This window comes from Papilio machaon, chromosome 26 (genome assembly GCF_912999745.1).
Source record: "Papilio machaon chromosome 26, ilPapMach1.1, whole genome shotgun sequence".
Classification (NCBI taxonomy): Eukaryota; Metazoa; Arthropoda; class Insecta; order Lepidoptera; family Papilionidae; genus Papilio; species Papilio machaon.
The window spans coordinates 4215984-4495700 of record NC_060011.1 but is presented as its reverse complement, the minus strand read 5'-3'; the positions used below and the strand labels follow the sequence as shown (position 1 = coordinate 4495700).

General features: G+C 33.5%; 4 protein-coding genes across 5 annotated transcripts; 2 read left to right on the top strand and 2 right to left on the bottom strand.

Moving 5' to 3' along the window:
- Positions 1-60438: 60438 nt before the first annotated feature.
- Positions 60439-64060, top strand: LOC123722495. Its single transcript, XM_045684380.1, has 2 exons — positions 60439-63656; positions 63894-64060. The coding sequence occupies exons 1-2, from the start codon at positions 60812-60814 to the stop codon at positions 64058-64060; spliced, it is 3012 nt and encodes a 1003-aa protein (XP_045540336.1). The 5' UTR covers positions 60439-60811.
- A 42843-nt stretch (positions 64061-106903) lies between these two features.
- LOC106708202 (transmembrane protease serine 11B-like protein) lies at positions 106904-111081 on the bottom strand (the record flags this gene model as incomplete). Its single annotated transcript, XM_045684379.1, has 9 exons — positions 106904-106909; positions 106996-107211; positions 108135-108281; positions 108937-109000; positions 109206-109297; positions 109476-109655; positions 109777-109879; positions 109990-110179; positions 110544-111081. Coding segments are annotated over 9 exons (1536 nt in total), but the record flags the coding sequence as incomplete, so codon positions are not given.
- Positions 111082-127550: 16469 nt separating this feature from the next.
- LOC106708188 (inactive dipeptidyl peptidase 10) lies at positions 127551-277723 on the top strand. 2 transcript variants are annotated; one of them, XM_045684523.1, is made up of 18 exons: positions 127551-127594; positions 237122-237329; positions 264401-264495; positions 270270-270397; positions 270718-270881; positions 272099-272316; positions 272678-272780; positions 272859-272980; positions 273371-273621; positions 273801-273966; positions 274159-274302; positions 274604-274744; positions 274977-275068; positions 275333-275453; positions 275592-275665; positions 275978-276138; positions 276424-276617; positions 277042-277723. In XM_045684523.1, the coding sequence occupies exons 1-18, from the start codon at positions 127571-127573 to the stop codon at positions 277189-277191; spliced, it is 2556 nt and encodes an 851-aa protein (XP_045540479.1). In that variant the 5' UTR covers positions 127551-127570; the 3' UTR covers positions 277192-277723. The 2 variants fall into 2 exon arrangements, with proteins under 2 accessions (XP_045540479.1, XP_045540478.1); XM_045684522.1 differs by lacking the exon at positions 127551-127594 and adding an exon at positions 190119-190437.
- LOC123722513 lies at positions 231578-231995 on the bottom strand. The gene has a single exon (XM_045684524.1). The coding sequence runs from the start codon at positions 231993-231995 to the stop codon at positions 231585-231587; it is 411 nt and encodes a 136-aa protein (XP_045540480.1). The 3' UTR covers positions 231578-231584.
- Positions 277724-279717: the final 1994 nt, after the last annotated feature.

Below are 279717 nucleotides of genomic sequence, written 5' to 3'. Positions count from 1 at the left end.
CGTATATCAAAATTATTTAGTCTGTAATTGAGATTTTTTACAAATCGCAGAATGTATTATTAATCTTAAGTAGATGTTATATCAACATTTACATTCTTAGTTATTAAATATTTTTCACAATTCAACTTTACATTGGAATTTCAATAAAGATATTCATAGAATTTCTTTTGTCGGGAACAATAATATCTACGTAGATGTAATTCTGAGAAACATTGTAAACAAGCTAACAATAAGGAATTCTTCCTGACCTCGTGATTGTTGAAGGTATAAGAACATTGAGCAGAGACTTTATTTAAGTTTATTTATACGTCACACAACTTTAAAATTGATGAATGCTGAAGAATTCTCTACCACTTAACCATGCACAAAATAATCTGTTATTTGTTCGATTTCTTTGAATTTTCAAATTCTCGAGTAAAATCAATTTAATTTTTAAAGCAAAATAATTGTATCTCTCGGTATGTCACTAAAATTGTGAAATCTTACTAATATTGTTAATGCGAATGTTTGGATGGATGGATGTTTCTTTGAATATATCTCCAGAACAGCTCAACAGATCTTGATGAAATTTGTCACAGATGTAGAACATACTCTGGAAGAACACATAGGCTTCTTTTTATATATTTTTTTTTGATTCCGCGCTGACGGAGTTGCGGGCAAAAGCTAAGTAGTTTATAATTTAGTATTTTTGTGCTTCTCCTAAGCTGCGTCTTAGTGATAATCTTAATACTACAAAATATTGTATTTTCACATAAAAAAAAATCATATATGTGTTCTTATGTTTTGTGTTTTGCACGTAGTAAAGACATTATGAGATAATTTTATTTATAAATATTTAGTGGGGAATCCCTGAGATTACAGGAGTAAGTATTTACTTAAAATGTAAAAACAAAAGAAGGTGTTACCAGAAATAGACAAAGTATAAAGTAATAATTCCGCATAGTAAATTATTTAGAAAATGTAAACTCTCATGTCTACATTTGTTATTTATTAGTGTTGTCTGGTGTTGTTTTTTTCAGAGAAACAAAGATACGATTATTATATGTTATACACAATGTTAATAAGACGAAACAACTTGCATATACCCGCGACTCCGACCAGCAAATTAAGAGAACACAATTAGCCTATGTGTTACAGATTATGTTCTACATCTATGCCAAATTTCAATGGCATAGGTTGAGCTGTTCTGGTGATACCTTCTAACAAACATACATACTTTCGAATTTATATTATTTATATTGCATCGTCACAAAAAATATGTATTATTTATAGAGGACAATAGTTTTAAAGAGGTTTTAAAGAGCACTCAATATTTTTAAGCAATATATTAATTGATAAATAAACAATTTATTATCAACAATTTGTAACATTCGGGGACATTTACCGTGCGTTCTTACAATTGACACGTATGTACAGAAACATCGCTATCTCTGTTTTATCAAAGACAATGAAAGAGATGACAACGTGTTTCCGTTTACGTGTTTTGTAAATGTGAACGCATGTTGACTTTTGTCGCGTGAACGGGAAAATCAACTCGGGGATTACCTGTGGAGCGTTATTCTGATTCTGTACACGAATTTATTTTATGAACGATTCCGTATTGTATTATAAACGTTCTTTGTGTAAGAATGAACTGAGGTAATTTTTAATTATTGATATCTATAGGTTTTGTTTGTATATAATAATTATATAAAGAGCAATAGATTTGATTTTTTGTTTGCATTTAATATGCTCGGAAACTAATGAACTGATTTGAAAAATTCTTCAACTGTTCGGAATTCTGTGCGGACGAAAATCGCGGGCAACTACTAGTTCAAAGATTTTTTATAAGTATGCTTTATTTTCGGCTACCTTATCCATGATTTTAATACAGATTATTTTTATTGTTTTTCGTTTTTTAATTTTAATTTGAATAAAATGTAGGAATTTTGAATTTCCATTAAAATGTAAATTTAATTTCAATTTAAAAAGAATTTATATCTTTTTCTGCACTAACAATGAACTCTACACATAATTTTATGACAAACAAAGGAATTCATGTAATGTTTAAATTAAATTAATTCTAAAAATTCTAACTAATATATGATATCAAAGAATAAGGAGGTTTATTTCAACTTAAATTGCTCGTTTCTTTATCAACGTCTTGTGATTTTTATTTGCTATCACAGCAACCGGGGTATCCCCCCTACTTCAGAACCGGGAATATTGTTATCATTTGACCTAGTTGATCTTAAACTGTTACACTACTTCGTCATCAGGTTACACTCTACCCTATTTAGGAGTGACTAGGCCTTAGTCAACAACGTTGGCATAATTAAGGTTGGTTGACTTCACACATATCTTTAAAATTATTCGCATATGTGCAGGTTGCATCCACAATGTTATCTTTCATCGTCAGGAAACCCGATAAATGTTTAAATAAAAAAAAAATACTGACAAATATTAGTGTAGTGGTAGGCCTAGGAAAGACATGATCAAGAAAGGGGTGACAGAGATGACGGCAGACAGATTGATTTGGAGGACGGAAACATGGTGCACCGACCCTACGTAAATGGAACAAGGTCAGAGAGGTGATGATGACTTAAAAATATTAGTGTCAGTCTAAAACTCCCAAAGTACGACAAGTCGAACGACTGACTAGAGTGGAGTCAAATCTTTCAAAGTTTGTTTCAAAGTCGTCATACTTTAATATATCTTAACGGTAATTTCCGCGTGCCCAATTTTCAGGCAGTCAATTTTTATAGTCATTAAATTCAATTCAATTTAAATGAGTCAAATTATAGACATGTCAAAGGTCGTACAGCTGTTTTTATGATGTTAATTGGTTGTTTAGAATGCTATGCTGTAGAAAAAAACATAGAGTTTAAAAGTTATAGACGTATTAGCTTTTATACGCGACAACGTTCGCGCGGAATATAAAAAACTTAATTAGTATTATATTTTACAGAAAAATCTGATTCAGTTAAGCCATTTGTAGATACTTTCTAACATCCATCCATCCATCTAAACTTTCGCATTTATAATTTTAGTAATATTACTTGATTATTATCAAAATAACATAATTGTGTAAAAAAACGAGAATTATTTTTACCGTGTGTTTCCACGACCTGAAGACTTGTACAAAAACATACTATGATTTCAAATAAAAGGTAAAACAATATGTACCCACTTTGCTTTTAACGTGAGATACGTCAATCGAAATACCCGCACATGTTCTTATCTCAATTTTTCAAAGAAGATGAAAAGGGACAACAATACATTATTTTACAAATTGAAACCCCCGATCACAACTCTAATAACGGTCCCGTCTTTAAACTCTATGGTAGATAATGTGTTAACTTTTCATGAGACCACAGCGTTGTATATTGCAAGAATTGTTAACTTCCTTGTTATATACTTGGCTTTAAGATGTACTTTTTAATATATTATATAACTGTTTACTTATGTTTTCTTTAATTATTCTAATAATGACTAACTAGTGTCTCAATTAGTAAGAATAAGACATAATCTTATAGAAGATGCAATATTATTATAATAAAAAGTGATGTAAATTTAGAAAGTTTTACTACAAATTTTATATGATTCTATCTGAGTATTTAAAGACAAAACCATTTTATGTTATCATTCATATTTTTAAGTCGCCTGATGATTTTTTAATATAATTTGAATTAATATCATTTTTTTAAGAAGAAAAAAGATATTGAAGATGCTTACCTTTAAGCAATGGAGGAAAGGACACACAGAAAGAGGATATTTCCCCTTCCTCCGCTAAATTCACTTCTCCTCCCCATCATTTACTTGTAAGAAAAGGGTGAGAAGGGAAGGTGGACTAAAATTAGGCCTTCGGCATGCACACTAATCTGACATAACACGGAATTGCTTCCACTTGACGCCTGTCTTCTGTGTGGTCGTGGTATTACATCGGTCGACCAGACCTCTTAGTGCACCCAACAAATATTGTTACATATTGTCAAACTATATTTAGTAAAAAACATAAATTATGTATTATACCTGGAATCAATTATCTTATAAAATACTAGCTTTTACCCGCGACTCCGTCCGCGTGGAATAAAAGATTGAAAACGGGGTAAAAATTCTATGTCCGTTTCCTGGTTCTAAGCTACCTGCCCACCAATTTTCAGTCAAATCGATTCAGTCGTTCTTGAGTTACAAATAGTGTAACTAACACGACTTTCTTTTATATATATAGATTCTCGTGTCCCGGTGTTTGTGGTTAAACTCCTCCGAAACGGCTTGACCGATTCTCATGAAATTTGGTGAGCATATTGAGTAGGTCTGAGAATCGGCCAACATCTATTTTCCATACCCCTATTAAGTTTTTTTAACTGCGTGCGGACGGAGTCGCGGGCGACAACTAGTTATCTTATAAAATTTGAATAAACAATGTAATTGATCAAGGAAAAATCAATAAAAGATAAATCAACAGACAATAGAACGATTAGTTCATATTTGTTCATTAATAATATCCATTCGTTACCAATACGTACCGGTTTTTATCCGTTCGTATTCAATCCGACTAATTCTAGAAAGATCTTCACATTGTGCCATTTAAGAAGCGAAGTAGAACATAAAACCCAGTTTATTTTTTAAAAACGGACTGCTTAAACAGGGCCGTATTAACCATATTTGTTGCCCGGGTGATCAGTCTGGGGCCCGTAAAAGTAGTACGATCATTAGCTGGCGTCCTCCCAGGGCCCAGGTGCATTGCCTCTTCAGGCTCTAACCAGACGCCCACACAAGTATATATGTAAATCAAATATCCCACAGGAACCGTTCATATTTTCGGGTTCGTAGGTATCTTATGTGTTCTAATGTGTTTTACTATATACCAATTACCAGGTATAGATGGATGGATTGCGTGAAAGATGACATGATCAAGAAGGGGGTGACAGAGATGACGGCAGACAGATTCATATGGAGGACGGAAACCTGGTGCACCGACCCTACAAGGTCAAGGAGATGATGACCAAATTTCAATAAAATCCTTTCAACCGTTCTGGAGATACCTTCTAACAAACAGCCAAACATTAGCATCTCTATATATATAAAAGAAATTCGTGTTAGTTACACTATTTATAACTCAAGATCAGTCGAACTGATTTAGCTGAAAATTGATGATTGATACCTCAGCTTAGAACCAGGAAACGGACATAGGATAACTTTTACCCCGTTTTCTATTTTTTATTCCGCGCGGACGGAGTCGCGGGTAAAAGCTAGTCTATATATAAAAGAAAGTCTTGTTAGTTACACTATTTATAACTCAAGATCGGTCGAACTGAATTAGCTGAAAATTGATGGGGAGGTAGCTTAGAACTAGGAGACGGACATAGGAACTTTTTTATCTTGTGTGCATTTTTTTTTATTCCGCGCGGACGGAATCGCGTTTAAAAGCTAGTTTTTAATAATAGTAAGATAAGGAAAAGAGTTTTACAGTAAATATTTTGAGATTCAGGAGTTTTAGTGTAAATTGTGTAGTAATAAAAATGCAGACTGTTTCTGTTCCGAATTTCATCCTGATCGGTTCAGAAATTCTGGAGTTACTTTCCATTCAAGCTTTCGCATTTATAATATTAATTGATACTATTTGATTTTAATATTTATATTGTTCAATCTCATATTTATTTCCTAAAAATCGTCTCTTAGCTTACAACACCGCTCAAATCGAAAATTGACAGTTTTTACATTTTAATATCAATTAGATGGAGCTCATTCTGTGTAAATATATTAAAATAGTTAAAATAGAGTAAATCGACAAAAACTAGAGAAATAATTATTTCTAGGATAAATAGAGTATTTATTAAGAAATTACTAAAAAAAATCCACAAATTTAAAAAAAAGATAGTATTTTTCGTCTCCTGTAAAGTTGATAAAAATGACTTATGAGAAGTTGTTAGGTAAGGAACGAAGTAGATATGTAAATGTTAATCAATATTTTTTTATGTATAAATTTAAAAATTACTTATAAATCATTTTTCCTTAAGGAAAATGAGGGACTTAACACAAAGGTTACGCAGGTCGATTAACTTGAGCTAACAAGTTATTACTTAATTTGATTAGATCGCTGACTAAAAGTCCGTTGACTTATAATGTAAAGGAAGTACTTTGTGACGTCAGAAGAAATATCGGATAGTTATGTTAGGTACAATAAACTCTTTAATCGTAAGATATGACTAACCTTGGATTTCTACTGACGATACTTTACACAAAAATATTGTCATAGTGTAATGGCCGGAACCAATAAACGATCATTAAGATCGATCCCAATATTATTTTAATTAATTGTATTTCTATCTAAATATTTTCTTGTCTATCTTGCTATTGCAATCTTAAGATTACTTATTGATTAAAGTACTTTGGATAAGCAAGCATTCGAGACCGATCATTGGATTCAGTAAGCTATTGCTCTATGCGTAATCTCGTACTTATACTCGTTAAATAAATGCTATGTTCTCGTAGATAAAGATATGAATAATGAATGGCAATAAATAAGTAGAGCAAATATTGATTTATTGCAAACGTACAAACGTCTGGGGGAATATAATGCGCTTTATCTTATACTAGATATCGCCTATCGTCACCGCGGAATTAAAAAAATGTAATAAGTTGACTATGTGTTCTTTCAGACTATGATCTCTATCTATGCCAAATTTCACCGAGTCCTTTGTGCCGTTCTGGAATAACCTTCAAATAAACATCCATCCATCCATCTAAACATTCGCATTTACAATATTAGTAACGTATAAAATTCACGTGTCACAGTTAATTACCAAAACGTCCTCCAAAACGGCTTGACCGATTTTTATGAAATATATTCATATTCAGTAGGTCTGAGAATTGGTTACTGTCTATTTTTCATACGGTTATTTAGTTTTTTTTACTGCACGTGGACGGAGTCGCAGGCGGCAGTTAGTTTTATAGAAGAAACATTAAGTAGTCTATCTATTAAAATAAAAATGAATTTCTTATGTTTGTACTGCATCTTTCATAAACCACTGGGAATACGCATCTATAGAAGCCTGAATCTTCTTCCTGAAAATAAATTTAAAAAAAGCATGTGCAATGGATGCTAGTAAATGTTTGCGCTCTAAAAATCTGTATAGAAATGTGACAATGATTCAGAAGAAGACGAAGGTATGTATGTCGTCTAATCTGTCATTTTCCATCTTCTTATATATATAAAAGAAAGTCGTGTTAGTTACACCATTTATAACTCAAGAACGACTGAATCGATTTGACTGAAAATTGGTGTGCAGGTAGCTTAGAACCAGGAATAGGACATAGGATAATTTTTACCCCGTTTTTTTTTTTTTTTTTTTATTCCGCGCGGACGGAGTCGCGGGTAAAAGCTAGTTTGTGAATATTTGTGAAGGATTTAATATGTTTTTGTATATATCAGTGGCAACTCTCTGTGAAATATTTCTGTCACAATATTGGTTCATGAACGATGTGAGCAATAATTTCTGTTGAGAGCTAATTAACTATCTTAATGATCCGTGACTCTGGATGGTTGGATTGATTGACGTAAAGTTCTCTGAATTGTAGAACATATTAATTTAAAGAACTGTTTAAATATACAAATATTTGTAGATGCATACAAATATATAATCGATAATGACCTTGATCTATCAGTAGTCACTAGAAAAGTACAGATTTTGATTTTAAAAAAAAAACTTAGTTGTATTTTTTTGGAAGTCAGACATTAAAAACAAATTTAACTATGGTTACATTTGCAGTAGCGTTAACCGTTAGTTTCTGAGACCAATATCTCTGTATAAAAGATATTTGTCATCTCTGTCATTATTATTGATAAAACCGAGATAACAATATGTTTTAAACGGAGATTTTTGTCTTAGAATCTCTATCTGCAGCAGTCAGCAGCGATATCAGGTGGCCGCTTTCTCCAAACAATATAAAATAATATAAAAAATAAATATACATTGTCTTACTAAATCTACGTACAATTCTGTTTACTTTCTTTGGGTCATACGTTATCTGTGCACTTGACCTGCGCACGCGCGCTGGCGGGTGACGTTGGGTGACTGAACTTTATCAAAGAAATGCTCATTTTATTGTCTAGGTCCATGGCCTTGATGTCCAAAGTCTATGTTTACTTACAACTTCTCTCCCTTCTTGTAAATCCTTACGATAGTATCTGTAAAGGATGGCGGCGATGCAGCAAAATGAAACACTGGTTTTTAACATGGGTGAAGTACGTTCGACGGACGACGTTCGACTGCCTAGTGCCTTCCACCCTCCAAAATCACTTTATTTCTTTCTATTTAAAAACTACTTACTATTTTTACATCTACCTTGGTAATACTTAGTAGGCTACAGATAACAAATAGTAGTTATGGAATTAATTTAGAATACAACAAAAGAAACCAATACAAAGAAATTAAACAAAATGAAATTATACAATAACAGTAAGGTTAAATTACAAATAAAACATTAAGACGGCTTTTAAGTTCTATCGTCAACAGTATCTGTCGTTCGCGACTTGTTCCGCATGGAATAAAAAGTAGTTTACTTAGTAGCCTATATGATATTCCAGACAACTGGTCTGAAGATATATGGCGTTCATAAATCAATCCAAAATTAGTAAACTTTTTGAAAACTGTTAACGGTTGTAGGAACTCTATCCAATTTCTTTATTTAGTCCAGACTAGGTTTTATTTAGATTAGTTCTTGCCAAGTTGATAATTTTATAGTTATAGCTTAAATTATTGAGTAACAGATAGATTTTTGAGTTTTTTTATTCGGTAATTTAGAGCGCCTGCGAAAAATTATTAGCTAAGCATCAAAAACATTTTGTTGCTAATATTTCGGTATGCTCTACGAAATGTCTTGTATCTTATTAATCTTACTTCTTACTAATATTATGAATGTGAAAGTTTAAATAGATGCATGGATATTTCTTCGTGATAAAATTTGGCACAGATATAGAATATAGTGGGGAACAACATGTCATAAGCTAGAAATTGAGTTTTTTTTTATTCCGCGAGGACGGAGTCGTGGCTAGTTATTTAATAATATTAATTTTGTTTATATATTGTTTTTAACAAATAAATAGATAATAATTAAAACAATAATATAGTTATTTATTCAGCATACAAGGTTCGCACTACATGTAGAAACGTCGCTCAAATTTCCATATAGACAAAGTTTGAGAACTAGGTTGATATGAAAATTGAGAACAGTTTTAGTTAGACAAGATTTATGTTACATTGTACGTTTGCACTTCCGAAACATCCACATAAAACATGTTATTTGAATATTAGATATGTTAAGGCAATTTGTTTACTCTACTTACTATAAAACTTTCGAGTGTTACTAACTCTCTTTGCAAACCCTTCAAGGTAAAGTTAGTAGAAAACTTGTATAGAGAGTTTTTGTAAAAGTTTTCGATTCGTTCAAATGAATCGTATGAAATTTTATTTCCTCACTAGTCGACATAGAAAAAATACGAGATTTTGCAATGCGTTTTTTTTATATCATAAAGTGGCAAACGAGCAAACGGCCACCTGGATTCGCCGAAATAGCGAGGCGACCGTAGACATCCGCAAATGCAGATTCGTTGCCTACCTTTAATAAACGGAGAAGGGGACGCACAGAAAGAGAATATTTCTCCTTCCTATGCGTCCCCTCTTCCGCTTAATCCACTTCCCCTTCCCATCCTTTCCTAATAAGAAAAGGGTGGGAAGGGAAAGAGGACTAAAATTAGGCCTCCGGTACCACACGCGCGCGTTCGTTAAAAAATCACATTAAATTTACTATTTTGTAATTATTTCATTAGTTTGCTTATAATTGTAATACTTTACTAATTTATCTCTCTTATAATTAAACAAATTAACTGTAACATATATAAACACTAGCTGTCGCCCGCGACTCCGTAAGCGGGCAGTTAAAATTATGCTGTTAAAATGTAGCTTATATGACACGTTCGTAGATTTACCATAGCAGCGCCATCTATTGATTACTTACTCAACCCAGTCGAAAGGTATCGACATCTGTTAGAATCATTTGGAGTTAACAGATAATTGTGACTGTCAAATAATAACAGAGAAATAATTAGCAATAAATTAAAATTGCGACTATAATTTGAGATTTAAACTATCCTATCTCTCAAGTTGGATCGAACTGCACATGGTGTGCGAATTTTATTATAATCGGTTAATTGGTTTAGGAGTCCATTGAGGACAAACATTGTGACACGAGATTTATATATATTAAGATTATATAAGAGTTTAAAAGTGGTAGACGCCAGAAACAGCAACATCTGTTGCAAGAATGTGCTGGCTCGACCGGTGATATACACCGACCACACAGAAGACAGGCGTGAAGTGGAAGTAATTCTACGTTTTATCTGATGAGTGTGTGTGTCAGAGGCCTAACTTTAGTCCCCTTTCGTTTCCCACCATTTTCTTATAAAGATAAATGTATAGATGGAAGGTCCAGAACGGTTACATGGATTTCGCTGAAATTTGGCATAGATGTAAACCATAGCCTGGAAGAATACATAGGCTACTAGTAAGTATTTTTTAATATCACTTGGACGGAGTTGCGGGCGACTGCTAGTCTATCCATACTTCCAAACATTCGCATTTATAATATTAGTAAGATAAGACATTTTAATATTTATTTTTCATTAAATTGCAAGATCTTTTAAAAATCCAGTAGAGACAGATTAGTTACAGATTTTAAAAAATGATTGAGTTCAGGTAAGGGAGTCCCCAACTGATGATCAAGGAAGAGCGACTGCTACTAAAAAATCTTATTTTATCCCACAGAGAATGCTTGGCATCGCCCATGAATTGACGATATCTACATTAAAAATAAATATTTTTGTAATATTCTACGTATTATGTCAATTCGGGAACTATGACGTCATAACATGGCGCACGTTCTTGTCCGAAATACTACAGGGCCAATTTATACGTACTGTTTTGTTTTTTAAATAATTAATTTAATAACAATATGATTGTATAGTCCGATAAATTTAAGTGAACCGATGGGATTAAGTATAATTAAATTAAAATAGCTTGGCTCCTTTTCTGATAAAACTAACCGAGAAAACACCGCATTTCTCACCGGACCAGATATGTATGTGGCAGTAGAGTAGTTAACTTAGATGTTACATACAAATGCAAACTAATACGACTTATTCTACGCCAATCTCTCGAGAGTCGAACAAACAAATTGCACAGCAACAAGTTAACTGAGCCACAGAGTAATTACATCAGTACGACAATTTATAAAATAAAACAATGACTATATAATCCATAAGTACAGTTATATACTGTTTAGTTGAACATGTGTTTTAACCCTTTGGTCGCTAATAAATATTATAGACATCAACATGGTTTTAAAATATAGACCTTACTCAGATTCATGTATCACCAAAACTGCTTCTTGTATAAATACTTTGTTACTAATTTCTTATGATCGTATTTCAGAAGTCTACGCATAATCACATTTCAATAATCATGCGAGCAGTAAAAGGTTTGACATGGTTTTAAGTTGAAATGTAATTGAATGATTGTCTTAGTTTTTTTTATGGTTAAGTCCTAAGTACCTATAAGCAATAAACACTAAAAAGTCCTGTAAAGGATCAACATTTGTCGTACTTTAAATGTTACAAACCTGTAGAGAAAAATGCACTCAAAAGTAACCTAAAAAAACAATTTCAAACAAAGTGCACTCAAAAGTAACAAAAAAAAACAATTTCAAACAAAATGCACTCAAAAGTAACATAAAAAAACAATTTCAAACAAAATGCACTCAAAAGTAACATAAAAAAACAATTTCAAACAAAGTGCACTCAAAAGTAACAAAAAAAAACAATTTCAAACAAAAAGCACTCAAAAGTAACGTAAAAAAACAATTTCAAACAAAATGCACTAAAAAGAAACAAAATAATGTCATGAAAACTGTAGTAGTTACAGTAAACAGTTTTCCGCAACTCTACGACAAGCGCGTATTTTGCGTGTCTCTAAACTCTAAAGAAAATTCTCTTCTTTCTTGTAACATGTCTATATTGTATAATTATTGTTATTTCGCAGTTTAAATCATTTCAAAGAATACTTAAGCTTTCAGCTAGTCTGTGTTATGCGTGAAATTGCGAGCAATAAACAAAAATATTTGTGTGTACTACCGCCGCCGGGAGCGAGCAGTGCCCATCCGGACACATCTGGCGTCGGTACTGTGTTTCGGAGTACGCGGGACGTGACACAGGAACACGTTCGACGTGACAAAGAATTTTCGTAACGTGATAGTAATAATAATTTGTGTATATATTAGTGTGTTTAACTGTTCTTAATACGTGACGTGACAAATGTTTTTAATGAGTCGTGGTAATTAATTTTATTCTAAATGTTTTAAAATATTTCTAATTATTGTGTTGTTTTTGAAAATATTAAATCTGCAGGTAAGTGATTTTTATTTATAAATAAAAACATTTTTATTTATAATTTACGTGTAATAATAATAATTAAATATTAGATATTTTATAAATAAATATTTGTAATATTTGAGGGTAGATTATAATTTGTTAACACTGGCGTAATAATTGTATTCTTTTTTTATTATTTTAATCATAATAATAGAATAATATCTTTTTATTTCTTTAGGAAAGATACAAAAGGTGTGTGGAATATATAAATTTATTAAATTACAGAACTAATACATTTCCGGCTAGTATGTAGAAAATATAAATTTTTGCGTAGTGGTAGCCCTTTATTAAAACTTCCGTTGATTCCGCCTTCGTGTCAACCGTTTGGTACCTTTCGATTTAAAAAAAAAACTAAACTATGACTCAGATCATTTAATGAAAGATTACATAAGAAATTATCTCTGGTCGTTTCATCGCTGTGCCCTGTACCATGAGATATTTGACCGATTTTAACGAGGAAGAATTCCGTTTCTTACCTAGAGTAAAGGTTAATCTAGTAAGCAACGAAGTAGTATTACTTTTTTTGAATAGCTTTTTGTTTTATCTTAATTAATGATACTTTCATTAATATTATAAATGCGCAAGCTTGTATGTTAGTTTGCCTTTCTAATCCTTTCGTTATAAGAAAGGAAAGGCGCCTTAGACTTGACTCTTGTCTTCTTTATGACTGTTGTAGTCTCCGTTGAGCGGGTCATTCGTTCAGCTCACCACTGTTAAAATATAATAATACTAGCTGTCGCCCGCGACTCTGTCCGCGCGCAGTTAAAAAATGGGGGGGGGGGTTATGAAAAATAGATGTTGGCCGATTCTCAGACCTACTGAATATTCTCACAAAATTTCATGAGACTCGGGCAAGCCGTTTCGGAGGAGTACGGGAACGAAAACTGTGACACGAGAATTTTATATATTAGATATGGTATGGAAAAGTGCATAAGTTCAAGTGGAAATAGTCACTTCATAAACAGTAAAAGATATTTTGCCTGCTAAAGTTTAATTCTAAGATTAAGTTGTAATGTAAATGACTGACGTCGCGGCCGGATGTCTTAACTCACGCGTGGCGCGAAGCCTCCCTTACCTTCACATAAATTGTGCTACGATTACGGAATCCTTTAAGCGAAGACGCAATTTTCTCGACGAATTTCCCATTTAACATCCTTTAAGTTTTCGTTTTACAATTTGTTTTAGCACTGTGGTTTAAATATGCTTTCCCGCTATATATTATTTTAGTTTTATAAACAAACTAGCCGTCGCCCGCGACTCCGTCCGCACAGAATTAAAAAAAAACGTAATAAGTAGCTTATGTGTTTTTTCAGACTGTTCTACATCTGTGCTAAATTTCATTAACATCCGTTGAGCCGTTTTGGATATACCTTCAAACAAACATCCATCCATCTAAACATTCGCATTTATAACATTAGTAAGATTTACTGAAGAACGCGGGTTGTATGTCCCAATCTTGTTTCTTTTTTACTCTACATCTTTATCTCAATGGAAACTGAAGGGTCGTTTTTTATTTGTCCGTTTTCATCAACCTGTCCTTTTCCTTACGTAATATCGGTACAGGATGCTACTACTCTTCCACACATCTCTATCAGTCGTCATATCATTCCCTTCTTTCCCATATCCTCTCTTACATGATCCATCCATATCTTCTTCGTTCTTTTCTACCTTTGTAGCTACCAATAAAATCCCGTCATCTGACAATAATGTTTTCACTATTTCAGCAGCCGAATCCCATAGTTACATAACTCAAATGTCAAAACAATAGCAAAAAAATGTACCAAAAAGGCTTTGCAATATATAAGTAATGTATTCTATTTATTTATATCATCCAGACAAACCCGAGAGGGTTAGCTAGTATTACAATCTACAATGCATTAGACATAGAAAAATCTAGCAACTTTTTGCTACGAAACAAGCTACGCTGAAGCTACGTGATCCAGTTACGACGGAAAAGCTCGGAACATACTGTATCATGCATTTAAATTAGTGTTAAATCCATCTTATTTATATTCTTAGAACAAAGGCAATGAATTGCGAAGAATTTATATGACAGTAAATCAAGTCTTACTAACTAGAGCAAACTGCTTATTAGGACCGCATTTTAACAGGATGCATAAATATTTCGTCTATATTTTTCCAACGTTATTACGGTGAATGAAAACATTGTGATGCAACCAGCACATATCTGCGAAGAAATTTAAAGTCTGTGGATAAATGGGGGCTAGCCCTGTGTAGGTGATTAAGGCCTATTCACCTCTAACTTATTGGAAGTTCGAGCCGCTTGGTACGGATGAATATCAGCTAACAAGACAATCTATAGCAATGTACAAATCGGCATTTGTAATTCTGTTTTTGATTGATTCGATCGAATTTAAGAACCACCTGTCTATTTATTTTTAACACTACATTAAGAAATTCTTTTAAATAGTAAATGTTCTCCTCGTTCCTTAATCGCGTTGCTGTATTCTAAATTATCAATTCTTCTGTATACACTTAAACGTCAATTTAGTGAACGTGATAATCTCTTAGGATCAGCACTTGTCACGTTTGGGTCGTAAGATAGTAAATGAAATTTGATATATCTTTGTACTTGTCTTAGACATAAAGAAAAATTTAAAAATCAAAATCGTACGTAACAAGTCTTATACGTTCTGACTTCGCAAGGATTATTTATTCTTTGCAACGATATTCGCAACAATATAGAAATGGTCTAGTAATTTTTGAGTTTTTTCGTTACAAACTTATAAAAATACATGTCTTTTTTCTTGTGTTTGATCATATATATATTATAATGTAAAGTTTTAATGAAATAAAACAATGTATATTCTTACAAAAACTTATTTTTTTTTTCTTTGAAAGAAAATTACTAACGTAATAAAACATTGTATATTTGGGCGATTCTTTTGTAAATATATCGTGTGTTCTTTGATCCGGTTTCCCATGAGTTTCCGCTGTCAAAACACTGGCATTAATTCATGTTGTCGTCTCTGTCATTTTCTTAGAAAAAACAGAGACAATAATGTTTGATATAAGTGCTATCGTCAAAGATTACATTACGCCTGCGGTATTTTGCTCGGCAAAAAATTGTTCTTGACATTCAAAGTTCAACAAGATATTTTTAATAGGCGTTTTTTTATTTTAGATAATAATCATCTACTTCAATTTTTATTGATGTTACACTACTTTCGGGATGAGATAAGGCGTGAGTGTTATTTTTGGCGTCTTTACAACATCTTTCCAAAGTTACATGAAGATCTATTGAATGAACTAGTGAAAAACACAAAAAAACATTAAATTTATACACAAACAATGGATGCTTACCATTTGCATTCCTAATAACCTGTAATGTTACAATCATGTTCTACCTAAGACGTTTCAAACCTCATATCATTGTTTATTTGCATGAATTACTACTACGTTGAGTAATATACCTTAGTACTATTAAATTAAGATCTGAATTGTAATGACAATTGTCGTACACGGTTCAAGCTTCATTCGCAACGGAATAGAGATTAATGGAAAGCCTCAAATGTTCGCGTGACGAGAACAAATGCTGTCGATTAGAATGGTATTGCTATGTTTCATTTTGATTTGTAAACATCTTACTTCAATGAATATCTAATAAATAGAAGATATTCAACATAAGTATCTATAGACAGGACAATACAAAACAATAAGACATAATATTGCTAACAAAAAAAAAAGAAAACTTCCAAGTATTTACTGATTGCCCTTGGGAAGAATACATATCGAATGAGACGTCAAAATCAGTTTAAGTTTAAGCTACAGGATGTTACAATGGAATTCATACATGAAAACCTACATACATAAAACTTAAATATGCGAAAAACATCACCTGAGTCAGTCACGTGACCAACTACATAGCATTATAATTTCTTAGGTTTAACAAAAGAAATGTATAAATATTTTAGTGTTTCTCTCATGAATTATTAAGACACGTAATTTACGATCTTTCAAGACATTGTCTTCCCGGTCCAGTCTTACAATTACTCGTTAACAAAGTGTAACATTACTTCGTATAAATTTTCATTCCCAAAATGTTTTTATGTCCGTGTCCCTCCCTGGGGGCGGGCAAAATTTCTCGGGATACGTGTTCTGTACTTTTTTATCTTATAATGTTTTCATTTTTTTTGCTAAAGTCCTACTGATGAATAAGTGAAAAACTTTCTTTGTAACACAGGAATGTGAAAAAAAAAAAAAAAAAAAAAGTTAGTTTTAAACTAAACCTAAAACGTATCTTTGGTAATATTTTTATAAATTTTAAATTGATGACTTATTAAATAAGTAAATTATACTTAAATGTAATATAACCTTTTAAATGACTGCCGTAATTTTATAAATAGTTAAACGTCTCTTTATGCAATACATATGGGCGATACGAATTCATTTTTATGAAAATAAAAACTTTCTTTAAATTGTGAAAAGTTTTTTTTGTAAACAATGTGAGAAATTATTTTATCACGATTACGAAATTTAAATAAAATTAATTTAACAGGAAAATGTTATGTGAATTGTTTGTTTGTAAAATTTCATTGTAACATACACATATTTATGTTCCCCCATTCCATTTCAATAATAATTTAATTTTCCAGTGAAATTTTGCTTTTATATTCCAAATTCTAAAATCATTACCCTCAGTTTGCTTAATAAATGTGAACTGTCAACTAAGCGATATATCTGAAGGAATGTCCGGAGTCCAGAAATAATTGCTTGCCGTCCAATTAACGGGACCCGCTGCTTTAAACAGGATCTAAATATAAATCCTACTGAGATTTTTGAAAGATCCTTTCTTAAAGTAATTAAACTGTGTGTAAAATTTGATAAACAAAAGAACGCCTTGAATTCATTTGTTTATTGCAATTAATTACAATATGATGTTTTTTGATTTTGAATGATTGTTAATAATTAATTTAATCTTACTAATATTATAAACTAGCTTTTACCCGCGACTCCGTCCGCGCTGATTAAAAAAATGCGCACAAGATAAAAAAGTTCCTATGTCCGTCTCCTAGTTCTAAGCTACCTCCCCATCAATTTTCAGCTAAATCAGTTCGACCGATCTTGAGTTATAAATAGTGTAACTAACACGACTTTCTTTTATATATATAAGATGCGAATGTTTGGATGGATGGATGAATGTTTGTTTGAAGGTAAATTTGGCATAGAGGTTAGGACATAGTCTGGAAGAACACGCAGGCTATTCATTCAGTGTTTCTTTAATTTCGCGCAGACGGAGTCGAGGGCGACAGCTAGTATTATATAAAAGTTCAAATTACTTTCATATCTAAATTGTTCAGATCATCAATATAACTTCTAAGAACTGCTTTACTGAATTGTTCGGATAAAGAGAAAAGGAACATTTTATTACTGATTGGGCTGCCGCAGGGATTGAACTTTGATCAGTATTGAATTCGAAGTGTATTTTGTTAAAAAAAAGAACTCAATCTCTTAGTTATTAATTAAAATTTCTTAGGAATTTAACTTATAGTAGCAATCTTTATCGATTTCAAAATTAATTTTATAGTAACGAAACGAAAAAAAAAAATATTTTATCATTCCTATCAGTTTATATAATAACCCTAGTTAGATTATAAAATGACGTAGTTGGCAACCGTTCGGTGAAATTCCAATTAATGCTATGGAATTTTTTTATTTGAACGCGTTCTCGAAGACGATATTTATTATAAACGGTATTCATTGAAGCGTCATAACTGTTTCAGACAGCATTTGAATAGAAGGCGTGGATTCATTGCTTTTAAATAAAGAAATTATAAACACTTTGTTCCAGAATTAGTGAACATAAGTAGAAATGTATATTGGACATTGCTTATAGAACGGATGAATGATTGAATGGTGAGGTGGTCTTTTAAAAGTGTAGATTTATTTTTCTTAATCATACGACTACAATGATATTCCAAAAGTATTTTAAAAAATATAGTCTAACGGCGGAATAACGACTTGAACTCTACTTCTATGTAGTCCCCGCAATAATATAAAATCAACAGCTCGTAAATAAACTAAATGTCAGACGTTCCGCGATGGCGGATGGAAAGAGACTGTCAAGAGCAGCAACGCATGCTTATAAAACCTTTTGTGAGACTACCCCCAATAGTACTTCCGTTCCTAATTCCGGTATTATTCCAAAACAACATGGACGCCGCTGTCCTACTTTATCATTTGACAAACTCACTAAAATAACTGATTATTGATAACAATTAATTTAAATGAATTAATATTTTGTAAATACTACACCGGATACGTACATCTTCTCAAAAATCAGAACACTACGTTCCAAATAAAATCCTACACTTTATAAACAATAAAACGTCACTGGAGATGGTACTTATTTGAATATTATTGTAAACTAGCTTTTACCCGCGACTCCGTCCGAGCAGAATAATAAATAGAAAACGGGGTAAAAATTATCCTATGTCCGTTTCCTGGTTCTAAGCTACCTGCCCACCAATTTTCAGTCAAATCGATTCAGCCGATCTTGAGTTATAAATGGTGTAACTAACAAGACTTTCTTTTATATATATAGATTATGAGATCATATTATTACAAAAAAAGTCAGCTTATGTTATGTGAGAAAAGGTTGTCTTCTCATCCATTGGTTTTGGTAGTTTTGCAATTCACGAATATCAGGCGTTTCAAAAATGTTTTTTTTTCTGAGAATGTTTTTTTTTTTTAAATCGAACGCTAGACATTATAATTTACAAAACGATCTAGACGACCACTGTACCCAACAAATAACTAGAAAACACCCTTTATATTTAATTAAAAATGGCGAGAATTTCTGAGACGTGAGAGGCGACTTCGACGTGCGAATGAGCGAGCGCATTCGTTCACTTAACGTTCAATTCATTCGTTCAGTCACCCCGATCAGATTCCACTTGATTGGATACCATTCACCTAGGAACCTAAGTCTTAGATTTTTTTAGCTTTTTACTATGGTTAACTTTTTTAGCTCTCCCTACGTTTTCTACCTGTCTTAAAAAATTCTATTCTCACAAGGCGTTGTTAACTTTAATGAGATAAATATCTAAGTAATCGGACTCAAGTTATTGCGTAACTTGAGACTGGTATTTCAAAATAAATTTATTAGCTCGATCCCTTGTCAGAAATACTGGCAGTTTAATTACAGTTGTAAATAAAGTTTTCATAGACTACCAGTTAATCTATATATATAAAAGAAAGTCGTGTTAGTTACACTATTTATAACTCAAGAACGGCTGAATCGATTTGACTGAAAATTGGTGGGCAGATAGCTTGGAACCAGGAAACGGACATAGGATAATTTTTACCCCGTTTTCTATTTTTTATTCCGCGCGGACGGAGTCGCGGGTAAAAGCTAGTATAATATAAAGGGAAATGTTCTATTTATGTAGTTTTCATTCAAGTAACTTTACGGTCTTGAAATCTTTATTGTAAATAAATTGACACTCTTTACATAAGAACGACCATATGTTGTGAAAACTTGCATGACTCTATCCAACAATGACGTCATGTCCCCTCTACTTTACTGGTCAAACCGCTTTTTTAGATTACCGGAGGCCAGTTAATCTTCTTCCCACCCTTTTTAATACGGAAGGAATGGGTTGTGGAAGCATATTTAGCGAGGAGAGGATGTTTATTCGTCTTCTCCGGTTTCCTTTAAAAGTTGGCACATCTGCAACCTTCAAACTTATTGTTGTAACAGATATCGTAATTAAGAAATATCAAGTGGACGATTGCTTGTCATATTGTACTATAAAAATAAAATTCCTGACAACACACCTCGTCAACTTCATGGCTCATTACTCTTCTTATACATCTTACTAATATTATAAATGCGAAAGTTTAGATGAATAGATGTATGGATGTTTGTTTGAAGGTATCTCTGGAACGGTTCAACGGATCTTGATGAAATTAGGCACAGATGTAGAACATAGTATGGAAGAACACATAGGCTATTTATTAAGTTTTTTTTTAAATTCCGCGCGGACAGAGTCGCGGGCAAAAGCTGGTGAGTAAAAAATATTTTTGAAGTACCTTCTCCTTTGGTAGTAAAAGTACATCTCAAAATATAGCACCTAACATGTACTATCAGCTCCGTAAGTTCTCAGCGATTCGTTCCACTTAACCGAGTGTAAGAATTAACTTCAGAACATTGTAAGTGGCGCCCGGATTGAACCAACTTAAGCCTGAATATCAACTTGTAAATTACTAACTCGTTTCTCGTAAGGTGAATTTTAATATAAAAATTATAAAGTACAGCTGATCCGGAAAACGTTGTTTTGTTATAATAAATTTTTCTAGGAGATTCGTAATTAAATTTTTCCCAAAAAAAAAACGTTAAGTGTGGACAACCCTATCACTTAGGGATATGAAAAATAGATAATAGCTGATATTAATACCTACTGAATATACATAAAAAAATTGCATAAAAATCGCTCAAGCCGTTTTGGAGAAGTATGGTAACTAATATTTTGATACGAGAATTTTATATATAAGATTATTTGGATAGTGAAAAAAGTAATGAATTCAGAAGTTCCTGGTTATCAAAAATTAGAATCAAGTAATATTATATTCAATATCAACGGATCCTTTTCTAATCTCAAGTATTCCTAATTATTCGTTATTTTGTCTTATTGTTTTTTAACTCTATGTCAAAATAGTAACTAGTAATGATACGATTAAGCATCTTTTTAACCTCTTTGTTGTCTTGATAACTATACATATGACGTTGGTTAATGCACAAACCGTGCTAAAGCCAAAAATAAAGAAGAAGAAGAAGAACTACACATAGTTTAGTGAATGAGAGCCAAGTAATGCATTTAATAGGGTGACACTTTTAAGGATGTTTACCGTTGGGTCGATCGGTCAATTAGTCCAATGGGATTTGGAAATGGGAAAAAATCTCATTGGACTGATTGAGGCAATAGTATAAAAATCTCTCATAGATAAAAACAACTTTTAAAGATATTAATTTCATTTTTATCGTTAAGTAGTAAAGGCTCGGTCTTTGGTCTTTTAAGGACTAAATTAACTAGATTCATTAAAGTGAAATTAGTTTTCTAATTTGTAGAGAAAAATAAATTGCTCGATTTTCTCCGACGATATCTTAATCTCATATCTCTGGAGTCTACGATTAATAGAAGAAAAGGGAATTAACTTAGTCTTCAAGTTTAATAATATTTTTTGTAGAAAATTAATTATAACAGCTGTATATCTCAATTTTATTGTAGTAAAGAAAACTAAATTGTCGACACATTGTTACCACTACTAATTTGTAGTCTACAAATTGCACGTAATTTGTCAATGATTCAAAATTTTCTGTTCCTTTATTAGGTACAGTAGGCCTAGCACGAATATTTGCCACAATCGCTATATAAAATTATCGCGTATTGGGTGTAAAGTACACCTAAAATCTCCTACTAATATCGACTTGACGATGACAATACGAAGGCGATTGTCACAAATGTTTTTGCTAGGCTCACTTTATAAGTCTAAACCAGTTCGACCGATCTTGAGTTATAAATAGTGTAACTAACACGACTTTCTTTTATATATATAGACTAGCTGTCGCCCGCGACTCCGTCCGCGCGCAGTTAAAAAAAAATGACAAATAGATGTTGGCCGATTCCCAGACCTACTGAATATGCTCACAAAATTTCATGAGAATCGGTCAAGCCGTTTCGGAGGAGTATGGCAACGAAACCTGGGACACGAGAATTTTATATATTAGATATTGAATTTGATTTGGTTCATTGACAGGTTTGGTATTTGAACCAGAAATAATTCGGTTTTCGGTTCCGGTTTGTTTTCGGAGCTGTGTGGTATGTGTTATTTAGAAGCAAAGGCGACAGAATTGTAACATTTTATAGATCATAAACTTGTTGAGACGTGTTAAATGATTGTCTGGATCTAGGCCAAATAAAATACTTATGCAAATTGTAATACTTTGTCGTTGAAACTTGAACGTTTATTTATTCACTTATTTACTATACTGTGGGGAGTTTCTGAAGATAATAAAGAAGTATCTACGCTTACACATTTTCGGTATTCTAATAAAAAAAACTAACTACTTGATACTTTTATTTTACAAGTCTACCATTTGACATAAGACATGCACGCTTGCAGTCACTAGTAAAAATGTTATTGGCTATACGCTGACTGCTTGAAATTGTAGATACCAACTGTTTAACAGAGGGGTCTAGCACTAAAATTTGCGACAGTGTTCATAGCGTTATTGACAAATTTTGTATTGGATTTATACAGTCAGTCAATATCATACAGATATTGTCAAACATTGTCGATGACGTTACGAATTCTTTCTCGAAAATTTTCGAGCTAGGCCCCTTGTTTGTGTATGTCGGCCCTTAGGAGCAATAGTCATACAATATAATATATTTTATGAGATATATTCTTTTCAATGTAAAATTACAGTTTTAGTACTTTGTTTTAATTTTTTTTATCTCAGTAAATTTCAAAATTCGCTTAAAGTTATTGAATTTATTTTTCCTTAATGTCAAATCAAGTCTCGAAGTAAGCTTTTGAACTTAAGTATACTTGCAACTTGTAAGTACCATTGAAGGGACGTTTGGGATTTTGCGAATTGAGACAGATATTCAAAGGTACTCTACAAATCCAAGGATATTAAGTTCTATGAATAATAATAATTTTACTTAAAATTTTAACTAAAATATATTTCTAAATGACGTAGTATTACACTCAGGCTAAAGAACACCCAATAGCTTAGTGATTAAGGAATACCAATCTAGCGGTTATGGGTTCGAATTCCGCTATTACAGTACGAAGAAAAAATATAAATAGAACAGAAAGTAAATTACGTTACATAATACGCTTATATATTCATAAAATATTTACGGCATTCATCTTTTTATCTCTTGTCACTTGTTTTCACCTCGTCACTTATTTTTACATCAAGTCAGATTTAAAACTAATTTATTTGATAAAGTTAGTTACATTACAAAGTAGAAATAAAACTCGATACATTTTGAATTGTAAAAGTTGTCTGAAAAGCAATCAATTATTCCTGACTAATGTCCCAACGAGTTGCTGACGTTGACTGAATCTTACTCACCAAAATGGACACAATTTTATATATTTAGGTATATAATTAATAATACGAGTTTCTTATTTTTACCAGATTTATAAGATGGTTAGGATTTTCTAGTATGTATGGATTATATCTCCATTCATTTACCGATTTAACTTGCTCTTTTTCTAGGGTTTAGCAAATTAAACTACAATCTAATTTAAATTAATTGCTTATTAAATTAGTAAAAAAAACAACTATCGGAATGATTAGAATGGGTTAAACGATCATAAACCTTGGATCAGTTTTATTATAATATTACAATTCTGAATTAATAACAAGTAGTATATATAAAATTCGACATTAGAAAATAAATTAGGTCCCATTATCCGATCAAGTACATAGTCGGATCTAAAGCCTTAGTGTGTTTGTTACTAGATTATCTATGTATTTTGATTTAAATAATATATACGAGTAAAAATATTATACTATATAAAATAGGTCATGCAAATTTTCGATCCGACGATATTCCTTCGGGAATTCACTCTAATGCTTGCTGATGAAGTCCTCTAAGACTTAGTTCTCGGGATCTTAATATGTTTTATATTTTATTTGATACTACGGGCGGAATTAAAAAAAGAAACATAATAAGTACTCTATGTATTCTTCCAGACTATGATCTACATCTGTGCCAAATTTCATCAAGATCCGTTGAGCCGTTCCGAAGATACCTTCAAACAAACATCCATCAATCCATTTAAACATTCACATTCATAGTATTAGTAAGATCTATTTATGTTTTTATCCTTTTTTTTCGATTAACAGTTGGTAACCCTTGATCTATGTTATAATTCTATTGAGATTAGAGTAATTAATATTTTTATTGGGTGTACAAGATTGTTTTTATGTATGTGAGTTTGTATGTTAGTACCATTGTGACTGCTTCAATATAAACAACTAGAACAATTCTGAAAAGTGAGATATCATTAAATTCGAATTCATTTGGATAATCAAATGTATTTATTTCAACGAATTGTCACGACCGAATAGAATCAAGCGTAATGTATACAATTTAAATGAAAATCAACAATAAAAAAGTTAAATAAATTTTAAGTAACGGTGTGAAAAAAAAGTATTTCTTAAGTTTAATAGACCGTTAATAAATAATTGAATTTAAATTTTTGAACGCAAACTTTTCACGAGCTTTATATAGATATCGTTATAATTGAAGTTAGAACTCCGGCATGAAAACCTATTCTATAAACTTTGGCGGTGCAACTCCGAAGTTTTAGTGTTGGTATAAAATTAATTCACAATAAAAAATTTCCGTATTGAAAATATAGTTCAAATTTATTACAGTAAACATTTAAGACAGTAATTTTTTTTAGGTCTAATAAACTAATAAGCACTTTATACTAGTTCATAAACTAAGCGCTTTATGATATTTCAGGGAAGAACGCAAATTGAATGACAGCACACATTTTAAAATAACATAGTTTATGCTACTATTGGCCTAGCACGAATATTTGTGACAAGCACTAGCATAATTATGTAGCATATTATCACGAGTAAAGTACACCAGAAATCTCAAAATAATTTTGACATGATTGACGATGACGCTCCGAAAGCGCCTGTCGCAAATATAATATTTGTGTTTAGCCCACGGGTCACAATTGCGTGGGAAAAATTATTAAATTGCGTCGAAAATTATTAAAATTCACAATTTACTATATAAAGATTATCTATCTATACATATAAAAGAAAGTCGTGTTAGTTACACTATTTATAACTCAAGAACGGCTGAATCGATTTGGCTGGAAATTGGTGGGCAGGTAGCTTAGAACCAGGAAACGGACATAGGATAATTTTTACCCTGTTTTCTATTTTTTATTCCGCGCAGACGGAGTCGCGGTAAAAGCTAGTATACAATAAAAAAGTAGAGTACACAGGTCTATTATATAATAAAATATACAAGCAAAATTAGTATATGTTACTCATTACATAACATTATCAAAACTACGTAGTGCTACGAGTCTACGCAGTCTACGCTTCTACGAATATTAACTTTTGTATAATTACTGCTACGAAAGACATCGTAAAAGTTTTCGTAATAAAACTGAATAACTTGCCTGTCGATTGGATTCATTAATTCTAAGAATTCTACTAGACATTATGTATTTACAAGTTTATTTGATCTCGATATTAATTATATAATATTTTATTAGTACAATAAATAAAGATGTCTTATTTTTGTAGACTTACATATGTACCTTTACATGTCGCTTTAATGGACTTAAATTTAATTTCGGAATGTTTTTTTTTATTTAATACTATATAATTATAAGCTATCGTGAATTTCCAATGTAAGTATATAAAAAAATATATAACTTTGATATGTTATTTTTAAGGGAATAAAGAGAGATAAATTTCGTAAATAAATGTCTGTGCTACACAAATACGTTTATATCTGACAAATTTATGTGATACAAATTATTCTGAATGACTTTGTTTACATGAATTAACGAGGCTGTTGTTGCTTACGCTTGTTAAGTAAGAGTTTTCAGTTCGTCCCCAACCGTAGACGATGTTGCTTGTATTATGCGTGTTCAAAGTTCAAGTGCGTGACATATAGTAATTTCTTTAACATAAAATAAATATATTTGTAACATAGTTAAAGTGTAAATGTGAAAATCTTGATGATTATATTTTGTAAGTATATTTTTTTATTTTAGTTTTTTTTTTGCTAAAGTTGCACACTAATTTGTTCACTAGGAATTAAAAAAATTTGATATTTTCTTTTAATAAAAAAAATAACTATGAATTATTGTACAAATTAAATAAGTTGACAACCACAAGTTCTATTAAAAAATTGAATGACATCAATTTTAAAATATTTTATTTAATTGATTGTAAAATATATTTAAGTTAAAATTACTTGATCGTAGTAAAAATTTTGTTTGTAAAAATTATGTTTAAAGTTACCAGTGCTCGTTTTATCGACATTACTGTAATATTTCTCGGATCTGAGAGATTTAAAACGTTCTGAGGGCATCAGAAGCTGTCGGTAGAGTTTGAATTTTAAATTTTCTTCGCTGCTATTTCCGTATTCCTTCTTTTCAAATTTTACAATCAATTGAAGCATGCATTTTTATGATTTAATATATATTTTTAAACTAAAACTTTTATAAATTTAAAGTGAAATTATTGCTTAGTCATTGTCGATAATTCGTCATTTATTTTTTAACTGACTGATGTAAGAAAAAGATCATTTCTATTTTGATTATGTATCTAGCTACCACATAATATATTCGTAAATAATATATAAGTTATTTTTGTATGTCATAAGGTGGCAAACGAGCATGCAATTACCTGAATTCGCCGAAAGAGCGAAACGACCGCTGCCTATAGACATCCGAAATCAACGGAGGAGAGTACGCACAAAAAGAGAATATTTCCTCTTCCTATTCGTTCTCTTTCCAGTCAAAATCCGGCATCACACTCATCGGTCTGTACGCGGAATTACTTCCACTTCACCCGCGTCTTATATGTGGTCGTGGTATTGTACGGTTTGAGCCGGCCTATTAGTGCAACAGATGTTGTTGCTGGGTTCCACCCCTGTTTTAATATCACATATTAGTATTTTTTTTATGATTGAGCTTAAGCGAACAATAACACAAATTCCAAGCAATTCCGCATAAGGTCTAATTTTAGTCCAATTTCCCTTCCCACCCTCTTTTTCTTATAAGGAAAGCACAGGAAGAGAATATATAAACGCGATGATTACCTTACGTCGCTGTGACGTATTTTGAATTAGTTCGTGGATTGAAATGCAATCTGTGCGACAAACAAAGTGTGTAAACAACAATATTGACTCAATTGATCAACGCCGCAGAGTAATCAAACCCAGAGATTCTTCAGTATTTATTTAATTTGATATTTTTTTATTTATAAATCAGTTCGGTTTTGGGGATTTTATATTTAGCAAGATTTTTTCTCTATTTATTGGACCACTTTAATGTATATCGATAACGTTCTGTGTCTGTTTGATTTGTTTTCTTGACTATTTTTATACAAGCTGTCTTCTGCGACTCAGTAGGCGTAAATAAAAAAAAAATAAGTAACCTATGTGTTCAGACTATGTTCTACATCAGTACCAAATTTCATCAAGATCTGTTGAGCCGTTCCTATGATACCTTCAAACAAACATCCATCTAAACATTCACATTAATAATATTAGTAAGATGTTACGGCAGGGACATCCCACTCTTATACAAACAATATACCAAAAAGACATTTAGTTCCTTGGAATAGTTACGTGATTTATACATTCTCTCAGGTAAAATACAAACTTTATTCAGATTGTGTAATATTTCACAGACTAAATCGAAAATCCGTGCATTCGTTTTCTCGGTTTCGAACGACAGAATAATTTGAAATCTTATTCAATTGTTTTTATCGAAATCAGATAATGTTAGGGGTTTAATAAAAAAGTTATGTGTTAAAGATATTTGCATAATCAAGCTTGGTTTTCTGAGACTTAAATCCCCGTTTAAAACATATTGTTGTCTCTGTTTTGTCTAAGATAATGAAAGGGATGAAGATATATATGTTTTATTCAGAGATTTTGGTCTCAAAAATCGGTAAATGCATAAAAAAAACTTTGACATTTTTGTAAAGGAAACAAACTTGTTATTTTATAGAGTTAAGAAAAAATAAAATATAATAAAACTGTCTGATATATTAAGGAATTAAAAAAAACTAATTATAAAAAAACTGTTAATAAATAGCTTTTACCCGCGACCCCGTCCGCGCGGTATAAAAAAAAATGTACACAAGATAAAAAAGTTCCTATGTCCGTCTGCTAGTTCTAAGCTACCTCCCCATCAATTTTCAGCTATATCAGTTCGATCGATCTTGAGTTATGAGACTATGCCTGACTTCGATTATCAAAACGATTGGTTTTTAATATTATGCCTTAAATTTTATTTTCCCTATAAATCATATTTTTTTATTATGTCTCTGCAGACTGCAAGTATATTAAATTAAACATTTAATTTAAACACTAGAAAGTCAAAGAACTTTCGTCTAACGTATTTTATTACGTTATAGATTTCTCGTTTACACTTTCTATGCGAAACTTTTACCCTAAAAGTAAAATCAATTTCGTAGCCTTTAATAAAAAAAATCTTTTGTCTAAAAACAATTGAATGATTAAAATATTTTACACTGTGAGAATGAATCCAATTTTTGGCAATGGACCAAAGAGAATATATTCCAAAGAACACGTTCTTCAGTATTGGAATAAATGTTATTTTAACATATTAATAGAAGTTAATATAAGTCACAGAAAGGGACTTTTCCTAGACTAATTTCCTTTCCTAGAAAGGGAATTTCCCATCCTTTGTAAGAAAAGGGAAGGGAAAGGGACTAAAATTAGGCTTCCGGCATGCACACTTATTAGTCGAAACGCAGAATTGCTTTCATTTTATGTTACGTGATACATATTACAATTTATTACATTACAATATATTTATATCGAATAATGTATGTATGTAAGAATTGTAAGTGCCTTTGTTATTGCCTAGAGCCTAAATGACTGAACCGGTTTTGGGCGAGTAAGGTGTCTTTTCTTATTCTTACACTGAGTTCAATAGAATTATAGTATTTTTTTACAATTTATTAATATTGATTTGTTAGATTATTTAAAAAAAAAATTATAATCATCTTGATATTTTCACATGAAACATAAAAATATTTTACTTACGCGAAACTAGAAGTAACACGCGAGATTTTATCAACTTTACCTTTTCTATAGTTAGTTTCGATTAAAATAACAAAAGAACCTTTTTAACTTTTTTTATAATTCAGTCATTGTATTTCAAGATTACGTTAAGATAAAAGAAACTTATGCCTAAAATTATTGCGTAAATCTCAGGATAAAAAAAAAATTGTAACTTACACCCACTCACATAATACCTTTCAGTAAAAGTTACGTTTAAATCGTTTCAGTCGTTTTGGAAATTACACGGAATCAAACGCGGCATTATTTACAGCCGTTAGCTTATTGTTTATCGAACTGTGAAAAATATAATAATTTTTTCCGAGAATTATCTTATATATGTTTTTGTTAAATGTTTTAATGGTGGAAACCAAAGGATGTAAATTTACCCGTGACATGGTTGGAAGGTACGTGGAATGCAATTTCGAAGATCTTTCTATATTAATGTTGTAAAGAGGAAGATTTCATAGTTTGTTTTTTAAATTGAATAGGCTATAAAATGAACAGATTTTATTTTTTTTTACTGTTGGGAAGTTACACTGTCCCCGGGTGACATCATACTTATATATATTATAAACTAGCTTTTATCCGCGACTCCATGCGCGTGGAATAAAAAAAATGCACACAAGATAAAAAAAGTTCCTACGTCCGTCTCCTAGTTCTAATGGGGAGGTACCCATCAATTTTCAGCTAAATCAGTTCGACCGATCTTGAGTTATAAATAGTGTAACTAACACGACTTTCTTTTATATATATAGATTCGAAAGTTTAAATGGTTGGATGGATGTTTGTATGAAGGTATCTCCGGGACGGCTTAACGGATATCGATTAAATTTGCCATAACAGAACATAGTCTGGAAGATAACATAGGATACTTATTATGTTTTTTTTTTAAATAACGCGCGGATGGATTCGCGGGCTACAGCTAGCAGGCTATATTTATTACTAGACTTTAAATCCCGCGCCGACGAAGTCGCGGACAATGACTAGTGTTGTATACATTTTAGATCACAGAAACCGTCGTTGATTTTACAAGATTAAACAATGTCTCAACTAGCAAGTCATGAATAACATGATGTAGCTTTAGTTAGCTGAAAAAGATTTATAGCTCTATAAATATGAACGTAGTAAAGTTATGCAACAGCTATGAACAAAGACACGGTTTCTTTATCTGCCACTAGAGGTCGCCCACACAAAACTATTCCTGCCAAAAATTCTAGACATCGAGTATCTCCCGTTCATTCACAAGCTCAAGAATTATGTATGGTACAAAAACAATATTTTTTACACTTAATATCTGTAAGAATTCAGAATGTATTCAGATATGACGACCGTTACAGATGTGTGAAAGAATAGTACTGTCGACCCTCCATAGGGAAAAGTGCTAGGTTTTGACGATGATGATATGACGCATCTGTTGAAGTAAAACACAGGACACTCTGAATTTAACTTACCATTTTTATAAAACAAAAAAACTTGAGAGGTGTCAAGGGACACCCGGATGGAACGAAGTTCCTTTTAATTAATTAGACTATAGCAAAAAGTGTCGTGACAACTTTTCGTAAGAATTTTTTCCGTCTAGCCCCCTTTCACAACGCGCGATAAGGAACTTCGTTCCAAAAAAAAAAATGATGGATGTAAATGGCCAACATATAACCAGAGAAAATGTTTTTAAATCTATGACATTTCTGATTCCGTATAATATTTTTCTTTGTACTAATTTATTTGAATAATAGCCTTTTCAAGGCGTCTAGAGTAAATAAATATACTGGACTTAGACCAAAGTACAACAAACCAAAAACGCGAGGTAAACAAGCTCGTAAACACGGTGGCGGGTCGCGTCGGTCCGGCGCCTATTCACGTACGCAATGCACGGGGTCAATTCGACCCCCTATTCATTTCACTATAAACATATATCACTTGTTAATAAAACAATTTTATATGAATTATTTTTCGTACAAACATGATATTTGATACCGACGCCTGCTCACGCACACTCTGGGCGAGGTCAATTCGACCCTCTATTAGTTTTCTTCGAAACATGTCATTTGCGTATAAAGCAACAAAAATAGAAAAATATATGTTTATATGTTTTTTATAATCTCCAGATTATAGATATAATTTTGTAGTGTAATAATGATGTTAATGATTGATTTAAACTTTAAAAAAATCGGAGCACCAGGAGCGGAGCTTCACGGTAACACACATAAACACAGGCGAATTGATAATCTACTTTTTGAAGTCGGCTAAAAAGGAAATAACAACAATAGTATTTTTTTTTCAATATTTGTATTTGTTCACTACAAGCAAATATTTTTCTTCAAACATGACATTTTGCTGCTTCACACGTTGGGTTTTGAATGACAGTTTTTACTTCACTTGACACACACAGGCAAATCTTAGCTTATGAGTTGCAAAACTGTACTATGAAAGTTCCATCTGTTGTTTTTAGCTGACTTCAAAAAAAAGGAGGTTATCAATTCGACTGTATTTTTTTATGTGTGTTACTGCGAATCTCCGTCCCTGGTGGTCCGATTTTGATAAAAATTATTTTAATCGAAAGGAAGTGCTTGCAGATGGGTCCCATTTTTTTTAAATAACTAGAAGACTAGTAGATTTTAAATATAGCTTCAAAATTGCGAAAATTAGGGACATTTTTGCTTTGAGCGCTTATTATTGTAAGGATAAAACTGTCATGTAATAACTAACTAAAAAACTCGTACATTGGAACGGAAGCTTACAATACGCATTTGTTTGAATTCCTATTGTTGTGAATGAACGATGAATGAAATTGCCAGTGGATAGATAGTCGTATATCATGTAATACTGAATTGAAATAAAATGGAAAACAAACAAATAAACAAACGAATACGAACTTTTTTTAAATGACTCAAATTTAAAAAAAAAGTTCGTATTCATTTAATAAATTTGCAATATTGAAAAACATTTAAAAAGCTTAATATTTATTACAAGTTTACATTTCACTTGGAGTTATCTTAATATTTTGTCGAATACTAGCTGTCGCCTACGACCCCGTTTGTGCTGTTAAAAACATTTAATAGGGATATGAAAAATAGATAGTAGCTGATTCTCAGACCTACTGAATATAAATGTAAAATTCCATAACAATCGGTTAAGCCGTTTCGGAGGAGTACGGTAACTAACATTGTGGCATGGACATTTTATATATAAGATTTTTATTACGAATACATCTTATCGTCAGAGGGCGGGTAATCATGAAAGTTTAGACCCTACCTCATAAAAACTAACTTTTGTTATGAAAAAATTCTTACGCACAATTTTTAATTTTAGCGTAAATATATTACGAACATATTATATATAATAATAAAAGCTTAAAACCTATAAAAAAAACAACTTAAGGGATACCAAAAAAAAACAAATTAAATCCTTTCCTTTATTACTTTGCTGTGGTTGAAAATACGAGAGTATAATGAAAGATTTCAAAGACCCTTCTGTATTAATTTTGTTATAATTAAAATTGTCTTTTATAATCTCTTGTTAAGACTTATTTGTTGTCTTCTTTGTTGTTTTCACTACGCTTTTTATTCAAGTAATTCAAAAAAGAGAAATAAGAAAAGATTTCCCTTTCTAGGTTGATGTTATATTACTATTATTTTAAGGTTTGGATATTAAATAAGATAGTGGATAATTTTTGCGAATTCAGTCGAATCTATGCCGTATTCAGACTATGATCTATAATTCTAGACTAGACTCTGATCTACTGCTTTACTACCTACTAACGAACAAAATTTTTTAGTTTGGTAACAATCACATTAAAAAAAATACTGGAACAAAAATCTACTCTGGAGTAGTCCTATTACAATCTTACTTACCCTTACCTTATGTAGTCTGGAAGTAGTGTTACAAGAAATTAAAAAAAAAACTTGAGAGGTGTCAAGGGACACCCGGATGGAACGAAGTTCCTTTCGATTAATTAGTGAAGGAACCAATGTTTATTCTATGAATAAAAAACTTAAGTCTTCACAAGAAGTACATTTTATTTCTATGAATTTTCGTTATATATTGTCACGTCGTTGCCATGGTGAAGTAGCGCTCATTCGTCGTTAACATAATTACTATAGCAAAAAGTGTCGTGACAACTTTTCGTAAGATTTTTTTCCGTCTAGCCCCTTTTCACAATGCGCGATAAGGAACTTCGTTCCAAAAACTGTATACAATAAATTCTTTCATGGAATTCGGGGGCGTTATAAAGAAGTTTTCCTCTCTCAATAAATAAAGTGGGAGAATGTTTACGAGCGAGAACAAACCCAGAGAATATTTCAGCTATCCTTTATTTGTATGTTAGGTTTATGGCTCGGAAATAACAGGGAAACAAGACGTTTGCGTGTGTTTTATTTTAGTAGTTTTTTAACAGTGGTAGAGAGAGATAACATCTTTTACAAGAAAGGCCTGGCCACACAGAAGATAGGCGTAAAGTGGAAGTAATTCCGCATTTCGTCTGAACTTATAGGAAAGAGAAGGATAGGAAGGGGAAATAATATCTTTCTGTGTCCCCTTCTCTGTTCTCAATAACGTTATATCTACAGATGCAATTTTTTGTACCAGTTGAAGCTATATAGATAATTTCAGGACACGTTGTTTTATATGATGTTCAGGAAAATTACATTTATTTTACTTCGCCCTCAACGTCTCCACTACACGTCAAGTGTCATGAATAAAACATGCCATTTGATTTCATTATCAGTTGGGATGACGTGCTTACGAACGCTTCGATATACATACAACTATGTATTCAGAATATTTTGCTAGCTTTCCTTCGTCTGTATACAACATAAATAAAAAAAATCATAAGCCAATTTATCATTTATACAAAACAATTCTTCAATTTATGACCACAAAGACTTTGGACTTTTTTTTTTTTTTTTTTTTTTTATGGGCGGCGCTATGCCGCCCTCTCGTTCTCCCCCTGGCATATTTTTGGCCAGAGACTTTTGGGTTCTTTATTGATAATCCTTACTTAGTACTTATGTACTAAATAAAACAAAACTTTGTGTAAAATTCCAAATCTCTAGGTTCAGTAATTTAGGCTGTACGTTAATATATCAGTTTCTTTTTAATATTAGAAAGAAGAGACTATGCGATAGATAGATAAGAAGATGAAAAGAAGTAGATAGAATATTATATTGAATTATTCGATTTGAAAGTATTCATCAGTAAGCATTACCAGAGGGCCGCCGTGCGGAATGCGGTCCTCTGACGTCACGGAATCTTTGGAATCTTCACTTTGTTCGCAGTCGCCCCTCGACTTATTATTTACATATAATTTCCAATGTACTCGTAATTTCTCAAGAGAAAAAGAAAGGACTTTTCGAGTTGAAATTATTCTTTATGTGTCATAAAGTTCCTTCTATTATAGTTCCCTGAAAGATGACCTCTTTAAAAAAAATGTTTTCCTTTGCTCCTCACTGTGTTTTGTTTTAAAAATTTATTTTTTATTTTTTATCAACTGTAGCAGTTATCCATGGTTAATTAGACTTACTAGTCAACGCAATCAGCGATAATTTTTAAAGTAGTTTCTCATTTTTTACGAACAGAAACATAATCGTTTTAGTAGATTTGACATTTTAGAAACTTCAGGTATCAAATTTGGGGAACATTTAATTTTAAATTGTTGTTAAATTACTAATATTTTTATTTTATTTTTACTATATTTTCTTTGTTTCAGATATTGACAACATTCGGTCATCTCTACGTTAAATTTCTTATACAAAAAGATAGATGATTATTATTTTAAAAATGTTTATAAAGATAATGATTACTTAATCATTCGTACAAATTTAAATTTATTATCTTAGTAAATTATTATTTTTATTAATTGTTCTTTTGATGGAAATGTTTACAATTACTGATTTGAAAGTGACGTCATTTCTTAAAGTTAGTTAAATTTGATTTAGACTATTGTAGTTATTATTTGTGATTGTGAATTTGTGTTTGTGATTTGTGTGTGTGCCAAGATGCAGACGAATGTCCAGATAGACACGAAGGGGCTTCGTCATTCGCCTGAACACGGCAAGCAGACGGGAACATACAGGGTGACTGCTGAGGTAAGTGAAATTATGTAAAATAGATTTATTAATTTAGAAATAACTGTATAATTTAATAGAGTTAAAGCTGGCTTAATAATTCAACGGGAATTGAAAGTCTTATTTAAACTACCTTATACCCGCGACTCCGTCCGTGCGGAATAAAAAATAGAAAACTGGGTAAAAATTATCCTATGTCCGTTTCCTGGTTCTAAGCTACCTGCCCACCAATTTTCACTCAAATCGATTCAGCCGTTCTTGAGTTATAAATGGTGTAACTAACACGACTTTCTTTTATATATATAGATATATACTAGCTTTTACCCGCGACTCCGTCCGCGCGGAATAAAAAATAGAAAAAGGGGTAAAAATTATCCTATGTCCTTTTCCTGGTTCTAAGCTACTTCCCTATCAATTTCCAGCTAAATTAGTTCGACCGATCTTGAGTTATAAATAGCGTAACTAACACGACTTTCTTTTATATATATAGATGTCATGTTTAGAAACATTTGTTACATGAAAGAGATGGAAGATACTTGTAATGTAGTAGTGTAAAAGAGACGGATACTCCCAAGAGGTATACGTTTATATACTTATACTTTTCTTATGCAAAACTATCTCTTTTGTTAGAAGGCCTAAAGGATTTTTTTTATTAGTATACAAATGAAACTCAATAGAAATTGTTTTGTAGAAATCAAAATGAGATAGGAACAGATATTTGTCCGTGGAACTATCGTGTAGGGTCGCTTCGCCTCATAAATACGGATGCGATGTAATTTACTCAATCCCAGAGGTACCAGAGGGTTTTATTGTCAACTCTAAGCAACACGTAATAAGTGTTTTTTTATTCAGCTGTAAAACTTGTCTACTTGTTTTTCGTATTGGCAAATGAGATACCTACAAATGTGTGCTTCCTTTTTCATTCTTAATAAAAACGTTATGTAGTAACTGCTCCATCTGATTTTTAACCGGATTCAAAAAAGATTTTGTCCTTTAAAATAAATCTTCAATTTCTGATCTACATCTTTTTAATTCTGTAACCATCTTTATTTGTTACTAGCTGTCACCCGCGACTCCGTCCGCGCGCAGTTAAAAAAAAAAAATGAAAAATAGATGTTGGCCGATTCTCAGACCTATTGAATATGCTCACAATATTTCATGAGAATCGGTCAAGCCGTTTCGGAGGAGTACGGGAACGAAAACTGTGACACGAGAATTTTATATATTAGACTAGCTTTTACCCGCGACTCCGTCCGCGCGGAATAAAAAATAGAAAACGGGGTAAAAATTATCCTATGTCCGTTTCCTAGTACTAAGCTACCTGCCCACCAATTTTCAGTCAAATCGATTCAGCCGTTCTTGAGTTATAAATAGTGTAACTAACACGACTTTCTTTTATATATATAGATAACAACGTATAGACCAACAACGTTATCTAACCCGGTAGGCATAAGTCAAATTAAATTATAACATCTCGCTAGCGCTACCCTAGGTACGTTAAAAAGTGTACGTTAAGAAGTTCCTTTTTGTACTGTAGCTGTCTTGTATTCTTTTTTTTCTTTCATGTTTTGTGTCTAATTAGGTTTAAATAATTTTGTAACAGAACTAATCACGATAGCAGCGCCTCTATCACTAGGACACATATCCTTGTTTGACTATTGCGCTTGTTATAAGAAAGAAATGGATTTCATTACTGTCAACAACGACGAATAAAATTTTATCGTTCGTTTTTTTGGTTAAGTAAAAAGTTACATTTTTTATTGGCTGCCAGCATGATATTGTTGATCGTAAACTCTGCACGGTACGTTTGTGAACTTGCGTTATACTTTAAAAACTACCCAGTTATTTTTAAAGTAACAAAAAATTATGGTTGTAAATTTTAAATATCAATAAATCCGTCTAACTGAATCGTATGATTCCTAGTAAAAATGAATAAAAACGGAATTAAAAAAACTTAATAACTAGCCTATGTATTTTTTAGACTGTTCTACATCTGTGTCAAATTTCATCAAGATCCGTTAAGCCGTTCCGGAGATACCTTCAAACAAACATCCATCCATCCATCCATCCACACATTCTGATTTATTTGTTTTAACATATTGTTTGAAATAATGTTTTTAGCCGACTTCAAAAAGAAGGAGGTTATCAATTCGACTGTATTTTTTTATGTGTGTTACTGTGAATCTCCGCCTCTGGTGGTTCGATTTTGATAAAAATTATTTTAATCGAAAGGAAGTGCTTGCAGATGGGTCCCATTTTTTTTAAATAACCAGAAGACTAGTAGATTTTGAATATAGCTTCAAAATTTGTTGCGAAAATTAGGGACATTTTTGCTGTAGGCGCTTACGTAGGCTAAACTATAGGACCTACATAAAGATGTAGCGGCGAATCGTAGCTCTTTAAATGTGCTAAATAAAAGTACGTGATAGCATATATCTATCTTTTATAGTTTTCTCACAATAACCATTTTTTTCTTTAGAAACATCAATTAAATTCATGCCCTATTTCCGACGCTATTATTCAAGTTCAGTATTAACCCTTATGTAAATAAACATGTTCATTATCAAGAGAATTTAATGTAGATTATATTTTCCCTTGAAACTATATCATGCTGTCTAATAGTTTAGGAGATATCGTAAGAATAAAATTACGCGGAAACGAAAAATGCTACATGAAAAGCACAATTTTAAAAGCGATGCCTTATGTACAGATACGTGGAAATGCATGTTTTATTTGAACGCTTTTTGAGCCCACGTTAAAAAAGCGTCCGTGTGAATGGGAGCTTACACATGTAGAACATATTATACAGATGTGTTGACAGAAATTAAAGTAAAACTCGACAGACAATATGTATCTGTAGACTATTTGTATAAGTTACAAGGATACGAAAGGGATACAACCTTCAACCGCCATTTAATATGTGACTCTTTGTCCTCATTAGGACGTTCCTGTAAGAGTCTCCCACCAACCACCATTATATATGTGACTCTTTGTCCATCTTAGGACGTTTCTTAAGAGTCGCCCACTCTGGTGGTTGGTGGCTTACGTGTGGCTTACGTGACATTTTAAGGTAATAAATAAGCCTCTTGGGTTTCCCTTGTAAATAAATTTTCATTTACTATAATTAAGTAACATCAGCAGGGTTATATACTAGTGTAGTAAATTGGTTACAAACATTTAGAAGATAGTATTTTTTTATTTTAGAATTTAAAAAAAAATAATTTATATAATATTAATAATTTGTTTCGAAACAAACAGCGCTACGGCAATATCCAAAAACATGGTGAAAACTAAACTTAAATGAATGTTACCTCTTTGATTTTAGTTTGTAAACCTTAGCATAGATGGCGCTTATTTCAAACAAAAAAGAAATCGTCAGTATTTTATAAATTAGAGAATATAAAAGAAAATTTATAATTATATCTTAAATAAAATAATTATAACTTTCGATATTCATCAACAACTAAATTTTTTGTAAAATTTGTTATAGTTCATTCGATATTTACTAGATGGCGCTAGAGATGAAAGCTGTGACAAAAGCTCTCGTCCGTTAAGTAACTAACTAATAACTAACTAACTAATAATACAATATGACTTTGTACAATTTTATCTCGAAAAGTTAAACTACATAAGAAATAATTTTTTAATATTTAAAAAAAAATATTAATAAACATACTATTTTTAATGAGAGTTATTTATTAAGCTTTAAGTTATATAAATTATTCTGTATTTTCAAATCCTAGGATGAGTAATACATCATCATCCCTCTCACTCTGTTAAACAAAAACAAAGACACCAATATTATACACGTTTTGCAAATACTTTAAAGTTTTTCTATCTCTTCACAATAATTCAGGCTTTAAACTTTATGAGAACATTAAATCAATGAAAAGCGCTACGCCGTAGAGACGCAAATGCTACGGCGTAGCAGTTAACGTAGCGCTAACAAATGAATCTTCTTGTTCATTGCTCGCTTTAGCGATGTAATGAAAATAAAATTAGTACAAGTTGAATTATTTCTTTATTTCAATATCTATTATAATATACTTCCGTTTATTTTAAATACTTATTTTTATGTATAGCTTATGTAAAGCATTGATCAAATTTTATTACGAAAACTTGTTATAAGTAATAACTTAGTAACTTAAAAGTAAGTTGCTACGCTAGAAGAAAAGATTACATAAAACTTAGTTTACTATTTTTTATTATCTGATTAAAAGATAAACTAATATTATAAAGAGAAAAGATTTGTTTGTTCGTTTGTCTGTTTGTATTGAATAGGCTACGAAATTACTGAACCAATTTGAATAATTCTTTCACTGTTGAAAAGCTACACTACTCCCGAGTGTTAGATGCTGTATTTTTTAGATTGGCTAGATTTTTTCAATAACACAACTGCTATTCAAAGGAAAACTATTAAGAACATAAGGAATCAAGTTAAGTATCCATCTCTGTTTCTTGTTATTCATATTTTGTTTCAGTAAAATTCCTAATTTTCGCTGTCCACCATAAAGATGAATTATTTCTAAACTTAGTCGTAAGCTTCTATTTTTATGACTTCCCGAAGGTAATTAAAGTCATAAACTTATACGCGACATTATTTACGCTGTTGGATTATGATAATAAGGTCAGGTTAATAAAATTATTTAGAACAGAAACCTTAATTTTTACATTATTTTACTGTTGAAAATTTTAAACTAATGATACAACACGTTGCGTCGGTGGCTCAGGGGTGAAGCACTTGACTTGCAATCTGCAGGTCCTGGGTTCGAATCCCGCCACGTACCAATGTGTTTTTCGAATTTCGATCTACATATGTACATTTATCCGACGTCTTTACGGTGAAGGAAAACATCGTGACGCAACCTGCAATATATCTCAGAAGAATTTCAATGATATGTGTGAAGTCAACCAACCCGCACTTGGCCAGCGTGGTTGACTATAGCCTATTCACCCCCTAACTTGGGGTAGGCTCCGAGCTCCTCAGTGGGGACGTATAGTGAGCTGATGATGATGATACACCACGGTTTCACTCGGTCAGTATGAAATTTGTCTTTTGAAGTTTACGTGGTGTCCATTCATGTAAGAGCTAAGACAGGTGATCCAGGACCGCTCCGGAGGTATTATTTTAGTCCTATTTTCTTTCCCACCATTTGCTTATAAAAAAATGAAAGTAGTAATCTCTACCTACCCCAGTTAGTTACCTCTGCTGATACATAAGGCTTTGGATTAGTGTTGATGATGATATCTGGATTCCTAGAATCTTTTCGGTTACAACGGACGGATGTCCGCTGCAAGGACTTTTAGGCGAGTGACCCCGACACCCCGCACCGTATGCAGGGGCATCCTCCTCTTCCCACACTTCATACCACTTCGTCGCATTAGTCGTATAATATATAACCCTTCTAATTCAAATTGGCCACTCAGAGCATGGCGCGTTTGCAACTGCCATTATTAACTTATTTACTACAATAATTACTACAATCATTTGACTTTTATGACATCCTCTGATTTACACACATTTATTAAGAAAAATTTACTAGTACTATTGCAAAGGGCTTACAATGGCTTGCGGGTCTAATACAACAATGGGTTCAGGGTCCTGTTGGGGCTGCAGAGATTCTGTACTGCATCTGAGATGATTGCAGATGCCGGTGTTGACGGCTTCGCCGCAGTAATAAGAAAGAGAGGAGCATCCCTGATGCAGAGGGTGCGGGGCAGCGCCAACATCTACTTGCAACAATTGTTGGTAGAGTGGGCTTGGACTGTCCCGTATTAGTTATGTGGACACGTCTACATATGTTGTAATTTTACTTAATATCTAAGTTGATCTTATATATCTGCAATAAAGTTTTATTATTATTATTATATTTAATTATCACTTTTATATTACTACAGCAGTCACAGTATTTCAGTTTAATTCTGTATTGACTATAGGTTATTGTCACAGATTAAGTCCACTATTCATTCTAAATCTACCAAATCCACTTTGACTGTATACTGCTTTTACATTCGGTACAAATCCAATAACAAACTCGTATGTTTGTATCGAAGAATGTTATTTAAATCCCTTGCGTCAGGGTTTCTTTTAGCTGTGGGTCGCATTTTATAACTTTGTATAATTTAAATTAAATTAGATTAATGAGAAATTTGTAGTAGATATTATAGTGTATCTATTTAAGAATTATTAGTTTAACAACTGTCGCCTATGAAGTATCGAATTTATTTTGTATGAAGATTAATGTTGTACTTAATAGATGGTTGTCATAGTGTCGGATAGTATAACGAACAATTATGAATTGTCGAGAATCGGTTTTGTATTAAAAATTATCGAACAAATAAACATTATTGTTTAGATAATTTATTACAGTTATTTGAAAAAAAAAAATGCCTTTTTGTTTGACAACATGAATTTTTTTTATGTGGTATTGAAGAATAAAGTAGGGGTAGGAAGAAACAATTTTATTTATCATCCAAAAACAATATTCAAAAAATTTTCGATTGCAAGTTTTATGGAAACAGCCATCGAGAAACGTAAAGATCCATAACCGATTTTACTCAATACGTATCTAATGAATTGTCAGTCATCATCCTCAATCATCCTTATTTAACCGTATTATATTTATTCGTACTTTGATAAACTTTATTTACTAACATATTCTAAGAACAAATCTCAATCTTTTTTTTCCTAAAACTTGACTTATTAATTATTATAACTTCTAATCGTTTTTATTTGTTGTAACTTGAAATAAGAGTTTTTTATTATATTCAATGACGTCAGAGATATTAAGTCATATATTTTCCTTATTGTAGGTAAGTATTTATCAACAAAACTATTTTATACTGAATGCGAACAGAATGTTTAGAACCTCTGACTTACATCGTTTATAGACTTGGTCGGGTACATACATTGTTTAGTTATAGAAATATTGAGACCATTTCATCGGCTTGTATCTGGATATTGCTTTTGGCTAGGTGTCTTGGCACCAAGCTCTTAAACTCCTTTTTCCACTAGCACGATTAGCCGAGTGATACTCCTGCTCGATAACTGTTATTCCTACGAATATTATATGTTAAATTTCCACTGGAGCGGTAAATATTGTTACACTCGAATATACACGGCTAGTGACGCACGGCAAGTTTAGTGGAAATAGGTTTAAGGAATTCGTGGTCAATGAAACTGGAATGTTTATTGGGGGCTTTAAAATGTGAAACTTTATAAATAGTCTGGTTTTATTACGAGTGATTGAATGATTTGTTTTAAATTTAATTTACGTCTGTTTCTTCATTTAGAAAGTGACGGTTTGTTTATATTTTATCTAGATTAGTTTAACTAGTACTAAAAAAATAGTCTGTTTATATTTCGTTTACAAAAAAAAAAAACGATAGTCACAGTGAATGTAGACTAAAGAAAAAATTTCTATAAAATATGATTGAAAAAAAGAATAGTTTTTGCACCTTAAATAACTCAACTTATAGCTGTCGCCCGCGTTACTTAATATTACATTACTTAATAAGTAGCCTATGTATTCTTCCAGACTATGTTCTACATCTGTGCTAAATTTCATCAAGATCCGCTGAGCCGTAATAAACATCTACCTTTAAATAAACATCCATCCATTCATCCATCTAAACTTTTGCATTTATAATATCAGTAAGAAGTAAGATTTTACGTCAAGACATGGCACATTTTTCTTCGACAAAATGTGCATTTAATTTAATAAGCAATAATTATTGACCCATTTAGAAATACAATTTATCTTTTACGAAAGTTTACGATCTTAATTAAGTTTTATGAAGTAATAAAATCTTAACGATACACTTAAGTCATCTAACTTAATGTTGTCCAGACATAGTTTTCTTAACCCAAATAAATTCATATGAAATTAGTACAGCTGCAGTTCTCTTCGTACTTTCATCATCAGTATGACCTTGGTCACTACAAAGGGTAGCTACAGTATGTACTACTGTTCCAATCATCTCTATCAGAAGTCATGTTTAAACTCACTCCCTTTTAACGTGTATCCTCTTCACACAATCCATCTATACTTTCTTAATTCTTCCGTTGACGACGTTCAATATTACACTTTTGTAAATAAAAAAATCAAACGATTACTTTTTTATAATATAACTAGCTGTCGCCCGCGACTCCGTCCGCGCGCAGTGAAAAAAAAAAATGAAAAATAGATGTTGGCCGATTCTCAGACCTACTGAATATGCTCACAAAATTTCATGAGAATCGGTCAAGCCGTTTCGGAGGAATACGGGAACGAAAACTGTGACACGAGAATTTTATTATATTAGATGTGGCAGACGAGAAAGACGCCACCTTAATCCGCCGAAATAGAGAAGCAACCGTTGCCTATAGATATCCGAGCAGTTGCATTGCCTATCTTTAATAGACGGAATATTTCCCCTTCGTCTACCTACCGTCTAAATCTACCTTAGATTTGACGGAGGAGGAATGCATACGAATGCATACCGTCTTTCTTCGTTATTAATTACATATTTGGATTAATAATAATTTATACCAGCACTGATCTTACAAAACACAAGAGATTCAGTCAACTTAGTTAATAAGTTATTAAAGCTTTACGTTGACAAGACGTACTCGTGAAGTATGAACTAGTTTACACTGATACAATATTAATAGAAATAAGCATCCTCTAGACATCTATATGAATACATTATAGTGTTTACGTCAAGTTTAGATACGAGAAGCAAAATAAAACCTTACCAATAAAACTTTAACCAGAGTTATATTAATTTATAACCTCTCCGAAATTGTGTTGTTTTCAGCTGTATACGAATTTTTGTAATTTCCTTTTCATTTGTAAATTGACCGTATTAATTTCAACTGTTTAAATCGTAATATCTTTGAAACGGTGGCACTTAGAAAAAAGGATTTACAGGTTTTTTATAGATAATTTTATGATGTACAATTCGGTCTAAGATAGAACTCCGACGATAAGAATTCGAAGAAAAACGATAAAAATCAATTTTTGGGATCTATTTTAGACCTTGAATATTTTTATCAAAATGCTCTCGTCTCTGAGGTCTTTCCGGGTTTTACATATCCATTGTCTTCCAATTTTCAGTTCTTTGCAAATTATTTTAGTTTCAATATGTAATACTGTAAGAATAATTTTACTATTTTTCTAATGATATAAATGTCAATATTTAAATGGATGGATGAATGGATGTTTGTTTGAAGGTATCTCCAGAACAGTTCAACAGATCTGAATACATAGTCCGGTAAAACACATAGGCTATTAATTTCTTTTTTTTAATTCTGTGCAGACGGAGTCGTGGGTGACAATTATTTCTTAATAATAGATGACGTCAAATAAAACACATTAGAAAGCTAAAACAAAAGGTTATATAAATTCTGGCAGTTAATAAAACAGTGAAGACTTAAAGTATATCGCTGAAATAGTTTACGACGTAACATTTCGGTGGCGTTGATTGCCGAATTTATGTTTACAGCTTACTCTACAATAGTTTTGGTAAATCTAAGAGAATTAACTGCATACGTACTAAATTTACAATGTTTGGCGCGGAGTTTCCACCGGCGAAACATTATTCTAACCTATCGTCTTTCATTTACTTTGAAGATACGTGATATAAACGTTTTTGTACAATTTTTCAGCTGCAAAAACTTAAGGATTGATTTGATTTTAAGTTTATAAACTAATTACGTTTAAAATGGAAATAAAACAGCATTATAAGATTAGTTTCGATTATTATCCTGTGTGTTGTTAGAAAGAGTCTTAATAAAATTATTACTTAACAATTAGATAGAAGACACATAGATTATTGACGATAGAAACAAACTTTAATAGTTATCCGAGCAGGATTCGGTATACCGCGTAGTTAATTGCATTTTACCAAACTATTCCCTCGCCGCAGCCAAAAACCATTGCTAACTCTGTTGTTAAATTGCTCTGTGCTTCTGTGCTCTCTGTATTTTAATTGCTCTTTGTATTTTAAAGGATTTTTACTTTACATACTGTTACACTGAAAATGACTTAATAGTGATTTTACCAGTACCTTAGTGTGGGTTCACACGAGGTATCATTTATAAGGTATTCCGTGACTCAGTAGTAGTTAATTATTCAATTTTATACTAATACTAGCTGTCGCCCGCGACTCCGTCCGCGCGCAGTTAAAAAAAATGAAAAATAGATGTTGGCCGATTCTCTGACCTACTGAATATGCTCACAAAATTTCATGAGAATCGGTCAAGCCGTTTCGGAGGAGTACGGGAACGAAAACTGTGACACGAGAATTTTATATATTAGATTATGAGGAGGATATTTGTATTTCTGTATATAACAAATAAACTCTAAAACAACTGGACTGAATAAAAAAAATGTGTTATCATTAGAAAGCTATATCATCACTGAGTAATAAGGCTATATTTATTATTAATTTTGTTAATTTTGCGCGGACAAATAATAGGTAAAAGCTAATAAGTAATATTAAAAATAATAGTTCGTAATTTTTAAGCCACGAAAGTTTCCTTTCTAATAATATAAATGGTATACTATACCTTGAAAATCTCAAGTGCATTTATTGTTAAATCTGTATTTGAAAATGTAGGAAATTTCTAAAGAGAAATGCCAATATGTTTGGTACAAAAGTGAATTTATCGCTTCAATATAAACAAAAGTACGTTTGAAAATAAATCTGTAAGTGATTTTAGTAGTAAATATAACCTCCTTTGTTTATTTATGCGATTTAAATACGTTTGTTTGAACAAAATAATTGTTAAAATATATGTTTTGTGTATATAATATATTACATAATATGTTAAATTGTTTATTTTGCTGAAAATTTCATTTAAAACAATAATAATTAATAACTAAAATTAACGATGAATGAGGTATTAATGAATGATTTTTTTGAATGAAATGAACATTGAATGCGGCATTTCTGATCTGAAGTTAAGATTACAAGAATAATTATTTAAATAATTAAAGTTTAATCTAATCAATTAAGATATAAAATAACTTTTAAAAGTTAAAAGAATAACTTAGTAATTGGCATGTAATATATTTTAATCATTTTGGTGGTTTTACTCAAGAAAACAAACAATAAAAAAACTTCATAATGTCGTAAAAAACTATAGTTAACTTAAAATATATGGTTAAGAGCTACATCAGGCAAATCGTGCTATACAAAACGTCCACCAATTAAATACAAAATACAGATGTTTATAAAATCGTAACCTTGTTCTACGCACTTGTAGCCTGCAAATAAAGCCTTCATAGCCTAAGCACCATCTGGTTCGTTTGTTAGGTCTATAACGTAATTTGTTTTCAAGTTACATATAACTCCAGTTTGGGACATTGTTTGTATTTCGAATATAAACAACATGTAGACTAGAAAGCAATTTAATGTAACATTTTTTTTTAATTTAAGCTCATAACGAATCGTTGCCAGTGATCTACAAAAATAGCAAAGGTAAAAAAAAACAGGCCAAGTGCGAGTCGTTTTTCCTGTTGACAAAGTTCTAATCGGTTTAGGATAAGATATGTATGACATTTAGGTAAAGCTTCCTATGTAGCTTTTGTCTGTCAGCGCTGAATGAAAAAAAGAAGTAACCAATGTGCCATTCCAGATGGTTATCTCTGTGCTAAATTTCATCGAGATCCATTTAGCTAATTGAAGTTACCTTCTAACCAATATCTATCCATTTATAATATTGGTATGAATTATCATGTGTACAATGAGATAGAGTTAAGAATGTGTCAGGTGTAGAGTCGGCGCGGCGTGCGTCAGTCCGTCAGTCCTCCACGAGGCGGCGTATCCCGCGCTCGCATCTTTCTGCTTTCGCGCCTTCGCTATTTCGCTAAAAAAAATCGCGCTTAAAATATTTTCGCCTCGACCAATCATACTTAGATTAGTGTAGTATATTTTGATAAGTGAATGTATTTTAGATGATTGTTAGACTATACAAATACGTAGGATAGTATGCTATTATGGATTTGTTTGATTTGTAAGTACGAGAATTTAGATATGAAATTGCAAATACGAATTAAGTATCAAGAATATTTAACCGCATAAAATCTTTTAAAAAATAACTGTGTTATAAATATAAAAACAATTGAAGAAATGAAAACATTTCTTTTAATATTTGTTCAAACATTTGTGATGAATAACATAAAGAAAAAAGTTTGTGAATTCATTCAATATGTTAATTTGTACAAACATTCGTTGAATTCTGTAACAATAACAATCGTTGGTAAATACAGGAGTGAGCAGAGATTTTTTTTATAACCGAAGAAGTTTATTTCCGACCCATTCACGCTCACAATGCAATTACAGTTAAATAAGGATATTAGAACCGGTGAGGGAGGCGCTACTATCGCGGTTGGTTCTGTAAGAATAATGTAAAACATAAAATGACATGAGAGCTACATTACTTAGAGGATCTTGTGACATTTTTTAACATTAACAGGGGGGCGCTAGTGAACTGTCATAATTAAGTTTAACTCATGCAGACCCGTTCAGAGGTCAATAACTTGTCATAACAACATAAATACTTGATATATTTTATCTGTATATTTATCTATATATATAAAAGAAAGTCGTGTTAGTTACACCATTTATAACTCAAGAACGGCTGAATCGATTTGACTGAAAATTGGTGAGCAGGTAGCTTAGAACCAGGAATAGGACATAGGATAATTTTTACCCCGTTTTTTTTTTTTTTATTCCGCGCGGACGGAGTCGCGGGTAAAAGCTAGTATTATATATTAACTTTTTACTCTTGTTACCAACATTAACATATTTAAATTTTCAGTTAAATAATATGAATACGCGCATCTTTTGTATTGTGCTAGTTCTGTAGTAAGAGGTAATGGAATTTATTTCTTTGACTCTACACTGAATTACTGTAGCAAAACATATTCATGTTTAACTGACAATTGACCCAGAATTGCAACTGGCGGATGCATTAACGAGAAAACGTTTACCAATGATAATTCGAGTATTTCGCGAGCTGTGGCATCTCAAAGTATTCTTTTGTCTCTCATTTTAAAAAGGAAAATTAGTTATTCTTATGTTTTAATTATTTCCGACAGGAATTTTAATTTAATCATTGATTATATTTGGTTTAAAGTACATATCGTGGGTTTCTGAGACCAAAAACACCGTTTTGTTTGTAACCAAAAACATATTGTTATCTCTGTTTTTGTTAAAGACAATGACAGGGATGACGATATGTTTTATATAGAGATTTTCAGAAAATTTGATATTACAAAAGTTGTCGATGGTTAATAATTAAATTTATAACTCTCAATTGCTTTAATTTTTCAGTCAGTTTATAATAAGTCCTGAAAATGATGAACTGAATAAAACAAAGTATTGATTGTAAATTAAAAGCGAATGATATAAAAATTATATACCTTGTTCAAAGTTATTTAATTGATTAGTCAAAGTTGAGGTTTTGTTTATGTTATTATTGTTAAATATGTTATATGAAAAATCTCAAATATAACAAAGTTTCAACTGTAATAAATATTGGATTTGATTCAACATACGTGTGTGCGCCTTTAATATCTAGGGTTGTCAACATTTAATTAAAAAAATCCAATAAAAAAATTAAAAAAACGGACATAGGATGTACAGTTTGTACAGTCAAAACGAGCTATATCAGACAGTATTTCAGTTTTTGCAAAATTTTTTAAGAATAATATATATTTTACATATATTATGTAAAATATTTATTTTACACTACCTGTCGCCCACGACTCTGTCCGTGCGAAATTAAAAAAAAAACACGTAATAAGCCTATGTGTTCTTCCATACTATGCTCTACATATATGCCAAATTTCATCAAGATCCGTCCAGCCGTTCCGGAGATACCTCCAAACAAACATCCATCCATCAAAACATTCGCATTTATAATATTAGTAAGAAGAAAGATAAATATGTAGAAAAATGAAAATTAATTCTACGAACCAATTTACAATTTAACGGGTTAGTGTGATGGATAACAAATATATGGAGTTGACAGTTATATACCCTTGGACCAATTAATCAGATAAAAGGGGTTCAGGGATTAATGTTTTTTCTTAGTTTTCACTGTTAAAGTACTTATAAAATAAAACATATCGTCTTGATACTTGTTCGGTAATTTAAAAAGCTTCCATTTAAAGAAATTGAGTCCGATCAATAATGCCAAAATAAATTCGCAAAAAATATTTAATAATTAAACTGTTTAGACGTCGACAACCCTAGTTAGAGAATTTATACGTTATAGTAACGTTAGGCAATAATTCTTTCGTTATCAAATATAAAAGTTCAGTTTGTCGGTGCGAGTAAAAGCACCTGTCTTATTTTTATCACAAAACCGTTACGATGTTTTGCTATATAAAATTTTTTATTAGCAGTTACATGACCATTACAGAACAAATTTAGACAGAAAATATCTTGATAAATAGATTTTGCGTGAAAAACTGACTATCAATTCAGTTCCTTCATGTTAAACTAGCTTTTACCCGCGACTCCGTCCGCGCGGAATAAAAAATAGAAAACGGGGTAAAAATTATCCTATGTCCGTTTTCTGGTTCTAAGCTACCTGCCCACCAATTTTCAGTCAAATCGATTCAGCCGTTCTTGAGTTATAAATAGTGTAACTAACACGACTTTCTTTTATATATATAGATGATAAGCAATAATCAAAGACATCAACAGTCAAAAAGATTATGGTAGGAATTCAATGGTAATGTGAAATTAATATTTGCCATCCACATTCAAACTCATTACTTTTTAATTACTCCAGGGAATTATTTGCTAAATTTTAATACCTTCTATATTACATTACAATCTTTGCCTACTTTATTCAATAATGTTTTTACATATTAATAAGAATACTTTTTCTTATCACCAAGTGGATACAATTAATTTGATCGACACGTGTAAATATTGAATACATTCCAAAGGACCTTCAGAATGTATTTGTTTATCGTCACTCGACTGGCGTTAGCAGCCCCCAAGGGGTTTGTAAACAGCCTGGGAGAGGGCGCGGCCTCCACATCTGCGACTTAACAAAACAATACGAGAAGTACGAGTACTTCAGATATTCCAACATATTCATTTAGATTTTGTTATTTTATTTGAATAAATGAAGAACGAACGAACAAAAGAAAACGTTCGAATAACGCTAGGTATTGGTAGGTGTTTTAGAGTGTATAAAATCTTGCGAATTAGGTTAGGCGATAAACCTTTATAAGCGAGAGTCACTGTCCGGTGTCCAAGTGAAAAATTTTGAGAGAAAACTCTACAAGCGAGAGAGCTATGGGCCGAGTTGACCGGTGAAATTCCACTACCATATATCTACAGGCGTGAAGTGGAAGTAATTCCGCGTTTCGTTTGAGCATGCCTGCCAGAGGCCTAATTTTAGTCCACATTCCCTTCCCACCTGTTTCTTATAAGGAAATGAAGAGAAGGGGAAGTTGATTGACGGAGCAGGGTACGCATAGGAAGGGAAAATATTCTATTTATGTGACTAAATGTAGGCGACGCATCTGGAATTGCAGATGTCCATGGTCATTTCGCTTCGCTATTGCTAAGTGGTCGCATGCTTGTTTGACACCTTATAATAAAAAAAAACAATTCCATAATAGCTTCTACTATCTTTACAAAGGTAGAAAACGTATATCATGGTCCAATTAACGAATTACGTTAAAGATCTATATCGTTCATGCAAATATTGGAATGGAACAATAAAGACTGAAAAGAGAATAACGGAATTGTGTGTAACGAAGTTCATGTCCCAGATAAAAGTAAAATGGATTCAGTGAAAGCTAAAGAAAGAAACAATAAATCTGATTTTAATCTATCAAATGTGCAGTGTGAAGTGTACATTAATAAAACATTTTAAATTAATATAAATCTCTAAAAAAAAATATACAAACTTTTATTGCATATCACTGAATAGGACGTTTATTTTCTATAACGATATTTCGAAAATTATTTACTGCAAATGTAGCATTTGTTTCTAGCGTTTTAAAGTGTCTAGTTGTAGAGTTGAAAACTTTTAGAAGTGTTCTTAAAATATTAAAAATAAATCTTATATCTAACTGACTAGTGAATAGTAGAATTTTATTATCTTTTAGATGAATGTTTTTTAAAGTATTGCCAACTAGAAATTCATTATTCCAAGTGACTTTAAATGTACTTAAACTTTGTATCAATACCTGAATTTTAAACAATAATACTGAATATTTTGTAAACAATCATAATGAAGTAATGAAATCTGTTATAAAAAAAATTAAACAAATACTAACTAGACGCAAAATGAAAAAATAAGAAAGTGAAATGGACAACGATATAAAAATAGATAAAATAAACAACATAAAACATGAACGAAGAGACGTAGTATTTTGATATAAAGTGATAGGTGATGTGATTTAGTGATAAGTGACAATGAATGTGCCAGTAAGAGGGGGGCCGGCACCAACGGTGGCCGTAGTCCCGGTGCCGGAGAGTGAGATGGATGCGTTGCTACTGGGAAGAACTGCGGTGAGGAACTTTGATCAGTACGTGCGAAATGTATGTATTAACTTTAAAAACTTATACTAGGTTTGGGTTACACGTGGACGAGAGTATAGCCTGACTAGGAAAATAGAAAACCTTGCCATATAATTGGAAACCTATGGTATTTCTTGTAATGACAGCAATAATTTCAAAAGAAAAATACGTTGCTTAGTAATGATGCTTTGCGCTTCAATGACTGTTCATTAGACGTAGATGTAAAGTGTTGCTATATCAAAAGGGACTGTGGCGCCCTCATGGCAGGTCTGAATGTATCAGATCACATTCCTCGTCAGGCCATAAAATTACTCACGGCCACGTATCACAATGAAAGTATTTTGATAAAGTAAAAGTCAGGCCCAAGCCGCGCTTTAATTGTTAGTTTGACGCTTTATATGTTTCGTGTATTTCAAGGTTTAAGAAACGTGTATAGAACGACAAGGTTATCTGGATTGTAAAACAGTAGGCAAAGAAAACGATGGTATAGAAAAAACATGACAACATAGCGGCAATACAAAAAGATCTTGTCACTTTTTTATTTAGTTTAACTATTGCCGACAGGGTCAGAAAACTTTGTCGGTCTATACGTCTCTTGAATCTTGAAGAAACGTATCCGTTATTACATGATCGTTATTGTCATCTAAAAATCTTTATCATTTCACATATATGCGAACTTCTCTCTTGCTTACTGACATCATTTGTATATTTTAAAGTTTTCTCATATCAGTACTCATTTTAATGATCCCCGGACATCATTACTAACCATTATTACCGTAATCTTCATCGACAACCATTCATCATCTTTATTATCATCATCACCAGCATGTTAATACGAAAAAAAAAATTCGTTTCATTGCTTTTTCTTCATATCTTTATTTCAATATAACGGATACTTTCGATTGGATACTTTGGAGGATGTGTAATCTTTTAACATTTTAATCTGGGCCGTTGTTGTATAAAGTTTTAATAAATGTTTTACGTGTGTGAAATACTTTTTTTGTCTGTAGTTTGTAGCAGTACTAAGTAAGTTTGACTCAATGTTGTTCGTGTTAAACTAACTTTATTTTTTGTAACTACAATCCTTAGGTGTTGATTATATTAATGAAGATTTTGCTGTTTTTTGTGACTCATTAGTCACTGTTCGTCTTGAAGAGGCATTTATAGCTTCTGCGGGCGTAAGGTGGCCGGAAGCCGATGGCTCTTAGCCTAAAATTATCTGCATATTTTATTGTGTTTATTTGACTGTGAAGTGTCGGTGGCACATTTGTTAATCCTTGATCGGAACGGAATGCAATCTCTATCTAATATCTATATATATTATATAATCTAGGTCTGTTCCCCGCTATGTATTAATGTGATATTCGAATTTTATATGTACATTTATCCGACGTTCTTACAATGAAGAAAAACATCGTGATGCTGCACATATCTGTGAAGAAATTAAAAGATATGTGTGAAGTCAAACCACATTTCACCAGCGTGGTTGACTATGGCCCAGTCATCCTAACATCGGTAGGCTTTAAGCCTCTCATTAGGTATATACGTAATTATAAATAAATACGTGAATATTTTTTTAATTCACTAAAGGCTGTTTGTGTGATGTGACTAGAATTTTTTTAGAAAGCAAGTTGATTCAAAGTGAAAGAAGGTTTTAACTTTTCCAAGTCAAAGGATTCATTACTATAAAAACGTTAAAGTCTGACTGAAACTAAAACATTTATTTTGTTGTTCTTAGAAATTCTTTTTTAAAAATTAAGACAAAAACTTTTGCGAACTAAAAAAGAAAGCCTTAACAAAGCGAGGATATTTCTAGTCTCTTCGTCTAATGAATCTGAAGTAAAATTTACTTTTCGTTAGTGATAATAAAAATAATTTATCAGTGACATTATTTTTACGAAGTCGCGGGCAATAGCTAGTATACGAGTAGTACGCTGAATTTGAGTTGGCACGTAGGTAACTAGATCATATTACTACACGATGCGCCAACTTAAGCGGCCATAGTATATACTGGATATCTTGTAGAGTTAATTTTAGGCTTTGATAGAAACGACATTTTAATGGATTTGCTATTACTTAACGAACGATTTATTGGTTAAAGAGATATCAAAATGTTGACTAAGTAAACAAAATATGTAGAAGAAAAGAGATATTGCGTAAAAATTAATATATTATATTGATAACTAGCTATCGCCTGCGACACCGTCCGCGCGGAATTAATAAAAAACTGGATTAGTAGCCTATGTGTTCTTCTACACTATGTTGTACATCCGTTGAGCCGTTCTGGAGATACCTTCGAACAAACATCCATCCATCCATTCATCCAAACTTTTGCATTTATAATATTAGAAAGATTTTAACGCCGCTTTTCTTTAACATATTATATAACTTATCTTCTTCTAGTCTAGAACAAAATGTGTAATATATGTAGGATAATATTTCGGCGGAACATAAAAAAAGAAAGATTATAGAACTTCCGGCCATGTGTTTTTTGAAAGAGCAAATGGGGACGTCAAATTAACTATGTAATAATTTAAAGTATATTTGAGAATATATGTAAGACTTAATCGTCTCATTTACATGTCCCTAATTAATACAAATTTATTTCCATTATATGTACATATGTGGTACATATGTATGTCTATCATGACTGTTAAGCATAGTTTGAAAGTTCCCAAGTGTTGGCAATATTGCCTGACTACGTGTATCGGAATCTCGTTAAAGTTTCAAGAAAGCAACGTTGGCATAGCATGTTATTCAAGTTTACACTTTGTTACATAATTACTGTTTTCAATAACATGAACTACGATAATAGATTTTATATAAAGCTTTATAACCGATAAACAAAAGCGTGTTTTCTATCTCTATATTTTGCTAAGAAAATTTAAGGGATGACAACATTTATATATACATATATATATATAGACTAGCTTTTACCCGCGACTCCGTCCGCGTGGAATAAAAATAGAAAACGGGGTAAAAATTATCCTATGTCCGTTTCCTGGTTCTAAGCTACCTGCCCACCAATTTTCAGTCAAATCGATTCAGCCGTTCTTGAGTTATAAATAGTGTAACTAACACGACTTTCTTTAATATATATATATAGATTTATAACCGATAAATAAAAGCGTGTTTTCTATCTCTATATTTTGCTAAGAAAATTTAAGGGATGACAACATTTTTATATATATTAATATTCAGCAAGGTCAAGTTAAATAAGAATTTCATTTGTTTTACGATAATTATTTAAAAATTAAGGTCTCCAAACTGCTTTGAAACTAGTTGGTACTTATACTGATATATAAATAAGTGAAGGTGTAATTTTTTTTTATTACTTTACTACAAACAAATAACAAACAGTTTTTTTAAAGTAAAAAGTATTAACATCAAATATTTGAAGTTCAATAAAATTTTTATTATAATTTAGATCAAAAGACGTATAAAATTGTAAATATAGGAACGTTATACGAAACATGTACAAAGATAAAACTATAGAAATAGAACTGAAATACATTTGGCAGATGCCAGTACAAAAGCATGTAAAAATAGTAACATTGTTGCATATTCAATCATACAAATTCATTTGTTTCATACTAGATGTTACACACGACTTTGTCCGTGTGGAATTAAAAAAAACTTGGGATTATTATCTTGTATATCTTATATATATAAAAGAAAGTCGTGTTAGTTACACTATTTATAACTCAAGAACGGCTGAATCGATTTCACTGAAAATTGGTGAGCAGGTAGCTTAGAACCAGGAAACGGACATAGGATAATTTTTACCCCGTTTTCTATTTTTTATTCCGCGCGGACGGAGTCGCGGGTAAAAGCTAGTCATTAATAAATTACGTTTTATTCATCAACTCATTTTTTTTTTTTAGTTTTAAAGAATTATTTTAAATGCTAATACAATATTTTCCTACAAAGGAAACTGATATAGAGAGATAGTTTTATTTGTTGATATAATTAGTCAATTAGTTTATTTTAGAATATTACATGTTCCTACAACAGTGTCATCTGGTGCTCCAGTTTTATTTTTATTTCAAACTTATTGCATTCAATATCGCTACAGAGGCAAATACAATTTGAACATTGATAAAGTTCATTTAACTATAAAGAGAACAGATCGGAAGTTTACAATTATAGGTAAATCATTTAATATTCCAAATAAGTTAGTTTTACATTTATTGCCGAAAATAAGTCCGTGCGGGATAAAATAAAACACCTAATTAGTAGCCTAAGTGTTCTTCTAAATTATGTCTTATTAATGAATTGGCTTCATTTTTCGCAGGCGACAGTTAGTCTAATATATAAAATTACCATGTCACAATATTAGTTACCGTATTCATTTTTAGTTACCAAATTTTATATGCGTATACAGTAGTTGTTACAATCGGCTACTATCTATTTTTCATACCGCTATTAAGTTTTTATTTAACTGCGCGCGGACGGAGTCGCGGGCGACAGCTAGTCTTAATATAAAATAGAATATTCTCTATGACCACATCCATATTCTTGACTCGCTTCACTTCAATAGATGAGGTCTATTTGGACATTCGAAGTGTCTATTGTCAACTGTTAGATCCTTATTTTTCCATACCGTATACATTCGATATTGAGTATTCTGAGTTATTGGAACGAAGTTCCTTATCGCGCGTAGTGAAAGGGGGCTAGACGGAAAAAATTCTTACAAAAAATTGTCACGACACTTTTTGCTATAGTATGTTAACGACGAATGAGCGCTACTTCACCATGGCAACGACTTGACAATATATAACGAAAATTCATAGAAATAAAATGTACTTCTTGTGAAGACTTAAGTTTTTTATTCATAGAATAAACATTGGTTCCTTCACTAATTAATCGAAAGGAACTTCGTTCCATCCGGGTGTCCCTTGACACCTCTCAAGTTTTTTTTTAAATTATTGTGAGCGTCTGTACATAGAAATAAATTTCAACTAAGTTAAACATTTACTAAGCTAGCGCGTACCATCTTTAGACCACATTATCACTTAACATCAGGTGGGATCGTGGTCAAGCGCTTACTTACTCAATATAAAAAAGTTGCTACCACATTATCTAACTTTATGTTTAACTTTAACCAAAAAGCGTCGTAACTCTTACATAAGTTTTTAAAACTTGTCATGTTCAGCACAAATTTTAACTTAAGTTACCTTTAAGTGAAGTAAGTTACGTTCAGTTAAGTTACGGTCTCTAGAGTTTTCTTTTTCCTTGTTATTTAAACAGTAAAGTCATTTGTTCTCTTTGATTACATCAACACTATTTACTTTGATAATTTGTACAAAAGTTTCTTAACAATGTACAGTACAACCACATCTCTTGCGTGAATGCTCCGGCTAGCCTGAGAAAATACCACAACCAACCAGAAGACAGTCGTGAAGTGGAAGCAATTCCGCGTTTCGTCTGATGAGTGAGGTGCTGACAGTCTAATTTTAGTCCTCTTAACAAGCTTTTCTTATCCCTTTATCTTAATAAAATTAATATAAATATGAAAACAACTTTACACAAGATCATATTAATGGTTGGCGGCCCCCCTAAGCCTAACCAAGAACACCAGCCGAGGTGACGCCCATGTATCAACAGTGAAACGGTTAGGTGATCGAAGTAACAAACAAGAAAATCTAATATTCATGTGCTTATTGACACGAATACTTAAGTATGAATTTGCTAGACTATTGATGTGAAACATCTATAGGATCACTTGTAAACCGAATTGTTGGCGTGGCGATGCTTGCCGTGGCGACAGGTCGCCAAGCTATACTGAGAGGGTATTTAAATCTCTAACAAGATGATCTTTGCTCTGAACAACGCTACGGGTCGATAACCAAACGGGTTGTAAAAATAAATTCGAAAATGGCGCCGGAGATTCGGATAGTAAATAAATACTATTTTAAAAGTATTTGTTCTTCTTATTTGAGTCCATATTCAATACATTCGTTTTTTTATTTACAACTTAATTTCGTGGCGCCTTTACCAAGAGATTCCATCGTTGTAGCTAAATGTAGTATATCTTCAAGAACATCAAAAAAAGGAAAATAGTTAGGAATTATTTAACCTACAGACTATATACACGACTGACCAAGACGGTATATATAAAATAAAAAGTGTTAGTTTATAAAAATAAATTTTAAAATTTAACACTTTGTTTTAAAACGCAGACAATAGATGGCGCACAATTTATTAGTCTCAGTCAGTCGTTTTTTTTTTTTTAAAAATTAAGGTTAACTTAAGAAAAGCAGAGAACTTATATTGCTATCTATACATTTAATTCTTAATTTTTACTTAATGCTATATCTAATATAGGAAATAAAAAAATCTATATTCATTTCCTCTCTAATACATCGATTATTGACCTAACTAGCAGCAAAAAGCCGTAATGCATTCCGCCTCGCTGGCAAATTGAATTGGCTTGCGTTATACGTGGAGCATTACCGGCTATTGTGCTCATCAAATCGAATATTGCTCTTGGTAATGCGTTCGACATCTGTGCAGAGAATACTAGCTTTTTTTTAATATCATAAGGTGGCAAACGATCAAGCAGTCACCTGAGTACGCCTAAATAGCAAAGCGACCGCTGCCCATAGACATTGCGGATGCTTTACTCGACAGAGGAGGGCAAGTACAGGAAGAGGATACATCCTCTTCCTATGCGTCCTCTCCTTCGTCAAATCCACTGTCCCTACCCATCCTCATACTATTTGGTATAATCAAGTATTAGTTAATAAAACACTAAAATGACATCTCGAACTTCAAAATCGATCAACCCGGATCGATCAACGTACATATAGTCGAGGATGTTTATTTCCTACCCGTTTACTTCTTATCTATGTTATGTTATTTGTTGCAGTTAATGCATTTAGGTTTAAAAATTGTCATAACACACATTTTAGAATTACTCATTAAACAGTTTTATTTATTATAATATGTATTACTTGTGAGGTACATCGATGGCTGTTACGAATAAGGGCTAATGTCAACTTTTGACACTTTTCAGGAGAGGCTCTTAAAGTTTCAATCATATAGGAAAATAAGCGGCATAGGCTCTTTTAATTCAGCAAGAAATAACATTTAACCCGGTAAATATGTATTTTTTAGTGCATGTTGTTAACTAAACTAAGAGGTAGTATTTAACACAAAAAAGTAAAAATCATCAATTTGTTACGTTGGCCCATATACGTAGGACCCATCGATATTGTTTTTTTTTTTCATTCTATGGACACGTCAAACTATTTTATTTAAAACATAGCTACAATATTTTTGATATTGAAACTATAAAACTTTACGTAAGCTTATTTTGTAATAACTTAAAACAGGAGGTGCCTTAAGTAGGGACTGAATAATTTAGATCCCGGAATAATCTTCTTTTGCACTTGAGTTTGGCCACCGAGGGGGTTTTAGTGGGTCAAATCCCACATAACCTTGTCTTTCCCCCCTAGAGGCAGGGTATCTTTAGAGAATTTCCCACCCGACACCAAAAAAAGTACTGAATAATTTAACCAACTTTGTATTACATGAATATCACAATTTTTACAATAGATATATATGTAGTGTAGTGATAAGGCTTCCGCGCTACGGCACTACTGACGGAGATAAAGCCAATAATCCCATTACAGAGTGAATACACGTATAAATCTCTACAAGACCCGAGTATAATAATTATAGAAAGGTTCATTTCAAATAAAAATGTTCCCGATAATATCTTCGATCTGTGTTTAAAGTCTTCAAAATTATCCTATACTAGCTTTTACCCGCGACTCCGTCCGCGCGGAATAAAAAATAGAAAACGTGGTAAAAATTATCCTATGGCCGTTTCCTGGTTCTAAGCTACCTGCCCACCAATTTTCAGTCAAATCGATTGAGCCGTTCTTGAGTTATAAATAGTGTAACTAACACGACTTTCTTTTATATATATTGATGGTAAAATACAATGTATTATTTAACAAAAAACAAAACACAAACGCCGACATTACAGAATGTTTTCACTGTTGATAAATATGTAAAAAAAAAAACATAATTATGTCACGGTTTAAGCAAGGTGAATACCGATAAAATTTGGTCAGTGTTTAGTCAATGGAAATCGACGGTTAGTATGTGATTTAAAAAATCTCTTCAAAGCTTTTATTACAAGCTAAGGGTTTATCAAAATTTAAGCAAAGTCACGTTTTTAATAATTATTTATACGTTAATATACTGCAGAAGCATTTGTAAAGATCTCACAATATAGGAAACCGTAAATACCGCATACTCATATGGGTCACGGTTGATTTGAATAGAAAACACCTTCTTTAGTCGCCTTAAACGTTTACTTTATATTAAATACTAGCAGTTAACCGCGACTTCGTCCGTGCGAAATTAAAAGAAATCTTACTATCTTACTTCTTATTAATATTATAAATGCGAATGTTAGGAACGGCTTCATGGATCTTCATGATATTTGACATATAGGTAGAGTATAGTCTGGAAGAACACATAGGCTACTAATTAAGTTTATAACGCAAAGGTCTTCAGAACGCGCCCTTAAGTGCCATCAGCGCGTCCTTCGGAATGCGCCTCAACCGGCGGTGATTGGTCCGCGGCCGCGCCGCCATTATGTCCTTCCATCGCGCCTACGTGACTAGTCGGACGCGAACACTCTCGACGAAAGTACCGTTTTTACCGACGCGTGTGCGCAGATATAAAGTGTTGTTTTCTTAAAGTTGATTGTAAAATACCTTTATTAAATTTGTCAAACTAACTATCGTTTTACTCCAAAATACCCGAAAACCCATGAACATTAAAAATGGCGCCCAACTAGAGGCTTTGGAGTAAACTTTTACGTGAACTTTTTGTGAAACTTCGTGAAAAGTTATTATCGTAAAAAAAAAAGTATGACAAAATCGCGCACACGTCGTCAGTCTCGTCGACAATCTGAGTTTTTCGACCCGGCGGAAGACGGTTCTTCCCCGCCGCCGACTACAACGGGAAATATGTCTGTCAACGACATGGCCGCCATGATGTCCACGTGGCAACGCAACCAAGAGGAAACGTTTGAGAGACTACTGCACACAGTTCTCAACCACTCGCAGCGGCCATCGTCCCCGCCCGCTCAACCTGCACATGGAAACTTCGCTTCGTGCAAGGCTCGCTATAGCGGAGCGCCAGACGAATCTCTCGACGGCTTTATAGACGCCGTAGAAGCCTACAAAGAATGTGCAAATGTTAACGAAACTAATGCACTACGTGGGTTGTCAATGTTGTTAACTCATGAAGCCGCGACATGGTGGCAAGGGATTAAAACCACCACGAACAAGTGGGACCACGCCCTCACATCCCTCAGAGGTGCGTTTGGTGATAGCCGACCTCCGCATCGTATATACAAGGAGCTATTCGCCAACCCACAACAAGCAAATGAGAAAACGGAACTCTTTATCGCAAAAACACGAGCGTTATTATCACGTCTACCAAAGGACGATCTGACAACCAAAGTCCAGATGGACATGGTGTACGGACTACTACATAGTAAAATACGAGAGCGTTTGAGAAGAGAGGAGATTGATACATTCGACACGCTACTCAGAAAGTCTAGAGAGATAGAAGAATCTTGCGACGAGAGTCTATCAACCACTGGCCTTCAGAACAAGCTGCGACAACGCCAGTTCCCGCCAACTTCTCGTCACGCCGCAAGCGTCGCCGCCGCCCAGGGGTCAACGACCGCGCCACCACTAGCACCGCAGAGCGCGCCCAAGCCGCCTGCGCCCGCCGCTGAGTCCAGCGCCCACGGCACCTACCGCCGTCCTCCTCGCAACTCCGTGGTGCCGCACACACCGTCGTCTCTACAACCCCACGGCTCTTCTACGCCGTTCGCGAACGCCAAACGTCGATATTGCTTCTATTGCAAGAGTTATGGACATACACGTGATGAGTGTCGTAGGTTAGCAGCTAAAGGCAAACAGGACATTGATAACGCCGCCGACCCTATCCCGTCATGTTACGGATGCAATGAGCGAGGTGTCACTCGATCACAGTGTGCTAAATGTAATTCGGACTTCTCTGCGTGTGAATACGACCGTCCGAAAGGCGCGCTGATGGGCACATACGGTACAAGGTATTCCACCACTGTTATCAAATCATCTTGTGATAAGGATGAGTCCCAGGTGAGTTCCATTTCATCTTATAACAGTGTGTCACATAAAGGTTTCCCCTCAAGCATGTTACCACCCCCCAAGTCCAACTTTGATTCAGTGAACCATAAACCGTCATTGGTAAATAATATTGCATGGGAATGCTCTGAAAATTTTTTGCCTACTCAATTTAAATCAGCTTTACCTGAATTGTTTCATACTAAAAATAATCACACAGAGTTTTTACCTAAACAATTTACATCTGTGTTACCTGAGTTATTTTATGCTAACATTGATCACATAGAGTTTTTGCCTATTGATTTTACTGCATTCTTGCCATATCAATACTTTCTTTGTGATAATGGGTGTGTCGTTAATTTAAGTCGTGATACTAATATGTTTGAGTGCATGCCACATGATGCGCCTCCTCCGACTTCTAAGCTAACTAACATGCTTGGTGATTGTTCTATAAGTAAGTGCAATTTGACCACAACCAAATCAATCTCATTTTCGACACCTACTGATAAGAATAGGGTGACTATGATTTTTTCCGGACATCCGCGGAATTCGAACATAGAAGTTAGGGTGACCATGAAAAATGTTTTCTATGAACAATCCGGAAATATAAATAATTTGAAAAATAATTTTACTACGCCTACTAGGTTGACCATGCAGGACGATTTTAATAATAATCAAAAATTATTTCCTAAAGTTGAGTCACAATTTTTATTAAATAGAGCGACCACGTGTTCGAACATTTCTCTGTCGACTCTTGATTCAACTAATTCAAACGCTCATCCACAAGTGTCAGACACTTGTCAATCCCAACGGAGACCAATTCTTGGAGTGGAAATTCTAGGTGTAAGGGGTACCGCACTATTGGATACAGGTGCTAAAGGGTGTATTGCGGGTGCTTCCTTATATCAGGTGTTGCTTAGGCATAATCATGCCTGCCAAGAAACCACTAAACGCGTTCGTCTCGCTGATGGCTCCGTGCAGATTCGTGAGTTATTGGTTACTAACCTGCATGTTAAACTAAAAAGTAAACTATTGTGTTTGGAGTTCATTATTTTCCCAGACACCGAATCCAATGATACTATTCTTGGTATGGATTTTATTGCTTCAGCGGGTATGGTGCTTGATTTCGCTGCTTCAATTTGGTATTTTTCTGGTGATGAGGTTACTTACCCATTGGAATATGAACTTTCCAGACCCTGCGTGTCCGTATCCTCTGCAGATTTCCTACGTGAGGAGGAAGGAGTTATGCTGCATCCCGAAGAGAGACTGCTGTTGTCCGACTTCCTAAAACAGAACGAAGACCTGTTCGAACCAGGGGGAGGACCAACTCCGTACGCAGAGCATCACATCGACACGGGCGATAACGCTCCTATAGCCGTTCCACCATATAGGCTCACTCCAGCAAAAAAAGAGATAATGAAGGCAGAGTTGGAGAAAATGTTAGCAGACGACGTGATTGAAGAGTGTGAGTCTGCGTGGTCTGCGCCTGCTCTTCTTGTCCCGAAGAAGGACGGATCTTTTAGATTTTGCGTCGACTACCGTCGCCTCAATGCGATCACCAAGACCGATAGTTATCCAATTCCCTTAATCGATGATTTATTGCAGATGACCAAACGGGATTGTCACATGTCCACCATTGACCTGCGCGCCGGATATTGGCAAGTCAATGTAGCAGAAAAAGACAGAGACAAAACCGCCTTTATAAGTCCTTTTGGTACGTATAGGTTCAAGCGCATGCCGTTCGGCTTAAAAAACGCGCCATCTACCTTTCAGCGATTGATCGATCGTTTCCGCTCGAGTTCGTCGTTGCAGGACATCACTTTGTTGGCATATTTGGATGACATCCTGGTGATCACACAGGGAAGTTTTCAGGACCATCTTCAGGATCTTGACAAGGTTTTTGACAGACTGCGTCACTTTGGGCTCCACGCGAACCGCTCGCCAGGAAGTTACATACCTAGGCCATGTGATCACACCCAAAGGAATCAAGCCGGATAGCACCAAAGTCGACGCCGTCCTGAAAATGAAGGAACCACACAATCTCAAACATTTGAAATCATTTTTACAGACCTGTTCCTGGTTTAGGAAATTTATTCCTGATTTCTCGCGTATTGCCGAACCACTGTCAAAACTTACACGCAAAAACGAAGCGTGGACCTGGGGTGAAGCACAGCAACGCGCCTTTGACGTGCTAAAGAGTAAGCTTACTAGCGCTCCTATTTTGATACAGGCCGACTACACCCAGCCCTTCTTGTTGCGCACTGATGCCAGCAATTATGCTCTAGGGGCTGCACTTTTACAAGGTGACAATAACAATGAAAAACCAATCGAATACGCCAGCAGACTTCTGACTTCAGCCGAGAGGAATTACTCTACCACCGAGCGGGATGCCCTCGCAGTCGTATGGGCAGTAGAAAAGTTTAGGGGTTACATTGATGGCCATCTATGCATTGTCAAAAGTGACCACCAGCCACTTAAGTGGTTGCTTACACTCAAGTCCCCAAGTGGTCGTCTCATCAGATGGGCCCTGAAACTCCAGGCGTTTGATCTCAAGATAGAGTACTCTCCAGGTAAAGTTAATACCTTAGCTGATACTTTAAGTCGACCTACCTGTAATGGTATCAACGAATGCGAAGTGTGTTCCGTAATCGTCGACTTACCTCAAGCACTGCCGAGTCAGCTCCGAGCCGAGCAGCTTGAAGATCCAGAAGTGGCTAAAATTATTCAAGATTTAGAAAGCACAGACGAACTTACCTCTACTCGGTGGCTGGAACGTGGATACGTACTGCAGCGGGGTGTGTTATATCGTTATGATCCAGATAACGACTCCGAAGAAGCGCAGATGGTAGTGCCAATTTCAAAAAGGGAAGAAATTTTAAAGTCGTTTCACGATTCCCCAACTGCAGGCCACCAGGGTATTGAGCGGACTCTGCAACGCATCCGTGAACACTTCTTTTTCATCGGGATGCGTCGTTACGTCACAGAGTATCTAAAAAACTGTGTGGACTGTCTCAAGTATAAAGCCGCAAATCAGAAACCAGCTGGTCTCCTCCAGACACCCGTGCTCCAACAAAGATCTGAAGTCCTTGCAGTGGATCTTTTCGGTCCCCTGCCTGAAGGAGATCAAGGACAACGTTGGGTCCTTCTTGTTGAAGACGTAGCTACCAGGTGGGTGGAACTGTTCTCGCTTGTGGAGGCCACAGCGGAAAATTGCGCCAAACTTCTCATAGAAGAATACTTTCTCAGATATGGATTGCCACGTCGAGTTGTGTCCGATAACGGCACTCAGTTCATATCCTCAGTAATGCAGCTGTCGATGTTTATTTTAGGTGTTAAACAAGAGCTCATTCCAGTTTACCACCCTGAAGCTAATCCCGCCGAGCGCAAAAATCGGGATCTCAAAGTACAATTGTCTTTGTTAGTAAAAAACGAACACCGTAACTGGCCTAAATATCTTGCCCATGTTCGGTTCGCTATGAACAGCGCCGTCTGTTCCACCACTGGGAAAACCCCAGCCTTTTTAACGTTCGCTCGCGAACTTCGCACACCTTTTGAGATGCACCATGATTTACGTGCAATCTTAGATAAGGAAAACTTTGTTCCTTCGGCCACTCCATATTTGCGTTCCTTCGTACGTACCTTACAGGATATTCGAGATCGTGTTGAGAAAAAGCAAGATCAGCGTAAGGAGATAGGTGATACTGCACGGCGTTCTGTACCTACTTATAAACAGAATGATTTGGTCTTGGTCAAAACCCACGTACTGAGCAATGCCTCGAAAGGAAAAACTCGCAAATTCATGCCTAAACGAGATGGCCCATATCGCGTTAAACGAGTTATAACTCCCACTACTTTTATACTCTCGAATTTGACTGACAACGACACTGTCATAGGTAAGTATCACAGTTCGGACCTGACCCCCTTTATTCAAACATCTGATAACGAGCAGACTACACCCGTTATTCCAAAGAAAGGTAGAGGTAGGCCGCGTATTAAACAGTCAGATACCAAGTTGGACCCGGGACGTGTTACCAACTTGGAGGGGGAGCCTATAACGCAAAGGTCTTCAGAACGCGCCCTTAAGTGCCATCAGCGCGTCCTTCGGAATGCGCCTCAACCGGCGGTGATTGGTCCGCGGCCGCGCCGCCATTATGTCCTTCCATCGCGCCTACGTGACTAGTCGGACGCGAACACTCTCGACGAAAGTACCGTTTTTACCGACGCGTGTGCGCAGATATAAAGTGTTGTTTTCTTAAAGTTGATTGTAAAATACCTTTATTAAATTTGTCAAACTAACTATCGTTTTACTCCAAAATACCCGAAAACCCATGAACATTAAAAGTTTTGGAACGAAGTTCCTTATCGCGCGTTGTGAAAGGGGGCTAGACGGAAAAAATTCTTACGAAAAGTTGTCACGACACTTTTTGCTATAGTAAGTATGTTAACGACGAATGAGCGCTACTTCACCATGGCAACGACGTGACAATATATAACGAAAATTCATAGAAATAAAATGTACTTCTTGTGAAGACTTAAGTTTTTTATTCATAGAATAAACATTGGTTCCTTCACTCATTAATAGAAAGGAACTTCGTTCCATCCGGGTGTCCCTTGACACCTCTCAAGTTTTTTTTAATTCCATGGGGACGGACTCTCGGGCGACAGCTACTCTAGTAATAAATATAGCCTATGTCACTCCGGGAAAGTATAGCTCCAACAGTGAAAGAATTTTTCAGATCGGTTCAGTAGTTACGAAGCCTATTTAATGCAAATAAAAATATGCAATCTAATGTTTGCTTTATAATATTAGTATAGATCAATGCCACTCTCTAACTACATCATTATCAGTTTCCCATTTTCCCTTGATAACATTTTATAAGGCCACTTATGCAAGTCGTCTTATGAATAGTCATAAATCATTCGTGAAAGCGAGGGTAGTTAAAAATTAAAATATCTCTGGTTTAAGTTTAAAAAATTACGCCTTCACTCACAGTCAGAAGTAGCGTCACAAAAACATCTCCCGCATTAATTACATTCTGAATAACGTTCTTGACCTATCTCGTTCGAAGCTTGGGTATGAAAACTCGGATTCATTCATCCTTAATACTCGCGGAACGTTGGTTGTGTTTACATTAATGTTTTTATATCCTAATGTCGCATTTTAATAGCATTTTAATTAAATCATTAGATCATTAAAATAATGTTGCATTGAAAGATTAATTTCCGTTTTTTAAGTAATAATCAAATTGAAGTTCATGACAAAATTAAATGTACAATTGTTGTACAGTTGTCGCCCGCGACTCCGTCCCCGCGGTATTAAAAAATAAGATAATAGCCTATGTGTTCTTCCAGACTATGTTCTACACCTGTGCTAATTTCATCAATATTCGTTGAGCCATTTTGATACCTTCTAACAAACATCCATACATCTAAACATTCGCATTTACAATATTAGAAAGATAGTAATATTGTTTTTGATGCCTGGAATCGATAGAGTTACTTTAAATTTCTTTTACGTTTTAAGGAATATTCGATTTATTTAAATGTTTATGTAGTAAGTCGTGCCTGTGATAGACATTTTTTTTTTATTGTTAGTTTTAATATGGTTTTGAAGCACTGTCGAATACAATTGTGCGGAAAAGTGTCACTTCCCCTATTGTTGAATTTGAGTCACGTCTGTCTACTATGAATCACTCACTCTTTGTCGTCTTGACAATACCTCTTTGTGTATTGAGGTGGTCCTTTTCATCAGTACAGTTGCGTACATTATTGCTTATTTGAAATGAAATTTTGCGAACAATTCCAGTCTGTGAAATATTTTTGAATACATAGCCGTTAAAATGTATTTCTGTAACTTTGCAGTTGCAGGATTGACAGGCGTTTAGCGTATGGAAAAATACATCATATGTTAGTTTAGACAAATTTTATTATCGTACATATTAAGATATTTATCCAAATGAATAGCAATATAAGCTTAATATTAACTTTTGGAAATACAAAATATGAAATGGAAGATAGAGTTTTGTCAAACGGAATACAAAATTTGCTTTTAATATTTTTCTACCCTTTAAAATAGGTGAAGACACATTTTTCTTTATACGTGTAAACAGAATAATAAGGTAGTTTCAGTTTAGCTTTATCAATTTTTCACGTTGTTTTATAGGGTGATTGATTATCGACTGGACTTGACGGCAAAGATAATTTCCGATCTGAGACTCATCGAATTTTGCTCCCTCTTGAATCATCGGACGTCATTTCTTTAACCACGCGACGAAATATCCTTAGTGTACAGAAAAATAATAAGTTCTTAAAAGCAAAATTACTGGCCATTAGAGTACCTAGTTTGAGAAAATCTTTTCATTGTCTTAAATCTCGAGAATAAAAAGGAAATATACTATGCAGTCCTAAATTAAATTTAAAAACCTCATCCGATTTGTCACAAATGACGCGAGATGAATCTCGTCCACAGCGACTTCATTACGCGAATGAATACAAATGACTGTGCTTTATAAAACTCATTCCGACGCGCTTTATTAAGTTACGATTTTGTGGACATTTTATATTAAAGTGAAATTAAAATATGTAGAAATTAAACGTTCATTTATTTTTTCATACAGTTTTTTGAGTGAAGTATTATGTATCTTTGATAGACAAGGAGTTTGCATCTGCCAAAGACGTGGCATACTGTCCACTAATAATTTTGCCTTTTTTAATAAAAAAAATGTAGAGTAAGAGAGAATCGCGCGGGAAATGTTAACAACGAGATGTAGTAAATAGCAGACTTAGGTGGATTTTTATATAAATATGTATATAGTTTTATAATAAGAATTTTAACAGCGAAATAAAAGCAATTTGGCTGCCGTGCTGCTATTTTCAATATATACATTGTTACGGTTTACACTATTTCCGTACAAAAACGTAAGTAAAACAAATTACTGCATATTTTATACTGGTATATCTTCAATGAAAGCCGATAACTAAATCAATAATATAGAAAAGTTAAGCGCTAGATTATTTTTTCATTATAAAAATATATAAAGACTATGTACCTAATGATTGATTTTTATATTATGTAAAATAAAAGTGATTTTACAATGAACATTGTATCATAAATTATTTCACAAAAGCTTCCAATGAATCCAACTAATTAAGTGCCAAGCTTTTACAAGTGGAAGCTTCGCTGTTGGATTAATAAAGTAATTCGAATGCAACGCCTGGTTAATTCTAATTTAGAATTGTAAGATAAGTTGCATTTAAAGGGATTTGCTATTCGTAAATACAAGGGAAAAGAAAAAGTTGTAAATATTTCATGTAAATGTTTGGAATTGTTGGTAAAGAAGTTTTGATCGATTTATATCGACTAAATTATAATTCATTAGAAAATTGGTTTGAAGAACAATTGTAATTAATTTTGCGTAGATAAATAAGTAAATATCAAAATGAACAAGCTAAAGACGTTCTGAAAAAAAAAATCTGTAAGTACACACCTCTGGATTTATTTAAAAAAAGAAAAAAACAAATATAATATTATGTTTTTGTAGAAGTATTACAGCAGTCGAAACTCACGTAAAGATAAAATGATTCCAAAACGTTTTTATTAATAATTGCACTCAAGAACAAGATGGGAGTACTCAGTTGTAAAAACAAAAACGCTTTGAGAAATATCAAATGCTTCGTACATATGTGCACTTTAACACTAATGGCCTCCATTAGAGCGTTGTGATATTTAATACATTTATAATATAGCTATATGTATATAAAGATGGTAATATAAGGTACATATCTCGTTGTCATGGTAACAAATAAAATGTACTAAGATCCTGAAGAATGTAGTATTGGTCCCGCGTATCGTTAAGGTGAATATGCACTAGAGCATTTTCTCAAGCATTTCTATGTATTGTAACGTTCTTACGAATGGTGTAATAACGGTGAAAGCATAGTTTCCTAAGCACGTTTGATTTGTGAAAGGGCGATACGTTAGAACATATCATAGACCGCCTCGTTGTTCTGTAACAAATTAATGCTTAAGTCTATACTCACCTTTATAAAATAAAGTTATTTTTTTCTTGCCCATGACTTTTTCTCCCGTTACTTTTATACGATATTGAAGATTTCTTTGGATGAGAAGTTATTCCAATCGTATTCTTACTTTCAGAGTACAGTTAGTCTGGTTTATTGTTTTTTATGTTATACTAGCTTTTATCCGCGACTCCGTCCACGCGGAATAAAAAATAGAAAACGGGGTAAAAAGTATCCTATGTCCGTTTCCTGGTTCTAAGCCCAATTTTCGGTCAAATCGATTCAGCCGTTCTTGAGTTATAAATAGTGTAACTAACACGACTTTCTGACTATATATATAGATTAATTTAGAATTTAATTTTACTTTGTGTAATTATGTGAAAGAGGGAACTGCTTATTCTGAAAAAGTTTAAATAATTACTTAAACACATTAACCGTGGGTTTTCGAAGTCAAACATTGTTATCTCTGTTTCGTCAAAATTAACGACAGAGATGACGATATATTTTATTCTGAGAATTTGGTCTCAGAAATCACCAGTAAGAAATCTTTATTTGACAGACATAGCGTGTACCGTAGGCTGTTTTTTGTTCTACTCTAACACATTCGGTGTTGGGTTTGTAGATATTAATAAAATAAAAATGAGTAAACGTAAAAATGTGCAGCGACATAAAGCCAACATTGTGGAGTGTGAAGTGATAACGATCGGAGAGTTTGTAATAAAACTAATGGTTACATCTGGGTGGAGCAAATGGATTGCTTCCATAGCGCCGTGCCCCGGCTGTTCTGTTATTGTTTCAGTTGTTGCTACTTTTTTTTTTATCTTTTATTGCAAGATTCACTTTTGAAGTTATTTTTTTTTTGTTTTATTTTAGATACGAACACGATCCGCCTTTTTATTTGTTTTTTTTTTTTAATATTTTGATGATCCTTTGATGATAGTAGTCACCGATATCCGAGATATCAGAGGACTGCAGATGCGTTGGTCGTTTAGAAATAGGTACGTTCTTTTTTTGAAAGACCCTATCTCAACAGATGGAAAATAAAATACGTGTGCATTACGTGTACTACACTTAGTACTGATAAGACGACCCATCCTATTGAAAGAGTGAGATTTTACTTGTGGTAAAGAACTCGGACCTCGAACTCAGAATTAATAACAAAAGTTGTACCTTTTAATAATTGGTTTGTTTGTGACAGTTTGCGGTCAGAACGGTTTCTTATTTAAACATTTTATTCGAACCCTAATCTTTATCGGAGTGTTATAGATATAGTGAAATAAAAACTGGCTTGTTATCTGGTAAGAGAGGCATAGCTATCGCTGTTAGGTCTCTCAGAAAATATGTGAACCCTACATGGGCATAAAAAATGACAAATAACACAGTTGTTCAGTCTACATATCGTTTTTTTATATGAGAAGGGGGACAAACGTGCGTCGGGAACACCAAGGTGATCATCAACGCCCATAAACATCCGCAACACTAGAGGAACTGCCGATGTGTTGCCGGCCTTTAAGAAAAATATATGCTCGCTTCTTGAAGGTCGATACTATATATAGTAGTATCGAGCTTTTAGCTTTTTAAACAATTAACGTGGTACCTGTAAAGTGTTACAATATCACTACTGTCAAAATACATCTACAAAAACAATTCCTTAGAATTCCCCATTTAAAAATTTAAGATAAAATCCGAAGAATAAATTTACTAGCGATAAATAAAAGAGATTGAAACGGCCTAAATCGTCTGTGCTAATAAAAGGGAACGAGGTTAAATTGCTTTCAAATGCTATTGCTGATATCGATTTTTTTCTTTGGAATCGTAGTAAGTGCCTTTTCCACTGTGTGCACTGTTAACAATGACAACGGCTAACTGTATGCAGTTAGCCGTTGTCATAGTCATGGAAAATAGTTCTAATCCGTATAAATGCAGCAATTTCGTTCTATCATTTAAAGCAGTTTAATTCCAAATCTTACTAATATTATAAATGCCAAAATTAAGATGGATGGATGCTTGTTTGTTTGAAGGTATATCGGCAACGGCTCAATGGATCTTAAAATCGAAATTGGAGTCGCGGGCGATAGCTAGTATAAGAATAAAGGTTTAAAGTAGTTTCAATTACATGACTTATTAAATACGTCTATTGCTATTAAGATCACATGTTTTGAAATAAACAAAACTTCTCGATTGTTCTTAAGCCGTATTTTCTCTAAAATTAATTTTAACATCATTACACATATAAACTTATATGCCATTACAATACTGAAATGGTATGGAGATTTATCACGGCCCTAAAGTGCTTTAGACGTTCCCTTTATTCTAGATAAGAGATCGCTAAATCACCCGCTTGCCATTTATCGTCTAAATAACAGTCATTTCTGTGAACATAGCTTGAAATTGCCTTAGATTCTAAGCATTATAACGTCTACAAAAGGAAATTCGAATGAATATTAAATTAAGATTTTTAGAAACAAATACAGTAGGTGTGAGTTTTCACTCGTAAAAATCATGTTGAAAAACATATCTTTGTTAATCTACTTCATGATCATCTCCTTGACCTTGTCCCACTTAAGTAGGGTCGGTGCACCAGGTTTTCGCCCTCTAAATCAATCTGTCTGACGTCATCTCTGTCACCCTCTTCTTGATCATGTCATCTTTCACACAATCCATTCATCTCTTCCTATGCCTACCTCTACCTGTATACCTCCACACTCATACTTAACGTTCTCTTTGCCACATGCGAATCTTCCCTCCTAATAACATATCCATACAACGCTAACCTTTTACTTCTCAATTTTTCTACTACCGGTGCTACTTTCAGACTTCCTCTTATAATCTTTGATCGTTGTTAATCTAATTATTTTTGAAAAAATCGAGTTAGTAATAATGTTATTGAAAGTTTTGGCAGTTTTAATTCACAGTAGTAGATAGAAGTAATTATGCTTATAAACTTCGACTATATGTACTAACAGCTCTAATAGACTAATGGTTAAGGTTACGGACAACTAATCGTGTGGTGGTGGGTTCGAATCCGCCATTTTACTATAGTGACAGTTTAAATTGTATTTTCTATGGCCTATTCTAATTTGATTTCGATCCTACAGTCAAATTATTTTTATAGTCCTGTAGAATACTGTACTGGTCCTAAGATTAAAAAAAAAGAAAAAAAATTCTAAATGTTAATGAATTTCTTTCAATATTTAAACTCACATAAACTGGAATATTTAATTTAAATTTACGTTACATTTTAATTTTTAATTTTTATATAACATTTATAATGTATTTCGTTCAGGAATTCTTCTGTGAAAACATCGAAACTGACTCCTTTAATACTAGTTGAGAAAACCGTTCTCTTGGGTGTCCTAAAAGAAAATGAAGAAATGCGAAAAAACCTTTTCGGTTAGTTCAATTCTCTGAAACATTTGTGACGAGTGAGTAACAATCTGTTTTTATTTCGTTTTTATTTCTGTGAAGAAAAAATTGTGAGACGCATAGAATTTTTTGTAAAACTATGAAATACATTTAAACTATTGTATTTTGGTGTATAGGCAAAGTATTAAATTCGCTTCCCACTTACGAATATCGTAAAACAAATTGTCACCATAAGAGTCATAATTTAATACATATGTATATTGCATTAACATGTTTTCGACCTAATTGTTCTGAGCGTCAAATGTCATTTTACTGAAATGGGTAGGAAATAAACGTCTTCGACTGTAACTGAGAGACTAGTAACTTTGATTTTTAAGTGACAGGACAGATGAAAAACGAACAATAACTTGTAAACTTGCTTGCCTGTCTGCTCGTTTTTGTGGAAATTTTTAATTCAGTATGCGTTCATAGAGACGTTTAAACTTTACGCAAGTAACAGCATAATATTGAACAAGTGTGATTGGCATTTTACCTCACCCTCCGTGAAAAGTGGCATAATTTATTTAGTACTACGTCCGGCGGTTCTTTGCTTTAACCGTTTCTTTAACTACAAATACTATCAGCTGTCGGTGGCGACTCCATCCGCACGGAATCAAAAGAAAAAAAAACGTAATAGCCTATGTGTTCTTCCAGATTATGATCTAAATCTATGCCAAATTTCAGCGAGATCTGTTGTGCCGATCTTGATATACCTTCTAACAAACATCCATCCATCCATCCATCCATACATACATCTAAAAATTCGCATTTATAATATTAGACAATTTGTACCGATTACTATACTACAGTGTATCAGTTGACTCAAAGCGTCGAGGTCATTTACGGTCGACCTACATGAACCTTAATTGGTTTGTGTCAGTCCCCTGTAAGTAATTAAGTTTATTAACCATGAGGATACAGGATGTTCTAAACATTTGCCAAACACGATTTATAGGCAATCTATTATTTTTATACTGAAAACTAGAATTTTAATAGACGTATGTAAATAGAAAAGTTATGTAATCAACGTTATTGTTATTAACCACCTTTATACGTTGTCGTTTCTCTCATTCATTTCGAAAAAACAAAAGAGGTGACTTATTTATTTATAGGGTTCAGTGTCTTGCTTCCCTTGGATATAGTAATATAAAGGGACTATTAGAGTTCTTGCGAACTTGATTGATCCATGTCCACACGAAACTTGCGCCAATCATTTAGCTGCAAAAACCGTAGCCTACTACTGTCAATTTACTGCCTACCTTGTTTCTTATATGGTGGTGGAGTCAGCTTTTCCTAAATAATCAGCCACTTCGCTTTATTCTCAACAACTTCGTTTGAGACTTGGCAGACACCGATGTCTTAGAACACTATATATTATCATCTTGTCTTGGGTCCCTGGATCTTTTTAGTTAACTTTTTTTTTCAGTTTCCGATAAAGCCCCTACTGCTACTAATACTACTAATTATCCTAGTACTACTATTACTACTAGAGGTGTTTAGGCAGTGGAAACTTAGGGTATAATACCTGAAATTATTTAATATAGTCTGTTCTGGTAACTTTAAAATACTTATTCATGTGGGAGTCACAGCCGGAGAATACTTTTAATAAAATACAGTCTTCTTTAACTCGTATATTTTCTTTGATGAATTGTAAATTACAACTTTTTTACAATTACTAATCTTACATCTGTCTCACGATTCCCCGAATGATGCCAACTTGGCTGTCATTCAGACTACTCATTACAATACTTTTAATTTACGATATCGAATTACTGTCCGATTAATAACAAAATAAGTAGAATATTTCTATTTCAAATTTGTGAATCAAATATTTAAATAATATGGTGGATCCCAAATCAATGATAAATGATGTTATTTTAAAATAATCAAAAGTGTTATTGATTTATAGAATAGACAAAATAATGTTTTAGGTTATGGAATTACAGAATATATAAAATAGCTTACAGCTCGGCCTTCCTGCTAAAAGCGAGTCCCTTCGCTTGAAGTAATTAAAAATTTATCGAATTCATATATAAAATACATAGTAGTCGGCTCTAAATCATTAGTTATTTTAACATTAACTTTAAGAACAAATAAAATAAACTACTTCATACCTTTAACTAAACCACGCTTATCAATTAATTATCAAATTATTAATCAAACAGTAATTTTACAAAATAAAATAACCGCTCTGCACGAGGCTGACATATAAAACTTATAGTTTAGATCTTTATTCTCTTCCTCCTCTTCCCTATTATCATCTTCAACAATTCGATAAATCTGATTTGTTTTCTTTTAGTTTCTTTATAATTGTTATTGCATCCAAGGTCTGTTTCGAATCTGTATCTAAAAGTTATATTATTCCGCCTTTAACGCCTTCATCTTTTCATCGGATGACTAGCCTGTGGTGATCCAGTCCTGTTCTCCATCCTCAACAGCCAATACATAAATATAGTTAATAAATCCTAGCTCAACCATCTCAACCGGGTCATGGCTCAATGTGGAAATGAACTATGTTTCCGCGGTCACTCAGAAAATATTCCTTCAACGTTTGAGAAGCAGGGCCCACTGCCACGCCAAGAATATTCTTTTGTCACTTTTTAAAAGATCAGTTATCTGTGTTCCATATGAAGGGTAATTTTTATGAATTTTCCCAAAATCCAGAAGGTCTAAGAAATCCACCTAGTTCGCGCTGGATCGAAAAACCCAGATACAGCCTCAGTTCCATGGTAGCCAGGACCAACTCCACTTACACTCACTTCATAGTCAAGAAAATCAATGGTGTCAAGGAAAAATGGCAAGATTAAGCAGCTCTAAAACTACCAAACGCTGTAGCTCCTCAGTTAGGCAGCTTTATAGCGTGACTCCTCGGCTATTAGTACCTGACAAAAACTAGAGTTAGATTCAGCGAGTAAAAACCTTGATGCCCGAAATCAGTCTAATAGGTTTTCAGTTCGGAGGAGTGTACAGTACCCCTTGTTGGCCCTGTAATTTAAATCACGACAGTTCATTTAAACCAGAACTAACCCATATTCCTCAGCAAAAACGAACCGGAACCTGGACAACCACCTCTACTAAACTTGTGGAACCTAGTTCGTGAAGTTCAACTGAAAAGCAACTCTTCTTTTCAACTATCTTATTCTTCAATGCTTAAATTATTCATCAGTATAAGACTGCAATTCAGCCATATTATAGAAGGTAACGGTTCTAATATAAGTCAGAACCAAAAGAAGAATAGTAGACATACATTATTATATCCTTTAGTTTAACTATTATTCCTAAATAAAACTGTCTATAATGTCTTTAATGAGAAAATGTCATCAAGGCCACCAACATTGGACAGTTACGTCAACCAGGACAATTAGCGGCAATGAGTAACTGCAGAGAGCCCAAGCGTCTAATAGAGAGTCGACGAGAGGGACGTAGATTACATGGAAAACCGAAATAAACATGTTTGGATGATGTCGAACGAGATTTCAAGATATCGGCATCAACGGCTAGAAACAAAAAAAACAGCCAAAATAGACCGATCATCACACCGCTGTGTTCAACTAGTATTGACATGATAAAGAAACGGAATTTGAATGTTTGAATTTTGAATTTCGAAGAGTGGAAAAAGGTCACTGTCACCTAACAAACCAGAGGCCTCTAACAACGATTCAATGTTCGTTTGATATAAAAATCCCTATAAATAATAGTTCTATAAGACTCGTAAGAACACAGCCATATTTCGATGCATATTTCTTTCTTGTTATTACTTTATATTTAAGCCTAAATAACCAAATGAAGACTTTTTACGCAATAATTAGTTTACATTTCCACTTCATCCTCATCGTATATGAGTAAGTAAGTGCTAAAACTCAACCGAAACACGTCAGATATTATTTTTATTTCTTTCATGCATAAATAGTTAGGAGTCAGAGGAACCAAAACTGCCTCGGCGTTCAAAACCAGTTGTAGCAAATTAATCTCTTGTAAGAGCCATCCGATAAATTACAAGTCTATAATGCGCTAAATATACTCCTAGTTTCGTATTCGCCAAGAAATAAACAACACTTCTTTCCGGCTGTACCCCCAATAAAAAAGTTAACATACATTTTCGGATCAATAAAAGGAGAAGAAACAACATGAACTACGCATGAGTAGATTTAAGCATCCTAACGACTCTAGTAGCTTCAAAATATATTTTAGCCCTGGGATCACCTCAAATACTTTTAGTGCACCAGTCATAAAAATATCAGGGATCACTGTAAATAAATGTTACTCACAAAGTCGTCACTTATCACATACATATCCACTGCCTTAGCAGTTCTCCTTACCTTAACTCTGAACGAAACCTCCGTAACGCCCTCCAATACACCTAGGCCATTAACCATGACAAAAGAGCGGGCCCGTCTTCTGGTGTCATGATGTCCCATCTCTGCACTCCTTCTACCATCGAGCTGGCAAGGGGTCATTAGCTTCCCAAATGCAAACGGCAATACACATTGTGGTCATTAATTTCAACGTCGAATATATATTAGTCGAGCGCCCCCGTCCGAATCAGTTGGGCAACTCTCCATATATCGTCTCCATTTCGGTCCGGCACCTTCTCAATGTCCTTATCAGAGCGCGCACCTTTTCGAAACAACAAACAGAGGCGCTACAATCCTTCACATGCTTTACTTTCCGTGAGCACACTTAAAGTCTCAAAAGTCAAACTCAAAGTCCTAGTTGGTCGGCTATAGCAAGTCAATCCTGAACCATTCGATTTTGAAGCAATAGTTGCATTTCTCCTGTCATTACGAATATCAGCGTCAAAATATTTAATCGAGCCGTCTCTACAGCCATAACTTCAATACAATAAGCATTTCAACAAGCAATCGGTCGCCTGATGAACAAATATCCAACATCCGATCGACAAACCTACCTTCAAGTAGCAATAATGCTTCAAAAGTAATTACAATAACAATTTTAACGGTAATATATAAATTACAGTTCATAAAAGTAAAAGTTATAAAATCTATCTTATAATAACAGAATCTTAATGTAAACCAAGAAATTGTTTACACTAAATTATTTGATTAAAAATGAGCACAATTAATATACTTATACATTATTTTTCTTAGTCAACAAAAATCATTCATAGTTATACCGAGCTTTCTGGATACGCCACGATTTTAATCTATCTTTAAATGAGGCGAAGCTGGTAGCTACTGTGATGTGGTTTGGCAGGCGGTTGTAAACAGCAGGCCCACAACGTGTTCTCCGCTCGTGTACGTGTTCGTGTCGACTTGTCCGTCTCGTCCAGTCGATGCGCTACTAGAGCTAGCTTGTCCGCGCCGCAAGTCATCATACTGCTGCTGCCGGATTCCTTTTGTGTTTTAAAGTCGCGAAGCGTTTAACGGGTGAACATTGCCACCTGGAAAATAACGCCAATCTCCAGCAGAGTGAAGGCTCCGGTTTCGACTTTCCTCTCCAACGTGGCTCCTTCGGTTCGCGGCGATTAATGCACACTTCCGCTTCTAGCATGTGCACCTCCGCACTGCAATGATTAGCCTCGACACGCTGCTACCGTAAAGGTTTCGGCCAGTTCAAAAACCTCGGATTCTCCCGTCTCACTCCGCTCTTGCATCTGGGTAAGTTCTTGGGTCTGTCATAGTTCTCGCTCCTAAGCATTCGCAGATTTGATCCATTGCTCACGCCCGTGAGCTCGGCAAATCTCGGCTGTCGCTCTCACACCTGAGAGAATACAAACTTTATTCATCGCTCTCTTACCTGAGCGGATACAAATCACGGCCGTCGCTCTCCCACCTGAGAGCACAACCTTGATTCATCGTTCTTATACTTGAGTGAATAAAAATCGCGGCCGTCGCTCTCCCACCTGAGAGCACAACCTTGATTCATCGTTCTTATACTTGAGTGAATAAAAATCGCGGCCGTCGCTCTCACACCTGAGAGCACAACCTTGATTCATCGTTCACATACTTCAGTGGATACAAATCGCGGCCGTCGCTCTCCCACCTGAGAGCACAACCTTGATTCATCGTTCTTATACTTGAGTGAATAAAAATCGCGGCCGTCGCTCTCACACCTGAGAGCACAACCTTGATTCATCGTTCACATACTTCAGTGGATACAAATCGCGGCCGTCGCTCTCACACCTGAGAGCACAACCTTGATTCATCGCTCACGTCAGTCTCTGTTATAGCTCTCACACCTGAGCTCACGTCAGTCTCTGTTATAGCTCTCACACTTGAGCTCCCGTCAGTCTGTCACTGCTCTCACACCTGAGAACTCATAGGTATCTGTAATCGATCTCATATCAGAGCTCACGTCAGTCTTAGTCATTAGTCTCAAACCCGGATTGCCGCCGATCTCGCTTCTCAGCCGTGAATACACGGTAGTCTTATCATCACGCAATGCTAGTCTTTATTTTCACCCTGGTCCTCGCACCTGGGCACAACTGGATCTCCTTAATTATCGTTCTCACGTCCCATTGTGGCATCTGAAACTGACAATTATCAGCGTAGTAACCAATAACAATACTAAAATCTTCCAACATAATCTCCTTAGTTCGTAACAAAGAACAATACAGGAATAGCATAAAAACTAGAATTTTGTCAGGTTACATAAACAGCCATGTTCATTTTCTCTATAGATTTTTAATTTATTATTCATGTAAACTCGAAAATGTTTAATGGAATTTAATTATTATTGTACAAAACTCTGGTGCCTACACATATATTGCTATGCCCTTACAGGGTGTCACATGTAAGTTCTTGACATTACAATTGTAAACATCAATATAAGTACTGTAATATGCAAGAAAGGAATGAATAGTAAAGGAATGAATCAATAATCCCAAAATACCAGTCACACTATAAGATACAGGAGTTTTAACTCGCCTTAGTATCATAGTCACATACAGGTAAAACCAGGAAACCCAAAAATCAAGTGTTATTTATAAATTATGAGATATAAATAAAGAAGTTCTGTAATTTCAATTTTTTTTTTTAAACTTTATATATTTATTTTAACACATCATAATTAATCTTAGGATTAGAGCAAAGTTCCACAAAACTTTATAAAATAATTTGTCTGCAGAATTAAAATGTAGGTTGTATAGTTAATCTTAAAAATATTAGATTTATTTCATTCAACAACATCTTGTTTTGTTATTCAAAGTTAACTTTTATTTGTATTCATATTGATTTTCAAGTATATAAAAGTAGAAGTATAAGGATGTAAATCTTGAATTAATTGCTTTGGCTATGTGTAACTTGTGATATAGTATTTACTAAACTTAACTTCTAAGAAGTTAATTTATGTGTATAATTACCCTTTTTGTACACATAGAATGTATTTAAATCTGTACAATACACCCAAATTTAAGAAAATAATTTAATTAAATAATAACAACATAACATTTTGTACTTTCCACATGTAGCATTTTTGACATAAATGTACAATCACCTTCATTTATGTTGTTCCATTAAATGGAAGATTGCTTTACTTTGCAATGTACATCCACAATCTCTGATATATTTATTTAATTATGTATTTATTTGGACAAAATAATAACCAAAATAACAAAATATTATAATAATATAATATGATAATTTGTTAAAAAAAACATAAAAGCAACTAATAATAAGAATCCATACTGAGAATTAGGAATAATGAATTAAAAAAAAAAAATAGCACACACTTTTGAGTGCTAGTGATATTTTGATAAAACCAAAAGTATCCATGTAGGTACTTTACTTTCCCCACATACACGAACCATAGCACAACCCTAAGCCATTTTGTTATGGCTTTGTAACCCAAAACAAATCCTTCTCTCTGTATTCGCTTACAGTTTATCTACAAACACACTTTTCAGCAATATGTTTATGTTTAAATTTGATTGAACAAGGTTTACTCACATGAACTTTGTAGACGTAGATCGAAAACAATGCTTGTTCTCGTGTCATCCCACTTCTGAAGCTGTGGGAGTCACAGCCGGAGAATACTTTTAATAAAATACAGTCTTCTTTAACTCGTATATTTTCTTTGATGAATTGTAAATTACAACTTTTTTACAATTACTAATCTTACATCTGTCTCACGATTCCCCGAATGATGCCAACTTGGCTGTCATTCAGACTACTCATTACAATACTTTTAATTTACGATATCGAATTACTGTCCGATTAATAACAAAATAAGTAGAATATTTCTATTTCAAATTTGTGAATCAAATATTTAAATAATATGGTGGATCCCAAATCAATGATAAATGATGTTATTTTAAAATAATCAAAAGTGTTATTGATTTATAGAATAGACAAAATAATGTTTTAGGTTATGGAATTACAGAATATATAAAATAGCTTACATTCAAGAATCGCGCATCCTCGCGTACTCTTATTTTCTTTGATCCACCGCCGTCCTTCAATTTAAGACAACCCTTTGATGTGTTTTAATTCAACAACATAGCCGTTAGTTATGTATTAAACTAATTAAGAAAAAATATTTCAAAGAATTCTTGTTATAAAGTTTGTAAAATAAATACGTTTGTTATGTTTTCAATTACAAATAGTATAAGTCGCAACTTTAATTCTGGCAAAAAATAAAAATAAAAATGATTAGTACAAATAGTTTGAATTAGGAATTCGACGTATAAGGTTATATTTATATGGCTTTTTTCACACTGTCCACTTTGTTGTTGAGTATACCTGGATTCCTGGAAACTTTCCGGTTACAACGGACGGCCGTCCGCTGTAAGAATTTTTGGGCGAGTGACCCCGACACCCCGCACCATGTGCAGGCGCATCCTCCTCTTCCTGCACTTCGCCGCATTAGTCGTATAATATATAACCCGTCCAATTCAAATTGGCGGCTCGGAGTACGGTGCGTGTGCAACTACCATTATTAACTTATTTACTAATATAATTACTATTAATATAATATTATCACTAACAGACTTCTTAGATATTGTTCTATCATTCATTAAAAGTTATATCATTAGTAAAATTTATAAAACTGGTTTAAGTATTGAAAGCCTACTTTATATGATAAAAGTTGAACGCCCCAGTTTGCACCCTTTGTTTCAAGTTATAGAAACTTTTGATCGCAATTGAATTGGAACTTTTAATTCCAGTATTAACTTATAAATCACAAGTTATTTTAAAAATATATAAATGCTCTTTATTAGTTTGTAGTTTATATAAACTGTGTTCGGTACAGATGTACTATAGTTCGTTATCTCCAATGACGAATTATGGTTTTGAATTTCGCGGTTGACCTATACAGTTTTCATGTAGGTAGGTCGACTCATTTTTATTCTCCCGCACAAGCGGGTAGTTAAAAATCACTCTTCGCTACGGAAAGGCGTGGGGTCTGCGGGGGGCTTGTGCGGGGAGGAGTGAGTCGACAGAGCTCATCGTGTCAGCATCGGAAGTGGTCGGCAGTTTGATAGCGCATCGGACATGTCTATTATTTAGCGTGCAGGGTCGCTAAGTTTTCGGTTCCGCGTTTGGTTCGATAACGACGCGTCTATAGGGCGCTTACGGGAAGCGATGCATCGGGTGCATCAGGAGTGCAGCATTGCTGGCGCCTTTAGACTGTATGACAGTGACTTGTCGAGTCGAGTCGAGTCAACGACTGACACCGACAGAGTGACCAGGCACCTGCAGGCGATGTACGGGGCATCAAGTTGGTAAGTGCCACTTCATATAATTACAATATTATGCCAGGCCTTGTGAGACGTAGTCTAAGGCAGGTTGTGCCGCAGGACCCGAACCCGTAGTGTACGACACAAACTGTTTTAAAAGATTACTCAGTTAAAATTACTTCAATATAAAATTATATTGAACTCTTAAAGGATGGTGGGAACACACTAATTACGTTAGTCATAGTTCAGATTTTTTGAAATCAAAATTTATATTTTTTTTTTAATTAACGCGAGTGTTTCTGAACAATACTTAAAAATATTTAAAAATCTTCAGCACTTATAAAAATCTTTTTACTTAATTATTTATGAAGCGTATAAAAGCTTATTTGTTGTACAATTTTAAATTATTTTAACAGAGTGATAGTAAAAAGGTTTTATATAAATTCGTTTTTAATTAACTACAACTAGGTATGACTTATATTCGTCTCGTCTATGAACTTAAAGCAGATTTGACTCTTTCATATTTAGTGCTTGGATTCACTGTTTTTGTATATCGTGGGTTTCGACTGTTGCAAGACTTGTATTTTATTGACACACTAGTCTTTGTTATTTAAGAAATATATTCAGGGATGACAATCTTACTAATATTATAAATGCGAATGTTTAGATGGATGGATGTATGTTTGTTTGAACGTATCTTCGAAACGATTCAACGGATCTTGATGAAATTTGACACAGATGTAGACCATAGTCTGGAAGAACACATAAGCTACTTGTTAAGTTTTTCTTTTATAATGCGCGAACGGAGTCGCAGGCGATAGTTAGTATCAAATATATCTAAAAAATGTCAGTCAGAAGTCAGAATTATTTAACTGTTTGAGATAGTTAATATTTTATCAAGTATATATTAATTAGACTTAGTATTTGGTACTGGATTTAATAGACAGTAACTAGTTGAAATTATAACTAAACCGCAGTACTGTTTCAAGTTGAACCAAAACAAAAAACCTTATCATAATTAGATTTATGCTGCTGCGAGGAAACTCGGTCTGTGACATTTGTAATGCCGCTATCCGACACTGTCCCTAGAGATATGATCTACAACTGGGCGATTATGATAGATTTTGTAGATTGTTCTTTTGAAGATTTATCTAACCAGTTACAAATGTATAAGGTCGATAAAGTAGTGTTTGTTTTAAGTAGAAAAAATTTAAACCTTAATCTTTCATCGCCTTTTTTAAGTTTGTAATTTTATCGAATTAAATCAAAGTACATACAGATTTATTTTCGTTCAAGATTGTTTTATACTATCAAGGTATCAAAGATGAAATTGTAGAATGATTTCTCAAGGACTGACAATTAGACATATTATTTCGTTACACGAAAGAAAAGGAAGATAAGCCTAACGCCTTTATTCGTTACTCGGACATAGAGAAATAAACATAATTCTTAATGAATTATCTACGCATTGTTTCCTTGTACATAAGTACATTTATGGATATTATGGGTATATTAAGTTGAGTATAGATGGGTTTACATAGATGGTATCCATTCCCCCTCACTGACATGCCGACGTGATCGTTATCGCATTACAGAACGTGAATCTCCAAGGCCGCCGGATCGAATTCAAGATGGATTACATCCCAAGCCAGTTCTCTACGTCCTTATTATGTTCTTACATGTTATATATTACATATAAGACAATTTCGAATGACCTATGCAAAAGAAAGTCTATTGGAAAACAAAAATTACTTTTTCTGTTATGAAAGACGTTTTGTAGGTGTCTTGTAAATTATGACGGTCAAGTTTAGAACTAAGTAAATAATATAAATATAAAAAAATAAAAATTTGTCTATATGTACCTATTTAAATTGATTATTAATTTAATTCTTCTTATTTTTTTATTAATTGATATTAATTCTTATCAACTACAATGACCTTCATTTCTTGCACAAGTTACTATCAACAGGATACAGGAAAACAATTACTGCTTTCGATTTCCTTTACATTGTAGGATTTATTGTAATAATTTATGTACAGGAAATAGTTCCACAGCGCAAGAATTTCCGGTGTTCGTAGACGTTGAAATGAACATTGAGAAAAGATTTATTAACGTCGTACTTCTACGATTACTTCTATGCCTACGTCTACGTCTAACTCTACACCTATAACACCTGCTACGCCGTAGACTACATCGTAGCATATGCCTACACCTTCAGCTACATAACGTCAAGCCACTTGACAATGGTTATGTCACATTACGACACGAATTACGAGTTATATTACGAAAATGTCGAAAGTGGACATAGGATTATTTACGAAGGAACCATCGTGTTCGTCGTATTTACACGCAATATCTCGATTATTGGCTTTCATATTACAGCTAAGCCATATCGGAGACCGCTTTATCCGCAAATGAAATTGCCTCGCCTGTTGTAGTATTAACTGACCATTGGGTGGATCAAATTCAATATTGCTTACGTTCGTTGGAATCTGTAGTACACTGAACTAATACTCTACTACTAATACTCTGTATTATTTTTTCATGTATCAGTTCGTAGAGGTGATCAATCTGCCGAATGGGAACTTTCCCTATTGGGCCGATGGGAAATTTTTCCTATTGGGCTGATTAACTCCAAGAATTCGATCGGCACAAGAGGCAAAAAATATGGGCAGGTTTACTTTGCTATTGTAGTGAAATCAGGTTGCGAGTAGTTTCTTTGTCAACTTGTACTATTTTAGTTTTAGTAGTAAGTTTTCATGGAAGTTTGAAAGACTTTGTTTAACAAAATATTTATGCGTTAACGCAAGTTTTCGATACCGACATACACGTTAACAATATATCGTGTATACATGTTTAATATATTTTTTGATATGAGCGTTAATAAATAATTATTTTTAACCAAGCATTAGCACCGAGTTTACTAACGCTAATTACCTTCAAACTTTAAGCACCGCACCGCTTAATTCAGCTGGCTTAAGTCACTTCGACTTAATCTTTAACTTAGCTCTGTGGTTAGAATTGCATTATAACTTTTTGTAATGAATGTACATAATTATTGGGCTTTGTAAACTTATTAGCTGTCACCTGCGAATCCGTCCGCGCGGGATTTAAAAAAAAACATAGAAAGTAGTTCCATTTTCAACATGGCTTTTACAAATAGAAAGATAAAATAAGAAGGATGGATCTTATGCTTACGAAGATAGTTTTTATTATCAAATCTCATGTATTTTATATGTTTTTTATCATTTTTTTATGATAAAAACATTAAATGTGGTGTACACCACTCTATTAAGTAACATAAAAGTGACCATTATTGAATCGGTGAATGTCAGTTAAAATCGCGGCGTATGAATGAAACACAGTTGATAAATGTCCGACGACTGTGTGATGTATTAATTTAAGCAATTACTTAATGACAATTTAAATTGATTTTTTAATTTTTATGCATTTATACTAGTAGAAGTAAAATATTAAATATCATATCTTGGTCAAATCTTTACTACTTCATTGTATGATTAGAGGGAACTGATGTAAAAAAAAAATATTTTTATATGCAATGAATTTTACATTTTACATGAAAATCAAATCAACCGAAGATTTTTGCTATTTAAACAAAAATATACTCTTATATAGAAACCCTTCATCACCCTTCCCTTTTCCTTTAGGATGGTCAGCACAGTACTCTTTCATACATCTCTTTCAGCCGTCATATTTGAATTAATTCCGTTCTTACGCACATTCTCTTTCACGCAATCAATTTCTATTCGGTCTTCTACTACCTTTGCAGCTACATTCAGTCTTGCTCCGCCATCTTCAAAATTGCAGCGACTTACAACGATCTCACGATGATCTTGACAAACAGGTTGCGAGCGTCTTTGGCGATGACATATATTAATATCGGCGACGCGCAGTGTGTACGTACCTCGAATCCCGTAATAATAACGAAGTAACAGCCCGAGCCGAGTCTCCTGAGGGAGCCCTCGAGCCTAGTTACTCTTAAACGAGGTTTAAGGCTAAGCGCCATCTGCGCCCGGCCACCTCAAGTCCGGTAAATCTGTAAATGCCTCTTCAAGGCAAGCAGTGACTACTCTATCACAAAAAAAGGGGGGTACTTACCTCTATGAGACAGTATTATATAAGTCGCTTACAGACTGAAATGGCCTGGGTTCCAAAATTTACGTTGCCTTTTTACGAAGGGTCTATTGTTTTACTACAATATAGCCTATGTTACTCAGGGATAATGTAACATTCTAAAGATGTAAAAATTGTTGTAATCGGTCCGGTAGTTTTTGAGTTTATTGGTCACAAACATACAAAAATATGCCCTTTTTATAATATAAATGAAAATTATATAGTATAGCTTTTAATTTGCTTAGCTTAATGTTATAAATAGAAATGGTAAAAGATTTTATCAAATATATAGAAACGTTATTTTTGTATTATAAATCCATTTTAATGATGTATTTAGTACGTGAGGAGTGTTTTCATAACGTACCGAAAGCTATCACTTAATGTGGGTGTTGACATAAACACAATTTTTCCAATCTTAAGGGTGTCCATTGAATCCATAACGTTCACGAAATAAGTTTTTTTTTACAGACACTTCATTTTATCACAGTATAAATAGATACATTTAAAACTAGGTCCCGAAACAAAAAAACCTAATAAGTAGCCTATGTGTTCTTCCAGGCTATGTTCCACATCTGTGCCAAATTTCATAAAAATCCGTTGAACCGTTCAGTAGACACCTTTAAACGAACATCCATCCATCCAAATGTTCGCATTCATAATTTTAGTAATACTCATTCGTAAACAACAAGAAATGTTAAAAAAAATATTTCGAAACAGCATTTTGATATTTAGTAGCTAGTAATAATTACATTAAAATAATTTTATTTATTGACAATAATAAACACATCATAACATCGAAAACAATATTCTTCTGTCGGGCAAAAAATCAGTCTTCAGTTATCTCTCTTAGTACAGTGAAATTAAAGCACAGGAAAAAGTGTAACACAAAATAATTGAAAATACGCCTTTCATAGATGACAAAGGGTAGGCTGCATTTAAAGAATTGAAACTGTTACCCAGCATTCATCAAACGAGGAAAAAATATGACTGAAAAAGTTTAAAAGCTTTGTAAAAGCTCCGTCGGCGTTGTTACAATAGTTTTTATTTATACCTCGTAGCAACAGAGAAATCCATCACTGCACATTCTGTGTTTGCTGATATATAGAAATACTAGCTGTCGCTTGCGACTCCGTCCGCACGGAATTAAAAAAATTATTAGTAGCCTATACTCGTAGAATAAGTTCTACATATATGCAAAATTTCATGGTAATCCGTTGAGTCGCTCTAGAGATGCCTTCTAACAACATCAATCAACAGAGAGAAGCGTCACCCCGCCTGAAAACAAAAGCACCAATTGGATTAGAAAATTAAAAACAAAACTAACATAAACATAAACAAAAGGGCAACAAAATTCAAAATTGAAAAACATAGACTCGGACCTCCATGTCTGGGGTATCAGCGGGGAGGAACAAAGAGGCATCCTCACCCAAAAAAAAAAAAAAAACAACATCAATCAACATCCATCCATATTAGTGAGATTAGGTTTTGCTCGTGTGTTCACTTGCGTTGTCTTTTTATTTTCATTTTTACTGTCAAATAACAGTCTATTCATCTATCTATCTATATATACAAAAGAAAGTCGTGTTAGTAACACTATTTATAACTCAAGATCGGTCGAACTGATTTAGCTAAAAATTGATGGGGAGGTAGCTTAGAACTAGGAGACGGACATAGGAACTTTTTTTTATTGTGTGCATTTTTTTTATTCCGCGCGGACGGAGTTGCGGTTAAAAGCTAGTTTCTAATATAAAAAATTAAACTTACAATTTTAACGTATGTATAATTCAGTAGACAAGATTATTGTTTTTTTGAACAACTGTAAGAGGATAAAGTCCATTGTGACCCTTTACAACCTAAACAACTGAAGCAATTTTGACGAATGATGTCTTTGATTCTTATCCTCAGAGTCTAAAACATGTATATGTAAGATGTACAATTAATCTGGATTGTTAGTTAACATTTTTTTTTGTTTTTTGTTATTTATTTCGGCAACATTTAAAAAAAAGACTTAATATTTATACTAACACGTTATAGACGATTAATAAAAACCGTTCCACAACTGTTCAAAACACACAAAGTTTGTAGATAACAGTCTATTGTCTCTGACAGAGGCGAGTGGTTTTTGTGCCGATCTTGATGTAAGAGACGTTGGCAATGTTCCAAGTTGAGTATATTCCTAAATAATATGAACGCTGTAAGTAAAATCACTACTTTATCAAAACCTAACAAGGAGTTAATTACCTAGTAAAACGCCGTACATCTTTATTTGTGAATATTAGATTCGTATCATCAATGTTGAATGTGTAAAAACGCATATGTTCGCTTTAATACAAGCTTTTATTTAATTTCACTTGTCGTTATCTAATCTTGCAAATTAAATTTAATCCACTTCTCGGTGACTGATTCAAATCATGACATGGTAATGATCTGATGATGAAGTTGGAAGAAAATAAGAATTTGGCAATGAAATAAAACAACACAGTTTTTAGTTCTTTTAATTAACTGGAACACAATAAGAGATTTCTTTTAATATTTTTTTCTATAAGTTTTTGTCAATAAATAGTGTTTTAATTTTACGAAATAATATAATTTCATTTGATATTAAACGAGATAAATATTATGTTACTTTTGTCATGTGTAAGATTTATTATTTAGAACTTTAGAGATTTAAGTATTATTGTACTTATAGAGCGGACATAACGAGCACATTACTTAGCGTTAATCGTATAATGTAGTCACCACTATACGTCACAAATGTCAAACTAAAGAAACGAAATTATAGCAGTGGTATATATAGGTATTCTTGAATATACGTTTTGTTTTGTAATGTCCAGTCTATATATTGTTAGATATTTGATGCAAAAGTATTTTAAAAGAAATAAATTAACAGCGAAATAGTGAATTTTACTCTACTTCTAAATAATCCTCGCAATAGGACAAACTCAAACCGAACGTAAATAAACAAAAATGTCAGACGTTCCGCAACGACGGATGGAAAGAGACTGCCTCGAGCAGCAGCGCACGCTTCCTTATAAATCCTTTTTTTTGTGTGGCTACCCTCAACAGTCCTAACACTTGTGTGGCTACCCTCAACAGTCCTAACAATATTATAAATATGTTAGTGTCTTTTTTTAGTTGTGTTTGCAGTTTTATATGTAGTAAAGATTTTTTTTATATTACAAGGTAGCAAACGAGCAAGAGGCCACATGAATTCGCCGAAATGGCGAAGCGACCGCTGCCCATAGACATCCGCAATTGCAAATGAGTTGCCTACCCCCACAATGCACAAAAAGAGAATATTTAACCTACCTATGCATCTCCTCCTCCATCAAATCCACCTTCCCTTACCATACTTTCCTTATAAGAAAAGGGTGGGAAGGGAAAGAGGACTAAAATTAGGCATCCGATCTAGATCCTAAATCTGATCCTAGATCTGAAATTTGTTTCGTTCTATTATTTAAATAAAATTTAATATTAAATTTTTCTAAGAGCAAAATTTTATAATACGAGTAAATGATAGAGGAGATAAAAAACTGCAGCGATTTCGGTACGTGATTTTATTAGCTATTTATAAATTGGCATAACTAGGTCAACGTCACTTGAACTGATTTAAAAAAAAAACTTTTAAAATGTTTTGCTGATTAAGTAATGAGAGAATTTCAATGGAATCCAAACGAGTGCATATCAAAAGTTTTCGTTCATGTTTAATACTTTAACATCGAATACATGCCGAATTATATTTTCAATTCAAAGCAATATATCGTTAATAAGAGTCATTAATTAACTAGCCTAATTAATTAATAATTATATATTTTATTAGTTATACGTTCCTTTTTCCTTATTCATTGTTTCTTATCCTCTTCAAGATTGCAATACTATTATTTTTACTGTCCATTTTCCACAACAGAGATAAAAAACAAAAAAAAAGATAAAAAAGTTAAAGTTACAATTGGTCACAGTGAAACAGGAAAAATCCGTTGTTAAGACAAACATCTCTCTCAATTTCTTTTTTTTTTTTTAAAGTGACGTTATCTTATACTTGTGTTATGATATTATAAATTCACATTTCCATTCTGTCTGTCACAGGAGCTAACCTATTTAAAAAGACGGGAGATTTCTCGTAAAAAGAAATATGAATTTATGAGTTATTCAGCCAAACATTGTTACCATGGATAAGCCGACTACAGCCTTTCAAAGGTTTTTTTTCAGTTGCCACAAAGGCTTACTTTAGCTTTGAGCGCATTTTTTCCATCATCAAAAGATTATATTTGTTTCAATATAAATATTCTTGCTAAGATTTAACTAATGAGACGGAGAAAAATAATGTAAATGTACAAGCCTTAACAATAAGGAGGTAAGCAGAGAATGGAGATATCTATTTGGCGCTGAGTTGGAACATGTTTTTCATTTGTTTATTTTAGTTCTAACTTAATTATTCTTACAAGATTAATAGCTTTGTTACTTTTAAAGCATTTAACCCTCAATCGTACGGGCGTTTTTAAACGTCGCGTTTATACTAGCGATGAACGCTTTAAAATGAAATAAAGAACGATAAAAAAGCATCGCGTTTTAAAAGCGCTACCTCATGAATGCGCGGAAATGTATTTCTATTTGAACGGTTTTTAAGCGCGCGTTAAAAAAGCGCCATTGCGAAAGTGTGTACTCATACACATATGTAGATAATATATTTTATCATTACAATGCAAAGTACTTGACCCAACAATATAATAATTTTAGACTAGGACCCGGCATATTGTAGAGGCAAACTTTTTGTTTATACGTGTACTCAATGTTGTACGTGACCGTCACTCACATTACAGTGGATAGGAAGCATAGCATATCTTTATGAAAATATATGTTTTATAGTTTTATATATTTATTTACTATTTATACGTTTCCTCCCTTTATCAACCCTGACAAAGTTGAATTAGCATATAATTAACTAATTCAACTTTGTCAGGGTTGATAAAAGTAATAACAAACGCTTACAGATATACGGTTTGTAATAAAGGTAGGAAATTCAGAAAAGCTGAATGACTACAGCAATTAAACTAGTACACTGAGAGTATCACGAAAAGTGTATCGTTATAGTATCGTTTACTGTATAGTATCGTTGTCGACAAATTTTGTGCAGCGCCCCCTATCGGGTGTAAAGTAAATGTCATACTAATTTCAATATAATTGACGATGAGGATACTAAGGCGATTGTCACAAACATTCGTGCTAGGTCTCAATAAATCGTACGTAAAGAACATAGGTACATATGCGCGGAAATTTTACCCTCCTAAGTCAGTCGGGTAAAAAGAAGGAAAACATTACTTGAATTTTGAAGAAAATTTAATGCTCTCGCTTTAATCCCTGTCTGAGAAAATTTAGTATGTTTCTATAAAGTAATACATGCTACACACGTTAGGTTTGCATGGTTATTACTTGACATGCAAAACCGACAGGCATATATGAGTTTCATAGTATAAATTCTGGAGGGTCTAGTACGAATGTTCGCGAAAACGTTTTCGTAACATTATCGACAAAATTTGTATGAAAGTTTGAGCAGCCCTAATGGGACGTAAAGTACACCAACAAATCTCATACAAATTTTGATATATTTGGGCTATGACGTTACGAAGGCGTATACAGAGGGTTTAGCACGAAAATTTACGAGAAAGTATTCGTAACGTTATCAACGAAATTTGTATTACGATTGTGCAGTATCGGGCATGAAGTACACTGACAAACCTCATAAAAATTTTGCTACTAATCCCTCAATTTGCCACAAGCACTCTATCTTACTAATATTATAAATGCGAATGTTTAGATGGATGGTTGGATGAATGTTTGTTTGGAGGTATCTCCAGAACGGCTAAACGGATCTTGATGAATTTTGGCACAGATGAAGAACATAGTCTGGAAGAACACATAGGCTACTTATTAAGTTTTTTTTTTAATTCCGCGCGGACGGGTTCGCGGGCGATAGCTAGTATTTATACAAGATGAAAACTGTCTTGAAACATCTAACGTGTGTGGCTGTCATAACGTGCCTTCGTACGTATTCGTTCCGAGTATTACATATGACCTTGTGTAACACTTACTATGAAACTCTACGTGCATAATCTTCCACTTATTTTACATAGTAGTACGTGAAACATTATATTACTTTACTTTACTTACTTTTTATAAATTACTAGCTTTTACCCGCGACTCCGTTTGCGCGGAATTAAAAAAATGCACACAATATAAAAAAGTTCCTATGTCCGTCTCCTAGTTCTAAGCTACCTCCCCATCAATTTTCAGCTAAATCAGTTCGACCGATCTTGAGTTATAAATAGTGTAACTAACACGACTTTCTTTTATATATATAGATTTTCTTCAAAAAGAAACAAAATTAGACTGAGTACTGACTACTGAACATTCTTATAACACTACAACAAGATAATACTTTTCTAACGTTGATTTATAATCGTTTCAAAAATTATTATCAATACTTTATTTGCTATATGTTTTTATTGTCAAAACGTCTGTATAAAAACATATTGTCTTTTCTCTTATTTTCTTTAAACAAAGAGAGACATACTATGTTACAAGTCTACAATGTACATACAATGTATACAAGTTTCAGCAATGAAAGTTCACGATTATCGTACATCTTTTTATGGTCGTATAAACCAATAACAGCTGTGACCCGACACATTGCTAAGTCGCAACATCGTTAAGAAGGTAAATTGTCTCCAAGCAAACGTTAAACGAACCGCATCTGTTTTACCGAGGCTTATTGATGATTAACGAATAAATAGCCTATGTGTTCTACATCTGTGCCAAATTTCATAAAGATCAGTTGTAAATTTCTGAAGATAACTTCAAACATCTAAATATTCGCATCTATATATATAAAAGAAAGTCGTGCTAGTTACACAATTTACAACTTAAAAACGGCTGAATTGATTTGATTGAAAATTGGTGGGCAGGTAGCTTAGAACCAGGAAACGGACATAGGATATTTTTTACCCCGTTTTCTATTTTTTATTCCGCGCGGACGGAGTCGCGGGTAAAAGCTAGTTTATAATATTAGTAAGATATACGTTTAAACAATGATTGTTTCTAAAATACTCGTATAGATACACATTATACGTATGCATTAAAAACACAGAAGACATTATGTATTCTAGAACAATCCTAGTTTATCCTTATCTAGTGTTAGCAAAACATGTTTTAAAAATAGAACTTAAAACTTATTCAACGCCACGACTGCTTCTCTTACAAAGTCTTTGACCGTTAAAACTGGAAATATGTATGAGATGCAAGTTTTGAATAATTCAAATAAAACTTCCTCTATAGAATACTTATCCGGATAACGTAGTGGAAAAACAAACATTCGAGCCAATTTAAAAGTATGCGATTTTTGTTTACATCAAATTTTAATCATGGTTATTGGTAAATATTTTTTATTTGTTTAAACTTAAATATTAAAAATGATTTAATTCGCCTTACAGATATTTAACCGACATCCTAAAGAAACTACGCCAGTGGTTAAGGAAAGAGCACCCGTTCACTTTTCAGAACTGTCAAAGAACTTTAAGAATAATAATAATACAATTACTTTCTGAGCTTATAATAATCGTTACAGTTTGCCGTTTCCACGTGCAAAATATTCTCAAATAAGCGCCTAAAGCAAAAATGTCCCTAATTTTCGCAACAAATTTTGAAGCTATATTCAAAATCTACTAGTCTTCTAGTTATTAAAAAAAATGGGACCCATCTGCAAGCACTTCCTTTCGATTAAAATATTTTTATCAAAGTCGGACTACCAGGGGCGGAGATTCGCAGTAACACACATAAAAAAAATACAGTCGAATCGATAACCTCCTTCTTTTTGAAGTCGGCTAAATATTAGAACACATTCAAGTCCACAAAATTGTCCAGAATAGTCGGTACCAAATTTAATAAATATAATATCTATCTACCCTACATGGTTCTAAGTGTATATGTGTATATAATTTATAATTTTCATTCAAATCTCACAGTAATATTAATTTTCAGTTCTCCCTTGTGTCTGTGACCTCATTGACCCCGTAATTTAAACTTGAATATTTCAACGCAAATTGAGATACGGTGCAGAGGAGTTACTTTATAATCACACACAAGTATGTTCCTATGAATAAATTTATCTATATTATTTTAAATAATTTGATCGTGAAAAACAATTTCAAACATTTTTACACCGATCAAAAGATCTTTTTATCGATTTAAAATGTTCAATTTTATCAACTTATTTTTTAAATATGAAATAGTTTAAATTCTGTACATCAATTGATACATTTTATTAGCGAATAACTAAGGTACTTGTAGACTATATTAAATTTTTCAAATGTATACACACACAAACTAAGAACACTCTAGCAATCTCCATCAAAAATGTGGTTAACCATTGCATTACTCTGAGGTTACATTTTGGTTACTCGTTTTGGTAATTGAGTTATTTAACGATCCAACACGATTTAAAACGTCTGGAATACATTTTGCTTGCAAATTTACACGTAATTAGTTTCTTATTTTCGTTGCTGTAATTTTTAGTTATTTAATTTGACAGAATTTGACTGTCATATTTAATCTACTAACATTCGTATCCAGATTGTTATTTAGTCACTAAGAAAACCAGTTAACGTCTCTGAGAACGTCATTAAGGGATTATAGCTGTTACGTGACATTTTTAAATATTCAAAGACTTTTGGCTTTCCTAATGACGCATTTGGATAAAATTATTTGAGTCAGGGACTCCGTCTTAGTTATTCCGAGTCACGTCTCGTCTGTACGAACCCTTTATAAAGATAAATGTCTTAATTTTGTTAAGACCACGTTAAACATGACCCAGTTTTGGACAACTCGACGTTTTCATTGCAGATACTAATTAAATTAACTGCCACATCCAGTCATTAAATGGTCACTAAAAGCCCTTAATTATAGTTCTAATGTGCAAAATCTAAGATATTTATTATTACTTTCAATGCAGTAATTATTTTTTGCTTGTGTTAAGGTGCTTTGAGTTTTATGCTTAGTTAAGTTAAAACACCTTACTTAGTTAAAGTCTTTGCTTAAAGTTAGTTTTACTTTAAGAATATTTTCTTATAAATTACTGTTAATAAGAGACTACTAAGTAGTTGAATTGAAATTAAAGTTTTAACGTTAGCATGTTTTTTACTAGTTGATGCTCACGACTTTGCTTACATTCCTTTCTTATTATCCGACTTCAAAAACAATATTCTCAATTTGTCTAAAAATTTTTTTTAAATAAAAATTTCACAAAAAACCTTTTCGGGAATATATTTTATAATAGTGGTCGTCCGCGACTTCATCAGCGTAGAATAATAAAAACTAGACTATGACATGCCCGCGTACCTCAGCTACCTTTCCGTCAAAGTTCCGTCAAAATCGGTACATTCGTTACGGAGATTACCTGGAACAAACGCGGCCTTGCAAACAGACATACAGACCGACAAAGTGTAATTTTCCATTATTAGCTACGTAAATACATCTTATGTATGAAATATGATTATTGTTTTAAATGTCGGTATTTTATATGTTAGATTCATTTGTTTATCAGCTAACTAGCTATGACGCCCGGTTTACACCATTTGCAACATCTAAACTGGTTCCGAGCGGATCTAACCGGTTTGATTTATGACTAGATCTAAACGATGACAAATGAGATGCAGACTCGAAGAATATTCTAGATGTTAAATGTTTGTTACATTTTCTAAATAACGTACAATATGGTAGTAAATAATGTTACATCATATGTGAGTGGTTTCGTGCAGGACTTACTATAAAATTAAATTATATATATATATTTTTAAAACTATGTTATTACAAAGTGAAAATATCAATGGGTCCTATGTATAAGGGCTAAAGTAACAAATTGATGATTTTTACTTTTTATATTAAAAGCTGCCTCTTTGTTTAGTTACCAACATGCACTAAATAAAATACATATTTACAGGTGTAATTGTTATTTTTTTGCTGAAGTAAAAGGGATCATGCGTTCTATTTTCCCATATGATTGAAACTTTGAGATTCTCTCCTGTAAAGTTGTCAATTTGCACATTGGCCCTTATTCTTAGGAGCCATCGATATATATGTTTGTTTTGGATAAATGCATGAAATTATTTTAAAAGTTTCTGTTAAAAAGTAAGAAACTTTTATTAACTTTCATTTCAAAATCTGGCATAATCTTTAATTAAAAGATTTAAGTTTTCAGTTTTTCTACATTTATTTTAGCACATTTTTTTTTATAAAAGAAGGGGGCAAACTTAATATATATATTTCTTGTGTGCGTGTGTATGTGACTGAACTCCTCCTAAACGACTGGACCAATTTTGATGAAATTTTTTGTGTGTGTTCGTGGAGATTCGAGAATGGTTTAGATTTACAGTTTGGTCTACTGGAAAATGTTTTTTCAATAAATTTCTTATTTATAAGGAGTTGTTGATTTTGGAATGTTTTACATTAGATCCGGCGGACGGCGCTATCATCGCATTCAATATTATTCTATTTCAATTTTAGTTTGTCCCGACAGATGGTGCTACGATTAATTTGAAAAAAATTGTTATTGGTTAATGTTCTTGGACCGACATCCTTCCAATATTTACGAAAAGTCAATGGTATTTTATACGACACTTTCTTCGATGCGTGTCGTGAGTTACATTTATTGGAGGATGATAACCATTGGGATCTCACACTTGCAGATGCAGCACTGAGCTCATCTCCACAACAAATTCGTCAATTATTTTCAATAATATTAACAACGTGTTTTCCGTCTGAAGCATCTGCTCTCTGGAACAAATATAAAGACTCAATGAGTGAAGATATTTTGCATCGGATTAGAATTACTAATCAAAATCCTGATATTCAATTCTCCGCAGAAATATACAATAAGGCTTTAATTATGATTGAGGATATTTGTATTGTTATTTCAAACATGCCACTCATCCATTTTGGCATGCCGGCGCCGAACCGCCCAGCAGTAGATATCATCAACAGTGATGTTCAACGTGAACACCAGTTTGATAAGACTTCGTTGGCTACTTTTGTTGCTAATAATGAACAATTGCTTACAACTGAACAACGAAATGTATATGATCAAATTAACGTATCAATTGCAGTAGATATCATCAACAGTGATGTTCAACGTGAACACCAGTTTGATAAGACTTCGTTGGCTACTTTTGTTGCTAATAATGAACAATTGCTTACAGCTGAACAACGAAATGTATATGATCAAATTAACGTATCAATTGCAGTAGATATCATCAACAGTGATGTTCAACGTGAACACCAGTTTGATAAGACTTCGTTGGCTACTTTTGTTGCTAATAATGAACAATTGCTTACAGCTGAACAACGAAATGTATATGATCAAATTAACGTATCAATTGCAGTAGATATCATCAACAGTGATGTTCAATGTGAACACCAGTTTGATAAGACTTCGTTGGCTACTTTTGTTGCTAATAATGAACAATTGCTTACAGCTGAACAACGAAATGTATATGATCAAATTAACGTATCAATTGCAGCACAACAAGGTGGATTCTTTTTTTTGGATGCACCAGGTGGCACTGGTAAAACCTTTCTCATCTCACTGATACTTGCGCGCATTCGATCACAAAATCATATTGCATTGGCCATTGCTTCATCAGGCATTGCAGCGACGTTACTTGATGGTGGACGGACTGCGCATTCAGCACTTAAGTTACCTTTGAATGTTCATACAAATCCCGAAGCAATGTGTAACATAAAGAAGCATTCCGGCATGGCTGAAGTTTTGAGAAAATGCAAAATTATTATTTGGGATGAATGTACAATGGCCCACAAGCATTCGCTTGAAGCTCTCGACAGGTCCCTGAAGGATATCAAAGATAATACTAGGCTTTTCGGTGGTGCTCTACTGCTACTGTCTGGTGATTTCAGGCAAACATTGCCAGTAATTCCACGTGCGACATATGCAGACGAAGTAAACGCATGTTTGAAGGAATCTTATCTATGGCGGAGTGTCAGTAAATTGAGCCTTACCATCAATATGCGCGTTCAACTACAAAATGATCCATTAGCGTCAGGATTCTCTGAACAATTGTTAGACATTGGCAACGGTAAAATTCAACTGTATGAAGATACCCAATTTATTAAATTTCCAGAGAACTTTTGCAACATGGTGGCTACCAAAGATGAATTAATAAATAGTATCTTTCCAGATTTAAGATATAACTATACTAATCATGAATACTATCATCGCTACGAGAGCGAGTTATTTTAGCTGCAAAAAATTTAGATGTAGACGCCATCAATTTTAAAATACAACAGTCATTGCCTGGTAATGAAATTACATTTAAATCAATTGACACCGTTGTTGATCCTGACGAAGTGGTCAACTATCCAGTAGAATTTTTGAATTCTTTAGATTTACCTGGAATGCCACCACATAATTTGCGACTGAAGATTGGCTCACCTATAATTTTGCTTCGTAATTTAAATGCCCCGAGATTGTGTAATGGCACGCGATTAGTTATAAAAAAAATCATGGGCAACATTATTGAAGCGAATATTTTATCTGGAAAATTCCAAGGTGAAATTGTACTTTTACCGCGGATCCCAATGATTCCTTCAGATTCACCTATACCATTTAAACGCTTACAATTTCCGATCCGTTTGGCATATGCTATGACTATTAATAAGTCACAAGGTCAAACGATGACATTTTGTGGCTTAGATTTAGAAAATCCGTGTTTTTCTCACGGCCAATTGTACGTTGCGTGTTCCAGAGTTGGAAAACCATCGAGTTTGTTTGTTTATACTCCTCATGGACTAACTAAAAATATTGTACATCCAATGGCATTACGATAAATTAAGTTTTTGTAAATTAAAAATAAATAAATATATATGTTATAAAATGTTTTGAGTGCAAGCTTTTTCACCTTTCATTAAAATGAGTTAAAGTTTTCATTTACGATGCTGTTATTTATTTAACAAAGTAATAACTTTTCAATAATAATTTTCATCAAAGCGGTCCAAATTGTTTCAGCTCATTAAAAAAAGTATGAAATTAAAGACGTGTGTACAGGACAACGTCTGTCGGGTCCGCTAGTAAATCTATATAAATGACCATATATAATAAATAAATTGTAGTAAATAAATTCTAAATAATTTAATTACATGTAATTTATATATTACTTTGTCACTAAAAGAGAAGTTTAAGAAACCATGTTTAAGGATAAATTTATAGGCAATAAATAAACAAGATTAGGGCGGCCCAAGGCACCTCGGTAGAGCCAAGGGCGTATTGCTTAAAAAGGTCACTAAAGTCGCGGTATTTATATCTCTGGGGAAGTCAAATTGAACAAACTATATATTTCTTTACGTAAGTACCAGAGGAAAATATGGGTATTGTTATTTTCATGTCAATTTTATAATTTAATTTAGCAAGTTATTTCATTTCAATATACAAAAAAAACGCTGGACAGGCTGTTCTTAGCAATTATTTGAAGTACCCTATGGTTATGATTTTAAGTACCCTAGATCTAATTTTGACACTTTTGACAACAAACAAATTTAATAGAGCTACAGATGTTCCTTATCTATTACTTCTCGATATTTACAACTACTACTTCTTACTATAGGGTTCGACTGAAGTGACTCTAGTATCGTATTCGAATATAATAACATTCTAGATATGGCAATATGTGACAATACAAATGTCACGTCTATTTATTGTCGATATATTTCGATTATACGAGTGTATACATTGCCCTTTATTATTAGATTCGCGGACTTTTAATCGGTCCTGTAATCGCAATGCCAAAAATCAAATAGGCACAATATTTGTCGGTCTATAGCCGGTCCAGTGTAATAGAGGTCAGACTACACTATATACCGTAATCAACAAGGTAACTTTACGCATATATTGCATGCTCTCAAACACAATTAGGGAGCGCGCAGTCGAGCGTATGCGAAGTTCAGTTCATTGGGTTTGTCTCTGACACGTCGGTTTAGTGTTTGTTTCTACCCTCACAACGGACAGTAATTGATCATCGATGTGACATGCTGTTGATAGATTTTACCTGCTATTGAATATCAAATTTATGTACTAACAGTATTAACTATTTTCTTTTATTATATAAGATGGCAATCTCACAAGCAGCCACCTGAATTCGTCCCCTCCTCCATAAAATTCACTTCCCCTTCCCATCCCTTTTGAAACGAAACGAGGAATTACTTCCACCTCACGCCTTTCTTCTGTGTGGTCGCGGTATTGCAAGTATACCTTCTTTAACACATATAAACAATTTCTAGAATAACTGGCAGGCTATTATTACTCGCGTTCTTGTTACCTCTTATAGCTTAACGGCTTAATCAATTTTAAAGAATGATGTGTTATTTAAATCTTATTCTTTAATAGAAGGTCATTGAGATACGATTTATATGGCAAAGATAGCAATTATATACAACAAGACATTCTGTTTTACACTTTGTTCTTTCATCCTATATATATAAAGTAACCTGAGCTTCTTAAAATTAATAATTATAATTAGAAGAAAACAATTAACACACTGTACATACTATTTATTTCTATCTTTAAAACTTTTACGTAATAATTACGAGATCATATACTCGTATAAGTAGAAGTAAATTATTTGAAATTTTTATTGTAATGTACTTAGCAAAGAACAAGAACTTTCTCGATCAAGTTGTCGGTTAAGTTAAAGTAAATATCAAGTTCTAACTTTCCTCTGTGTATACTTCGTTAGTAGGATACTTAGTTTTGTAACGCGCTAGTAACACTTAATTAAATATTAAAGTTTAGTTCTAGTCTAAACAAGACATCATTTACATGGGTATAGTTGTTTTCAGTTATCTTACCAGCTCTTAACTTCGTGCGAGTCGCTGCATAGAACACAATTTTTGGTGTAGCGGTATGCGAAGGGAGGGCACTGCGCACCGCGCCAATGACCTTGAGCCACCAAGATATTTGTAAACAGCTATACTTTTAACTTCTTTTAAACAGAAGTCTGTAAGAAAAATATTTGCTGCCGAAATAAACACACCGATGAAAAGGGTTACATCTGCAAAGAGATCTTAAAACATGTAACTCTATTCATCTGATGGTTCATAATAGGCTTCACTGCATTTTAAAGTTTTTCTTTAAGAAAAAAGCCTAGGTAAGTAGGTTTACCTTTGAAATCTAAAAAGTTAAGCGCTGATAGCTTATGGTTAAGGTTATGCATTACAGATCACGAGGTATTGTGTTCGACTCCCACCATTTGACTATCGTTAACCATAGTCTAGCACGCTTAGTTGAAATGAACAAAAAATTTAGTTAATTTCATAGTCTGCAAATCTGTTTAATTATTAAAAAAAAAAATTAAATAACAGATGGCGTTAATTATTAAGATGTTTTATCGAAGCATTTAAAAGTGCCGTCTCGAAAATGCTCCGGAAACTTATTTGGAAACGAAAGCTAAATATCAATGGTTGAGAATCGAGTCACGTTCGCATATATCGAAAACCTTTAGGCCGTTTTGATACATAATTTAGGAATGGAATACGATTTAGGGAAGGCACTTTTGGTTCAATGTAAATTAAATATATACATTTTATTTAACGTGTTAAAGAAAAATTGGACCTTCTTTAAGTACATATATTACAAATAATAAAGTTTTATCGTTTGTTTGTTTGCATTGTATTGGCTGCAAAACTACTGACCCGATTTGAAAATTTTTTTCACTGTTGGGAAGCTACACTATCATAGAGTGTTTTAGGCTATACTTTTCACTAGATTGTTATTATTCAGCGTGGTTAAATCATTTGCATCGAATTAATTTCTATCTAGAAATGATCATTATATGCAAGTAACATGCATTAAAGTGAATCAAATATCAAAAAAGACCACATAACAAAGCGATCTAGACTTGAAATAAATTCTTATACTAGTTGTAATAATCGCTCAAAATAACAGCACCTTAAAACTGTTGCCGGACAATATATTTTATGTCTTTGTGTCAAGACATAAAATTCAATGGCCAGCGGATAACATAAAACTTTTGTTACAGCAACCTTTGTGTCTTTTTATGACGTAATCATTCTTACTATCTGAAAGGTTTTCTATTACGTTTGATACACGCTTTCCTCTAGAAGCTAACAAAGTTTATACTTGAATGCACATGCAAGGCGCTTATTAGATAAACCCGTCCGAGCTCTCGCTAAATCCACTTTCGACGACGACTTTCGTTACGAAATGCTTCGTCTTCACGCTGGTCGCTGTCTCGGTATTGCATCAGTCGAGCGGGCAAGTCGTTCAGCAACTAATGCTGTGGACTTTATAACATTTTAAATCTTTCTAACGTTCATCATTACAGTCGTCTAATCTTCTTATTATTATCATCCGTTTATACCATTTCTGATGAGTGTGTATAGCGGCACGAGTAGGTTTTTTTCACAGGGATTGACGAGCATATTCACACGAGATTTGAAAGTGAGCATCTGGATGTGGGAAGGAAAGCGCATGCTCTGTTGGGTAGCACGGAAGCTTAATATTATGGAGTACCAGTGCGTTTCATTGGAGATCTCAGAGCTTAGCCTGTCTCACTAGAGGATGGCCACTGATGTGTTTTATGTGGTTAAAACCCTCATAATCATGTTCTGCACTAGAAAAAGGGTACTTACCTATGTTAACCTCCTCGGTACCAAATAACGGCTATTTTAAGTTTAGAAAGAGATCTGTTGTATGACACGAATATGAAGGCAGTGATTTAAATGATTTCAACGGATACCTGATAAAAGAAAATGTTTACAAATAAAATAAAATCGGTTTAACAATCGAGCATCAGCTTCTTTCTTATCTCCCGATCGCAAAACCTTTCAGTTAGTATCGGCAGTCGTCCCTTTGTTAAATCTCGTAAGCCGCGGTTGACTCTCGTTATCACAATTGGGTCAAATGTCTGGCTATAACTGTATTTCTTTATACGTTACATTCAATTTTTTTTTTTTTGTATTTTATTGAATTTATTATAACTAGCTGTATAAGATTTGCTTTGACAACGCCAATATCTTATTATTACCCGACTAACTAAGGAGGTTTTTATCGCACTACATCAATCCTATTATGATCTTTGTATCCTAAACGACGGAACCGATATTCAGGAATGAGGTGTTCGATTTGTATTTTCCCTCTGAGCGAAATGCTGATTACATACAGCCTGACGGTTATTTATTTATTACTAGCTGTCTCCCGCGACTCCGTCCACGCGGAGTAAAAAAAAATTAACACGTAGCCTATGTTTCCTTCCTAACCATGTTCTACATCTGTACCAAATTTAAATACCAAATAAATTTAAAGCTTGTATTATATAAAGGCTTAAAATTAACCTGAAAAGTACTTATTTAACGATGTACTCAATTTAAAAAGTACAACTAAAATATTTTAAACGTTAGTGCAAATGCAACTTTGAACTAAACATAAGTTTAAGCGGATTACGCGACGTATGAAAGCTCACAGAAGCTGTAGCGAAGCTTTTGATCAGATTGAGAATTATTTTCAGCTTATATTTTGCAAGTTGTCTTCGTGTATATCACTTTAAGATTGTCAGATTTTAAATTCATAAAGTGTTTACGTAAATTGATGTTACAAAAAATAGGTGGCTAATTGTTCGTTTCCCATTTTATAACATAAAACAATGCTCTAGTGGCTTGCCTCGTCATACTTATTTATTATTTATTTCATTCTATGACGCTCTCAGAAAGAATTGAAAAGTACATGTCACTGATCAAAATTCACTGTAGCGATGGTAGTGGAAAAATAGAGAAGTAGAAAGTTAGCGTGGTATGTATGGGCATGTTTTGAGGAGGGAAGAATCGCATTTGGCAAATCGAATAATAAGTATGGGTGTGGAGAGGTACACCGGTAGAGGTAGACATAGGAAGAGATGGATGGATTGCGTGAAAGGTGACATGATCAAGAAGGGGATGACGATGGAAATGACGGCAGACAGATTGATTTGGAGGAAGGAAACCTGGTGCACCGACCCTAGGTAACTGGGACAAGTTCAGGGAGATGACTGGTTAAAATTTGTTTAGCTGTTAGGCACAATGAATAAATATATACAAGCAGACATGTATAAACATACTAATATAAGTACCCGTAGAAAACATCCTTCCTTCTATACATCAGAAAAAATCAAGTGATAAAAGATGTGGCATTAAGAGTTTCTATAAAATTAAGTCGTTTTCCAATGCATATTTTATCACAGTCGTTTTGTCTTTTCTTCAATTTAATTTTTTCCTTTCCAGAATATTGAATGGCGGAGACAATTTTCTCTAACCCAATTTATTCATTTATCTAATGAATGTAAGCAATCAGTTCCGGAATACGGTCGACGAAATTACGAATCGTGTTAAGTTTGTTGAGTTAGACGGTATATGTTGAGAGTTCTTGGATTGATCACGGACTTTGGTGACAAAGCGAGATTCTCATGTCATCCTAAACGTGACTTTCCACTGCACAGTTTGAGTTACAATATTTTAAAACCCAAGATAAACTTATTAGTAACTAATGCGATTTCGTTAGTTCGGGTTAAAAAATAGCCTAAGCTACTTCCGCACACTTAAGTCACCTTCGAGTAAAAGGTCCATCAAAATCTCTACATCCGTTTCAGAGATTACCCGGAACATACGCAAATTTACGGACAGACAGACGGACAAAAATTATCAATATGTAATATCTTTATAAGCAACATAAACAATATCGTGTACATGGTTTTTTTTCACCATCTCAAAGGCCGGCAACGCATTTGCGATTCCTCTGGTATTGCAGATGTCCATGGGCGTCGATGAACACCTTGGTGTTCCCGCTGCTCGTTTGCCCCCTTTTCTTATATAAAAAAAAAAAAATTACTTTCAGACACTTCAATTTCATTAATTTTACAGATAACAAGATTCTTTAAACACTCATAAAATGATTTCTTTGTTACAGGTAAGTACAGCAGTTGACTAATCATGGCTGTCGAAGGCTATCTTGAAGCGAACATTAGAAGACCAATTTTATTATCGACATCTTTATAAATTATTTTTCAAAAGAAGCTTCTTTATACTGGATATATATAGGTAGAGAGGATTCCAAATAAGCTATATGTGATGTTAAATTATATGTTAATACTTATTACATTATGTTATCTATGTATATAAAAAAAAGTCGTGTTAGTTACACTATTTATAATTCAATAACAGCTAAATCGATTTGACTGAAAATTGGTGGGCAGGTAGCTTAGAACCAGGAAACGGACATAGGATAATTTTTGCCCCGATTTCTATTTTTTATTCCTCGCGGACGGAATCGCGTTTAAAAGCTAGTCTATGTATATAAAAGAAAGTCGTGTTAGTTACACTATTTATAACTCAAGATCGGTCGGACTGATTTAGCTGAAAATTGATGGGGAGGTAGCTTAGGACTAGGAGACGGACATAGGAACTTTTTTTTATCTTGTGGGCATTTTTTATTCCGCGCGGACGGAGTCGCGGGTAACAGCTAGTTATATATAAAGAAAATTACATTTTAAGATAGAGACCTCTGGTATCAAAAGAACAACCTTCTATAGTTAAAATTTAATCACAACTAAAACATAACTATGTATTTTACATTTATCTCATGTATTTTAACTTCTTTTTATGAGCAATCTTAACTTTATCATATTTTATTACATCTTTTAGTTTTTTCTTTCTCAAAGCGCCAGGTGTTGTCGCTGTAACATTGCCTTCAGTTGGCATCGTCATGATGTCGAGTGGGGTTACCTTGGATGTCTGATGTTCCAGCAGTTTTTCCTTCAATGATGTATATTGTTCTAAATTATAATATTGCATAGCCAATACTGGATTTAATGTTGTTGTCTTCTTCTTTCCAATATGATAACTTGGCATCTGGAAAAAAATGTAAAATAGTTTTTATCTGCGATATTGCATGCCGTTGATAACTCAATTAATACAATTATTACAGTGTAATATATAGTCTAGTCTATATTACACTGTAATAATTTTATAAAAGGTAGTTTTATTTTTCTTAAATGGCAACACTACTCGACCCCGTCACTCTTTTGTGACAACTTCCGGCGAATGGATTGAGTGTGGTGGGGTTGAAAGAGCGTTTTGATTTTTGAGTCAGGAGCTCGGCCAGTCGTTTGATAACCGTCGATGTGATAAGTTGTCTAGTGGAAACTATGCTAGTTGACCGTTAGAAATGTTGAAAATGGAATAAAAGTATTCACTGTACAATGAATTGGAGTTTTTCTCGACAACACAGTGATAATGTAGCATTCTACTGGCAAAAGAATTTCTGAAATCGGTTCAGTAGTTTTTGAGATTATTCATATGAGACATACATACAAAAATCTCAAATCATATACTCGTAATACAAAATACAAATATACTTTATTGTGCACTATCATGGAGTTACAAAAAAAAAAGAAAGTACAACAGGATTTTCACAAAAGGCGGTCTTATCGTTAAGCAGCGAACTCTGCCGGACAACCTTTGGGTAGAAATTAAGCTAAGTAAACCAAATCTATACTTTTTTATAAGTATATAATATTCTCTAAATCGCATCAGCATTATAATTCTATGGCAAAATTAACTTATTTTCAACTCTTTTATTTTATAAATCGGTGACTATTCTTGCGACTGCGATACAATTGAAGCAAGAAAAAGTCGTAATGGTAATAGATATAAGAAAATGGTAAAGTAACGCCATCTCTTGACCACATTCCTTATTAACATCAAAAGGATTATATTAACGCTGTCACTGTGTTATAAAAAGTCGGATATAAACTTGATGCAATTATACCTACCGTCTCATTAATAGTTTCGATCCAATCAGCGTACGCCCCAACTAATGTGAACACGGTCGGGGCATTTGGGAAGCCGCAAATGGACGGGCCGTATGAGATTATCCCGACTAATTTTCCCGACATAACTGCAGGGCCTCCCGCGTCGTGCTGGAAATTATATTTTAGTCAAGGTTATACCGAGCAATATGAAGAATAACACGAACAGAAGGTTGTATGTATTTGTTATATATTAGCTGTTGCCCGCGACTTTGTACGTGATTTCTTCATAGAAAATTTCACTCTCACTATATACTTTTAAAGGATGAATTTCGTAAAGTCCTTTCTTAGTACTTGCCTGGGCAGGAACAGAAATCTCTGTAAAAAATTTCAAGTCGCTGCGCTTCGTAGCTGTTACTTGATATATCAGAGTTTTTTTATTTATTTATAGAAAAGATAAACCCACGGAATATAGCTAACCAATCCATCTTGAACGTTCTCTCAATCTCGAAACCTATTTCGGGTAATCCATCTTTACTCGGAAAGTAATTAGGTTATTAATTAAGAAGACAGTCACAGAAATCTTAAGAAAGTTGGTTTAAGTCATCTTGTTACGTGGTTAAATTTGTTTTCGTTAATATTTTGACAAATAAAGTTTTAAGGACTCAAATTATGGTCAAAAAATATTTAAAAATATTGTTACTAGCGGAAAGGAATTTAAAAAAAAGTTTATTCTCTCTCCTCTCTCTCGTTCTCATCTAAACATTCGTATTAATAACATTAGTGATATTAATAATAAGGAATTGATAGATGTTCAAAAACTCACTGAACACGCTCCTTCTCCAGTTGTCATAGTACCAGCGCAAAACATTGTAGATGAAACAAATTTACTGAAATAGAACTCAAATATTAGGCTTCTTTCGTTAAGTCGTATCACTCCCTCTGCCGTAGCTTCGTATCAATACATGTACTCTAACAATTTCGGATTATATTTTAGTCAATTAAAACAGAATCTTTTTAATGTCGAGAAAGAATTCTTGAACATTGTATCTATCTTATAACTCATTTATACATTTAGCACTTAAAAATACTTACTCTCCGTAGACTTCTTTGCAAAATATATTCGGATATACGGGTAGAAGTTTTTGTTGTAGGAAGACCGGCTCGAAAGCTATTCTCTGAGAGAGCTGGAAGAGTAGTGTAAATACAATTACTAAATTACAACATACCTTGAAAACCACAAAAGAAAACTTAAAACGTAAAAAAGCATATTATCGTCTCTCATGTGTTTTTTGAAGAAACTGAGAAAAAACGTGTTCTTGCACAGATAATAATGGAAAACCACGTTAAATCTTATAACTTTACCTTTTTAACCCCCCAACCCAATAACAATACTTCAGCTGTTGTGGGTATACTGAAGGGGCTGTAGGATATTGCAATCAGCTTCGGCGTACGGTGGTGGTCGAAATAGAGATGGTGACGTAGGCGTATAACCGCTATGTTATTATTCAAGGTACGAGGATTGTAACCAGGATGAAAATACACCTGGAAATATGATAAAAGAGATAACATCGTTATAGCTCATAGCTGATAACTCTGTATAAAAAGCCCAAACATTTTAGTATGGCATCCCAGTGTAAAACTCATATAGAAATACAAACAATACCTCAAGTGCGTCTATAATTTCCCCACCAATCCTGCTATGATTACTTCCTATTCTTACTTGGAGCAGCTTCGGATTTTCTCGGAAGAAGCGGTTATTATGCATCCTTGAATTTAAAATGAAGTATAATTAAGTAAGTTGACAACAACCTTTCATTATTGCAAGAATATTGGTGAAGACTAGAAGCCTTATTAAGCATTTCTTAAATACACTTACAACTGCAAACAAGACGCTGATGTAAGCACCAGATCATTCCAATACAACGAACCTCCGCACCAAAACCTGCCCAATACGTGCACTGACACCATGAATGGATAGTTCTTGATCGTCGTTCTTTCCCCTCTAAAAATACGTCTACCGTCATGTCGATGATATTCCTTGAGATCATCTAATTCACCTTGAGGATCTGAAAAAAATGATTAATATGTCTACTATAAAAAGAATGAATATATCTATTGAAGAAGGTAGTGTTCAAATTTCATTATCATGCTCAGCATCATGTCATTTTTTATGAAGTCTAAGAAAGTCAAATAAATAGCTAAAATAAGCCAAAAATATGGCTATGCAGTTACCAAGGTTATTTTATTGGTCGACATTATTAATTGAATATTTTTAGTTCAGTTTAACTATTTAGGTGGCTTTCATTTAGATATTTTAGTTTCTACATACTCTCCATAAAACTGTTCATTTGACTAAATATGACCATAAAACTTAAACAAAGTTTCAGATTTGGACGTTTTTTATAGGATTATACAAAATTTTAATCTTACCCCAGTACATTCCGTCATTATCGTTGTGGTCGAATTTATGATTATCACTTGGCGCTTGAGCTAAAATCTCATCAACTATATTATCTAGTACTATATCATTATCGTCTCTATCATTAAATTCAATATAATCGATTCCAATAGCTTTTCTAGCTGATTTCACCAAATTACTTGTGTTCCCTTTCTCAGCTAATATTTTAATAACATCATCTCTGTTCATTTTTTCCTTAAGTTGGAGATAAATACTTTTCGTTTCATTCCCGGAGATGACTTTCAAATAATCTCTTTCGTATAATGCACTAAAGAAATTAGTTGCATTCAAATCAGTTTCAATTGTTATGTTCTTTAGTAATTCTGCATATTTGTTTTTATCAACTACATATTTGTCTACCTTTTTTAATTTATCATTTAGTTCTTTAATTCTTTTTGTATTTGAATCCGCACCAATAACTCCGATTATTGAACCTGCTATATCATTCACTTGCAAATTTTCACTTTCTACATTATCTAATACGTCACATTTAACTAATATTATAATAGAAAATTTTATATTTATAAAATAAAATATAAGAAAATTCATCATATATAATTTCAGTCTGGGATCTTTACAATATACTGTACAGAAATAAATATTTTATAACTCATAAATTTTATTACGTAGTTCCGATATAAATTGCTCACTTGGAATTTATTTATCGGAATACGTAATAAGTATGAATAAAATGGTTTTCGATGGAATGTTTTGGAGATCTCAGTTTGTATATAATTTGACTATTTTACTTTATACAATAGTTTTATAAGGTTTTCAACATTATTTGTGAAAACAACCAAAACCAAAACTAGAAGTCGATTTTAGAAAATGCTTCAACACCATACATTTTCAGATTAAAATTTTTGAGATTTGGTTTTTTTCGTTGTACTACTCGTTTATAGTTTAAAAGGGTAATAAGTTTACTCAAGTTTAAAAAGGCAAAACTAAAACTATAAAAGATAAGTGGTGACAGCGCCATCTATGTAATTAAACTTAACTTAGAAAAAAAGAAGCAAAAATAAATAAAAAGCAGATGGCAAAAATTTTAGCAATGAAATGGTGCCGTATTTCTTTTTATTTTCACTTATAAAATTTAATATAGTCAAATACATAACAGCGCCATCTATGCCTTCAAACCTGACTTTAGAGAACCGGAAAATCTCTAACGCTATTCACGGTAGTATTCGAATACACACATAGAGGGCGTTAAATTCGTTATTTTTCACTGTTACAATAAAGCTTAAAAAAGAGTAGTTTCAAATTAAAATCTGAATTGCTTTCTTCAATACGATTAGAGTTTCCATATTCGGTTTATTAAACATACCGTCCCTTTGATCCCGTATTAGAAAAATAATCTTTTTTTTTCGTTCTGAAGTATTTCGCGACATAAAACTACTTAGTAATCAGTAAACACTACATAAAAAAATCTGAATAGTGCGAGAACCGTGGTAAAATGCTAACATTTTTTTATTAATTATAAGCCTAATTTAACTTAAACAAATCTAACAAAGCCTCTACAATGTATTCCTAACAAAGTAACCGTCAAAGGGTTTAAGAAGAAAATTAATTAAATAAAACGAAATTAAAGCCCAGTTTATTAAAGGCGTTGGTGGCTCTTGTTGGATTATCGCGGGCGAGTTTAAACATTTCACCGAGCCTACAAAAGGCTTTCGTCTAAACGAATACAACGCGGATTCGATTCGGTTGAATAATTGATTTCAGAGCTATGAGATTAGCGACTGTGAACAGATCTCTTTTAAAAAATGGCAGAATTCTATTTCAAATATATTTATATGTACTTTAAGTGCATAGTAAGCCATAGTGTCAAGATTAATTAAACCTCATAAGATGTAGTAAATACAGCCCTGTACTAGAAAAGGTCTTAATACAATTTTAACGTAAAGTCAGTTTAGTTAAATCATATCTTCGAACAAATCGGCTGACAAAAGTGAGTCGTCCTATACTAACACTGTTAAATACACAAAAAATATATGTTTATATTATGTACAAAAAAATGACTACAAGCAATATACTAAATTACAAATTCTTTAGAACTTTACAGTGTTCAATATCTGTTAGATGTCTCATAGCTATCCGTTATCGAATTTAATATAAAACCCGTTTGACCGCTGACGCCGGGAACTGCATTAATTTTACTTCCTCATAGAAAATATCTTGTTATACAAATATTATAAAGAAGATTATATTGTTTATGAAGAGTAAAATTTTAAGCTAGAGGATTGATACTGATAACTTTTTCAATGTTTTACATTATATTTTCTAGTTGCTATCGTGTAATCTTCTATTCTTAGGCAACAGAACGACGGTAAACGACATTTCCTGAAGAATAACAAACCTTAAGTGGCGAGGAACAGACGGCCAATAGGGTCGGCAACGGAACGGACGGACGGCAAATGTTAGCGGACACACAGTGTAGGTAGACCTTCAGTAAAATAGACTGATGATCTAGTCAAGGTTGCGACGGTATCCTGGATGAGGGCGGCTTTGGAATTAAAAGCAGTATTGTTTGATTGTTATACGACCTTAAATTACTTACTGAACAAGGAAAGATTTTTAAAAACCTATAAAAGGTTTGTGTCGTAAAGATTTTTTTTTCATGTTTAATGTAACTGTTTAAATGACATTATTTTGAATCTTGATTTCTAACTAATCGGGTTCAGTTAGTATATAATTAAATAAATATGTTTATGTATTAAATTTAAGGTACACATACACTTACAAAGTTAAATGAAGAGGGAACATACCACACCAATATTCAAATAACGCCGTCGTTAAGGTCCGTTTAACAGGGTCATAATGTTACAAAGCAACGTTTTTCGAGCCATTTAAGAGGTAATTTGTGGCCATGAAAGTGATGAATAGACTACATACTGCATTTAGTCTATAATTAAATACAGAACGCTCACAGTAATGCTTTAGTGTGTTGAAAGTGGAGAGATTTACGTTTTAAATTTCTGGTACTGAATTTTAATGGAGATTTTAGAGTGTATATTTACTAAACAAAACAGGTATATATATATTTTTTTATGTCGCTAATAATTTTAATGATTTATCAAAATCAAATATGCTATGCTATACATATATTCAAACAGACTGACAGAGTTATTTTCGCATTTATAATGTTATATATTAGCAAGTAAATTTTTTTTATGTCGTGCGGACGGAGTAGTTAGTTTATAATATTAGTAAGAAGTAAGTTTCGGCTCTAGGTGTTCTTTTTAATATATTTAGAGGCTCTAGACTATCAGTGAACCAAATTTAATTTAAATCGGTTCAGTAAACGATAGTAGGCGATACTTCCATACAAACTTTCACCCCCACTTTCAACCCCTTTTTCGCGTTAAAAAGTAGCCTATGTCCTTCCTCAGGCTCTAGACTATCTGTGTATCAAATTTTGTTACAATCTGTTCAGTAGTTTTTGCGTGAAAGCGAGACAGACAGAGTTACTTTCGCATTTATAATATTATTAAGGATTAAGGATATACCCATCGCTTGATGAATCTAGAAGGAAACTTTTTAATTATAAGGTGGCAAACAAGCAAGCGGCCATCTGAATTCGGAGAAATAGCGAAGCAACCGCTGCCCATACATATCCAAAACTACAGATGTAGTGCCTACCTTAATTCGACGAAGTAGGAGAAGCACAGAAAGATAATATTTTCCATTCCACTACGCCCCCTCCTCCATCGAATCCCCCTTCTCCTTCCCATCCTTTCCATTGAAGAAGAGTGAATGGAAAGAGGACTAAAATTAGGTCTCCGGAACGCACACTCATCAGCCGAACCACCGGTATTGCTCCGGGCGGGCTAGTGATAATCTAAATAATGTCCGAGTTTTTATGATTGTAATTTTCAAGCAATGCTATACTTTATATCATTTATCTTATTTATTTTATTAATGCGAATGTTTAAATGGATGGATGTTTGTTTTGTTGTCTCCGAAACGGCTCAACGGATCTTGATGAAATTTGGAATAGGTGTAGAACATAGTCTGTAAGTACACATAGGCTACTTATTACTATTAATTCCGCGAAGACGGAGTCGCAGACAACAGCTAGTTATTTTATATTTTACAGGAACAAATAGATTAAAGTGTTGTAAGAATATTGCCAGTGTAAAACCCGGATGTTTTTCTGGTAAATTTTATAAAAACGTAAAAGTCATGCTTACGAAAATCCATCCTTCTTATTTATCTTTCTATTTGTAAAAGCGATCTTGTAAATGGAACAAATCGCCTACAAACACTCCCCAAGGCGCAAAGAAACCGCAGGAAATTCATTTCCGTCTGTTAACGTATTTTATCCACTTTAGTTTTTCGTCCTCTGTAAAAGTTTTTTTACGTAGTTACAAGAAATAAAAGTTCCATCTTATTTTGCGTCACAATTTCTTAGATTCTACTTAAATCTTTACATCCAAGAGTAAAATGATGTACGCCTCTCACGTAGTGTAGTTCTACGTATGACCAAAAAAAGAACCGTGTCAAATTTCATGTTTTGTTTGAACAATTTTCTTAAAAACTGTACTTATATAGTTGTCGCTTCCCGTGGTAATAGTAGTATTTACTTGGTGAAGGAAAACATCGTGATGCAAACTGTGCATATCTGCGAAGAAATTCAATTTGTGTGAAGTCAACTTAACTCCTAACTTAAGGTTCGGCTTCCTCGGCGTCATATTTCATGAACATGACGTTACTTATAACGAAAAAAAAAAACATTTTTGTTTCTGCCTGTCCATAATCTGGATCCTGTTTGTAATCTGGATAATCTCCGAAACGGCTGGTCCGATTTTGACAGGACTTAGAATGCAGGAGGTAACTTATGTTTTTTTTTTAAATTCCGCGCTGACGAAGTCGCGGTCGACCGCTAGTATAATCATAAAATACATTTAAAGTAAAGCAACTTTAATATAGAGATAATTATTTCTTTTCATTATTTTGTAACTATTAAAAGAGTAGAAAAATAACTTTCAACATAATGTTGATGATTTTAACAAGATATTAATTTCAAACTAAAATGTATTTACAAATGACTTTCATATTTAAAGTCTAAGTTTAAGTTATTCTAATTTATTCATTCTAAAATAAGTTAAACCAAGTCATAGCGAAATACATTTCTTCGCCTTAATCCTATTAGACGTATTTGAACTTTGTCGTGTTGTAAAACAAGACGAATTAATTTAATTTAAACAATAAGATTGATATAAAGTAATTATATGTATGTGTTTTGAAATAAGATTTACTGCGAGAGTTTCTACTGTCAAAATACTTGTACAAAAACGTAATGTCATCTCTCTTTTCTCGTTGAAAATAACAGAGATAGCTATTTGTTTTTACGCATAAAAATGTGTACTAAATTACTAAAGAGATATTAATAACAATTGTAATTCCTGTGCGTACTTTTAAATTAATTAACAACAAACAAATTCACTATAATAAAATATTTTATTTTTATATATTAAGACAAAAGGAAAGAATAGAGCCGTTAATGTTTTGTTATTTTACGCGCCCCAAACCGGATGTGAGGGAAAAGCGAACAGGTAGAAATATGGAACGCGATTTCCTGAAGAAGAAACATTAAAAACCGCTCGTAAATAATCCTAAATAAGGTAAATATGTATATAGGTCATTTTTTGTTATATATTTTCATTTACTATTCTTTATTATAATTAGACCATAGATATACCACTTAAAGTATAGTAGTTTCTGAGACCAAAAACTATTTTACAAAACGAAGATAACAATATTTTTTAAACAGAGATATTGAACTCAGAAACCCACGGTTAACATAATTAAATAATTAGTTGATCTATAAAACAAAAAACTTGATTGTCTTATTACTTGAAAGTCTAATTTTAAACATGCATGAGCCAGTCCGACGCTCTTACGCTGAAGAAAAACATCGCAATGCAACCTGCACATATCTGAGAACAAATTCAAATATATGTGTGACATCAACCAACCCGTACTTTGCCAGCGTAGTTGACAATGGACTAGTCACTCCTATCTTAGGGTAGGCTCCGAGCCGCTCGGTGGGGATGTATAGTGAGCTGATGATGATGAGCCAGTCGGTTAAAGTACAAATGAATTAACTCCGGAAGAATACGAACAGAATTGTATTTTACACTTCAAATTCAAAATCAAACAGATTGAACTATTTATTAAACTGTGGTTACAAATTAAGTGACAAAAATAGCTACAAATACATAAAAACATTAAGATCCAATTGATATTTAGTAGATAGTCGCATTATTCTGGTCTTTACTTGAATGGATGTTAGAAGTTGCGTGTCCTATTTCCGCTAGCGCGGTTATGTACAACTACAGTCGTGCTAGCCGCTAAGATGAAATAGGTACTAAGCCCCTTTTATTCGGGTAGTAAGTAATTTGTACTCAAAAGTTCTATAGTGCACTTGCTGTATAATTAACTACGATTCAATGGTTAGAAAATTACCTTCCATTTAGAGCATACAAAGTGAGAGTTTCCAGTGTAACTTGTATACATATTGTTGTCTCTTCTTAGTCAAAGAGAATGAATGGGATGACAATATGTACTGGTACAATATCATTGCAGTGAAGTTCTTGGGTAAGAAGATACGCTTAAAGCCGCAGTCATTACTAAGCTCCGGTTTTGTTTACGTACATAGAATTTAAACAGTAGGGTGACCAGATAATATTCATTTCAGTTGATCTGTCCTGATTTAAAGTGGAGAAAGAAATTATTAGATGAAAATAACTATTTTATTGAAACACCTAAATATGTACTAACAAGTGGTAGATCCCGCAACAACAATATTTATTAAGTGCACGAATGGGCCGGATCGAACAGTGAAATACCACGACCACAAGAAGACAGGCGTCAAGTGGAAGCAATTCTGCATTTCATCCGATGAGTGTAGTGACGAAGGCCTAAATTTAGTCTTCTTTCCCTTCCCACCATTTTCTTATTAGGAAAAGAAGGACAGTAAATTTGGCGGAAGAGGGTCATAGTAAGGGCAAATATCCTCTTTCTGTGTGTCTCCTTTTCCGTTTATTTAAAGGTAGGTAACGCATCTGCATTTGCGGAATTATATGGGCAACTATCGCTTCGCTATTTCGGCGAATCCAGGTGACCAAAACGAAAGGTTGCTTGTTTGCCATCTTTTGATATAAAAAAAAAAACTTACGTCGGTTTTGTGCTTTAATAAATAAATCAGTGTTTTTCATGAAAACTAATTTTAAAACAATATATGCTAAAATACAACCCTTTTTGATCGTGAACCTTGGCTTATTAACTTAGAGTTAATCTATTCCCTGATCACTGTAATTTCCATACAAAATACCCAGTAATAAAACGAAACAATTTTACTGGACGTAATTCCCCCAATTTGACCACGAATACTTTCGATATGCTAATTGCGGAAATACTTAGAAAATACGAAGCAATGTTTTTGTAATTAGGAAATTTTCTTTAAATATATTTGTTCCAATTTTATAAATAAACGACAAATACACATTATAAAGGTGACTAAGAAATTTTAAGGCTACGTACACACTTGCGTGTTTTCGTTGCGCGGCTAAATGTTAAGTTTGTCATCTGTAATTTACGAACATATGATAAACCAACCGAGATTTAGTTTAGCAATGAAAAAAAAAAAATGGGACCCATCTGCAAGCACTTCCTGTCGATTAAAATAATTTTTATCAAAATCGGACCACCAGGGGCGGATATCCGCAGTAACACACATAAAAAAAAATTCAGTCGTATTGATAACCTCCTTCTTTTTGAAGTCGGGTAAAAATTCAATTAAAGAGTTGAATAATATTATGTTTTTGTACAAGATTTGCGATAGTGGAAACTTGACTTACAACGCGTTGAAAAACAAATGAGTTCACCATAGTTTTAATAAGCTTGTAAGTTTTTTTCCAATTTGTATCCTCGTATGAAAATCTTTAATGTTCAAAACGAAATAGAAAACCTTATCTATTTGTTATTTGGCATTATTCCAAAAATAATGAATACTTTCAAGTATTCATTTTTTTTTTGAGTTTTTCTATTCTTTAAGATATAAATACAAAGACGGATGATGTAAAAGTATTACAGAATTTTTATAGTGACATAAACGCAACCCTTGGATATGGTAGAAGAAAATTCGAGTGAAGTGAAGCGTTTTCAAAGTAATATTAGATTATTAGATGAACAAAGCACTTCGATAAATTGGAAACAACCATAAATAATAAGCAAAAATTAGATTTAGTGGAATACAAAACACTTACTTCTTAAGAAACTTGCTTACTTGATAGACATGTAGTCTGTTAGTGGTTAAACTCCTCCGAAACGGCTTGACCGATTCTCATGAAATTTTGTGAGCATATTGAGTAGGTCTGAGAATCGGCCAACATTTATTTTTCATACCCCCCCCCCCCATTTAGTTTTTTTTTAATTGCGCGCGGACGGAGTCGCGGGCGACAGCTAGTCATATATGTAAAATTCACGTGTTACAATGTTAGTTATCAAACTCCTCGAAAACGGTTTGACTGGTTTTTATAAAATTTTATATGCATATTCAGCAGGTCTGAGAATCGGCTACTATCTATATGTAGAACATCGTCTGGAAGAACACATCGGATACTTATTAAGTTTTTTTAACACTGCGCGGACGGAGTCTACCAGCTAGTATATTTATAAACAGCTAGCGATGGCTTGTGATTTCATCCCCGAGGAATAAAAAAAAACTTTGAAAGTATTCTCTGTGCCAAATTTCACCCTGATCCATTTAGTTGTTTTGGTGTTACCTACGCACATACATGCGTACACGAATAACGTCGTTACATGTCTTGTTTGTTCATTTCATATAAATTTCAACGTATGTTAGTATGTTATACGAAGCAATGTGTTCAAGTATAGTTTCAGTATTCGAAAATTAAACTGTTCTTTCTTATTTTATCCGAGTCATGCCTAAAACATAAATATTGAAAAACAAAATACTGTTTCAGATAATGAAGTTTACAATAACATTAAACAAATGAATAGATAATTATCAAATTTTATTGTTTTCAAACCCATTTATTAGAGAAATAACAATTTATTATCAAGAAATAAAAGCACCTGCGTTAATAAACCAAAGAAAGTTTTCGAACGGTTTTTATGTTACCAATCGATTGTGAATTTTGTCACTTCTTAATCCGATTATAAAGAAAAATAATTTTAATACAATTATTTGGCGCAATTAATTATTTTAAAAGCGACCAGTTACAATACTTACAACTTTAGATAGTTATTAAAAAATATTATTATTAAATACTGGCATAACTTTTAACATTCTACAGTATAGTTAAACAATAAAAGAAAAAATAAACTGTCCGTTGAAACCGTATTATTGTAGTAATAACCTATTTCCTTTGCAGTGGCGGAACAAAGAATGTGGGACGCAAAGACTCACGAATCCTAGGGGTAAACGTACTAGCCTGTGAACTATTCGTTTTTGTTATACAAGCTAGGATTTATTTTATAGAATCTTAAATAAGACATTAAACTTTATCGTACAGAGTATAAATTTTCGGATCGATGTCAAGGATCGTATATTCCTATCGGAATTAGAATATTAATCATAGTAGCACGTGATACAAAAATTGTACCCTTTTTAAGGAATTTGCGGTAGTAATGAACATGAAAGTTGAAACAATTCAAAGTAACGTGGAAAGGTTCACAAAGCTATTATTTATTACGAATAAGTTGTCGTCCGCATCTCTGTCCGCTCGGCTTAATAAATAGCAGATATGTACTTCCAGACTATGTTCTACATAATTGCCAAATTTCATCAAGATCCGTTGAGAAGTTCCGGAGATACCTTCAAACAAACATCCATCCCTCCATCCATCTAAACATTTGCATTCATAATATTAGTAAGATTATGGTTGAATTTTAAACAATGGACGACTTCTAATCAAGAAATCGATAATTTCACGAATACCAAATGACCTAGTTACAAGAACAAAAACACAACTCTTGTCGAAGTACACAAAAATAGCATATTCCCCGACAAAGTATTGTAGGAAGAACAAAAGCTTAGGTTAGAACTAGTCAAGCAAAAATCTCACAATGGTGTACAATGTACAAAATATGGAAGAATTCTAGATTTATAGTACTATATTCGTAACGGCTGCGCTTGTGAAAATAGACGAGTGAAAAAAGGTTATCTATCTCTGATTGGAATGCTATTTGTTAAAGAATTTAAAAAATTAGTACAAATAGCCAATTTTTTGTCATAATAAATTCCAATTTCTATAGATAAAAATAAGTATATATCCGTACACAGGTTTTTTACCTAAAAGTAAAGTCCTTTTTTATATTTGAAAGTAGCGCCATTTATCGAGAAATTGAAGAGCAGAAGGTTAGCGTGGTTTGGACATGTTATGCGGAGGGATAATCATATAAACAAAATAATGAGATCGAATGTAGATGGCTATAAAGGTAGAGGAAGACCAAAGAAAGTATGGATAGATTGTGTGAAAGACGATATGCGTAAGAAGGGGGTAAATTCAGATATGACGTCTGATAGAGGTGTATGGAGGAGTACATACTGTGCCGACCCTACATAGGGATAAAGGCAGGTTGATGAAGATGAATTCAATACTATCCTAGTAAATCTAAATATATAAAAGAAAGTTGCGTTAGTTACACTATTTATAACTCAAGAACGGCTGAATCTATTTGACTGAAAATTGGTGGGCAGGTAGCTTAGAACTAGGAAACGGACATAGGATAATTTTTACCCCGTTTTCTATTTTTTATTCCGCGCGGACGGAGTCGCGGGTAAAAGCTAGTATTAAAATAAATAAGTAATAACAAATACTTGCAAATATCAAAAGCTTTATTTTTCCACGATAAAACTTTCATATGTAAATTCCAAACTCAAAACATATTCATGTCATGTAATGTATATCCACTTTTAAAACACAATGCTAACAAGATGCGTTAACACCGACAATAGTGTGAATTTGCAGAATGGAAATAGCACGACTGTCACAAGTGGATATTCGTTTCCGACAACAAAGGGGAACGGTGTCAGTATAATGGCCCTGGTGTATCCACACCTTTACTGTACAATTTTTTATGTAACAACTAGTTTTAGCCCGCGACTCCGTCCGCGCAGAATTAAATAAACTTAATAGGTAGCCTATGTGTTCTTCCAGATTATGTTCTAAATCTAAGTCAAATTTTATCAAGATCCATTGAACCGTTACGCAGTTACCTTCAAGAAACATCCATCCATCTCAACACTCACATCTTGTAATATAAAAGAAAGACGTGTTAGTTACACTATTTATAACTCAAGATCGGTCGAAATGATTTAGCTGGAAATTGATGGGGAGGTAGCTTAGAACCAGGAAACGGACATAGGATAATTTTTACCCCGTTTTCTATTTTTTATTCCGCGCGGACGGAGTCGCGGGGAAAAGCTAATTAATAATATTAGTAAAATAATAATGTATTTATTTCTTCGAAAACTTAATTGTTCTACTTATTTCTAACTTATGTCTTTTGTAATTGTAGGTTAGAAGTTTTAGATTTTATTTTTATAGCGATTGTGATATTTTCTTTAATATAAGCAGTATTTTCACACTGTAATTGGCACGGGCGCGTTTTTAACGCCGTGTTAAAACTCGGTGTTGGCGGCTCTCGAGCAAGGAACGCTTTAAAATCAGTCATGTTCACTAAGCGCTCAAAATACAACACTGCACGAAAAGAGAAAGTGCTGCCGTGTGAAGAGATACATTGAAATGCTTTGTTTGATTTAAACGCTTTTTTGACGCACTATTAAAAAGCCCGTTCAGCTAAAACGTTACTCATATATTAATATTCTATACGTCATCTTGCTTTTCATTTGATTTTCTATTTTCCTGGCTTATAGGATATAGTCAAGTCAAATCAATTGGTTCTATTTTAATTAAATAAAATATGTTTTATACGTTTTTTTTTTTAACTCAATTATTATACTTTAGCAAAGTTTTAATTAAACAAAGTGTAAAGATAAATGGTTCATGAAAGACAAAGTCAAAAAGGATCTCATTTATTAACCTATAAAACTAATTGATGGTCAGATATAAGGCCGTATGTTTTCGCTGAGAGCACCAATTATGTTCGTTCGTATAATTTGCTAATGGATCTTGTGACATTGGTTTCAAGGATGATAACTATATTAGCTTTTTTACAGCTTTTTTTGCAACTTTATCATAAATTACACGTTATTTAAAAATATTTGAATGCTAAAGTGAATTGTATCCAAGGCTCAATTTAAAACACTGTTTTAATTTATCAAGTTTAAAATGTAAAATTTTGCTATAATTAAAAACAAATTAAACTTTTAATTTGTAAGAGAAAAAATCTCAATGTTTTTTATTATTAAAGTCAAGTTTGGAGAAACCTCTTATATACGTAAATTTAAATAAAAAAAACCTACTTATTACATAAGAATCTGTAGTATATAAAAGATTTCACCATTCTCTGGTTTATGACTCCGTATTATCTTAGACTCAAATATACCATAATGTGTGCTTCATTTCAGGCACTTTATGTGCCATTCAGACATAAGGCTTTTTTGTGAACGAAGCACTACCTCTTTACTTTTTATATAAAACTATGTATATCTCATGGCTCTGTACACCTTACTATCTTATTTTCTTTTTTAACCCGACTTATAAAGAGCGTTATGTTCTTCACGCATATATAAGTTTATTTTTATGTAAGTTGGTTTGTATATATGTAAATTACATTGTGACGGCCTGGAGACTGAACGACTGAACAGATTTTGAAAAGTGAAGTGACATTTACTTCGTCTACTTCCCTGGAGTATTACATGGTATATAACATCAGCACGAAACACATATAGTGGACGTGAGAGATAAAATTCTAAAAAAAAACAATGTGAAAAGAACAAATTCAAATCTCAAATAAATTTTTTGGTACATTCTTATTTTAACAAAAGTATCTCATCATATTTTTAATGGATAATGGATACTTTAAAAAAACTTTGATCGACAAAAACTTGTCTTCTTTCAATTTTTAACTCGTATTGTTTTGGTTCTAAGAGATTCTTCGAGACATCTTTGAATGGCGCGAATATTGAAGATTCCTAGACGAAAAAAAAATGATCGAAATTGGAGAGTTTGAAGTCGTAGTGATTTCGAAACAAATCTGTCTACAAATCGGGAGATTAATCGTTATATCCTTCGCAGGTTCAGTTGCTGGGGACGTACTAAAGCTCAGTTGCCTTCCGTGACGCAAGCGGGGTGGACGCGTCACTCGTTTCTCCCCTAAATCCTTTATCTTTATCTCACCTTAAACACAAAACATCCGCAACACTAGTCGCTATATCTGAAAAATTAATTTTAAAATTTTAAAAATAAAATAACATTAGAAATTCAATTGAATCTACAGGTGTCCCAGAATGCACGCGGTCCCTAAAATCACCGATCAAATATAAACCCTTAAGTGTTTTTTTAAAGTCTCAATTCCTTTGTTCTTTTACTTTTAAAACTTCCTTAGTGTAACCAACTTTAAAAAAAAAAAATCCATTTTAAGATTTTTCAAATTATCGAATTTATTAAATTAGTTATAGTTAATGTAATTTTTAAAAAATAAAATATTTGTCGTGGCCTAAATATTCTGTGTGCTGTGATAAGTTATTGTTGTTAGTTATTGAATGTTTCGCTTTGTCGTTTTATTCTTGATAATAATAAATAAGTGTTTCAAATTTTATATTATGTAAATTGAATTATGAACCAATCGGTGACATTTTGTGGAGGTCCTTCCGGTATATAAATCACGGTAAATAAATTAATCCACAACAGATACATATCAGGGGCGGAACAGTGTCCTGACCGAGCACGACTAAACCGTCCTTTCTCAAAACCACTTATTGTAGGTTTCTGAGATCAAATTTTCCGTTTAAAACATATTATTATCTCTGTTTTGTTAAAGATAATAATGACAATGGTAACGATATGTTTTATACGAAAATTTTGGTAGCAGAAAACCACGGTTTTTCCTCTATTAATTAAAAAGTTACAATCACATTTTATTTCAATAAGTATCAATTAACTTAGAAACAAAAGAGAAACATAAATTTAATATAAATTGGACTACTCAAGTAACGACTATGCGTGTCTCTACACTCTGAGTGTAATTATTTATTTATAAAGTAACGTAACATAGTATATATTATTATATATGACATAGTTTTCCATTAAGTTATCTAGATCAGATATAAGTTAGTGTCAAGTAGTTACGATCTGCGCAACGCAGGGTAAATAACTTGTCAGTAAAGTGCGTTCATAACTCATCCTGTTCAAAACACATCTAATAGTACTCGTATAATATTACGGTCATAGCAAAACATTGACTTAAGAAAAGTACCTAAGATACAATTTTCTTTGATAGGTTTTCTCCTTGATTAGTTGAATATTATTACTCTTTAATGAAACTAGCTGTCGCCCGCGACTCCGTCCGCGCGCAGTTAAAAAAAAAATGGGGGGGGTTATGAAAAATAGATGTTGGCCGATTCTCAGACCTACTGAATATGCTCACAAAATTTCATGAGAATCGGTCAAGCCGTTTCGGAGGAATACGGGAATGAAAACTGTGACACGAGAATTTTATATATTAGATTAAAATAAAGTAAATATGATTGAATGTATAGATGGATGGATGGATATTTGTTAGAAAGTATCTGCAGAACGGTTCAACGAATCTCCATAAAATTTGGCATTGATGTAGAACATAATCTGGAGGAACATATAACCTACTATTTTGTTTATTTCACGCGGACGGAGTCACGTGCGACAGTAGTTTAAATACACAGAGATAAGAAATATGTTATTATTCAAATAAAACAGATATGGTAGATATGCTAATCAAGAGTATGTATTTTTTTTCACTTTACCTTAGCAAGAAAAAATGATGTAAAAATTCATATCGTATTACAAATGTGGAAAAAGATCTTATTGAAAGTCTCAAAGGACATGTGAAAACAGAATATGTTTCATACACTTTCAGGAAAATACCGCAAATTTTTATAAAAGAAAAAAAAGATGAGAATCAATTTTGTAAAGGTTTATTTTGGTAATGGATAGAAGTAGAGTATTTTTTTTTTTTGGTAATGTATTCTATTAATATTCCATTAAAATGGCTATGATTTTTATAACAAAATTTCTGTAATCTATATATATAAAAGAAAGTCGTGTTAGTTACACTATTTATAACTCAAGAACGGTTGAATCAATTTGACTGAAAATTGGTGGGCAGGTAGCTTAGAACCAGGAAACGGACATAGGATAGTTTTTACCCCGTTTTCTATTTTTTATTCCGCGCGGACGGAGTCGCGGGTAAAAGCTAGTCTATCTATATATATAAAAGAAAGTCGTGTTAGTTACACCATTTATAACTCAAGAACGGCTGAATCGATTTGACTGAAAATTGGTGGGCAGGTAGCTTAGAACCAGGAAACGGACATAGGATAGTTTTTACCCCGTTTTCTATTTTTTATTCCGCGCGGACGGAGTCGCGGGTAAAAGCTAGTCTATCTATATATATAAAAGAAAGTCGTGTTAGTTACACCATTTATAACTCAAGAACGGCTGAATCGATTTGACTGAAAATTGGTGGGCAGGTAGCTTAGAACCAGGAAACGGACATAGGATAGTTTTTACCCCGTTTTCTATTTTTTATTCCGCGCGGACGGAGTCGCGGGTAAAAGCTAGTCTATCTATATATATAAAAGAAAGTCGTGTTAGTTACACCATTTATAACTCAAGAACGGCTGAATCGATTTGACTGAAAATTGGTGGGCAGGTAGCTTAGAACCAGGAAACGGACATAGGATAATTTTTACCCCGTTTCCAATTTTTTTTATTCCGCGCGGACGGAGTCGCGGGTAAAAGCTAGTTGTACATAAATAAAGTTAAGAATAAATTTTTATGTCTTAGTGTAAGTGTTAAATATGTTCAGTGCCAAGAAATTCTTACTTAACATACTGACCTTGTTACTTAGACAAACAATTCAACTTAATTCAACTTAAGTAATACTACGATACATAGAATTTTATATTGTTTAACAAAATAAACAGTAAACATAAATTTTATTCTAACACACATTACATTTACTGATTTCGAGATTACATTAAACATCGTCGTTTATAGTTGAGGACGTTTTTTTCCTACCCATTATACATATGCTAAATACATTTAGATTACTTTTTGTGTTAGCAATCGACAATCTTAAGTGGGAAGGTAATTTATTTCTTTGGATAACTTATGACATCAAACAATACGTATCTAGACAGAAATCGAGTTTGTAGCAAACGTGTTCCTTCTATCAGTGTCGGTTGAAATAAATTGAACGAAGAACCAATTTACATAAAGTAATTTGCGGTATGTCACCCGATTGATTACGAAATTGACGTGAAATATTCCTCTATCTCACCCTCACTCAGAGTCGGTTACTTGAGCAGTCCCATAGTCTAGTTTATAAAAAAAGCTAATTGGATCACATTATATGACGAAAATTAATCACAAAATACGTATATTGCAGTAATATACTCTACATTCAAAACAAATGTGTTTAAAAAATTAATAAACAATACCTTACTTTGTTTAATTGAACACTTCATTAAATATTTAATGGTATTTAAATTAAAATGTTTTTAACATTCGAATATAAATAAGAGAAAACCGTTTATAAATACAACAAACTATTCCAGCGGCATGAAAATACACGGCCTTTATAAAATGAGAGAGAAATGTCCATTTATCTTTAGTGAAATTTAAAATTAAATTAAATTGAATTGAATTCAAAAAAATCCTATTAAACTCTTAATAAACTTTAATAAATTGTAAATTCGAGTGTTGAAGTGTAAAGTATCAAACACTTTCGTTCGTTGTAATTAATATTTTAATTGTAAAAAATGAATACCGTTCAAAGTAGTGGCGGAGGTCATGGTGGGAGTATGAAGAAAGATCATAAACACGAGGTAAGTTTAACATGTTATATATTATTAACAGTCACCCGCGACTCCGTCCGCGTGAAATTAAATAAAACATAATAAGTAGTCTATGTGTCCTTTCAGACTATGTTGTACATCTGTGCCGAATTTCATCAAGATCCGTTAAGCCATCACTGATGGATGTTTGTTTGAAGGTATCCTTCAAACAAACATCCATCCATCCATCCATCTAAACATACGAATTTATAATATTAGTAAGATATGTAATATCTGTCCTCTCACTTCTACTGTAGAAAGAACTATTTCAATAATAAGTTACGATGCTAAAATGGCATGACTTTTCATAGTTTTCAGTATATTTTTTTTCATATTTTATGAAAGTAAGCTGAACTTTCACTTAATAATTTCAAAATAAGCCTGAAGGGATTAACCGGAAATCATTAGGCTTGACATTCTAAAGCTTTAGAATCGTCTGCTATGATGAATAGGTTTAATATAGCTTTTCAACTTTTCTTTTTTTTTCTCCCTTATAAGTAAGTCCGCATTTCAAAACCTTTGTATTAAAATAAAACGTATTAAATTTGTTCTTTTACTTGAAATAAAAACTTATTCTTCTAACGAATTGAACCTCATGTCAGTCGGGTTCACTTCGTTAATCGTGTGAATGATTTATGTTGTAAAGTTTTTTTTTTCCTATTATTAATTCAAGAAAATGTTTCGAAAGATTTTAAGTTTTAAAATGGAAAGCTTCTTCTCACATAATCTAATATCCTCCACACTTTCATAAACATTAGACTACGCTTGAATTCTTTATGCTTGCTCGTTAAAAACTTCATCTCGTCTTAAACTTAAAAAAGTTATACTTACTAAGTTTATCTACACAACTTATATGAAAGACGTTATCGATACCTTTTGATTAAATCACTCTAAACTTTTACGGAGGTTTTAAATCGGTTAGGGACAATCGTATTTCGAAAACATTTTACTACATTTATCTTAACCCATACTTTTCTAATGAATAAAGGATACAAAAATAAAGTGCTATGAAAAAATACCTCCTATATTATATAAGGTTACGCATCAGCAACTCATGGCATTCTGCATTTTTAAAAGAGGAGAGCCAGCACAACAAAATCTGTTGCACGAATTGGTCAGCTCGCCTAGTACTTTATCACCCAGAAGACAGGAATGAAATGGAAGCAATTCCATGTTTCGTCATAGGAGTGTGGTGCTGAAGGCTTAATTTTAGTCTTATAAGAAAGGAGGAGGAAGGGAAATGAATTAAAGGAGGTGAGAACGCGTAGAAAGGGGAAATATTATCTTTCTGTGTGTCCCCTCCTACGTCTATAATCTGTAATTGTGGATATTTATGGACAGCGATCGCTTTGCTATTTCAGCGAATTCAGGTAGCCGCTTGTTCGTATATCCAATGGTTTAACAGAGAGTAGAACAGTAGAGCAGCTGTCAAAATTATCTCTCTTGTAAATGTCTTGACTTGGTGATACAGGATGTTTATTTTCTAATTAATTTGTTCCATTTACATTTTTCTTAGACTTTTTTCTTTTCCTCTACCCTATTACTTTTACAAGTAAATAGATAGATAATAAAATCCATTTCTTCTTTAGTTCATATCTTCGTAAGTAAGCTTTGTTCAAAGCGAGTAACAATCGGAACACGTTTAAAACGGACATTTGCAACGATTGTCACACGTTCAAAGCTTTCACACGGCACAGCAAAGACAAATAAGTTGAACTGTTTGCACAAAGTTGTTCACGCCGTGAAATGTCTGTTAACTTAGCACTTACTTCCTGCATTTGATTTGATTTCAAAAGCAACTTACTGTCGCATTTACCGCAGGACTCAGAGACTTCTATCATTTACGACTCTAAGTGCGACTATAAGTGTGGCAGTTTGTTACAACAAGATTACTTAGAGCAACCCTTAGCGTAGATTTATTAAGAGAGGAAGTCTACCGTCAGTAAGTCAATAAGTTCTAAAATTTTAAGACAATATTTTGTTACAGTTATTTTTAGATTCATGAAAGCTAACTGTTAAACATACACAGAGGGAACCACTTAAATGATATATACAACGTTCAAAAACGTAAATCATTACTCTAATAAACATCACAAACAATTTCGGGTACATACAAAATTATTGCCACTGCAAATTGCCTGTCTTTTTGATGTCGTTGTAACCGGAGTACACATTCCAATCTTACTAATATTATAAATACGAATGTTTAGATGGACGGATGGATGGAAGTTTAAAGTTATCTCCTGAACGGCTTAACAGATCCTAAATTCCACTCGGACGGAGTCGCGGGCGACAGCTAGTGTTACATAAATGTCAAAAAAGTAAAAAGGAATTCTTCATCGTCGTCGAATATTTCATATCTTATTTGGTTTCGGTTTTCATATATTTTGTTATTTAATCAAAATCTTTTGAGTCCCTTTCTATAGCGTCCGAAATATTTACAGGGATTTTTGCGCAAGATCCCTTTGGATGGATTTATATGAACTTTAGGGAATTCTTCGACATTCCTTTCAACTGATATTGCTGTTATCACATATCGACCGATGTATTTTGTCAAGTTTTTTCTTTAATAAAGTTATAACACAAAATATGAATGCACTTCAATTCTATAGAAATAAATCCAAAAAAAAACTACCTACATTTAAACTAAAAAAAAAACCTTATCCTTAATATCTGAATTTAAAAGACATTCTGGGGACGAATGCCATTCGAAGGGAACATTATATTACAAAAACAGTTCAGCCGTTTATACTACAGTAGGTTCCAACTGATCAGCTAAACACAATCATGACGAGCATTTCTGTAATCCTGGTAATAAATCTAAACATTTTTTATATATCAAAAGGTGGCAAACGATCGAACCGACACCTGGTTACCGTTAATCAACGGAGAAGGGGACAAAAAGAGGATATTTCCCTTTCTTAAGTGTCACCTCTTCCGCCAAATCCACTTCCCCTTCCCATCCTTTCCTAATAAGAGAAGGATAGGAAGAGAAAGTGGACTAAAACTAGGCACATATGTGAGATAGCTTATCACTATATTGCGTATTTCCCGGCAACTACGAGTATAAAACAGCTTTTATTGCGTTAGTTGGCGACGCTGTAAAATTTTATAACGTTCAACTTATGTTGTTAAACACAGATATAGAATTTCTAGCGTCGCTAATTTTACAATTGGCTTTATAAAAACGAATGTAAACGTCGATGTAGAACATAATGTACTAGTGCTTTCCTCAAGAAGTTATCTTATGTGTACCGTATTACATCGACGCTGGAAAGCATAAACGCTGTAACCCTTGAAATCGCGAATATGTTTTTCACACGTTCATAATTTCAACCATTATCAAACGATAATGATTTTATTATAGGTTAGCACAAACTACACAACATTGCTAAATACCGCATGCTTGTAGGCGTATCAGCTCACGAGTTATGATTTTTTGGGCTCTCATGTAAAGTTCATACTTTCGGGGTTACAGCGTTTACGCTTTCCAGCGTCGACATATTAAAGAAAGAGAGGGATGATAACAAACAAGTTTTCTACAGTGTAAACTCACCGTTAGACTGGCAAATTGAAGCATTATTGCCTTGATACTTCAATAAAAATACCATAAGTTACTTGCTTATGTTTATTTTAATTCCGTTCAATAGAGTTTTATTTTATTCCTAACAAACAAATCCCACCTTTTTCGTTTTATATAGATAAGCTGTAGAAAAAACAGCAGTACACAAAGTCGGAAATGCCCAATCAGAATTTATTACAATAGAATCTGCAAAACGAAAAACCATTTTGAATAAAATTTACAAAATAACGGAAACATTTTTACTATGCTAGTTTCACACGAGGTAGAAGGAAGGCAGAGCAGTAGACAGTGCAGTACTAATATTGTTATTACTAGTACTCGTTCGACAGTAACCATAGAATTCCAATGCTGAGACACATGTATTAATAAAAAACAGACACAAAGATATATATTATAACAATTGTCACTGCAGTGGTCTAATGTAAGTTTTCATTCTATTGCTCTGCTTCACAGTTCCGCCGTCGTGTGAAACTAGCATTACAAACGATCTAGTCAGATTGTATCGGATGTGAACAAAGGCTGGAAATATTTTTGCATAAATCAATTTATTGCGAGTCACGCTATAGTAAAGTTAAGCTGGTTTTTGTTATCAGAATTTATTTTTCAAAGTAATCTATGTACAGAATGATTTGATGCTTGTTCGGGGATTAAAATTAATATATTTTTTTAATAAATAAATAATTTATTAAAGTACACAATGAGAACGCAGTAAGTAATGAAAAAATATATTCATCATCATCATCATCAGCTCACTATACGTCCCCACTGAGAGGCTCGGAGCCTACCATAAGTTTCGGGTGACTAGGCCATAGTCACCCACGCTAGTCTAGTGCGGGTTGACTTCACACATATCATTGAATTTCTTCTCAGATGTGCAAGTTGCATTACGATGTTTTCCTTCATCGTAATAACGTCGGATAAATGTGTATATGTAAATCAAAAACAAATTGGTACATGGTGGGAATTGTTCTTGCAGATTGCATGTCAAGAGCTTAATTACGGAGCCACGGTCGTACTATATAAAATATATTTATAAAAGTACACCAAAAAGTACATAATTTATATATCATTAATAATAGCCAGTAATAACAACAAATATAAAACTGATTATTTATCCAAATTATAAATAAGAGAATAACTAAAAAGATGCCAATGATATAAGTAAATGAAAATGAAAATGAAAAATAATTTATTGCAATCCAAAAAATTAAGTTTAAGTTTACATTGAACAGTTAAGCTAAGAAACTTTATGGATACAAAAGGGTTGCTTTATAAGTATTGATCAGTACCCTCGCACTAGGCGTAGCCTGTACAATACAATTTATTTCCTATTATTGAATTAAATTTTTTGTTGTATAGTCGTAAAAATTAATAATTATATCACATCAATTTATATTAGTACTAGTTTCGCCCGCGATTCTGTACGCGCGGCATAAAAAAAAACTTAATAAGTAGCCTATGTGTTCTTCCAGACTATGTTCTACATTTGTGCCAAATTCCATTAAGATCCGTTGAGCAGTTCTGGATACCTTCAAACAAACATCCATCCATCCATCCACCTAACTAAACTTTCGCATTTACTCTAATATTAGTAAGATTTTAATTAATCAAAAACACTAAAGAACAGAACTCGTCTCGTTTATGTCTTTTATTCTGAAAATAAATATTCTTTGAGAGAGAATCCTTTCGAAACTTTTAAGATTATCGAACTTGAAAATGACGCTATAACTAAGTAGCGTACCGTCCGTTTCTAGAACGTTTCAAGCTATTTGCATAATCCGATTTGTAATTAATGTCGTAGCAGTGCTACGGATTTTTTGCCTACGGCGTAGGCGTTTATTCGATTAGCAGTATGTATAAGCATTATGTTCTACGAAATCTTATTTAACATTCTGAAGCTTAGTTTATGCAAATATATATAAATATATAATATATATATATATATATATATATATATATATATATATATATATATATATATATATATATATATATATAATATGTCCTTTTAGTATTTCTAATTTTTTTTTTAGTGAAACCACTGACACTAAATGAAAAGCGAGTCCTTAGTATTAATCATTACAAATATCTAGTAAAGGACTTTAAAAAAGTTTTCATTTGTTATTTTATATTATTACATTACAACCCCCTTGAGCGAAATCATTTAAAAAGTAATTAAAAAGTGAGATTCTTACAGTTTCTAACGGGTAAGTGTCCGAGCTAAGATTAAATTCGTTAAAGCTTTACCAGTTTTCTTATCGGCGTTAACGGAGTAAATATCGACTATGATATTTTAACTTTATCTAATGATAATCTTCAATCTTCAAATAAAAACTTATCTTCGTTTGTAATATATAAAAGAAGCAACTTAAAACGTTTTTATCTAAATTAAAAAGTAAATAATAAAATCAATAATCTTTCTACAATCTCTCAAATATTTTACCCAACAACAATATTTGTTGGGTACACGAGTAGGCCGCCTCGCCTGGTGAAATACCACGACCACACAGAAGACAGGCGACAAGTGGAATCTATTCCGTGTTTCGTCTGATGGGTGTGGTCCCGGAGGTCTAATTTTAGTCCTCTTTCACTTCCCACCATTTTCTTATTAGGAAGGAAACAATGGATGGGAAGGGGAAGTGGACTTGGCGGAAGTAGGGCATAGGAAGGAGAAATCCTCTTTCTTTGCGTCCCCTTCTTCGTTGATTAAAGGTAGGCAACGCTTCTGCATTTGCGGATGTCTATGGACAACGGTCGCCTCGCTACTTCGGCGAATTCAGGTGACCGTTTGCTCGTTTGCCAGCTATTGATAAGAAATCCTGCAGTGGGCCAGTGAGGTTGACTATAGGCTAGTCATTGTAGGCTTTCAGCACCGAGACACATACAAGCTGACAACTGACAAAGTCAACGCTGCGCTGTATAATAAATTCATAAAAGATATTCAGTGGTAATTACTATAAGACAGACAGGCGAAGTATTAAAAATTGGTTTATCGTTACAAACGCAAATATATCATGTGTACGAAATATATATTTTTTTCGATATACGTACAGACATTTCAATTTTATTAATATGTATAAATATAGTAATTTATATAACTTACATGGTATAAGGTCATAATTTACGGTATTTTTCGTCACCTTTTTGTTTTAACCGACGTCTTCAGTGTTTTACTTTGTTTACTGGCAAATTTAAGGTGGTTATTCAAATTAAGCTATTAAACTAAGCCTTTTATTGTTTTCTTTTAAATACACCCAAGAATATCTAGCCTTAAATAGACATAAGGCAAGCGTAGTGGACGGATATGTGAAATGTCTTTGTGGTGCCAAGTGTATAGTGTTGTAAAGTATCATTCTGAGTTGGAATGTTGACAACTCCGCAAGTCATAGGCGATGAGAGAGAAGCGATATAATATTCCTTTTATACTGAGAGAATTGTCCATTATTTATTTAAATATTCATTAATACTTTATTCATTACAAAACAAAGAGACGCTATAAAAACTACTTTAAGTATCACTTCGATAGTTTTTTTTAAAAATAGAATCTTACTGTAATATTATAAATGCGAATTTTTAGATGTATGGATGGATGGATGTTTGTTTGAAGGTATCTCCGGAACGGCTCTACGGATCTTGATGAAATTTGGCACAGATGTATAACATAGTCTGGAAGAAAACGTAGGCTACTTATTAAGTTGTTTCATAATTCCGCGCGGACGGAGTCGCGGGCGACTGCTTGTTTTTGAATAAAATGGAAATATAAAGTGATCGACAACGACGCAGGTGTAAATATGCGAAGTAATTAACATTTTAATATTGATTTTAAAATATTATAGGATTCCTTTAAAATTATAATGAGTTATTTATTTACTACTAGCTTTTACCCGCGACTCCGTCCGCGCGGAATAAAAAATAGAAAACGGGGTAAAAATTATCCTATGTCCTTTTCCTGGTTCTAAGCTACCTGCCCACCAATTTTCAGTCAAATCGATTCAGCCGTTCTTGAGTTATAAATGGTGTAACTAACACAACTTTCTTTTATATATATAGATAGATAGATTTAAAATTATAACACTTTAGAACGGAATACGAATCGAATGACACCTTGTTATAAATATTTTAGTTGTTTAGGCTACAGAAGTACATAAGCGAATTGTTGTATATAACTCGTCATATAAAAAAATATACAGATACTCGCGTAGCATGTTGCCCTTTTGTTATTTGGCCAATAAACACATACTATTAAATAAAAAAAATAAAGCTTGTGTTCGTGATAAATATGAAATCGCTACCGCTTTTGAATTAAACTAGTGTAGGACCATCATTAGTTTGAATGGCGTAGACAGGTCAAGTCGTGAGTTTTAAAATAGCCAAGCTTTGTGGCTGTGAAATTTTAAGAAAACTCACTGTTCTAATATTTAAAACATAGCTTTGTTTTCTCCGAATTTAGTAATAACTACCGGCTTTATATATTGTGTTATTTAAAAAAAGATAAGAATATGTTTTAGTACATGAGCTTCGGCGGTGGATATTTACGGTTAGTCACCCAAGTTCACAAAATACCAAGTGACCAAGAGTAAATATCAATGAAGCAACTCACAATTTATAGGCAAATTTTAACATACTTCGTCCGATTAGAATTAAATAAAATTTAGTATCAGATATATGGATAAGATAAAATATCTGACTCCTCCTAAAGACCAAGGTAATTTTAACATTACTTACTAGAAAACTTTGACTCCGTTCAAATTTTATAAGTAATAATTATAGTCGATATAATTAGAGTACGTACATCGTGCACGGTATAAGCCTTATTTTTCAGACTTATTTTTAAGTTCAAATTTAACAACTGAAAAGTTATAGCTGTCAGCATATTTCACTGCTCTATTATCCGACGGTACATTATAAGACCCTTGCTACACAAAGAAACGTAAATCTTCGAAATTAAAATTGCGTTGCGAGTATCTAGCTGCGCGCGGATACACGCAACTTTGGATCGTCAACGCGTGTTACTGTTTTATTAGTACATTGTTAATATGAATTCACAATATATCAACTGTTTAAATTTGCTCCGACATTTTGAAAATCGCAGCGACATTTTTCACAACGATTGAGATCAAAATGTCGGCGACGCGTGCCTGTGTATAAAACTTTGACATTGTATTGCGTAAGTCGCTTAGCGATCAAAGATTTCCGTAGCCGATTCAACATTGTGTGTACAGATCGTACGCAACGCGATTCTCCTGACGCGACCACACAGCATTAGTTTAGACAACTTACGTTTTATTGTGTTCGAAGTGCCGAAATTGGCATCGCTGACTCTAAAATAGGATCCAAAAATTATTACATTTCGTTACATCTTACTTTTCATATGATGGATGGATGGATGTTTGTTTCTCCGAAACGGCTTAACGGATCTTGATGAAATTTGGGTTACATGTAGAGCATAGTCTGGAAGAACACATAGGCTACTTATTAAGGTTTTTTTTTAATTCCGCGCGGACGGAGTCGCGGACGATAGCTAGAACATAAATAAAAACTCAAAGCTCATAAAGGGAATGTTTCATTATTGCATAATAAATGTTTCTCTTTTAATTTAAAGGCTCAGTAACAATATGTAAATGTTTTACGTGGTTGGAATTTTTAGTTTCATTACGGTACCCCTGATTATGGCACGTCACGCGAACTTTGTATACGTCAAAATAACCTTCTTGTATTTCAATGTGCAAATTTAAATGTTAATTATTTTGTATTTTTCTTTTATTCCAGGTAAGTGTGATTTGATACATACCTAAATGAAAATTTGCGGGGTAAGTATTTATAATGTTTCGATTTAAGAACTACTCAACAAACCAAGGTTATTGTCGAAGGCAAAGAGGCAAGGAAAAGAGTATAAAAATGATTTACGTAATATACAATAAGAAATCTATGTGTTCTTCCAGGCTATTGTTTACATCAGTTCTAAATTTCATCAAGATCAATTGAGTTGTTCTGGAAATACCTTTTAACAATCATCTATTTAAACTTTCGCATTTATAACATTAGTTATATTATTAGAGTTGGGCCATTTTACTAGACCATATTTGACACTTCATAAAAATCCAACAACATAACCTTGTAAAGACGGGTATAAATTAATAGACTTTTTTATAATTAGAACTGTACAATTGCTTACGTTTTTTTTAAATATTACATATTTATTGTTATCATGTCAATCGAACGTCATTACAATGTAACGTCATTGAACTCTTTTACTTGTAAGAATGTTACAAAAATAATGGCACGAACACATGTATATTGCATAACAACTGAATTCGAGTCACATATGTTTGAATTTAGAATCGATTCATTCGTTTTAATCGATGTTTATAAGCATCTCACCTCACTAAAAAACTAAAATTGATAGATATCAAGTGTGCACTATTAAATTAGCCCACCTTTAACCATCGGCAATTTTATTTATTACATCAAATCTTCTCCAAAGAACCTTTTAGTTATTTGTGAGGACCAAACGCCTTAAGCATTTTACGAGTATCGTGTTTTTGTTATCTCTTTGTTCTTTAAATTAATAACAAAGTACCAGGCTAACAGAGAATAATAGGTAATCTATTATTTGAAATTCAATGAAAGTAGGTAATTTATTGAGAGCGTATATAACAGTTTTATGATCATTTGATAGCTATATTTTATGCTTGAATTAATTTTTGATATATCGTTTCAATTCACGTTCAGTATCTCGTCATATCTACCTCTATTAATAAAGTTTTATTTACATACTAATTCGAATAAATACGCATTTTACATTTTTATTACTAGCACGTCTACTACATACGGCTGGAATCTATCCTTATGTAGTAGACGTGCCGCGCGTTCGGACGAAAAAGTTTGAATCATCGTTCCTTGTGCGTACTGCTAAGGATTGGAATAAGTTGCCGGCGTCAGTTTTTCTGTCCAAGTACGATATGGGGGTCTTCAAGAGTAGAGTGAATAGGCATCTACAAAGCTAGCGCGTACCATCTTTAGACCACATCATCACATCATCGGGTGGGACCCTGGTCAAGCGCTAACTTTTTCAATATATAAAAAAGTTCCCCATGACGTCTTCCGCACGGATTTAAAAAAAATCTAGTAATAAATATAGTCTATGTCACCCAGAGATAGTGCAACTTAACCATAAGTTTTTAGTTTATGAGAAAAACAAATCGTTCTACAAGTGTAATTAAAATCGAATAACAAATGCCCTTTCAGACTGTGCTGATTAATTTTTGGCATCAACATCGAATCCAAATTATCTTAAAGTGGATGAACTTAGTTTTGGTTATAAAACTTGATACGATCTCAGATGGTTAAACGTAGAAGATGTCTTAATTTCTGTCATCGCATTATGTATTCTACAACGTGATATATATTATTTTTTATTATTTTCCTAGATAAAACACTATATACTCACTTGGGAAATTTTGCTCAGAAATCTGGTTTCTCAGTCTGTTATTTTATACCCTAGATATTTGCTGAAAGGATAATGTTTTAACGTTAAAATATAAAGAGGCAGTTTTATGGCATAGAGCCGTTCACATTAACTGTGAACGTTAACGCGAAATATTTTTAAGTAACTGTGCAGTAATTTTAAACTGCATCATGGTGACCTTTAAAAATACTAAAATAGTCAATATCGTCATTTTATAATATAAAGGGGTTAATAAATATCGCAGGGTAAATGTAAAAAAAATTGAAAGTTTCCTAATAATGTCTCTAGCTTATCCATAGCTTTTTAATAAATGTTAAATTCTAAATTATTTATACGGCAATAATCTTTAAAGTCAAACAGAGATTTAAAGAAAAAACGCTGATAAAGTGAACGTGTATAATATTTGTTTTAATACTAGCTGTCGCCCACAACACTGTCCGTGCGTAAATAAAAAAAATAATTAGTGGCCTATGTTTTCTTCCAGACTAAGTTCTATATCTATGCCAAATCTCAGAGATCCATGCAGCCGTTCTTAAGATACCTTCAAAGAAACATCCATCCATCCATATAAACATTGGCATCTATCTATATATACAAAAGAAAGTCGTGTTAGTTACACTATTTATAACTCAAGATCGGTGGAACTGATTTAGCTGAAACTTGATAGGGAGGTAGCTTAGAACTAGGAGTCGGACATAGGAAGGATTTTTTATCATGTGTTTTTTTTTATTTCGCGCAGACGGAGTCGTGGGTAAAAGCTAGTTTATAATATTAGTAAGATTTGTAGTATTTAATCATAATTATTTTTTTATTAAATCGTGTCGGAACATTATATTCGTATAAGCAATAATTTCACATCGCGAATTACGCGTCTTATTTAATAGTGCTTCATAAATCATTTCCAATAAACACGAGAAACAATCCAAATAAAATACCCTGTTAAGTACGTTGGAGATTGATTAGTTGTTATCGTTTATAGACATGTTCATTTCAGGCGCCGATGAATTATTGTTCTATGTCAAATAGTGTGAGCGAAAGAAATCATTTTTTTTTCGCGTAACACAGCAAGTATCTAGTCCTTTTTTCCACTCCTAATACCACTTTATCGACAACTAGCTTTTGCCCGCGACTCCGTCCGCGCGGAATAAAAAATAGAAAACGGGGTAAAAATTATCCTATGTCCGTTTCCTGGTTCTAAGCTACCTGCTCACCAATTTTCAGTCAAATCGATTCAGCCGTTCTTTAGTTATAAATGGTGTAACTAACACGACTTTCTTTTATATATATAGATATGAAAAGAACTTTCGAAATAAAACTTTTTAGACAACGTTTTGATCGCACTCAATCAAGCGTGACATTTCGTTACATGAGAGAGACGAAAGATATGCAAATAGAATAAAGGAGAGCGATAATCGAGTTGAGGAAACATGATTACGGTTTTAAATTGAATCAATTAAATGACATATTAATTACTTAAAAATCTACTTAAGTATAATTTTTTTTAAATTATAAGGTTTAAGTTCTATAAATACTTAATATAGGATGATATAATAGGATGCAGAACTCCCGCAGGCACGCACGGGAACCAAATCGAGTTATTCAAATTTTCCGCACAAAGCTAGCGAATTGAGATGCAGCGAAAACTTTTAATGGTATAATAAAATTTTTAAATTAGAATAGAAATAAAATATCTAGATTAGAACTGCAAGGAGAACGATTTTTATGTCCGAAGCGTGAGTGAAATTTTACGCGAAATAAGTTTGCAAAATATAGAGTTAAAAAATACGAAAGAAAGGACATATTTTATATTTTAAATGTTAACAATTTTTTTAATTTCAACTGAACTCTGATAATCAAAAATGTAAGAATCATTAACAATGTAAACACTCTAAGCTTAAAAAATTCCTTGTTCATATCTGTAATGTGTTCTCAATTTTTTACTTTGATTTAACGTATTTGATACTATTTAATTTCAGTTTATACGACACATATATTTATTATTTATGTATATATTTTTTATCACTACGTTTAGGACTTCATGAAAAATACGATTTAGGCATTACGTTACTGGCGGTGAAATAAAATTTTAGTGCTCAAAAAGTCGACTTCGAGTGGATAAATAGCTTGGGTTCTGAACGTTAATACCGCTGTTAACGTGTTTTATCTAACGGCTACTGTTATTGTACATTTTAAACGTGTTAATGGCTTTAAAATACAAATCTGTGGCGAAATTTTAGCCGCAGTGTACAGTTGCGTCCATTAAAATTAAGCCATTTTTTGTTATACTATAAGTTGAAATTTGGCATAGTGACAGCTTGATGTACGATATTTGATTCTAAGCGAGAAGTGAATGTAATTCTTTAATGTACACGATTGTACCTTAGTAATCTTACTTCTTACTAATATAAATGCGTTGTAAATGTTTGTTGGAAGGTATCTCCGGGACCGCTAAACGGATTTTGATAACATTTTGCACAGATGTAGAACATAGTCTGAAATAACACATAGGCTACGTGATAATTTTTCTTTTTTGCTATTCCGCGTAACAGCTAGTGTTATTATAAAAGATTCTATATTCGAAAGGTTCTTTCAAAACATCATATAAGCGATTAAACTTTCCGTCAAACTTTACGTGTTTGTCAAAACATGTTTAACATTACGTGATGTCTGATGGATCTTTGTAGTGTTTATTATGTGTTTTTGCACGTATCAAAATAAACTTCGCAAATATTATGTTGAATTAACAATGATAACGAACGTATCAAATTCGAATGCGAGTCCCATTTGTATCGATTAAACACGCATTGAATTGAATTTATTTAACGTGCAATTACAAAATTCGCGTAGCATATTAAAGTAGATTGGTCAGATAAAGCCTTTTAATAATCGGATGTTTTATTATTTTATTGCACGCTATTGTCAATTTAACTATAAATGCAGAGAAGCGTCCTTTAACATTTTATTGAACTAAGTTTGCCTCACGGTTTTCGCTTGGCAATATTTTGTTCCTGTTGTTTTTACTGTACTATTATTTATATAATTTCTACTAACTGTGGACCGCGACTCTGTCCGCGTTGTATTAAAAAAGCTAAATAATTAGCCTATGTGTTCTTCCAGACTATGTTTAACATCTGTGCCAAATTTCATCTGCATTCGTTCTGCCTTTCCGGAGATATCTTCAAACATCCATCCATCCATCTAAACATTCGCATTTATAATATTAGTAAGAAGTAAGATATAAGACAGACACAGTATGACAATTATTTTATGACACTTTGTGTTTTACAGGGGGGCGCTATTGAGCTATCATTATTTAGTTTTACTTACAATCACCGGGTCAGATAATTATGTCAGAGCATAGCGCGATGCTATATTTTCAGACAGTTGAATTTATTAGTACAATAGATGGCGCGATATTCACAAATGTCGTGCAAATTTGTGTATAATTCTAGAGCTATGCCGCATTATTTGAATATTGTTACATATGTATAGTGAAAATGGAATGAAACAAAATTTTTAATCTTACTTATATTATAAATGCGAATGTTTGTTTGAAAGTATCTCCGGAACGGCTCAATGTATCTTGATGAAATTTGGCTCAGATGTAGAACATAGACTGGGCTACTTATCACGTATTTTTTATTTCCACGCGGACGGAATCGCGGGCGATAGCTAGTTAAGTTATAAATAAATACATCAATTATTTTTTGTAGATTTATATATAGTTTAAAAGATTTAGTATATCTATTTATTAAATGTGATGATGTTATTTAAGAAGTTATGTCACGTGCACAATCAAAAAATTACAAGATTTGACAATAATTTTATCAAGTAAAAAGCCAAAATTAACCAGTTTTACACAAAGTCATTTTATAAATCACTAGCTTTTACCCGCGACTCCGTCCGCGCGGAATAAGAAATAGAAAACGGGGTAAAAATTATCCTATGTCCGTTTCCTGGTTCTAAGCTACCTGCCCACCAATTTTCAGTCAAATCGATTCAGCGGTTTTTGAGTTATAAATAGTGTAACTAACACGACTTTCTTTTATATTTTACTAGCTTTTACCCGCGACTCCGTCCGCGCGGAATAAAAAAAAAATAGAAAACGGGGTAAAAATGATCCTATGTCCGTTTCCTGGTTCTAAGCTACCAGCCCTTCAATTTTCAGTTAAATCGATTCAGCCGTTCTTGAGTTATAAATAGTGTAACTAACACGACTTTCTTTTATATATATAGATAGATTAGTTCTTATTACAAAATACGCGTGACCTAGGTGGTAATATCATCCTCTCTAGAGATCCATTAGCGTTGCTAATATTGTACGTTTAGCCGTGGGCGCAGTTGCCGCTTCGCAACTAACACTCAATTAGTTTTGTTAGCATGTGGAATACATAGTACATTCTATCACTTTAATTAATGTATGTTTGTGTATTTGTACAGTAACTTTAAATTACTAGATTTAAAGAATATCTAGTAACAAATTTTGTTTTTTAAATTTTATCAAAAACATGTCATGTCAAACGCCTTGTATATCCAAAAAAAAACATACTAATATTACAAATGCGAATGTTTAGATGGACGGTTGGATGGATGTTTGTTTGAAGGTATATCCGAAACTAATCTTGATGAAATGTGGCACAGACGTAGAGTAGACATAGTCTGAACACATAGCTACTCATTACGTTTTTTGAATTCCGCGCAGACGGATTCGCGGGCGACAAGTAACTAAGAACTAAACAGGGAAAACAGTTCACGATCTATTATTGTGACATACCATTAACATAAAAGAATTTTGGTGCTCTAGTATGACCCTTGAGACAGATATCGGTACTGACATAATTAGCTCACTAAACGTCCCCACTGAGGGGCTCGGAGCCTACCCTAAGTTAGGAGTGACTAAGCCATAGTTAACCACTCTAGCCCAGTATGGATTGACTTCACACATATCATTTTCTTCTCAAATATTAGGTCCTTACATATGAAATTGGCGTTTTGTATGGGAGGAACAAAAAGTCGAATATTTTTTAATATAATATATTTAATTAATCAAAGTATGGACCATTATTTTCTATGCACTTTTGCCATCTCATAGGTAGTTCATTGATCCCTTTACTAAAAAAACCAGTCGGACGGGAATCAATAAAATCTTTGAAGGCGTTTTGGACTGCCCCATCGGAGTTGAATTTTTTCCCTTGCAAGAAGTTATCCAAATTTCGAAAAAAATGGTAATCTGTTGGAGCAAGGTCCGGGGAGTACGGAGGATGTCTTAAGACTTTCCAATTGAAGCTCCTCTAATTTAGTAGCCGTCTGTTGCGCAGTGTGTTGTCTAGCGTTGTCGTGAAGCAGCAGTGGCGTGGAGCGATTGACCAGCCTAGGTTGTTTAGCCGCTAGCTTTTCCATCATGGTTTGCAATTGCTGACAATAGACATCAGCCGTAATAGTCTGGCCAGATTTGAGAAAACTATAATGAACAATACCGGCACTAGTCCACCAAACGCTTACAAGTAACTTTTTTGGGGTTAATTTTCGCTTGGGGCAGGATTTGGCTGGCTGGCCAGGATCCAACCATTGCGCTGAGCGCTTCCGATTATCGTAAAGAACCCATTTTTCATCACAGGTAATGATTCGGTTTAAAATACCTTCATTATTGTGCCGGTTTAGTAATGTAACGCAACAGTCGACGCGCGTTTGCCGGTTTGCTTCAGTCAATTCGTGAGGTACCCACCTTTCAAGCTTTTTAATCTTCCCAATTTGCTTCAAGTGAATTAAAACAGTTTTATCACTAACATCGCAGCCTGCAGCTAACTCGGACGTGGTTTGCGATGGATCCGCTTCCACAATAGCCTTCAACTCTTCATTATCAACTTGAGTCTCAGGCCGTCCACGGGGCTCGTTCTGCAGATCGAAATTTCCAGAACGAAAACGTTGGAACCAAAAACGAACTGTGTTTTCTTTTGCAACACGACCGCCATACACATCATTCACCCTTCGAGTCGTTTCCGCAGCACTAGTGCCACGGCGGAACTCGTACTCGTAAATAATGCGATATTTTAAGTTCTCCATTTTGTAAAATGAGTGACGCAAACAGAAAAAAACAGAAGAAAAAAACAAATGAATGACGGTCATCGAACCACAAATACATGAGTCTATAGCTGTACAAATTTGAATTTGGAATTCCTTACCAAAGAGGAGAAATTCGTGAATAAAGTGGCCAGTACGAAAAACGCCAATTTCATATGTAAGGACCTAATATGTACAGGTTGCATTATGTTTTCCTTCGGTATTAGTTGAGATTATTTATAATTTAAATATTTAAATAAAAGTACACTTAATGTCCGCTCTAAGATTATAATTCTATTTTAAAGTCTGTGAAATCTGCATACATTTATACCTATGAAGTTATTATGAAATAAATAGAGGACAAATTAGCTAAGGCGATTACCAGCCATTTATCAACCTTTTGACAGGTTAATTATATGTTGGCTTATATAAATTTTAACATAAATTAACGACTAAAATAATATTGAGTGGCTCTTGATAGTTTTCATTTGACTTAAATAAAGTATTTTTAAAACTTAAAGATTATAAAAAAATGCTTTACCTTTTTTTTTTCTAACCAATAAATCTGAACGTATACGAAACAGATAAACGTTTTCGTATTAAAACGTCGCAGTTTACACGCAATGCAGAAGTATCTGTCTTCCAAAGCCCTTTGAAATTTATTCAGTATAATTTATATTCCGCTTTTTAAAAATACAAGTCATTCACGTTTTGGGACTAACTTTACCCCACTTATGTTATAAACTGACTTGACAATTTTGAGCATTACAGCTACTTAGAAGTAGTACTTGAGACGCTGCTCAATTTAAAGCATTCATAACTTTATAAGCCAAGAGCCTGTAAACGCCAGAATTACGTCATTTTAACAAAGATGCCGACTTCAAAAAGAAGGAGGTTATCAATACGACTATATTTTTTTTATGTATGTTACCGCGAAACTCCGCCCCTGGTGGTCCGATTTTGATAGAAATTATTTTAATCGAAAGGAAGTGCTTGCAGATGGGTCCCATTTTTTAGATTTTTTTTTGTATTCTAGTCTGTGATAACGGAAAAGGCCAATTTGATAAGCAACATTTTTTTTTATCTTACACAAACTTAATTCTTAATCCGTTCGTACACAAGTAAATGTAAATCTTCGAAACCCGGCGACTTTTTTTTAGGCACGGGTCGCCGAAATTTTGCTCTTTAGTCTCCAATCACAGTCGCTCACAACCTTTGGCGTCGTGAGACAAGACGCTGCGATTTTCAAGATAACGGAGAAACTCTATATTTTTGACATATAGTCTCTGTCTGTACCCAATAGACAATAAGCGTTGATGATTCAACGTTGTGTTTACAAAGCGCGCAACGTGATACTCGCGACGCAAGAGTAAAATAATAGTTTCAAAGATTTTATTTTATATATTATCATAAGGTGTCAAACAAGCAAACGGTCTGAATACGCCTAAATAGCAAAGCGACCGCTTCCCATAGACATCCGCAATCGCAGATGTGTTATCGACTTTTAATTGACAGAAGAGGGAACGCACAGAAAGTGGATATATCCTCTTAATATGCGTCACCTCCTCCGTCAAATCCATTTCCCCTTCTCATTCTTTCTTTTAAGAAAAGGGTGTAACGGAAACGTGGACTAAAATCAGGCCTCCGGCACGCACGCAATTACGCTGCCTTTTAGTACGAAGGGACCAAAGGAAAGGATTTGAATAAAATTCTGTGCAATTTAAAAACCATCAAAAATAGAATAAATCGTCTGTTATTAAACTAATGCGTATGGTACGACTATATAAATACTTAATAATACAAGAAATCGTGGTCAAGCGCTGTTATTTCATCAAAGGGTGTATAAAAGTCCATGTTAATATTACAAATTACAGTCGTAACTTTATGTGTTCCGCTCGCCATTTTTCTTTGTCATACGTGTTGACATATTGCCCAGAGCTTACACAATGATGTATGTGCATGTCAAATACTTCCATATTCCATTAAAATACTGCATTTATATAAAACTAGCTGTCGCCCGCGACTCCATCAGCGCGGATTTAAAAAAAAACTTAATAAGTAGCATATGTGTTCTTCCAGACTATGTTCTACGTCTGTGCCAAATTTCATCGAGATCCGTTGTACGGTTCTGGAGATTCCTTCAAACAAACATCCATACATTCACATTTATAATTTTAGTATGAAGTACAAAAAGAACGTTTAATTAATTTATTTGTAGAGCTAAAAATTATTTACTTTTTTTAATATCCGTACCGTTTTTTTTTTTCATTATAGAAGACGTTGTACTTAAAATAGGAGTATTTTGCGTCGAAAGAATTAATTGCTTTTGAAATACAATCTTTATTGCTTTTACTGGTCTTTGCTACGTGATATGAAACCATTTTCACTTTATTGATTCATCGCTAGCTTCATTTTTATTTATCCTTTATTTTCTCTTAATAAATAAAGAGTATTCAGATTGCAGTACTGTGCACGTATTTGCTCTGGACAATCGAAATGGAGAATCCATTGCTAGGTCAATATAATGCATTTAAACTATAGTTGCGTACAGTTTATTGCCTGTCTGTCCTGATAATATATGTACATACGTAATGTAGCCGAGTCTTCACTGTCAGAACACTTATATAAAACATATTCCCTTCTCTCTTATTCTCTTTGAATAGAGATAGTAGTAGTGAAATTTCAAGATTTATTAAATTTAGTTGATTTTTATGTATGTCCGTTCCATTCTGACTTGTAACCAAAATTACTTGATGAATTTTGAAAGGTGAAATGTTATTCGATAAGTATAGACAGATAAGACTAGGCTTACCATAATTACGAAGAGCCAAACCGGGACGCAGAACAGAAAGAGGCTCATTTTCATTTTTCTTTTCGCTTAATTTGTGTTTTTCATATATGTAATGCAATCAAAATTATTATGAATTGAAAACATATTAATAAATGTGAATATATTTTCGCGAGGGAACAATTGGTTGGGGTGTCGGTGCTGTTCAAGTTTGACCGGGACGCCGGGACTGGGATCTCAAACCGGGACTATCCCGGTCAAACCGGGTGGTATGGTAAGCCTAGATAAGACTATCTGACCTGGTGGGCATAAATCAAACTAAATTATGAAAGCTCACTAGCGCCCCTCTATCGAGGTTACAAAAGTGTCACAACATATGTCTTGTCTTTTTCATGTGTTTGTGTCTTTTCTATGCAATAGGTTTTATATATTTTCTGGCAGAACTAACCGCGACAGCAGCGCCTCTCACACCGGGTTAGATATCCTTATTTGAATATATTCTTACACAGGTTATCAAAGAGGTAGCATCACTAAATTTTCTTTGGTTGTGAAATTAATTACTAAGTTAATAATAAGTCTTGTTATATGGCAAGATTATTTCTGTTTAACGTTACTTCAGTATCATTTTACGCATTGCGGGTAAAAGCAATTTCTATTACTTGAGCGTTTATATCTTTATGTAAATTTAAGTTGTAATTTATCACTACTGTATAAGTACTGCTGAGAACTGTTCTAATTAAGAGGAAGGTTTAAACTATTATTACTTTATAAACGTTGCTTTGCTTCAGGATATTTTTTTTAATTTTTAGGGAAACTCATTTCTTTGAAACTATGTTACTTTAATGACTTCTCACTTATACGCAGAGAAATCTAAACGGGGATTTACCAAGAAGTTTTAATTCTATCAAGTAAAAAATGTATCTGCGAGTAAACTTCTGAACAGTTATAAATCAAACTTAGGTAGCATGTTCAAAGGACACAAGAAAACGGTAGTAGCTTAAAAAATCAAAAAAAAATAGGAACAAAAATATTCGTCTTTTATAATGAATCTTTTTTTTTCTGGCATCGCAACGTATTTAAGGTTCAGTTATCTTAATAAAACACAGTATATACAGAAATTTATATTTGTACACTACAAAAGTTTACCCAAGTTACACAAACGAGTTCTGCGTCATTATACGAATTGCGAAATCTGGATCGGTGCATACATTATGTCCTTCCTCCACATGCACCATTATGACGGAAACTAGCGCGATCGCATTTCATACTGTAATTTAAAAATCATTTGTATAAAATTATAGAGATCGACCTCGATTTCGTAGGCGCAGAATTAAAAAGAATAGCCTATAACATGCGCGAATGCATCAGCTACCTTCCCGTCAAAGTCTCGTCAAAATCGATCCATCCGTTCCGGAGATAACCCGGAACAAACGCGACCTTGCGAACAGACGGACAAAAATTTTAGATTTGTTTTTGGTTATCATTATTGCAAACATATTGTATGTACGAAATATAGGTAATATTTTCTATCGATACTACCTACAGACACTCCGATTTTATTAAATATGCATAGATAATTGTAGGAATAAACACATCGTATACATCAATATATGTCCAATACATTAAGAACGGCTTAACACACGTGTGATCGTCTGGTGACGGCACCGATTAGTTTCGGACCCGTCGGGGGTCCATCTTCAGGGCGAGTGTTTCGCACTGAGTTAAGCCGTTCTTGATTAATTAATTATTATGTCTCACGAAAGTTTAAACAATTTAAGATATGTCTAATACAATTATTTCAAACTATTTATTATAGTAAAAACTATTTAATCCACAAGAATTTGTATTAAATAAATAAGATAGTCAATAAAATGGCAACGAAGTCACCATAAAGTATATCTTTTGGGTACCACTGGATCCGCTTTGACAGTTAAATCAACGCTCTTTGGTCGCTTGAATCCTTTAATTGACTCATTTAGAGTTTAATGGTGTAAATTCTGGAACCCTAATAATGAGACTAAAACTGAGTCTAAGTGTAGTTTTTAGGGAAGAAATCTTCACTTAGGAATTTCTTAAGTGTTACTAAAATTAAAAGAATAATTGTGTCAACATATTACCTGCATCTGTTGCTATATGTCCGTCCATTAGTAGCGCAAACTGGTGTATAATCAGCCGTGCAAATGCAAGCTGTAGCTCCACTCATTGACATCGCAAAGAGGACGATCGACAACACTACGAATATCATATTGAAGTCTTTATTATGCCTTAGTTTCGTATTAAAAATATGATACTAATCCTGCAAAACACGTACGCAAGAATTCAAGCTATTTTAGTCTACCAATTTTTTTTTTTATGTCGGAGTTTAAAAAAATACGAAGCAATCAAGTCTTATTAAAGTCTTGAAACATATAAAATAAACTCAAAACTACCTGTTTTGTTTCTGAGACCAAAATCTCTGTATACGTCGTCATCCTTATCATTATTTTTGACAAAACAGAGATAACAATGTGATTTAAATGGGGATATCGGTGTCAGAAACCCACGATAAACCAATGAAATTTCTGCGACCGATTTAACGCTATTCTAACGTTTTTTAAATGACAGGTTTTATTAAATAAAAAAAGAAATTAGTAACTTATTATACTAAGCGTCAATTTATCATATCGTACTAGTTAATATTAATTATAATTAAATAATTATTTAATTTATAATTAAATGCAAAATTTTTGATGGATGGATGGATAGATGGATGTTTCCTGGAAGGTATCTAAGGAACGGCTCAACGCATCTTGATGAAATTTGGCACAGATATAGAACATAATCTTGAAGAACACATAGCCTACTTATTAAGTTTTTTTATATCGGACGGAGTCGCGTGCGACAGCTAGTGTTCCATAAAAGTGATAATCGTAATTCAGGAATAAATTCATTAATATATGGCATAAAATAATCGAAAAATCACATTTATGATGAACCCAAGAGATATGGAATATGAAATACATTTATCAAGTCTGAACCCTCGTTAGAAGCAAAATCTACGCGTATATCCACAAATAAAATGATATACTCACGGAGAATAAATCGCATGTTGAAATGTTTCCGTGCCTCTGAGTACAAAGGTATTGTAGGAGGAAAAAACTCGATCGTGCTTTTATACTCGTGGAAATATGATTAATTCTATGGCTATATTTGATAAGTATATATTATTTACTAGCTGTCGCATGCGTCTCCGTCTGCGCGAGATTAAAAAAAAAAACATGATAAGTAGTCTGTGTTCTTCGAGACTATGTTCTCTACATCTATGCCAAATATTTCTTAAATAATCATGCATCTGTCGCATTTATAATACTAGTTTACATTTTATAATCTGTTTCGAATTAAGACAAAATACTGCAAACACATTAAATTAGATGATTCGTAAAAATAAATATTTATATCATAAAAGTGTACAGAATTTAATGTTAAAATATTTTTCTCCTCCAAAATACGTCATTAAATACAGCATTTTATTTATACAGTTAGTAAAAACTGACGTTATATTAATCAAAATTAAGAGATTTATTCGGTAAAATTCTTAATTTAATTAATAACTCATTTATGAACAAATATACAGTAATAATATTCCAATAAAGTAAAACATAAACGCATCAAGAAAAAAACAAGGAAAAATGTATCATATCTGGTATCTGGGGATTCCCTTCTTTATTGCGATCTATTTATAAACATAACATTTAAATGTATACATGTACACGAATGAGCCGGTTCGACCGGTGAAATACCACAACCGCACAGTAGACAGACAAGTCAAGTGGAAGTAATTCCGCGTTTAAGCGTTGAGTGTGCGTGCCGAAGGCCTTAACTTAGTCCTCTTTCACTTCCCAGCTTTTCTTATAAGGAAGGGGACGCATAGAAGGAGATATCTCATCTTTCAGTGCTTCCCCTACTCCGTCGCGTAAAGATTGGCAACGCATCAGCAGTTGTGGATGTCCACAGACAGCGGTCGCTACGCTATTTCGGCGAATAAAGTTGTCCGCATGCTCGTTTGTCACCATAGTGTCAATGTCAATGTCAGGCTTCGATGATTACCTCTGTGTCCCCGCCATTAGTTTGGCCGTTCTCTTATAAAAATAAAAATTCTTTGGGTTCTAAATTTAATATTTTATTCGTAACTTTTGACTCAATCTCTCCCTGTCCTTCTCATTCTAGGTGGTGCAGACCAGGTTTATAACCTGGTAACTACGAAATACAATTCAATTTAATTTTATTATATTATTACTTAATTCATTTGTATACTCATTGCCATCGTATTGAGTTCTAATTCAAAATTTATGTTACGTATTCCAAATCAAACCTTATCTTAAATTTACACGAGCAAGAAAGGTCAATTCGCCACAAATTCAGACAAAATGGACTTACGAGGGGAGGTCCAAAAGTTCGCGGAATGGAGGGGATGGAGTGGGTATCCCCACTCCATCCCCTCCATTACCATACCATACCCTATCGGGTAGCTCGCTTAGTGTCATACTAATTGGGCACTCATAATTAGTATATATATAACATTTCAACCCTATAGTGCCATTCGTTTACGAGTACTCGCCTGCTGAACAAGTCAATCCGGAAGCAAACTGCAACTATGGAGAAAATTGAACATCGCGCTGTGATAAAATTCCTTACCAAGCAAGGAAAAAACGTTCAAACCATTTTAAATGAAATGGAAGCCGTTTATGGAGATCAGTGCCCTGGTAAAACAATGGTTTATAAGTGGCATGGTCTTTTTAAACATGGTCGAGATTCAATTGAAGACGACTCTCGCTCTGGGCGGCCAGCTGACGCCACCACATCAGACATCGTCGAAAAAGTCGAAAAACTTGTACTCGAAGACACACGTTTGAAGAAGAAACAATTATCTGCATTTGTTGGAGTATCAGATACAACTATTTTGCGTATCCTGCACGACCACCTGGGCATGACAAAAGTCAGTGCAAGATGGGTGCCGAGAATGCTCACGCCGCTTCAAAAACAGCAGCGCGTCGACGCGTCTAAGCACTTTTTGGAGTTGTGTGGAGACGAGCCCGTGCAGATTTTGGAGCGGATTGTTACTGGAGATGAAACATGGGTTCATCACTTTGAACCTGAGTCCAAACAGGAGTCCATGCAATGGCACAAAAAGGGTACACCACCTCCCAAAAAATTCAAGGTGTCAGAATCGGCGGGAAAGTTGATGGCCACTGTTTTTTGGGATTGTAAGGGAATATTACTCATTGATTATAAAGAAAAAGGTACCACTATAACCGGAGAATACTACGCACTCATATTAGAAAAGTTAAAGGAGTCAATTAAAGAAAAACGTCGAGGAAAATTGGCCAAGGGTGTGTTGCTTTTGCAAGACAACGCGCCGGTTCACAAGAGCCGAGTTGCCATGGCTGCTCTGCACACACATGGGTTCGAACCACTTGTTCACCCACCCTACAGTCCAGACCTGGCTCCTAGCGATTTTTATTTATTTCCAAATTTAAAAAAAGAGCTAAGGGGAAGGAAATTTTCCGACGATAATGAAGTGAAGGAGGCAATTTCGGCCCATTTTGAGGCCAAAGACAAAAAATATTTTTTCGATGGTTTAGAAAAATTAATTCATAGATCGAATAAATGTATTAGACTTAAGGGTGATTATATTGAAAAGGAAAAATAAATTTATTGTTATATTTCATTGACAACCCTTTCATTCCGCGAACTTTTGGACCTCCCCTCGTACGTACGGTCTCATGTACTCGAAACTGATTTTATAAGGGTACGTAAGATACGATCCCTTTTCAAAAGGTCTAGACTACGTTTCGGTTTAATATATTTAATAGTAACGTCTGATCAGAGTAGACTTTTGGTAACAATTTCTAGGGTAAAATATAACATAAAATATTAGAGCATTAGTGGCTGGATTTGTAAATGTAAATCAGAGATTTCAGATTAAATTCCCGCTATGTATCAATGTGTTTTACGATTTTCGAATTTTGAATCAGGGATTTTTGGAATTCAATCGAGCGTGACAGTTAAACTTAAGATAATGCTGCACAGAACATAGTACTTCTACCTCACATAGAACTCTCTATATAGAGCCAAGCTTTTAGGACAACCTTTCAAATACATACTAAATTTGAGACAGTTTGAGACAGTCAATTAATTACAATATTACGGTGAAGAAAAACATCGTGGAACCTGCTCAAATCTACAACGAAATTCAAAGATGTGTGTGTGAAAACAATCCGCGCTAGACCACCGTGATTGGCAAAGACTAGACTCAAGTCCCTTGTTACGTTGTAAAAAAAATATTATTTTCTATTTTGGCGACATTAACAAAAAAATTCTTCCAAGTCCCGACTTCCTAATTTTTTATTCTTTTATAATTGTTTCTTTTAGAATATTTTTTATTAATGGGAAAACTTCGACGATTTGGAAGTACACAAAAAAGTTTAGCTTGTTCATAACTTTGTACACATTCTTGAACAGATTCTTTGTAAGAAAATTGTTTTATTACATTATTGAAAGATTGTTTACTTGTTTATGTACAACAAGTACAAAAGTTTATCTTTAACTCAATTTGTCTAAAAACAAAAGACGTAAGACATAAGATTAAAGATAGATCACATGATTTCGAATTATTCATCAACTATTTATTCATGTTTTATCTTCCTTGTTTCTTAGAATTATTATTTAATTTATACTAAAGTAGCTGTCGTCCTCGACTCCATCCGCGCGAAATAAAAAAACGTAATAAGTAGCCTATGTTCTTCCAGAATATGTTCTACATCTGTGCCAAATTTCATGAAGATCCATTGAGCGGTTCCAGAGATACCTTCAAAACAAACATCCATCCATCCAAACATTCGCATTTATAATATTAATAAGATTACATAGAGTTTTAAAGCTCGGAATTTCGAACTAGATAACGGTGAAGGGAAATGTAACAGTAGATTTTTCTTAACCGACCATTTCTCAGAAGCTCTCAATTACTCTTAGATAAGTCCGTTCCTTGTGATGCTTTCAGATAAGTACTGAAGAGAAAATGTTCTTATAATATCTTCAAGATTTTTAAAATAACGCTTAGCTTCATTTAATTATTGGAAAAAAAAAAGAATATGACAATAATATGTGTCACGACATAACCTATTTACAATAGCGTTAATTTAATTTTCACTCAGGTATACATTTAGTAACATAATCTTACTAATATTATAAATGCGAAAGTATAGATGGAATGCGAATGTATGTTTGTTACAAAGTATCTCCGGAACGGCTGAAAGGATCTTGTTGAAATTTGGCATAGATGTAGAACCGCGCGGACGGAGTCGCGTGTGACAGCTAGTATTCAATTAACTTAGAAATTAGTTAATTATAAGATAAAATCTTTATAGAAAAAGAGAAACTCTTTTTATTTATATTATTTGCAGTACATTAAAAATATTTTAAACTAGCTTTTACCCGCGGCTCCGTCTGCGCGGAATAAAAAATAGAAAACGGGGTAAAAACTATCCTATGTCCGTTTCCTGGTTCTAAGCTACCTGCCCACCAATTTTCAGTCAAATCGATTCAGCCGTTCTTGAGTTATAAATAGTGTAACTAACACGACTTTCTTTTAGATAGATAATTAAATTCAACTTTAACTTAAAAAACCTTTATTATCGCAAATTCATAAGTTCACCTAGTTTTGTAAAATTTAATACTATTATACTCTGAGCTCTATAATCTGTAGGGATTAAGAATTAATGGCTCGTTACTTGCGGGTTATCCTTTATTAACCACTAAGACCATAGTAGTAAAGTCCAGCTTATCTTGGCTTACCCCAGGCTAAGATAATTGAATTAACGTTAAATTATCCAGTAGTTTAAATGTTAGGGTTATTAGTTTTAATACTAGTATACTAGTATATAGTGTGAATTCGATTTTTAACACTAAAAGATAGACTATTTACTTTTAATTTTAGGATTTTCTGATAACGCAAAATATTAAGATTAAAAAAAACTTGAGAGGTGTCAAGGGACACCCGGATGGAACGAAGTTCCTTTCAATTAATTAGTGAAGGAACCAATGTTTATTCTATGAATAAAAAACTTAAGTCTTCACAATAAGTACATTTTATTTCTATGATTTTTCGTTATATATTGTCACGTCGTTGCCATGGTGAAGTAACGCTCATTCGTCGTTAACATACTTACTATAGCAAAAAGTGTCGTGACAACTTTTCGTAAGAATTTTTTCCGTCTAGCCCCCTTTCACAACGCGCGATAAGGAACTTCGTTCCAAGAAAAAAAATTATAAAACCATCCGTACTCAGAAAATCGAATTATTTCACTTGCCAAAAATTCCTTAAGCCTTCAAAAAGACTCTATAGAACATACATATAGATAAATACGAAAAATATCACCCTACTGTTATTCCTACAAAAAATATTATTAAATAAATTACTGCAATGCACTTTAAAACGAAATTTTTTGTATAAATCAAAAATTATACTCTCAACTTTTAACTTTGCGGTGTGTACTGTTTAATATAACTTAACCGCATTAAAGTTAGTATATCAGAAGTTAAGATAAATAAAATAACCATAAAAGAAAATGGGTAAAACTTAAACTTTATAAGTTTACTTTTTATTTTTAACTTAACTTAAAACGAAACCTTTTTCTACCTTTTCGATTCATTTGTTTTGTACAGATGAACCATTCCACTTTGCGAAACCATCTATAAAATAAGGCAAACTAGACCTTACGTTTTCATTTTGTTTTCCTAATTCAGTGCCCTATATAATTCTCGCTTCGGTTATCTTCTAGTATCATTGGGTATCCTTTCATGGCTGTGTGCTAACATAATAGTCGTGTGAAACGTGCTTTTAACACGACGCTTTGGTCACTGAATGATGACACAAAGGTCGGATTCGGATTTAACAGGACCGCAATGCGGTGCACTGACTGGTTTACGGAGCAATTTGCATCGAATGTGAACATTTATTGATCAAAGATTTCAATGGAAATCTATCATATTTCAACAAGTGGTGATAAAAAAAGCTAAAGGAGTGTATTTACATTTAGTACAATACAATAACTCATGTTCGTTATATAGGGTGGTACGCTGAGATAACCATTTGACGCGGTGCTAATCTCTACTCTCTTGTGACATCCGCATTCATTCTTTACCTATTTTATTTTTATTTTAGTTAAACTATTTCGGTTACAAAAGGTCCTAAAGCTATAATAAAATAAAACAGATAGAAATATTAACTACTTTTTAGTCAAACAAAAGCAACACTTTTAGCTTTAAATTCCTAAATATAATTAAATAAAGAAGTGTATAATGTTTAAAATTAAAATAAACGAACAATAACATCAACATAATTCCTTTCGCCTTTACTGCTTTACGTTTTTACAGTCTCCTTTACAATGGAATGTAAGAGACAAGACACAAACTAAGCAACATTTTATGACCTCTAAAAACTTCTATTGTGGTCAAGGTATTTCACAACTATGTTGCTGAGCCTCATAAAGTAACAAAGCAACTAAATAACAAACACATTGTTATTTACTGATATAAATTAAATGACTTTACATTTTCGCAACTATGTTGCCCATTATTTTTCTGTGGTCGTTCAAAACAAACTTGGCGGTGCTCAGTGGCAGCCCACATAAAGACAATCGGGCTGACATGGCCCGAGACCAGCAGAGCCCAGATAGAGCGAGGTGGCGACGCACTGTACTGCCCTTTGCCCCACTACGGGGACATAAGACATTAAGTCAAGTCCAGTCATTTTTCTGTACATATGCGAAGAAATGATGGACACATATACAAGAAAGTAATGAGATTAAAATTGTATGGCTAGAAAGTTGGTGGAAGACTGAATAAATTATGTGAAAGATATGCATAAGAAGGGAATGAATTCAGATACGTCTGATAGAGATGTATGGAAGAGTAGTATATTGTGTCAACCCTACGTTAAGAAGAACATATGATGAAAATTTTACTTCATTTCTTGGTTTAAATTTGCATAAAATTGTAGAAATAATTCAGTGAAACTTTGTTAAAACGGTACATTAGTTCGAATTCTCTTCGTACGTATGCGTTGTTTTATGTTTCAACTTTAATCGTTAGAACTGAAGTTACACGTTTTAGATACTTGCGTTGCAAAACGTTAGAAAATGTCACGATAAATTTTCTTCGAAAATAAACTTAGGTTAGTTAGACTTTGATGTATGTTTCCTGTAATACAATGTAACTAATATTTATAAATACAAATATTTGGATGGATGTTTGTTTGAAGATATCTCCAGAACGGCTTAACGGATCTTGATGAAATTTGGCATAGATGTAGAACATAATCTGGAAAAACAAATAGACAACTAAAAAAGTTTTTTTTTAATTCCGCACGGACGAAGTCGCGGACGACAACTAGTAAAGATATAATTTCGATTGTATCAATAAACATGTTTTCAAATTAATTATAACTTTTTTGTATGAATAATAGATAACTGAGCAACCAACTATCGCTTAGTGAAAATTTATCATCATAAATCTACACTAAGGGTCGTACTTAAAGACCACTTTAGATCTATGTTAGTTAAATTAAATAGAAGTGAGTTGAGAAATAATCATTAATTATAATTTTATACTTTTAAGTAAACTTTATAGCTATTATTATTTCTGTCAAAAGCACTTGTAATCTTTCATTATTATATTTCTAAGAAAATTCATACATTATATTTTTTTGTTTCCAATCTGTTGTTCTATTATATTGTACTCTAGGGAATATTTATCTTTCAAGCTGTCGAGTGTTACCATGTACATTTTATTCGTTTTATTGGATGCTAAGAGAAACAAGTTATACGACTAAAAACTTTACACATAAAAACAGTTAATATTTTTCTATATATTGTAACATAAACATTACAGTTTTACACATCTTTCATTAAGTATTTTTTTTAAATCTTACAATTCTTCAAAGTTATTCTAAAGATCGCCTTCCACGAACTGATTTTGGGATCGCTGTAAAAAATACTAGTCATAAGCTGACAGATTAATCTGTAGCAAAGTTTTCAGAAAATAAAAACATTATCTGACGTAACTCGACACCAGTTACGTTCCGTCTCACGACATGGCGAAAAGTGGATTGCGGAGGTTCACTTAGCCACACTAAATGGAGGTCCGTAATCTCTACCTACCCCTCTGGGTTACAGGCGTGAGTTGTGTTTGTATTTGCACAACTCTGTTACTAATAGGTACTGTGAGTTGTTTTACTGAACTAGTAAAAATTGAATTTTTTAAAACGTTAAAAAAATTATCGAACGACCTTAAAAGTAATGCATTTCTCTCTCAAATGCATTTTATCTTGAGGAAGTAAACAAGTCATGATAGAAATAAATGGTTTTGTTTTTATTGGCTTTCATTTCAGAAGCAGGAAAACTGTACGATGAAAACTAAGTGAATTGAAAATAATGGATAACAACACAAAACTTACATAGAGTTTCAATAAAATTTTAGCTTAAACATGTCAAACCTTAATCATGCTGATTAGACAATACCAGAATTATCCGGCCGCAGATTTATAACAAACTAGATGTCGTCCGCGACTCCGTCCGCACGGAATTAAAAAACTTAATAAGTAGCCTATGTTTTCTTCCAGACTATGTTCTATATCTGTGCTAAATTTCATCAAGATCCGTTGAACCGTTCTGGAGATACCTTCAAACAAACATCCATCCATCTAAACATTTGCATTTATAATAATAGTAAGATATGCAATCTTAACAAATAAATAATTAAATACTTCACTAGAAGCAGTTTTTTTTTTTTCAAAGGTTGCAAACGAGCAAACGGCCACCTGAATTCGCCGAAATAGCGAAGCGACCGTTGCCCATAGACATCCGCAAATGCAGACGCGTTGCCTATCTTTAATCAGCGGAAAAGGGGATGCACAGAAAGAGAAAATTTCACCTTCCTCTGCGTCCCCTCTTCCGCCAAATCCACGTCCCCTTCATCGGATGAAATGCGGAATTGCTTCCACTTCACGCCAGTCTTCTGTGTGGTCGTGGTATTGCACCGGTCGACCCGGCCAATTCGTGCATCCAACAAATATTGTTGTTGCGGGATCTACCACTGTATTTTGTTGATATATTGTTACGGATAAAACATACACTTTTATAACCATGTTGACGTACATAATATTATTCAGCGGCGGTCAAAAGGTTAAAACAAATATTGAACTAAACTGTGTCTAATTGCATTTTTAGAATTAACACAGTATGTCTTTGTTTCTAAAGTACAAACTTTTCATCTCTAACGCAATATCGTAGAAATGGTAAAAATAATTGATATTTGCAATTTCTAAGCTATTGCTGAAACTGTTACTTTTTACGAATTATATAATTTTGAGAGATAATAAAGTTAGAAAATAATCTAAGAAAATTATCAAACTAATCTTAATATATATAAATCTCGTGTCACAATGTTTGTCCTCAATGGACTCCTAAACCACTTAACCGATTGTAATAAAATTCGCACACCATTTGCAGTTCGATCCAACTTGAGAGATAGGATAGTTTAAATCTCAAATTATAGTCGCAATTTTAATTTATTGCTAATTATTTGTCTGTTATTGTTTGACAGTCACAATTATCTGTTAACTCCAAACGATTCTAACAGATGTCGATACCTTTCGACTGGGTTGAGTAAGTAATCAATAGATGGCGCTGCTATGGTAAATCTACGAACGTGTCATATAACGGAGTCGCGGGTGACAGCTAGTTTAATATAAGTTTTAAAACCACTATACTGTATTAGATCAATTTCCCAAAACACATTTGTAAACTTGCTTCTGTTTGCTTTACTAATTGGGTAATTACTCTGAGCTTGTTTTGTACAAAGTTAACAAACACAATACGTCATTTGAAGCTACAAAATATTACGTTATTATTTGCAGAGCCATTACACGTAATTGGGGAGTGTCTTTGGTGTTACCATTTATTATTTAGGTATATTTTACTCGTTGCTATAACTTTCCATTGACGAAAGTATTTTTAAAATCTATAGTTTTTGTCTTTATCCGAAATTATTAAAGCTTTTCTTATTAGAGACCAGGATCTGTGGTCGGCAGACTTAAGTAGTTTCATCAAAGGGACTTTATCAGCTACTCTGGTATCCCATAACTCCTAAAGCATAATATAAATGTTATTATTTCATATTAGGGTTTTTTGCTATGTCCCAGATTTGATGACTTGCGTTAGCTTACTGACCATGGGATCTTAGTCTATTACAATAACAGAATATTTATTTCGTCCATATTTTTTCTAATTATTGAATTCTAGCTTTTACCCGCGACTCCGTCCGCGCGGAATAAAAAAAAATAGAAAACGGGGTAAAAATTATCCTATGTCCGTTTCCTGGTTCTAAGCTACCTGCCCACCAATTTTCAGTCAAATCTATTTAGCCGTTCTTGAGTTATAAATGGTGTAACTAACACAACTTTCTTTTATATATATAGATAAGTCACTAAAAAACTTGACTACTAAATTAATTAAATCTTCTTATTACATTAAAAATTACTTTAACTAGATTTAAATCTAAAATTTAGACTGTATTTGTATTTTTTTCCAAAATAAATGTCAAGTATGTTCAGGATTTTCTTATATTTTATATATTACATTATTCAAGGCACGCCAGCTTTATCTTTGAGTTCACACTTCGCCCCAAGCCTATTTTATTCTAATCACGACTTTATCTAACATGTACTTATTTTAAGTTACTGTTATTTATTAAGTAAAATTTATCCTGTCTGACAGGACAGTAATGTTTAGGTCCCAGGCTATTTATTCATAACGTAACAGCTTCTTGGAGAAAGGGTAGAAGAGAGACGGGAGAAGATTTCACGGTTCAATATAATAATAAGAAAAAAGGCTTTTTTAATTATTATATTAAACTAGAAGTTTAGTGTATTGTGGGTCTAGCACGAATATTTTTGATTATCGCTATCGTATTTATTTTTTTACAAAATTTGCATAAATTTTTTGTAAAAAATATATTTTAGTAGTTAGTTTTTGTACCTTATAATGTAGAAAAATCCTATTACATTGATATTATCTATTTTTATAAATGGTAAATTTAAATCGATTGCTCCTACGAATAAGGGTCAATGTGCAAATCGACAACTTTACAGTAGAGACTTTCAAAGTTTCAACCATATAGGAAAAGATGGAAGAGCTCCTTTTACTTTAGCAAAAAACACATTTACACCTGTAAATGTGTATTTGTGTTTAGTGCATGTTTTTAACTAAACTAAAAGCTAGCTTTTAACACAAGAAAGTAAAACTCATCAATTTGTTACTTTGGCCCTTATAAATAGGACATATCGAAATGTAACATTTGTGTTATCTCTCGTAGGCCCTTTTGGCAATGGATAACGAGTTTGACTACAGTGGGCCTAGCACGAATATTTGTGACAAGCGCCATCATATCGTCATCCACAAAATTTGTATTAAATTTTTTACAGCGCATTAAACGCACCAAAAATCTCATATTTTGACATAATTGACGATGACGATACGAAAGCGATTGTCACATATTCGTAGTAGGCCCACTGTGCCTTTTATTATTATTCTGATAAACACAACATTATGTTAGAAGGTAAAAGACAAAAATTGCTAAATTATATTTGTAGGCGTTACATAAAACTTCAATTTACAGTATTTGTTAAACAAATAATAATTGTTTATTCTCGAAATGTCACAGATAAAAGATTTGTTTCCACAGTTCTACATAAAAATCTTTCACAAAAAATGACACGTTATCTACGGCAGTCATGAAAAGACTTCATTATTAATGTTTAAAGTAGGCCTTAGAGCTATGACTTACAATACACCTGCCGGTTTCAATTTCGCTTTACACGAAGCAACTTATAAAACCGGGTGACATTAACAAATGCCCCATAAAGTAGGACGTACGAAAATATTAATAACAGACAAGAATTGTTTGTGTACCAAATATGTCATCGCTTCTATTTGAATGTTAAGAAGAAAGTCATAATTTGTAACATCAACAACAATGATATTTTAATAAATAACTAGCTGTCGCCCGCGACTCCGTCCGCGCGCAGTTAAAAAAAATGAAAAATAGATGTTGGCCGATTCTCAGACCTACTGAATATGCTCACAAAATTTCATGAGAATCGGTCAAGCCGTTTCGGAGGAGTACGGCAACGAAAACTGTGACACCAGAATTTTATATATTAGATATGTTCGACGTCAAGGTGGGAAACCTAGTGCGTTGAATTAGTACAAAGAGACGATGATGAAAAACCACAGAGATTCAAATTAATCTGTTAAAGAGCGGACATTATCAATTTATTATAACTATGAAAAACTTTATTCTTAGTCCTCTGTAGCGCAAACTTCAGTAACACACAAATAACATTTCTAATTTCAAATCAAACTTGACTTGTTAACTGGTGGTATAAAGTATCTTTGTAGCAGAACGGTATCGTTCAGAATATTCATTCAATAGACTTGTACATAATAGAGGCAATTGACCCAAGTTACCGAACATTTAACATCGGATGGATGGAGGCGGAAGTTTTGATTGAGTCAGCCAAATGGCCTGTTTTATTGAGCTCCAGTCTAGCTCCATTCCAATCGATTTAATGCGAGCACTTCTCTAACTTTGTAATGCCTTTAACATCCCGAAGGATAAGTGTTTAGTAACTAGATGCACTTAGACATCTATCTATATATATAAAAGAAAGTCGTGTTAGTTACACTATTTATAACTCAAGAACGGCTGAATCGATTTGACTGAAAATTGGTGGGTAGGTAGCTTCGAACCAGGAAACGGACATAGGATAATTTTTTACCCCGTTTTCTATTTTTTATTCCGCGCGGACGGAGTCGCGGGTAAAAGCTAGTTATGTATATACAAGTCCAGAGATATCAGAAGTTCTTACAATGCAGGAAAACATCGTATTCCAAAGATAAGAATGTGTAGTCAACCCAGTCATCACTGACTTAAGGTAGTCTTGAGCCTAGAGAGTTGAAACGGATATCTGTCAATCATGAATGAAGTGTCATCTGTGTCCTATTTATCGTTAAAAAACTACATAAAATGTAGGAAATCTTGAGAGTTTAGTTTTTCAACGATACGCTTTCAAGATGATTATTCGTATCGGTTGGTAAGACCCTTTTCTTGAAAGAGCTTTAAGATAGTAAGACCATACAGTCTACAGATTGTATGGCTATAAAGTAAGCGATTTTGTTCCAAACCTATTGTTCGTTTATAAATTACAATTCGAACACATCTGCAATTGCAGATGTTTATGGGCAGCAGTTGAGTCGCTATTTCGGCGAATTTAAGTCGCCACTTACTAGTTAGCCGCCTAATGTAAACGAGTAGGATCGATGAGATTTTCCAAAAGAAAACCTTCCAATTAAAGAATTTCTAATGGAAATTAGTTCAGCAGTTTTTCAATAGGAATTTTTTTAATTATATTAATTTATTATTTATGACAGCGTATGTTTCGTGGCCCATCAATTGTATTCCAAGGCAAGAGAGATTCTCTTGCAATGAAATACTTTATCTTAAAATCGTAAACACTAAACATATGTGGATTATTCTCTACACAAAAGGCGACGCTCAACAGTGAAAATAGGCACTTACAAATTATTTCACCAGCTGTTGCCAGCGACGTCGCCGTGTTATTATTATCAAAAACAAATTAAGCCCATAGTAAGCTGAAATTATTTTGGTATCAAAATGTATGTTCTATTCCAGACAGTAATCCAATCATCCACCCATCCAAAATTTCAGATTTATAATTTAACTAGCTGTCTACTAGTCGCCCGCGAGTCCGTCTGCGCGGTATTAAAAAACAACTTAATTAGTGGCCTATGTGTTCCTCCAGACTATGTTCTATATCCTCGCCAAATTTCATCGAGATCCGTTGAGCCGTTCTGGAGATACCTTCTCCCAAACATCCATCCATCTAAAAATTCGCATCTATATCTATATATATAAAAGAAAGTCGTGTTAGTTACACGATTTATAACTCAAGAACGGCTGAATCGATTTGACTGAAAATTGGTGGGCAGGTAGCTTAGAACCAGGAAAAGGACATAGGATAATTTTTACCCCGTTTTCTATTTTTTATTCCGCGCGGACGGAGTCGCGGGTAAAAGCTAGTTTATAATATTAGTAAGATTAATATTAAAATGATGTATTTCATATCTAGCATATCTGATAATAATTATATCCTGGTTTGATAGTTATTAACTAAGAGATATTCCGAAGCCACCTTTGATATGTCAACAAGTTTCCAGACCTCCATAACTTGGGAGAGCCTTTTCGCAAACTTTAGCAATATCCTTGTAAGTACCGACTTATGTTGTGAATATGGAGAGCGAAGTTTGACTAAAGTTTAATATGAATATTTCCCTTTTTATTTCCACTTGAACTATTTATATTTACTCGTATATCAAAACTAGCTGTCACCATGCGCGCGTAATTAAAAAAAGTCATAAGTAAACCAAGTGCGGGTTGGTTGACTTCACACATATCATTGAATTTCTTCTCAGATATGTGCAGGTTGCATCGCGATGTTTTCCTTCACCGTAAGAACGTCGGTTAAATGTACATATGTAAATCGAAAATCGAAAAACACATTGGTACATGGCGGGATTCGAACCCAAGACCTGCAGATTGCAAGTCAAGTGCTTAACCCCTGAGCCACCGACGCTCTAAATTAGTCACCCCCTAAATTGGGGTAGGCTCCGAGCCCCTCGGTGGGGACGTATAGTGAGCTGATGATGATGATGATGATGATAAGTAAACCACGTGTTCTTCTTGACTATATTCTACACCTGTGCCAAATTTCATCAAGACTCATTCAGCCGTTCTGGAGATATCTTCAAACATCCATCCATCTAAACATTCGCATTTATAATAAGTAGTAAGATTGATTCTCTATATAAAGATAAAAGTGTTAGGTTTAAGTAATTATTGATAAGCAATTCAATATTTAAAATTGTATAAACAAAATAATCTAAAAGAATTCTAATATTTTCAATGTAATATTAAGACATTGTAATAGCAACACTGAATAAATTATGTTGAGGGTAGGATTGAGGAGGTGGGAGAAAAAAGTATAAAAGATGATGTTTAGTCGAATCGGGGCTTTTTGGACTCCGAAAATTGTGCAGACTAAGAATATTACTGTGTGTGAATTGTGTCCAGTGGAATAAATTGAATCTCCCATCTATCTGAAGTATTTTTCTTATACTTCAGAAGTGGGATACTCGTGCGTCCACAAAAGTGTAAGTACAATCTGTTTCTCTTATTTGTCTATATTATACAATACATTTCTCGTTTTAACTTGGTGTTAACAACGCAATAGCCAAGTGTAGTTTAAAATTGGTGCAATCAATCATTGTTTAAACGTGATTTTTCCCCACGTTATGACTGCCACGTTGTTGCAAGAGTGTTTCCCTTAAGTGAATGGTGAGCACCAGTCTTCTTCAGCATGGTACTGGCCTACCTGTTTACAAGTTTCACAACACCTTCGATAGTTTTCCTTACGATGTTTTCCTTTACTAAGTGATCAAGTTACGAGAGTGCGCGTAAAAATTGGAAGTGCCTCATGGCACGTGGCCGTGCTGGGGAAACCTAAAAATTCCTAATAAGACCATGCGTTTTCCATCCAAGCCACTAACTGTTATGGTACTAAGATCCAGACTTATTTTTATATTTTATTCCTCTGTTGTGATGTTTAGAGTTGTGTCTGATTCTTATAGTTTAATTAGTTACGGTTACGGTACGAAAAATTCAAACTTTATCTGTAGCCGTTTTACGTCCCCGCCGCTGGGACTGCAGGCCTATTCCCGTACAGGGTAATGATTTTGGTGCGTATTAGTGGATTTCAAAATCGTTTTCGAGACACCTACTGCGATAAAAAAAAATAATAATAATATATATATATATATATGTTATATATGTATGTATAGATAAATAACATCGGAGGGGTTTAATAAAGGGGGTTGAAAATTTGCTTAAAAACGGCCTATCTTTTATAGTTTCCGAGATATCAACCAATAAACATAACTCCGGGTCAAGATCATCATAGCGGCTGTTATTAAAGCGGTTGCTAATATAGCTTAGCTATAGCTTTTAAGACAGACATACCTGTAGAATCGTTACACTATAGCTTCAAGTCTTTTCTTTAGAGTATTACCGATTACATCCGAGTATATATAAAGTTGGTATGTAATACTGTGGTAGTACATAGGAACTACATACATTGAAACATAAGAAAAGCACCATCTGGGTTATCGTTAATAATATATCACAGGATTTGTTTGTTTTTGCTTTTTGATTAATCAATGTAGAGTTTTTAATTACTACTTATTACTACTTAAATATTCGGTTACTTAGTTTTCAATATTAGACACGGTCATATTGTAATCATTTAAACTAATATTTGTTTATGATCGAGTTCCAGGATATGGAAAGAGTCTGAGCAACGGCGAAGCGATGACCAATGTGACCGAAGCGGCGAGCACCGTGACCGGGGCAGCGGGCACCGCGACCGAGGCAGCGAGCAGCGCGACCGAGGCAGCGAGCACCGCGACTGAGGCGCCGTGAAAAGCATTTTTAAAGATTTTACTTTCTTTTATCTCTTTTTGTATTAATGTTGTGCGTGTCTCCTAACAAGTTTCTGACATTATCAAGTTTATCATTATATGAGGGTTAATAAAAAGGATACGAAAATCTGCTAATTTGGTGGATAATCTTATCTATATATATAAAAGAAAGTTGTGTTAGTTACACCATTTATAACTCAAGAACGGCTGAATCGATTTGACTGAAAATTGGTGGGCAGGTAGCTTAGAACCAGGAATAGGACATAGGATAATTTTTACCCCGTTTTCTATTTTTTTTTATTCCGCGCGGACGGAGTCGCGGGTAAAAGCTAGTGTAACATATTTTTTGGAAATTGTAACTAATATACATGTACCTTCCTTGTCTGCGAGTTTGTAGACCAAGGACGAGCCGCCAGGACGCTCAAATCGAGACTACAGGCGGCGTACACGGAAGACCGTCGTCAATCATCGTCATCTTGTCGGCGAGCGCCGCGAGCCCTCCGGACATCGGGCAGAGCCAGCCGACCGTCGGGCAGAACTACGTGTCAGCGAGTGCCGTGAGTCCTCCGGATATCGAGAAGCCGAGCGTCGAATGGAGTTAAGTGTCAGCGAGCGTCGTGAGCCCTCCAAACGTCGGGAAGCTGGGCGTCGGGCAGAGCTACGTGCCTGCGAGCGCCGTGAGCCCTCCAAACGTCGGGAAGCTGAGCGTCGGGCAGAGCCAGGTGTCGAGCAACGTAGTAATGCAGGACAGAATATAAGGTCATGTAGTCCATCTTTTTCTAAGAACGATCTTGTTAATGTTTTAAAATTGCTGGAAGAGGATTTGTCGTCACAACCACATACGCAAAATGCACAGTCGTCTCATATGGTAGATCACCAAAATATATTGCCTAAATTTGACCCTTCAACTAGAAATCAACGTATTGAAATATGGCTGAAAAGGTCAACGAATGTGCATCCGTATATGGTTGGGACTATCGAACTACTACTCACTTTGCCATGCAGAAACTCCAAGGCCTGGCTAAAATGTGATACGAAAGCTTGAATTCCATTCTTTTCAGTTAGAACGAATGGTAAGATAAATTGATAAATGCAATTTCCTGTGAACAAAATTATGGCCAGACCTTGGAAGACATACTGAAAAGAAAGAGTAAATGCAATGAGCCTATTGACATTTATTATGAAAAGCTCGCCCTCGTGAATCAATGCGATATAGTAGGTAAGCGTGCCGTGGACTGCGTTGTTCGCGGCTTATCAGACAGGACGCTTAGATCAGATGCTTTGACATTACGTTGCAATCACCCCGACCAACTTTTGCAGTTCTCAGTGAGCAATAACATTCGGCGGACCGCGGTCATTTTCATAGTAAACTTTTAGACACCCAAGTACCTAAATTTATAGCTAGATCGAGTCAGCCTAGTGGTTGCTATAATTGTAAGAAGGGGCACAGGGGAATAGTTTTCTACATTGTTCTAAAGCTATCTTATAGTGCCAGGATTACTTGTAAGGTTGTGTGTGACGACTTTTTGGAGAGACCTTCGTTAATTGATCAGACTTATACGGTTATCCGGTATCCCCATATAGTTATTTATAAAAATGTTTCTGAATTGAAATTCTTCGACAACTGCGATAAATTGTCCTTTTCTGATGTTGAAGTTGAAAGTGGAAATTGTTTAAAGGTTCGCGCTTTAGGAGTCCTTTTTCGATCAGAGCCAGCGTTGACTCTACCGTTAATGGCAGATTTTTCTAAGAAATAGTGTAATAGGAAAACCCATTCAGCAATTTTCTGTTTGCGGCGGATTTTGTAATGCGACAAATGGCCGTGTGAGTTTATTTGTGATTCCCCATGCTAATTTCTGCTTGATTCCAAAGGGTCTTTTGCTGTCGTTGAGACACTTGAACAAATGAGTGGGTTAGCCGGTAGTAAATTCAATGAAAGTCAGGTTAGCATTTGCCGAAAGGTACCTGATGATACCAGGAATCAATTGCCATGTTTGCTCAGAAAGTATAAGCATTGTTTTGCGTCATCCTTTAGGGATCTAGGTTGTACTAAGGTTGCTCAAATAAAAGTAGAGCTAAGCAGTCAAAGTCCCGTTGTGTACCGACCGTATCGATTGTCATAACATGAGCGCTCGTAAGTCCGTTCAATCGTAGATGAGATGTTAGAAGCAGGTATAGTGCGCGAATCTTACTTTCAAATTTGTTAGCATTCTCACTCGTCAAATTATTATAAAAGGTTTGCCATGGGAATGGGGCGATAATCAGGAAACTGCTTTATAGACTTATTGTCGAGATATTCGATCCATTAGCAGTAGGGATCCAGACGCCAGTAGGGTAGGTATCGAAGGCATCCTAGACTTAAATGTATCTAAATGTTTCGTCTATACTTTCACGCGAAAACCAGATCCTATTGTGGGTAATTATCAACTGATAAATACTACACTCCGCACCTTAACTAATACAACAGACCTTGGGGTCGTTTTTGATGCAAAACTACGATTTGATACCCATATAAACACTGTTATTAATAAAGTTTGACGACACCGGATATATACACGTGAGTGTTTTCGCCGTTTCTATATAAGTTAATGATAATGACTCACGAAAGTTTGAATAATGTAATTATTAATAAAGCTTCAAAATCATTAGGTTTCGTTTTGAGAATGTCATCTGAATTTCAAACTATTACACATACCTTCAAAATATTATATTGTGCATACGTACGTAGCCACCTGGAGTACGCTTCCCAAGTCTGGAACCCTTGCTATAACACCAACAAAACCGCATAGAAAACGTACAAAGACGGTTTCTTCGGTTCATACAATACCGTGCTGGAACATTTGTTTACAACTATTACTCTCGTTGTAAGAAATTTCATCTATTACCGCTAGAAGAGAGGAGGCGCGTGGCAGACTGAGCTTTTCTCAGCAATATTGTAAACGGCGTGGTCGATTGCTCTGAACTCCTCGAAGAAGTAGGCATCATTGTTCCCAAGTGTGGGCTTCGTTCCCGTGAACACAACGTATTATACATACCGCGAGTTAGAATAATAGGGAGAACAGTTATTTAGTACGAGCGTGCAGATGTTATAATGCAATCTCCGATCATATTGACATATTTAACATGTCAGCATTTAAAATAAAACAATTTTTAATAACCGTTTCTTCAGTGCATGACTGAGAGTACAAAGGACTTGAAGTGAATTTCATTACCTAATTTTAATTGTCCGAATATTAAATAAAATAAAATAAAATAGAAGTAAAAAATAAATAAAAATCCTGCTTCAACGTTCGGCTGATTAAACGCCCTCCAACTTGGAGATTCAGAACTTAGAATAATTAGGGATAATTTGGATAGTAGTCTAGATCGGAAAGGCTTGCAATATATTAAGGAAAATTATGTTTTTAAGGACAACAATTTTTTTTTCCGATTTGTAAATTAAATACAAGTGATACTAATAGTGAACTCGCGACATCCTCCCTCATGGCAGGCAGGTTTTCTCCTATCGCTTCCCGAAGTGGTAGTAATGTTGGCTTTATTAGTAATAGCAATCAGATAATAGCAACCGAGCAACCCTTGAATCGGAATGATAAACGCGTATTGAATGACCGCCCAAGCCGAGGTCCCCTCTCGGGGGCCCTTGACCCCAGTCACTCCATGGAGCGTCTACCGAAGCGATCTAAGAGCTCGGTGACCTTCCAATCCGGTAATAATAATGAAGTAACAGCCCGAGAGCCTAGATACTCTTAAACGAGGTTTAGGTTAAGCGCCATATGCGCCCGGCCACCTCAAGCCCGGTGAAACTGTAAATGCCTCCTCAAGCCAAACAGTGACTGCTCAGTCACAAAAAAGAAACTAATAGTGATAGCGAACAAAGTAACGACGACGACCCTAAAACGTAATCACAAACTAAATCTTTTGTAAATAAGCCAACTTTATTTATTAGGATATTGATATATTTCACTACAAATAGTGTTTCTGTATTTTTTCAGATAGAGCGCGAGAAGTGATTGGTTCGTGTCTCTATCTTGAATGAAAATGAATGAAAGTAAGGATAGATGACATACGGTCATGGACGAGAATTGATTGATAGAGCGCGAGAAGTGTTTGGTTCGTGTCTCTGTCTTAAATGAAAATGAATGAAAGTAAGGAGAGATGACATACGGTCATGGACGAGAATTGATTGATAGATCGCGAGAAGTGATTGGTTCGTGTCTCTATCTTAAATGAAAATGAATGAAAGTAAGCAGAGATGACATACGGTCATGGACGAGAATTGATTGATAGATCGCGAGAAGTGATTGGTTCGTGTCTCTATCTTAAATGAAAATGAATGAAAGTAAGGAGAGATGACATACGGTCATGGACGAGAATTGATTGGTTCGTCATTAACTACTATGAATTGAATACACATTGAATATGAATTGAGATTGAGATAAAGTGATTAGAATTGACTAGTTTGCTTAATTGAAAATAACGATGACTATTCCTCTTGAGATCTGCAAGAATCGATTGGTTTGCAGATCATTGTAACAATATCCATTTAATAACCTCTATCTATAGTTTCACTAATACTGTACCTATGTGCATTATTTGGAATAAAATTGTTAAACACTGCGCATTATTGTAAATAAATAAATTAATGAGATCAATTATGTAAAAGTTTAGGTTAGTAAAGTATTAGTTATATCATAATAATTGTAACGTAAACGTTTAGATTTTTGAAAAACTTCTTATTTCCAATTAAATTTGATTTGTCTTAGGTTGGTATTCACATAATAGGATACGTGATATATATTCGTTTTCTGTACTACAATTTTTCATTTTCGAAACCCGATGAGTTGTGAATACCTATCTATCCTGTGTTTATTCAGGCCGAGTGTTAGGTTAATCACTTGATTCGTGTTCGAGGGCGAACACGATGTCAGGATGGTCGAGTGTTAGGTTTAAGTAATTATTGATAAGCAATTCAATATTTAAAATTGTATAAACAAAATAATCTAAAAGAATTCTAATATTTTCAATGTAATATTAAGACATTGTAATAGCAACACTGAATAAATTATGTTGAGGGTAGGATTGAGGAGGTGGGAGAAAAAAGTATAAAAGATGATGTTTAGTCGAATCGGGGCTTTTTGGACTCCGAAAATTGTGCAGACTAAGAATATTACTGTGTGTGAATTGTGTCCAGTGGAATAAATTGAATCTCCCATCTATCTGAAGTATTTTTCTTATAAAAGTTTGTTGTTATCTACAACATACGTACTTCTATTCACAATTATTTTAAACTAGCTTTTACCCGCGACTCCGTCCGCGCGGAATAAAAAAAAAACTGGGTAAAAATTATCCTATGTCCTATTCCTGGTTTTAAGCTAAATGCCCACCAATTTTCAGTCAAATCGATTCAGCCGATCTTGAGTTATAAATGGTGTAACTAACACGACTTTCTTTTATATATATAATAGATAGATTGATTTACAATAATTTTAAATTACTATTACTTGTAATAAAATAACCAATTGTAATCGTTATCTAAAAAATAATAATTTCAATAAATAAAATAATAAAATTATACATAACTTTAACTAAAGTTAAAACAAGTATATAAATGAAACGGAACTTTAATGCTTTAATTAATTTTAATTTAAATATACAAGTGTTTCCGATCAACCAATTTTCTCAAACTAACATTTTAAATAACACGTTTTTCCACTCTATCTGAGTAAAAGTTTGCGACGGGTTTTTTTTAAATTCCATTAGAGCAATCACTTTACTATTACTTTTCCTAAAGTGCATTTTAAAATGATAAATTCACGGACTTTAATGGAAATTGCAGTAAACAGGATTATTTTTTAATGATTACATTTTTACGCGATAAAATGCGTATATAATTTTTATTAAACTTTTAAAAAATAATAAGCTAGCTACTTTTTAAGAAACCATTTTACGGCAGTAATCGTTGGTTTCTAAAACCATAAACTATGTATAAAACATGTCGTCCCTGTCATTATCTTTGACACAATAGAGATAACAATATGTTTTACATGGGGATTTCGGTCTCTGAAATCCATGGCTATTATTTTATAACTAAAGAAAAAAAAAAGATTTCTGAAAAGAAAAAAAATTATGGTAATAATGTTGGAAATAAAGCGAAAGATGAAATTCTTTTATGGCATATTGTCCCCTTTATTATTTTTATAGCAACATTTATCTTATTTATCTTTTGCTATCGTAAAATTGCAGGCGACTGATTTAACATTCGACAAAAACTGGGTCGGAGATACGGTGGCATTGCGCCAGATTTTAACAAGAGATTTACAAGTTCTTAGATCTTATCTTATTACTATTGTTAATAATCTTGATAAAAACTCTTCTTATTGTATTTCAAATATAATAGAATAAAAATTACATTTAGTAAGAAAAATGTCGAGAGAGCGTCGGTGGCTCAGGGGTTAAGCACTTGACTTGCAATCTGCAGGTCCTGGGTTCGAATCCCGCCATGTACCAATGTGTTTTTCGATTTTCGATTTACATATGTACATTTATCCGACGTTCTTACGGTGAAGGAAAACATCGTGATGCAACCTGCACATATCTGAGAAGAAATTCAATGATATGTGTGAAGTCAACCAACCCGCACTTGGCCAGCGTGGTTAACTATGGTCTAGTCACCCCTAAAATTGGGGTAGGCTCCGAGCCCCTCGGTGGGGACGTATAGTGAGCTGATGGTGTGAAGAAAAATGTAAACTGACCATCTGATATATCAACGTACAACCTACTACAGAGCCCTAGAAACTCCAAATTTAACACGGAGATTTCTTTTACTAGGTTCTTCCTCTCTCCATTGACCTATCTGCTTGTCTCCTCTGTGTTATAACTTGAATGTTTTTCTAATATAGTTGGTGCTACAGATCGTTGGTTTCTGAGATCACAATAAGCGTATAAAACATCTTTATTTTGCCATAGACAATGAGAGGGATGACGATATGTTTTATACTGTTATTTCGGTCTCAGAAACTAAGGAAGATTGTTGTGTTTTTAAGTATCAAGACTGCGGCAAACAGAGGTCTGTGGTCTCTGCCTACACCTCCTACGGGCGTGAGTTATGTTTATGTTAGTGCTGATTTCAAATATTGATTTTGTAAAAAATTACGCTTTCAACCAAACCAATATAACGGAAGCTTACCAGTTAGCGTAATTGCCTCAGTTATAAAATTTAAAAACTCGTTGAACATTCAATATCAAGCATTCGTGGCTCAGAGATTTATTACAAACTTTTTAAAAATTAATCAACAGCTTCAATCAACAATCGATTAACCGTTTATTATTTTGTCTGAACATATATTTATTAAGAATTTATATTTGCATGCATTTTAGCTTTTATATTCTTTGTCATGAACTTTCACTAAAAAAAACGGACTAGGCAAAGAGCCGCCATTGTAAGGTATATACGAATTTGTTTAAATAAATCGTAATATTACAAATAATGTTTTATAAAATACCTTCTTCCTATTCCAAAATGGATACAATAGTAAGCTTTATATAAATAACTTGATAGCTAAATCGAATTCCTCACAAATCTATTAGATAAAGTACAATGCGGGATATTCCTTTATGTAAATAACGCATGTCCCAACAAGCACAGCAATGTAAGCACACATAATGTAAACATACGTTATCCTACACCGCATTGCGGGAATACAGTTCTAACGCAATGTATTTCAACAAAGCTAAAGTATAATGTGGTAACTTAAAATTATCACTTTTTGAAAATTATTTTGAAAACCAAATAAAACATGTTACACAATACTTGAATGACAGTTTTTAAACCCATGACCGCGTGAACGGATATCTTTAACCTTTAGGATTTTGCCGCTTAAAAACTTTTTTGCAATTTTTTTCTAAAAATTAAGAAAAAAACTTTTCGATAATTTCACGGATATATCTTAACTAGCTCACATGATAATTTCATCTCATTTTAACTTTTTTTTTATTTTTTCGTTATTTGTTACACTTATTTTCATCTTCAAGTTTAATTTGAAATAAAAAATTGTACTAAACCTTATGTTTACTGCAGTAAATTGTCATCGACGTAAAAAATTAACGACACGTCGATTCAAAATTTATGACACTGGTGTAAAATTAACGCCATTAAAATGTTAGGCATTATAATGTAAGGCAATAAAGTTGATAATTTATATGTTACTAATATTATAAATGCGAATTCTTAGATGAATAGATGTTTGTAAGAAGGTATTTTCGGATCAACGGATCTTGATGAAATATGGCACATACAGATGTAGAACATAGTCTGGAAGAACACATAAGCTACTATTTTTCTTTATTCTATGCGAACGGACTCGCGGGTTACAGTTAGTATTTAATAACAACTTTTTAGTATCTTAAGTTTTCTCTTCTTTAACACTTATTTCATTTTTAAGGAGAGAATGAAAGGGACGTGAATATGTTTTTGTATTTATTGAAATCCATACATACAATGGAGTAGCGTATGAAAAGGAAATATCCCCTTCCTGTGTATCCCCTCCTCTGTCGATTAAAGGTAGGTAACGCAATCTGCTATTGCGGACGTCTATGGGCAGTGGTTCGCTATTTCAGTGAATTCAGGTTGCTTGTTAGCTACCGTATCATATAAAAAAACGTATTTTTAGATAAAGGAAAAAATCGTGCTTAATATTTTTTTGATATCTCAATGCAAGGAAGTGCGTCATATTATAAAAATAATTACACTTCAAAGTAAGTCAAGGTCTTACTGGGAATAAAATTTTCAAGCGATACATCATCTAGTAGGGCAGTGAAACATGAACGGACTAGGTGGCAATTTATCATAGTGACGGCGTAAAGTTTTTAAAATAAATTAAACGTATAAAGACGCATATAAAAGAAAGTCGTGTTAGTTACACTATTTATAACTCAAGTTCGGACGAAATGATTTCGCTGAAAATTGATGGGGAGGTAGCTTAGAACTAGGAGACGGACATAGGAACTATCTTATGTGCATTTTTTTTATTCCGCGCGGACGGAATCGCGGTTAAAAGCTAGTTTTTAATATAGTTCACAAACACGGAATTGCTCACAAAAAGATAAAATAATCGAATATAGGCTGCCTATAATATAGCAAAAAAAACAATCTTTTTTCTAACAACGTAGCTGAACATGACGGAGTAACTAATTATGTTACATTTAACAATGACCGGGGATTCCCGAACTGTTCCAGGTAGTCCAGATGATAACCTATGGACCATCTGGTGTTTTCTATGGAGAGAATAAAATTGTATGTTAACATGTTCAAGAAGAAATATGGCAGCAGAAAATTCACTGAAGAAAGTTTGTGAATCTCTGGCTTAGACTAATTTATTTTAAATTTATTTTAATTATTAAATAAAAAGATAGTAATAAAAGATATAGACATATTTCTACATAGTACCTTTTACATTAATTCTTATCTTTAATGTAACAAATCCTTTTATAGTCCTGTTTGAACATAAATCATTGTTGACAAACTCAATTTTGAACAATTAACTTTGAATGGAACATTGGTAACTTGATTGAGTATGCCAAATGGCCTATTTTATTGGTCTAAATCGATTTGTTCCACACTGATTGGTTAATGTTACAAAAACAGACATTGCAAAGAGGATACTTATGTCTAAAGCTCGACGAATCATTCAAATGTACCTTTCGAATTTTCACAGTGGGTTTTTGAGACCAAAATCTCTGTTTATAACATACTGTTGTCTCTGTTGTCAAAGATAACGTTCAAAAACTAACGTTAAGTGTAACTTCGGGATAGTAAATTCAATTAATTGTAAATTAATATTGTTATTTTAAATTAAATAATTTATCGATAAAAGGTAGGCATCATCATCATCAGCTCACTGTACGTCCCCACCGAGGGGCTCAGAGCCTACCCCAAGTTAGGGGTGACTAGGCCATAGTCAACCACGCTGGCCAAGTGCGGGTTGGTTGACTTCACACATATCATTGAATTTCTTCTCAGATATGTGCAGGTTGCATCACGATGTTTTCCTTCACCGTAAGAACGTTGGACAAATGTGCATATGTAAATCGAAAATCGAAAAACACATTGGTACATAGCGGGATTCGAACCCAGGACCTGCAGATTGCAAGCCAAGTGCTTAACCCCTGAGCCACCGACGCTCTCTGAGCCACCGACGCTCTCTGAGCCACCGACGCTCTCTGAGCCACCGACGCTCCCTGAGCCACTGACGCTCCCTGAGCCACCGACGCTAGGCAACGCATCTGTAATTGTGGATATCGATGTGCAGCGGTCTCTTCGCTATTTAGACGGATTCATGTGACTGCTTGTTCATATGCCTCTTTGTGATATAAAAAAAATGTATTGAGCAAAGTTTTCTACTTAATATTTTTCTTGCGTTTTTTTAACCGATTTCAAAAAGAAGGATAATATCAATTCTTCCATATTGGAACTATTGGAACGAAGTTCCTTATCGCGCGTTGTGAAAGGGGGCTAGACGGAAAAAATTCTTACGAAAAGTTGTCACGACACTTTTCGCTACTTCACCATGGCAACGACGTGACAATATATAACGAAAATTCATAGAAATAAAATGTACTTCTTGTGAAGACTTAAGTTTTTTATTCATAGAATAAACATTGGTTCCTTCACTAATTAATCGAAAGAAACTTCGTTCCATCCGGGTGTCCCAACACACCTCTCAAGTTTTTTTTAAATGTGTATTATCCTTAAATCTAATTGAAATAACTTCCATGTTGTCACAATAACTTTTATATATAAAATGCATCAAAGATTTAGCTGTAAAAATATAAATTTGATTAATAAATCCACATTTAACCTCATATTTGTTGGCTTAATTTGTAAATTTCAAGTCCAAAAATAATTTGAAATGCTTATCTCAGATTTATAACACCCAATGACTGCTACGATGTTTGGTCGTATTCATAACGTCCTAGTTTTGGAAGCAGTTGTTAAAACCAGGCAGTTCTAAGAAAAACTTTATGAATGTTGAATATGAAATCGTCGTAAATTACAGCTTTTAAAGTGAGGTTTACTACAAAATGAGGCTTTTATGTAATACTAAACCATAAAATTAATGTTCATACCCTTTTAAAAGAATAAAAATTAACTCATTATCAATTGATTTCTCCTGCGGCGTTTCTCTGTTGATTAACTACGTACTGTTGTCTACGCCTATAGTTTTTATAGAAAAGTTAGGATTTCCCATAGTGTAAGTCAAAGAAAACCTTCCTTCAAGCAGGTCGTGATTAGAATTAAAGAGGGCTCGAAGTGCGAGCTTAGAGTTAACGCTGACGTGGATCGAATATCTTGAGAGATGTCAATTGTATTTATAAAAAGAAAGTCGAGAGAATAGAAAACAATGTTTAGATGACGATTTAATTTAAATGAACCGTTAATACTGTAATATATTTACTTTTAAATTATATATCTTACTTCTTACTAATTATAAATGCGAATGTTTAGATGGATGAATGTTTGTTGGAAGGTATCTACGTAACGGATCAACGGATCTTGATGAAACTTAGCACAGATGTAGAATATAGTCTGAAAGAACAAATAGGCTACTTAATAAGTTTTTTTCTAGAAAAAAAGTCATATTTCGTACACAAAAAACAATTTTTAAAATTTCTGTCTGTCTGTCCGAAAGGCGTTGTTAATTTTAGGTAATCTCCGGAACGGCCGGACTGATTATTGACGGATGCACGGGCATATTTTAGGCTACTTTTTTAAATTGTTGCTGACAAAGCCGCGGGCTAACGCTAGTATATAATAATTTTGTAATCCAGTCACGAAGAACAATTCTACAAAGTCACGTACAGCCAGTATCGCATTTTAACGAATAATATTGATATAACTTAAAATTTTACTCTTTGCCCGACTTACTTTGCCCAGTATGTATAATTATTTGTTCAAAGCTTAGCCTACCGCATCGCATATACGCCATGATCGATTTTAGACTGTGAAATGTAAAAAAATGTAAATGAAAATATTTAAAATTTATGCATTGTTATAGATGAAATGACATGAACAGATCCCATACAAACTTTGACATGTTATATCGATGACGTTACGAAGTTATCGCAAATTTTCGTGCTAGGCCCTCTGTAAAAATTTTGTAATGTAAATAATCTCATTCAGAAAAAAAAAATTATTTTGTTTTACAATAACTTACGTTAGAAAATCTATCTGTATATAATACACACTCGAATTTTGCGAAATTCGTCTCTAGGCCGTATAGATTAATCTAATATATAAAATTCTCGTGTCACTGTTTTCGTTCCCGTACTCCTCCGAAACGGCTTGACCGATTCTCATGAAATTTTGTGAGAATATTCAGTAGGTCTGAGAATCGGCCAACATCTATTTTTCATAACCCCCCCCCCCTTTTTTAACTGCGCGCGGACGAAGTCGCGGGCGACACCTAGTAGAATGTAAAATTCCTAGTTGGGCAAACTCAATCAAACTTTTTCCATCAAGATTCATCCAAACGTACACAAATACGCTGCGACTCGTAAATTCCAACCAATATTCGTCTACAAGTTTGTAAATAATTGCCAACAATATGATGATAAACTACTATATCATATACTAGCTTTTACCCGCGATTCCGTCCGCGCGGAATTAAAAATAGAAAACGGGATAAAAATTATCCTAAGTCCGTTTCCTGGTTCTAAGCTACCTGCCCACCAATTTTCAGTCAAATCGATTGAGCCGTTCTTGAGTTATAAATAGTGTAACTAACACGACTTTCTTTTATATATATAGATAGATATATAATGTTTAAAATCTTTATAGAGGAAAATGGAGATTTTAAGATTGTAAAATATTTGTTACAAGTAAACTCAAAAACTACTGAACCGAATTCAAAGATTCTTTCACCATTAGAATGGTACATTATCATTGAGTAACGTAGGCTATATTTGATATCGTTATAAAGTTTTAAAACATCCGACAGAGGGATTCAGAGAAGCCGAGAAAAAGATCAGTCCCGGCTGATTTATACTATTCTTTATAAACCTGTGTACTGTTTTAATTAGCTGTAATAAGTTAGTACATTAAAGTACTTTAGTACACGTAATTATTAATTGTATTTTAAGTAAAAAAAAATTTGAAAAGCATCAAAACTAACTTATAATAATATCTATCCTGGTTGACCTCCACTTTTTATCAAAATAAAACACGATATTTTTATAAAGGAATAAAATATTTTAATAAAAAAACAGACTTAGTAATATTACAGAAGGTCCTATTTTTTAATGTAAATGAGAGCTCTTTGTTAGAGATGAAAGTGGAATCGTCATAAAAACGGCCGCGGCACGATCAAATATTTATAGACAAGTCTATTCGTATGAAAAGGTCTACATTAACATTTATGAGAGGTTCCCAATAAACTTAATATACTGAGACAGTACAGTGTTATTTCATCAAATTGATTCTTCTTATTTGTGGTTGTTATAGATTGAACTTAAAAGAAAAAAGAAAAGATTTGAATTTCGAATTGAAGGTTTTGTAGTGATTTATATGGGTTTCCATTGCATCGACAGTTTTTTTTTATAATGAATAAGCTAGCGCTTGACCACGATTCCACCTGATGTTAAGTGTGGTCTAAAGATGGTACGCTCTAGCTTAGTAAATGCTTATTCAATCTACTCTTGAAGATTCCCCACGTCATATTTGGACGGAAAAACTGACGCCGGCATCTTGTTCCAATCCTTTGCAGTACGCACAAGGAACGATAATTCAAACCTTTCAAATCTTCAAGGTATACAAAACCATATTATCATTCTTCTCATTCACTTCATAAAAATAGATAACAATATGTATTGCACAGGTAAATCAGCAGTCAAGAAACATGAATAAATTAAAATTTTAAAATTACAAACATTTATACTCGTGAAAAGGAAATTTTCAATATTGATATCTGTTTCATTTTTATTCATCATCAGCTCACTATACGTCCCCACTGAGGGGCTCGGAGCCTACCCTAAGTTGGGGTGACTGGGCCATTGTCAATCACTCAGACCTAGTGCGGGTTGGTTGGCTTCACACATATCTTGAAATTTCTTCTCAGATATGTACAGGTTGCATCACGATGTTTTCCTTCATGGTATGAACGTCGGATAAATGTACATATGTAAATCGGAAATAGAACACTATAGTAGATGGCGGGATTCGAACCCAGGGTCTCTAAATTACAAGTCAAGTGATTAACCCCTGGGCCACCGGTGCTCTTGATATTTGTTATATTGCGTTACTTAATTTGTTATTTATAATACAATAATTAAAAACACAATTATCTTCTATTTCAGGTAAGTTGTTAAGGACAAAGTTTCACATTAAGAGAAAACTACGCCGAGAAGAGAAGGTAAGTCATTATAAGTATTTTGAATGCAACTAAAAGAAATTTACAAATTCGTACTCTTTGGTTACGTGTACTTTTTACTTAGACACCAATTGGTGTAACCCAAAAATAATAAGCACAAATCAACTAAATATATCCATTTGTTTTTTGCAAGCTGACAGCATAGATAAAGCTGACTCTGTTATACTGAGGAGCGGATGACGAGGGTTGCGCTCCCTGGCGACTGGCCAATAAAACCATTACGAACGGCCTTAAACCGTGACTGTACGACTTACTACAGATCACATTTTTTAATGTGTTCAATTTGTTTTTCTAAATACTAGCTGTCGCACGCGACTCTGTCCGCGCGGCATTAAATAAAAAAATTAAAAAGTAGCCTATGTGTTCTTCTAGTCTATGTTCTACATCCGTGCGAAATTTCATCAATATCCGTTGTGCCGTTCCAGAGATACCTTCAAACAAACATCCATCTATCCATCCATCTAAACCAGGGATCCCCAAAGTGGTTGATATCCCCTTGGAGTAAATATAATAATGATAATAATTGATCTTAAAAGTAGGTAATTTGGCCATGGGGGGTCTACAGGAAAAGGGGTCACTTGTTCAAAATAGTTCGGGGATCCCTGATCTAAACATTCGCATTTATAATATTAGTAAGATATGTTAGTTATTAAACTAGTTGAATTTATTAAAAAGTTTGATGTTTGTGTAATGTATTATTTTTATACTAGGTGGCGTTATTTTCAATATTCAACATTTTTTAACTCGGAAATTCGCTCATAAGTGACCTGTTCCTTAAAAAAGATTACCGATTCCACGCAATGAGGTATTAGATTCATATCCTTTCATCTGAGTCCATCAAGCAAGAAATGTTTGTTTATTTCAAACTAATCAATTGTAAAACAAACTGGTCTCCAACATTTTACAACCGCCAGGCTGCAAAGTCAATACGAAGACTATAAAATGTGCGAATAAAATACAAACTAAAATAAACCATTACTCTGAAGTTGTTCACTCGAACAAGTAGTAATATCGTTTTAAACAACAAATGACGCAATTCGCTGTAAAGTTTCAGTTCCATTTCTCTCTACAAACATGATTATATGTTGAAAGAAACCATACGTTTATTTTAAAGCAGCTTTTACGTTATTCTTTTTAAAATAATGAATCAACTAGCGCTTGGCCACAATCATAACTAATGTTAAGTGGGTTCAGAAGGTGGTACGCGTTAGCTTAGTAAGGACCTATTCTGTCTAATCTTAAAGGCTCCCCATGTCATGCTTGGACGGATTCACTGACACCGACTACAGGTTCTTTTAGAACTTGGTTTTGTCATAACATACAAGAGTTTTTAATAGGTTAAATAATGGATTCAATTCCAATAGTACAAGTTATAGTAAGCAATACTGTTTGCCGATTTCAAATAAACATTATGACTAGATCATGTTATCACAGCTGTTGCAACATGTTTTGTTTGTAAACTTTTAATTGAATATGTGATATGTAAAGTTACATTTATGTAAATGTAGAAATGTAAATTTACATGAAACAGATTTGCTAGTAATGTTCTAACTGTAACAGTAAGAACAGCCGAATTTCGACTAGTATTGCAAATGCAAAAAAAATGGAAATCCGTCGATCACTTAAAATTATATATGGTGAATAGATGATATATATTGTACTTAATCTGTAAGATGTATAAATCGACAAAATTCACACTAAACGTGTGATACCTAAAGGTAAAGGTAAACTAGTTTACAAAGTACAACACTTGAAAAAAAAATGATTTCGGGAAATAACGTCTCTACAATTTCTTTTTTATATCCAGAAATGATTAATTCCCCAAACGACACTATTTGACGCATCGAATTAATGGCCGCTTCCACTGAATGCAATCTATCGTAATGACAGATGTACACCCGTACAAGCTTTGACACCGTATCTAATATCATTTTGTAATAACCTTTTACACAATGCCAACTTTACCCTCTTTTCTAATAAAGAAATGATGTGAAGGGGAAGTGGTTTTGGCGGAGGAGGGGACGCATATGAAGGCGAAAAATTCTACTTGTGTGCGTCCCCTCCTCCGATGATTGAAGGTAGGCAACGCATCTGCAATTGCAGATGTCCTTGCGCAATTGTAATTATATTTAATATTAATTCATATTTTTTCTCAGGGTGTATAAAATCAGGGTGTATAATCGAGGCTAATAAATTTATAGAGGTTGAAAAGTTCTTTGTGGCGACATCTACTTTTATTAACTCAAGCCACATCCTCAGTAATACGAACAACGCAGGTACCATCTGTGTACTGTATAGATGGCGCTTTTTACATTTCAGGATATGTAAAAGCGCCATCTAGTTTAGTTTCTACATATTCAAGCATTACATTATAGCGCCATCTAAGAATGAAAGAACAGTTTCTGCATAACATCTCTAGATGGCTCTTTCATAACTTTAATTTTTCAGACGAAACTTTTCATTGAACAGATGGAGTGCTATTTCAATGTATTTTTTATATCTCTGTGGGCTTAGTACGAGCATCCGTGATACTGCCTTCGTATCATTTCATAAAAGGTTCGAGGCTAATTTTGATCTTATTTTCTGTAAAGACATTTCTAAAATGTTCCTCACAGGCTTTAGTTATTTTTGCCTTTTCCTAGTAAAATCTTTCGTGCTAAATGAAATTTCGCTAATGTCATTCGGGTCGCCTTTCATGTAAAATTTGAATAATAATGATTTAGAAATGTTTTAATTTACTCCACTTAGCTATAATTATTATGAATTCTACGTTTACTTTTACCACGCAGCATATATAACGGCTTCTTTTTTTATAAGAGCTCTTTGAGGATTTTCCACTAGCTTTTGCGTACTACTTCAAGTATGTTAGTACAATATATTCATTTTAATACATAAGAATATAAAGGCTTCATCATCAGCTCACTATACGTCCCCACCGAGGGGCTCGGAGCCTACCTCAAGTTAGGGGTGACTAGGCTAGACGCTGGCCAAGTGCGGGTTGGTTGACTTCAAAGGCTTACTTACCAAGATTTAAATTATTTTCGTAATCTTTACAATTTGAACCCTTGTTTCACGCACCATCTGGGGTACACGTGTTAAGGCAATTTTAATAAGTGTGAAAAGCTAAGTACAAATGAAATAAAAATTTCAGTTTTCAGCACATTTTTAATTTCTTTTATCTCATGTATTCAATGTTTTTTTCTTACTAAAGCAATCTGAATTTCACTAAATCTTTTTCTCCGTTATTCGGTCTTGATTGGATGTCCATCAAAGACAAGTGTCGAATAACCAACGTAATTCGAGACAACATCGCGTCCCTACTTGTTGAAATTAAGTTTTAATGGAATGGTAAATTAATACTCAGTAAAACAAGTTATCGGAAAAATTCTCTCTTTTACTCATTTTGTTCTAAATCGTGTTTCGTCCTCGTATTTTGATATAATTTCATACACAAATCTATAGTGAGAAATGGTATAGGTAGGCATAAGATTTTTTTTCACTTAGCGATGTTTCATTTTGATTAGCAATTACAGCTGTACCATTGAACATCTAGGGTCTTTCAAGAAGCGAGCGTATCACCATCGCAAAGGACGGCAACGCATCTGCGGTTCCTCTTGTATTGCAGATGTCTAAGGGTGTCGATGAACACCTTGGTGTTTCCGCTGCTCGTTTGCCTTTTATCTTATAAAAAAATATTCTAAAAAGAAAACATAATATTTAAAATTTCAGTTTTTTTCAATTTTTTTAAAGGAATGCAATAGATGGCGTTATTACACAATTTAGAGTCTGTCAGTTCTGTTTTTTTTTTAAATAGTTTAGTAATTAAATATCAAATCTTTTTACTAATATTTAATACAACATATTAAACAAAGTTTAATAGTTATTTTAGAAACACATTTATTTGTAAAGTTATTGAGGCGTACATTATGTCTTTCAACGTCATATCTCGTGTTCGGAACATCGTCTGATTGTATCGGACGTCCGTTTCATTTCACAAAAGAGCCAGTGAAATAGACGGCTCCTTTGTATTTACTAGACATAATATTTGTACAAATCCATTTATATATGTGATGACAAACTATTCAAATTAAATATATTGTATTATTAAATAAAGAGATTAGAATATAAATTATAAAACGGTATTTCTTTTGAATACACCGAAATAATTAACTAAATTTAAAATCAAAGGGGCATTTACACGTACAGTCTAAATTAAAAAATACTTTCTATTAAGTTGTCAATTTATCTATATCCGGGGATATAAAGATCTTGTGGTCTGTAGTATTTGTGACAATCGCTTTATCTCCATCGTCAATTATGTCAATACTGGAATGAGATTTTTAATATACTTTACGCCCGGTTAGGGATACACAAATCATTTTGCTCAAAAAAAGAGTAACGATCTTATGCTTGGAACCCGTCAAATAGAAATATATAGAGAATACTTCAGGAATAGAATGAAATAATGAATGAAAGACTAAAGGCTGATTTAAGAAAATATATGAGTATAATTTGCAGGCGTGAAGTGGAAGTAATTCCGCGTGAATGTGCCGGTGGTCTAATTTTAATCCTCTTCCCCTTCCCACTCTTTTTTATGTGGAAGGGATGATGATCCACCTCGGATTTGGGAAAGGAGAGCTGGGGAGGTGGAAGCATTGTCTCTTAAAGCTTACTTCTGTCGATTAAAAGTAGGCAACGCATCTGCAAATACAGATGTCTCTAGGTAACAGTTACCTCGTTATGTTCGCGAATTCGAGTGGCTGCTTGTAATTTATAAGAAATAACTAAAACGAATAGCAGATCAAAAGGAAACATTCAATAACAAAAACTGTTTTATTACCATCGATAAAAGTAATTTTAATTTTGAAATAATTACTGATCAAAAGAATGAATACGGCCCATTTTCATCGAAAACACGCCTCAAAAGAAAGTTCCGAGAAAGGGAAAACAAATTGGAAGTTATTCAAATTTGAAAGCTCATAAAGGAGTGTCCCTCTGGAGAATCTTAATGTACCAATCGTATAATTTATCAGTACGATCTGGAAGAAATGTTGCCATTTTCTGGAATTTGCCAAACTCTTGACACAAATAATTTATTTTCAATTCCCTTGCCAGTATATTCATTTTAAATGTTTGTTTTATATTGACTGATTTTATTTATTTTTTGATTTCTTTTAAAAAGAATTAACTTAAACTTTTTAATGATTTGTTTTAATAATAAATATTTCATTCATATTTAACCTCTTTTTTAAATTGCTTCTAATAATTTTTATTCCCAGTATTAGACAATGGACCTTTGGAAAGACAAGTCAATAAGGGTTTTAAATATCTTTGGTCTTTTTGGATTTACTATTATAATAGAAGATATGTAAACTCAGATATGCAAAAGTAAAGAACTTTGTCCCTTATCCAATTAAAAATACATTTGTTTTTTTATATCTATTACTAATCCGATGCTACGTCGCTACGCAAGGCGTAGACGTTGGGCAGGAAATTATGTCTACGGTGAATTAAATCAACGTAATTGGTGTTAATTTAAAACTACTCTAAGTACATAGCTAGCTACATAATTTTAAGATACGTATCAACATGCTTGATAATAAAAAATACTTTCTTTTTTAAATTATTCCTTTTATTTAAAATATGTACTTACAATCTCCTTTCGAATCGAATCCGAACGTTTTTAAATTAATAATTTAATTACCAATGTAGATAATTTTCAACGAAATTCAATTACATTTATTCGACTCAAATACGTTTTGTTTTGTGTTAATCTAACGTGAGTACAATTCGTGCGGGAAAATTGTCTGGCAACCCTAGAGCTTCGTCAGTACGTCGCTAGCCGCGTTGTGTGGTGGACGTCTCTACCGCTCGTATACCACAAATAATACACAAACCATTTCGTATTTTCCTTAAAACAATAACAAAATAATGTGAATCCAAACCTATTAGAATTTTTTTCGAGTGTTGTAATTTTTGTGTTTTTTATGTGCAAATTAATAGCGATTTAAATACATAATTGATTTCTAAGAACATAAGGGATGGAGATCATAAATAATATATAAATAAAAAGGTTATAAAAATTTTGGTATAGAATTTCAGAGTAGGTCATCGGATTAGATATTATATCGTTTAGTAAGTTTATCTATTAATAAACAAGTTATCTATCTTATAAACAACAAGCTTATACAATTTTTATTTACCTCAGCCTACCCTTTTCCATTCGAATGGTTGGCATAGTACTTACTTCCATACATCTCTATCAGCAGTCATATCAGAATTTACTCTCCTCTTAACTGTATTTTCTTTCATACCATCTATACTTTAATCGGACTTCTATCAATGTAACTTAATTTAAAATATAATATTGAGAAATTATATGCTTTAACCACGCATTTATTTTTAAAATTACTATATACAATAATTTTGAATCTTATATTGGATGATATTTGTAATTTGCACCATAATGATTGTCATATCGTGATGAAATAACTTTAATTACTAGTATAAAGTAAAGTAAACATATAATAATCAAAACAACAGAGTTAATTAATAACAGCCTATGAATAACAAACTGAAATTAATTGGTTTATCAAAGTTATTGGCTTATTGATTACAATGTTTAATTAATCATAGAATAATTTCTTTTTATGATAAATAATTATTCGATAACTTAGGTTTAGCGTATATAGTTATTTCAGAAAAATTAGATTTTCCTTTCCTATTTAAATTATGTTACTAGTTGTCACCCGCGTCTCTGTCCGCGCGGAATTAAAAAAACGTAATAAGTAGATTATTTATTATTTCAGACTATGTTCTACATCTATACCAAATTTCATTAAGATCTATTGAACTGTTTTGAAGATACCTTCAAACAAACATCCATCCGTCCATCCATCCATTCAAATATTCACATTTATAATATTAGTAAGATTCATTTATGCTGTACGTAACTTGGTATGCATTATTTTGCATCAAAAATTTTTCTAATCTATTTTTCTACGGTTTAAAATAAAAAATTACATATTACTTGTATATTTTAAACTTCCTGATATAATTCAATCATATTTAGACGTAAACTATAAACTATTTGATTTGTTTACATTTCTTTATTAATGTTCAATGTACTAAAAAGTGTTGATCAAAATTGTACATAAATTATGTTCAAAATAATTAATTTTCTATTTTATCTATAGTCATGTACATCCACAGTCAACACTAGAACATTATCTGTTGTCTCTTATTTCTTAAAGGGAATAAGTGAGATGCAAATATATTTTTATACTTTGACAGTTGAAATTTATTTTATTAAAATCCTTTTATCAAATAAAACCTTCTTCGTTATTAAATTCTTTAACAGAGCGAGCGAAAAGAGTCCTATAGTATGTCACAATGGTTACATTTTTGTGGTTACACTTTACTAAGAAACTTTTACTCTATCAGACTTGGGATTTAGTACAGTAATTTAACTTTTTTTCTAGATGTTTTACCTGTCATAAAAATTATATTTTATCATCATTATTTCCTTGACCTTGTCCCACCTACGTAGGGTCGGTGCACCAGGTTTCCGTCCTCCAAATCAATCTGTCTGACGTCATCTCTGTCACCCCCTTCTTGATCATGTCATCTTTCACACAATCCATTCATCTCTTCCTATGTCTACCTCTACCTGTGTACCTCCACACTCATACTTAAAGTTCTCTTTGCCAGCGATTCTTCCCTCCTAATAACATGTCCATACCACGCTAACCTTTTACTTCTCAATTTTTCTACTACCGGTGCTACTTTCAGACTTCCTCTAATATACTCATTTCGTATATTTATATAGTAAATTATATTTTATACTGCAAAAAAAAATCATTCAAATTTTGTTTCTAACGCCATCTGTTATATAATAATAAAATCAATAACATATGTATCATATCCCATATTAATAATTTACACATTAAAAGATATAATTTTATAAAACTATATATTACAAATTATGACAAGGTTAAAATCTTCGCGAGCTATGCACCGCTTTTGCTAGTTTATTTTTTTCACTGAGCTAAGCTAGGTTGGAATGTTAGTTAAATATAAAAGCTTGAAAGATTTTTTATTCACTCTTTTCAACGTTAAATATATACGTAACGAAAAAGATTATTGATACTTATGGGTATACTTGCTGTCGCCCGCGACTTCGTCCGCGCGAAATTAAAAAACACTTAATGAGCAGCCTATATCTTCTTCCAGACTATGTTCTACATATGTGCCAAATTTCGTCGAGATCCGTTCAGTCGTCCCGGAGATACCTTTAAACAAACATCCATCCATCTAAACATTCGTATTTACAATATTAGTAAGAAGTAAGATTTACAAAGGACTTCATACGTAAAACACGGAAAATACATCGATAACTATCTATAATTTTGTCCTATAAAAACAACGATATAATACTATAATAATATTGCTTTTGCCTTTATTGCTTTAGATTATTATATAATTAAAACAAAATCTAAGGACTTAAAACAATGTGATGATTTCAATCATAGTCTAGACTCTGAAACTTGTTTACAAAACTCTGTGTAAAATTGTGTAGTGAACAATAAAAATGGCGTCATCAAACGGAAAAGAGAGTTCCAAAATAACCGCTTCTATGGACAGTTTAAAATTATCTAGCAAGAATACTTCAGTGGGCTCATCAAAACGTCCTTCATCAGAATCAGTGCTGTCACGTAAAGACAAAGAATGTCTTCAAATGCAAGAATGTAAGAAGAAACTGTTAGCAATGGAGCCACAGATTATAATAAGAGATGAGAATGTAGTGCTAAGGTCACCACCACAAAAGAAGATTGTAATGCCGCCAACCATAAATCCAGAGGTAAGTGAACTCTCGAAACCAATAAAGGATCTCAAATTATCACTAATCTATAACTAGCTGTTGCCCGCTATTCCGTCCATGCAGTCCGATAAATAACCTTTGTTCATTTCAATCCCATTTTTTCACTATTGTCTTTTTTACGTTATTCACGAACGCCTGAACTGAAATCTGATAATATTTTCCATAAATGGTTCATTTACGCTATTCAAATTATTCCGAAATACGAAACTGTACAACCTGAATGTACAAAGCATTTCTAATCGAATAAAAACTAGAACAGAAACAAACTGAATATTTCTGCACTACTTTAACATAGTGAAGACTAAAAAAGATAAATAAAGCCTTTGGCCTACCCACGCCAGGGGAGAACGAGAGGGCGGCACAGCGCTGCCGAAAAAAAAACATAGTGAAGACGTAGGAGAGAAAAGGACAGTAGATCAAGATACCAAAATAATACCAAGGGGTCTTAGTCTGTGAGGGTATTAAAATTATTTTGTACCTTCAAAGATGTATTTCAGAACTAAATAACTAGAGTTAGAGTTAAAATAACAAAGTTTTAAATTAGCTTAATTCCAAGTCCTTGCTCTTGCAAAAGGTTAACAACTGAAATATCAATGTTGCTTAACTGCAAGTTTTTCATATCTTAGACCAATGGTGCTATCTCTGATTTATCAAAGAATATAAAAGAGATAACAATACGTATTAATAAAAGTCTTACGACAGTGGAATTATACGGTTAAGTTTAAATAATTTATTAATATTTGTTAAAAAGTTGAACAACAAAAATACGTAATTTCTAGCAAAGCGGGTATCTTTCTTCGGTCTTTCAAATGGCATGTCTTTATAGATTACTAGCTTTTACCCGCGACTCCGTCCGCGCGGAATAAAAAAAAAACGGGGTAAAAATTATCCTATGTCCGTTTCCTGGTTCTAAGCTACCTGCCCACCAATTTTCAGTCAAATCGATTCAGCCGTTCTTGAGTTATAAATAGTGTAACTAACACGACTTTCTTTTATATAGATACAAAAGTATCTAAATAAAAGTATCCACAGCCTACCTCTTTTTATATATTTATTTGTTTTTTAATAAATATAGAATTAACTTACACTTGTGTGAAAGAAAGGCATTAAGTGATGACATTTAAGCCTCGTCTGTGCAGTCCAGATAAACCACAAAGGCTTCATCCTCTAATTTTCCTTTTAAAATTATTTTATTTATTACTTAAATATACGGATTCGTGTTTTTTTATAAATCCTAAAAGCATCGGGATCATTTTATGTATTTTTTTAACATTTACAAATATTCTATTTCGTGTTATTACATCGAAATAATTTGTATTTTCGTAAGCTACGTACTATTTTAACATATTTATTATCTATTAAAATACAAAAGGGAAATACATAATGTACACCGGAAACCAAACTTACTGGCTTTCATCCAATATTTGTCTACATTTGGCAATAAACCCCTATATAACAAATTTTACAGCAAATAGTATGGTTTTGTTAACCCCTAACTTAAGTTGTAAATCTTTTTCAAATCGAAATCCTTAAGTAATATTAAAATATTTCTTATTAATTACGAAATTAGTGTCTAATTTTTAGGTTAGACTTACGTCTGTAAATTAAACTTTTAGTCTATGCCGCTAATGTGGGTATAAAATATAATGTACCGTCCACTTTTTAGCCGACTTCAAAAAGAAGGAGGTTATCAATTCGACTGTATTTTTTTATGTATGTTACCGCGAAACTCCGCCCCTGGTGGTCCGATTTTGATAAAAATTATTTTAATCGAAAGGAGGTGCTTTCAGATGGGTCCCATTTTTTTGATTTTTTGTATTAATAAATCAAACCCATACCAACCGCTGTTTCATTCATACACTCCAGGTATTGGCACTGGCAACGAGGACTATTTTTTCTATTTTTTCATAAAAGTGAATCGCAAAGACCGACCAAATACGGAGTTTGTAGAAACGTACACAGCCTTCATTTATTTTGCAGTTGCCGCTAAAAATGCAGGTCCCAATACCGACGATATAAAGCTACCGATACCGACTTGAATTACTTATTATTAACTTCAATAAATGTATTAAATTAACTTATATCAAGTTATTTAATTGAAGGTAGTGAAGTAACACTAACTAGGAAGTAAAATCTTTGTTTTTTTTTTTACCAGAACAAACCAATTTTATGGCATAAGAAATGAGCTGCTATATTTAAAAACAGGTGTTAGATTCGACTTTTATTGTCGTTTTAAATAGTTTCCGTAGGCTACCGATCGAGTAAATAAAAACAAATCACGTTTAATTCACGACTTTTAGTTGAATTTATTGTTTCTATTGATACAATGACGGATTCCGTGGACGTAAATTGTTAAATTTATAAATATAACTTAATAAAGGAATACAGAACTTCACCGTGTCGTATACATTTATAAATATTTATTATACAGAGATATTAAAAAGAGCAACGTCTCTGAATCAAATACTACCAGCAAAAACTATATCGAGGGGTGAAAGGCTATTAGTTTTAAGCGACATTTTTTGCGATATTGACTTATATATATATTCAGAATCAGGGAATTTTTCTGATTCTGAATATGTCGCTTAAAACAAATAGCCTTTCACCCCTCGATATGATTTAAAATAAATATTTTATAATGTACTAGCTGTAGCCGGTGACTCCGCCCGCGCGGAATAGAAAAAAGGAAATCCGAATTAGTAGCCTAAGTGTTCTTTCAAACTATGTTCTAATCCATTAAGCCTTTTTGTAGATACGTTCAAACAAACACACATCCATCTAAATATTTGCATTTATAATATTAGTAACATTCCCATACTAAGGAAGGATTTATAACAATCTATGTTAAATAATACAATTTTTTTTAGCTATGCCATATTTTACAAAGAACTTTACATAGACCTATTATATGACCTAGTAAAAGAAATCTGAGAAGTTTTGGACGCACGAATGTTACCGCCTGGTACGATACGATACATTCAATAACACAATACTTAATATGAAAACGTGTACCATCGAACCTGGATAAGCGAGAACTGAATAAGTAAAAAACGTCAATAATCGAGAAATTCAGGTAAGATAGAAACCTTTATAAGCGAGTTCAGAGAAAAACGCGGTTCCGTGGACTCTCGCTTATCCTGGTTCGACTGTATTATTTATAGTCGAGGACGTTTATTTCCTACCCTTCTTGATATTTACTCATTGTCATAATATAATTGTCATAATATAATACATATATTTTTTCTTAAATGGAATGCAAATTTAATTATTTAATTCAGTTTTTTTTTATAGTGACCATAAAATAAATTATTAACTCGTGTTACATGACTGAAAATATGTTTCAGATATCGTTCGTAAACAATTTTGTAACAAACTCATAACAAATAGAAATAAATCATTTCGTAACAATTTCGAACTTTTTTTAGACGAACTTTGCAACGCCTCGGGATGATTTGTGATTTATGAATTGTAATACGAAATTTTATTTATTGAATAAAAATATTTCGTAACTCAAAGATCATCTCCCTGGCTTTATCCCACTCACATGAGGTCGAAAATTACTTCTAAAAATACACCAATCATAAAAATAGTATTAACACATCTATATCTATATATATAAAAGAAAGTTGTGTTAGTTACACCATTTATAACTCAAGAACGGCTGAATCGATTAAACTGAAAATTGGTGGGCAGGTAGCTTAGAACCAGGAAAAGGACATAGGATAATTTTTTACCCCGTTTCCTACTTATTTTTTTTTTATTCCGCGCGGACGGAGTCGCGGGTAAAAGGTAGTTTATAATATTGGTAAAATTTTATTGTAAAAATCAGCATAGCAAAAAATGTACAGGAAAATATGTATACAGTACTATCTATACAAATAAATAATTCTGAAATATGTAATTTGGCATACAACTCGAGATCTCCAAGTTAATATTGTTCGTTATTTTATTATTTTAACTGCGAAGCAATGGCCGCCAACATGATATATCTAAGACACATTTATGCGGCTTCGTCTATTTATTGCTTCAAATACGTTGAAGGGACATCTTGTTTTATACATAGCTTACTTATAATAACTTCTTCAACGCAGATTTTAAGTAGCGTACTTTACAGGCACACATTAGTTAATTTCCAATAAAAGTAAAAAAAAAAAATAGGAATTCGTTATGTGTAACTCAAATACATCGTATGTACAAAATTAATTTGTTTTTCGGTATTTCATACAGACATCGGTTGAGTTGTTCTGGAGATACCTTCAAACGAACATCCATCCATCCAAACATTCGCATTTATAACATTAGTAAGACATAATTAATGAAATATATCGACAAAGTTTTCTCATTGTCCGTGACCTAGATAGGGATTTCCGTATATACAAATAAAAGATCTTAATCCTCTTTCCAAGTTCGAGGCAAAACTTTATCAAGATCGGGTCTGATGATCTGTTTAGAAAGACGCTGTTATGTTCCACAAAATAACATTTATACATAAATTGGAGGGAAGATAATCCGTACTAGAATGAAAGAAAAATATTCGATTGTTTATTTGGGATAAACTCAAAAATTACAAGACGGATACTTCAAAATTGGCAAGCGAGCAAGCGACCACCTGAACCCGCAGAAATAGCGAAGCGACTACTGCTTATAGACATCCGCAATTACAGATGCGTTGCCTACCTTTAATCGACGGGGGAAGGGACGTGCAGCAAGATGATATGTCAAATCCAGTTCCCCTTCCTATCCTTACTTATAAGAAAAGGGGGGGAAAGGTAAGGGGACTAAAATAAAGCCACCGGCAAGCACACTCATCAGATGAAACGCGAAATTGCTTCCACTACACGCCTGTCTTCTGTGTGTTCGTGGTATTCCACCGGTCGAGCCAGCCCATTCACGCAACAGATGTTGTTGTTGCTGGCGTCTACTAATGTCTTCTATAAGAAAAACAACACAGGATAGGTACGTTATTTTCAAGACCCGGAGCATAATCAGGGACAAATCCTAGTTTTTTTTTTTTTTTAATTGACGTATTTTTTTTCAAAGGTTATATAATATGTCGCTTAAAACAAGATAACTAGCATAATACTAATTTCTTTACCAAAAAATTGAGATTCGAATTACGCAAAAACATATTTTTATTCAATTATGATGCTTTATAATGATAATATTGAGTAGGCTTCGTAAGCCGTAATGGATTTTGTAACAGCCTTTGCATTCGAATAAGCGTGTTTTTATCTGAGTTGTAGTGGCCATATTAATTATACCGACTCGTTGACTACAATTTGAAACTTCTTACAAAACATTTTTATATTTTGATATTACCTTGTTTTTAACATTATTTCCTTTTTGTGGATCTCTTTTGGCATTTAAATTATGCCAGAATTTTACTAACAGATTTTAAATTTTATTTACGTCCTAATTCCTGTGTACTTTTTTAATCACAGTTATAATCTACTAGCAGTCTCCCGCGACTCCGTCCGCGCGGAATTATAAAAAACATAATAAGTAGCCTATGTGTTCTTCCAGACTATGTTCTACATCTATGCCAAATTTCATCAAGATCCATTGAGCCGTTCCGGAGATACCTTCAAACATCCATCCATCCATCCAAACATTCACATTTATATTAGTAAGATCAGGAAGACTTTTTATTGGTTACAACCATTACAGTAAAATTTTGTAAAAAAAATTAAATAAATATCAGACATCGGAAATATTTTTTACAATTTTTCTAAACGACTCTATCGAATACAAAACGGACGTGTGGAAATTGAAGCGTGCAATGTTTCTGATATCGGAAACAACGTATGTTTGAAATTTTTATCTCACAGTACGACAGCTATAAAACGGACAAACCTAAATTACAACTAGATAACTACAAAGTTTTACGATCCATCACATCGTATTTGATGTAGATAACATTTGGTACATAATTTTTTTGACGCTTTACACAAAATAAACTATATCGAATTCATATTAAAACTTCAAATGACAGTAAAGACATCCTTTAAACATTTAATTGCATCATCAAGGTGTTCATCAACGCCTATGGACATCTGCAATACCAGATGAATCGCAGATGCGTTACCGGCGTTGCCGCCAGAATCGAGATGGTAATACGCTCGCTTCTTAAGGTACTCGGTGGAAATACAGCCGAGAACAGACCATTCCACAACTCGGCAGTACGCGGTAAAAAGCTATGCGAAAACCACACGGTTGTGGATTGCCAGCCATTGGTGTGGATGGAATCTGGCGGTCTGTCGTGTCGTCTTCTGAGCACTCCCCGTGGTAGATGCGGTAAAAATTTTGACCAATACGCCTACTACAGGTTTTTCGTTAGGCCAATCGACCTACCGATGTTAAAAAATTTCCATTAGGCCGATCGACTTACAATCCATTACGTATACATTTCTCTTTATGTCAATTGAGTAAATAGAATAAAAAAATCCTATTCACCTTCTACTACGCCTAAAGTACGACTGTAACACGTGCCTATTATGCTCTTGTGCATATTATGCTACGCTTTTTTATATCATAAGGCGGCAAACGTGACTGGCGCCTAAAAAGCAAAGCGATCGCTGCCCATAGACATACGCAATTGCAGCTGCGTTACCTCCCTTTAACCAACGGAGGAACATAGAAAGAGGATATATTCTCTTGCTATGCCTCCCCTCCTCCCCCTACTTCCCCTTTCCTTATAAAAAATAGTAGAATGGTAACGTGGACTAAATTTAAGCCTCCGGCACGCACACTCAAAAATACGTGCCCAAAATGTTGTCCCTCAGTCTATTTAGATTTTCAGATTATCATTTATTTATTTTGTTTGTGCTAAATGTGCAGTGACATTAACATTGTTTTCAATTTAACGACCTTTGTTTTATGCGACGTTAAGAGTTTAACTGCCGTTTGAAAACACAAAATGAAACTATACATCTAAATTACCGGTAACCAGTAACAAAATCTCTAAAACTATAATGTTGCTTACAATGTGTCGAATTACATTTAATTTCAACCAACACTTTTATCTCTATATTATTCAACAGCTAACTGTCTTTGACTTCTTTTATATTACAAGATGGCAAACGAGAAAGCGGCCACACGAATTCGCCGAAATGGCGAACCGACCGCTACCCATAGACATTCGCAATTGCAGATGCGTTGCCTACCCTCAATCGAAGACGGAGGAGTCGCAGACGGAGAATATTTAACCTTCCTATGCATCTCCTCCTCCATCAAATCCACATCCCCTTCCTATCCTTTCCTTATAAGAAAAGGGTGGAAAAGGAAAGGGGACTAAAATTATACAACGGTACGCACATTCATCAGACGAAACGCGGAACGCTTGTTCATTCCTGTCATCTGTGTGATCGTGGTATTTCAACGGGCGAGCCGGCAGATTCGTGCAACGGACATTGTTGCTGTCTTCTACCACTATTACCTGTTTTAACATATACACTCAAGGTAAATAGGTATAAGTAACTCCTAGATCTTGTTATTGAAAGATTCATCAATTTTATTTACGTTTTATCTCCAGTTTAATGGTATTCAACCTCATTATAATCCCTACTTTATGTTAAGAATCTTCTTTCTCTGGATTCAAAAACCTTCTCTTGTTTCACCTTCTAATATTTAAAGGAGGAGGTAATTTATAAATAGCTATAAAAACCGCATTGTAAACTCTGCTAATCTATTCTGATACTTATAAACACATAAAGGAACCTGTTTATAATCCTAAAGGAGTCAATTTAGATAACGGTCTTTATAGCCACGATGGTGCAATCTACAGCAACTGGTGCGTTCAAATTTAATGACTCTAAATACGAAATCTCAGAGTAATGATAGTCTTGAGTATACAAAGTTTTGCGCACATACCGGTTTATACTACGGATCACAAACCACAAAGTATCGACAGAGATTATATAATATATATACAGAAATACAAAGTGCTTAAAATTCTGCCTTATATTTTTAAGTGTGATCTTCTGTACTGGCCTTCTGTAGCAATCAATAAAACACTCCTTCGTGCCTTCACAAAATTCTATGTTGCCGTCTTCCCAGGTCATGTCTTTTTTACAACAAGAAATGTAAAAAAATAATTTATAACTGTGTAGAAGCTTAAAAATATTGCTACGAAGTCCCAACTTATAATAAAAGAATGTTTTTTTCTTAGTCATTCTTTTGTAAACGCATAAAAATATAAATAAAATACCTACGCATCAAAATGCGCTTTTTTACTTATTCAGAAATATTACAAAATGAACATAACTCCAAATTATACTGTTCCATAAAACATCGTCTATTTTTCTCGCAGTAATGGACTATGGTACAAATGTATTCGATTTTATATTACATTTTTGACAATAGAAGCAAATAGAGGTATAGTTTTATCGTTAGATGACCACGTTTGCTTGTCTAACAATGTACAGAAGAGAATAAATAGCCTGCAGAAACCTAATTCACTTGCAATTTAATGTCCTTTTGATGTTTTCATTTTAATGGACCGAAACAAAGCATTGTTCTCAAAGTTCATAGCTTGACGACCGTTTGAAAAGATATAGAATGCTATTGGAAACTGAACTCAATAAAGTACAACATAAAGTAAGAATTCCAATGATAGTAAAGTGTGATTTAAAAGCACTTAAGATAAAAAGCAAATAAACATTTAGCGACGTAATCCCCTACTCAGTGAATAATAAATAGCAAAGACGTCAAGAGTCTAACTATTTTTTACAACTATATTTGTCTTGAAATCCTTTTCATTTTGTTTTTCTTGGAGCGAACTTTTTACCAGCCAGGATTAAACTTTAGTTTTATGAGTCTAATAAAACAGCAAATGTTAATATCAGATAAAAATTATTTCAATGGCAATATTCCCTTGGTGTTTACGTGACCAACTAATAGGTACATTTTAATGTAATTTTCTATTATTTAATATTTTAGATTCATAACTAGATTCTGGTTTATCATAAAAAATAATACGTTAACTTTCATGACCTATAATTCAATAAAATTTTATTGTATTGAATTAATAAAACCATGCTTAAGAATAAATCACTTATAATTAAGCTTATACGAGTACATCTACTATAAAAAATAAACTAGCTGTCGCCCGCGACTCCGTCAGCGCGGAGTTAAAATAATTAGCTATGTGTTCTTTCAGACTAATTCTACATCTATACTAAATTTCATCAAGCTCCATTAAACCGATCCGGAGATACCTTTAAACAAACATCTATCCATGCATCCGTCTAAACTTTGGCATTTATAATATTAGTAAGATTGAACCCAAAGTATTCAAAATTTTAAAACAAAAATACATCTTTACGTAGAAATATCTATATATATAAAAATGAATTGCTGTTCGTTAGTCTCACTAAAACTAGAGAACAGCTGAACGGATTTATCTTATCTTAGCCTGTTCGTGGAGGTCTAGGGAAGTTTTAAAAGGCGCGAAAAAAGTTTTTTTCCTGCGCGCGGACGGAGTCGCGGACGACAGCTAGTTAGGAATAAAAATCCAGATTTCCGTTGCATGTTAGAGAATATGTCACTCGTTGTTTCGAGTCCTGAGGGAAATTAACCGAGACAGCTGAGATAATGACGTGCTTCCTGCACAAATGATACTGTATTTGTTGTTATTCATGAAATCGTTGCATGAATAAAGCATCAATTCAATCAAATATCTCTATTCCTTTTAGAAGTTAAGAGTTTTAAAACTGAAACCTGGCGTACTCAGAATCGTTGAAAGGTCAGCTTCCCTTAGTGTATCTTTAGTATGATTATGCATCTTATTAAAGTGACTTCAATGACTGCTTATATACATCATTACTTTTTACATACGATTGATATTTAAGTAAATAAAACTATAGATAAAGTTATTTATAAATGCTAGTTAATTTGCTCGAAATTATGAAACGCAAAAGATCGAAAAAACCTTTCTGTTCTGTTTATTTTTCTAAATCCGATAAATGCAATTTGAATTGTCCATTTTATCAGGAGCAAAACGCTTTTTGCTTTTGTTTCCTAATTCTTAGAATAGAAACATCAAAAGACCATTAAAGCGTTTTATACACAGTCCATAAAACACGACGCGTATAATAACGCAAATGTACGAATAAATGTTGACTTAATGAACTTTATTTTGTAATACACTGTTAGTTGAACATAAATTGCATTTATGCAGTTATCTACGAACACTTATTAATATAATCTATGAACATCTACAAATTGAAAACTAAATAAATCGAGAAAATTAAAAAAAGTGACCTAGGAAGTAAAATTTCAAATTTAAAAATATGTATAATTAAATTTTCATTGTATGTAATACATGTATATTAGCATACTGGAATACAATACCTTGAATTTGAATTACTGTAAACGCTTTATGTCTAAAACTTACATGTGATATAACATAACTTGTATCGGAATTTTCACTAAAGCTATCTACAAATGTTGTACCTAATTTTATTTTTCCTGACACGAAATCTAATTTTTTTTTCAGTAAATTTATATTATTTACCGCTTAATAACTTTGTATAAAATATGTAGAATATTCTAGTCTGGATTAACGCTAATTCTAGGAGAGTGCATCGTGGAGTGCCACAAGGGACTCTGCTTCACCCATACTGTTACTAAAACCTTAATATTCAACATTTTGAAACATCTTTATTTAAACAATTTTAACTTTAAATAAGCAAGATTTTTTTTAGTTTTTTTATTAAGTTATTTCACGAAATGTTTTAAAGATTTAAATTCGATTACCATCTAGGATTTATGATCGTACAGGAAAGTGTCCCCATAAGAGCTATAATTTAACACGTTTGTGTGTTGCTATGCCAAGTTTCCGACCTAATTCCATATACAATTTATTACATAATACGGGATCAAAGTACGCCTATGTGTTCTTACAGACTATATTCTCCTTCTATGTAAAATTTCATCGAGATCCATGTAGCCGTTCTGAAAATATCTTGTAACAAACATCCATCCATTTATCTATCTAAACATTCGCAAAAAATTAGTGAAAATGAAAATGAAATGAATGTCCTATACTATAAAGTTAGTGTGGCTTAAAGGTTTTCTTTGTTAATTAAACATTCAAATAACTTATCTGCAAATTAAAAAGAACATGAATTTAATTCGTATTTATTTTAAAATATTACATGAAAAAAACTTGAGAGGTGTCAAGGGACACCCGGATGGAACGAAGTTCCTTTCAATTAATTAGTGAAGGAACCAATGTTTATTCTATGCGTAAAAAACTTAAGTCTTCACAAGAAGTACATTTTATTTCTATGAATTTTCGTTATATATTGTCACGTCGTTGCCATGGTGATATAGCAAAAAGTGTCATGACAACTTTTCGTAAGAATTTTTTCCGTCTAGCCCCCTTTCACAACGCGCGATAAGGAACTTCGTTCCAATTACTCGTAGTCCTCACGTAACATAAATGACTAAACATTTCCTATACAAGAATCTGTTAACGTTCAATTAATTTTGCTGCCAATCCACAGCCGTACATTCCGCTACTCACTTCAACGAATTTCCGCTGGAATTTTAGTCAGTCTCTTGAGAAGGGTATAATTGGCAACGAAATTCCAGTGAAATTCCATTGATATCTTGTCACCTTACAGTCTTAGATTTATGTCGAACCACTTTGTTTTATTAGTTACATACTATCGCTTCATATCAACAGCTTAATACTTTAAGCTTGAGCAGAGCTGTATATTGCCTTATTTTCGAAACATACATAAATAAAAAAATATTTGATGAGGATATTTTTTGCAGTTATTAAAAATTCTGTTAATTTGTTGAAGTCACTGTTCATTCTGATCCGACACTTATTTATAGATTTCAAATATAGGTACAATCAGGGCTGTTTGTGGTATTCTAATTAGAAAATTTGCCTTATTCTACAGCAAGACAAACACGTCAACCAATGAACGAACTTTTTTCACACAGAGGTTTTAAAGCTGCATTCTATTTGTTATAATTGTCGCGTCGTCGTCTAAATGCTTACGAAATTGATTGCGATACTTGGAACACCGCCAGATTCCCCGATAGTACTTACGGAGAGCAGTGACTTGTGCGGAACTGAATCTGAGGTACAAAGTACTTGCCTTGCAAGAAAAATATTGATCAAAGATTATGAAAAAACGAACCTTGTAGCACATAACCGCGAATTAGAAATAAAGCGAAATCTATATGTACACTTCGCTCCAGTACGGTAATTGGAAATTGCGTTGCGGAATTCATATTTGATGCTGAGTGTACTCGTTCTAAGTATGTCACCATCGATTATCAAACTGTAGTCCATTAGTGCTGCTTGTCAGTCGTGAGAACGTCCCCTGGGTGACACGTGTACAGCTGCACTTACAATCGATTTTAGTCCATCGTCAAATGTACGGACATAATCCGATTACAACTCGATGATGTTCAATTTATGTTAACCAATGAGTTTCAAATTGATTTCATTACGTTCAATTGTTTAATAATTTAAAATGTTCTGTACTGAAGGTAATATATTATGTTTAACTATATTTTTAAAACCAACATTTTATCGTTTTTCATTATATCTCTTCTTTCTTTCTTATCGTCTACGATTATATCTCTGTATCTAATATACAATGTAGTTGGCTTAAGGCTTCCGTACACAAGACTTTCGTCGACAATTCGACGTTCTGTATACGAAGCGCGCGCTACGCGATACTGGCTACGCATAAATACAATATCAGATTCAAATATTTACGTAACCTTGTGTACGAAGGACCTTAGAACTTTTGCGTCATGTACAGTAGGGGAATTTCTATCCATCACAGTGAAATCTCAACTGACAAGTGGAATTCAATTAGTCCAAAGGCACAGAAGTGGTTATTTTACTTCTTGACTGTACACTGATTTCATTAACAGACAAATACCTACTTCTAAATCATAAGTATCTAAAACAAAACGATGTTATTGTGTCAAGGTTCCACTTCACTGGCAACAGGAGTGACTTCGAATTCGTTTTGTATTCGAATGGCTCTTGAGTGAATGTCAAGTTATTTCATTCAGCAAAATTATGAATTTAAAACAATTGACAACTGATGATTATATTGTTATAACTTTTATAAATACTATTATACAGTTGTCATTGTATTCCAACAGTCAAAATTCTAATGACATATTTAATTACTTTAAAAATTTTATGCGATATCCTTACTTCCACCGTCGATTATGCAAAACATTACAAGCCCCCTCTTTTCCTTTAAAGAACACAGTAAAAGGATAAAAGAAATTACATTTTTGGACAGATATTTCAGCAGTGGAAATACACAATTAAACAAAATATTATTGCGTTAAACAGATGATGAAAGGTTAGTGAAGAATTATGTATCCCATCTCTTTGGTAGATAAGGAGTTTTCGTTCTGCCAAAGAAGTGGCATACTGTCTACCAAGACCTTTGCCTTTTTAGTTAATTAAAAATATAAAAGACTTTGATGGAAATGGTATTATAAATACATATTATGTATATAGTTTTAATATAAGTATTTAACAACGAAATAATATAGCATTTTGGCTGTCGTACTGGTGTTTTCAATTTATACAATTAAATTCAATTATGTATATTATAATTTTATCAATTTAAAAGTAAATATCTTCCACATTATTACTTCCAGCGAAAACATTCAAACTCATATCAGTTCAGTACTTTGCAGATACTTTGTTTTAAACAAGTCTTTCACAGTTTGAAACTTTACAATTCTCAAGTAGAGGACAAAAACGATCATCGATAATGAGTGTAAGAGACTAGGAACTTTCAAGTTTTATACAATGCTTGCAAAGTTTGAAACCTGAGATTTATTAAGGTCACAATGGTGCCCGCAATGAACTATATTAAAGTTTTATTTTAATCCAGTCACTACCTATTATTTATTGTTATCATTAAATCTTGTTATTAAAGAAAAAAATGCATCTATAGAAAATTTCGGTAGCAGTAGTAGTAGGTGAACGGTGTGCTCTCATGTTTGCAATGTGCGTGGATTTTTGCAAACAAAATTGGCTACATAAGCCACATGCGAGCACACCAACGTCAAAACCGGTGCTGAAGACAGTCGCCGTGGCCGATATCGGCCTGGATTACATCATCATCATCATCAGGTATAGAGTGAAAATTGTTATAGTTGGAACCTAAATTTTCATGTTATTTTTAAATGGCTATCAATCTGTTCCAATAACCTAGTTCATTAATAACAAATGCATAGCACATAGTATGTCACGGAGACTGTAGACTATATGTCGTAGATGACGTCACACATAATCTCGATTCCATTACAAGTGGCGCCATCTGTCTAAGGCAATACAAACACGATTATTTATTATACGTTCATTTTATTACATCATGAAAATAAGTATAAGTAGATTTACTTACGCTGTAATATAAATGGTTAGTCCTCATTTAAGTTTTTGGGGTCTCTTAAAACATTATAACAAAGTTAAAAATTATTTAACGATGGTAGATCCTGCAAGGACATATTTGTTGGGTGCACAAATGGGCTGGGTCGACCGGTGAAATATCACGACCACACAGAAAACAGGCGTGAAGTGGAAGCAATTCGGATCAGTGTGTGTGCCGCATTTCTAAATTTAGTCCACGATCCCTTCCCATCCTTTTCTTATAAGGATCAAGGAAGTTGATTTGGCAGAAGAGGGGGACGCATAGGAAGGACAAACATCCTCTTACTGTGTGTCCCTTCCTCCGTAGATTAAATGATGTACATGGGCAGGTGGCCGTGAATAAAAATGTTTCGAAATGGACAATCTTAAATTATGTTTTAGTCCAGTTAGGGAAAATACATATCTCGTAATTGTATTAACTTCCCTCTTCTAAAATTTTATAGATTTATTTAATTTTAGATCATATATTTTTAAAAGTTATCAAACATATTCAGAATAAGAACGTTTTCAAAATACAGTACGCAAAACGCAATGCGAATATAAAAAAAACTAAACATTAGTAAGAAAATCAATAGAATACAGAAGAATCCGACAGTTGTTATTCTCATGGACTTTCACATAATAAGCACGCGTCTAATGGTCTTTGCAAATATAATTCTCAATTCCATTCCATTATTTTCTTTCGTATTCAATTACACGGAATAATACTTTATGTTATGCTGGTAAAACACGAGGGCAGTAGTGAGACAGAGCAATAGAAATTGCAGTACTGCTATTGAACACACACTTACAGTCTACATAGAAATGTTCTTGTTCTGTTGGTGTATGGTGTAGGAGGCATAATTCCATCCTCTCTTTTTGTAATTAGTAAAAGTTGAGAAGAGGAGATAGACTCTCCTGAAGAGAGAGTGAATAGAAAAAGGATCTCCATTCCTTGTCAATTTCACTCCTTTTTCTTCTTTTTTATTATAGCTATTACTCAGATTCAAGTCCATAAAGTTAATTTGATTTTAGATAACAATTTCTTTGTTGTAAGAACTATTTAATAGTTCACGTTAAGTATTTTTGCTTGGTTATGATTTATGAACTAGCATTGTTACATTACTTCGTAACAAATGAGCAATTTGTTCTTTTCTTAAACGAGAACGAGAACAAATCAAAAGTTTCATTTTCTTTGCTATATTAACACTTACAATATTCCAAAATAACTACAAAGCATTTGAAATGTATTTTGAATAAAAAGTACTACTAAAGTATTTTTAAAGATCAATGTAATATTTTTGGATGTTTTATGTCTCCAGGTTTTAAACAAATGACGGAATTTTCATCAGACACGCATCGCGGATTTTTTTTTTTTGTAAAACAAAAGAATTTGATTACTGAAGACGTATCAAGAATATTTGTGGGAATGTTTTCGTAACGTTAATTGACAAAATTTACTTTAAAATTTGTGCAGTAAAGAAATCTTATACAAATTTTTATGTAATTTATCTATTTTGTTACGAAAGCGTGTGTCGCAAATATTCATGCTAGGCTCTCTGTTGATACATTTGTAAAAACAGATGTACTAATATAATGACTATATAACTACAACTTAACTGAGGATTTACCTCCTGTTAATAGACAAATGCGATTCACGATTCTTTTTAAACTTACTGTCACTGATTTTGATAAAGTAATATAGATTCTTTATATGTTATCAAACAAAGTATAATGATAATGATGAACTCATTCGATAAACCTTCGACCTTTACTGTGTACTACCAATTTAAATATATTCCGGTTGACATTATCGACATGATTAAACCGTCTTCAGACAGCAGACGCCGTGTTTTGTTGACATTTTGTCAATTTATCAGGTTTCCCATATTACGAATAAAATAACTGCCTTGCTCTATGTAATATATTTGGAATAATATTATTAAGTTTTATAAAATAAGTAAATGCTATAAAATTGCTTATTTACTTTCAGAATAATAAACTTATATACAAAAAAGCGAATGTCGATATTAATTGTTAGTTAATTTTTTTTTGTCGACGGAGACATTTATAACAAATAAACCATATTTTTTAATTATTGTGTGTAAACTGTATTTAGTATAATTAAATATTTTTAATGCCGAAACCAACAGCCTTTAACCCTAAATAAAAAAGACAAAATTCATTGCAATGTAATCTATGTAATTGATGGGGAGGTAGCTTAGAACTAGGAGACGGACATAGGAACTTTTTTATCTTGTGTGCATTTTTTTTATTCCGAGCGGATGAAGTCGCGGGTAAAAGCTAGTACTCTATAAAATTAACTAAGTTAAATTTTATGGGCGAATTTCAACCAAGTAAACATTATATTAAAATCTTCCACAGCTTAGTGGTTAATAAATGTGCTACATTTCATATCACGTAATAAACAGGGAGACGAGAAAGTAAAATTAATACGAAGCTTAAAGCAAACCATCCGTGTATCTTAGGGATTAGCAGACAACGGTTTTTTCTTACCCGCATTTCGTTAAAACCGGATCAACAAGATTTATTCAGGTAACAAATACATAACAAAATGAAAAATTGAATGTATAGAGAATCTATATATATAAAAGAAAGTCGTGTTAGTTACACTATTTATAACTCAAGATCAGTCGAACTGATTTAGCTGAAAATTGATGGGGAGGTAGCTTAGAACCAGGAAACGAACATAGGATAATCTTTACCCCGTTTTCTATTTTTTATTCCGCGCGGACGGAGTCGCGGGTAAAAGCTAGTATTATATAAAATTGATTTATTACAAATGCAGATAAAAAAAATGTTTTCCCGCCATATTTTACGATTTAATTGTCACTCAAGTAGTCTCTTAGTGTTGATATTTTATGTTTAATCCACACTTATTGGCCGCGCTTAGTGCCCCATTAAAGTCACGGTATTGTTTCTCAATTCTGCTTTATACCATTACCGAACATAATGGTGAAAAATAATTTTAGATATATTTTAACAAAGTAAAGTTTTTAGTACTTATTCTGATGTCAGAATAAGGTTTTTAATCCTAATTCAACATAATATTTAGTTTACAATTATATTGGTTAAATCTCACGTAAGATAGAATAATTAAACGTTAAATGACTATTAGGTTGTTAAAACATTTTTAGGTCAAACGATTTTCAGCTCCTGCTGGTAGTGAAGTGAAAATCACACAAAACGTTGGCCAAAGTAATTTATGTGGACGTTTGCGGAGGGAATTAAAATCTACGAAGTTCGCTTTGGATTTCTATTTAAATATCTATCTCCGGTGAAGAAATATTAGTTAAGTTACTAATTTAAAAAAAAAGTCTTTGTTAATCTGATATTTATAATTATGGCTAATAAAACACTTCTTTATATTTATTTATTATTATTATATTGTTAGGACTGTTGAGGGTAGTCTCACAGAAGGTTTTATAAGGAAGTATGCGCTGCTGCTCGAGGCAGTCTCTTTCCATCCGTCATTGCGGAATGTCTGACATTTTTGTTTATTTACGTTCGGTTTGAGTTTATACTATTGCGAGGATTATTATGAAGTAGAGTTAAATTCATTATTTCGCTGTTAGCTTATTTCTTTTAAAATACTTTTGTATCAAATATCTAATATTTTTTTTATTTATTCATTTTCTTTTTTTTTTCTCTTCTTTATACTTTAATAGCAGATTAGAATTAGTAGGTTTTTAAGACGTAACACCAAACTACAATAAGAGTGGTTTAAGGTCCATTGTAGGTACCATGCATTGTGTACCTTAGGTTTGATTTCTCACAATAAACCTACGTTAAAGATCGATATTAGTGACTGATAAGGGGGGCAATTAAGTATTTACTTAAACTAAAGCGTGAATAAAATCTTATTTTTATTTGGATTGGAATATGCATGTCATTTTTGTTGTAAAAAATCAACACATATATTTTCAGTACAAGAAAAAGTTATAAAGAATACGTGAAATCTTTTGAATAAGTACTGACTCTTTCAATCATTGTACAGCTTTCAGTTCGCTGTAAGTTGCACTCTCATAGATTGAGCGCAATTTGCGGTAAAGCCATTTTATTTTGGATTCGATACGAGCTTTTTAAAAATACTATATTACCCCACTTTTAAATAACACCCTGTAGAATAAATGAATGTTCTATTACATGAATTGAAAAACAAAATAATATGTAGACTTAATATTCTTTTTTTTTCTTTTTATAGAAATAAAATCAATGTTTGTATTGCACAGTATGCGATCCTAAACAAAAAGACAAATTCTGATGCAATTTTGTTAGCAGTATTCTTATGACCACAGAGAAGGTTTGACCACTGAAAGTTACTAAAATTGTGCTTGCATTATGACACTTGATGTTATTTTGATTACTTGGACTGTTGACTTTAGCATTGGAAATGCACGCTTAGTTATCTTTACTGCGTCTCTCTAGTGGTTCTCTCTGTTAGTTCTCTCAACTGGCTCTCTCTATTGATTCTCTCTACTCATATGATACTATGACGTTTTAATACTTTGCATGTACACATTGATGTATATTTTCTATATATTCAAGTCTGTCGGTTGTCCGTTGACATGATTTACGATAGCGCAGGGTTTCTACTCGACGTCTATAAATTGCCTCGGAAGGAAAATCTTGCAGAGATTTATGTGACACCGAGTTTCTTCTCCCTTACATTAAATTACGAATATATAACTTTAAAAATATTATGTTGGAAGAGACTAAAGGATGTTCAAATATTAAACAACGAATATATTAAAACTAGAACTATGTGTCCGAGTGCAAGTGGTGAGTGTGAACGAGTTATACCACTAGAGATATGCCTGTATGTGAAGATGTAGAAATCTGTAAGATCTGAGGCATGGGCGTTGCCTGGGGATAGAGAGGGGCAGCTGCACTCCTTTCCTCACCCTTCCAGGAGGATTAACATTGAAAAGTAGATATACCAGCTGCTTGCCAAACCATAATCTTAGCTAAAGACATAGCATAGATCATCGGCTGACGGTGCCCATGAATAAGATGTGCAAAGACCGCGCCATCTGGCAGTCCATGGTATGTGCCTACGTCTCTGCATTACGGGTTAATGTTGTCGTAAAATTTTAGACCTGGAAATAAAAGACGTCAACGGAAATCAAGGTTTTTTTGGATTTCAACAGTTTGAATGTCACAGTACCCATCGGAAGTAATAATTAATTTTGTTTAACAAGGTTTCCGGCAGGCAAAATATGAATTATGCATACAGCTGAAATTTGCAACGTGCCGTAACTTTCTCTTCGTTGCCGTGAAAGTGAAATGCAAAAGTTTCGGAACTAGTCTAGGCTGTGATTTATGAACTTCAAAGTGCAGGGTTGCACTTTTCTCGAACCTTTCGAAACTTTACAGAATGTTTTTTTCCGCATTATTTTTAGAAGATTTATTACTAATTTTTGCCAAAATTTAAAACAAAAAAATTCATGTAAGATTCATTTTATATTTTATTGTTAATAATATTTCAGACACAGCGAGTGCAAAATTAAAAAAAATATATAAAATTTACTCGATTACTGCCCTTTTTTCCAACATCCTATACTTTGTTTAAACAACACTTTAAGCAGTCATTATCGTAATTTAAAAAAGTCAGTTATTAACTCTGGTATAAATAAATTCAGTTGCCTCAGCAGAACACACTGAATGTCATTAAGCTTTTTAGTATGTCGTGACAAAAGTTATGTTTCAGAAAGTATGTCACAAAGTTTCAAGCACTAACAAAGTGGTTACACCAAAAGCTCAGAAGGCAACTTGTGAAAATTAAAGTTTAAAATGTAAAAAGTTAGAATCTTTGATATAACCATACCACAACCATTAACCATAGAAATAACTAAGCATTCTAACCGCCTAATTTTAATCTCATTGTAACTCATTTTTTTTAATGTACTAAAACTACACTGACGGTGTAATAACTAAAATAAGTGACAAATAAAAAAGTCTAAGAATAGCACAGTAAAATGTGATAACTGTATAATTTTATATATTTCTGTTTTTGAAGATATTTTGAGAACGAAATAAAAAAATAAAAAAAACTGTCCAAAAAAGATTTTTCAGTAGAACATCCTGTATCATTATCGACGACAAACTAATAACATCACATTAATATACTCGTAGAATAGATTAATGTACTACGTAAACAACCTTTATGAATAGAAATTCTATTGCCGTATAAACTGGTTGAGTTAATAAAGACATTTAGGCGCCATTTTGTCGAAATTCCCGCAGTATCTGGGAGCGATGACCTTTACAGCTTTATCAAGCTCAATAGTACACTAATTTGCAAAATAAATAGAACTTAATCATACGAAATCAAAACAAAGTAATAAAGTGTAATCTTGTTATATAGAAGGTACTCCTTATTCGAGTGGTAAATATGTATAGAGTTGGTAAGCTTGTTATATGCTTGGTAAGTCAGAAAATACAATTTTACGATAATATGCAGTCTCATATATCGGATAATTCAATATTAACATACAAAACAATACAATTTAACAATGGTAGATCCCGCAACAACAATATTTCTTGGGTGCACGAATTAGCCGGGTCGACCGGTGCAATACCACGACCACGCAGAAAACAGGCGTGAAGTGGAAGCAATTCCGCGTTTCGTCTGATGAGTGTGGTACCGGAGGCCTAATTTTAGTCCTCTTTCTCTTCCCACCCTTTCTCTTATAAGGAAAGGATGGAAAGGGGAAGTGGATTTAGTGGACGCATAGTAAAGATAAATATCCTCTTTCTGTGCGTCCTCTTCTCCGTTGATTAAAGGTAGGCAACGCATCTACATTTGCGGATGTCGGCAACGGTCGCTTCGCTATTGCGGCGAATCCAGGTGGCCGTTTGTTCGTTTGCCACCTTACGATAAAAAAAATACATAGATGCAAGTTAAATAAATGAAACCTTTAAAAATCATAAACTACGTGCATTTGATCAAACGCTATATTATTTTTATGGTTATACAATTCATTTGAATCTGCAAATCAAAAGTAAGTGGTCAGCTTTTAAAGTATTAAAAATATTTGAAAGCTCACACATTGATCGAGGTACACGATTTTACACTCATACTGATAAAATTTAAATAAAAACAAGCTCTTTTTTATTCTAAACCGAAATTAAATACAGGAACGTCAATTTCCATATTGCGACCATTACGTTATTTCATTTGTTTATCAGTTACTAGCTTTTACCCGCGACTCCGTCCGCGCGCAATAAAAAAAAAAGAAAACGGGGTAAAAATTATCCTATGTCCGTTTCCTGGTTCTAAGCTACCTGCCCACCAATTTTCAGTCAAATCGATTCAGCCGTTCTTGAGTTATAAATGGTGTAACTAACACGACTTTCTTTTATATATATAGATTATGATTTGGTTGGTAAAATGCAATAGTTTGGTATAAAGAAGGTAGCTAATATTATAAATAAGAAAAGGTAGAAAATAAAAGTCTTAAATTTTTTCTTGTCCGTCTCTTTGTAATACTGTAACGTAGGTTATAGGTGCGGTAGTAACTTAAGACTATTTTTCTAATTATTCTGCAGTGAAGAAGGCGCGGGCTATTATTTTTATGGACTGCTGGTTATTTCTAAAATAAAAGTATTTTCTGAACATTTCATAACGATTAAAGATTTAGTCATCTTCGCACCATACCATCTTCAAGTAAGGTTTATTTGTAGTCAGAAGTTTTCAATCGTCCTCTTCTACTTAACAATAACTTTAAAAATTCAGATTAAATATTAAAACAAAAAATAACCATTCTATTAAAAAACTTGAGAGGTGTCAAGGGACACCCGGATGGAACGAAGTTCCTTTCTATTAATTAGTGAAGGAACCAATGTTTATTCTATGAATAAAAAACTTAAGTCTTTACAAGAAGTACATTTTATTTCTATGAATTTTCGTTATATATTGTCACGTCGTTGCCATGGTGAAGTAGCGCTCATTCGTCGTTAACATACTTACTATAGCAAAAAGTGTCGTGACAACTTTTCGTAAGAATTTTTTCCGTCTAGCCCCCTTTCACAACACGCGATAAGGAACTTCGTTCCAAAAACAAGCGTTGTTTACGTAAATACCTACACTTGATTGTTGAATTTTATGACCACTCTATCAATTATTATTAAATTATGTGGGTAGATTAGAATGTAATTGCGTGGGCGTTTGACGCACGAGCTATGGAATCTACTAAGATGCGTAGGTTGTGCATAATTAAGTTAATACAAGTTATTTAAGATAGAGCAATGAACCAATAACTACAGTACAAAGAGCGCAAAGATAGTATGTAATAATAACCCATGTTCAGTCTGGATTTAAGTTAATCATATATTTATATCTGTATATATAAAAGAAAGTTGTGTTAGTTACACCATTTATAACCCAAGAACGGCTGAATCGATTTGACTGAAAATTGGTGGGCAGGTAGCTTAGGACCAGGAAAAGGACATAGGATAATTTTTACCCCGTTTTTATTCTATTTTTTATTCCGCACGGACGGAGTCGCGGGTAATAGCTAGTAGTTTATAATTATTAGACTTGTATGTACTTTTTTGCAATTTAAAAAATAACTCAATTTATGAATAAATATTCTCTATTAATTAGAGCAGAGTAATAGATTTTTGAACACTATTCCAAATGTACGAAACATCTTTTAATAATTATATACAAACTCTTTAGACTATGAGACTTCATTTTTTTTAATTAAAAATAATACACTCAAAGAATACTGACTTTTTATTATTCGATTTTAAAAGCACGTAGACCCATAAGTCGTTTATAGTTTATGGTTAAACAAATTGTGTTGCACTTTTGTACAAAGCACTTGTACAAACACTTTGTACAAAACACTTTTGTACAAACATAGCTTTATATTATTAAACCAGTAAATTCCTTGTAATGTAAACAGCTGAATGAAAGCGTGTGACATTCGTTATTCTGTCCACGAACTTCCAATATCGTTGTAGAGAAAAACATCGCGCCAATGTAAACTGTCCGGCGATTTGTGGTCTGCGGTGCATTATATTTACGTTCGGTAAACTTTATTCGGATACGTTGTTCACATTTATTGCTTCTGTGGAATTATTTTATAACACAAACAGTTTTTTATTCCAAAAAAAAATAGTTGTATCTTTTCAAATTTTTGATGTGCCCCAATTCTGCTCCAGTTAAGGCGGACTAATTTTTCTTATACTAAATGGCGGTTTCTTAGACTAAATACCTGTATACTTATCGTCATCGCTCTTATAATCTTTGACAAAATAGATATACTATATATAACCCTCTCTTCCTCCTACGCATGGTGGCGAGGCCACAGGAAGGCTTGTGCTTTCGTCCGCGAACCCACCTACAGGAATTTTGGCCTCAGAAACCAATTACATACAAATGAGTACAAAAATGTAGATCATGAATAAACAAAAACCAACAATTGAATACTAATAGAAAACCACAAAATAATAAACTCGAAAACTATTTTTAATTCTCCTACCTTTAATCAACGGAGAAGGGGACGCACAGAAAGTGGATATTTCTCCTTTCTATGCGTCCCCTCTTCCGCAAAATCCACTTCCCCTTCCCATCCTTTCCTAATAAGAAAAGGGTGGGAAGGGAAAGAGGACTAAAATTAGGCCTCCGGTACCACACTCATCATACTGTACGCGGAATTGCTTCCACTTCACGCCTGTCTTCTGTATGGTCGTGGTATTTCACCGGTCGACCCGACCAATTCGTGCACCCAACAAATATTGTTGTTGCTGGATCTACCACTATTATAACACGTTCAAATCACAATTTCAATATTCGCGACATATGACAAAATACCACACTTTAAATAAGCCATAAAAATATAGTCACAAACTAGATAGAACTAGGTCTATCATGTTTATGACGTAGAAATGGAACGATTAACCCAGTTGCAGAATTATTGGACGCCTGAGAGTCGGGACAAACTAATCGCAAATGCAAATGACATTCAATTTACGACAGAAGAGCTTTGCTATTGTCATTATTAATAATTTCTTCGATTGAAAACATTCAGTATATTGTTCTTAAGGAAATAAATTAGGTTTTTATTTCATTAACTTTGATAATACTAAGTGTATTTGATAGTTAATTTCTTGCCATATAAAGTAACAGTTATAGGGTTAGTAGTTCAATAGATAGTATATAATAGTAACCGAGGGTAAATTTTTTGCTTTTTTTTTAAATCACGAGGTGGAAGACAAGTTTGCGAGGTGGAAGACACCTGAATTCACCACAATTTTCGCCTATTTTCAATCGACGAAGGAGGTGACGTACAGAAAGACGATATTTCCCTCACTTATCCCCCTCCTTTGTCAAATCCACTTCCCCTTCATATCTTTTCTTTATTTAATACCTATATTATAAGTTCTATGTTCTTATGTTCCTAATACAGAGTACTTAAACTTAGAATTACTTCAGTATAAATAATCTAAGCAACAACATAAATATGTAAAAGTTATCAGAGCAACACAAACATAAGAAAATCAAACTGGAAAAAAGAATGCAGTTATAACAAGGGAATTAAAAAAAAACTTTGTAAAATCGAAAATAGTATAAAAGGAAAAACAATTTCAAACAAAATTCACTAAAAAGAAACAAAATAATGTCATGAAAACTCTCTAAACTCTAGTAGTTGCTCTCGTTGCGCTCTCTAATAGTAGGGGCTCAGTTTTCCGCAACTCCACGACAAGCGCGTATTTTGCGTGTCTCTAAACTCTAAAGAAAGTTCTCTTCTTTCTTGTAACATGTCTATATTGTATAATTATTGTTATTTCGCAGTCGGTGTCGGCCGAAGTAAATAGATGACATTTTATATTTGAGATGTATTAGACATACTTACGTTTATGTCCCTACTTAGGCCGAAACCGACTCCAAAATAACAATAATTATACAATATAGACATGTTACAAGAAAGAAGAGAACTTTCTTTAGAGTTTAGAGACACGCAAAATACGCGCTTGTCGTGGAGTTGCGGAAAACTGAGCCCCTACTATTAGAGAGCGCAACGAGAGCAACTACTAGAGTTTAGAGAGTTTTCATGACATTATTTTGTTTCTTTTTAGTGAATTTTGTTTGAAATTGTTTTTTTATGTTACTTTTGAATGCATTTTGTTTGAATTGGTTTTTTTTAGGTTACTTTTGAGTGCATTTTGTTTGAAATTGTTTTTTTATGTTACTTTTGAGTGTATTTTGTTTGAAATTGGTTTTTTTAGGTTACTTTTCAGTGCATTTTGTTTGAGATTGTTTTTTTTTGAAGTCGGCTATTTTTTTTTCTTAAAATTTTTGTTTTATTTCACAATTTTTAGTGAATTTGAAGTTCAATTACAAATTTCGTTAATACGTATAAAGACATAAATAAGACAAATAAAGAAAAGGACTTTCCTATTTGATATGTGTGTATTTCAATTCAAAAACTAATTTAGAATGCAGCAGATAACCACTTATCCTTTAAACAATGAAATAATTATCAAAATCGGTATACAAATTGAAAATTACCGAACTAATACATCGTAGCGTACCTTTAATTTTGTCCAGCCGCGCGCCGCACTAGCATTTTTCGAATGCGCGTAGTTTTTAATTATTTAATATCTCCCAAACTATTGATCAGAATTACATAGTTTAAAGGCTAATGTAATCTGCATTTAATACTCTTGCCATAAAACATATTTATTTGGATAAGGATTCATATCGAATATAATATAATAGTGCCGTAAGCTTACGGCGCTGTTTTTCGTGTCCATTTTAATCGAAGTTTGTTCACAATAACATGGTTTTTGTGAGACATCCATAGATGATAGATATATGCCACCGAAGACTTTTATTTAGCAAATTTAAGGATCTATAATTACTCCAGACATCATTTTTATGTAAGTCATATAGTTTGACCTACGTAAGTCCAGAAAGCAAAATTGTGCTTTTCATGTAGCATTTTTCGTTTCCGCGTAATTTTATTCTTACGATATCTCCTAAACTATTAGACAGAATGATATAGTTTCAATTGCAAATATAATCTACATTAAATTCTCTTGATAATGAACATGTTTATTTACATAAGGGTTAATACTGAACTCGAATAATAGCGTCGGAAATAGGGCATGAATTTAATTGATGTTTCTGAAGAAAAAAATGGTTATTGTGAGAAAACTATAAAAGATAGATATATGCTATCGCTGACTTTTATTTAGCACATTTAAAGAGCTACAATTCGCCATACATCATTTTTATGTAGGTCCTATAGTTTAGCCTACGTAAGCGCTGAAAGCAAAAATGTCCCTAATCTTCGCAACAAATTTTGAAGCTATATTCAAAATCTACTAGTCTTCTAGTTATTTAAAAAAAAAAACAAAAAAATGGGACCCACCTGCAAGCACTTCCTTTCGATTAAAATATTTTTCATCAAAATCGGACCACCAGGGGCGGAGTATCGCGGTAACACACATAAAAAAAAAAAAAAATACAGACGAATTGATAACCTCCTTCTTTTTGAAGTCGGCTAAAAAACGAAAAGGTCTTCAAATACCTCGCCTATTCACACAAAGAACGAAAAAGGGACATCGTAAGAAAACATTTTATAGTCAAAGGCTTATCATTATTGAACCTTCCTTAAAAGCTGATTTTTCCAGCAGCTTTTCTTATAAATATTCCATTAAAAAGTAACTTTCTACACACATTTACCTTAGGTTTCTCAGACCAATATCTCTGTATAAAACATATCGTCATACCTATCACCATCTTAAACAAAACAGAAATAACGACATGTATTAAACGGAGATTTTGGTTTCAAAAACCCACAGTTAGAGTTATTCAGTAAGCCAAAGCGATCCGTAGTACAAATGTAGTATTTGAAATCTACACTAAGCGAATGTTCAATTAATCAATAAACCATCTTTAATGGAACCGTACAAACAGATTTATAAAGTTGAATTTATATATACCCTTTTCATAATTAAATTCCAGCGTTACCTTTAATAATACAAAATAATGCTGCATTAGTTCTGAACAATGCAGTACTTCCATGAAAAAATGTCTGAAAAACTTTCATATTTTTTAATGAAAAAAAAACAACGAAAACTCTTATATTGTTAATTTTATAACTACACCAGCTGTTGCTCGCGACTTCGTCCACGCGGAATGAAAAAAAAAATTAGAAGAGATGTGTCCACACCGGTTGCTATGACAATGTCACAAATAAACAAGATGTAAATAGTTAATTGTGTTTCCTTATTTACGCATTTTAAGCTAAAACATTAAAAGTAGCCTATGTGTTCCCCCAGACTATGGTCTATATTTATTTCGAATTTCCTCGAGATCTGTTAAGCCGTTCTGAAGATAACTTCAAACAAACATCCATTCATCCATCCATCTAAACATTCGCATTTATAATATTAGTAACATTAAAATTTTAATACCACAGCAGTAATAAACATTATGTTTTAATATAAAAGCTATCAGAGAAATATTAATTAAATAAAGTACACTTCAATGATTTCACAATTACATTTATATTGCGTCTGATATATTTTATAATAAATATAAGTAATAAATATTATTCATAAAGTATATGAACAACGTTATTTATTAAATTAACTAACAATTCACACGTCTAAAAGTAACATATATTTTATTCATACAGACCTTTTTGACTGTTGTATTTGTTTTAATGAAAATGTTGTATTTCTTTCAATGGTATCTAAGTGCATAACTTAGATTTACCACCCTACTCAGAAATGTTTATCTATCATTAAGGATCATCTAAGTGTAGTTTTAGTATAAGAAGTCTGCATTATTTAAAGACTTCTAAAAACTAAAAGATATAAAAAAATAGGTATAAATATGTTATCTATATATATAAAAGAAAGTCGTGTTAGTTACACTATTTATAACTCAAGAACGGCTGAATCGATTTGACTGAAAATTGGTGGACAGGTAGCTTAGAACCAGGAAACGGACATAGGATAATTTTTACCCCGTTTTCTATTTTTTATACCGCGCGGACGGAGTCGCGGGAAAAGCTAGTCATGTATAAATGCTTGAACATCCCTGAGGGTGTAGTCGAGTTTATTTCCTAAATACAAAACTATGGTAAAGGGTTAGAAATTAATTACACATTTAAAGAGGAGAACGCTCCTAGCAGAATTTTAAACGTACCTTAATTTGATAAGGGTACAAGGTTTATAATCATTTCTATTTTACAATGATATAGCTCACTACGAGTTGGTATAAGACGTTGTTTGAAAATTAACTACTCGTTTAAAATTACTTTACGGGTTCATGTTTGGTATCGGGTCTACACAAAGGCACGTCAAACAAGCTCTTTCGAAATACAGCGCTTTTACATGTTTTTTTTAATTTAGTTGTGGCCAGTGTACTAGCATTTGCTTAAAGTATTTTAAATATAAGAAAAATGTAAACTAAAACATATTAGATTGGGGGAAATAAATCCCTTTATTTAAAATACGTGAGTGAAATTATCTATATCTCGTAAAGTATAACTCTTCAAACACCTTTTGTTGTTCTTTGTATGGTCGTACGGGGTGGATGTAAATCACTAAGTAGTGGGTTTTTGATGAACCTAGATGTATAATTGTAAATGTAGAATTATATTTTGTTATAACAAAAATGTAACAAAATGAACATGCTGTCATAAAAATTGATAATCTAATATACGGAAAATTTTGAAAAAAGAATTAAAACCTTTCCATAAAAAGATAACAGTATATCAAATGCATTAATTAAATTATACAACAAACCAAATGCGTTTCATTTCGACACGCCAACACCGGCCGCAGCGCAGCAAACCGCAATTTATGTAGAGATTGATAAAACTGCAGCGAACAATGATACTAACGGAAATTACAACCGCATGCAGCTTACTGAATAACACTATTGTTTGGTTTACTGTTGGTTTCCATCTTGTTAAAAAATCAGGCGTAGTATAAAAGGAAGCGCTGCAGGAATCTTGCCCAGAGCGTCGGTAGCGTTAAAGCCAACAGAGAAGACAAGCTTTATTAGTACTAGTCTCATGGCATTCGAATTCTACGGTTATACCAACATTGACGATATAGTTGACATTTTGAAACATTTAATGACAAAGTTGATTTGCAAGCTTTATAATTTCCAACGTGAATTACCACTATACATAGTTAATTCTTTGGTTATGTTGTGTACATGTCACCGGAAAATCGTTAATGCCATTTGTAATTTGCCTAGGCAAATTGTATATTGAAGGAATTCTTTCACAAAATGTTGTGTCGAACACTTGACACTTTATTAGCTGTCATTTTTATGCAGTTAAAAGTTTTTATATCGTAAGGTGGCAAACGAGCGATCGTCCATGCCCATAGATATCCGCAAATGAAGATGCGTTGCCTACATTCAACAGACGGAGGACGAAGAGAAAGAAGTTTTTTCCCCTTGTTAGGCATTCCCTCATCCATCCACTTCCCCTTCCAATCCTTTCCTTAAAATAAAAGGATGGGAAGGAAGAGGTGATTAATCAAACAAATCGCTGAAGAGCTTCCACTCCAAGACTGTCTTCTGTATGGTCGTTATTATTTCACCGGGCGAGTCTGCCTATTCGTGCAACAGACGTTATTGGTGCTGGTGTCTACCACTGTTAAAAGTTGAACCTTAACTGGCAAATGAACTGCCACCAGTGTTTACCAGTCTGCGACTATTTATTGGAATAATTAATAATGCAATAGGATTTATTAGAATAAAATGTTAAATTAAATTCGCAAACACTTTCGAAAGACTAAATAAATATATTAAAGAAAATAAAGCACCATACAGACTGCTTGTGGGATTACACGAGAAAGACTGTGGAGCGTTGATAACAATTACGTGGGAATCTAGAGACTGTTTCACGTTTCTGCAGCATTCTTTTTCCGTTTTCAATGGAATCTATGTGACAATGTTACACAAGCGAGTATTAAAACGTTACTAATTATGTTAGATTAAAAAAAAACTTAGCTACCTTTCTACTCAACTAAGATTTTATTCTTCTACGTAGTTATTTTTATAAGACTGTCACTAAGCATTGATTTATAAAATCAATAATTTATATTTTTTTAAATCAGCAACAAAATTTGATTTAAATGTTGCTTAGACATTTGTGTGGATTTAGGTTTCTCATACTAAATCTATACTAAAGTAAGACCTAAGTAGCCTTTAAGAGTGCGGTAGTTGGAGTCAATTAAAAGTAAAATAAAAATAGCGTAACAGTTCTGAACAGCGTCGAGAAATCATATTCCTGGCGAAACTCCAAACGACTTTGAACATCTGACTTGAAATTTTTAATTAAAACAAAAATAACGATTTCATTTTGTTTCAGCTAAATTAATTTTAACTGACTAATTAGCCACGTGTGCTGAAAAATGACCTCTCTTTTTGAATAGGATTTTTAAGCCCCTTACTATTATGAAAAACTCCATTACCAAAAATACACCTTATGAGGATTACAGTCAAAATCTGTTATAACGACATCGAAGGGACTACTCATATTGAGTCGTAAAAACCGATAGTTGTAACAACCGGTGACAGGTATTAATAGGAAAGATATGTATATAACATTCAGCCAGGACCTTTGATTTTGGTCAATTTAACCGGTATGTTGTTCTAAACGATGTCGCCATAAACGGTTTTGACTGTATTTCAATTTTATTAGTACTTTTTGTGCAACTGTAATAAGTTAAAAGAAATATTAGAAAGGTAAAAGTATATCAAATTATCTATGAACGTAAAATTCGGAGTAACTTTAATACAAAAATAAACCTAACAGAATTAAGGCTACGACGTAGCAACGTCACGAAAGTCGTAGCACTTCGTAGACCGTCGTAGACCGTAAATAAATTTATGTTATTACCTTCTTGAATGGGTTTTTAGATCCATATCCATAACATTTTATGTGACTTGAAGGACCTCTTGTTATTTCATGATCATAATAAAATGTTAATAGAGTTTATAGTTGATTCATTAATAAAATTAAGTTGGTTATTCATTTATAAATTTATTTAGAGTAGCAATTCATAGCTCTATTAATTAAATTATTATAACAAATACAATTCCTTTAAGATAAACAGTTTATAAAATAACTTTCAAATAATATAAAATATATTTATTAAATACACATTTAGAAATTATTTTTAAAACTAAATTAACCATCGACAGCCCGCGACTTTGTCGGTGCAAAATTTAAAAAATGTAGCATATAATATACTCGTATGCATGAGCTACCTTCCCTCAAAGTTCCGTGAAAATCGTTCGTTTCGTAGATTACCTCAAAAAATCTAGGGTTGGCAGATAGACAGACTGGCAGATGAAAATAAAAAAATAAATGTTTGTGAAATTTAGATTACTTTCTGCATTACAAACAGACACTCCAATTTTATTAATTATATTGTTTTAGGACTTTCCGAAACAGACATTAGTTACACCTGGATATTTTAAGGGTTCTTTTGTAAAAGATAAAAAGAAAACTGAATTACTAAGACTAAGACACGCGAGACTTAAATAAATAAACTGTATAATTTCGTACCCTGAGTCACGTTCACTTCTGAAAGAGGATTCTAACCTCACCTAAGTTTACTCCATTCTTAATATTTTGATTACCGAATAAAGTTGTCTAGTTATTTATAACTATTATAAATCAACTATTTAAGGTAAATAAATAACATATCAATGGGTAAATAGTAAATACCCGTTTTGTATATTTACAGTCGTTTGTTTTTATGAAATAAAAGATGCTGCAGTTTTTAATTTTATTGAGACACCATTTAATTTTAGTTTTTATTGAATTTAATAAATTAAACGTTAATAACTTTAGATCCAATTAAACCTTTGTTGGTTTTTTTACACTGTTATGAGATTGAGTATTCTATCTGCATTTTATAAAGCAGATGTGACTTCTTCGACTACCACTAAAACCTCTTTTCCACTAAGTGCCTATCCACTTTGTTGTGTTATTGTTTTAATTAAATTTAATTTGTATTTTATTTTATTGTTTTTACTATTGTATTACACACTTTTATTTTTTTATTATATCTAAGTAATAGTAATTTGGGTTTAAAAAAATGTACTCGTTTTCTAGTTATTTAAAAAAAATAAAAAAATAGGACCAATCTGCAAACACTTCCTTTCTATTAAATATTTTTTATCAAAATCGGAGCACCAGAGGCGGAGCATCGCGGTAACACACATAAAAAATACAGTCGAATTGATAACCTCCTTCTTTTTGAAGTCGGCTAAGAACACGTCTGCACCTTATACATACGTATGCACCTTTTCCATAGTCTCGTGGCTTGTTACTTAATGAAAAAGTGGTTTTAAATAATTAATACAGACTTAATCCACATACATCGTAAATGAGCTGCAAGATTAAACTAGCATTTATACCTTTAATAAATAAATTGAAAGCGATTAACTTACTGATAACAAAAGCTATTACTAACTGTGGATTTCGATTTCGAAGTACTTTTAATAATTCATATTACCATCTCTCTCACTCTATTTAATAAAATAGAGACAACAATATATGTCAATACAAGCTTCACGGTAATGGAATTTCACGTTAACGATTTAAGTGGAAAGCTTATAAACTACCTTTTAATCTTTGACATAGATAAAACTTAGTAGCTTGATGTGGCTTTGTCAAATTAATTAGAGATTTTATTTTAACAATACAGCAGTCTAAAACTCTGCCGCATTTTCGCTAATATGCCCACAAGTGGTCCATAGTTTTAGTCACGCGACTTAAACATGAGCGTCGGTGGCTCAGGAGTTAAGCACTTGACTTGCAATCTGCAGGTCCTGGGTTCGAATCCCACCATGTACCAATTTGTTTTTCGAGTTTCGATTTACATATGTACATTTATCCGACGTTCTTACGGTGAAGGAAAACATCGTGATGCACCCTGCACATATCTCAGAAGAAATTTAAAGATATGTGTGAAGTCAACCAACCCGTACTGGGCCAGCGTTAACTATGGCCTAGTCACCCCTGAGTTAGGGTAGGCTTTGAGCTCCTTGGTGGGGACGTATAGTGAGCTGATGAAGATGATGATGATTTATACATGTATGCAAAATTTCAGCTCAATCAGTTAACTGGAAGTGGTTTAAATTTAATTTACAAGATTTGACGACAAACGTCTGGACAGGTGAAACAAAATAAAAGCTGGCAAAAACAAAAGTTCATTGTTTAAAATCGCTTGCAACGTTACAGCGCTCAGAGATTCGTCACGTGTAGCGGCTTTTCGTTTTATATGCAAATTCAACGAGTCTCCGGTATTTGTTTGTCAGGTTGTAATGACTTACTTTACGTGAGCGATTTCCACTTTTTGCTTACTGTCCTTCGACACGTGGAGTTTTATTCAAATATTTTCACTTGATACTGTATCAATTCTTTGAAATGCGTATTTTACTTCGTTGCAATGAACGATAATACCTTTTAATACAGTTATTAAGTAATCTACACTCACATTTATAACAACGCACAACAAAAAAAATAGTTGTTATATAGGTAATTAAAATTCAAAATTCGAACAAATCAATAATTAAGGCAACCAGTTTTTTTTTTTAGTGCAATTATAATTTTATATACAAAACACCGTTAATTAATCTTTTGAAAGAAGATTTTATTTCAAGAATAACAATTGTAATCTATATATATAAAAGAAAGTTGTGTTAGTTACGCCATTTATAACTCAAGAACGGCTGAATCGATTTGACTGAAAATTGGTGGGCAGGTAGCTTAGGACCAGGAAAAGGACATAGAATAATCTTTACCCCATTTTCTATTTTTTTTTATTCCGCGCGGACGGAGTCGCGGGTAAAAGCTAGTTTGTAATAAGAAATAATGTTGAAATAACAATTTTCGTTTTATATGCAAATACGAGAAATACTGACAATTTGTATCGCGTCTCTGGAGTAATAGATTGCTATAAAGTATAATTTCCAACATTTGCAGCAAGAAATATATATAATTTTTACAGCATTCTGTTTAACAAAGTGTACCAAATGTTTATACCAAGATAAATTCTTTAAAAATTACAAACATCAAACGGTTCTTTCGTCCATATAATATTTTATTGCCATAAAAACAAAATGTTCACCAAATAAAACAATAACGGAAAGTGATTCCAATTTTAATTACTACACGAGAAACAAATAAACAATTTATGTCAAAAAACCGTTAAATAATTAAATTAAATAATAATAATGAAAAAAAAAATTATTGGCCGTCTGGTCTTCCCTGCCGAGGAAATCCCGCCTGGCTAGGATTTATGTATGTATGTATGTATAGTGTGTAATTTAGGTTTTATATATATGTATTTATCGTAAATACGTAGTATATTTATTAGTTTTTATTTTACCATTATTTAATTACTTTATCTATCATATAAAAACCAGCCAGGCGGAGACAGAATTAATATAAAATAAATAATAATAATAATGTTTATTTACTTCAGATTACAAAGATCCATATTATTATACTAGGGTTAGTAAAGGCTTAATAAGTAATGTTAGTAACAACAATAAAGAGAAAAAATAAAACAAAATAAAATAAACTATAAACTATTCGTGACCGGGATATTGTTGTTACTCAGCGATACAAGAATACGCTAGTCTGCATGTATATGTATCAATGTATCCATAATGATAGACAAGTGAGCAGATAATACTTACTCAAAGACAACGTAATCTCTAAATGTTTTACCTACTTTACCGTGGGTTTCTAAGACTAGAATCCCCGTTTAAAACATATTGTTATCTCTGTTTTGTCAAAGATAAAGACAGGGATGACGATATGTTTTATACAGAGATTCTGGTCTCAGAAAGCAACAGTTAATGAACCAGACAAGACACATTGAAAAGGATAATTCTTGTTTCTATTCTTCCACTCCTATGTCGAAAATCACCCCTTCATTAAAAAAACAGGAAAATTACAAGTGTCTCAAATCCATATTTGATTTTTTCCAGTACCCAAAAAGAATAAATTAAAAAGCTTCATCAAATATTAATAAGCTTTGAAAAAACCAACGGAATATTACGAACACAAAATTATTCAAGTCCTTCATTGGAAAATGAGTTTTAAAATAATGCGATTAAGTTTCAAATTCCTTAAAAGTCTAAAAGGTTACCACAATGGGTTACCGAAGACTGAGGTATCCATTTGCAAATATTATTTCAACGAAACGTAAAATCCGAAAATCATTTGAACGTTCCAAGTTGCCTTTTTTATTTGAATTTAAAAATCGACAATCTTTTAGTCATTTCTTTTTTCCTATTCTGTTCTTTATATATATATGATTTTATTTAATTAAACGGTTTTAAATTTAACTTAATATTAATCTGAAATCTGGCAAACATCTTTACTTCTGATGACAAAAAAAAAATTATAAGAAAAAAATTATTGATCTTTCATTTTTTTTTGACATTTCTTATTCTCCATTTGTCAACCCTGGCACATATAACAATCTCGTATCTATTAAAGTATACAATGCAATAAATGTTAACATTGCAAACAGTAAACAATGACATCATATCATCTTACTAGAGCGTCGGTGACTCAGGGGTTAAGCATTTGACTTTAAATCGGCACATCCTGGGTTCGAATCCCATCATGTACCAATATTCGACGGTGAAGGAAAACATCGTGATGCAACCCGCACATATCAACAAAGAAATTCAAACCAATCAGCACTGTGCCAGCGTGGTTGACTCTGTCATGTTATTTTTCCCTGCTAAATCCCCTTCCCATCCTTTCCTTATTAGAATTTACCTGACGCTAGTTTTTTTATGTTCCTGTTCGAAAAACTGGTAGCTTAATATCATCTTAATGATGTACAAAAAATGTAAGTACAATCTACCAAAAAAATACCAGATTATTAAAGATTATATTCATTTAAAAAGGAAAACGTGGTACTGACGAGGTCTATAATTAGACTCTCCTCGTACCCTCTACCCTCTACCCTCTGCCCTCTGCCCGGGCGCTCAATCGGGGATCAATATCTGCGATTAAAAATAACGACTTATATATAAATTTTTATATAATACATTTTTGTCTAATATATAATAAAAAAACAACAACAGGTATACTAATGTTATAAAGTTTAAAATATTTGATTGTTCAGTTTTTATCAATTAAATTCAAAGATACATTTCTCCCTATATACCCTATCTAAATTACTTCATGATGTTGTTTGTAAAGGAAAGGTAGAGTTTAAAAGAAAGGAAAGAAAGAAAGGTAGAATTCTCCGTTAATGAAAGGTAGGCAACGCATCTGCATTTGCGGATGTCTATGGGCAACGGTCGCCTCGCTATTTCGGCGAATCCAGGTAGCCATTTGCTCGTTTGAAAAAAATATCATAAAAAAAATTATAAATGCGAATGTTTAGATGGATGAATAGATGGATGGATGTTTTAGAAGGTAGGAAGGTAGTCTAAAAGAACACATAGGCTACTCATTAAGGTTTTTTTATAATCCCACGCGTAGTCACGGGCGACAGCTAGTTAAAAAAATAAATAAATACTTAACTTACTAAGTTTAAACAAGATGCATTGCAAGTTCAACAACCAGACATAAGTAAGTAGTAACTTGAACTTTCACCGAAACACGATCGATGTTACAACTAACAATGAACATTTCAACTTGAGTACTATCTCGTTATTTGTTTCTTACTAACTATAGGATACTAATAGTATCCGAGCAATTTATCGATTTTACAAGAAAAATTTAAATCTATATATATAAAAGAAAGTCGTGTTAGTTACACTATTTATAACTCAAGATCGGTCGAATTGATTTAGCTAAAAATTGATGGGGAGGTAGCTTAGAACTAGGATACGGACATAGGAACCTTTTTATCTTGTGTGCATTTTTTTTATTCCACGCGGGCGGAGTCGCGGGTAACAGCTAGTTATATATAAATGTTAGTTAAACAGAATTAGAATTACGAGCCTCAGGTACAGTTTACGGATGTACATCAATGTCCCGGTATGTTTTTTGATAAATCTATACTTTTTGATTTCTAGTACATTATGGTATATATCCATCTTTCAATTTTAAAAAGTAACTATAAATTAAAATAATACTGTCAAGTAATAATCTCTTTACATATAGATACTTCAATTTTATTTATATGATTTAAAAAACAAAAATATTTTCAACAAAGTCATTACGCGTATAAAGAAAATATATTTCTATTAAGGGAGGTTTTTTCTTGAAAGCTTTACATTTGACAAGGGGTGTACTTTTAACTCATTAACTACGCCTCTCTTTCGTTGACAACCTCTTGATAATATAATCATACCATTATTTTATTTTCTATATTTATTTAATATTTTCTATATTAGGAAGATTTAAGTGTTCAAAATAAAAACAAAAACTACTTAAGCTATTGAAAATCTATTTAGTTATTGAAAACTTTTCTATTAGTGGGTAAGACAGGCTATATTTTTTTTTTGTTTTTTTATTTAAGTACTCGGAAGTTAGCTAAGGTAATTTTTAATTTATTTGCATTTCATATTAGTTTTCGTATAGGTGGAATGTTGGTTATCAGGTTATTCCAGAATTACTGAACGGATTATTGGGGCTAGTACGAATATTTATGACAATTACCACCGTACCGTCATCGATAAAATTTGTCTTTAAATTTGTGCCACCAAAAATCATATAGTTATTCGACATATTTACAAATAACGATACGATGGTAATTGTCACAAATATTCGTACTAGGCTCACTGGACGAATCGCAGACTACTTAAAAAATAAGACGACTCTATTAATTACTATTTTTTTATACCATGAGGTAGCAAACAACAAAACGGCCACCTGGTTTCGCCGAAATAGTGAGGCGACCGTTGCCCATAGATATCCACAAATGCAGTTTCATTGCCTACCTTTAATCAACGGAGAAGGGGACGCACAGAAAGAAGATCATTCTCCTTCTTATGCGTCCGCTCTTCCACCAAATCCACTTCCCCTTCCCATCTTTTCCTAATCAGAAAAGGGTGGGAAGGGAAAGAGGAATAAAATTATGCCTACGGTGCGTACACTCATCAGACTGTACGCGGAATAACTTCCACTTTACGCCTGTCTTCAGTCATCCCATTCGTGCAACAGGTGTTGTTACTGGCATCTACCATATTAACGTTCGTATTCTCTGCACTCTTTACCAAATTAACGTTCGTATTCTCTGCACTCTTTACTCAGTATTAAATGATACAAATTACCCCTCTTATTTAAAAGACCTCTTCAAATTCCTGTGTGAAAATCACGAGCTTTCTCTTCGGTCCTCTGATAATCTTTTACTATCCACGCCTATTCATCACTCGTCCTTCTTGGATAAATCCTTCTCTGTGACAGCTGTTAGACTGTGGAACGATCTTTCACCTAACATTAAAACAGCCTCCTCCAAGAACATTTTCAAGCGTCTGATTCGGCATCATTATGTTATGAGACTCCATTCATAAGAAGCCTTCTCGCTATTATTGTACTTATTAATCTAGAGTTTGTATTTATCTTATTCTCTTTCTTTTACATATACAATATTTACAAATTTAAACTTACTTTTTTTCTAATATATTTTTGTATTACATAATATCTGTATTGGTAAAATAGTATCTTCAATTCATATCTGCCCTGCACATAATTATACTTTCCTCTCATATACCGGATGACTGGTAGAGAATGCCTTTAGGCATTAAGTCCTCCTTGTACTTATAAAAGTGCTAAAGAATAAATAAATAAAGTATTGGCTGTTAAATGTGAAGTTTGTTTAAATTGATAGAAATATTGAAGTTTTTTTTAGCGAAAATCTTCAAAAAATCTTATTAAACTATTGTCCGTTTATAAATCTCGTAACGATAATTTCAATTAAGTTTAATTTATATTCCAAATTTAAATAAAGCATAGATATCTGGATAGTTTCGATTCGATGATTTCGTGCGATGAATAAAACATGAGGTATCTTTCGTTGGCCAGCGCGAGCCTAATTCGGCCATTCAGTTTATTGAAGTGCTTCGGATTCGCAATAGTCAGAGCCGTCGATAATATGGAGGCTTTTAAATTTTACGTAACCACTCTATTTTGTAATTTAGGACCGTATTGACGTTCATTTTTGGATGTAACCGATAAACTTAACGCTGGTGTCTCCTAAAACTGCTACGATAATAGTGGTGCAAATTAGAACAAAACAAACTGAAGACAGGCGTCAAGTGGAACGATTAGATCAGTAAAGATATTCTATAATTTTTATTTAAATATACTAATTTATTATAAATATAAAATACAAAACTACAAATCGAATAACAAGCATTTAACATAATATGATGTATTGTTACGATCATGTAAAAGCAAGAATTTAGTTCAACTAATAAAAGAAATAAGATCCCAGAACGATTTAGGAAGCTCATAAAGCACCCTTTTTGTATGGAGCTATAAAATTTGTTACAGGCTTACTCATAATCTCCCAAGTTAAAAGAGGTTTTATTCCAGGAAAAAGGTTTCGTAGTAATTCCAATTTCATGTAAATTTATAAATAAAAAGAACATAAATGTAAGTACAATTTTACGATGTTACTATTTCATTATTGTATTTTTTTTTTTATATTTATAATGTTTGAAAACTTTTGTCTGTTTGTTCCGGATAAACTCGAAAACTACTGAACTGTTTATAAAAATTCTTACATGATTGAAAGCTCTTATATTAATGAGTAACTTAATTGAATTTATAGGCTATTGGTTTATTTATTTACTGCAAAAGTTAATTTATTTTTTCTAATTAACATGTTTGAAAATTATGTGCTTTATAAATTTAACCATGCATTTAAATGCTGCACTGAATTAAACTTAACCAGGTACAATTTAAAGCTCAAATGCTTGAAATTAAAATAAAAAGAAGCTGAAATAAAGTCTGGCAGAATACGTTTCGTCGGGAAATTAGCTCTACAGTAAGCAGTACTCTTTAATTGCTTTTCGCAGTTATTTTTCTCAACAGTAAAATGATCTCACTTCTTTTCTCTACGCTGAAGTTGGCTGCCGAATTTTAAGCTTAGTTTGGTATGAGTATCGAATTTTGAATTATAAATGCTTGAAAGATAGCTCAAAGGATAACGCAGACTCGTCAACTCCTCACTCATCTGTCGCCGTGGCCATACTCGCTGTAACCTTGACGTCTCTCGCTTGCACTGGTGGACGGTGTGAGGTCCACGAGGGACGCCTTGTGGAACTTGCACCGACAGGACAACCGTTCTCTCGCGACACAGCGGGAAATCGGGTTGATGGCGAGTGGACACCCCGCTAAAGCCTCCATATATGCGCGCCATCCGCCAATGCAAGCGAGAATGACGATTTCATTTAACAAATACTCGTAAAAGGAACGTCTTGTTAACTCACAATTAAAGACAATTTTATCTTTTACAATTAACTGATGTTAATAGCTATATATGCAACATTTAATTTAACATAACCATTATGTAATACACATTGTAAAACAATTCGAGTGACCCAATGGCCCGTTCGAAACGCAAACACATTTCAGCAACATGAGACTCAGTAACCGGTTTATGTTGCGTACGTTAAATGCGTACTTTATTCTAAAACAAGAATTTTGTGTACTGAAAGTACGAAATAAAGATAGACATAAACTTACTAAGATCTCTCTCTCTCTGCCTAGCTCGTATCCCACATGGTGGTGGGGTCGGCTTTTCCAATCAGTTTCCTCCACCTCGCCCTGTCCTCGACATCTTCATCTGAGACTTGGCACTCACTCATGTCTTTTAGCACTACATCTTTCCACCTAGTTTTGGGTCTGCCTCTGGGTCTGCGGCCGGGAAGGGAAAGATGTAGTGCTAAATTACCGACGTAGTCCGGCGGCCTCCTCCTTATGTGACCATACCATCGCAGCCTACTCTCCTGCATCTTATCAGAAATATCGCGCACACCGAGGCTGCCTCGCACGAACTCGTTGCAGATCTTATCGAGCCTGGTTACGCCGCACATCCATCTCAACATCTTCATTTCAGCAACTTGAATGGTATGCACGTTATTTTGAGTTATGGCCCACGTTTCACTGCCGTACATGAGGACTGGTCTTATCATGGACGTAATGTGTACATAAACTTACTAAGATAATCTTCCTAATATTATAAATGCGAATGTTTAGATGTATGGATGGATGGATTTTTGTTTGTAGGTATCTCCTGAACGGCTCAACGGAACTTGATGAAATTTGGTACAGATGTAGATTTAGTTAGTAAGAACACATAGGCCATTAATTACGTTTTTCTTTAATGTCGTGCGAACAGAGTTGCGGACGACAGCTAGTAATTCATAAATAGATAGCACACGTAGTCTTCGTCGCAACGATTTATTTTTCAAGTGCCCTAAAACAGATCTTACAAACATGAAATTCTAAAAGAATGCATTCAGCACATTCGGAGCAGTCTTTTCGAGGAAAGTGCTACACACAAATGAATAGGCTGACGAAACGCATCGTACAAAAAATTATACATACAAGTGAAAAAACTTGAGAGGTGTCAAGGGACACCCGGATGGAACGAAGTTCCTTTCAATTAATTAGTGAAGGAACCAATGTTTATTCTATGAATAAAAAACTTAAGTCTTCACAAGAAGTACATTTTCTTTCTATGAATTTTCGTTATATATTGTCACGTCGTTGTCATGGTGAAGTAGCGCTCATTCGTCGTTAACATACTTACTATAGCAAAAAGTGTCGTGACAACTTTTCGTAAGAATTGTTTCCGTCTAGCCCCCTTTCACAACGCGCGATAAGGAACTTCGTTCCAATAACTTTAAACATTACTTTGTTGACATAGCATTGTTTTCATATATCTTGACAAAAGATGGCGCTGTACTAAGTTATGGCTTTTATACGTTCTTTTGTTTTAAGCCTTTTAAGGGTCTAAGTGTTGCTTAGTGCCGCTTTTTCAAGTGAGGGTTTTATAAAAGGCACTTCGCTAAGACATCTTAATATTGTGTTATACTTTGTGGATTTGTTTGTTGTCTGCTCCTTACTAAATGTATTTATACATATTTGTACTATTCAAATGCCGTGTTTACTTAACTGAATTTGATGAAACTTGTAACCTATAATTTGATAAGTTTTAAAAATAGGATCTCTATTTTTACTCCAATAGTAACTAATGTAGCCGTGTAGAGATAGGACGTGTGGCTATTTATAGATAAAATTATGCTTCACCAAAAGTTATGATGCTCAAATTATGTTCTAACTGAAACATGTTCTAATTTTTATACGGTCTATCATGTTTTTCGTATTCCTGAAATGGGTAGGAAATAAATTTCCTCCACTGTGTATTCAAGTGGGTCAGTACTGTAAGTGTGTTTGTAGCATTCAAAATAATGACGTAGTTAAATCTGAACAACATATTGTATCTCCGCCAAATTGTTTTGTCATGGGTTACTTAGTATTCCAGTTTCGTCGCAATCATCTTATTTTATTTGGCAGTTGAATAATTTTTCTTCAAAAACATTGAATATATATGTATGTGTACATATATGATTCATAAAACAATTACATTGTCTTTTATTTGCTTTAATCAATTGATTTATTTATTTATTACTAGCTTTTACCCGCGACTCCGTCCGCCCGGAATAAAAAATAGAAAACGTGGTAAAAATTATCCTATGTCCGTTTCCTGGTTCTAAGCTACCTGCCCACCAATTTTCAGTCAAATCGATTCAGCCATTCTTGAGTTATAAATAGTGTAACTAACACGACTTTCTTTTATATATATAGACTAGCTTTTACCCGCGACTCCGTTCGCACGGAATAAAAAATAGAAAACAGGGTTAAAATTATCCTATGTCCGTTTCCTGTTTTTCAGCTAACTAACACGACTTTCTTTTATATATATATAGATAGATAGATATCAATTAATACTTCTCGTAAAACACAATATGTGTACTTCTTACCGTTGGTTTCTGAGACTAAAATCTCTGTATAAATAATATTGTCATCAAAGACAAAACTGAGATAACAATAAGTTTTAAACGGGAATTTTGTGTTTTAGAAACCCGCTATTACAATTCTTACTAATATTATAAATGCGAAATTTTAGATAAATGGATATTTGTTATTACGTATATCCAGAACGGTGAAACGGATCTCTATGAAATTTTGGTATGAAAATAGAACACATAGGCTACTAAGATCCCTGAAACTAGTACACTTCCCCTTGGATACGTTTGATTAACATATTTACTCGATAACTCCACAACGGATCAACACAACTTACTGTAATTTAGCACAGATATAGTACATAGTCTCGAGTAACACATGAAAACTTTACAAACTTTTTTTTAATTCTGTGCAGACAAAAGTACGGGCAAAATCTAGTAATTAAAAAATATTTGTTTGGAAAAACATCCTTTCTTTGAGCTTATGTTAAATAAGCGTCTTATTAACATACGGTAAAAGACACTTGTCAAAAAGATTTTGCTTCAAAAGTAATTGCAAATATACACGGTAATAACAATAAACGAAGAAAAGGTTGTGTGAAACAAATTGTTATCAGTCCATTAACATTTTATGCTCGGAAATAAATTTAGTCGTATTCGAATACGCCGCAATGAACCTCGTCTCCATTCCTACATAAAACTGTCTACCCTCATCATGTTACGGACGATATCATTTTACGCATTCGTTTACATATTCTTTTACTTGTAAGTATTTGATATTTTTATTTATTAAACTTAATTATTTTTTAAATACACAATAATACTTTTAAAAGCTACCATTTTTTTTATTTTAATTTAATTATGAGCGGTTATTTAATTAATAATTGAATTATTTAAAAGATAGATTGTAAATGGAACCACCTTTAATCAGGCTCTTGTACTATAGTGGTAAAATAACCAGAAATTCCTTAATGTTTTTCATAATATCATTCGTAAGGACAGTTTGATAAATGGCTTTAAGTTATAGTAAAGATATAAAGAGAAATATATGACTTGATAGAAATGGCGTAACTTCTGAACCGGTATTGGAATTTAAAAATTTAGTTTTCGACAGCGATCGGTACATTTTTACCTTAGATATTTATTAATATATAAAAAAAAAATGGGACCCATCTGCAAGCACTTCCTATCGATTAAAATAATTTTTATCAAAATCGGACCACCAGGGACGGAGATTCGCAGTAACACACATAAAAAAAAATACAGTCGAATTGATAACCTCCTTCTTTTTGAAGTCGGCTAATAAAAGAACTAAGTACATGCACGTCTCTTATGTTGTAAAAATTTCTTGTTTCAATATGTATATCCGGGATAAACTTCGAAACACAACTTTCAACAGAGGTAGACGCCATCAACAACATCTATTGCACGAATGGGCCGGCTTGAACGGTGCAATACAACGACTACAAAGAAGACAGGTGTGAAGTGAAAGTTATTCCTTCTTTCCCATCCCACCCCTTTCTTATAAAGAAAAGGTGGGAAGAGGAAGTCAATTTTAGGACGCATAGGAAAGGATATATTCTCTTTCTGTTCGTCTATTCCTCCATCCAATCCGATAATAATAACAAAGTAACAGCCTCGAGCCTAGTTACTTTTAAACGAGGTTTAGGTTAAGCGCCATCTGCGCCCGACCACCTCAAGCCCGGTGAAGTTGTAAATGCCTCTTCAAGGCAAACAGTGAATACTCAGTCACAAAAAAAAAACTCTTCCTCCATCGATTAAAGGTAGGCAACGGATCTTCAATTGCGGATGACTTTTTCAATATATACCAGTCGCTAGGTTTACTTTCCAACGATAAAATGTAAAAATAAACTACTAAACCTAACTTGATTAATTTGGTTATTAAATGGAGTATCTATCTAAATAAATAGAGAATAATTTATCTCGATGATTAAATTAGAGGTAATAATATGTCAAAATCGGAACGCATATTGTAAGAACAAACATATTTTACTAAAGAAAAATAGGCACACTTTACTTTTAAAAGTTGAAGTGGTACTGAAATTTAACGAAGTTTTTTACAAGCACTTCTATAGATTTCAAAAGTAAAAAGTCAGTTTTTAAAAAGTTATTTTAAAAATGTTCACATCGTTACCATTTCAAGTTATAAAAGTTTACTTACATGTATTAAAATTTTACAAGGCCATGTCTAGGTTATATGACTTTCGTCGGTAACAGTAAGCATTCAGAAGTGTCCAAACTTTTATGAAAATGATGCTATAAAAGTGTAAAAGTTTAAGTATTTCTAAAATATGAAATTGCTAAAAACATTCCAAATGTTTTAAATGTTTTTTAAAGTTGGTAAACATTTTAGTTTCGACTTTCCGACGTTCTTACGGTGAAGGAAAACATAATGATCTCAGATATGTGCAACCTGCAAGAAATTCAATGATGTGTGAAGTCAACACGCACTGGGCCTGCGTTGGTTGACTGGGTTGACTATGTCCTAGTCACTCCTAACTAAAGGTTGAATCCGAGCCCCTCAGTGGGGACGTATAGTGTGAGATGATGATGAAATGAAACATTTTATAATTTTGTTGATTTTTTTTTTAAATTGTTGACTTTTCATAATTTAAAAATGTTACACATCTCAGACTTACCATGGGTTTCTGAGAGCACTATCTCCGTTGAAAACATATTGTTATCTCGTTTTGTACAGAGATTTTAGTCTCGGAAACCAACAGTAAGTCGTTTGATTTACAATGAGCTTTTGTATTTTAACAACAGATGGCGGTTGTTCTGGAAATTTAATTCTAAAAGAAACGTGGGTTTGAATGTAAGCTTCTTTTATATTTGATGTGATTTATTCACTTTTATATTTGGAATAAGAGGGTATATTAAATATTCTAAAACATGTGTACACAATATTTAAAAGTAAAATTTAAGATTAGACTTTTATTAACCTCCAAGTAATTATAAAAAAAATAATAATGTTGCGTAGTCAATTCTTTTAAAAACATGCATATAACCAATGTTACACACTATTTCCACTAAAACGTCACGTGTCTAGACTATTCCGATGATGTGCTTATTAAGCCCCCTACAGGGGGGTAAAGCCCCTCTCTATCCACATAACTATTCTTTCTCAATGACCGGCTGCAAATTTGCATTTCATCTAGTGTTGCGGATATCCGTTGATCACATTGGTCTTCCCGCTACTCATTTGCTCTCTTATAAAAAAATAACTAACAACGATGCATTTCTTGCAGGAACTAGCAGCATCAACACCAACACAACGTAACTGGCGAGGCATCCTCATCGCACTTCTGGTGATAGCTGCAGTGTTGGGACTGATTGTGTTCAGCATAGCCCTACTGACGCCAGCAGGGGACGGGGGCAGGGTGAAGGGGAGGCGGCCCACGCTGAACGATGTGCTCGCTGAACACTATAAGCCATTCAATGGTACTTGGCTTACTGGTAAGTGATAACTGACTAACTAGCTGTCTCAATAGTTCAGGTTTAAAATCTTACTAATATTATAAATGCGAAAGTTTAGATGGATGGATGGATATTTGCTTGAAGGTATCTCCGGATCGGTTCAACGGATTTTCATGAAATTTGGCACAGATGTAGAACATAGCCTGAAAAAAAAATAGGCTACTTGGTATTTTTTTTACATTCCGCGCGGACGGAATCGTGGTTGACAGCTATTAATATTATAAATGCGAAGGTTTAGATGGATGGATAGATATTTCATTGAATTTATCTCCCGAACGGCTGCATGGATTTCAATGAAATTTATCTCAGAGGTAGACCTTAGTCTGGAAGAACACATAGGCTACCTTTGATACCATTAATAATTACGGTTCTCGTGTAATACGTTTATCTTATATAAAGATCATTCCGACAAGCTTATGAAGATGTTTTTTTTTTTCTTTTCATATGAAAATACGCATTACATAAAAGAGAAACATTGTATTGCCAGTAATATTTCCGAATCATTTTATCCGTAAGAAAAACATTTGTGAGTAAAAACACACCCAAAATAAACAAACTAAACGGCTTCTGTTGTTTGTAACAATGTTTACACGGCTAATGGACAAATATTATCGTAGTTTAGGAATTCGGAAAATTTAGTTATCTTAATGTTGGAAAATAAAAGAAAATCTACAATATTTTGATAGTGATCAAAAATCACAACATAAACTCTTACTCAGAGTTGTTAAGTGATAACTTAGGGCACACCTTAGTTAAGATTTATTAATTAAACATCTTTACTGGCTGTCACATCAGTCAGCCTTAGTTTTCATTTATTAAATTTTACACTAAGGGACGGCTTAAAGAACTAATAAAGGACTCTGAGTACAGCATCATTACTTTCAAGACATTCAAAATTTTAAATCGATTTCTTGACAATCTATTTTCCAGATATTCATCGATAAATATTTTTGTACTTTATTTTCATTTTGCGTTTAGAAAAAGCCATTAATTTGAAAGGATTTACTAAGTTAAATGAAAAAAGTTTTTCGTTTGAGATACAAGCATTGTTCGTTTTATATCTAAGAATACCCCTTGATATAAATAACCATTTATTCTTCAGAAACTTTCTAATATAAATTTATTAAAGTTTATGTAACTTTAATTTTATTACTGTCTACATTTCAGCCTTGCTGGGTATTTCGACTGTATTAAAACTTGTATGAAAACATATAGTCAAGAAAACACAAATATTACGACAGTGGATGTTTACGTTATAATTACAATTGAAACGTGGCAGTAATTTTTCTCAACTTTTAATAGATTATATTATTTTATTGTTACATTTATATTGGTTCTACTATGACAATTTCTTCTTTTTTCTTTTTTATACGGTTAAAAACGAGTAAGCGGCCATAAGTATTCGCTAAATAAGCGAAGTGACTAAAACTAGTAATTTAAATTCAGATATGATGGCTTATAGAGATGTTTGGAGGTGTAGTACATACTGTGCCGACCCTAAATAGGGATAAAGGCAGGTTGATGATAAAATAAGCGAAGTGACTGCTGCCCATAGACATCCGTATTTGCATATGTTGTACCTTTAATTAACTAAGGGAGGGTTTTCCTTGTACGAAAAGGGTGGAAAGGGGAAAAGAACTAAAATAAGACCTCCGCACATACTCTTCAGACGAAATGCATAATTACGAATTTGCCGCCCTTAATAAACCAATTTTTTCCAACAGATTCAAAATAAAGAATTTATATTTTTTTCTATTAATCTTCGCAAATGCTCGAGTCTCGATTCTAATTTAAAATTCAATTTCAACTTTTAATCCGTTTTATTGTATTTCAAAAACATGCATATGGCACGTACATCTTTTTAAACTACACGCAATGGAATATTTTTTTATAAGATAACTAGCTTTTTCCCGCGACTCCGTCCGCGCGGAATAAAAAATAAATAAATAGAAAACGGGGTAAAAATTATCCTATGTCCGTTTCCTGGTTCTAAGCTACCTGCCCACCAATTTTCAGTCAAATCGATTCAGCCGTTCTTGAGTTATAAATGGCGTAACTAACACGACTTTCTTTTATATATATAGATATATAGATGAGGTAAATGAACAGCGGGAACATCTATGTCCTCAACGATTCCCAAGGACCACAATACTAGAGGTACCAAATTTGCGTTGCCGGCCTTTAAACTGAAATTAACTTTAAATACGGTAGAATTTTGAAGGAATAAACTGTAAAATTATTTTACAATATCTAACGCTTAATATGTTTGTTAGAAGAAAAATTATAAGAAAACTTAACATTAAAAAATTAACCAGGACTAGCCATGAAATAAATGTACTATGAATTTCAACTGTCTTTCTTTCTTTGTTCTTTTCGAAAAGTATGAGGGATGACTATATTTTTAACACTAAAAATTCAACGTAATATAGTCTATGAAAATCCCTCTTTAGTGGTCAAACGTGGTATTTCGTGGAAAAGAAATCCAATTCCAGTTCCGAGCTCGTCCGAGCCGCAGCATATTGTCTAATTTTCCAAGCCAGCGGACTCCAGTCTGTCCGTTCAAGGCTTTTTAATAAATCTATTTTTTTTCCTCCGTACATAATGTTCACATTATTTATGTATACTTTGATGCTTTTCTTTTTACATCATATTACGGTCTAGGAAAATATTTTTCGTGTAGAAATATCTAGAGAGCTTTTTGTTTATAACCGTAGTTTGCTATAAGCGAAACACCTATAATAAACATAGTTATATGTATATTATAACATATGTATATATACCACGACCACAGAGAAGACAGGCGTCAAGTAGAAGTAATTCCGTGTACATTCTGATGAGTGTGGTGCCGGAGGCCTAATTTTAGTCCTCTTTCCCTTCCCACCCTTTTCTTATAAGGAAAGGACGGGAAGGGGAGGTGGATTTGATGGAGGAGGAGATGCATAGGAAGGTTAAATATTCTATTTTTGTGCGTCTCCTTCTTCGTCGTAGGCAACGCATCGGCATTTGCGGATGTCTATGGGCGGCGGTCGGTTCGCCATTTTGGCGAATTCATGTGGCCGCTTGCTCGTTTGCCACCTTGTAAAATAAAAAAAAATATATTTTGTACATGCTTGCTCTTAGCATAGCGCTTAACTATTATCCGAAATGTACACCATAGCTTAGGAAATGAACTTCATACGACTCTTGAAGGTCAACCATAATCTACATTATACTACCAGTTGGCAATTATTTCCAATCCCTTGTTATCCGCACAAGGAATGACTACTCAAATTTCTTTGTTTCCTTTTTACAATTAGAAACTATTGATGTAGAGAAACGATTTCTTTGTGGCGTTCAAACTAATGTTAACAAAATAATTTTAAACTTAATTTAAAAAATCACTTAATCGAAGTAGATGGCTATTGTTTAATATAGTATATAAGACATATTCAACATTATATATTAGTTTTATCTAACAGCATTTTTGCTTTATATAGAATACCACGTTTCAAAGAATGCGTTTTGCGAAAAGCCTAATCTCGTAAGATGTTGCTTTGAGAATATTTTACTAAGTTGTTGTCATTTATTAAACATCCCTAATAATAAATTATTCTACGTAAATATATTTGTGCCTGTTAGCCTAACTTAAGTCACCCTTACCCTTCCCGCCCTTTTCTCATAAGGCCAAAGCCATTTAAAAACTATTCATTAATTAGCGATGACGTTAAGCATTCATTTAATAACAATGTAACTCTTCCTATTCGTATACCCTTGGGAAACAAAAGGTTCGTTTGAAACAAAAACAATTCAGAAATCATGAGCAGTATTTAATTTAATTAATTAATTATTTAAGTCTTCATTCAATTGTTTTTCATAAATATGTCAGAAACTATGTCAAATGCTATAATTGACTGTTATTGTTAATTAGACATTTATTAGATGACTGGCTGTCGCCCACGACTCCGTCCGCGCTGAAATAAAAAAACGTAATTATTAGCCTATGTGTTCTTCCAGACAATGTTCCACATCTTTGCCAAGTTTCAGCGTAATACCTTCAAATAAACATCCATCCATCCATCTTAACATTCGCATTAATAATATTAGTAAGATATGAATAAAAAGGTAAACTTAGTGCATCGACTCCACATTAAGTGCAAAGAGGAATGATGATAAATTACGTCTTTGTTACTATTGAATTCATAAAATTTAATTTTGTACTACATTCGAAACGATGGTACATGTTCTTTCCATATTTTTTCCACTTTAAATAAACGTGGAGCATTTGCAAACTCCTACAAAAACAACGCATATTTCTTCGACCGTGCCCGAAACCTTTGCCAATATTTTTCATCGTTCAAAGAATTCCCATTACGACGAAAAAAAGGAAAAACCCTCGTGCGCCTGTGATGACGAAATAGCAAAACAAAAGGCGCGATATAATTCATAACTTTGTCCGAACAAATTGCCTGAGAAATATTTGATTTATTTCACCAAATCAATTGCCTACGTTTTATTTATTTTTAATGAAAATTACTTAAGAGATCGAAATGTCCATCGATACATTTTAATTAAAAATAAAAATCAAAGTTTTATTTATATTATAAAGTGGCAAACGAGCAAGCGGCCATATGAATTCGCCGAAATGGCGAAGCGACCGCTGCCTATAGACATTCGCAATTGCAAATGCGTTGCCTACCCTCAATCGACGAAGGAGAAGACGCACAAAAACAGAATATGTAACCATCCTATGCATCTCCTCCTCCATCAAATTCACCTCCCCTTCCCATCCTTTCCTTATAAGAAAAGGTTGGGAATGGGAAAGAGGACTAATATAGGCCTCCGGCACCACACTTATTAGACCGTACGCGGACTTGCTTCCACTTCACGCCTGTCTTCTGTGTGGTCGTGGTATTTCACCGGTCGATTCATGCACTCAACAAATATTGTTGCTGTGGGATCTACTACTACTGTTAAAACAATATTTGTTTTATTTTTTTACTCATTCGTTTACTTAAATACTAAAACGGATCCATTTAATTAAATAAACAAAGCAGATGAAATTTGGCTTCTCTCCAATCCATGCGCTTTTAGAATGCATCTCCAGTTGGTAAAGTTTCAGAAAAAGTTATTTTCTTTAATAAATTCATAACTATAATAAATCTAGTATATACGCTTTTATTTAGAACTTTTATAGTTTGTTGTTTTCACATACTATGTTCTACATCTGTGTCAAATTTGTTCAAAATCCGTTGAACATTTCCGGAGATACCTTCAAACAAACATCCATCGCTCTATCTAAACATTCGCATTTATAATATTAGAAAGATTATTTAACCCATTAGTAAGTGTAGCTTGGAATACGACTACAAATATTCACTATATTTAATTAAAGAATGTTAAGATGAACGTTAATAATCAGACAAAAAGCACTCAAACTAAATCATTCTTGTAAATTACTAAAAGAAAAACTCAAGATTTCTCAAATATTAACATACATGAAATTTATTAAATTTATACCCTAACAGTATGCCATAAGGTGTATTTTTCAATAAAGCAGTAGTAACTCATACTGGTCTCTAAAGCATACCTTAATTATTGAGTTAATTAAGCTTAGTGGAGAGTTTGCTTCCAATTTATGCATACAATAGTTTAATATGGCTTTCATTTTATTCTGCATAATACGAGCGTTCTTTGTATTATTTTTAAAAATAAAATATCACTATAGAATTTATCTTTTGATTAATTATATTAAAAGTAATCACTTCGAAGAACAAGCACTCTTTGATATTACGAAATGTTACTAAGAGTGTTTTATGAAAGGAAGAGGAATAATTATTTCGTTTATATCACGGATCCCCAAACTATTTTGGACAAGTGACCCCCTTTTCCAAAATGAACTGTTACCTCAGACCCCCCATGGCCAAATTACCTACTTTTAAGATAAATTATTATTATTATTTTTCATTCTGACTTAGGTCAATAGAAGAAGACAGAGTGAGAATTAGCAATGCTTTAAGTTTAATATCGACCCCAGGAGGTCGACCCCTTTGGGAATCATTGGTTTAGAGGAATATTTACCAACCTTACCGTAGCCAGCACTCACTTTCGCAACGCGAATTGCCTTTAACTTTGTGTAAAAAAATACAACATTGTAAAATTATTACGTAACTGTCGCCTGCGACTCTGTCCGCGTCGGTATTAAAATATCTTTACACAAAGCCTATGTGTTCTTTCAGACTATGTTCTACACAGATGTCAAATTTCATCAAGATCCGTTAAGTCATTCCTTCAAACAAACATCCATCTTAACATTCACATTTATAATATAAGTAAAATTTCCTCGTTAAGCGAATTGTTCCAAGATTTTTCTCCCACATCTGATACTTAAAAGTACATGTATACTAAAGTTACATAACATTAGTATATAAACGAAGAAAGTTGATTCATAAAAAACAACGAAAACAACAGCCTTCTTTACAGAAGAAGGTTACATTAATCTGTTACAAACTTAACTACATCTGGCTTCAGTTTCAGTATAAATTATTCAACTTTATCCGTATTTTGAAAGTAGATTTATCTTCAATTAATTAGCGTTTTCGTTTAATTTCGAATATTATTACACACTAGCAATAGCAGAAAAAAGAAGCCTTTAATATGCCCATATGCATCGGCTACCTTCCAGTACAAGTCCCGTCAAGATCATTCCAGGCATTTCGGAGATTACCTCAAACAAATGCAGATTCGCGGAAGTACAAACAGAAAAACAATTTTAAAAAATATCACAATAAACAACGCAATTACATCATTTTTCAAAAAATATACATTTATTTCAATATTACATACAGACACACAATTTTATTAATTATATAGATCAGACCTAAATTCGATGACGTCACGTATACAGTTCACAAAACATTCACAAGTTCACACATTGTTTAATATTATAATTATACTCTTTATTATAACGTAACTTTGTCGCTTACTGTGCACGGCAGGGCACAGACAATGAAAACAGCTCCGTGTTTTCTACGTGAATCATATGTTTTTGAAGACACATTTTAAATATCATTTTTCACAAATAATAAATGCATAACTGATATCTAACTTAAAACTTAGCTTGTTTTTTGTTTTTCGCTAAAGAAACTCACAAGTGAGCGCCTACCTTAAAATTCACATACGTGATTTCCTTGTAAATGTCTACAAATCAGTAATGGTCACTTAACCTGCTAGCTTTTTCCAATTTTATATAACACTAGCTTTTACCCGCGACTCCGTCCTCGCGCAGTTAAAAAAAACTTAATAGGGGTATGAAAAATAGATGTTGGCCGATTCTCAGACCTACTGAATATGCTCACAAAATTTCATGAGAATCGGTCAAGCCGTTTCGGAGGAGTACGGGAACGAAAACTGTGACACGAGAATTTTATATATTAGATAATCATCAATATCTTTAGCCTTTTAGCCTTTTCCTCTTCCATAATTATCAGCCGTCATATCTGAATTCACTCTCTTCTTACAAATAACTTCTAACAATGTCATGTACTGAATCGTTTGTGACACATGATAACATTAAGTAACTATAGTTAAATCAATTTAATAGCTCACATTTGACACTTCATCAAAATCCAACAACATTGTAACGGCGGGCATAAAATACAATTTTTTTCTCTTAGTTACAACTGTACAATTGATTAAAATTTTTGAAATTTCGATTAATTATTTACGTACATCGATTTTTTTATAACTGAATTCTTTTCACATATGTTTGAAGGTTTCTATCGATTCACTCATTATAATCGATGTTTTTAAACATCCTTATGAAGCTAAAACTGATGCCATTGAGACAAACTTGTCTATTAAATTGGCTCAATTAAAAGTATGGTAACGTGACATTTAGTAATAAAGCTACGTAAACATATTCAAGCATTTCATATTCACATTAACCAGTGTACGTCGAAATTTTTGAAAGCTTTTGCCATTTTAATTTAGTCACCATTGTTAGCTATACAATATGGGCACAGAATGTAATCTTCGTGTACCCAACATTCTTAAAAATAAATTTTGTTGTTATTTTTGTAAGAAATGTATTAACTTAAAATACAGGCGTACGTCTTATTCATCCATCTACTACTAATCTTGACTTAAATAGGACTAAAATCCGACTATCTATAAAGTTTTCTATATCAGTTAGTTTTTAATATTAGTTAGATTACTTTAATAAAAAAATCACAAAAATTCCCATAACCATCATCAGACTGCCCTTTTCCTTACTGTAGTGTCGGCGCAGTATGTTCTACTCTTCCATACAATCCTTATTCCGAAGATACAGATTCAGTTTGCCGACTTTCCTTACCTGCATTATTCTGTCGACTAGAAGCTCTTCATCTCGGAAACCTGCTGCGTATATGGATATGAACCGGCACGACATCTCCACTTACATTGTGCATATGTCCGGTATCGGCACCGACTAGTTTCGAGCCCATCGGCGTCCGCGAAATAATACCAGACCCACTCACCCTAATGAAGGGCCCCCGATGGGCTCGAAACTAGTCGGTGTCGACACCGGACATATGTACGTGAGTGGCTTAGCCGTTCCTATATAAGTTAATGATAATGTCTCACGAAAGTTTGAATGAATACACTACCTTTCAAACAATTCATCTGTACATCTATACCGGAAAGATTTTGACAGGAGTTTGACGGGAAGGTTGCTGATGCGGGTCTATAATATTATTATAACCTTCTATTTTAATTTTCCACTAATGAAATCGCGAGCAACCGCTAGTTATATGTATAAAGTAGGTATAAACACAATGATGTGAATAGAAGCAATCACGTCACAGTCCATTAAGATAGGACCGATACGAAAGATCGCTTTCGGGAATAGTTCGTGCAGATGTGGGTCAGAAACGACGCTTTTGTTAAATCCAGTATACATGGCAGTAAAGTTGATTATATTTTCCGAACGTCTCTAAACTTTGAAAGAAACCAATTGAATTTTTGCTACAATTTAATCACAATAAACATGTACAAATAATGATTTTAATATTTATTTATTGTAAAGAGACACATTTTTATACATCAAATTTAGTTTGTAAATAAAATTACAAATTTACAGATTTTTTTGCACACTTATGTTGTTAGCATTCAATGATCAACTGGAAGCTTTTGCTAGCACAATATTTTTTTCTGTTTTTTTGGAATATTTTTTTGTAAACTGAAACTGAAATAGAAAAACGTGTATTTCTATAAATTATTTTTAAACAAAATTTTCTCTGAATATTTTTTTATAAGAAGACAGTGATGTTAGTTTAATTTGGTAGTTTTACACAAAAAATAGATGTTTAAATGAAGAGGAAAAGAAACAACGAATAGACCTTCCAAATATTCGAGATTTGTTAATGACGTCACGTTGGCACACGTGTTATAAATAACGTAGGGATCGGGTTAAGTACAGACCCATTACGGGAATTACCCTCAACTTGATAGATGGGAACATTTAACGCTTTACTGCGGACCACTTGTGATGGTTTATATAAGCTAGATATAGGATTAGAGACATTGTTAAAGCTAAGGTATTATATGGATTGTAACAGCTACACAGTTTTTAATAGCTACAGTATGGATAGATACCAAAGTAGAGAAAGACCTAAGAAAGGATGGATGAATTGTGTGAAAGGGGATGCGTAAGAAGGGAGTGATTCAGGTATGACGGATGATAGAGATATATGGAAGTGTTTGATTTTTTATATTATAAGGTGGCAAACGAGTAAGCGGTTATTTCAGTTCGCCAAAATAGCGAAGGGACCACTGCATATAGAAATCCGCATTTGCTGAAGCGTTGCTTACCTTTAATAACAGAGGTGGGAACGCACAGACCTATCTGTTGTTTGCACCTTGAAGGCCGGGACCTATCTGTTTTGTGGCTGCGTGTAAATAGCGATGACCATCCGCGAGTCTACGCGTGCCTCTATAGGTCCCATGGCGGAAATACCGATACAGACCAACTCATGGAGCTAGTCCAAATGGGCACAGATTCCGTGTTAGAGCAGATCCCTTCTGCTGAAGTCGTGGTTCTTGGCGATTTTAATGGCCACCATGCCGAAAGGCTCGGCTCACGTACCACGGATTACGCGGGGAGATCTGTTCATGACTTTGCCTTAGCATATGATTTGACACAGCTGGTTACCTCGCCTACGCGAATCCCAGATGTTGTTGATCATTTACCTTCCCTGTTGGACCTTCTGCTGACCACTCATCCGGACAGCTATCTGGTTTCCGTCGACGCCCCTTTAGGGTCGTCAGACCACTGTCTGATCCGGACAACAGTGCCAGTCGCAAGACGCTTACGGTCACAACCGACTGGTCTTCGTCGAGTCTGGCACTACAGGTCAGCGGATTGGGATGGGATGCGGACCTTCTTTGCATCCTACCCATGGGGGCAGGTTTGCTTCAAGCTGGACGATCCCGACGCCGTTGCCGACTCTGTTGCAGACGTGGTGCTTCAGGGGATGGAACTTTTTGTCCCATCAACTGTAGTGCCCACCGGTGGTAGATCTCGGCCCTGGTTCGGTCGTTCTTGCAAGTTAGCTTTACGCTACAAGCGGGAATGTTACCGTGCCTGGGCCAAAGCGTCGGCAACGGGGGACCATAGATCCAGCGGGCTTAGAATGAAGTACAACTCTGCCTCCAGGTCCTACAAAAGTGTAATTGCAAAGGCAAAGTCTGAACACGTGGCCAGCATTGGTGAGAAGCTAGTGCGCCTTCCATCCGGAACTCGCGCATTTTGGTCTCTCGCCAAAGCTGTCCAAGGAAATTTCTGTCGCCCATCACTACCATCTTTGCGCAGGGAGGACGACTCATTGGCCCATACTGCAAAAGAGAAAGCCGATCTTCTGGTATCCCTCTTTGCATCAAACTCGACACTGGATGATAAAGGTAACTCGCCGCCGAAAATCCCGCGCGTTGAGACCTCTATGTCGGATATCCAGTTCATCCAGAGATCAGTGCGTAAAGCGCTGCTATCTCTGGATGTCAACAAGTCGAGTGGGCCTGACGGTATTCCTCCTGTTGTGCTAAGGACATGTGCTCCTGAGTTGGCACCGGTCTTAACGCGTCTTTTCCGGTACTCCTACTCCTTAGGCGTTGTCCCGAAATGCTGGAAGACTGCCCTAATTCACCCGATCCCTAAAAAAGGCGACAGCTCGGATCCAGCGAACTACCGGCCCATTGCCTTAACCCCTTTGTTCTCCAAGATAATGGAGTCTAGCATTAATTGCCAGCTTATGAGGTACCTGGAGGAGCACCAGCTCATAAGCGATCGCCAGTACGGTTTCCGTCAACGTCGCTCTGCTGGTGATCTTTTAGCGTACCTCACTCACAGATGGGCTGAAGCCATTGAGAACAAAGGGGAGGCCCTAGCGGTCAGCTTGGACGTAGCGAAGGCCTTCGATCGGGTGTGGCATAAAGGGCTTCTTTCGAAGCTTTCTTCCTATGGGCTTCCCGAGAGACTATTGGCCTGGATTGCCAGCTTTTTGGAGGGTCGGAGCATCAGAGTCGTTGTAGACGGTGCATGCTCAGACCCTAAACCAATTAATGCTGGCGTCCCACAGGGCTGTGTACTGTCGCCCACTCTCTTTCTTCTGCATATCAATGACTTGTTACATCATAGTAACGTCCATTGTTATGCAGACGATAGTACGGGCGACGCTTTGTACACGGCCCGAGCTAATGTTTCTCGGGATAGCGTCATCGAGTACCGGAATAAACTTGTGTCCGAACTGGAGACCCTTCTGGGGAATATCTCTGATTGGGGGCGACAAAACCTTGTCGAATTCAACCCCAAAAAGACACAAGTTTGCGCGTTTTCCGCCAAAAAAGAACCCTTTGTCGTCAACCTTAACTTTGAGAACACTCCCCTGGTTGCCTCAGCCAGCATTGGTATCCTCGGCGTTGACATATCGAGTGACGTCCAATTCCGTGGTCATCTGGAAGGGAAGGCCAAGCTGGCCTCTAAGAAGCTTGGTGTCCTAGGGAGAGCGAAGCAGTATTTCACGCCAGCCCATCGCTTACAGTTATACAAAGCGCAGGTTCGGCCACATATGGAATACTGCTCGCATCTCTGGGCTGGAGCTCCTAAATACCAGCTTCTTCCTTTTGACCGCGTGCAACGACGTGCCACTCGAATCGTCAATGACCGGGGTCTTACCGATTGGCTTGACTCACTGGCTTTACGAAGGGATGTCAGTTCCCTTTGCATCTTCTACCGCCTTTACCACGGGGAGTGTTCCGAAGAATTGTTTGGAACCATACCTGCCGCCGAGTTCCGTCATCGCACGAGTCGACAGAGCGCCAAATTTCATCGCTACCATCTCGATGGGTGGCATTCCACAACGACGAGGTTTTCACGAAACTTTCTACCTCGCACAGCCGCGTTGTGGAATACTCTGTCCTCGGCGGTATTTCCAAACAGTTACGACTTAGGGACCTTCAAGAAAAGAGCGTATACCTTCCTTAAAGGCCGGCAACGCATCTGCGATTCTTCTGGCGTTGCGGATGTCCATGGGCGTCGGATCAAATAATTCTCGGTCCGTTGCTCGTTTGCCCCCTTCTCGTATAAAAAAAAAAAAAAAAAAAGACATATTTCCTCGTCCTATGCGTCGCTTTCCCCGACCAATGCACATCCCATTCCCATCCCTTCCTTACATGTAACACACACATACATTCATCAGACAAAACGCGGAAAGCTTCCACTTCACGCCAGTCTTTTATGTGGCCGTGGTAATTCACCAATCGAGCCGACCAATTCGTACAACAGATTTATGTTTCTGACTCTACCACTGTTGTGTACCAACACTACATAAGGACAGGTTGATGATTATTAATAGCAATATACAATTATGGTACGCTTCAGATAAGAGGAGCATGAACATCCGTCAAATACATAATGAATGACATCTCTATCTCTAAAATCGGTCAAGGCTATATGAGAAAAATGATAATTCGGATGTAAACATTAAGATATATCTAATTATAAAACACCGAACAAATACATAGCGTCGTCTCTTTCAATCGCATTGAAAAATAATAGACCGAAATATGTTTATGTAAAAGTTTTCCTGCGGTGGAAACTTACTAAAACCTATAAAAAAAATGTACAAAGTTATTTCAATGACAAGGTAGTGAAGTTCTACGGTAAAACACTTGCAAGATATTATGACAGACGAACATCGAAGTGTAACACATTTGTAGTTAACATCAGATAAAAACCGAATATTACCCAGCAATGCGACATTGTACAAGTGCCAGGTGGAATCTGGCTGAATGCCAGACAACGTAATGTCAGAGAGTACACAATGATTTTTATTATCACCACAATAAATCAAGATTATATTCGGTATAGTAACTTTCAGTTGTTTACAAAGTTACTGAATAAACATTCATTACTTATCCCAATGATGTAATGAGGCCTTTTTTTGCAAATCCTAATTAAATTTACACCCTTTCTACATATAACCGGAAAATCGTGTAGACCGCCCGTTTATAATTTGTCAAGGAAAATCCAAATGGAAAAGTTTTGTAGAAGTTTTCTCTGTACATTTAAGTAGGAACTGACTTTATTTTGTACATATTTGGCTTTTTATTATTTGAATGTAATCTAAGATCTTTGTAAATAATATGAACGTAAAATTATTGAATTAATAACTTTGGAACTAAGTTAAAGCCGACTTTAATAAGAGAACATCTGAAGCTTGAAAGTTATTCTTCGAACTTGGAATTATTATTTATTATGTAGGTCTGAAAGTTTCCAAGGAGGCTTTCGTGCTAAATTTAATATAACGTATGGCTAATTAATTGAATTTTACCTTGCACATTATATGAACTTATATTTTCTTTATAGAACGTCGGTGGCTTCATCAATAATCATCAATAATTTTATTTTTTACCGACTTCTAATAGAAGAAGGTTCGGAAATTTTTTATATGTTTTTTTTATTTCTACCACATTACTACGATTCAAACCATTTTGTACCACGACATTATATAATAGTGTACAAAAGTATTACATTTGCAATTTGCACAAGTGTAGAATATATCGTAAAAACTTTGTAAAATATATAATACAAGTATGCTCCTTTAAAATAAAAATCCTTTTCACAACATACATTGTTTACTTTTCCCACTTTATTACTAAAATCATAAACACAAGGTTTCCACAACAAAGTAAACCATATCCGACTTTACTCGGTCTCGTTAAAAATTCTTTGCAAACTGCAAATATTTCTTTTAAGTCGAGTCTTGTAGAATGTTGTAAATGTTACAAAGAGCTCTTTGTCTTGTAAAGTATTTAAAAGAATCAAGAACTGCATCGTGACTAAATTGTTGAGTCAATTTTTATATCTTGCAATAATTTCTTCTAAAAGGCGTTTACAGTTTCAAGTAGTTTTCGAATATACCAACTCTGATTTGAAAAGACTGCTTTTTTAGATAATGTATATTTAAATTCGGTTAAAAAATGACAACAAATTCTCTAGTCTCGTTTAGGCAGGGGTTTTTTGTAAAAAAGATTTGCGATGGCAATTGTTGCCATACAAGAAAAGTGATAATTTGAGATAATTCATAAAAAAACATTTAATGCATTTAAACAATTATCCTATGTCCTTTTCCTGGTTCTAAGCTACCTGCCCACCAATTTTCAGTCAAATCGATTCAGCCGTTCTTGAGTTATAAATAGTGTAACTAACACGACTTTCTTTTATATATATATATAAGATATAGTATAGATATACATTAAACATCAAATACTCCGCAACTTTCTGTCTGTTCATATCAACTATATGTCTTCCAAACTTGTTTTCAAATTATCGAAGTAACCAGGTAGTGTATAAATTGGTAAAGTTTGGACATTGATACGATATGGCATGGCGCCAAAAGATAAACCAATTTTCAAATATAGAATAGGTTGGGGAGAGTTGACCTTAGGTAAGATGTTATTTATTTTCCATACTCAATTAATGTAGCGTGTATAAACTTTATTTTTTAATCTAATGGCTCAACAAACAAAAGGGTAAGGTTTTTCATCTGTTATGTGTATGTCCGTTCTGTTGGAATCTATCTATATATATAAAAGAAAGTCGTGTTAGTTACACTATTTATAACTCAAGAACGACTGAATCGATTTGACTGAAAATTGGTGGGCAGGTAGCTTAGAACCAGGAAACGGACATAGGATAATTTTTACCCCGTTTTCTATTTTTTTTTCCGCGCGGACGGAGTCGCGGGCTACAGCTAGTTTTATATATTTATATTCATATTCAGTGTAACTTTATACTTCTTGACAATATTAGTTAAAATTGTTTGGAGCAAATCGCGAGATTTTGTTCAAAAGACAAGTGACAGTAGTAGTGAGGGGGACGTAAGCGTTAATATTTTAGCAGGTCTAGTATTGAGCCAATACACCGGCACAGTGTCGATTTTCTTCTTAATAATACATAAATATCTTAATTCCAAAGTTTTCCGTAAAGCTGTCGAAGTTATCTATCTTACAAGTTCTTGCAAGTTCTCTAGCATATTTAATAAAAAATATTCCTGACATTCAAACTAAAAGTAGTAATTAATCAGAAAGTAAAAGAACACTTGACACTTACAACTTTATGAGTAAAAAATATTTAAACAGTCAAACCACCCACCCTCACCAACCACTTCCCCTTCCCACTCTTTTCTTATAAATAATGGATAGGAAGGGAAAGTAGATAAGACGGAGGAGGGGAGGCATAGGAAGAGGATATATCCTCTTTCTATGCATTCCATCCTCTGTCAATTAAAGGTAGGCATCTGCAATTGCGGATGTCTATGGGCAGCGGTTGCTTCACTATATAGGCGTATTCAGGTGACCTTATGATATTAAAAAACTGAATTACGTATATACTATTTACTACTCTTATGGTACCAAATTATTGAAAAGCAAAAAATAACAGCATGTAAACAACAATAGCGGACGATTACAATCTCCTCAGGTCAAAGAATCCTTTGTAAATTGTAAAAGCCAATTTCTTTGTGAACTAGAAAAATGCTGTTTGACGCAAGAATTTCCAGCAACAGCGAAGCAATTCTTGTGTAGATTATATCAAAAATTCCTTACTAGATTCTTGTTTGAGAATAATATTATGTGCACTTTCATAGAATAGAAGCAGTTCTTTACAAAAAGGGAAAAATGTATTTGATAAAATGAATTTTTTTTTTTTTACATGAGGGTATTTATTACTTTTCATCAGTCAAGCTTCTTAAATCAAGAAAAAGTTATAGCAGTTATTTCAAGAATTTTACAGAATAAGATAATGTTTTCTATTCAAAAAACTTGAATCAATATTTTTATTATAATTTTAATAATATAAATATTATTTTTAAAAAATATACAACATAATATGTGGTTTAATTATTCATTAAATATTTAGTTTAAAAACAAAACTACCTTATTTTACTTAAACCAAAGATATTTTACCAGCAAACATAAATTACTAACCAATTCCGCACTTGTCGACCGCGGAAGTAATGCTCAGAAACATCAAAAGTTTTTCAACGACAGTCTGCTGGCATCATGCCACACTGCAAAGGTAACACCTGACACCGAAGTGAGAATCCATCCACTTATCTTTTTGTTCATTGCATGATTGATTTAAGTTTTTATAACACTAAAAACTTGGCATCTCTTTTTTTTATAAGAGATGAAGAGTTGTTCATCGACGCCCATGGACATCTACAATACCAGAGAAATCGCTGATGCGTTGCCGGCCTTTGAGATACCTAGAACCGGTCCTAGAACCGGATTCCTTGTTAAATAATCTGCTTCTTGGTTCAAATTTCCTGGATTATGTTTTATTTTGAAATTTTATTGTGACAAATAATAATTCAGATCACGTAGTTCCTCATCCGTTCTAGCCTTGATGTTCATATAACGTTTCTGCCTACGTTTTGTTACAATTAAACATTTTTCATTCATAAGTTATAATTTTTGTCTTTTATGCGTCCTTAAATAATCGGAGTTATTTTACAGCCAATGCGTATAATGCCTTACTAAAACCTATGATATAACTTACTAAGCTGGTAAAATTATTAGAAAACAGATTTTTAAGTTTATCGCATATAAACAGTATTTATTATTTGTTGAATTTATTAAGTACTAGCTGTCGCCCGCGACTCCGTCCGAAAATATAAAAAAAAACTTTATTAGTTGCCTACGTGTTTTTCCAGACTATGCTTTACATCTATGACAAATTTCATGAAGATCCGTTGAGCCGTTCCGGAGATACCTTCACACAAACATCCATCCATCCATCCAAACATTCGCATTTATAATATTAGTAAGTAGGACTAGTAAGATAAATATATTAAGTATGCCTTTGTCATTAATATTATACGAATTCTTAAAAATTTAATTTAGTTCTAAATTTAATTTAGTTTGAAAATATTGAATTAACTTAGTTATTGAAGCAAGTTAAAATACCGTAGTATAACTTACAATCTGCATTTCGCATAACTTCGCTACAAATTACAAAACAAAAGTTATCAGTTTCCCGAGCGAGATATTTCATAACAATATTAACCAATGGGAAGTTTACAAGATCTGTTTGGCAGCGGTGTAGGCTCTACTATTATTACGTAAGTTTTGTCTTGGTGAATGTTTGCACTTGAGTATGAAACATACTTCTTGCAAAGTTTTGGTCGTAACATTTCCGGAAGCTTCAGACGATCGTGTATATATGTATTTCGTACTTTCATGTGAGCTATTATACAATATATAGCTACGTTGCAGCAATGTTTTCGAAATATTGTGATGCTACGCCGTAGCAAAGACTACTGTAACATGTAAATTAGTAAAGAGCTACAGCATAGCAAGTTATACAGCATTTCAAGGAGCTACGCCGTAGCTAGTTCTACGAAATAGGACGGTAGCACGCCGATCATGGTCTACGATAATGCCATGAGCTACACCGTACCTTAATACGAAGAATACCCCTACAAGATCTACCAAGTTGCATAAGGCTACGCCGTAGCAAAGCCTACGAATTATACAACAGTGACCATAAAAATAATTAAGTCTAATACCACGTACCCCATTCACTTTAACCGCTTACTCTGTGTTCTTTGATACTTAACCTCGTTGCGTTCCGGCCATTACAGCAAAGAGCCGCTTAAAGAGAAGACCAACACTTAATAGCACTCTAATACCCTCTATGAAAGCTTTCAAGGTGCCCCGCCTTAGAACAATCCCGTAAAGCTCGGTGGAAGTATCGCTTATGCCCTTACAATATCATAAGCGTAATATTCAGACGTTAGCATTTGTAAGCACTAAGCAATGCTTTTTTCGAATATATATACTAACTAGCTTTTACCCGCGACTCCGTCCGCGCGGAATAAAAAATAGAAAACGGGGTAAAAATTATCCTATGTCCTTTTCCTGGTTCTAAGCTACCTGCCCACCAATTTTCAGTCAAATCGATTCAGCCGTTCTTGAGTTATAAATAGTGTAACTAACACGACTTTCTTTTATATATATAGATGTGTTTATGTTTATTATTCCATTTTTCGACATTCTGTAGACATTAGTTAAGTTTCCATTGTAAAAAAACTTCTACAAAAACATAATTATATCATTCCTCTTTCATGTAATCATTACATTATACTTCTTTTCTGTTATTTTGTTTGAAAAACAAATAGAGTTAATCAATAATTTTTGTTTCGGTATTTCGGCAATGAAAATTGATTTTTACAGCTACACTAGCTTGACCAAACAAAAATGTTACGGTACGGTCAGATTACGAGTACACACAGTGTATACATCAAATGTCTACATTTGATGATCACGAGTTCAGTCTCTAATTGTATTTATTAAGACTCGAGAATCAGCATCACTTAAGCCACGGTGTAAAATCCGTACATATGTAAATATTACAGACATTAATAGACATTTATGTCGGACATTTATGTCATATAGTATATTTAAAGTTCAAGAACCTTTAACGAATAAATTATATAAATAACATCAGAAGCGTTGACATCTTCGTAAATACGACGAAGTAAATCCTATTAAAGTAATGCGTTTTCTACGCTACGGCCTAGATTGCATGTTTCTGTATAACGTTATTAGATTTAAGATAAATCTGCTTTTATTAATATTACTCAAGTATCTCAGTAATTTACTAAATTACAAATTTAATGATAAAACAATTTGTAAAGTTATTTTCTGTACTTAAACAGTTATGTTTTATCTTCTTGTAAGATTAAAACGATTTTAAAGTAAGTAAATGTTTAATAGTTAATGTACTTTGTATTGTGTTCGTCTCTCCTTTTTCCTGTCACTATATTACATCTTCCATCTCTATCATGTAACGAAATGCGTCTAAGCGTGACTTGTTATTTTATTTAAAACTAGCTTTTACCCGCGACTCCGTCCGCGCGGAATAAAAAAATTCACACAAGATAAAAAAGTTCCTATGTCCGTCTCCTAGTTCTAAGCTACCTCCCCATCAATTTTCAGCTAAATCAGTTCGACCGATCTTGAGTTATAAATAGTGTAACTAACACGACTTTCTTTTATATATGTAGATAAAATAAAAAAAATTGTAGAAGCGTATATTGAGAAACATGAATAGAAAAGACAACTAAAAATACAATGACATTAATAATGTGTTCTTTTTTCTACGTTTTAAATTCTCCTTTTTTACTATTAATGCCATTTCACCAAAAATATGTAAAATCTCCTTGAACATACCGGCCACCAAAAGGCCACCGTGAGGGAGAATCTAAAAATGATACAGCCTGTAACAATCGTTCAAAGACTCAATCCTCTTTGCATTTAACTTTTATAAGATATTCTTTACTTTTACAGTAAATTTTAACTAGTGAAACACGTGTATAATAACATTATTGTTATCTCTTTTTTCGCCAGAAAGAATCGGAAGGATGGTAATAATATTAACACAAGTTTTAAGATAGTGTAAACTCAACGTTGCATATCTCAGTTAACGTCAAAAACAAATACAAAGTGAAACTTCAATCTGAGTAGTTACCTCGTTAACGTCACATGTTCGTAACGTGAAGGGGAAAAGAAAGTCGAGCGGATTTTGTCAAAAGAAAACTTGCCAGTACTCTGAACAAACATTTTCACAGCGCGCCTTGTGACTAGCGAGAAAGTTGTAATTAAATTTCAATTTCGTTTTTTGCAACTTGCAAAAGACTTCTTAGATTACTCGACTTTAATTTCCTATTACTTTTACGTTAATTTGTATCTGTTAATTTTGCTTTTAAATTGTAGAATCAAAAAAGGTAACAAAGAGTACTCTTGTACTTTTTTATTTTTTATCTTTCAATATAGTCTGTGAATCTATTTTGCAATCCGTACTTTAAATCATTGAGCTATTCAAATTTTATCTTACGATTTTCATTTCAATAAATCAAATCATACAAAACGCTCTACATTGGTTCGTAAAATGAATTTCACTATAACGAAAAATCTGTTCTTAAATAAAATGCAATTGTAAAATAAATAACAATGCAACGATAAATTCAAAGTATATTAGATTGACGAAACAATTCTCTCAGCGGCAATAAATTCACGGATTGCAACGTAAATCCATTCGGCGATGCTAAAAAAAACAAACTAAAGTCATTTTTCATTCCAAGCCGGTGTGATAAGGTGCAGTTCCACTGAAAGGATGCTCAGATATAGAAATCGCTTAAGCTACAGTTTCAGATAGCCTACACAATTACATCGATTTAGTAGAATATTGGAGTCCATTCGTATACATTGCAGTCTGTCGCTTTCATTTGTTTTTTTTATTATTAACTAATACAAGTAGTGTTGGCTACAGACTGGCGGCGGACGTAAAAATTAAGCCAAAACATTAAATCTAATATATAAAATTCTCGTGTCACAGTTTTTGTCACCGTACTCCTCCGAAACGGCTTGACCGATTCTCATGAAATTTTGTGAGCATATTCAGTGGGTCTGAGAATCGGCCAACATCTATTTTTCATTTTTTTTCTTTTTTTAACTGCGCGCGGACGGAGTCGCGGGCGACAGCTAGTTATATATAACTTTGTGTACCGACCTCACAAAGAGTGTAGAAAGCCAACAAAAAACATTAAGAAATTTTTGGCAAATAACTTTTTATTGTCAATAACAACCCTAGTTTTATGTTTACGAAAAAAAGAAAATAGATATTTACATTTGGCTAATAATAAAGTTTTCATAAAGGCCTTGGTGAAGTTTTAAGTACTGGCAGCGTAGTTTGTGAAGAGGGTACTCTGTAAGTTTTTAAAAATTCACTGTTTGATGTAAGCCTTTTGATGTATATTTTTCCCTATTAAACTTTAAAAAGGATTAAGAGTTTAATGAGTACTCTAACAATTTATTCATTTTCATAGTATACTAGCGGTCGCCCGCGACTTCGTCAGCGCAGAATTATAAGCCTATAAAATTCGCGCGTGCCTCAGCTACCTTTCCATCAAAGTCCTGTTTAAAAAATCTGATCCAGTCATTCCCGAGATTACCCAAAACAAATACAGCCTTGCGGGCAGACAGACAGACAGAAACTTATAAAATTGTTCGTTATCAGCAACGGAAGTACATAATTTGTACGAAATATAATTTTATCATTGATATTACATACAGACACTCCAATTTTATTATACGTATAGATTTAAGCACTAGTAGCCTAATTGGATAAAACTACGTCCTACCCTTTTGTAGTCGTGGGTTCAATTCCTTCCAAAAAGTATCAATTTGGTCAATTTTGGTCGCTATGTTTATCAACGTAGTTTACTTTCCTCAGCCCCTCATTGGACATCCATTTCCTAGGAACAAACTAACTGACTTTTAAATCTTCGTCACAAATAAATCGTCGTAGAATTTTACCCCACTTCACATAGTTACTATCGGTATTCAAAATAAATTGAATTTTCCAATATGTATCCGTTGATTGATTTTTCAATTCAACGCAGCGCAACAATCACGCCCGATCTATCAGAGTGATAGCTTTCAATTAAATCGATTGCGATTTCCAATTTACTGGCTTTATTAATTGTTAAATTACACCGAGCAGTACAAAGTAAAAGAAAACTTATATTTCACCTTAACCTTCGGTTTTCTTTGCCAAGATAACTGTCAATAAAGATATATATTGGAATATGTGTGATAATAGTCATCAACCCTCTCAAATTAATTTAAAAATCAGAGAATTATTTTTCTAATATTGTAATCTAAAATGTTAATTTTTGTTAAGGTATATATACAATGGAAACTTACGGTAACATAAATAATCGACTACTTGAGACAGTTTCATCATCATCATCTCCTTGACCTTGTCCCACTTACGGAGGGTAGGTGCACCAGGTTTCCGTCCTCCAAATCAATCTGTCTGTCGTCATCTCTGTCACCCCCTTCTTGATCATGTCATCTTTCACGCAATTACTTGAGACAGTTTATGAATGTTGTTTATATTATAAAATTAGACAAAATAAAGTAAAATAAGCCTACAATAAGCACGAATGCATCATCAGCTTCCCGTCAAAATCCTGTCAAAATTGTAATTTTTTTTGTTTCATATTACGTACAGTCCAATTTTGATAATTGTAAAAATAAATAATAGAAAGAATCTAAACAGAAAAGCAAGAAATCACATGTAAAATTACTGGCAGCTATTCAAAATAATTTATAGAACAAGTTAAATTCACACTAAAGGCATAAAGCTCGTAAACGGTTTGTGACAGCCTTAAATTTATCGCCTGACCGGGATGTGTAGAACTGACCTTAATTAATGACATCCATTTTGACCGCACTGACTTAGAATCAGCCTTAGATTTAATGTAGTTTAAATTTAAAGTAACCAGCAAAAAGCGGTACTTTAAAAGATATAGCAAATCTTTTTAACTCGTCGTAATATTCAGAATATAATTTTAAAAAATGTTTGAAACAGGAGTCGACATCACAGGAGACCGAAGAGCTGGCAGCTACCTCGGACTAAGAATTCTAGCCATTCAAAGGGGGAACGCTGCCAGTATCTTCGGAACACATAAAGGGACACCTTTTAATGACATATTTTAGTTTTTATGTATTATGTTTAAATTAAATCCATGTTTATTCCTTCATTAAATCAATATTTAAAATCTACAAGTAAAAAAAAATAATAAAAAATATATCATTCGATGTATAGATTACTAGCTGTCGCCCGCTGTTCCATCAGCGCGGAATTAAAAAAACTTAATAGCCTACATGTTCTTCCAGACTGTGTTCTACATCTACATATACCACATTTAATCGAGATCCATTTAGCCGTTCTAGCGATACCTTATAACATCTAAACATTCGCATTTGTAATATTAGTAAGATTAGTATGGGATAAATACATGAGATAAGATATATAGTTATTGCTTTTATTATATACTAATAAATGGCATTACAATGCAGTTAAATTCTAATGAAATCAGATCTACTATTTTTAATAGAAGTATAAAATAGAAATTTAAATTACTGCGCCAAGGAGATTTTTCATGGCTCACGTACCAATTTTCAGCTCTATGCGAATTATTGTTCATTTCATTTTGTCCGAACCTAAAAAAATAATATTAAGAAATGAGTATACATAAAAGACACGCAAAATACGCGCTTGTCGTGGAGTTGCGGAGAACTGAGCCCCTACTACTACTACTACTACTACATAAAAGACATGAGTGAGTGCCAAGTCTCAGATGAAGATGTCGAGAACAGAGCGAGGTGGAGGAAACTGATTGGGAAAGCCGACCCCACCACCATGTGGGATACGAGCTAGGGAGAGAGAGAGAGAGAGAAAGAGTATACACAATCCATTTACGATTTATCTAAAAATAATAAGGCACGTATAAACAATTTTTATATTTTCATAATTGCCAGAAAAATGTCATTTCATGATTGAAAATATGTCACACCAATGTGCTAAATCATGGCTTTTATAGTGACTGTTATATTCGATACAATGTGGATAAGCGAATTAAATTCTTTGAACACATATGCATGCAATACGCATGCATGCATTCATCAATACCAGCATGCACGCATGCTCGTCAGCACATGTATACAACTCTCACGTATTTCCAATCGACAAGCAAATCGCGTATTGAATAAACATTTCCATTGTTTACATAGTTCACGCAATCAAGCGGGCAACTGTAGGCGCAAAAACATGACTAATAAATCAGTAATATAGATGTATGATTGAATACTCTTGCATACTTTATATTCATTAAAGTGATAAAAGGGCATTCAATTAGTCTGTGGTAATTGATTAATATGATATTAATTACCTTTGTAAATTAAATGCAAGTTTTTCATAAATACAAAAGCGATGATTATGGTCCATAAAATCTAAAAAATCTAAAAAAGAATACGCTGTGTCGTCATAAGAGTACAGTCTTATGTTATTTCGCACGTATAGTACAATTCAATTAATATTATACGCAATAAGTTATTTTGTAAACGAATTTAAATTAATTTATTAAAATTTTTTAATGAAGGATGCGAATCTAATGACGTCACATTTATCAAAACTGATTTACCGTACGTTTCTGAAACCAATAAGTCCGTTTAAAACATATTATGTCTGTTTTGTCAAAGATACCAGGTTATGATATGTTTTATACAGGGATTTTGGTCTCAGAAACCAACCAATTAAAGGTTAGAGGAGGTCATAATAAAAAAAAATACATTCGTCTGAAAAGCATTAACCTCCTGTCAGTTGGGAAAAAGGCAATTACTTAAGCTTCGTAAAGTTATTGCCATGTTACAGTATAGTTTCTAAGTCGACATATGGCGCAGTAATCTTGTTAGGTCAATATTTTTTCCATTAATGTCCGATTGAACGCAAGCTCGTGTATTAAATCTCAATTAGACCGCGCCATCACTCTTCCACGACAAGTGACGTACAAACGATACGAACACACTGCTCATAAGAATGTAGAACATATACTATATTTCCAAAAAATGCTGTTAGACACTGTTTAGTTAAACCTGTATAACTCTTTGACTGATTGATATTATTGACATCAACGTGGTTTTATGTTTAACCATAAATATGTATCACCACAAAACTTTCGGTGTAAGAACTTCTTTATTGGTAAAGATAGCATTTCGCAAGTCTACGTATAATAATGTTTCAATAACCATGATTTGTCAAAAATCCGCGCTGACATCTAGAGTCAGGGTATAAAAAGGTTGACGTATGTTTAAGCTAATATTTATTTGAAACACTGTCTATATTTTTTACGCTAATATCTATATTTTTAAAAGAATAAACGAGATTTTGATCCCATTTCATTTTAAGTGATGATATAACAAAAAACTGGTTCATTCTAACTTAGTAAATACCTTTTCAATATACACTTGGTTAATTGAATGGAGAATCGGATAAAGTAATGATTGTGAATAGGATGGATAAAACAAACGTATACAATATCTAGTATCCAAAAATAACTGAATTAGTCAAAAATTGTCACAATAAGCCACATAATAAGAAACACAAAATACAAAGTGCTACTGCTCATTGTAATAAGATCAAAGAAAAGCCAAGTGTAAGTTTAAGATGAACATCGTACTAACAAACTACGCTTATAATTCGGAAAGAGCACCCGTTCGCATTTCACAGAGAACAAGTTGCCCTAATGATTGCTGACCTTTAAAATATGATGGCACTTTGAAAAGAAGTCACCATTTTGACTCTTTTTGTACACATTCTATTAAATCTGCGGTAAAACTATTAAGGAAAGAATATGAAACAAATGGCACTAAATCTTCAAAATATATCAAACTAGCTTTTACCCGCGACTCCGTCCGCACGGAATAAAAAAAATGCACACAAGATAAAAAAAAAAAAGTTCCTATGTCCGTCTCCTAGTTCTAAGCTATCTCCCCATCAATTTTCAGCTAAATCAGTTCGACCGATCTTAAGTTATAAATAGCCTAACTAACACGACTTTCTTTTATATATATAGATTTAGACTATACAAGATTATGTCACAAATATACCCAAAAAAAAAACGCTCTTTTCAGGCAAGCAAATTTCTGAAAAACCTGAAAGATTAAAAAAATAAACACAATAAGAAAATTCTAAACTTTAAACGTGAGCTAGGTATGTCACAATCTTTACGACCGTGTGTATCTTATAAGGAAAAGCCATTTTATGTTGGAGTAAAACTCGCGTGATGGATAGCGGACTCCCGCAGAGTGACAAATACCTCCTTCCTGACGTGTTTACTGTGCTTACTTTACTTTGTTGTAAAATAACTTTATATATGTATGAAATACTAATAAGAATTAAGATTTCTATCGTATAATGAATATTCAAATTTGTTTAGGGAAATAAAAAAATACTAGACCATGTGTTCTTCCAGACTATGTCTATGATCCGTTGAGCCGTTCGGGAGATACCTTCAAACAAACATCCATCCATCTTCCATCCAAACATTCGCATTTATAATATTAATAAGAAGTAAAACTAAGATAATGCTTCTATCGAAAGACGAGATTTTACGATTCAAGAAGCAATATATTTTATACGAACTAAATCATACTAAATGGCAACCTTTTGACCACTGTCTCCACTTCTGTGTCTAGTCAGTACTAACAGTAATAATTTGAGCATTTGAGCAGTATCAGGACTAAAACCGATCAATCACTTTTTTGTTTTATTTATAAGAGAAGGGGACTAACGAGCGGCGGGAACACCAAGGTGATCATTGACGCCCATGGACATCCGCAACACCAGAGGAAATGCAGATGCGTTGCTGGCCTTTGAGAATGATATATTATGTTTTTTTTCATGATGCCAATTGGTTATATACCACGTACTTGGCATTTAAACTTTAAAAAAATAAAACAATGTGATTTATCCGTTGTTTCTAAGCGCCATCGCCCGGCCACCTCAACTGCAGCCGGATGAAACTGTAAATGCCTCTTCAAGGCAAACAGTGACTGCTCAGTCACAAAAAAAAAACATCCGTTGTTCCGTCGCTCCTTATTTATTTATTGATTGATTGTTACAGATGAGGAGCTAGTATTCCGAGACCGTTGGGGCGGACTTACTTTGTTCAACGTGCGTAACTACACCACCAGACTGCTTATGAATAACTCTACATTCGTAAGTATAACTCTATCCATAATTGTACCATTTACAATTCATTTGTCTATTTTATTTTATCCTCAAAAAGGCAAACAGAAGCCAAATGGGGTCAAGTTCTTTCTTCCCCTAACATCACTATCTTGGTTCTCCGCTGCAATGTGATAATGCCATACTTTCGTCTAATCTAATCGTGGATATCTGGATATAAATCCGAATTTAAAACCCATTGTTATCTCTGTTAGTCAAAAGATGAATATACATTAGAGCATTATCTCATCTCTATGTAATGTAACGTTTTAACAAATGATATGATACAGGTAAAGGCATAGCTTCCAAAGCACGTCTGGTTCGTAAGAGGGTGATAAACAACAACATATCATAGAGCGGCTCTGTTTCGGCTGCGTGAAGCCAGGTAGCACCTGAAAGGCACTACCCGCCGCCGCCTGGGACAAGCTCCCAATTGGGTGACCGGTGCGATTAAACAAAGCGAGAATCTCGTATTGCACCTCGCGGCACGCAACTCGATCCTCACCTTGCGCCGGTAACACCGGTCCAGGATCCGCAGAGAAGTAGCAAAAGCGGCTACTACGGACCAACAAACGGCAAACGTTGCCAGAGAAAAAACACTTTAGTAAAAGCGAAATTCCTCGGGGTGAGTTAAGCGCGTGTGGTCTCGACAGAGGCTGAGTTGCGACTGTGAGATATCGCCGTAAGGCGCCATATTTATAGCCCGCTAAAGCCGAGGAAGGGGCTCTCGGTTAGCGCTCGGACCACAACGTTCTTGGACCAACCCTTTGGTTTTATCTTTATTTATAAAATCACACAAAATTATAAAATCATCAGAAAATACACATTGACATATATACTAAAATACAAACATACGTGATTCACTTATACAGATACTTTATCCTTACGTCTAGACCATAAAACTATAATATTTATTCTAGACGTAATAGAGCACATATAATATCATACCAAATGTAAGAGCAAGTGGGATAATACATAACATTCATACGGTACGACAACTTACATAACAATTTTTAACCAATCCATAAAACAAAATATACTTCCTCAATAATATATAGGTTAACCATGCAACATTTAAAACTGACTCGATACATAATTAACATTGAAGTTACCATTACAAATATACTCACATATGTTTAAGAGTACGACTGGCGATACATTCGTACACAGATAGCGTTACACACACGATATACTAGCGCGGATACTGTGACGACACATTTACATTACACTAGCACGAATACTTTGGCGTTATTCGACACATATTCACATATTCATTTCACTGTATTACGCATAATAATATTTCTCAAAACATCTTGTCCCGCGGTTCTTGCACATTGCAAGCCATTGTAAAATTAGTGCCATAAAACTTTAATTCTTTTATGGCTTCCACGGCGCGGCTGTTCCTTTGCTCTATTGTTGAATTTCAAGAAACGAAGAATTCGTTTCCATAGCATTTTAAAACCAAAAAGTAACTATCGGAAAGCCGGCAATAAAATAGCTGATGTTGCCTGCACTTTCGTCTTTCAAATATTCGTTTCGATTGTTCATTTCGAACTATCCAATAATAAAAATTCGTTTTTGGTAATCCTTTAAAAATGAGCCCATTGTTCTTCCTTCTTGCATCTGCCGCCTTAATTCTTGAAATAGTGAAATGACTTTTTCGTCGCCAACAGGCTCGTTGTTTTGTTACAAGTAAATGCTCTAGTCTATAACCACCTAAAGATAATGAAAGGGATGACGATATTTATACAGAGTTTTTGGTCTCAGAAACCAACAGTAAATGCGTTAAAATCTATTTTATGCTTATCTCAACAAAAACTCAATAGAAACATATTGTCATTCTTTATATTCGCTTTGAAAAACAAAAATAACAAAAAGTCTTTACTGTAAAAAAAACACAATAATAAAACAAAAACAAACATCCGTAAAGACCAAACTTGTAACATATTCCAACAAATATAACTTTGCGTTATAAGTTCCTAACTCAGTCCGCAAATAAATTGTATACTCACAGGGCACGGAAATATCAGTATGGGAAATGGATAAATCCCCGGGCATGCGTGACGTGACGTCGACTGACTATCACACCGTTGCGAACAAAAATATTTGTAACAGATTGTACTCTACAAAATGTTATCATAGAATAATCGATAGAAAATACTAAGTAAATTAAAGAGTGACTTTTTCTGTCAATTAATAATACACAATCATAAAAAATTACAAAACATTGTTATCTCTGTTTTATCATTTCGAATAAGAAGGATAAAAATATATTTTTTATTATGTAATATATTATTGTCTGTTTGTATTTTCAGTAAAATCCTACGGTTAAATAATCAAATTAAACATTTAGCAATCTCATGAAGTCTATCAAAGATGTTGTAAAAGCTTATACTACGGTGTAACATGCGCCCCATTGAAAGCTTTGTCGAATATAAGTCGAACGTTTTATCGAAATTTATCGCTGTCGAATAATATAGGAATGCCTTCGAATAAACACAAACGAATTGAAGACACATTTAGAGGCTATTCATTCATCCAGCCAGCTATTGTGAGTACAAGTAATGGTTTTTGTTGATAAAACAAAGTCTTTTCTTCTAACAGTTTACGTATTGTAAAATCTTTGAAAGAAATATTTCGTGACCTGATTTAATATTAAAAAAGCAGAAAATATATATTGAGTTTTTCAGGAATCACATTTTTACGCTATTTTTTTCTACAATATGTTGCACTCATTTTGTTACGGTCGTTTCTTAATTTAATCAACTGCAAATCAGAGTTATGGTAACTTAAGCAATTTTACTCAAGTTTTGTCAATTACATCTTCACTAAGGGGCTATTTTAATAACAATTGTAGTCAAGTGTCTCTATTTGAACATGATTTATTTGCCATTTTAAAGTCGGTTGCCTTGCTAAGTTGTTCAGGTTAATCTCCAAAACGGCTAGACCTTTTTTGGCCGGCCTTTTATTAATGTTTACAGGAGAAACTAAGCCTAATTTTTTCAATCTACACCTACGAATATGCGGGCAACAGCTAATTTAATTGTAAAATAATTAATACGTATTCCATATCTCGTAAAAATATTATACTTCATGGCAGAACTTTGCGGACCGAAGCAGACTTCTCAATTAATAAAATTATAAGTAATATGTCAAAATCTTCGCCGTTTTAGTACTTATTAGCAAAATTAATGGTTCGGTCTAAACACGTTAAAATAGCCCGTTAACTTAAGAATAAAGCTTTATAACTAATTTAGTGAATACAAAAAAAATCGAATATTTAAGTAAAACATTATAAAGCATGTAATTGTGCTTTTAATCTACTGACATGAGAGTAATACGAATGTACGCCATTACAATGTTTTGCAGTATAAACGGTTAATCAAATTTTGACGTAGGAAGTATTATTCGATTCATATTTGTCCCCGGAATATCATAATGTTATTTATAAACATTCAAGCAATAACATTTATTGGAACGAAGTTCCTTATCGCGCGTTGTGAAAGGGGGCTAGACGGAAAAAATTCTTACGAAAAGTTGTCACGACACTTTTTGCTATAGTAAGCTATTGTAAGCTCTGCGGCGTCGCATGTTTCTCTGTCTGTCTCTCTCTCTCTTATAGAAAGCAAGCCAGATATTTTCATTTCTATTTCGCATTGAACAGTGTGGTGTCGCGACTTAAAAAAAAAATAAAAAAAAAATTATTACAATTCCTTCACTAATTAATTGAAAGGAACTTCGTTCCATCCGGGTGTCCCTTGACATCTCTCAAGTTTTTATTTTTTTGGAATTCCATCAGGCGCTTTTCTATCCTCAATTGTACTAAACAACATTGAGTTAAGTAAAAATATATGGTTAAATAAAATATTTGTAATATTATTAACTGACATCATTAAAATGGGGGTCTAATACAATAGAGTTTGGCATTTGTATCGCGATCACGATCACAATATATCAGGAAAAACGTTATTACTGCTGACTTCTCGTAAAACTATGGCAGTCTATTACACTGTAATGAACAAAATATAACATATTTATTGCTATTTGGTTCTATTCACCTAATATTTTTTGGTAATACTAGATTTTACGTATACCCTTAGTTATATAATACTAGCTTTTACCCGCGACTCCGTCCGCGCGGAATAAAAAAAAAGAAAAGAAAAGAAAACGGGGTAAAAATTATCCTATGTCCTATTCCTGGTTCTAAGCTACCTGCCCACCAATTTTCAGTCAAATCGATTCAGCCGTTCTTGAGTTATAAATGGTGTAACTAACACAACTTTCTTTTATATATATAGATATACTATATGTTTTATTTGTAGATATTATAAAATTTGTTGACATTAACAATGGTTATGAGATCTTTTATTTTGCATAATCAGCAAATTTTGAAATCTAAATATTATCCACATAATCTAACATATATCCTATTTCAAATAACCTTAAGCATATTCTAGTAATAAAAAAACAAAAGATTTGCATGAAAAATGATCGTTACGGTGTGATAGTCGGAGGTATAGAAAACATTTGTAGAGAATACGTTCGCATCGTGATAACACGCTAGGAGTATATCTGAATGTATTGACTACATTTTGTAGCTTACAAACAATACATTCTAAGAATATCTAGGTCACTGTAAATAAAAAAAAAGTTTTTTATTCTTAATACAATGTATAGTACAATAAGTAAAATACTAAAGTGATGTTGACATGCATGTTATTTGTGGAGATATAAGCTTAACTGCCACACTCAGAGTCTTACTTAGTGAAGATTTCTGATATCTGAATGTGGAAGAAGCTAGACATATGTGCTAAGACCGCGCCAGATGAATATCAGTAATATTTGTCTAACCCTTTGGGTTACGGGTGATATTTATGTTGTACTAAAGATACCTCTTACTTAATGTACATTAAGGATATCCCATAGCGATCAATTAACGGCTATGCGTGCGTCTGTTAATGAACTGTGTATTGTATTGTTCTGTTCTTTATTCGCCAATAAAATAAAACCACCTTCCCAAAACAAATTCGGTCCATTTTTTGCCTCAGTTTATCTTACAAGCCTACCACGTTAACATCCTAAAAAATGTTTGCGATAAGTAAGCGATGTATCTCCAGGGTATAACGAATTGTTTCCGAATACTCTCTGTTACATAATATAGGTCTGACAGAATCTATTGAGTTGACCGACGTGAAAATATCACGTCATTTATCAGTTACTTGAATGTTGGATGTATTGTCGACGTGTTGAACTGGAAATTTATTTGGAAACTAAAATAATCGGAGAAAAGAATTATAAATACGATATTTGGTTATTTCAACAATTCTAATACTAAGGTTTTTAATTCTAAAATTATAGACCGATAAAGTTATCTGACTCTGTGGCCATAAGTCAAAGTAAATTACACACTATACAACATAACACACTAGCGCCCCTCACCAAATCAATTAAATAAGGTGTCAGTAAAACTTTGTCGTACTATGTCTAAGTTTTACATGTTTTCTGACAAAACTGATCACGACAGCAGCGCCTCTCTTACCGGCCCAGCTCCACCAGATAAAGTGCCTGTGCTCTTAAGCGATTCCATAACGAAGTTCAAAAATATTTGTATGTATGTATGTATGTTTTTGACAACAACTTTCGATAAGCCTTAGAAAATTGTCACGTTTCAATTCAATACATTTTTTAAATTCGTTATGGAAAAAATTAGAACATAACGCAAAATGTTTTTTGTATATTTATTAAAGTACATTTTGTTCCACCAGAGGGAGTTGAACGCAGTAGACTTCAAAGTATCAGCAGACCTGAAGTTTGTCCTGCTCATATCGGACGTGCGGCGCGGCTGGAGACATGCTCGGCTGGCCCGCTACCACGTTTATGACGTCATCACTAGGTTGGTTAATAAGTCATAAAGTACTTGTTAACACGTATCAAAAATAATAATAGGAAAAACCACAGAAACCTAATAAGCCTCACACATATCTAAGAAATTGGACGATTTCCGATTCACATAAAATAAAAGAATTGTTTTGTGAAAATAAAAATGAGCTGAAGATTGTTACACGCTTGAACAAAAATACATAAACTAAAATGTTTCATACATCGTTTTTCAAATAGTCCAGTCGGTTGATACGACAACTTCGGTTGGTTATGATCTGATCAATTGATTAAAGCTTAAATTATTAGAACGACTTTTTTTTTTATTTATTTCAGGAATAAAATACCAATATCACCAGTTGAAGACGATCGATCTGCTCCACTGCTGCAGTACGCTGAGTGGTCTCCGGTCGGGTCTAGTTTGGTCTTCGTGCATGACAACGATATCTACTACAAACCCCGCATACTAAAGACCCTCGTCTGTAGGATTACTAATACAGGTACAATTATTTTGGTAGATGACAATTTATAGTGTATCCATTGGTGAATTCAAGGGGGCTTAAGCGCTAAGGGGTTCAAATCCCCATCGTCATTCATCGTTAAAATTTTATGTGAATTTATTTAAATGTTCTTTTTTGTGCATTGAACTGTAGATCTATAATTTTATGTTAATTGATCTATTAATTTGTATCCTTACTTGAAATAATTATAAAATATGAACAAGTATTGAGTCAGATAAAGTTATTTCAACACCTAATAACCCGGACCGTAATGTAATCTTTCGCTAGTATGTATGTTATCAAGTTGATCGATACTTGAATAAAAGCACAAAGAAATTTATAATTCAACATCGATTTTCCAAGCTATCGCCTTACATTGTTATCGTAGAAATGCATTTAAAATTCTAATCTTCTGAAAATTAGTTGCAGTAAACTTTTTAAAATGTACATAGTTTATTATAATAATGCTACTAAATTATTAAACCCTTTAACGTAACAAGTTAACCTTTTCTTATGTTCACAATAGAAAAGAAATTGTTTCACTTCTTCACTCGATAGCGTTATAAATTTCCAGTACAATAGAGCTACAATACAACAATTAAAAACTTCTTTTGTTGTACTACGAAAGGGAATATTTTCAATAAATTTTTATTGAACTATAGAACTTTATCGTTTCAATTTTTTAGTTTGTAAACTTTACTAAAGCTATATACAATATTGTAAAGAGACGAACAAGTAATAATCTTATTCATTATTTTTATATATACAATGAATAAAGTTGGAGTATTTTTATGTAAAGTCGAAAAAATCATATAACGCGAACATCTTGTTTGTGTTGCTTATAAGGAAAAAAAAAATTTTTTTTATTTTTGTCTGTCGATCTGCCCCCAAATCTGCGTTTGTTTCGGATAATCAACGAAACGACTGAACCGATTTTGACGGGACTTTCATCGGAAGGTAGCCGATGCATGTGGACAAATAGGTACCGCTTCTTTCGGGGCTAACGCAAGCCGCAAGCGACCGCTAATTCGGAATTAGTGGCGTTAAATTCAACCATCTGTAACTGATACAAAATTCAACTGCTGTAACACTTGCATCTATAGTTATTGTTATCTCTGAGATCTATCTATCTTTTCTAAGAGAACGACAGGGGCTTTGAACGACAGGGGCTTCTTACTTCAATCTACATTTCGTCTTTAATACAAGTCTGTACGCAGGAATTCCCGGAGTTATCTTCAATGGTGTACCGGACTTCCTCTATGAGACAGAAATACTACGCTTAGATCGTGCGTTGTGGTTCAGTCCGGACGGACAGACGTTATTGTACGTCACGTATAACGACAGCCTGGTACAACAGCACAAATATCCCTGGTACGGGTTGGACCAGCAAGAACCACCCGCGTACCCAACCATTAAGACGCTTAGATATCCTAAGGTATGAACTAACATTTAATAATCTTTCTGTCCTTTTCCTTAATTAGAGTCAGCAGTGTGCAGGTACTATTCATCCATACAACTCTACGAAGACATATCTGATTCCCTCCCTTCTCGAAGTACTTATAATAATTGGTGTTCAAATTAAAAGAGACGGTACAAATGCTATAAGTAACAATCTCCAAATCGCTATTGTGCAAGATGATCTAACCTACCAAACTTTTTAAATTTGGTAGGTTAGATCATCGAATCGGTTGGACAATGGACCTGATCCGATTGATAGTTTCAGAGATCACCTTTGACTTTGGTACCCCTTTAATCTAAAAATAAAAAAGATAATAGGTATGTAATTAAAATTGCAGGTGAACACCAACAATCCAGTGGTGACGGTGTACGTGGTCAGCTTGAAGACACCCAAGTTCCTTTTCCCTCACGCTATACAGTTTACGTCGCAAATTGACAAAAGTATGTCCACAATGTTTGCAATAACCCACGTTAATTAACACATTATAGGTAGTTTCACAAATCTATGACATTTTCTAGGTTGGTACGTAAGATGGACAAGTTGGTTGTCCGAGAAACAAGTCGGAGTTCTACTGCTCAACCGACCACAGAATGTTTCAATCATCAGCATCTGTAGCGCAGTACACTACAACTGTCAGGACGTAAGAACATTTGAGATTTGATGTAGTATAAACAGTTGGCAACCTTCATCATCATCTGAGGCGCTATAGCGGCGGGTGGGCCTGGACCTGGTCAAGTAAATTCCTACACACTGGTCTACTTTGTGCTTTGGCGACCTTGCCTATGGGAATAAACCCCCTCAACGAATAACATGTTGTCAACTCCAACGAAGTCTTGGCCAATCGTACAACAACTTCCGCTACTAGATTTAAAACTAATATCTAGATAACCTTACATTTGGACCTAAATAATTTCACTGAGCTGACGACCAACCTCAAATAAAAACCTTTCCATTGCATCATGCATTAGAAATAGGAATCTTTTATGGACCTGGAGGGCTATTCTCTATATTTTTTTCGTTTGACTGATAGATATTCCGTGACGAGTCAGATGGAACACGGTGGTCGGGTTTGGGCGCAGACCCGGTGGAAGAGTGCGGTTGGTGCGGCGGCGGTGCCCTCGTGGGCGGGCCGGCGGGAGTCTTCACCTCCGCGCCCATCACCGACCAGGGCGGCATTTGGCGACATGCGGTGCAACTGACCACTGAGACCAGAATAACCTTGACTCAAGGCAGCTTTGAAATCACCCAGCTGGTCGGCTGGGACGAGAGAAGACGACTTTTGTAGGTTCTGCTTTACTTCTTCTGTTTTAAAAATCATAGTAACATTATATAGATGCGAAAGATGGATGGATGTATATTACCACGTAATTCCAGAACGACTGGACGTATATGGCCCGAAGTTGCTAGCGACAGGTATTATTACAGTTGAAGAGTAGGTACTAGCTTTACTCTTTTTACAGATACGTTATAGGCACGGCTCCGGAGAAAGCAGGCGAACGACACTTGTACCGCGTGTCAGTGCCGGCTGACGGTAGTTGGCCTCCGCCCCCGCACTGTCTCACATGTACGCAAGATCAGCCGCCTGATGCAGTGCACCTTACTACTGAACCACCAGTTGACGAATTGGTACGACATTGATCCATATATTTTTGAAGTAAACTTGCACGCCGTGTTAAACCGGTACCTATTATGAAAGTCGACCTGTTGCAATTGCTATCAAATTAAGGACACGCGCTCCATTCTTCGATGACCTTACATTTTATCTATACCTGCTTATATATAATGTAGATATAATATATAAATGTTTTAATCCTCTAGGAATATGAGAACTCAACATCGTCTCTTCCCGCGTGGCCGACGTCCACAGTACTGCCGCACATCTCCCACGAAAACGACACGCTGCCCTCACTTTGTCTGTACAACAGGGTCATATTCAGCAAGAACTTCTCTTATTACGTACAGGTATGATAAAAGGAATTATGTTTAAAAAGTCACACAACGTTAACAAGGCCATTTTACCCACCACAATCTAAAGAGTAATTGCCGATTAGACGAAAATAATCTTAATCTATTCTAGGAAGAAAAATTATACTTTAACACTCACACGGCATCCCAAGACAGATGTTTGTAGTTGACTAGTTAGTAGTCGGTTATTATCCTATACCTTGAAGAATAAAGAATCAAAACATGAGTGAATTAAAAAAAAGTAATCTTTGCCTTTCCCCTCAAGGTTTCAGAAGTATTTGTTTGTGTATAATTACAGGAATGTCTAGGCCCGGGTCCTCCAGTAACCTTCCTGTGCTCAGCCAACGGCGTGCGACGCTCTGTGTTGTGGGACGGTCAGCCACTAAGGCAGAAGTTTGCGGCACTCGCTACGCCACAGTTCAAAGTTTTTAGAGTCGAGGTAAGTAGATATTCGAGTACGTAGAAAGGAATTAAGATTAAAATAAAGCAAATCCAATCTATACGATTTGAGTACAATGTATGTATCACCACAAAGATCAGTTCTCTCCAATTTCAATATATTAAGGTCCTACGACCATAATCACATTCAGCCATGGATATTATGTTCATATATGCCAACTAGTATAGAACAATCTACAAAGGCCAACCGGCATTGACCATTTATATTCCAGGTGCAAGCCCATCGCGAAGCCAGAGTTCGTCTGCTGCTGCCGCCAGGGTTGAGAGAAACTGATGACCTGCCGTTACCGCTGGTTTTACATGTGTGAGTTACAATAACAGCTATATTAATAGTTGTAGTATTCTTTATCTATCAACTTCAGTATCTTAAATTATAATTTCATATTCTCGTAGTTCTGGAGTAGGATTTCAAGAATTAACCTTCGTATTAACATATTATGAGTAATAAGCTTTAAAATATCAAGTCTTTTTTTAATTACTTTGTCCAATATGTATACCATTTCAAATTATTTCTAAAATATGAATGATCTTGATACTTGAACATATATAACAATAACAAACGTTCCAGTTCAGCGGAGCCTGGCGGTCAGTTAGTGACTGAGCGATGGGAGCCTAACTGGGGCTGGTATCTTGCCTCGGCCAGGAACTTCATCGTGGCTGAGATAGATGCGAGGGGATCTGGAGGACAGGTAAGAAAACTTTTTAATTAACTTTTTAACCATCACTAAGAAGAAGAATAACCATCACATCAAAGTTTCTTACCTCCAGACTATGAAATCCAGTGTTGTTTATTATTTTCACTAATAGAGACTCAAATATTTTCTAAGGGTGAGGAGCTAAGAACAGAAATATACCAGAAGATGCTGTCGGTAGATGTAGAAGACCAAATAGCTGTACTTTCGTAAGTCCTCATTTGTCATTGAATAAAAAATTATCGGTAATTACTACAAAACTCATTGAAAAACGCACGAGAACATTTCTCCAATACCATTTCCAAGTCAATAAACTACGAGATAACTGGGAAATTTACTTAAATAGATATTGATGAAAGAAGAAATTCAAAGAATATGACACTAACCGCCACATTTAAGCTTGTTTACTCGAGGTAGATTTCTAACATTAAATCTATACGAAGGGTCTACCTTAATAATTAGTTATAGACTCTGAGTACTGCAGTATGACTGAATTGAACAATTACTACAATTTTGTTTAGCTACCTTCGCGACAACCTGAAGATGGTAGACGGGTCTCGCGTAGGCTTGTGGGGGCGCGGGTATGGCGGCGGGGTTGCTGCTGCGGCAGCGGCGGGCGACGCGCGTAACGTGACACGCTGTCTAGCCGCAGTTGCCCCCTTGGCTGACCTGCGCCGGCATAGTAAGACCACTACTCTTCTTTGGCATTCTGGCCAGTGATCATACAAGCTTAACACTGTGGTTATATAAATTAGCCAATTCTTCCGGTGACCTTGCCATGACCTGAGCACAGTAGAGTTATTTCAAGTTTCAAATTCATCCAGCTTGCCATGCTGAAATCTTCTTTTACTTCTCTCATTCACACTCCTTGGATGAGCTACTTTATATTCTTGCTGTTGTATTATTAATAGTGTTGTTCACAAGTTTTCATACTTATGACGGTTGTCTAACTGCGTGTTTGTTGTAGACTCATACTGGACTGAGCGGTACGGTGGCGCAGCAGCGGGTGGCGCGGGGGGCGCAGTATGGCGGCGAGCGGGTAACCTACCACCGCGGCGAGTCCTGCTGGCACATGCTACTGCAGACGAACGCGCACCACCAGACCATGCTCTCGCTCTTGCACGCGCGTTAGTCAGAGCACAGGCGCTGTATACACACCAGGTATATCCCTCTCTCTCTCTCTCTTCTTTCCTTCATTTATATAGTACTAGTTTTTACCCGCGACTCCGTCCGCGCAGAATAAAAAATATAAAACGGGGTAAAAATTATCCTATGTCCTTTTCCTGGTTCTAAACTACCTGCCCACCAATTTTCAGTCAAATCGATTCAGCCGTTCTTGAGTTATAAATAGTGTAACTAACACGACTTTCTTTTATATATATAGATAAGATATCTTTCATCTCTGTCGTGTAACGAAATTTGCCTAAACGTGTTAACGTTAGAAGTTCTGAATACAAACTGCCCCTTGAGATGCGAATCTCCTTATTCTGAATAAGAAAACACAGTTGTTTTCTTTGGGTTTGGAGTCCAAGTTATCGATTATATTTATAAAAGTTTGATAGTAAAATTTAATTCTTTGTTCTAGATCTATCCAGATGAGGGGCATTATTTTGAAAGATCGTATATGCATCTCCATAAGACTATGGAGCAATTCTTCGACGAATGCTTTGGTCCAGTGGAACTCGCAGACTGGGACGCAGGCGGTGTAGGCGGTCTCTTTCCATTCCGAGACTAATCATCAAGGGGACTTTAGGTGACAAAGTAAAGATAAGCGTCGAGCATAAACAATGTGTCAAATTTGACATTTATGTCACAGATTAAAAATTAAATATTCAAAGCATAATGTGACAAACGTATTGTTATTTTTTGAGTGTTTGCCAGAGCAAATTAACAGATTAATAGGCGTGGTTTACGACCAGAAAGCGTTTGGTGAAGTTATACACTGAAGATTGCATTTATTAAGATATATCTATAAGGGCTCATGATTTAAAAATTGGAAACGATGACGCTCGTTCAGCTCTAAGATAGTGAAAATATTACACATATAATTTAAAATGTAATTTGTCTGCTGTAAATGTAAAATTTATAAATCTCTAGATGTCTAGAGAACTACGAGAGAAATAACATCAAATCAAGAAGTGTTTAAGTGCAAATTATGATTCAAATTGTATTTACTGAAGTATTGTCAGATATAACACGATGGCAATGTTTTACGCGGCTAAAAAATTTAAACTGTTCAACACGTACTATAAAATAATTTAAAGATACAGGCCAATTATAACATTTAACCATTAAAAAGAAACATTTTAAAACAATGTTCATAAATTTCGTTATAAACACATTAAATTTCGTACGTGTTTGACATACAACTAAAATATTATTGTTGGTATTTATTTAAAAAAGGTAAAGTTGAACACAGAATTTAATTACTGCCAAAATTCAGATTATATTTTCACTTGTAAGTGTTAAAAATGGTAGTTATTTCACTAATTTTTTTTCCGTATTAATAATGAGTAAATATTAAATAAATTTAGATCATAACGTATGAAGCCTAATTAAATGAAATGTTAAAAACGATGTCAAGAAATGAAAATAATATGAAATAATATGAAATAATAAAATATCGATGTTAATAATTCATAGAATATTTTTAAATTGTGTAATTAAATATTAGGTCCTTACATATGAAATTGGCGTTTTGTATGGGAGGAACAAAAAGTCGAATATTTTTTAATATAATATATTTAATTAATCAAAGTATGAACCATTATTTTCTATGCACTTTTGCCATCTCATAGGTAGTTCATTGATCCCTTTACTAAAAAAACCAGTCGGACGGGAATCAATAAAATCTTTGAAGGCGATTTGGACTGCCCCATCGGAGTTGAATTTTTTCCCTTGCAAGAAGTTATCCAAATTTCGAAAAAAATGGTAATCTGTTGGAGCAAGGTCCGGGGAGTACGGAGGATGTCTTAGACTTTCCAATTGAAGCTCTTCTAATTTAGTAGCCGTCTGTTGCGCAGTGTGTGGTCTAGCGTTGTCGTGAAGCAGCAGTGGCGTGGAGCGATTGACCAGCCTAGGTTGTTTAGCCGCTAGCTTTTCCATCATGGTTTGCAATTGCTGACAATAGACATCAGCCGTAATAGTCTGGCCAGATTTGAGAAAACTGTAATGAACAATACCGGCACTAGTCCACCAAACGCTTACAAGTAACTTTTTTGGGGTTAATTTTCGCTTGGGGCAGGATTTGGCTGGCTGGCCAGGATCCAACCATTGCGCTGAGCGCTTCCGATTATCGTTAAGAATCCATTTTTCATCACAGGTAATGATTCGGTTTAAAATACCTTCATTATTGTGCCGGTTTAGTAATGTAACGCAACAGTCGACGCGCGTTTGCCGGTTTGCTTCAGTCAATTCGTGAGGTACCCACCTTTCAAGCTTTTTAATCTTCCCAATTTGCTTCAAGTGAATTAAAACAGTTTTATCACTAACATCGCAGCCTGCAGCTAACTCGGACGTGGTTTGCGATGGATCCGCTTCCACAATAGCCTTCAACTCTTCATTATCAACTTGAGTCTCAGGCCGTCCACGGGGCTTGTTCTGCAGATCAAAATTTCCAGAACGAAAACGTTGGAACCAAAAACGAACTGTGTTTTCTTTTGCAACACGACCGCCATACACATCATTCACCCTTCGAGTCGTTTCCGCAGCACTAGTGCCACGGCGGAACTCGTACTCGTAAATAATGCGATATTTTAAGTTTTCCATTTTGTAAAATGAGTGACGAAACCAGAAAAAACAGAAGAAAAAAAACAAGTGAATGACGGTCATCGAACCACAAATACATGAGTCTATAGCTGTACAAATTTGAATTTGGAATTCCTTACCAAAGAGGAGAAATTCGTGATTAAAGTGGCCAGTACGAAAAACGCCAATTTCATATGTAAGGACCTAATATATAGTCGGTGGATAATTTTTAAAATCGATTTCTTAAGCTACTTTTATTTTATTCTTTTTCGAAAAATAATGGCAACATTAAATTATTTTGTTCTTATGTGCGTTGTTTTAATGTGATAAAATAATAATAATTATTATTATTGTTTTATATTGTAATCAAAATATGCTACAATACAAATTGGCGGATTTGTTTTCACAGTAAAAGACTAGCTAGTTAAAAATTTATTAATATTATTCCTAATACGTGTACTTTTTGTTAGTACGACTGTTCACAGACTATATAAGGAGAGGAATACTCCCGAAA

Bases quoted from the DNA above. Each gene is read 5' to 3' on its own strand.
- LOC123722513 (XM_045684524.1), bottom strand. From the start codon at position 231,995: ATGTACGGCAGTGAAACGTGGGCCATAACTCAAAATAACGTGCATACC.
- LOC123722495 (XM_045684380.1), top strand. From the start codon at position 60,812: ATGACAAAATCGCGCACACGTCGTCAGTCTCGTCGACAATCTGAGTTT. The intron at 63,657-63,893 runs ATTTATTGCAGA...CTTTGTTGGCAT, and splicing joins TCCAATTCCCTTAATCGATG to ATTTGGATGACATCCTGGTG.
- LOC106708188 (XM_045684522.1), top strand. From the start codon at position 190,168: ATGGCGTCATCAAACGGAAAAGAGAGTTCCAAAATAACCGCTTCTATG. The intron at 270,882-272,098 runs GTACAATTATTT...GTCTGTACGCAG, and splicing joins CTGTAGGATTACTAATACAG to GAATTCCCGGAGTTATCTTC. The intron at 272,317-272,677 runs GTATGAACTAAC...TTAAAATTGCAG, and splicing joins AGACGCTTAGATATCCTAAG to GTGAACACCAACAATCCAGT.